This window comes from Phalacrocorax aristotelis, chromosome Z (genome assembly GCF_949628215.1).
Source record: "Phalacrocorax aristotelis chromosome Z, bGulAri2.1, whole genome shotgun sequence".
NCBI lineage: Eukaryota > Metazoa > Chordata > Aves > Suliformes > Phalacrocoracidae > Phalacrocorax > Phalacrocorax aristotelis.
In genome coordinates this window covers 6,933,643-7,222,000 of record NC_134311.1, presented here as the reverse complement: position 1 = coordinate 7,222,000, position 288,358 = coordinate 6,933,643, and the positions used below count along the sequence as shown (strand labels likewise).

Here is a 288,358-nt window from a genome sequence, read left to right as displayed (position 1 = left end):
ACGGTGTGACAGTGTAGGGTAGATGTAAATAGTTTCTTATTAACCTATCAGCATTATGTCAATAGAGAAGCTAGGAAAATCAATTTTCCTTTGAAATATTAGAACACAAGTCGGAGGAGTGTAGCAGGGGGAGATTTGTCACCAATTTCAGAGGCCAGTATTTCACCCTGGGTTTTTTTCAAGACTGTGTTCTGTTCTCAAACTCTGAAAGAGATTCCTCTCTTTTTTATTGTTTTCTTTTGGTACATTTTTATGTTATGCTTTGATTGTTTAGACAAAGTCCACATGGTGATATCTAAATCACCTGGAAAGTATCCACCAGTCTTTTCTCAAGGGTAACTTTGTCTCAGCAATATCAACATACCAAACCAGGCAAATGATAAAATTTCTGTTTGCTGAAGTGCAAATTGTTGTGTGTCAACCTCCGTTCACTGAAAGGGGAGTGGGGGAAGATCCTATTTCAGAATGTCATTACTAAAGCCCCTAAATGTTGCAGAATAACAGCCAGTGCCTAACTGGAAATTAATAGTTCATGAAATGATCTCAAAGATCTCCTTTAGGCTAGGTAAGCCCTGCTAGCCAAACTTGATAGGTTGATTTCCTGGAGTGCTGGGAGACCAGAAGACTTGGGGCCATGCTGAAAGAGTAGTGGAACCCATCAGTAAGGTGCCATTAGTCTACTGATGTAACCACTGCTTTATGCTTCATTCCATCTTGTTCTACCTGGGAGAAGCCTCTTGCTCCTTCTGAGCAGGTTTTGGAATTCAGCTCCTAATGTCCACAATTCAATACAAATCGTCCACAGCTCTTGTGGTTCCTTGTAGGAACCTCAGGAGTATCTTGCCTGAAGAAGCTGGGTTGTCTTTCATGTGCATGTAAAATATCCCTTCAAGTGTCTGTTCAGACTATCCAGCTATGTACAAAAATAATCCTAGTGGAGAAACACAGACGAATTACATACACGAGAGTACGCCTCCAGGATTAATTCTGGCCAATTTAAACTGTGAGCTCTGGACTTGCCTGGATCAGTGATGCATTCAGTTACACCTCACATCAGATATGCAGCTCCAAGAGAATCCTGGCAAAGTTCAAGAAGACACCTCACAAACTAGCTAGTAGACTAAGGTCCTTCAATAATGAAGGATTTTCAGATAGTACCAAGGCAGCAGTGGCTAGTTTAGTTGTTTTAAATCTCTAAGGAATGTTTGGGCGGGAAAGCTCAGAGTGGCAGACATAAGAAAAAAATGTCAACATCCATTTGTCTTTCACACTTCCTTTACGTTATCCAGCACCACTGATTAGAAGTGGTAACTTAGTTATTAACATTAGTGGTAACATTAGTTAGACATGTATTAAGTAAAGCATCATGTTTGGAATTCAGCAAAATAATAATTACTCAAACATTTTTCCAATTAAGCAATTAATTTTACCTTTGTTATATCTATTTTTTTCCTCAATTGTGTGTTGGAAGTGAGAAAGAATGAAGAAAACCTTGTACAGATAGTCAGAAACTAGCAGAAATATCTTGAAAATCCATTATATGAACTGGGAACACATTTTAAATAAAATTACTTATTGAAAAATACAGACAATTGCATCTAAATTTATGGTTTTCAAAAGATCAGGAGAAAGTTTAATTACCAGACACTTTTTCCCCCAAAGTTTCAGTTCTGTGCTAATAGTGAAGACATGTACTTTCTTCTGATTGGCTATGATGTTGTCCATCAGACTACCTCTTGCTAAAGGGTGGGAAGAAGATTTCAACTTCATTTCATGCCCATAAGTAACCCAGTCACAAAGTAATTCTTAGTGGGATTGCACTTGGCCCCAGAAACACCACCCTGAGTGTGCTGATTCATGCCATGGGATGCAAAAGGTAAAAGCTAATTTAAGTTATGGTCATGCATTTCCACCTTCCTATTCCTTATCACATGGTAGCTCACTTCTTGCTTGTCTGTGGGATCTTACATGTCTGGACCACTAACCAGATATTCATGTAACTGCACATCTTAATATAGAGTATTGGAGGGAAGCCTGAATAGGCTTTTCAGGCTGGAAAGCAGATACCCATATAAGTGAGAGCAAAGGAGCAGAATTATCTCCTTTGCCTTGAGATACAGGTGGAACAATGCATAGGCCTGAAGAGTGAATGGGAACATCTGGTTTTGATAGGTTAAAATGTTTTCTCGAAGTCTGTATATTTTCATTGTTGTTTTGGCAGATGGGAGCTCTCATGCACAGTCTCTAATCCCAGTTCTGCTACAGGGTTTCTTTAGGATGATGCAACACTGTGAGAGACCTGAAAACTGGCCAGTTCCAGGCTCTCAGCCTTTGTCTGTTTCTTGGAAGCACAGCTCACTCGTTAAGCATCACTGAATTTTGCCGGCAACTGTGACTGTCTGGACCATATGTAAGATAAGCAGATTCACCTTTCAGTGGACTGGGCTCCAGAGAAAGAGAACAGACGAACTTCTGGCAGATTGCCCTGTGTGGTTGTAAGCGAATGTAGTATTTCCTGTTCGTGTTACAGTTCCAGGAGCTGGAACAGAAATAAATGACTGGAGAGCACGTTTGAGCAAGGCAACCCAATAAAACACTGGCCCAAACCCATACTTTTTAAATCATAGTTAAAGTACAATTAATGCAGTATAACTCTAGCAGCTATACAGATGTTATCACACCCATCTAGTTTATTACGTGAAAACTATAGTAAATCTGTCATGATTGCAAGAACACTAGATTCAAATTCTAGGTCCCACAGTAATAATGTGGTAAAACATGCTGGAGTGCAGTTTGATTCTGGCAACTACTAAATTTATTAAACCAAGTATAGCTTGAGAACTCTGCAGTCCCTAGAAGAGCGTTATGATGATTGGGCACAATTTTTAATGAGTTATCCTAATTTTCAGAAAGTCTTCCAGTACCTCTAGAGATGATGTTTACTGAAGTAAAGGCAAAGTGTGAAAAATCTGGAGTCTGATTTTGCTCTGACTTATCATGGTACACACATAATTTTTATGTCTCTTTTGTCTACAGGTTGACAGTGCATTGCAGTGTTTATAAAAAGTAAAGCAGTAATGGGAAATGCGGAAGGAATTATTTGCCTGGTAATGCTGCTGCCAAGCCTGCCTATCAGCAGGTGTGAATCCTTTCTCTTGTGTAACTGGACATACTGTAATACCAAATCAGGAAAAAAGTTTAAAGTGAAAAAAAATTAAGGCAAGTGAACAGACATATGTTCTCATTCATTGCTACTTTAATACTTTGTGTTCACTTGGGTTTTGTCCCCTATTGTCTTTTACACAGGGAAGTAATCCCAGAAGTCTTGAATTGCTCTCCTTAAAATCTTGGCTATGACCCACTTTCTCCTGTAGGCCAGATGACACAGCATCTGTGACAGGTCCAAGGAATGAGCTAAGAAGTCACTGTGACAGAGGGAATAATGAATGAGTGGTGGTAACTAAGACAAAATGGTATGTAAGTGTACAGACATTACTACATGTCTTACTCTCTTCACCTCTGCTTTGTAGGTTACTAGCAATATTTAATGGAGCAAGGCAAGTGTCTAAAACTGGATATGAAGATGTACTTTTAAACTAATATGAATGATAATACATACATAAGCACCCACAGTCATCATCTGGTGCCTGCTCAAGGGTTCATGAGCACATTTGTAGGTACTGTTAAAGTGCTGGCATTTGAAACTGGCAGTAAAGTCAACAAATGTAACAGAAGCTAAGTGAAAAAAAACTGAATACATTTTAAGCTAAATCTTTAGAAGATGGTAGTAGTAGCCTGCAGTCATGGGGCAGTAACTGAAATAAGGAGTGGATTTCTTACTAAACTCTGTGTCATAATACTCACTGTATAGCTTGCAGTTACCCTTCGGAAATTATAAAGCCCAAAAGGGGCTGTAGAAATTATCTACTGAGGCTTTCTCAGCCTGTGAGAACATCAGCTTGTTGGGACTATCAAAAGGTGTCTTTTCTGAGAGGTCCTGGTGGTGACATAATCAGTGGTAGGGAAGGGGAGAGAGACCCTGGTTCAGCAGAGCTTGGCTCTTCCCTGCTTACTCCTCTCCTCCCAGGCTGCTCCTTACATCTTTGCTCCTCAGGGAGACAGATAGTGAATCTTTTGTCTGGTTCCTACGGTTCCTTGGAGGTAACTGTTTGGCACTATCTTGGCAGTGCCAGTGCTTCCTCATTGCAGCTTGTTTTTAGCACTGGAATAGCTGTATACAATTTATATTAAGGGTGCCTTCAGACTCTACCTCTGCCCCTGCGTGCATTGAATACGTTGTGCACTGATGAATTGAGGGCCCTTTGCTACTTCTTAGATAGGAGCACCCAGGGAAAGCCTCCTTCTGTGGTCCTTCCTCCCATTTGCCTCTTTATCACTTTCTCTGTGCCATCTGCACAAGGCTGACAGAGGAACAGGCTTGCATTGCTGACTGCATCCTTTTCATGGAAAAACATGGACCATAAATCCCAGACAGGGTCCTTGTTCCTTGGCTGCAAATATTTTTATGCATTCTGTTGGAAATATGTTGTAGCAAACATGTTTTGCCTGCTAAATTAAGATTGAGATGGAAAGCTGAGGTGCTGGCTGTAGGTGTTTTAATTACAGCCTGTAAAAACAAGACTATTGTCTGTAAGAGAGTAAACTGTATTCTTTCAAATGTGTATGATAGTATTTTTCATAAGAAAAGGGCCTGCCTTTCCATAAAACTGTGTTTTCTTTTTCTCCAGTGAAGTTCAGGGTCAATGGTGAAGTGAAATCCTAGCTTTTGGAAAGTGAAATTAGGAGCAAATGAAGTGAGTGGGGAAAAAAAATTTTTAAACCATCAGATCAGAGATTTAAAAAGAAGATGACAGCCTGTATTAAATTAAAGTCCTTGGGTCTGTCTGTTTTTCTAGGTCATGGTTCTGCAGGTATGCTGATCTCTGTTAGTGACTCAGATTTGTTCTACTGTCTCTAGTGATATGTATACATGTGAAAAAAAGTAGGTGGTTTCTCATGAAAAGGGTAATAAGTTTACAGTCTAAAATAATTCCTTATTCCTTAAGGAAGAATGTGTTTATCAGGAATATCTGCATCTGGAATGATTTTTCCTTCTGTGCCTTTTAATAGACGTGTGTCAATGCACACTGATTTTAAAAAATTGTCAAGTTACACAATTCCTGTGTCAACTTAACTTTCCAGAAGAGGATGAATCCAGGTATGGGTCTGGGCAGAAACAGTTAGGGAGCATAACTATCAAGGCTCAAAAGGAGAGTTTGAACAACTTAAAAGAAACAAAAAACTCAGTAAGGATTCTTTCTGTGAATACGTCATGGTCAGCACAAGACTCCTAGAGAGTTTGTAGGAACAATATTTTATAGAGCCAGTAGAAGTTCAAGAGTTGTGCTCAGATGCAAAAGAGAGATGGGATTTCCACACCAAAACCCTCTTTATGATTAATTAAAAGATCTACCTCAAATATGAAGTGCTGTAAGAAAGGGTGTAGTATGAATAAGCAAAATGGTGTTCATGCAAGATGTCTGAATTCTAATGTAGCTCAAGGGTTAAATTGTTTGAGCTGTTTGTTCTAGAGAAAGGAGTTCAGGGAACTAAAAGGTGGCCAGTGTAACCCTGGTATTTAAAAGGATTTCAGTGGATATCCAAACCAGGAAGCCTGAAGTCTTTATTTGCTCAGTAAACAATAGAATAAATGAGCATGGGATAAATCTGGCATTGAGGAAGATTTGACATGTTTTTTCGTAATAGGAAAGAATGGAACACAAATCCACTGGAGTCCACAAACATTTCAACAAAGGAGATCAAGTTAATACAATCTACTTGGATTAGCATTGGCAGTGGCTAGCAGCATTTGGTAATCTCACATCACAGGCTTTTAAAGAAAGAACAGCAAAAAACACATAATATCCTACTCCAGAACACTATTCCAGCAACCTGTGGTTCAGAGACTTCCTGAAGCAGGTGTGGTGTCTGTTTTCTACAGCTTTTGGTGGTTTTCTTCTTCCAGCGATATATTGCTTTTTTGTGTCCATGTTAAACCTTCAGCCTATGCTGTGTCTTGCGGTAATGAGTTCCATAGCTTGTCTGCATGTTTTGTAAGGATCCATCTCGTTTTGATTAGTTGAACCTGAGAGCCAACTAGTTTCATCTGATGCCCTCTCGTGTTGTACTCAAAAAGACAACAACTATTCCACATTAGGCATGATAAAAGAGATGTCAGTCACCTTCCTGTTGCCTTATGTTGTTTCTTTTCCGTTTCAAGAATTGTAATGTTTAGTTATCTCTCACGCCAACATTTAATTGACCTTGTTATTGTTCCTTGTAGTCCTTCCTGTTCTGCTATTATTGAAGACCGAGGGCCAGAAGTACTTGGAGTTTTAAACTTGGAATTACCATAGATTTATACAGTGTGAGAATAAGGTTTTGTTTTTTGTCCAGCATTCCTTCCCTCTAATTTTTCCTTTTTGCTTTTTGTTTGCTGCTGGGTGTAGAAGTGATGTTTTCAGAGGTCTCTCGCCCAAAGATGCCATTCCAGGGCAACAGCAATCAACTCAGAGATTGTCACTGTTCAGATGAAAATAAGGTTGCTTTTCCTTTATGTGTACATCTACCTGCACTGAGGTTCACCTACCTTTAATCACTTAGTATTTCACTATTGAGGTGTTCCTGGAAGTCATCACATGTGGATGTGATCTCTGCTGTCCTCATTAGAACTGTCAACAGATCTGCAGGCTGGGCTCTGAAGCAGTGAATAGTTGGATGTGATTCTCAGAAGCCAGGTGGCATTATTTTGTTTCATAGCTGTTTGTGCATCTAATATTGCTGACCTAATGGCTGTAAAAATGCATATTGTTAGAGGTTCACAAATGTCATTTTGAAATGTGAACAAATGTGTACTGTCCACATGCAGCTTTATCACTCCTCTCGAATTAAATACTGAAGTGGACTGGAGTATAGCTGAAGTGACTGTAAAAAAACATGTAGATACATTTGTTACAGCAGTTCTACAGAAGATTGGGTACAGTTTGAAGATATGCTTTTTTAATGGTTGAATTCTGTCTGGTCATGGAAGACATATATTTGATGATGAAGTAAATAGTAAATTTCTAGAAGTTACAGCTTAGCTAATAAGGAATGCAGGCAATGGGTCAGTGCAAAGATCTAACACATCTCATTACAACATCTTTCCTTCAGGTCTCTGACATTGCAGAACTGCATTAAATTATCTAGATTAAAATTAGTTTCATAGAGGTGAACCTTGAGCTTGCTGTGGCTTATCTAATTAAGTGTTTGCTGGCAATTGTCTAGAGGAAAAACTAAGGTCAACCTTTGATTATCATTGGGCTGAGTTCATGATGTTTGGATTAAGACAATATTGTCATCACAGGACTCAGTCATAATTTTAAAGCTGAGATGAAATCTAACATCCAGGATCTTACTACAGTAAAAGAGATTAATTTATTTTTAATCACTTAAACAGAAATTAGACAAGTCACTTCTGAACTGCTCTGCTTCCACACTCCTGTTGAGATTAACTTTCATACTGGGGATTTCAGACTGATCAAAAAAACCTGTGAATATTTAAATGTTCAATGAGTATGAATACATCTGCCTAGAATCTGTTCTTGGTTGCTGAAATAAAACCTGTATAACTTACTGTTTTTATTATTAAAATAGTTTGTGTAAATACTTATCAAATGGACACCCCTTGGTGGTCCCTATGCAACCATGAGAGTAAGAAATGCATATAGTAAAGTTAATTATCTGTTGGTCAAGTTCTTTTTCTGAGGTAAGAGGAAAAAACTAAATGCCATGATAGAAAAACTTGTTTTCAGCACAGTAATTTATGTTGCTGACAGATTTTTAACATGGATATTTCAGTCCTTGATGTGCATGTAAGTTTCAATTAATGGGAACTGTGTAGATGGATCCAAGATAATATTTTAATAGCTAGGTGAAATTTCCCCACAACTGTTAAAGCTCTAGAGGTGCAGTTACTTGTTTTGTTTCCAAGGATCTGGGCACTGAGGAAGTTTAATTTCAGACTTAAGTAAGTTGTAGCTCCAGCTTCCCTGTGTGAGATTCCACTGTGAAAAAACTACTCTATATGGGTTTTCATACACAAATAATTATTAAGTGACATTTAATTTCTTTTTCATGGCTGATATCACCACATGATGAGAAAAGGACAGCATGGACTTGTTGTTTTAAAGGTGAGCTGTGAATCTTATTGCTATGTTAACAGTTTAGAGCAGGAGATGAGGAAGAAGACAGTGCCTGTGATGGGATGCCAAGCAGCCAGTAGTAGCAAGCTCAGTGCTGTATCATTCATACTCCATCATACTAATATATAAGCGGGAGAATCCTTTCAGCACTTTACCCTGACAATTTGTCATCATGATGCATACACCAAGGCCAGCATTTACACCATATAGCTTTGAACGCTAGACTGATAGTATCTAGTCTTCCTGAATTCTCATTTCTTCATGGGAGATTTGAAGCAGAAAATAAGTTAAGTTACTCTTGGGTCTTCAAACAGAGTATAATTTTGCTTTAATCACTGTTTAGCAAAGAATAAGGCCCAACACTCCAAGATATAGCTAGTCTCCAACACGCCACTTAAAACTGCCAAATAAATGTGGCTTGTTTCTGGAACTGGTGTTTTCTATCATTTCTTAACTTTGGTTTTTTCCTAATGTCAGTGCAACTTTTAATTTGAAGGATTTAGTTTCTTGTTGCCTAACTGTTGCCTTCCACTTGCAAGTTGGAGAACACATCTTCAACCGCTAAGTGAAAGTCAGTACTCAGACCTCCAAGCTATCTTTAAGAGCATAGCTCTGCATGTCTGATGTACTCTGTCAAGAACTCATTTATGTGGGTGGAACTATACCTTTGTTAAACCACATTTGGCAAATTGTGTTTCCAAGCTAACGCTTTTTCCTCAGGCATGTCAGGGTACCTCAGGGTAGTTTGAAGACCTGTTGCATTGCTCTTCGCATGTGCTGCGTTGTGCTTCAGATGTACCACTACATTTTGTTTTGTAGACGTGGCCATTGTCTGTTTAAAATTAACATTTGCAATTCCTCCCTTCAAATACAAAGTGCTTTCTCCAAGGAAAACTGAACTTTTCATGGTTTTTGTTTGTTTGTTTCTGATTCATTTGTAACTGGAACATAGATGTGAGGCCTAGTTCAAACCTTGCAGCTCCCCCGTTCAACAGTTTCTTTCAGCAGTCTAAATAAAAAAGGAGCATGAGAAAGTTTCAATGTACTGCCCCATATGTTCATCAACTGAATGTTGCACTACCAAATGTTTTTAATAGTGGCTTGTATTGTCACTTTAAATTAAAGTCAAGCCACATTAAAGTATAAAAGTTGTCCTTTGAAAACTAATGCAGATAAAAATTTTGTATCCCACTTCAGCATGCAACTCACCCAGAGTGTCTTTCAGGTGTGTCTGATATGCTCCCATTCAGTGAAAAATTCTAGTTTGTGAGTATCATATTAGAGCACAAAACATGTTAGTGTGACATTATCAGTAAATATATAATTATTTTTAAAATTTCTTCCTCTTTCTTTAACTTCTGATATTTGGGTGGAAAATTTCTCAATTTTAGCACTACATATGTGTTAATTATGAACAGAAATCCTATGAAAGAGTGAAAGGAGCATAAATCTTTAGAAGTTTTATTCTAGACTTGGCAAAAGAAAGATGAACATTCATTCATGATGGACAATTTTTATTTTTTTCTTTAATGAAAGCAAAGCCTTGCTGTTTATTCACCTTTGCTTCGTTTAATTTCCATAATCCCTAGCTGGATTCTGACCTTTTTGGTGTGGTAGCTCAATTTCATCACTTAACACAGCATATAATGGGTCATATTCTCTTCTCAGTTACACCCATGCAATGCCAAGCACATGAGGTCAGTGGGATTGTAGGGGTGTAACTGAGAACTTGTTTTGACCCATCATCACATTCTCTTTGGACAACAGCTAGAGGCATAAGCTGGTGACATATAGATGGAATACCAGGTAGTCAAAGAAATGTTTGATCACATTATAACTATGCCAGTCTCTGTGTGCTTTACAACCTCAGATCATTTGATGACCTTTTGACAGATGGCTTATTAAGAAATTTTTCTGCTTTTGAATCATTTCCAAACTGACTTTTAATTATTCATTATTGGTAGTTTATTTTTCTATGGACATTCCTTGGAGTTGTAGGTTGCAGCTAGTTACTACAGAAGCAATTAGGACATGACCAATTAAACAGATTCATCAGGTTCTGTAGTCCCTTGTGCGTAGACAGCAGAGCTTACTTTTCCTTTAAGATGCTGGTGTGATAGCAACATCCTTAGATAGAGTTCTCTTAAGACATTATTTTTTTGGTAGTCATCTTTTTTAAGTAGAAATACACAACAAGGATATCTGGATTCTTTTTTATTTTTTTAAACTGTACAACATGTCACCCCAGAACCCACTAACTCAGCACTCGGGCAGTACAGGTGTAGATAGGGTCTGTATGACACCTTTTTTCTTTTTGTCTAAATCTGACATTCAGATTTGTTTTCTCTTCCCTGGAAGTAGATTTTTTTATGGTGTAGCTGAAAGCATATGAGATTAATGAGGATTAGCTTCTCATGCAACAGCAACTTTTCAGCACAAGAAGATTGTGTGGGAACTACATCGTTTATGGCCGCTATGCTTTACAGTCCTTCTGCTATCTGTAAAATAGTGAGAGGCTCTCACTGTTTCTACATACATGTATGTGCTTCATCTCACAGATTTGTAATGCTGTGAGCAGAGCAAAGGAATTCAGATGCACTAAACCCAGCTTGTTGTAAGGAAGTTCAGCACTCCCATCTGTTTTCTTCCATGAGTCATCAGATACAGGAATCGACCTTTGGCTTGTTCTTAACACAGAGGGCATAGCTTCACTCGTGGGCTTGTCCAGCCATCTCCTCTTCCAGGCAGAGGTTGGTACTTTCCCAGACTGCTCCCTGGTATGTGAGCTAAGCCTATAGATCTTCCTGAGAAAGTCAGGAACCATCAGCATGCTGGAATGCCCTTAGGCAGAAGTAGTGTTCTAGGGAACAGGCAACTCACTGTAGTGACCTAGTCCATGTTTCAGCAGAAACATTGAAGCCTGAAAGCTCCCTTTGCACCACTTTGCACTTTCATTGTCTTTCTAGACCGCCTTGCTCTACTTACGACTTGTCAGTCCAAGTGTGAAGACATGAGAGCAAAATGATTATGAGACTGCTCAACTTACCATTAAATTAGTCTGACCTTTTCCAAGTCTCTTCCCTTTGTTTTACACTCTTAAATTAATAGAGAGGCAAAAATAATAGGTTTGGGAGGAGGAGAAGATATCTTTGATATTGTTCTGAACAAATTTAGATTCTAAATCAGTGACACTTCGCCCAAGCAAACTAATCCACTCTCAGTTCTGACACAAGGTTTCTCTGCTGCCAGGGCACCGACATTTCATCCTGCAATTAGCCTGCCTGCTTGTTTTGAGGAATTTCCCCCCACTCAACCAAAGACCTCACAGGTTTGTTTTGGGATGCTTACATCTGAAAATGTCTCCAGGAAGTTGAGCTACGAATTCAGTTTTTCCTCAGCCAGAGGGTTTCTCTCTTTTCCACATCTTTTGGCTATGCTGGTGCTTCATCACTCTGCAGCAGGAGGTGCAAGGCCAGCGTCTCCCCTGACATGCTCTGGATTTTCAGCTTTGCACCCAATGGCTGGCAGCTCCTGGCAGAAATTTCTTGGTTCTGATCCCTACTCCTACCTCCACCTGTGTTGTCTATTACCTAATGATTAAAGGTCCTTTTAAGAAGCTGAGGAATGAAGGACTAAATGCCGTCAGTCTAAAAGAACAAGTTGAACCCCAGTCTACTTGCTGGCTAAGCCCTCTCATATAAAGTTGAGATGGCAGTTTCTGTTTTGCTTTATAAAATAAATGAAAAACTATATGTATACATTATGAAGTATGTTATGAAGGTCCTAATCCTTTGGGAAAGTCTCAGGTTGCTTCAAAGCCTTCTTATTTGGGGTCTTTTTCTTCATAGTCCTTACAGGTATGAGCCAGATTCAGGGCTACTCAGACAGAGATGTAGAACTCCCTTGTCTAGGGAAAACAACAGTGAGAGATCAGGTAACATGGCCACAGCCAGGGTTAGGCAGCAGGCAAGAAGGAATGGATTGCTATTTTGTACTTGCACGCTCTACTTACAGCTAGAACATGCCAAATTAAGGTTTAAATTATTAAGCGTGTTAAAATGCACAGGAAGACATACTGCTTTTTCCCACCTCTGACTGTGGATTTTTTTCTCTACAACGTCCATGTGTTATTGTCAGTAGAAGTGATTTAGCAGAAATGACAAGGATTATAAAGAGTATTTTGGGCTTTGGTGAAGGATGAAATGCAGTAGTGTTCCAAATTCTACAAACAATTTCTTTCACCAAAGTTTGGTTAACATCCTCTTGGGTACTCATGCTCATGACTTCAATGGGAGTCATAGATTACATAATGAAGAGTGGAATTTACTCTGTTATGAATCACTAAAAAAAGTTACAATATTTTACAATTAGGCTTTTAAAACTTTGTGAATTTGCTTGTGCTGTGGCTCCACCCATCCCAGAAACCCTTCATTTGAAGTGATTAGTTCCGTAGAACACAGGAGTTATCTTGTAATCTGGGAAAATATTTCAGATTTAATCAGGATGAAAAATTGATCTAAAAGCTTTACCAGGATTCCTCCCAAAAGATATTTTTCATGGAGGTTATTTTTAAGTAATTTTATTATTTTTTAAAGGTGGGAGGAAGGAAGGATATTGTTGACTACACTAATCCAAGGAATTTGATGTTGAAATCAAGACAGATTGAATGAGGGTGACCCAACATGATACTTTGTTACAATATGATTCTAGTTCATTTCTTACAGTAAGTTTATAATACTTTTTTTTCTTGTTGTTATTGAAAAAAAACTAATGAAGAACTTAGCTGGTGGGAGATGCCTCCTTGCAGTTTTGAACTAGTTGCTCTTATTGAACTAGTGAGTCTTAAATGCCAGGAAGTGCTTTTGCTACTTTACTGCATGTGCTTTGATCCCCCTCCAGGACTACAGTCATCTGGACAAATTTCTGTTTATAGAGAGATTTCTGAGCATCCAATATATACCACAGTCTCCCTCATTAAGGGACTCGTGAAGGGACTCAACACAAGGATAACTTTCAAAGAGCAAAGGAAAAATCTATTCTGGTAATTTTATTTCAGAATATAAAGCAAATAGAGTGAAATCTGTGTAGAAGATTGCCAGCTTAATAAGTCCTGGCAATTCTAGTCTGTGAAGTTGGAAGTGAAAATTAAATTGTGGTTTTTGTCTTTATCATACTTCAGTGCTCTTTATAAATTTTCTTGCTGAATTTGCAAGTAAATGGGGGGGAAAAAAGGTGAAAAAATTCTATTTGTGTAACTTGGATACTCAGCTTGACTCCTGAATATCAAGCTGTTTTGTTTAACTTCATTTGTTATTTCTAAACAGATGGGGAAGTTCTATAAGCAAATCAATCCTGTAGTTAGACGTACATTTAAAAGAATGCTTCTAATTCAGTGGATTTGTGCACTGGTAGTCAACAGAGACCAGTGCATGAATCCTAGCATGGTAAAGGCATTTTCAGCAGACTATTGATAATACAAAAGAAACACTACAATTCAGCTTGCTTTGTCTCCTATTATCCTTGAAGGTCAGAAAATGAGAGAAAAATATGTATTTTGGCACATTCCTAAGTGAGATACATCATTTTATAGTAATAAACAATCTACAATAGTTTTTGATAACTATTGAGTTTGCCAGTATAATACCTCATGATAGAGATGTTAGCCTGACTACATACCAGGCTCAGGTTTGTTTCATGAGACGTTCATTCACCTGTCTTCACTCCCAAGAATCACTTTCTATAAAAATGTAAACTGTACCTGGATTTTTTTCTTTAATACTGTCTAGTTAAATAAAACCAACTCAGATCAAAAAAAAACAATGGTAAAACCAGTTTTGGCTGGTTCCATATTTAACAATTTTGCAGTCAGGATTGATTGAAAATACCATGAATTCTGTCTAATCTTGGGCAGCCTTTACAGACATTTGTTGGCTAGTATAGATTATCATAGTTGTAACGAATGAAAATCCTTGGGACTGAGAAAGAAAGAAAATAAACTTACCCAAACACTGTACTGTTATAAGGGGTCTCACTGGCCACATTTGTTTTAGAGCAATACAGATATACACTAGTGTCTGAGCTTAACCTTTTGCTTCCAGTTTTCTAGATGCAGCTGTGCTGGAGTAGGCGTAGTGACCCCAAAGACATTAAAAGTTTTTTATTGAGAGTGCACGTAGAAAGTAATGCTTCCCCACGAAGCAACTTGAGGCACCTTTTGGAAAAATTCTATAATCTTTTTCTAGTATTGTCCTAATTTTATAGTTGATTTAAATATTTTTGTATTGGTCGCTCAAAAATCCATAGGATATAAATTTTCTTTAAATCTATAGGTGTTCAGAATCAAGTGTAGAACCTTTTGTGTTTCCTCTCTGCTAGATTCTCCCACACTGTCTTAGAGATCCAAAAGTTTGCAATAACAGCGTAGTTAATATGATCTGCTTCATTTGAAGGATATTACACAGAGTTAAGTGTTCCACTTGTAGTGTTCATTCCCACAAGTGTGGGGAGTTCTGGTCTGTAACCACAGGATCACAACCTATAATATTTCTAGGAACAGCATGGTATTTTAGATCTCTAGTTGATATGAAAGTAAGCATAATGTGAGTTGCGTGAAAAAAAGTGGCAGATCCTGACGTCTAAATAGTCTACAATTGCCACATCACCTGGAAGAAGACAGTACTTCCTTCAGATTTATGGTGTTCAGAAATCCAAGACATTAAATGTCCATGGGAGATTTGTATTTCAATTAATCTTTGATAACTATTGTTTCCAATGAGAATAAACTGAGATGCAACAAGTAAATAACTTGTATTTTACATGGCTCAGAAAATTTGTTTCTGTTCAGGGAACTGTTCTCATGGATTCTCACTGAGAGTACACAGAAGAACAGAATCTAAAACAGTAACTCTTTTATACGATTCTGGGAAACAAACACAACTGTAATGTGTGGAATACTCGAGACATCAACAGAATTTCACTGATCTAGAAGTACTTTTTGGAAAGCAATGGCTTGTCTTTTTTTCATTATGTGTAGCTTTTACACTGTCTAATTGCCTAGCCTTGATATCTTTTGCTTGCTCTTATTTCCACATTACAAAAGAGCTTGAACTTGTATGTGAACTACTGTTTGATCCTTTTTGAAAATCAGGCTGTTGTGTTATTCACAGTACATTACTTATAATCTTAGGGGAAAACTGTCATCTGGACTTTGATTTTTGCCTAAAACTGAAAGCTCTCATTTTACACATTTTGAACATGTGTTACGTTTGGAGTTAATGGGAAAGTTATTTCCTTGATTGGGATCAAAGCATGCAGTACCTTGTTAGATCAAATCCTTATAAATGTAGGGAGTTGCATGCTGCAAAATGCAAGAAAGTTTAAAATGTCTAATTTTTTTTTTCACTTCTTACAGCTCTGTGTGCTGTAAGTCTTTATTTCAGGGATACTTGGGTAACATGGTATATTTACCACAGAACAGAGGAATGTAGCAGTAAGGGCCTTTTACCTGACAAGCCTTTTTCATAGCAAATAGCCATGATGGATTAGACTTGCCAAGATGCAGACCTGATGGCAGGGATTTTAAGTTGAGTTTACAGGCCTTGGTAATACAAAGGACATGATAAGATCTCCTCCATTAGCAGCTATTATGATAGCTTTTTCTGCTCTCTGTGGTATAAATAGAATCTTAATACAATAATCCCATTTCATTTCTCTGCTACTGTGCTGCATCCCCTTGCACATGTTGTCAGAGATAAGAAGGAATGAGACCGGGGAGGTGGGGTTATTTTTTCCCCTTGTACTGCTTTTAAAAAATGATGCTATTCCCTTTGTTATATTTTTGTACAGAATGCCAAAGCCTTGGTTAATCTAAGTAAGGCACCATTTGGCCTTGAAAATTCGCTGACAGCTTCCATTCAACTGAACAACAGAGGATGTAGCATAAAAGACACAGAGGACACCAGCCTTATATGCTGTCTAAGAAAAACACTATTTTCAGACAAGGAAAATGTTTTCTGGAAAACTGAGCTGGAGCACATTCAGGAGAGTGCAAATGGCATTTCTGCATGGCTTTTACAATGGGCTCAGATCTTGGTAATTCTGTGACTTGCGTTTTTTTTCCAACATACAGAATTGTGCTCTAAAAGTAAAAAGCAAAACACATGGTTAACGCCGAAGGTAAGACTAGCTGCACCATCTATTAAGGGTGTCCATATTTTCAGTTCCCTGTTTCTTTAAACTCTGCTAGACATTAATCATTTTAACTTCAACTTTCCAGGTGAGATGTGTGCCTCAGGTTAACTGTAATTATGAGGAAAATACCTGGGGTTTTTTTTTCACAAAGCAAGAATGAACAAAAGCACGTTATTTTGTTCTTGTTAGAAGGAATTCTGGTAACTTTTCTCTGAGATGTTCCAGCAACTTGAGTGCTGGCAGCAAAAGCTCCTTTTATGATGCATGTTCTTTTGAAAATCTTCATTAATTATAAGCATTTTAAAGAGATTGTTACTAGAACTCTGTAAATGGTGAAGATATTTGCCCATGCTGAACTTGCCAAAGCCCAGAATCTGGCAGGATTTCCATTACAGTTTCACCTGTGATCTCCTACGTAGTTGGATTTGGCTGAACACTAGATACAGTAAAGGAGACTATCTCCTGTGCTTCCTTGATGTACCCCAACAGTACAGTGGGGACTGCTTGACATGGACGGTGATGTGAAAAGTGCAGAAAAGCATTGATAATGAGGCCAGGGAGGTGGGGACAGAGGTGGAAACTGGGCAGAGGCTGAAATGGTGAATGGAAAGTAGAAACTGGAAGTTAGTGGGTGAGAAGGAATTAAATGATGAGGAGCAGAAAAGGTGACACAACCTTAAACAGGACAATAAGAAGACTGGGACCCACTGTAATATGGAAGAAGATAAGCATAGGTGAAAAAGATCAGACGTATATGGAAAAAGCTAGGCTTAGCTGAATAACAACTCAAACCATTGAGCACAGAGATGTAGAAGAAGACAGTAAATGAGGGCCACTTGTGATGAGTGCAGGTCAGAGGGAGAAAAAGAATGATATTGCACTAAATTGAGAGTTGCCAGGCAAAATGGAAATATGGAACAGTTGCATTTGGAATGGGAATATGGAAACTGGGCAGGGATACTCCCAACAGTGAAAAATTGTCATGACAAAAAGGGTGAAAAGATAGAGGACAACCTGGAGGAAAGAGAGCTGTTAGGATGTCACGTGCTGCATGGAATGTGCTCTTTTCTGGAACCAGGAGCAGACCTGGAGTGCACCTCTCCTTTCCCGCAGCAAGCCTTTGCAAAATCTGTTTCTGTCTGCATGGCTGCTGACGACACAGCAGTGGTTCGTCTGCTTCTGCCAGTTCTGTTCTTTCCTTAAGTGGTAAGGCAGGGTGTTAAGTGATTTAAAAGGTCTTAATGTGATGACACACCACATGGAGATATGATGTCATATTTTAAGCTTGCTTTTTGCCCCCAGATCTGAACTGTATCAGAAGTGCTTCTGTGCTTCTTGAAGAACAGAGACAGACCGCTGTTATTAATTACGATACTGTCTTTAATCATAGATGCAGACTACTTTAAACTTTACCTTTCCTGATTTTTGAGCACATGACCTTGCAGTCTTGCTGATTTTATTTTACTGCAGGTCTGTGCATGTGTTTGTGCAATATGTAGGTGATTTGATAGTACCCAGGCTCTGACTGTGAAATACCCTTTAACAAATTTTATGTAATATTACTAGAATGCCTTCCTAATCATTTTAGGAAGAAAAATATTGGAAAGTCTCCAGTATGACAAGCGGAAGGGTGGGGAGATGCTGATTTCAGTGAGGTCCTAGCAGAAGCTGGCATGGTGGCAATATGCGATAACATATTAGTTATGGATGAAATCTAATCCACTTAAACTAGAATTTAAAATAAATAATAGTGGAGAAAAAAGGAAAGGAATAATGGTGTAAAGCGGCTTGTATAAACAACTTCCTTTATAACCAATTTGTATTATTACATTTAGGCTGAACAACAGATATAGTCCAGGTTTTTCTGAATACAGAAACCAGACGGTTTTTAAAACAAAACATTAATCGCACTTATTTACTTCTACAGTGACAGTGCACATTTAAACAATGCATCTTTGTTTTCTTTTTCAAAGATTTATTGAAGTAGACAACTGTTAGTGACTCTCAGGAGCCATTCGGGGAGTCAGATTCAAAGTCCAAACTTGGTGAGGAAACCAGAGGTCTGTTCTGACAGTTCCCTGAAAACAGGGAATGATCCCACAGGGACATTGCTGGTGAGGTAGGGAAAGGTAGGGGCAATTCAAGACATAACTAAATAAGTAGGTGCTGTTTTGAGAGCTCTTTCTGAAATTAAATACACTTATTTGGTTTGTGATCCACCACAAGGTATCTTTAAATGATTTTGAAATCTCTTACGTCTGGTTAATTATCTATTAGGTAGCACAGATGCCCATTATATGCAGTGTACTCCTGCTAAGATATTCTTGATTTTTTGTTTGGTTTTGTTTGGTTGGGTTTTTTTTTTATTCTAAAAAAAAATATTATCACACTCAGTATTGCCATCAAGAACATCTAATAGTTTGATTTAATACTTTTTTTCTAGACTAGAAATCCTGTCATCTGACACTCTATCTCAAATTCTTGCCTGTGCTTTGAGGACCAAACCCTGGCAACAGCTGTGAAGGAATGAGAGGACTCGAGTGAGGTAGGAGGAAGCATAATTAAGCTTTCCAGGTTGAGAGATTGCAAGCAAAGTTTACCCAGGCACATGGGACTATCCATTCAGCAATTCAGCTGTTGCTGGGAATTACCTATCTTTTTCTGACATCTGCCTTTAGGAATAGTCATCTTTTCTCTCCCCTTTCTCCCTTCCTTCCCCTTGCTGTTTTGGATATGGAAGGAATGGGTGTTGTGCTTCCTGTAATGCATTTTAGTCTGCTGAGCACCACATGGAGGACCTCGGTATGAGTAACTTTTCAGGCCAGGTAGATATGGATAGCTTCAGTGACATGGGTGCTGTTAAATTCCCAGAGATACTGCTGCAGTTCTATCATCAGCGTAAGAAATATGCAGGGGGAGGATTAATCTTCATGGCAATACACTGATATTGAGTGGCTCAACAACTGTGTTGTTTTCTTTGTTATTCGCTTGAAAATCCTTGCTCTTAGGCTATAGAACTTGCAGTGGAGTAAATAACGATACTGGAAATTTACTATTTAAAATAAGCTCAGTGGGTGGCAAAAGCTAGATGTTAAAACCTCACTGGAAAACTGTAAAGAGTTGTTGTGCAAATGGATTTGGCTTTGATTGGGCAAACATAAGTTTGATTCTACCAAATAATTTTCAGAATGAGATGTCTTTAGGGAATAATAAATTCCACTTTTCTTTCAGTGTTACTTTTCTAGGAAAGGTGTTTTTATTCCATAGCAGGAGCTCTGCTGAGCACCTCCCATGAAGCTAAGAATTGACTTCTGTCAAAAGCATAATGACTACGTGTCAGATAAGACAGTGATGAACTGTGTTTCTTCAAAGAGCAAGAAGGAAACTTGCTTTCCTTCCGTTGACATCAGAAGAAAATCCATAGCCCACAGGACATTTAAAAGTAGATTTTCTATTTTCAAAGGAGGATATTACTCCTAATACAATAATTGCCTCTGGCTAGTTTCCTTTGAATTATTTTCTAATTTTTTTGTTAGACATGTTAATTATTTCATCATTTAAATCATAAAGTTGTAGCAGTCTCCATAACGTGAAATCTTTACTGTAACATACTAAAGTATTAATGTGAACAACCTTTTTATCTATACTGTCTGATAAAAATAGTCTACTCTGTTGGCTAAAGTTTTGCGTCAGATAAATGGCTTGTTTAGGAATCTCACAGGTCTGATTGTCTGACACAGATTATGCTTTTACATCATCTTTAAAAAAAAAAAAACCACATTAAGTTGCATTTTGGATGTTCATTTACATTAGTACAAAGTACATACAAAATGCTAATGGGAGCGATAGTGTCCCTAAGCCAACTTTGCATGATCAAAATACTGCAATAATAAATCATAACAATGTATTATAAAAGAGATCTTATTCAGGGTAACTTTGGTACTCAACAGTGGTCCTAATCTGCATTACCTGAAAATTATACAGATAAAAGCTTAGCCTTCAGACAATTTTCTGTAGAAAAACATTGAAAGCAAATTAATGAATGAAGTATTTAAACTATTTCAAATTTGAATTTTGTCTTTTTTAAAAAAACATACCGAAGTAGAAGCAGCTAATTGTATTTGATACATTATTCAGTGCAATTGGTGTTGCCTAAAGAAAGGACTTCAAATACATTCACTTTTCATACAGAAGAGTATTTGAGGTCTAGTGTTAACAATGAATTTTATAGCTTTGAAATTCTTGCAAGCCATGTTGAAATGAGTGATAGAGCTTACTGCTAGAACTGTAACCCTAGAAATATTTAACTTTATTTTTCATTTAATCGCATGCAGGAAGGAGTTACTTTCACTCCCTTCCATGTTAGCCCCAATAAACTTTTAGGGTTCCTGTTCTGATATTGTGAACCGTTTGGGCTTAGGCCTGGGTAATATTTATCTGGTTTAGAGCTTTTTTTGGTGGTTATTAAATGTTACAACTTGGGTCCTATTGCATGTATTCAATCTGAAACTATTTCCTTTGTCTCAGGAGCCAGCTAGTGGAAAGTTTAGTCACTCAGACAGTAATGAGGAATTGTATCATCAAATCGCATTGTTAATGTTTACGGTCCCTATTTTTCGTTTATGAGAATGCATGCTTAATCAGAACTGAGTGGTACTAAATAACTTCCCAGTTTATTTCAGTTTGATAGCTTGGCATACAGTACACTTAAAGCCAAAAGATCCTGAGAATGATTCCATGGTTTAGTATCAAAACAAAATTTCAGTATTTTACCTGGAAAGGAAGAGGTCCATATTCTGGTCCTCTTCAAGGGAGTATGCAATGATACATTTTTCTTTGCTGTATTTGGATTAAACGGACACAGTTCTGTGTATAACAGTCCTGGTGCCATTGTTAGATCCGTGTTGCTTGCGTAACACTGCATCCTGCTTGCTGTTTATTTCAAAGGTATTTTTCATCTGATTATAAAGATTGATATAGATGTATAGAAGACTGGTGTGCAATACTGCCAGTTTAACTATATGTATCTGGTATGGTATCATTATCCACAGTCCCTTGGTGTGAGCTATGCTTCATGTAATGGCTTGTCTTGCATAGGGTATAAAACAGTGCTCATCTCTGTTCTGTTTCCCTGAATGTACAAATTTCTGCCAAATGTTGGGCAACATACCCACAGCAGTTCCTGCAAGTAAAGTGGATAAAGAGTGTGCCATCTGTTGGTGCACAGTCTTGATTCAGGTACAGTCATGGGATCAACAGTGCAGATTTATTAATTCACTCAATCTAATTTGTCCTGCTGGATATTTTTACAGCTGCTTGTGGGATTTAGTCTTCATTGTTTCGTAATCCCTGAACAGCAAGTTTTACAACTAATTGTTCTGTTGTTATTCATATAACCAGTGTGTATGGAGAACTAAAACACTCTCAAATGCATATCTAATTCTTTCCCTTGATATATACATTAATGTCTTTCTTAAGTCAATCGGAGTGAGCCATGCCCAATACAGTTGTGGAAGTCATTGTCAAAGAATATGATAGGGGCCAAAAGTCTAAATGGTTTTAAAAGGCTTAGACAAATTTGTAAAGGGTAGGTCTTTTGGTTACTGTTACTATATGGGATGGTCCAATTGCTGCTTCCAGCTCAGTGAGGCTCAGAAGTGCCAACGGGCAGGAGCTGGGGAGCTGGGTGATGTGATGATCCTCCTGGCTCAAATCTCCTCCTTGCAGCATCTGACCCTGGCCATGGCTATGTGTTGTGTTTGGGCTCCTTGGATCTTTGGCCAGACTCAGCATGGCTGCTCTTACATTTTGATCCTACCTATCTGTGTTGTTTTTTCTCTTGGGGTTTGGATTTTTGTCTCCCGCTGTTATATTAGTTCATCTTATTGTCAGATAGCTAGGTTGGAGGGAGAAGGGGGAATGGGTTCTGGCAGTCCTATTGACTAGGAAGAGCATTAATTTCCAGATGGTTCTACACACTGGTTATTGATTTCCATCTTACCTCTCATGATACCAATTTTGTAAGACTTTACATATATTCTATTATGGACACACATTTAAGAGGAAGAATTATTCTTTTTATGTATATCCTTTTGCTTCTTTGTACATCCATGATTAATCCCCTCATCAGTCAATAATGAACATACAGAAATTTATGTAAAGATTTCATAATCCCTCCGATTAGTTCAGCACAATCTTGCAAGTGCAGGCTATGCCTGTGCTAGATGGAATGGAGTAAGTGATAAATTTCATAGTGAAATTATTTTTGTCACAGTCCTAAAGGTAGCATAATCACCTAAGTGCCTGATGCCAAAATGGTTTCTTTGCATGAGCGATTTCAGCATAACTATTTGCTGAGGGATGAAAGCCAATGATGAGTGAAGCAACCTCCTGTTCTGCAAATATCAATGGAATTACCCAATGTCTTGTAGGGCTGAACTGCATTATTTGGTCAGTCTGACTTGCAAGAATCCTGTCTTATTGGTTTAAACTTGTTTTCAGTTTGCCAAGGGGAATACATCACATGAGTACATGTGAGTCAGCATCTCAGCTGGCTGAGGCCAGAGTGTTAAGGACCCAACGGTGTACCCCCTGCAAAACATTTTCATTTTAAAATGTGTCAAAAGGACAGAATACTTATTTATGTATTTAAAAAAAAAAGAAAAGAAGAAGGGTGAGGGGTTTCTTGGTTTGTTGGTTTTGTCTGGGTTTTTTTTTTCCAAAAAACATTGTACATGGCAGTGCAATTAGTTTAGGAAATGGTACTAATGCTCATTCAGAAATTATTCTGTGGGGATTTGGTGCAGACAAAACATGAAGGAAACTTGTAGGCTGAAGAGAACTGCTTTGTATGTGTCTTTACAGTTCATTTTACATATGGAAGTGACACAGTGTAATGCAGCTTTTTCATGCTGCACGTGAAAAAAAATGGACAAAATGGTACAAAATGCCATTGTTGATCTGATGAGTTTCGTGCTGCAGAAAAATTCTGCTAAGCTTAGAATGTCCTCTGACAAGTCTCAGCTCTCATGCTGTCATCAGTAGGCAGGCTGATGAAAATTAAATGGATTAGGCAAAGCTAGCTGGTCCTCACTAGTGCGGCATGTGATGTCTTTTTGTGCTCTGCTGTCCAGGGTGAGGAGGCACAGCTGGGGGTGGGGGAAGAGATGTGCAATGGGAGACTGTGATAAAAAGTGAGAAGACTGCTAGTGGTGTCCAGCACTTTCTTTGAATTGTGCTTACCCCTGGGGTCAGTGGGTCAATTATTATGCCCTGGTGCTGAACAGAAGATCAGTGGAGTGGTGGGTGGGTGGTGGGGGAGGATAGGGTTGGCACATCTGGGAAGCTTTCTCCAAGGCTTGTTTACACTACATGAGGCAGGGCACAGTGAAGAGCTGGTTTACCAGAAGCCACCTCATCAAGCAGCGCAGCAGGACCTTTTCTCACTTGGAGATCGATGTCGTGCAGCTGGATTGCTTCCAGTTGGGTTAAAGCTAATGTGCTGCCTTGTACTGTGTACGCATGTCAATAGGGGCCTACAAAGTAATTGGGAAACTGGAGAAAGGTTTTTAGTCTGTGCCAAAAAAATTGATGAAGAATCAGTTTACTAAGCTTTAGGATACGTACATGCTGGGGCTCAGGATTCTCCAGCCTCCCTTCTGACACACAGCTCTTTGGGAACCTGATCAGCTGAAGCACGTGTGCGAAGTTACAAACAGCCATGCATATCCCCTTCCCAGGGCTCAGATGTCAGGTGTCCTGGCGCACTGTATTGGACTCATTGGTACACACTGATTACTAACTTTTCAATGGCCACTTCCAGTGAAGGAAGCCTCCTAGTAGCCTCCCCCAGAGAGGGATTAGGACCACAGTGTCCTTAGTTTACCTTCATTTTTGCTAACAGAGAGTAGCACAGTGTCAGTAAGACGTGATGGAGTACCACAGTGCCATGTAGTGACGTTGTACCACTTGAGAGTAGCTGGAGTGCAACCATCAGGCTCAGGTTCCTGCCCAGGTCACCTGCTCTGCTGGAGCTGCCTGCAGGTCAGCATTCCCCCCTGCACATAAGGGCCTGCCTACTGCTAAAAGGCTACTGCAGATGAAATATGGATTTACAGTGTATCCGCTATTCCAGGCAGATACCCTAATAGCTAATGATGGGCTTAGCCCCATGAATATCTCTAATCCTTTTTAAAACTGCTCATGCTCTTGGTCTCCACGACATCCTGTGGCATTGAGTACCAGAAATAAAATGCACTGTATAACCAAAACAGAACAAAAATATCTTGTCTTTGTTTTTTGTAGCTTTTCGGAAAACTTTCAAGTTGTGTCCTGATAAATTCGCTAGGTGCCCTCCGTCTCTTATAACTTTATAGATTTATGACACGTCCCTCATCAAACACATCTTTCCCAGAAACTTTATAGCAAAAGTTTATATAAAATTATTAGATATAACTTACTCATCACTAAATTAGCTTCAGCTGCTGGATTAGCAATTCAAATAGATAAATTTTAGGTTTCAAGAAAGCTTTTTGCGTTATAATTTTTTCTGCAAGGAGCTCTCCATTTAATTGCCAGACTAAGTAATTTTTTGAGGACTTAAGAACACGCTTGTAAAGAATCAGTTTTGAGCTGTTCCAGAGTTCATTCTGTAGCTTACAAATATTTTATCTTACTTTCCAGATTTTGCTTCCACTGGAAATTTAACAAAAACAGTAATGATGCTGTACATACATCATTGTAGTCACTCTTAAATTACTTATAGTAAATGATGAAAGGAAAACACCTTTTTGGTGCATTTCACTTTGCAGTACTTTGAAGATACTGCTTTCCTGGTAAGAAATGAGACTAGAATTATTGTTATAATTCTAGGTCATGCAAAGGTGAGAATATCTACCCTGTGGTTGCATTTCCTTTCAAAAGCAGAGAGGAGACAAAACCTGAAGAGATGCAGAGGCAAGTCAGCAGTCCCAGCCAGGTATTCTTGTTCATGCTGGTTCCCAGCTGCAAAGGCCCTTTCTTGTGCAACAGTCTGTGCTTAGGTGAAGCAAAGCAAGGTGGCAGGCAGAGAAACTGGGAGTTCTATGTAATGGCATCTTATGTTCAAACTTACAGGCACGTGTGCCACAGGAGAGTTGTCTGAAAAACAAGTGTAATTTATATTTAGCAAAAAAAAAATGTTACATGGAAACATCCAAACTGTTTTCTTTGCTTTTTGCCCATAATGGGAGGAGAGGATAGATTCCCTTTTTTCCTGTGCACTTGGGGGAAAAAGGCAAAATAAATTGTATGCAAACTTGGAAAACCAATGCTTACTGTCTTTTTTTATAAAAGTGCCCAATTAAAACCATTTTGTCATGCTCAGGGAGTAAAATTCCACGACCCTATGTAGGGAGAGACAAGAAAAAACTGAGGTCAATACACCCAGCAGCAGAACTGCTATAAAAAGGCCTGAATCAGTTCAGGCTACCTATTCAGTGAATCTACATTTCTCGTTACAGAAAAAATATTTTTTTTATAATGCAAGGGAAAACATGGTTTCTCTAACAGAGAAAACAAGAAATGCCATCATTTGGCACTAAAACTTTTTGCATTTTCCCTGGGTTCCAAAGAGTATTTCTGTTTGGCATTCCTTTGACAATTTTTCCTTGGGCTGATGTGTCATAATTACATCACCAGGGGACAAAACAGCCCATAAGCCTTTTTATTCTGTTTAATATTTTTCATCAGGAACATCCTTTAAGGGATCATCTGTTGAAAGTAGATTATAGTTTTTAGAAAAAGTGGTATGAAGTGTTTAAAAAGTAAAGTAAACACAAGAAACCATAGATCGTTATCTTCCTAATACATGCATTTTTAACAGTTATTGTTGTGCTGTTTTGGACAAGAAAAATTTAAGTTCTCTGTAATTAGTAAGTCAGGCAGTGAATTGAGAGCTCAAAAAAGCTGCCCTCTGTTTGCCCTGTTCTGGTTTCAGTTTGGTTAAATATGCTGCCATTCCTGCTGGGCATGAAAACGACCCCGTTCAGTAGCTTGGGACCTCTCCCATGCTGTTTCCTGACTTTTCCAGAAGATTTAAGAGCAGACCCAGCGTGGCTGTGTTGTACACTCATCGGGTCTTGCATGTTAGCAGGGTAGTTTCGGACCTTTCAACTTCTTAGTGACTTCCTTCTTCTGCTGTTTGAAGGCCACATGACAAATGACGTAGTAAACAAGCGCTCCTTTGATTTTTCTGGCTTGCTCTATGTCCCCCAGTCCTATGAAACAATATGCCTGCTGATGCTGACGTTTAAATGTAGGGCCACTTTCAGATTTTCTTTTTGGAGTATCTCTTGGGGGGGAGTTGAATTGGAGGGCTGAGAAAGACCTGAATATGCATATCTGAACAGAAAAGATGGTGGGTGAATTAATGTCAAGGACATTAGCAAAAGAATGATAGAAAACATACACAAGGCTTCATGCCCGGATCTCACTCCTACCTCCAAGAAGTGAGCTCAAGCTGTGAATTTGATATGGATCCATATTTCAGCTCCTTTACAGTCCAGAGGTCTTTAGCTCTAGGGATTAGATTTGGGCTATTTCAAAGACAGAAATCAACCGAAAAACTTCAGATCTGGGCTAAAGTTTAAATCTAAACAGTCCCAGAGTTGAATGGCATTTGAATTTGGAGTTATGATTGGAGCCAGTGTTCACCTATAAATATGAATTCACTCATAAGAGGACACAAAAAAGCAGGATATAGATGAGAAAGAAGCTGCAGATAAATGAGAAACAGATTTGTTGCTAGCTGAAATGAAATTAAAAGAATATGGGTGCAAGCCAGCAAATGTATTCTATTGTGAGAAAAAATGTTTAATTTCCCATTTGTGATAACATTGAGAAACTAAATAGGGCCATGGTATGAATGTTCCTTCATGCAGCACTTATTGCTGAGAGCTGGCAACATATGAAACCTTCATATTCTAGGCTGCTTGCCTAAAACCTCCTATCCCTGCCTTCCCTCTGACTTGATACTGCAATAGCCCTTTTTGAAGACTGTCAGATATGCCTTAAAAAAAGAAAGTCTGCAAGAAACTTACTACGATTTTTGTACTTACATGTATTTAAGACGCCAGTCACAATATATGGGCATTTTGCAATTAAAGGCATGTGTCTGTTTTAGCAGTGGGTACCTTGTAGTATCAGCTCTTGAACGCCACACGTAGAAATCTTTGTTCTAAATATAAACATTGTTGAACTTGTAAATAAGTAATTTTTAAATAGTAGAAATTTACCTAGCCTACATGAAGAATACATTTTCAAGACATAAATGAGAAAAAAGGGTGATCTTTACCCCATTTTCTTCCTCCTGTTCTCCCCTTCCCTCCCTCTATCCCTCCACATCATTTATTCCTTTTTCTTTTTTTTTTTTTAGCACTGATTATGAACTACTGGATTCAGTGCTTAAACTGTGCAGGGTTAAAAGTATAGCTTTACTCATATTTCTGAACTTTCTTCCATAAAAAGCTTAGGAAGATGATCTCTAATTTCACTTCCTCAGCATGAAAAGTAAAACATCTGGTTGTCTTAGTTTCCCACCCCAGCAGCTGACTTTCAAGAAGGCAAGTAAGCAATGACATACTTAAGATTAAAAAACAAAAATCTGCTATGTACATGTTGGCATGGCAGAACAGCAGTGTGATGGAGAAAATCATACAAGTTTCTATAGCACTCATAATTACAGAGCATAGATAACAGCCTGCAGTTAACACTTTAATATATCCTGGCCCCTAATCTATTTTTTCTGGCCATTGTCAATGGAAAGTTGATGGTAACAGCTGGTTGGGGATTCCCCTAAAATGAATATAACTAACCGCTGCATGCTGGTTCTTGCTTCCCCCTTCCTCACATACACATACTTTGAACATGTGTCTGGGACAAGAGAAGGTTCTGCAATGGGTACAGTTATGACAAGCAGAGCAATCAGGAGGGACTTTTGGCAGGACTTAGGTTAGAGCACTCCGGAAATAACTCTTTCGGTGTCAGATTGCTTCGATACTATCCATAGTGGCTTTAAGAATAGGGAAGCTGGGGAAAGAGTCTCTGTGTGCTTCCATTTCTTATCATCAGGTAATGTCTGGGCCCAGCAGAGGAAATGACTCTTATTTTACCCCTTTCATCTCTTCCACTTACTTGCACAGTGAAATTGAGCATTTTTCCTTTTTATATTAATTTCCGGGTTCCCCTTCAATGGCCAATATTATTATGACAACATCTATAAGGCGATATTCTGCTTACTTCAACTTATTTGTTCTTGATAGTGCTCATCCAGGACAACCCATTCTTCCCCTGTGTGCAATATCTTTAAGACAGAAATTAAGGGTAGTGGTGGAGGAGGGGTACTACTGTCTTCCAGTGTTTGTGCAACAGCTGTAATTTTTAAAACATTGAATTGGGATCCTCTCAGTAATCTCTTGTGACCTATTCCTCATCGACAAATGTCTTGAAATATACTTAAGGTGAGATTCTACTGTACCTGGCTCTCCACAGAAAGCCTGGCTGCATCAGGACCTAATGTTGTGTTTTCGTATGGAAGCCAACTCCTGGAGAGGGCTGCAGAATTCATAGGATGAAAGGCTAACTACTCAGGCTGGAAGGGACCTCTGGGCCAATCTCCTGCCCAAAGCAGGGTGGGCTCTGAGGTTAGACCAATTTGCTCGGGGCTTTTTCTAGACAGGTCTTGAAAACCTCCGAAGCTGGAGGTGGCAAGGATGCTTCAGGCAGCCTATTCCAATGCTTGACTGCCTTCACAAGGGAGATGTTTCTCCCTATTTCAAGCTGAACCTCTCCTGTTTGAATTTGCATCTATAGTCTCTCATTCTGCAAACACTGTGAAGAACCCAGCTCAGTCTTCTGGATAACCTCCTTGTATGCATTGAGGAGCTGCTTTTAAGTTAAGCTGTCCCTTCCCCAGGCTGAACAATCCCAGCTCCCTCAGCCTCAGCAAGTGCTCCAGCCACTGACCATCTTGGTGGCCATCCACTGGATTTGTTCAAGTTGTTCAGTGTCTTGTGCTGGGGGAGCCAAAATTACATGCAGTATTCTAGGTAAAAGATGTCCAGCCATGCTCTCCTTATCCACGAAGCCACTCGTTTTACCACAGAATTCAATCGGGCTGGTCAGGCATGATTTGCTCACGGTAAGTCTGTGCTGTCTTCTACAAATGTATACCTTCTCCTTCCTGTGCCCAGAGATGTGTCTGAGAAGACTTGCACTGTGATTTCCCCGTGGGCCAAAGGGTGACCATCTTAGAGCTTGCCGGATAGTCCTTCTGCCTCTTTTGAAGATGGGTGCAAGATTTGACATTCTCCATTCATGAGGAAGCTCTCTCCATTTCCACAAGCTTTCAAATATGATAGAGAGTGGCCTTACATTCACTTACATTCACTTACATGAATGTGCCTGCTCTTATCCACCCTTTCTCTAGTTTCCCCCTTCATTATTAATGAGATAACACAAGAATTAATAAAAGGGGAGGGGTTGGTCTTTCTGTTCCACAATACAGTCAGAACAGCATGCATTTATCCTTCATGAAACTCTTTATTTCACGAGTGATGAGTGACACTAGGAATAAGTTTGTCTATCCTGCTCTGGCTTATTTCCTTATCTTGCTTATATATGTGATAAATCAGTCACTCTGGCAGTCTACAGGCCCTATGAAATGCCAAGCAAATAATTTATTCATTGGTTTGCTCTTCCTCCCTTCCTACGTGAATGGTTTCTTAATTATAAAAATGTAACCTGGAGGTTTGTCTGCTTTTGCATGGATTTCTGCAGGTTCTTAGTACTACGGCTGACCTTGTTAGCAGTGACAATAAGATTACCACTAACAGTTCAGTAGCTTTATCCTTATGCATCTTCCTGGATTTGCTAATACATACCAGATACCACCTTTGCTCTGCATAATTAATGTAGAATGTAGCCAAAATCTATTTTAATATCGGAGCTTTTCTCTTTATTTGTGTATTTCCTTGGTTTTATCATTCCATGATTTTCAACGTACAGAGTGAGTATCATGGCATAAATATTGTCTCTCTTCAGGCAAATACAGATGCTTGATTTATGCAGTCATGCAATGGATTCAATATAATGCTGATATAGTAAAAAATTTGCAGAATAATTTGTATTTAATGAAAAAGGTATGAGCGTATGAATAATTTGGAGGGACTTGAGGTGGGGACCTACAGCACGTTTGATACACTCTGGTAACCACTTCTAGGCATGTTCTTACCTTGAAATAATGCATACTTCATATGAAATACTTTACTCTGCACTAAAAGTTGGTTTACTGTAGGATACAAAGATATATTCAGCCCTTAGCTGGTATCCTGAAAAAAGGATTAACCATCTTCTTTGTCCGTATTCCGAGTTATGCCATACAAGGAATGTCCAGCTATAACAAACGAGCGTCTGCCACACCATCTCTCATCTGTGCTACATTTGTCATTACATGAAAACCAACTACAGACTTTCTCAATGACCTGTACCTTCTATCAGCAGAACAAGAAATAACAGCTTAGATCGTGAGAGGGAGCACGGAGAGAGCACACTGACAGCTCTGCCAGTTTGTGCTGCCGTGAAAATAAAATGGATGCACGTTTCTGAAGACAGTGAATTCCTAAGGTAAATAAAGGAGCTGTTGACCGAGCACAAAGGACATACTAGTTACAGCTGAGTACATGAGATAAAGTGTGACTCACCTCAGATGAAAACATAAGCTCTCCCAGAGTGGTACATGTTTGATTCAGATTTTAATTAATTTTTTTGTCATTGCTGTGTACCTCTATCTTTCTGATTTGGAATACAAACTCAGACTAAGCACAAAAAAAAAATGTCAGAAAGGCTGATCTCTGAATAATTTTTGCAAAACCAGAAATTAAAATCTCTGGGTTTGTTATATTCTTGCAGGCTAGAAACCTTTGAATACATTAATGTTTTGGCGGAGTTTGCCCAGGCGACAAAACTTTCAGTACTGACCTAAGCCAGCCTTTCACTCCTATTGTGATTTGCCCATCTCTAATGATAATGTGAGCAGACAGACCAGGATAAGACAGGTTTAAATCCTCTTAAGCTGTAAAAGGAAAAGAACCCAAGGATGTCTGGGCCGGTTTCTTCATCAGAGACAGAAGGTACACACCCTTCATACAGTAAACATCTGGACTGCATCAAACTATCCGGGTGGAGAGGGCAAATGTCTGATGAAGTCTTTCATGAAAGATTAAATGTCTGCCTACTTTTTCAAATATAGTCGTACTAAGATACCTTAATTTTATATTTGCAATTAGTTTGGAAACTTAAGTTACTCATTTTTAGGCAGTGCTATGAAACACAAAATTCATTTTGCAACAACAACAAAAAAGAAGTTTCAACATTTTATTTTCATTTTGAAGCAGAATAAAATCTAAACTTCTTGAATATTCTGTCGCAGAAAAGCAAGTCTCTGCAACAGCCACAAACACGTGCAGCCATCGTGAATGTTTTACAGGTGATAAAAATGCAAGTAGAAAGAAATTGAGGGATTTGATTTCCATAAATAAGTGGGGTCTGACAATCTCTCTCCTGCCCTTAGAACTGCACTTTCTCACATTTCTGCTCAACGCTGGTCTCTTCTGTGATGTGATAGGAGCATTCACCCAATGTGGTTTTAGTTGGAGCAATTTGGGTTAGCAGGTGGTTGTGCAGGAGAAGGGTAGAGCAACGCCTGCCGGTGCACAGTGCATGAGGTGGGAGCAACATCCTGAGACGCATCCTTGGCTACTCACTTCCCCTCTGCGCCAAGGACGTTTCAAGGTAATTGCCTGGCTGTCCCAACAGATGAAGCACCTAACACAGTATGGATTTCTACTGATGATGAACATCACCGCCAAAGTGAGCTGACGCAAAGTTAACAATCTACCCAATATTAGCCTGCTAAGACCTGAAGATGCCTGTTTCTGTGCCCTGTGCGCTGGAGGATGCTCTCCCTGATTTTCTCAAATAAATTTAATTCTTAGTTAAAATCTCTACAGGTCTACCTGCTGCTGTGTGGGTGTAAGTACAGACTATCAAACCAAATGATTTTTTCCCAGCTGCAAGGAGGCATTGTCAGATCTTTCAGGAGGACCTAGAAACAAGAGAGTGAGAGACCAGCCTGGCCATGCTTCCTGCGTGACCTTGGGTTGAGATGCTTAATCTCAAAGAGTTTCCGTTCTCCCCCACCCCCCAGTAAAATGGGGATAATAATAGCTGCTCGTATCGTTGGGGTGGTGTGAGGATTAATAAGCTAATGCCTGCGAGGCTCTCTGGCACCCTGCTGACAAGGGTCTGCCTGAGTGCCGTGACAGAGCGCAGGAGTGCGGAAGCTTGCAGAGCAAGAGTGTTCACTCTCTAGTGTTGATTAGGGGGGAAAAAAACAACCATGAGAGCAGGGGAGGGAAGACAACAGCCATAAAAGCTGAAACTACCTCGGAGGGTGGGCTGCAGTGCCCAGTAAGGCTAGGAAATAGCTTGTTTGCCCACAGTGTTATTCTCCCTGATTGCATGTGTGTGCATGCTGTACAAGTTTGTGTTAAAAACTTCATTCCATACCCATGAGGAGATCTGGGTGTCTTCTGCACACTGGCATGTCCCCCCACATGAGAACAGAGCAATTCAAGGCAGTTCATCCACAGTAGTGGAAAAGGGGGGGAGGAAAGATGCAGTAGCAGAACACAAGGAAACCAGAACTACGTGCTTAAAGAAGTTTGTAGCAGCAAGGAAGTTTGTAGTCCCCCAAGGCTTGCGCTTGTACATGCCCAGATAGTCATAAAGGACAGCAAAGGGGGTTTTGTGGATGCTGAGAAGGTATCAGTTAAGCTTAGGCTGGGCCAAACCTGAATTAGAGGCTGTGATTCCTAGAGGCGTGATCATGTACCTTTTGTGGACCTATTGTTCTTTTCTTTATTTCCTTTGATTATTACACGTTTTGTTTGAGGGGCTTTTTTCTTCATCTTTCCTTCCCAGTAACTGATCCTAAAGGGAAAACAATCTTTCTACCAAGAACTTAATCTGTTAGCTATCAGTGACGCAGAATAACAGTTTTTATTTTATAAGAAATTATTTATATTAAAAATCTCATATGTCAGAGTATTTGGTGGGAATTTCTGTTTTTGTTGAAGAGTTGCATAGCTCAATACACACACTTACTGAAATGTTACTGTACCTGCATGAGCATTGTCAGGACCCGATATGAAATTTCTCGTGATCTAAATCAGGACCACTCAAATGTCAGTCTAATGAGGATCCAGATGCAAGTAACTTTTTTTTTTCCTTACACTTCACCATGGCCTAAGGATGAGACACTTCTCTCATTTCTGCAATCGCTGCTGCTTGGAGAGGCAGCTGCAATGTGAAATCACAGCGCCCAGCTGGAAAAGCAGAGAGCCAGGCTTGCCTGGCAGAGCTGGTACACTGCTTGTAGCTGAGCAGAAGGCTTGTACAGATGACACAAAGAGCCGAGTACTGCAGTGATGTGCCTTACTTCATGCTCGATGAACCTCTTATTCATAGCTCTGATCACTGGATGAAGCATCATTTGAAAGTGGAAGGAAGGACCTATTATCATATAGGAGGGCTGGTGATGTGTTACATCAGGGACACTATTGCAGGTGCTACCACTTATTCTGGAGAGAAATAAAAACCTCTTTCCCTCACTACACTGAAGTTCAGATTAAAGTAGAAATGATGGTAGAATAGCAGTAGCACTTAGCAAATAGATCTAGAGCCAGACATGAGGGTTTTTCAAATCCTCATGCTATTAGGCTCTCATTAATAGCTCTTAAAAGTGTTATTCTTCTAGTCCTTTAAAATGTTTTCTGTAAGCTGTTCAGTAGGGTGGTGTCCTACTGCTTTTACTGGGCTTACTAAAATACAGCCTGATGTAGCTGGGACTTCAAAATTTTTTACCGTAGTGCAAAAAAAAAAAAAGAGACAAGTTTAAGCACTTAGCTTTAAAGACAAATCACAATTAGTACATGTAATCTCTTTCTAGCACCTATAAAGACTTAGATCAGAGACTGATAAACTCTATGGGAGAACTCAATCATTTCCCTATTTACATGCTTTTGAACAGCAATATCATTATAGGTATGTCTTATGGCAAGGCAGGAGTGGGCTACGTCCATTCTGTTGCTACAAAAAACCCTTGTGATGGTATATGGTATGAGTATCTATGGTTTACCTGTAAATTCTGCTTAGCAAACAAGGTCATTTTATTTTGGAGAGTAGGCAGAGAGAGCCTGTGCCTAAGTGACTTCATGTAGACGTACTGAATCTCAGGTAAGTCCCGCACTTTTCATATCTGAGACACTATATCACAACTGAGATCTTTCAAAATGATGGCCATTTGTACACATATTTGACCAACAGGATACATGTCTTCATGGCATGTACCAACACCAAGTATATTTGTCTGGTTTTGCAATTTTCTTCATCTACTTTACGGCCGTGGGATTCAGGCTTTGGGCAATATTGGTAAATTGTTTCTATCACTAATAAAGGAGCTGTATGCATTTCAGCATCGCTCTACTTTTTCTGGAGACTTTATAGTCCAAATAACTCATGAACAGTTAGGTTCCTTCCTGTGTAAGATACAATGAGAAGTGATTTATTTTTCCTGGTTCTTGATTTACTTAAATCAAGATTTTATATAATGATTTCTGAAAATCATTTGTTTTGCTGAAGCAGCATGGGAACTTAAATATATTGAACAGACTAAAGAGGACCATTTTCCCAGTTGTGGGGAAAGGTGTCACTAAGCTATAATTTATTCATTGGGAATCACTACACCATCCTTATAGATGAAAATATGCACAGGAAGGTCAACTCTAATTCACAATACACACTACAGGTGTATGTGAAACAAAAGCAACAAAAAAAAAGAGTCTTCTGCTTTTCTGTACGCCTCTTTAGGGATTTGGCATGACCACCATTACAACATGCAGCAGACACTGGCTTTGCGGCAGGAAGAATCCTGCACTCTCATCCATTTCTATGGGAGGAGAGGTGACACATTGTTTGGGGGTACACAGCCCAGAACTCACAGGGGATGCTGGAAGATGGGGCTAGCAGTAAGGCTGATCTCTGCAAGAGTATGACAGGAAGGAGGAGAGTCATGGCTGGACAGGAGAGCTGGCACCTCTGGTGTGACATGGCGGGAGCATGCAATAACCCTTTTTCTAATAAAGGACCTCTGGATGCATGCTCCTTGCTCCTCATGTAGGCCTTATGCATAACAGTGAGATCAGTCATCCCTGCTTTGCTCTTCAAGCAAGCCATGCTAGGCATGGAGAGGCAGAAGAAAGGCAAGCACAATTTATTCAGCCAGAAGCAGGGACTGGAGGTCTTCTGGAGGCTGTGTCCCCCAGCTGCTGGCTGCCCAGGGGCACCTGTTTGGACATTGTGGGGAAAGGATCCATGAAACCAACTGTCAAAAGGTTTTTGGGATGAGGAGCTGATGCACAGCACAGTGGCTTGCTAGTAACGCTCACATCTTCTGACCCATTGGTAAGTCCAGCTCCTCCAAATTACTGGGACTCGGCTGGAGGCATGAGTCTCCCACAACCTGATCCGTGTGAGAGTGGCCGGGTGTTGCAGACCTCTGGCTGGAGGGGTGCCAGATCCGGCCATGCCTTCATGGGCTGCTCTGGGAGAGGGACCCGCTGCCCTGGGTCAGGCACAGCTGCCCCAGACCCACTGAGGGCTGAGTTTGCAGCCATGACTTCAACCCCCCTGTAAATCTCGCCTTGGCCACTGTAGCTGCCTTTGGCAGCATTACAGCTCTCAAATCCCAATCACCATTCTCTAACAACCATGATGAGGTGCTGAAACATGGAAGCTGAAATCCCTGCATTATTGTTCTCCAGTGAAGCAGACTAGCAAAGGAACATGCCTTGAAAACATCTGGTGTTGGGTTGGGAATTAGGACCAGATATGGCTTTACAATGACCAGATTATTGCCCATGACACCACTGCCAGCAACAGGGGACTCCTTGTTTTAATTCCTCCAAAAACAAAGCAAAAAGCACACTTTCTTTTTTTTTCTTAGCAAATGTATGTCTTTGTCTGAGGACTGTATCTTATTCTGGATAAATTGAGGAAAGAATCAATTTTCTATGATAAGCCTGGTGTAAAAATAAATAATTATTTCCTATATCCTGCAGAAATTACATGGCTATGAATGTCAGTGTAACAAGATTTCCAGTTCACTCTCCTCCTAGTACTGTGCCTCTTCACATACCAACAGCTGAGAATGGGAAAGATGACACATACTGGTTTTCTGTATTCTACTTAGTAAGACAGTCTCTGATGAGCACAGATACTCTAATGAGTATGAGTATCAACACCTCTAGTAAGAAATAAAAACACCAATCTGCCTTTGCTGTATTACAACTTTTTGAAGTAAATAAATAAAAAAAATCTTTGTTATACTCATGTGTTTTCCCTAAAGAAAGATGGACATAACTGGGTTTTTTTTAATAAAGCCAGTGAGACTGTGACACACCAGTGAGTGCTGGGGAATTTGCTGGGGGAGGGGTGGGGTGTTGGGGAGAGGGCATTTTTATTTTGCAGACATTATCTGTCTTGCTCTGTAGGAATACTGAATCTCTAAGTATTGTCTTTACTCTTCAGAATTGATGTAATTTAGGTGCTCGGAGCTTCTTCATGCCAAGATCTTTTCTGATGTTGGTAAAGATTCACTTTCTTCTGACTCTGAATAAGAAGCTTTCCTTGGAACAAAAGATCTGACACTTATTCTGGAAAATATTCTGTCTCTGCCATGTGATTAGCTCATTTACCTCAGAATTTCCCATTTCTTCCACCTCCTTCCTTGACAGCCTCATTTGCCCAGTGAGCCTTTCCCACTTAACAGCTCTTCCCAGAATTGCAGTGCTAAGGGAGGTATGGTATTGGGAAACAGAGCGAAGTTGCCAAGGTAGCCTCTTGTCACACGAGCACATGTGTTGGGTGTTCCCAGAAGTGGAAAATATATTGGTACTGAGGAGTCCAAGAGTGACACGAAGATCTGGAAAGAATTGTCTCCTATTTTAGTGGCCATTTGGACCTGCAAGACATTAAAGATCACATTCTTTAATTCAGGCCCATCCTGCATGCCCTTCTGTGCAAACTGACGTGCCATGCCCTGTTTGCCCACCCAGTTGGCAGTGGTCCTGTTGCTCGCGCTCCCCAGGGCCATTTAAATGTCCTGCTGTTGCTCCTGGCACTGCCCAAGCCACGTCGGCATGGCTCATGAGAGCTGCTGGGACCTGATGGGTCTCTCTGCTCTTCCTTGGGTTTCTCTGACTCTGGAACCCCCTTGTCTGCCCCAACATAGTGGCCAGCTGTGGAACTTAGTGTTGCCTTTGCTGCATTCCCTACTGACCAGTTGCTCTTTATGTGAGGGAGCAACTGGAATGTGTCGAGCTCTGCCTGGGGGTCGAGGATGGAGTCGAGAGCTTATGGGTAAAAATCAAGGGGTAGGCAAATATGGGTAACACTCTTGTGGGCATTTGCTACAGGCCACCTGATGAGGAAGAGGAAGGCGATGAAGCCTTCTACAGACATATGGAAGTAGACTCACAATCACAGGCCCTGGTTCTCATGGGGAACTTCAATGTCCCTGATATTTGCTGGAAGAGCAACATGGCAACGCACACATAATCCAGGTGGTTCCTGCAGATCATTGAGGGTGTCTTTTTGATGCAGGGGGTGGAGAAGCCAAGAAGGTGAGATGTGCTGCTGGAATTTATACTAATGAACAAGGAAGGGCTGGCTGAGGATGTGAGGGTTGGGGTTACCCTTAGCTGCAGTGACCATGAGACAGTGGAGTACAGGATCCTGCATGGTAGAAGCAGGGCAACAAGTAGGGTTACAATCCTGGACTTCAGGAGAGCCAACTTTGGCCTCTTCAAAGACCTGTTTGGAGGAATCCTATGAGGTTAGGGTTCTAGAAGGTTGGGGGGTCCAAGAGAGCTGGTCAGTATTCAAGGACCACTTTGTCCAAGCTTAAGATCAGTACGTCCCTGTGAGGAAGTAGTCAGGCAAAGGAGCCAGGAGGCCCTCATGGATGAGGAAAGAGCTTCTAGAGAAAATCAAGTGGAAGATGGTTTACAGTATGTGGAAAAAGGGACTGGCCACTTGGGAAGAATATATGTTGTCAGGGTATGGAGAGTTGCAATGAGGAAGGCCAAGGCCCACTTGGAACTAAATCTGGCAAGGGATGTCAAAGATAACAAGAAGGGCTTCTTCAAATATATCAGTAGTAAAAGAAAGACTGGAGAAACTGAGCCTGCTGCTGAACGAGGTGGGTGCCCTGCTGACACAGGATGCAGAGAAGGCAGAGCTACTGAATGCCTTCTTTTCTTCAGTCTTTACCGCTAAGGCTGGCCCTCAGGCATCCCAGCCCCCCAGAGGTGAGGGAGAACATCTGGACAAAGGAGGACTCCACTTTGGTTGAGGAGGATTGGGTTAGATACCATTTAGGCAAGCTGGATCCTCATAAACCCATGGGCCCCGACGGGATGCACCCACGAGTGCTGAGGGAGCTGGCAGATGCTGTTTCTAAGCCATTCTCCATCATATTTGTAAGGTCATGGAGGACAGGAGAGGTGCCTGAGGACTGGAGGGTAGCCAGTGTCACTCCAGTCTTCAAAAAGGGCAAGAAGGAGGACCTGGGAATCTATAGGCCAGTCAGCCTCACCTCCATCCCTGGAAAGGTGATGTTCATTCTGGAGGTCATCTCCAGGCATGCAGAGGAAAATAAGGTAATAGAAGTAGTCAACATGGATCCACCAGAGGGACATCATGCTTGACCAACCTGATAGCCTTCTATAATGGCATGACTGGCCATAGATGGAGGGAGAAATGTGGATGTGGTTTACCTTATGAGGAAAGGGTGAGACATCTTGCTTTGTTCAGCCTGGAGAAGGCAAGACTGAGGGAGGATCTTATCAATACCTATAAATATCTAAAGGGTGGGTGTCAGGGTGATGGGACTAGGCTCTTTTCAGTGGTGCCCAATGACAGGACAAAGGCAATGGGCACAAGTTGGAGCATAGGAAGTTCCACCTCAATATGAGAAAAAAAAAACCCTTTCCTGTGCGGGTGCCAGAGCAGGGGCCCAGGGAGGCTGTGGGGTCCCTTCCCTGGAGACATTCACACCCTGCCTGCACGCAGTCCTGTGCCCCCTGCTCTGGGGGTGCCTGCTCAAGCAGGGGGTTGGACGAGATGATCTCAGAGGTCCCTTCCAACCCCTACCACTCTGTGATTCTGTTATTCTGTGATTCTGTGATTCTCTGTGAATTAAATTAGCTAAGACTACTAGATTTGTCTAGAAGCCTGTAGAGGATACCAGTGTGTGGCTAATTATCTGTTGCAGTAATGCCTGTTCATGCCATGAAAGTTAATGGAATGCTACATAGCCACATTGAGCCTAGTTATATGCATAAATATGAAAAACTTAGCACTTCTAGTATAAGAGTCAGTCCAATGCTGCACATTTTTGCCCAATTTTAGTGATTTTGTTCCAATCACACTACTGTCCCATTTACTCTTGGATTACCTAGTCCAAAATTCACCAGCAAAGAATTCACGGAAAATAAAATTCCCACTTCTCACTTACAGTAATATTTGTGCCAGAAAGCATTTGCATGCTGACTGAATCAGAACAAAATGCCTTTTGTATTATCTCACTGATCATAATTAACTCACAGCAGGCATATCTAGTAACAAAGACAGTGAGCTGCTGGAAATCATGTGGGCAGTTGAAAGGGAGGAAGAAATGTCATAGAAAATTCCAAATAATACATACCTTCAAAAAAACTGAAACACTGACAGATATGACACATTTAGGGCGAAACCCTGACTCTTTCCAAGAAAATGCCTATCCTTCTCTTGGTCCAGGATTTTACACTTTAGAAATAAAGTGCCAGTGTGATCTTCCTACTAGCTTAAAAGGGGCTGTTAAAGTTTGAACATTCAAAATAGTTTCTGCTCAGGCTCAGGTAAAATGGTAGAAGAAAGGGGTGTTGTGGAGGATGAGAAAGGAAAAGCTTAATTTGCTGGTCTTGATTAAAGCTGACCATCTACAAATAAGGGCACCTCTGACTGGGGATGCCACAGAGCAGCTTTTGGGTTTTGGATTGTGGCACTGGAATGATTCTTCACAATCTGTGAATGCAACTTCAAAATCATGGGTGTTTTACTAAAGAACAAAAGAAAAAAAGCAGTTTGTCTTCCGAGACAACTAGGATCAGAGCTGGCCTCTTGCAAATCAGCAAGAGTAGTCCTGCTAGCTCACCCATTTCTGTTTCTACTGTAACAAGAAATTCTATAGTACATTTTGATACAAAGGCAGGTATTTTCCAAACCGCAGCATAAATGTGACTGGGACTACTTCCTTCAAAATTTCAGTGGGAGTTTTCTAATTCCATTACAAATCTTTGAAAAATCCCACTGAAGAAAAAAGTTTATTTTTAAGTTTCTAAAACCTAATTTGAAGATATTTTCTAATGCCATGTTGTATTCCGGTACAATACATAATCAAGATAAAGAAGAAATAATGTAATTTTAGCCTTATCTCTGTATTTCTTGTCCAGCATTCTTATGTTAAGGAAGAAAAAGAAAACAAAACAAGAATGACAAAAAAGAACCCTCAAGAAGTTGTTCTTATATATATTATCTAAAAGAGCAAGAAAAGATGAAATAAAGTGTCTGTTCAGAAAATTATTTCTACAAATTGCCATTAGGTATTACACATTTTACAAAATATTAAGAACCTCCCAGCTGAAATATTTCATACATGTTTTGGATCACGGGGCAGAACTTTTTTGGGCAAAGCTGGTTAAAATGGGCAAAATGGTCATCTTTGTTCTGGTTCTTTTATGCCAATGAAGTGTTTGAAGACCCAAAGAGGACTTGAGGGACTTTTTTGGGGGAAACAAATTTCCTAGATGCAGGAGGCTTTGACCTCTGACGTGTGGTATAAAGAATAGCTCAGCTTGAAGAGAAGGTGATAAACTCTTCTGGTTTTTAACTCTGTTTCTTTCTGAAGAAGGTATTTAAAAGACCAGCAGACTTCTAGGTCTCTCAGGTGCTAACTATTGGATGCCCCTAGTTTTAGTCTTATATTGCCTAATTTGAGATAAAATAGATGTAGATCTGATAACATTTTGCAGTGTCTTTTGTCAGATGTGCCTATAAATGAAAACTTGAAGCCATCGGAGCTTTTGTTATCCAGACTTAAATGTACATGTTGTTTAGATGAAAAACTGGCATACTGCAAGTTTCCCATTTAATTTATGTAAAGTCTTCATTCAACCAGCTGGATTTCTTTTGCTGAACATTATAATAGTCACTGAGGGGAGAGCTACAGCCAAGAACAGGAAAAATAACTGGCCCAAAAGAGCAAGTTATCTAGACTGACAAAAAGCAAACATAAATACCTTCTATTGCTGGGTGAGAATCAAGTTAGAGCTGCTTGGGATAGCCCAAATGTACCATGAAAATTATTGCCAAAATGTAACCTTTTACTCTTGTGCATCATGTGCATGCTAATGTGCACTTATAGAGTTTGGTACCTTTTAAGAGCTAAGGAGTAAGGGAAGGACTGGTGTGGAGGTACCTCCTACACGGAGTGAGGAAGATCTGGAGAGAATTGATCTCTGACCTGTATCTTGAAACTTGCTGGTGAGGTTTATGAGTAGTTCTGATAATAACCCCCAGCATGCTTTTTATTGCACACACATTTGGGCCTTCTGAAGTATTTTGCAGGCATCACTAGCCTTAAATAAGATAAATCATTGTATTTTACCTTCTACCTGATTCTCCTAGCACAAGGCTCCTAGGAACTGTGCTGTTAATCTTGTCACTTCTGGCTGCTCGTGTTTCTCCATCTTGCAGGCGGGCCCTGACCTATGGCTGCACGATGTCTTTCACCCTGTGCCATGGGAGTTTTATCACTACCCTCTTATGGTAGGTCCTGTGAAAGAATTTTTGACAGTCCAAATAAAATCTCAGCTAAATCTCCTTTAGGAATTTTTCTGGAAACTGGAAAAGCGGTTTCCCCTTTAAAGAAGGCATTTTGGTTTGCTATTACATTATGTTTGGAATATTGGAATCTTAGTGTTTAAATCCTGTTTAAATTTGTTCATAATAATAATAAGGTATATCATGGCATAGTATGATTTAATTTTAGACGTTTTAAGAAATGTAAATTTGATTCACATTATTAAGTTATAATAGTCATGCAGTTACCTATGCTAGCGTGAATTCACGGGTGTCTGAATTAACGGAGCAAATCATCATATGATACCAATTTTTACCCATGACAGATTTACTTAAAATTATATATTAGATCTTGTCTAAGAAAAGGTTAGATCCTGACTTAGATTAAATCTTGACTTACATCTAATATGGGATCTCCTCAACCCCATCTCATGACAGCAGTCCAGTTGACAGGATGGGCATAATAATAATGTATGCTGCTGAGACACCCTCCTCTGATGAGACGTTAAAAAAATGTTATCTATTGCTTGGAAAACATTCAGTAAGCAGTTTGGTGTTAATTGTTTCTACTAACACATTATAATTAATTAATAACTGCTCTGTACATGACTGAGAAAGCTCTGCAATTGCTGAGAAAGTCAAGAACTGTCTTAGCTCATGCCACTAACATTTCATATTAGACTGTGGTAACATAGGCCAGCCAATTTAAATATTCTACACATAAATTTTTCAAAATCTTTTTTCCATCTAACATCATCTACAAATTTATTAAAAAATAATTTATTCACTGACTCACAAGATTGTTGAACAGATACTCAAATTCTGTATTGAAAGGAGACTGTAGAAATGGTGATTAAAGTCTAGTACCTGTCTCTAATTCCAAATTGCCTTTTAGATAAAGAGGTCATCTCTTTTCTTCACTAGGAGAATAATATGCTTCATAATAAATACCCTAAGAATATCATAAGGCAGTTTCAGACAATAGAAACCTTTGTTTACATTTGATTCATTACTCTGTACATTTTTATCGCTTTATTTTTGAAGCAGCTTGGGGAATACTCTAATAAGATGGATAGAAACAGCAAGAAAGTAGAGATAGGTTGCAATTTTAGTAAGTGCATCCAAAAAACCACAAACCATCTTTTGTGATTTTAAAAGTGAAGGGGCTGACAAACTAGACAACATGAATTAAAAAAGAGTGGGTACATGTAGCTATTGTACTAGTTAACAACAGTGAAGTTGAGCCTATGAATAAGGGTTCATCTACACTGTAAATGGATTTGCAGTGTTGGTATATGAAACAGAGACCTTTGTCATCTGACATTATCACTGGCATGAATATACATTCTTTTGGGAAAACTCCTTCCCAAAATAAATCTGAAAGATTTTAAGATACTTGTATCTCTGGCCATAGGCCGTAATGGTGGCATCACACTATTTTCCATTTTAATTTGCATGGGCCTAAAAAGACCGCCTCAGACTTCTCCCCAGACAGCAGTTCATTGATGGACCTACCCTGAAGCTTCCTACCTTAAAACTTGTTATAGTGATTTACCCTCCAGAACGTTTCTCCCTGCATACCATTTGACATAGGATTCACTGTAGCAAAAGAACTGACAAAATAACCTACTATTATAAAAAACAGCCAGGGAAATACTGGCAATAGAACAGCCTTAAATTCTAGTATTCCGGGTTATCTGCATGTTTGTTATACAAGGGTTTTCTTTCCGGTGTTTGCTGTGTGGATGTTCATCAATCATCACAATATCCATCTTATCTTGTGCAAGTCCAGCTTTAAAAATAGAGAAAAAAAGTATAAGTATGCTTGAATTTTGTTCAAATACAGTGTGACCCCAATCTTACTGTATCTCCCTGCATCAGAAATGCCTCTGCTAGATTTATGGTACAATAAACATGAAATCAGAATCAAACCTATGGTTTCACACCAAAAATATTGGTAAGTTTAGTTTTAACATAATATGTCAGAAACCCAGGTGTGAACATTGGTTGTCCTATGCCAAAAGTCTCACCAAAGTACATCTGAAAGATTTTATGATGCAGATATTGCTTAGACGGTAAACTTCAGTGCTGTTTCCTTGCACAACTTGTTCTGAATGGTAGCTTTCATTTCAGGAGTTCAACTTCTTGGGTAGCTGGAATTTCCTGCCAGTTTTGTGCTGCAGGGAGGAAGGGGGCTGTTAGACACTCTTCAGTGGGGAGTCTTTTATGTCAGCAGTACTTATGGGAGAGAGTCAGCAGCATAAATCAGTGCGGCTTTGTTTGTGCTCAAATATGGGTTTGGTGTTCAAGAAAACCTGGCATTTTAGCTGTCATTTTCATTCCTGTTGTTTTCCTTCCGAAATGCAGGCCTGTAGATTGTAGCTGGGGTGAAAAGTCTGACCTCAATTTTCCTGCAGTCCCCAGACTTCAGGCGCTAGCATTTATGAAAAATTACTTTCAAATGTGTAACAGGTTTCTGGGAATTCTTCATATATTTATGTTTCTGAAAGTTCTTTTAGGCTCTTTTACATACCAAGAAACAGCACACAATGCTGTCCCTTCCTGCTGCTGCTGTCCTTCTGCTTAGGACTTAGACTTTGTTTCTCATCAGTGCTAGTTATCAAGGCACTCTGCCTTGGTTAATCAAAGTGAAACTAAGGTTTAACCTCAGTGGTTTATTTTTCCTGGCTGTTAGCTCACCGAAACGCAAGTGACCTTTCCACGAAAATTCCCTTTACCACATGTAACATTGACTCTGTGAAACTTCTCCATGCTTACCAACTCTCCATCTGAGATTGACAGGTCTCTGGCCTTGCCTTTCTCTTCAGCTGCTCAAAATGTTTCTGATTATTCTGTTACAAAGAAGTATTTTTAAAATCTTTGTTCTTTTTATTTTCCCAGCCTGGTGTGTTGTTCTACATTGGAACAAAATCTACTTCAGAAATGCAACTTTTTCCTTGGGGAAGAGGAATAAGTCTAGCTCCTGTCACAACTAATCATAAATGGTGTTTCATCAGAACCTGCCCTGGCTTCAGACACCTTGTGCGGTTTCCGTTGCCTAAATGGCCATGTCTTGTTTTGGCCGCAGCGACTCTGAGTATCTTTTCTGGCTGTTGCTCTGTAAAGGCACAGGTCCTGTGTAATACCCACCAGCCTAACACTGATAGGTTGGATGCCCCAGGCTTATAACAAGGCAGTAGTTGCCTCTGGCAGGCAATTAGTTGCTCCTCTTATATTTAACCCACAATGACCTCTATTGCTTAAGACCTTCATAATGTCCACTGAAGGTAATATTGATCTATATTTTCTAGCTGGTCTTAAGCAGTTAGAATTTTCCAAAATCTTAAATAAAATGAATTTTCAAAAATGACAGTAATTTTTAAGCACATTTTTTGGGAAGAAGAATATCAAAGAGATCAAGCAGAAGGGATGAAAAACAACGAAGAAGCTTAGATTTTAAAGTGAACTCAGTGTTTACTTCATAAGGAGCAAAGAAGTGAGAGTCTGTTGCATATGATGCAGTTGATGGATCTTGTAGGACTACATCACTGAATCTGTACAGCCATATTAAGTGTTTTGCAGCTGGTCCATATTCACCAGAAAAAAGTGAACATATTTCAGTTCCACAGGGCTACAGAAGTGGTCAGGGGAAAAGTTTGAAAGTGGTTGTGTTGGTCCGAAATTTTTGAGCCACAGGCTAGCCAGCCAGAGTAGTATCTACTAGGTTGCTTTTTCAGATGATCCAGAGTGAGCATACAGGTTGGGATTTAACAAATGCTGTGGCACATGAAAATGTGACTGTGATACTAATAACCCTTTTCACAAAATTGTCATAATACCGAGAAATAAACCCTGAATTTGTAGTGCTAAACAAAATGCTGATGCAACTTAAAGTATAAAAACAATATGTTTCTCTGTATCATCCACAGCTGGAAAAATTTCCTCTCATGAGCAATCAGTGGGAGACATGCAGTATAAGTGCACTTGGGAGAGTATTTCCCTACGCCATGGACTGATGCCTGAAAAAGAAGGCAACAAGACTTTAGAGTCCTCTCTTTGGAGCTTGTTCCCTGGACCAAGAAGAGAAGCTTGGAGTATGAAAGCTAATTACATTTCTTTTGTAGCAAGAATTATGTGTTTGACTGCATGCTTTATGTTTTTTTAGAGAACAAGCACCAATGACTAGGCTTCAAAGTCGTACTACTATCTTCCTCAGTTGCAGTTGCCCTTATACTAGTATCCTAGAGAAACATGTAGTTTACTAATCCACATAAGAAATATTATTCAAGTTTATAGATTTATTTTCTGGTGGAAATGTTTGATGTTTTAAGATATTTCCTAAATATATAATTTATGGAGGAGTTATGCCAGTTTTTTACTGCTGAGAAATCCTAACGAAGGGTAGAGTCCTGCTCTTGCTGGGGTCCATGGTAGTTTGGTGAAGAGCGCTGGTTTATATGGTTCATAGCCTACAATGAAATTTAATCAGAAAAGCAGTTTGTGTACTGTTTTAACCAATGAAGACCTAACGGTTTAAGAACTTTGGAGATCTGTATGAACTCTTATTACTGAAATAATTTGTTTTAATGCCCAGATCACCAGATAGAAGTCTATTATAAATAAACATGATATGACATAAGATGTTACTTGACATAATTGTTTTAATTTCATCTTGCACAGTGATTTGGCACAGTTACCATCTGGTCCTGACAAAATTTAAAACTAACCATGAGGCTGGGCATTGTTCAATAGCCTTATTATGGTCCATGGAATTACAAACCAGCCCGTAGATCTGGTTCTTTTGCCACATTGTTAACAGATGTTTCAATTTTAAAATGTGAGAATTTAGGCATCTCTATAGCATCTCTAAAATGATAATTCATATCCTTCTCTGCATGCATTTCTCTGAGAGACAGCTGGGGACTTGACTTTTGAGCTCTTCATGAGAATAGATTGGTAAGGTTACACTGTAGTTTGCATGTCCTTCATTATTCCAGTGCAAGTGATGAAAGCTTTTAGCAACAAAAGGACATTTGGTAAACAAAGGCCAGCTGACTTTTGTATGAAGAGCAGATCTGCCTTTTTGTCCTAGTTATGCACGATGTGGTAGCTAACTTGCCATTTGCAAAGAGCCTGGGGCTGGAGAACCAGAGAGAGTCATGTGCTTTCTCAAGATGGTGTTTAAAAGCAGAGAGCAGCAGAAACAAGATTTTTTTGGGTGGAACAGTGGCTTTTCCTCTTAAGTTTTGCTGTCTTACCTGACCACTGCTGCTCAGAGCAACAGGGACTTCTGTCCTGTGCACAGGCAAGGAAGGGGTCATGGTTCACAAGTTCACCCACAGTGAAAGAGACGCTGGTTGTTTTAGCCCAATGAGTGCTATTCTGTCATCTGTTAACTACCACAGACTTATAAGAGACAAGCAGTCATGCATTTACTCTCCTACTTGATTGAATTTTGACAATTAGCCCTAACATTTGTGCAGGTTGGCAGCAACGTTTTCTGCTTTGATTTATTCCCTACCCACTCCCTAATCATAATCAAGTCTCTTTTTTAGTGGAAAATTCCTCTTCCATCTCCATTTTCATGGTTGTCTAGAAAACATACTCTTTTTCAACCAGATATAATAGGAAAAAGAAATATTCTCCTATTTCTAGTCTCCTCAATTTTCTTACAGTTAAGAAGGTGGAAAACCAGAGATCTACTTAACTTCTGCAGCATTCACTGGTGTTATATTTAATTAATCCTAGCATTTCAGTCACCCAAGCCACTAGAAATGTAAAGAGCCTGAGGAAGGAAAGACTTTCATTTACTGTTTGTGTCATTTGTAATTATGCCATTTAATTTCCCGTGTGGCCTCACAGTTTTGCTTGACTCTCTCTCAGGCTGCTTGTGGAAAGGAGCCCACCAAGCAGGAAACAAAAGAGCAAGAAAGAAAGGTCAATGAAAACTAAGTCCTAAGAAAACAAAACCGGAATCCTCCAGTGTTACAGCTAGAAAAGAATCAATATTGAATATCTATCCTGTATGCTTCAATAGCCATTGGTTTTACCTCAGAAAGGGAGGAAAACATTGGCCAAATCCTAGCAGGCATGACTATTTCAGGTGAGATGCTATTTCTGTCAGACTTAGAAACAGTGTTATATGAGTTATCCTGCAGGAATAAGTAAGTGATAATCTAACATGTGAGGAAAAGGAAGTGTTGCACATGAAAATGAAACTGGAAGGGAGGCTTCCAAGTATAAACATAATGGAGCATTAATATCACAAAATGGAGCTAAGTGGATTCAGGAGGCTATATCTGAACCTTTGATGTGAATGTTCTTGGAACAATTTCATATCAATTGAAGAAGGGACCCAAGATACGACTTAAAACCATTTTCGTCCTTTTTGGGTCTTGATATTTCAGATACCAACAGTTGTTAGGTTAATTCTTAGCACAAGTGAATTAAATTTATTATAGTCACTAAGGATATCCAGAAACACAGAGGAAAACCCAGGGACCAGATTGTTTTAATTCTACTTGTATGTGGTTTATGTTTACATGCTCCTTCTTCCCTTCAGTAAATACATACTTCTCCTCCAGCGTAGGATATTTCTCCTTCTCCCTAGTCCACATGCTCTTGCTTGCCAGAGCATGTTTCTAAACTACTTCCATTGGTATTGTAAATCACACGGACAGCTAAGATCACTTTTGGAAGAGGGATAGTATCCAGTTGGACATACTTTTATTGTCATTCTCTGTGAGTATCATCTGGTAACATCATACACATTTGTGAATTGTAAATTTTGTAGACATGAATGTTGTATGAGAAGCATCATTCTTTCTGTTTAAATTGAATGGAAAACTTTTCTCTCCAAAACAAGAATATTTTATTTTGAAACAGGGAGTACTAATGCCTTTTCCGAGATAAAAAGTGTCAATAAGGGTCTTATTTCTAAGAAGGAAGATTTCCAAGAAAATAAAACAACAGTCTGTTGGAAAAGAAGTTTTTGGAAGGAAAGCTGATTTAGCCATCCCAAGTGAGTTTGTTCCAGGTGGGTGTGCAATAGAGAAATAACAGCTGGGAGGTGGAAATAGCCAACCTCTGCAGCAGAAGCTTAGCAGAATAGCATAGTACCTGACAATTATATTTATAATCTGTGATAAAGTGATAACTCATCTTCTTAAAGGTATCCTACTTTGAGTTATTACTGTTTAAACAAATAAAGTCTGGACTACAGTTTAAATCAGCTAGTACTTGGCTAGAAGACCTCTGAGTAGATCCCACTCCTTCAGCAGATATACCTCTCTCTCTCTATAAATACAATTTAGTGAACCTTCTTCACATTACTTAGTGATAACTAATCGTCTGTCAATAGTCTTGGCTCTCCTTGACTTGGAGCTAGATAAGGTGTCCCTTCCCTGTCCTGAACTGCTACATCTTTTTTGTGGGCTTAATGCTGAATTTTCTCCCTGTAAAACTAGTGGGTGTTCTGATATAGTGGAATGAGAAAAGGTCTATTGACCTCCTCTAAAAAAGGTCTAAAGCTTGATTAGTGCATAGCTGAATTGCTCCACATCCCTGCAGGCATGAGAGTACACGGGTGAAGGGGATGCTGGGGCTTGAAGTACAGTAGCCCTCCAGGTTCCCTGGTTCCTGCTCCAGGGTGAGAGTAGCAGGTGTTGACAATAAATTAAGGCAACATAAAGGCTGCTGTCTACTGGCTAAAGAAGTACCTAGTGCCAGTTTGCACCAGAAGCCACACCAGAGCGCTCTCTGTTTGGATCATATACTTGTTATCTTCCTCTCTGCCCAGGGTACTCCCTGACCCTAGCAGGCATATAATGGGGGAAATGGATGACCTAGAATGTGCAACCTGAGGATTTGGGGGACTTTTTTTTCTTTTTAGTGCCATTTTATCCCCTATGGCCCATCAGAATGATGAAAAGAAAATGCATCAAGTGAGTGGAAACTGATGAGGAGTTTTCAACAGAAGAGCAGGCAGGGTCTTGTGTTTAACTGTGTGAATTCAGTATTGGAAGAGAACTCAGAAGGTCATTGCAGACAACCTCCTAAAACAAAGTAAGTTCACACATAAGTTGGTGAAGAGTGTTTCTCCTGGTTCCTAAAAGATTCATAAGAAGATGCCTCAATATTTCTAACAGTGCTGTAGAATTGCTTAACAACACATCCATCTGTTGGGAACTCAACTTATTCACTTTGATGAGGTCTCTAATTGTCTCTGCGCCAGTTTCCCCATCAACAGAATGGTATGCTATAACCAGGAGTATTTTTAGACTGAATTATTCTATCTTCAAAATGCTTGAGATTGCATGTTAAAAAAAAAAAACCAGAATCTGTTTAAATATCATATTAGGAGGAATGGCAATAGAAATTGTTTAGTCACTTCCAAGGATCAAATGCTGTAATGCAGCTTCTAGAACTGGATTTAGAGGAATAAAAGGAAAGTCCAAATATGACTGCTGCTAAGATTTGGAGCTTGCTATTGTATATCTTTGCCAGTTTAATACTGTTTAAGCAGATTCCACTTAACCTTGTCCAATTCCTGGGCCTCAGGCGGCCTCAACAGTACTAGCAGACCAAATGATGTGCTGCTACCTGGCTCCGACACACAGTGTTGACACAGGAATTTTCTCAGAGGCCTTGCACCTCTTTCAGTGTTAGGGGTGAAAATGGTCCAGGAGTGAATTTGGGTTAAATAGGGATGGGACCTTGCTGCCTTCACTGAGGAGGTTGGAAGATGTATAATGAATGTGTTATGGGCTAAGAGAAGATAGATGGCTCGATGCACACGGCAGCTATAAGAAAAACGTGGAACTGAATTTTCTCTTTCTGTGCTGGGTGGCGTTAGGTTACCTAATCATATTTTTCCTCGTGTGTTCAGTAATGATTTTTTCCAACATTGATTTTTTTTGAAAGTGTTGGTTGACTTCAGGTATAACTATAAACAATGGGAATTGTGCTTTACACATGAAAAGTTACACAGTGCTGAAAGTATTCTGAAATACTGCCTCTCAGGTCACACAAACTGGGTATTCAAAGCTAGCACATGCTACTGATATAAAATCTTTCTGTGCGTAATCCAGTATTTACTGCCTTGGCTAAGGCAGGACTTAAGTGAACGGCTTATGTCTAAATGTAAGAAAGCAATCAGGAAGGCTTGGGACCTGGGGTTTGGGGCCTAACATCCCGAGTGCTGAAGACAGCCCAACATGGCTTTTCTGAGGTTTGGAGAATGCGGCAGTGAGCTCCGGTTGGAGAAATCTATCTGTGTGGATCCTTTTTTACTCAGAAATGCTGTTGGCACCTAATTGACTGCTTCGAGTGTTTACGCAGAAAGGAGACATGGGTTCTTCATTTTCCTCAGCCTTGGGTGCTCACCTCCTCTTTGAGAACAGCTCCCACCCTTTGGCCATGCAGAGCCTGTGGGAGACACCCTGAAGCTGGGTAAGTCCAAGGTAAATGATGAAATGCTTCAGATGACTGAAACAGCACAAAAATCTAGTTTACACCACTTGGTTTTTCCTGCTTGCTCTCACAACTTCTTCTCATGTTGATTTTTACTGGGTATTTGGTTTTCCTCTATCCCTGCTGCTTCTCACTGCACATTTTGCACTGTTCATCTTGAATTGATAGGGTGGTTTTGAAATGAGTATGCCAGTCCCTAATTAAGCACCGACTTTCTGCTTGGGGAGGAGTTGCAGGGGAAAATGCTGAAGTTAGGAAGGTCTGGAGCATAACCAAACAAATAGCCAGGTCAACGTTTGCAAGACATGGACCACAGTAGACATACGCACTCTATGGTCTCATATTGCTTATGATGGTGCTAAAATGGGTCTTAAAAGGCTCTTTGTTTTACTACTTCTCCATCTGGAGTCTGAACCCTGAGACTGATAAAGGGCAGGTGGTGGTTTTGGGTAGGTTTTTGTTAGGACACAATCTGCTGCCTCAGCAAGGAGTTGATAAATGACTCCCCAAGAATAGTGAATTATTCAGTAATGGAAGTGAAGAGGACCAAGCTTCCATTCCTGTGCTCAGGTCATGGCACTGGAGAACTTGTCTGTGTATTATATTGTACTTTTTATTATGACAAGGAGCGATGAGGTCTCTTTGTGTATGCACAATTCAGACCCCCTCACCAAGGCATACTAAATAAATATAATAAACTTGTCAGAGGGAGCACTTTTGTGGTTTGTGACCTGTTTTTCCTTTAAAGCACATTTTCCAAATGTGAGATGAGTGGTCTGAATGAGTTAGGGAATAGCCTATACTGTTATGATTCTTGTGAGCACATATTGAATCATTCTATGAAGTTTGCAAGCCAGCAAGATCATCACCTCAACCGTACAAAAGAGAAAAACAGGATAAAACATGAAGTGCCTTGCTCTCCACGGTTGCAGTGTGTTGTGCTAGGAAAAAACTGCACTAGTGTGGCAGTCTTAAAACCCAACAAATAAAAACAGGAGTGAAAAATAGAAGATAAATGGGAAGAAACAATGAAGGGAGCTTAACCAGTTGGGTCTGTCTTTTTAATTAGATTCTGTATTTCTGCTCTTGGAGAGGAGGCGCTCTTCCTTGGCAGAGCTGGACTAAGCAGCTCAGGTGTGGCTGGGTAGATATGGCTGTGTTTAGGTTCCCCCAAGGTTTTGGGGCCTATCAGCCAAGTTGTCCTTTTTTGGGGCGGTGGGGTGTGGAAGAAATTTAGATGCAATACTGGAGTTTCCAGTGCCAAAGGGCACAGAAGAAGAACTGGGCCTTAAGTTTTACAGAGATTCTTGCACCACATTCAATACCGTGCTACGTACCCTGGTTGACAAAGCTATGGCTTATGTATGCATAATCTGGCACAGCTACATAGTACCTTGTATCAACCAAATGTGAAGTGTTGTGGTCTCATGGCTGTTTTCTCTGTCTTCTGTAAACTGTGACCAGGTGCTGACAAGTCCTTACGACTTGGTTACGTGGCACTCTGTAGGTGGAGTTTCAATGGTAGTTATTTATAGATGGATTTGAAACGAAGAACAGTACGGTGCCTTACAGACCAATGTTAGCCACTTTACATGCATAAAGACCTGCACAGAAAAGAAAGGAGTTGTTTAGGGGAATTTTGCTTTCAAACCCGGTGTTACTGGACAAAGTAAGAAGGAAGAGCCTTCTGTGTGTCAGCAAGGAAGAAAAGAGTTTAAATGGCTGTAAAAGCAAATGTGAAAATCTGGGCAGAAGGGGTATGAAGAAGGTGGTGGCATGGTCAGACCGACAGATGAGGCTATGACCTGACGCAGCTGGATTTCAAAGGATTTGTTCTTCCTTGTGAGGAGGAGGAGACAATTCTTATTACTTCCACAAGTCACCATGAATCCAGAGATTAAAATCTTTTCCATGCCTCCTGTTTCTTAAGGAGTGGTATCATTAAACTATCAGATTGATGTCAAAACTTGTTCCTTAGCAGGCAGATGCAGTGTCTGTGCAGAGAATGGGGGAGAATACACTGGCTATTGCATGCTCATAAACTCCTCTCGAATGAGGAACTCAAGCCCTCTAGCTCCCACGCACATCGCTTGCAACAATGATAATTTTAAATGCCATCTTGGTATCAGAATTTTATGTTTGAACTAAATAACAATTCAAATGTCAGGAATGGTTTATCTTTACGAAGGGACTTTCTTTTTCTCCCCTGAAGTTTTACCCGTCTGTGGGAATCAATCATGAGAATTTGGAGTTAACATTTGTTCCAAAGATTGATGAAGATCAGAGCGTTCCCTTGGCTTCCTTTATTAGCTGAAAAGGGTGGGAGAAGGAAAATAAGCATGTAGTTTAATAGGAGCTGTTTTGTGAATGTGTGTCTGGTCTGGCTTATTCATGACCGTGATACACATGTAAAATATGCTGGTGGTGCTACATAGTCAAAAAAGCAGCTTGCCAATGCTGCTAAATTACTATTTATTTCCTTTTAATTCCACTGGGTGTGACATTTATGTCCAAATACATCTATCATTTTCTTGGACTTTTCGTTAGCCCTACTACATCCCTGAAAGGTTATTTAAGTTTCTGCATGTGGGAATGACCAGCTGTGAAGACTTCAGAATTGAAAAGGGTACTTTTATATTTTGACCTGACTTGACTTTGCTTTAAAACAACAAGTCTTTTGTGTTTTAAAACAAGTCTTTTTTTGCAGAATAAATGAAACCATATATAATTTTACCCTTTTAAAACCTCCTTGTCTTCCTTTAGGGGAAAAGACAGCATTTTAATCCCCAAGTTTGCCAAAAGCAAATGCTGTCCTGTGCTATGAGTGATGTGATAGGCTCCTCTGACTAGTTTATGTATGATGTGACTAGATGATGCAGAGGACATCAAGGAGCCTGGCACAGTGTGTTTGGATTATATGTGCTTAAATTGTGTGGAAAAAGAGATCAGTAGCATACCATAGAGTTTAATTAGGCCTACACGAATTAGTGAATTGGTCTACAAATGAACTGGTCTACACAGATACGGCAGTTTACTGAAATGATGTCACAGCTGGTTACACTTTGGTTGTGCTGGAGATACATGCTGACTGCTTTCCACTCACTTAGCTAAGCTGGAGGGAAAACCTCTTTTTGTCACGGTACAGCTTCCAAAGAGACCTTTCAAGTAACGGAAAAGATGTGACGCGATGAGACGCTCTTGTAGAAAGTTTTGCATTTGACAGAAGAGCCCATTATGTAATTATCTACTGACATACCAGGAGCTGGCAGGAGTAGTTGTGTCACTGGAAATGTTTAGACCCAGATCTTCAAGAAAATGTTGGCGTTTCACTCCCACACCAGTGGGAAATACGTGAGTTAGTAACACGCTCCTTTCGGAAGGTCCTTCTGATTTAGATTAATGAAGCGTTTGACAACATTCCTACAGCTACTGGTTCTTGTGCAGTAGGAAGCAATGGATGAACTGCAGTGCCAAAAGCTATTTTGTTTCTGAAGCCTCCAACGCTTGAGTGAGGGCTCAGCCTGATTGATGTTTTGTCAGAAAAGCTTGGGCTCCAATTGCTAAATAGCCAAACAGAAGGGTGCACAGGAAGTGAAAGGTTACTTACTGAAGGACTACCTGTGACCTATTAGCCAAAGAACAGGTCATGAAATTTAGGTTAAAGTTGTCTGGAGATACATGATATCTTGTCAGATAATGACTGAAAAAAATAGATATGCCTTTGGGCACACAAGCCCTTCAGGTCTGAAACAGCGCAACAAACAAAGTCAAAATTACGTTAGTTCTTTGAGTGAGGTTTGTCATTTTGGACCTGAAGAAGATCCTCCCTGCTCAAAAGCATGTGTTTTCCCAATCGCCAGCAGGTCTTGCAGAATGACTATATTTCTCCATGCATTTTGCCTTGCTTATTACCTCAGGGCATCATGGAAAAGGTATTATTTATAAAATATAAGAATTCCAGTCAAGCAAACAATTCAGGCCACATGTTCAAAACCTGTTTTTCAATGTACAGACGTATCTTCTGTACCCATCATGCTGATTACTTTGCATTACATGAGTTAAAGGAAAACTACTTTTCTAGATAGCCAAGTGCCATCAAATACATGTGGAACCTATATGGGCCTTGTAATGTATGTTGAAAGCAGTTGTCAACCATGCCTGGAATGACTAACAACGTTCAAGTAAAATAAGAGAAAAGGCAGGAAAAAAAACCCAACAGGCTGGAAAACCTTCCCTAACTGGGAATGTTTTGACTCTATAATGTAAAGTTGCCACATGAGTATAAGAAGCAGGTTTAGATCACACTTTCCTGGCTTCTGGTGGTTCTTATCAAGGTTAACATTTTAATTTATTACAAAGACGTAGGTTGCTTTTTGTTTTATTTTCTCCAGAGAGTAGTTCTGGCACGAAAGGGGAAAAGAGGAATGAATTACTAGATCACAGTGAGCCTTTCCAAGCATTAGATGGTGGGCTCTCCCACTGAAGTCAATGGATAGAACTGGAGACATTGTGCCTTTGTCATCCTTACTGATCTATTTTGGGGGCATGGGGAAGGATGAAAAGGGTGGCTTTAACTGCAAGCAGTAATCAGAGATCCATGCATGTTTTGGGGGTTCAGCAGTGGGAAAACATCAGCCATAATACTGAACATGACAGTAATCCTCACTGTGTTCTAACTGTCCACTGCAAAACGGTATGCTTAATGCATTGCTTTGCTTCTAGGGAGTGTAGAGAATGACTGCACGTTCCTTTATCTGTAAATAATGCATTGTCTTCACAGGCAACATGAATTTTCAGCTGGTGAACAAACTGAAAGAATAAAAACCTCAGAGCTCTGAGAATAATTGTTTCCTCTACCACGTTGCAACTTCACCTCTTGGTGACAGTGTATTTCCACTGCTCACTTGCTGCGGTTAATGAGGTGGAAAGGGCATTCATAGAACAATAACATTGTTCCAAGAACACGAAATCTTCGAGTCATCCTTGGACTCCGCTTTTTGTTTCCTCCTCCACCAGCTATGTCTGCCCATTTGCTTATCAGTCTCTCCAGAACATCAGACCTTTATGGTGATCCCATGTCTTGCTCATGCTTTACTCATTTCCCAACATGGCTATTACTGCTTTTCAATTTAGTCTTCCCAAATCCCTGCTTTGAGTTTGAGGTCATTTAGAGTGCAGATGGGGATGAAAGTTAACATAACATTAATCCATAACAAGTACATGCAAGGATATAAAATATTCTGTGTATCCAAAGAACAGCACATCATGTTTCAGGTTTTAGTCTACTAATTTGTTAGTTGCATTGTTAGGCAGTAAGTTTGGATTTGCATATAGCAAATAGATCACCTCATTTTGTTCCAAGATTGCAAATTTGTGCCATTTCAGTGAATTTTGGCTCGGTATACCTTTAGTGAGGCAATCAATAGCAACGCAGCTGTGGCAGCACACAGCTCAGTTCAGCCAGTGCCTGAGAAGGGAAAGGCTTGCAGACGGACTCCTACTCTCCCCTATATTCTGTCAATCCACAAGACGGCTCAGGTATGTCTATATGAGTTGCAATCACAAATGTAAAATGCTGCAGAGAGCACAACTCCACGTGTCAAACACAAGATGTAGGGTTTGTTCCTGTTCCTTCTGCTTGAGCAACTCTTACAAGGGACAATGCAATATTTTTCAAGTTGCATAATCTTGATCCAAGGTACACTGTCTTACCGGAGAATGCTCTTCTATAATCTTGTATTCCCGTTGTTCTCTCATTAGCAGAGAAAAACAGATGGGATCCCTCCTCTGAGCTACACTGAAAACCACAGCATGTGCCACCCTCACCTTTCATGCAACATGTGCAACACATACAGACGGGGAAGCTTGCCAGATGTTAGAGCCACCATCCGTGATGTTTAGACAATAGCATGAAGTCCCAATAAGTACTTTTCTACAGTAGCAGCACAGCTATAGCGTAAGTTGTATTTAATAACTATTCCATTCACTCCTTATGCAACTTCCATCACCTCTACACAGGATAATTTGTACAGACTTGCTGTGGTCATAAGCTCCGGTATTTCAGTCAGAAACTCCTGCTACTGTCTTCTCAGCCACCTGTGACAGCCATTATCTGCTCTGTCAACTTACGTTAAATCCTACACTTGTCTATCTGCCATTTTAGGCTACTTTATCACCTAGATAATTTGGTAATAAGCACTTAATTTCTCTACTCAGTCTAGGACTCACAGCAAAGACTGACTGCAAGAAAAGACTATTTTCCCATACCTCTTCTGAGAGAGATCTATTGGAACTTATTTATTGCTTGTTGAAAATGACATAGTTCAGCCTGAGCACTTAAAGCTTTACCAGAAGTCATCCTTATCAGTTGTGTCTGCCCAACATTACACTCTCCCTCTCCTTTCACAGCATTTATACCCAAGTCAAATGACAGGGTATTCTTGGTGTCTCATGTCTCTTTTACATGAGGAAAAGAAAGCAAAGAAAGCAAAACGGCTTTAAGATTCTAGCATGGGAAAACTATTTTCTTCATATCTTTATATGAGAGATGAGGTATCAATCTCTTCAAAGCCAAAATTTTGAAGAACAAAGAACTCATCCTGAGGCAAACACCTGCCTAAAGCAGTCATTTCAGAACAAGTGAGGTTTGTCACAGATTAAAGATCCTGTTTTCAGATACTTTCACTAGAGGCAAGTGTTGAGTGGCCCCACCAGAGATGACACTTATCTCTGCCTACAATAATTTCTAAAGCTTACCTACAACCCAGTGCTGCTGAACTTGTGTTGCCAGCAGCTGCTGAGAAATGTGTTATTTCATTTGCAGCTAAAGTAACACCGCTGAGAAACCATGCAGCTGGTGAGATTTGAATAGCCTGTAAATGTCATATAAAGTAGAAAATAAAAAGTCCCAAACTTGGATGTATCCATCAACTACCTGCATTTAGGACAAAATGAAGAGCTGCTGTATAAGAAATAATTTTAAAGTTTGAACAAAAAAAATGACAAGTAGGAAGAGGCCTGTTTGTCTGAACTTCAGTGATAAAATGCTGTGAACAGGAAAGGTTTTTGCAATACAATGCCTTCCTGTCAACAGTTATTGGATTGTCAGAATTAAAATTCCTTGGGTTTTTTACTGGTATTCCTAGTCACAGCTGAACACAGAAGATTATTACAATTAGTCTGATAACCTGGACAGCTTTAGATTAATTGAAAATGTGTGAATATCATACAAATATATTTACAATAAAGTCCTATAAATATTAAAAATTAAAATATTGCTTAATATAAGAAGTTATCAGATGATTCTTCGCATATTTTGAACATGTATACACCCAGTAGTTGAAAACCAAGAATCCTTAGGAAATTCCCGCCCCCTAGTCTAGGAATGGCACCTTTGAAATCCAGAAATGAGTTGCTTTGATGCTATGTTTGGAGCAGTATCCACATTTAAAGATTCAGAAATAGATTTTGCCTCTCCTCAGGTCTCCTGCACAGTTTAAGGCTTGTATGTGTGCATAGTGTGGTCACCATCATACAGCTCCGTACTGGAACCTGCCTGGTTTACAGCCTGGTTTCCTGGCTCTGGATTAGAAAAGAGTTTTGGATTACTACCTTTGGTGGTGATTTAGATATGCAAGTATATGTGAGCTAATACAAAGGTAATAACTAATACTTTTATTTCTAAATGCCGGGTAATTTGGATCTATGAAACCAGTTCTTCAAACAAGAATGACAACAGTTACATGCCTTTCAGTGTATTTTATTGCCAGCTTAGCTCATTCTGATCATATACCTTTTCAGAACAAAAAACACCCTCTGCTAACAACTCTAAAATGCAGTCAATATAAAGTCATATAGTTGCCTAACGTAACTACACCTGTCAGGCACTATTAAAAGAAGTTACTAGATTACTGAAAGTTTGCAAAACTACAGAAAAAAAGCTACAGGCAGGTATGAATAAGGGTAATCTAACCTTTATTAATAGTGAGCATAATCTAATTTACTTGTTTTTCTTTAGCCTTTAGAATATTGGGACATGCAACTTCCTTATCTGCAGACTCCCAAGAAGCTAACTGTTCACTTAGCTGTTTTAGCAACCTTGTATTACATGCAACAACAGCAGCAGGCCTTTTAATATATCTTTGTTGTAATACTGAAAAAGGCTGGGGGATGATTTACCTGAGACCTAGATCTCTAACAATGAATACATATGACAGTTTGCACAGAGTAGTCCAGGTTCTAAAATCCCACATCTGTGCCTTCTCAGCACCTAGTCATTCACCACTAAAATTATGGTCCCTGCCTTTATTAATACCTTATCCTAAAAATAAAAACATTGATAGATTTGAGCAATTAGAAGTTTAGAAAACAAAACTTGAATGTAACTTAGGCCAGAGGTCATACTCTTAGTATGTGAGCATATCTATCACAAAAATCACAGGAATTTTTCAGATGGTAAGAACCAGAAATACTTTCGTGAACATCTCCTAGAGTCACAAAGTTTCTTATTCTTGTAAGAGCAGCCTTTCTGCTATTGCTAGATTTATGATTTTTAAGTTTAATTAAATAGGATTATCAAACAAAAAATGAATGCCTTTGACAGCCTGGCATAAAAAAAACCACTGCCCTGAAACTCATATATACAACAGACACCCTTTCAAGAGTTACATCAGGAGTGTCAGTACTGATTTGACATTAAGTACATGTCACTTGGAGTTAGTTACATTATGATCACTAATACTGTACATGATGGTCCGTTTGCAGGAGGGGGGCGTCCACTAAGAGACAGGCCATCTATATCTAGTGTGCAAGAGGAGACTTGATGACACCTCCTGTCTTTTCCTGCAGAAGTTTTTTCATGCTTTGCCGTTTGGTAGTAGGGCGTAGGAGACACTCTTCAGTTGCTACTGTACAAACAGAATGCTGAAGGCCATCACGACACAGCACACAGCCACGTAGGGACTCTTCCGTTCACCTGAGGGGAGGGAGGGAAAAAACCAAACCAAAAAAAATTCAGGCATGACTAGACAGATCTAGGCTGCTTCTAGCCTAACATGGTAATTATTCCATTGCATATGCAAATTACACTTCTAGATAGAGAAGTGCTGTTATTACTATAGAAGAGGAAGAACATGCATGGGAGTGGGAAAACTAAGACGCAGGATAGGATTTTTTGCTACATAAAGAAAGAGTTGAGCTGTTTGCTTTAAGCAAAGATCAATGCAAGGACTTGAATCTTTCTGTAAACCATCTTCTCTGACTTGCAGTTTCCAGGAAAACATAAAAAAAAAAAGAGTATATTGCTGCTATGTCTCAGTGCCAAAGAGAGTCAGGAGGCAGGCACCAGGCACTGGAAAGTTGATCAAGGCACAAAATCTTTTACTGGCTCCGTTCCCAGTTCTGCCTAAGGGCTATCTCTGCTCAAAAGCTGTTCCGTGTCAGCTGAGAAGAAGTGTACCTCGATGCTGTCTGGCCCTGACAGCTGCTATACGCAGCATGCATCTCCTATGCATGGTATCATGTAGGAGCCAGCTAACTGGCTGGGGAGCCCACAGCAGCCCAGACAGGGCCAGATGCCTTTGCTAGAGAGACATAACGTTGTTAGCATGTGCAGAGGGTCTGGTCCACAGATTTTCATGTTAGTGATAAAAAAGGTCAACAGATTACAGAAGTTGCACAGACACCTCTACTTCTGCCTCCTTCAAATTAGTATTACAGTTTTCCAGGGCAGACCATGGATGAAAGTTAAGTTTACTCCATTAATAGATTTGTATTTGGCAGCAAAGGCAATCAAGAAAGACCTATTCCCACCCATTTGGTCCAGAACAAAACCTTACAGAGGTCTCTTGTTTACCAAATAAGCTACAGAAAAAAAAAGGAATCTTAAGTAGGGAACTGTAACACAATCAGGCAAGTATTAATTTTAATCAGACTGCTACCTATTTACAAGGGCACTTCCTCCATTTAATTAGCCAGGCATTTTTACTTTTCTACTTAAGCATTACTCTTCATTAATCCACTGACTTCTTTCTGGAGAGCAGAGCGTCCCCTACACTGGATGGTACTTCCAGCCTGCAAAACTGTCAGGAAGTGTTAACACAGCAAAGACTCTTTAAAGTGACAAGATTCCTTCTCATGCATTCTGCTTTTATGCATTCAGAAGCTAAAGACAGCACTGGAGCTATTTGCTTTAAACAAAGTTAAATTTCGTTTTGCTGTGCGAGGTCTTTTGTCTTACCATAAACCATCTTTTCTGATACACAGTTTTCAGAGAAACATTAAAGAAAAAAATTCGAAGGCTCCCAAGTCTAGCATTAAGGTGTAACCCTCAATAAAACAAAAAGTCTCCTTTGCCAGCAGGACGTTCAAATACAGGAGGCACAAACTTGCCATAGCAGGAGAAAAATAGAATACTTGTAGTGACACCTCCCATAAGCAGGAATGCCTGCCACCGTGACATTACAAGATGTTGTCATGATCTGGCATATTTAATTAAACTTCAAATAACAGAATGAATTAATGTCTGCAGTTTCACATCTGTTTAAAATAAATTTTTGAGGAAGTCACCTCCTACAGTTTAGAGTATTACAATTTTCATATGGGTTATACTTTCCTGTTCTTAATTTTCTTAAAAGAGAAATCACCATGTGGCAGGATTAAACATAATTTTGCACAACTTTGTAAATATGTAACCATTTGCTGGTTATTAAAAACTTATGCACATGCAAAAAGGTTGTTTAAACACACTGGACAAGTTAAATATAAAGGAAGCCAGTAGGTATTTTCATTTTTAAAAGCCTACACTTTCTACATGTCTCTGTGATTAACACAAATACAGTGATAAGAATCATCTCCAAAGCCCATTTCCTATACTAAGGATACAGTACTGTTATGTAAGGAAACGTACAGAAGGAATGTTAAGATGCTATCTCCTCATCTGTCAGTCTAAGAGAAAGTCAAATTGGACCACTCCAGATATAAGGTGAAATCAAATTAAGTGTTTTACATGTAAAAGAGAAAAGGAAGCAGTCCACCATGGGGCACAAGAGTGCATGCATTACCTTGGGTGCAGCAAATGCAAATTTTTTAATGTTAGTACATGATGGGAAAGCAAGACTATATTCCAGATGAACTGTTCTTAACTTTCCCGTTCTTAACCTTATCAAGTTGACAAGGACCTCATAAAACCTCTTGTGTACTCTTTTAAGTAGTTTTTTTTAACTGTTTGCTGTGCATAGCTAACAAAAAGTACGCCTGCACTCAGTTAACTAAAAAGAAGACAGTTAAGGTAAGGCATTCTCTTCAAGCTTGAACAAACCTTAATGCAGCCGAATTTTTACATTTGTTTTTGCTGGTATAGCTCGAAATTAATTTCTGACAGCTGCCACCTTGCCAGTATCTTTCAGTTACAACACTAAAATTGGTTCTGCTATGTCTATTGTCTAAATAGGACAATATCTCCAATCATTTTAACAGTCTTCCCAAAAAACTGCTTTTTGCATCAATGCTTTTTGACATACTGAAAAATGTATGTCATGTCCCTTTCAAAGCCTTAGAAGGCAGAAAAGGGAAATACACATTTTTCCTTTAGGTTCAGAGACAAGTAGGAAGATCTAGAATTACAAGTTCAGTGTTTCTGCTCTGCATTAACAATGCAATTTGAAGAACACTCTTTTGCTGCTGGGTTTGTAATTTTTAAAAAAAATCTTGGATATACCTTAATGCTAAGACTGAACTTTTGTTGCATATTCCCATTTCCTTCTCAAAATAAATTCAGAATAAGGATTAAAATAAATATAAATAGCAATGCTATGGGAAAATGTCTAAAATCAGATAGAGCTGATCAGGCTCTGTATAGATGCTACTTGACACCAACAGCTTTGCATAATTCAAAAGTGCACAGAAGCTAACTAAAGCAAGGAGAGAAAAAAGACATGATTAAACAGAACCTTACTGCATTATGAATTCCACATTGTTTTATAGAGTCTGTGTATATATATACACTTTATACATATTATCAAGTAAATACATGGCTTTTGTCAGCAGTCCATTAGAATTTCAAATAGACATTAGTTTGTAAGGAATCACTGATTTCTTTGAATGTTAATAGGAAGTATACGCTTGGTTATTTCACATAGTAAAAAGTGTAGAAGATTTTGCAAATGTAACACCATGTGTGTGTTACACTGTATATGAATTGACATTAGAAAATGCAGGTTTCCATGATGCTAGTAAGACCGTCATACCCCACCCCTCCCCTTCACTATGTTTTATGGAGGTACAACCTGCATTTTTTAAGATGATGCATGAGTATGGGTTTCATTGCTACATGGAAACATTATCCTACTAAGTAATGCATACTCTAGAAAAGGCACTGGTCTTAAAGATTCCAAAGAAAAAAATGTTACCAATCCTGGCGCATTTCCAGAAAATTCCCAACAGTCTGTAAAGACAAAATAAATTCATTAGGCTTTTGGTTTAACAAAGCAACTTAAGCCAACTAATTTTCTTTCTTCTATGCTAAAACAAGCCATATAAACCGTAGTTTGTCAACTTGACACTACTCTCAACACCAGAGAACACCAGATAGCCTGTACCCCTGTGTGCAGGTATGAACTAAACAAGTGGCAAAGTTCTAAGTCTAGCAATGTTTTTTGCATGCAAGAAAAATGAAGATGCATTTACCCAGCCTGTGTTCCAAATACGAAGAGTTCATCAGAATTCTACATTCTACATTAAAGTACTCCAGACAGAAATTTATGTTAAAAAAAACCAGAGCTAGAAAAATACTGGAGTAGAAAATACCTACAGGCCTCCATGCCATTGTATATGGGAAACTTCTAATGTTAAGATCTTGAAGCAAGTCTTCCTGCAGGTATGAGAGATGATAAACCCGAGCACCTTAAATTTAATGCTTTGTAGTCCCTCTTTCGTATTTGTTAGTGATAGTAGATAAAAATGCCTTTTCAAGCAGAGCACGCTCGTAGATATAGAATACTTGCATTCAAATAAATAATGAAGCAATTCTTCAGATTTTTTTTTACTCCTTTACCAAGGTTTACCTTGATCATTTCTCTCTAATGCTGCTTGCCCAGGACATGAATTCTCATGAGTGAAACAACAAAGGAGAAAAGCAGGATTCAACTATTCAGAGCATATCCAAAGGCATGTACAAGCATATATGCCACAAATTCATAATTTCTGTGTAACTAAAATAATCTCATACTGACTTTCAAGAGCAGGGATTGCTTTAGAATCTGAGAAGTAAGAGGGGAAGAAATACTGAAGCATCCAGAACTAGAAGCCAGCTTTCAGCCTTTCAAATGTTGGTCAAAACTGTGTTGAAAGCTTGTCTACAGGAAGGTTTCCTTCATATTATGACTGGTTGCAATACAGTAAAAACATCTGGATTTAACTATATCGTCTATTTATAGATTTATGGGCTAAAAAAACTTAATTATTTTTCCTTCTTCTCCTGATATGTTTATCAGCAGTAACTTCAGTCTACATTATTTGTGGGGTTGCATCTACTACCTGCTGTGATGGCAGTTCTCCAAGTACTTTCCCACAGTGTTCTAAACCCATATCCACAATTCTTCGGTTATCTGTCCTCCCCCTTTCTTTGGCTCTAGCAATTGCCTGTTTTTTCCTGCTTAAATGCAGACAGGTAGTTTTGGGCCACTTGCTCCTGCATACCTCAGCGGTCAACACATTCTGCAATTTTTAAAAAAGATTTTCCGAGCTACTTCGTATTTTATGGCCTCTTTTATGGTCTTAGTTTACCACTGCATCAAACCCTCTTTCCTTTTAGCAGCCTCCCTTTTATCTCTGGAACAAATGCATGGTGTCAGGCAGGTGAGAACTAAGTGTTCCAAGAGACAGCAAGTGAAGTTTTTGAATTTGAAGTGAAATGCTTTTTGACCAATATACCTCTTGCTGCCCAATTTATTGTGAACAGCATTCCAGCATTTTCATTTTTAGAAAGCAGTTTTTTTCATTTGTGCTTTACATCATTCCACCTCAAGCCAAAAGTATTTCTGTAGAGTCAACACTAATTTTTTCTGCTTTTATATATCTCCACAAGCAGAAATAATAGACCTTGCATGTAGATCATCACACTTTTCCAGGCTAAGATGTCACACAGTAGAATAACCTGAAGACATCTATGTATTTTTGAAGATGCATGCAGGTGAAAAGCCATTCATGTGTAAATCTTACAGAGCAAAATAGACAGCCCCATAGTACTGGGTGGATTGCACTTAAGACTCATAACTGTTGTTACTCTGTTAAATGAAGATTTATAGATTGCATGCTGCAAACCAACACAAAAACAACTACAGCCCAGCATCTCATGTTGCCATCTCAAAAACTTGCCTAGGAACTCAAAGAAATAAAACAGTACTCTCCTTTTCATATGCATATTTCAAGAATTATACCTGGCAAAAAGAATATTGACTCCTTCGGGCAGTCTATAAATCTGTTGAATTTGCCTCACGCACAATCTCAGCAAGGGTAATTCTTTGCCTTCTCTGGATTTTTTTCAACTGTGTGTACCAATGTAAAGTTACAGTTGAAGTACTGTACATTGTTTCTAGCCCTAGAAAACCCCTTCTTGGTGAAAATACAGTTTTACCTTTCTGATGTGGGAGGTATAGAACAGTTATAATATGGATTTCACTGGCTATCCTTACTGTAACTATTTATGAACTTCTGATGAACTGAACCTCTTATGAACTTCACCATTCACATGAGGACTGACAAGCCTTCCAAGAGATGACAACAGTACGTTTTTAAAAGGCTTGTGCTGCTATTGGAACAGCTCAGTACATCTGTTTGTCCATGTAGTTTGCTGCTGAGCAAAAGCAAATTGAAACTTGGACCTTCTGAACACATATAATCACAGCCTCTGGATGAACTGCAGAGCTCACATTGGAAGAAAACCCTGTGCAGGCCCTCTGCTCTCCTGAATTTTTCCATTATTGTTCATCTCAGGTCCACACCATGCACCTCTACAAGACAAAACCTGTCTGACTGTTAGAGAAACAATGCAGCCTTGAATGAATCTGCTCCAAAATAATTTGTCCTGAAGCAACTACTCAAAGTAATTGCACTGTTCCTTATTCTCCCCTTCACGTTCATCTTCCTTGTTTTAATGCAGGTGAAACGTGTCAGCCTGGCTTGCATACCTGCTGTTTTCTGGCAGCCACAAGTCAAATGTGCACAAGCTGCTGCATATTCCTGGCTTTCAGTGTTAGTGTTAAAAGCACTGATCATGGAAGTGGTGTGGGTTATGTGGAGAACAAAAAATGCAAAGAAATGGAAGCCAGTAAGACAAGAAGGGGTTAGTGGGTCTTTAGACTTTGGCTGCTAGACTGGGAATGCTGCAAAATGCAGCTGCCATGTGTTTACCAGGACAACGCCACTGCAGGAGGGAGTGAGAGAGATGCCATAAGCATTGCAGTGGGGTAAGTCAAAGGAAATCTCTGCTGCATATAAGCTAACACATCTTTCTGGTTAGCAGGGAGGAGAGAATTCTGTTGTGGTACGCATTCTCCTCTGGTTAGCATGAAACAGTAAATCTCTGCTTGCTTTCCTAACCTTAAAGGGTATTGCTCAGCACAAAGCACATGGAAACACTCAAGACGCATCAGGGAAAATGAAGGTTTAAAATTCTGTTTGGTTTGGTAGGAGAAGACCCATCTTGGCAGAAGTCAATGGGATGAAATACAGTGTTCTGAGGATGGGTGACATCACTTTGCAACGGTGTCTCACAACCAACAGAAACAGGCTTCTTTACTTACTACCAACAGATTTAAATCTTCAATGTTACCACTCAGTCAGAAATACAGTGAATAACTATCAACATATCTCCTCTCTGTCACTTCAATATTTTATTGCTACTTTTTAATGCTATTAATTTGGAGCAGCAATAATGAGGTAAGATCATCTCTGCGGTAAAATGAAATATCACTAGAATTTATTTTATCCAGTATGTCTAGACTTTTCCATTTGAGCATGGAATATGTTAGTGAAAAGGGACATGGGTTTAACAGCATATGAGCTCCGTGTAAACATCTACCATTCAAGAAACAAATTTCATTGCTTCCAGGCCAATGTTTTATTCTCCAGTACAAAGTAGTCTACATATGTATATAAAAAACCCCAAAAAATAAAATAGTGTGTCCAACATCTATATAAATACAAACCTTCAGATCAAACGCCCAACTCCTCCACTGTGTCAGCACCCTCTGAAAACATTTTATGAAGAGAGTTCTATTGTACTCCAGACAGATTTGCCTCAAGAATAAACAGAGTAGCTCCAGATTAAAGGAAACACTCGTTGCCAAGAACAGCACTAAAATTTTAATCAGTAAAATAAATATTCTTACTTCTCACTGTGTATACTTCATTGACTTTTGTGTTATCTTCTACTTACAGACACCCAAATTCCCCTCTCCCCCCCCACCCAGTCCTTCATGAAGTCATCCTTTCTTTCCATCTTTACTTTTATCAAAAAAAAATCTCTGTCAGTGGCAACCTCGCGGCCTCATATGAAAGGACACAAGCATTTTCATGTTAGAATTCCAAATAGAAGAAAAGCTAGCATACTCTGTGTATCTTACACTGTTAAAAGAACAACTTGTGTGATAAAACAGGAATTCCAGAGGTTAATTACAATGCAGGTTTTCAGAAGACAAACACTCAAGGTTATTGGTGACAAGAGTCTACTTAAAACTTGACACCTTCTCTGAAAATTAGATGCAGAAGTGGCAGAAGATACTTAGGGAAAAAAACATTTTCTTTAACAGCAAATGATCTAATGGAAAAAGTGGACAAATCAAACAGCAGAGCCCAAAACCCTGTCTGTTTTTTCCAGCCAGAACGTTACTGGCTAGAATTACCTCCTACTTCTATAAATATTATCTCCTTTGTATTAACCTTAGGTGACAGTATAACTGAAATACTACTGACAGCCTCAGTGATTTCTAGGTCAAAATTGCCTAACCATTACTTTAAGACCACAGCTTTAAATCACAGTCCTGCATACTGCTGCTTGCACCCAACATCCAGCCACATTCTTTGCAGTGCAAAGAAAACTGGCAAGCCAAAAGGTGAACGGGTGTTAGCAGCATAAGTGAGGGACAGATTTGGCTCCATGGTAGTCCTTGTTTCCCACCACCCCAAAAACTGTGCTGCTGAGCAGGGTACAGAACTGTTTTGCAGCCATATTAGCCCCACAACATTAAGCACATTCCAGAAGAATGGGGAACACAAAGGAGAAAAACATTGGTCACCTAGGGACATGTGCTTTAGTAATAAAAGTGGGAGATGACATTAGAGTGACCAAAGGACAAAAAACCCCCCAACATTAGCCTCGAAGAAGCTTTCAAAAACTCTTCTACAAATTCCATCATCTTAGAAAATACAAAACAATGACTTAAGGAGACCATACATTAGTGTTTCTTATTTTTAAAAATATTTTTACTTGTTTTTAGTTACAGATTATTGCTAAAGCTGTGTTTCAAACTTGTACCTCCAAAACACCTATCACGAAAACAAACAAAAAGCCAGCTTCTGCTGTTAATGTTTTCTTACCCACCCCAGGAATGAAAAATAGATCATTACAGCAATAGCTGCATGTAGGAAAATGTTTTCTTTCTGTCACTCATTTCTGTACCTTTAGTATGCATCTCACGAGGAAGTTGCAAATCTAGAAACTAACTGATAAAGCAATATTAGCTGGCTTTGTTAGTTAATAATTCTCACTAAAAAATTGCAATTAAGTGCTTGCAAATACCTTATTGACTTCTATTGTACGGTATAAAATGAAGGTTTTTATCTTTAAAAAAGATAAATTTTTCAAAATAGGATTTGTATTATCACACATCAGTAGAAGATACTAAGAGTAAAAACAGCTGGTGTATTTTTAAAATTATCAGACTACATACCCAGTTTTATTTTTGTCCAGTAAGCTGGGAGCCAAGGATCTGATATAGGCACAGGTACATATAAGCAGCAAGATTACAGTCAGTAGACTCTGAAAGTTGAAGATTGCAGACTGTGGAAGAAAATCAGAAAAGAAAAAATTACATCTTTGCAGTACAAAACTTCCCTCACTGCATAAGCTGGAGAAAATACATGATCCCTTAGACAATACCCATTAAAAACAAAAATGAAACCCAGCACCAGTAAGCCAGAAACTCTTTTAACAGCCCATTGCACACAATGCTGGAAGAACAGAGTTCTCCTTCTCAATCCATCCCAAGAAGGGTAAAGAAATAGCAGACAAAATGGTAACCTTACAGTTTGCTCCCAGGCACCTGTTCCAACGCCAGTTTGTGGAAACCCATTAGCAGCAGGCTAAGAGTTACAGAAAACAGATGTTCCCTCTCAGCCAAGAATAAGTGTAACTGCGGTTTGCATCAATAGAATATGGTGGTGGTGGTGAAGGTGGAGGTGAAGAGTATTTGACAACTAAACCAGCGGCAGCCAAACAGAGAATAACAAGAAATATGCAGGAGGAATGTTAATATACTGCTTTATGAATACTGCACCCAAAATCCAACAGATTTCTATAAAGACATACAATTAAACCCACCTGAACTACGAACAGAAAACTGATTAAATTTATTTTCAAGTCACCTTTTTATTTTAAATTTAAAAACTTTACTATAAACACATTTTTTAGAAGTGCTAATTGTATGACAAACACTGGACAAATGAAGGAATTGCCTTAGGATGGAGAAGTAAAAACCCATAGTTTGATAGTCAAACTAATCTGCCTACTGGTAGTAAGAAGAAACAATTCTTGACGAACTGCTACAGTATCTGGCTATTTGCTAAAATTTGAAATATCAGAAAAACGAAGTAACTGCATCTCACAAGCATTTTTTTTAACCAAAGTTGAGTCTTGTGTTGCCAACATGTTCTTTAATAATTAATTTACAAGCATCTATCATTGCTTACATGAAGCAATTTTTTCCAGACGCATAAACATTACAGGGGGACAAAAGGTACTCATGTAAGGACTGCTGTAACTGCACAACCAAGTACAAAATCTGGAAGAAAGATGGCTGATGCTGATTTCCACCAAGTGCCACATCACTATTCCAATAAATAATGCACTAGAAACATTTTTTTTCCCCCAGTAGGTTCACTGGAATTTTTAGTAGAAATATTTCCTACTAGTCCTTGTGATTTGTAGCTTCTAAAAATGAGTCCCAAATCTGAGACTTAGATTCTTCTTACAATGTGAAAATAATCCAGCTGCATGAAGCATGAAGCTGCAGGGTTTTTTTTTGTTTTGTGTGGGTTTTTTTTTTTTTTTTAAATTCAGCATGTCTCAGCTGACATTTCTGGTCACCTTAACAGCACCAGGTAGCGTACTAGACAACTGCTTACTTAAAACAGCCTTATTTTCTCTTTGCTTAGCTACCATCATTTGCAAATCCTATCTTGTCCGAACTCCAAAAAAATGGCAAAGCAAATACAATAAATTCACTCTTCTGGAGTTCTGACAAATTTGTTTCTAAATATCTCGTATTTTTTTGTGCTGCTCAACCCAGAGGGCTGAGTAGTAGTATTTAATTAAGTGTGAATACTTAGCACTTATGAAGTGATATTACACTGCATTTTCCTTCTTCAAGGAGAACTCAGTGGGTTTTAAGAGCACATCAGAGCTCCCATTTCCATACCCTGAGGCACACCTCTGCTGATCTATGTGCTCTTTCTTCCTATGTCACAAAATCCTAATGTTTTGAAGCTCCGATAACCAAATTTCTCTAGTTAAGGAGAATTACAAAAGAAAATCACAATATTTTGGTTCAGTACTGCACTAACAGCAAATTAAGAGACAAAAATGAGAAGCTCCAGTAGAAGCAAGGACATTGGAACATCCATGACCCTTCTGATAAGGAGATCTAAAACCCTGTAACAAACAAACAAAAACCAAAACCTTGGCTTATGCAGAAGTCTTCATGAGTCATTCGAAGCAATACTGGAACACACATAAACTGCCACCCTGAACACCTGCATCAGACAGGGCCAGACACACAAACTAGTTTATATGTCTAACTAATGGGGTCCCACAGGCCACCCTGTGAGTGGGGAGCTACCCATTAAGAAGGAATAGCATAGAAAGGCTCAAGGAGCAACTGAACTCTGCCTCCGCAGCCTGAGATATTTCAGCACCCTCGAGGGCATGCCCTCAAAGGCCGCATTAGCCATTGGAGTGGTCTGCTACCCTCCCCTTTACTTCTGCCTGTAGCAGAAGCCCCCTTGCGTCAGCCGTCCTTCTGCAGAACAAAAACTCCCAAGCCAGTTCCCTCATTCCTCATGCCCTTCCTATGACAACAGTCTGAGACACAAAAAGTGACAGGGTGGAAATGTGATTATTAGGATGCAGAGAGAAGGTAGGCAGTGGAAAAGGATAAACGTGCCGCAGCTGACATGCGGCAAGGTGTCTGTGAGGACTGAGAACATGGAAAGGGGACACTAAACACATGGAACAGTGATCCAATGCCCAAAGCCAGCCCTCAGGCCCTCAAGGTGAGGATACCCGCTTTTCTACCAAAGCATAGCGTTTGCTAAATCATGTTTAGTTTAGTATTTTAGCTTAGATAGCTGAGTCATCATTTCTGTTCTACCATCTCCTAAATAATGGTCAGATTATTCACAAAGCACAAAACACTGCCCATCATTATCAGTAGGCTCTTGCCTTTGTACTAGGCACAAGCTTTCGCCAACTTCAGAAACCAGGAAACTCAATTATCCACAGAGACAATTCTTAGGACCTACGAGAGGCAGTGTCTCCTGGCTCCTGCGGGTCTAGGAACGCGATGGTGCCAGATCCAGGAGTAGCTGCCTCTCAGCAAAGCCAGATACTCCCTATCAACTGATTAATTTGATCAGTCCTCCGGGAGAGACAGCTGCTCTCAACATCTCACAGCACAGTGCCTGCCAGAGCTTCGTTCCCATGAATTCCTGCAAGCTTTCCCCCACAGCTGCTTCCCAAGGAGGCTGGCAGTATCGGGTACTTCAACACACAAAAATGGCAGAAGGGCACACTTGCTTCCTCTTAAGCAGGGACTGTAAATGTATACTCATGAAATATGTTATTAGTCAATCAATAGGGCCAGTATATAATTGTTCTTTGTTGGGTTCTTCACGTGTTTCTCCAGATACGCAGCATCGGGCATCGCTGTAATTACAGATGCCATTCCACCAAAATGTGCTCTGAATTATACATTTTTCTACAGAGTCACTTTAAAAGGACATGCATATTTTAAAATTTGTTTAGAGTTTTAAACTGGAAATGAAAATTTATTTCTGAAGTAGATGGTTTCACATTTCACGTCTGAAGTAATTCTTATGGCCCAGCTGAATTTACAGAAAAGGGCGATTTACATCCAGCTGCTTGAACTGATGTAATTAAAAGCTGCTATAAGAGTCATACATTACTCGGAATCCTTTTAAAAACACTGCATTCACATACCAAGCTATCTGGAAAATGTCGTAATGTAGGTGGGTTGCAGTTCATTTGGTTAAACTCTGTTTCTCTGATCCAAAAGTAATTAATTGGAATTTCTCAAATGTGTTGACTGGATTAATGTCGATCCTGTGAGCCTGATTTCCATTATAAAGAAATTTCAGCAAATGGAGAAACTGATCCTATCTTTTAGACTGTGTCTGCATGCTGGTGAAAAGACAACTAACTTCTCAAGACTCAGATTGCAAATGCAGAAAAGAATCGGCGCTGACATTTTATTCTTGTTTTAGACAGTGCAAGCTGTGGCTTTAATTATATACGCTGAAATTTTCTACATCTGCATTTGGCACATTTCTGACATGGTGGAAACACCTCAGTAGTAATATTCTGTGTTATTTAAGTAATTACAATTCCCACCCCCCCTTTCCTGTGTGCTGTCTCCAGGTAGTTGTGGAGCACTTTCACATCACCTGCAGCACTAATGAGGCATTGTATTCAGCTGAACTTGCAAGAGCAAGTTTTTTCATAAGTCTTTGGAAACTTAAGACCATGGATTTTAGCTCTGAGAGCTACATGCCCAAAGCCTCTTTTAAATCCTCCCCAAAAGCAGACATTAAAAAACATGCCTCAATATTATTTCCCTGATCATATAGTATCTTAGTAAAGATAATTCCATATAATACACCTTATAAAGAATGAATGCTCTTGAAAGTTTTCTTGTGTTCAGAGTAGCAGTGGTGGCATGTACTAGAAATATCCATCTGAGTATACGGTAGTTCAAAACAAACATTACAGCTAGAGACATTTGAATGTATTCCCATCCAAATCTGCATCTGAACGCCATAGCTGTCAGCAGAGAGGATACTGGGGCAAACCAGGGAGTTACAAGGAAGGAAATGGCCTCCGGCCATCGGTGAATCTGCTACAAAACAGGAGCAGGAGACAGTGCGACAGCTCCTTTGTCTGCGGTGAGGAGAGAGGGAAGGAGGAGCTTGCATATGGAGAAATAAGAAATATATGCAACAGTAGGTGGTAACAGAAGTTTAATATGCTTTAGGAAGTGTTGATTTAGAGTGAAAAGTTTTCTATGTGGCTGAGAAACAGAATCCTGATCGGCCACAACATTAGCACAGCCCCTGTCAACCTGATTATAGACAATGTTGTCACCCCTACAATTTACTACATCTGGGGACAAGACAAAAAAAAAAGAGGCAGTTCGGAGTTCTGGTTATCAACAACTCTTGCACTTTATAAGAGTATTTAATTCAATGTGCTGAAAGGAAGGGCACACTCAGATGATTGCCTACGTTTTTAGTCATCACTGATAAAAGATTCAGCCTCAGAAGACATAGCCATAATAGATGCACTGGTCCTAAGCTTTTCTACAGTGAAAATAACAGCCATAACCAAGGCTTTGTACTGTATCTCCCTCTACTTTTTATTCACCTCATCACTCCTACATTCTCTGATTCAGATATTGGTTCCATGTCTCTGCAAACAGTGCCACAAAATTATGAACCACTTAATGATGCAACTCTTGGGTAGCACTATATTAAATTACATCGTAAGTTTTGATGCAACTATATGTGTCATGGAAGGACCTGCTGAATTTCTCCTGGTCTCATATACTTTTGTTTAAAATAAACCACCTGATACCATGGTTCTAGGGGAAAAAAAAACCACATGCAGGAAGAGAACATAAACCCCATATCATTGTCTGCCTGGGTTGGTAGAAAGCCTAAAACAAAAGCTCTCCCACTTTATCTCAACAGACTTAACACCAAAACCAAACCTTAATCTTCCCTAGACTTTCAGTATTTACAAAATGATTACTCTACCACTGATTGCAGCATGACCACGCTCTCATCTGTGCAGGATATAGAGAAGCCATCGTAATGCCAGCAAGTTGTTAAACTTTGCCCCATGGTTACTATTATAATAATCCATTTATGTGGGCAAAACAAATTATTGGAATATTCTAAAGAAACAATAACCACATTTGTGTAATATGCTGCAGGATATACAGTTTTTCTAGAACACCTTTATTTTATTTTTCCCTTCTCAATATTATAAAATTGATGGATGATTATGTTCTTTGGAACCGAAGAAACCAATGCTGATATCTGACTGTTTAGCTGCCTTTCTCATATTAAAATGTGAGAAAGGGCTTATACTGTAGTTAAACTGTGGTTAAGGAAGATCTGATGAAAACGTAAAAGCCTACATTAAAATAGTAATGTAGGCTTCAAATCCCACCATAGAAAAGTGAAATCTATCTATGAAATTTTAATGAGGATGTCCTTAAAAGCTAAAAGAGAAAATGCTTATTATCTAAAGTTCCCATTAGATACAGCAATTCTTATTTCCCTAGTCTAAATCTAATTTTTAGGAGTATAATATTGAAATCATTAATAGGAAATAAAACATCTAGGACTACTCCCAAACTGAAGGTCAAGGCAATTGCTAAATATCAGTAAAAACATGCACATAATTGTATTATTTTCTAACCTATTCTGAAAGTATTTGTTTTCCCACTGCTGCCAAATGTAATCTGATAAAAAATGAATGCAAAGCAAGCATTTGTAAAAAGAGGCATGCTACAGCACTAAGAAAAATACAAAATTGCAAGTCAGTTAAGTTTGAAGTGATTATTGGCAAAACTACACTGAAGAACTAAGAAAGAGGTGTTTAGACAAAACTGCTTTATAATTAGTAAGTATCCTAATAATGTCCATTTAGCAGTTACTGGTTGCTCTAACATGAACAGGGTGTTTAAGTTTAGCACATATTCACCCCAGTATTTAGTTTCCAAGGAATTTAAGTACAATATTTAACGCTCATTCATGTTTGTCTAAAATACTTTTGCATTCATAAAATTTAGGCTAAGCCTCGATTAGGGTAATAAGGAATCTTTCCCCATGCCATTTACTGAAGAAGTATGTTGCCTAATTTAAATAGCAAGTACAGCACATAGGAACTAATGCGTAAGCTCTTCAGTCAACTTAAGACTAATACATCTGTTTAAAACATAAGCAATCTTGATAAACAACTAGACAATGAATTAACAGATGGAAAGAGTTGTCCTCTGCCACAAAAGCTCCCTTGACCCTAACACATTTAGTTTTTTTACCGCAATTCAAATTCACACACCAACACTGAAATGACAACGTTGAAACTCCATGCTCACTTAAATCCCTCCTTCTTTGCCCCAGCAGATGCAGCATCTTACAAAAAAAATCTTCCAATAAAAAAAGTGAAAGTTACAATATTAAGTCTTTTTATCAGGGTTACCGTTACACCGAAGTGTATATGTCCATATATTTACTCAACAAGCATAGACTTACATTAGATGTGGCAGTAAAAGCTTAAGATATCTGTTTCTCCATGTCATCTTTGCAGATTGTACACTTTGCTATTTTACAGAGATTTTTTTTCTCTGCTGTCTTCCTCCATTAGAGAACGGGAATAATTTCTATAATCCTCTTTTCAGGATGCTGAAGGTAAGTATGTTCTCCAGTGTAACAGGGAGTAACAGTAGTTTCTGGAACTATGAAGAGAGTAAGTGATATTCAACCATTGCCACAGAGCTCTCCAAAAGGACATAAACCTTGATTTGTAGCTCTTTTGCCACTCCTGCCCCAAAAATCTGTATATCAGAGATTTCCAGAGTACAGCCAAACAGAAGGAAGAAAAATTATCCATGCAAAAAAAGACAACTTCTCCCATAATGAGCGAGTTCCAGCTTCTCTTGCTGCTCATCAAAGAAGTTTGCCTAATTATACATGTTTACCATTGCTGTGTTTTTGATAACTGAGCAACATAGCTTCTGTCAAATTAGCTAACTCTCCCTTCTGAAGTTGCACACCACACTACTTAGTTTACCTCAAATTTACCAGAGAATCTTAAGAAACAGTAAAAATTGTATGTGGGAATGGGAGAGGTAAGAGCCTAACGTGCCAGCACATTTTGGATCAGATGACATCCTTACTCTAATAAAAGCAGCATCCAAAAGGCATGAATGTGTAAAGAAGATACTACAGGAATCTGAACATGGACATGGAAGAAAGTCAAAGTCCTCAAAAAGGAAGATATTGAAATATTTTTGCTTTGTTGTACTGAATAATCTGACATTTGCCATATTGCTAATATACCATCTGCTGGTGTTTGACACATTTAAGAAAATGATGTTATGGTGAATTTCTACTTTCATACCAAAGCAAAACTCAAAAACTAACTAGAGATTGGCTCCATAGCATAACAGAAAAAAACCACGTGCCTTCTATTTCTCTGAATGTCTCTTATCCCCACAAAAACCCTGTGCAATTCAAAGCTGAGCTACGTTCCTGAACATTAACTTGCTGCATGCAGTAAAGGGACAGCATATTCTTTCTGTTCTAAAAGCTGCACAAAGTTATATTTTAATTTACTTAAGAATTTTAAAAAAACAAATCAAACATTATGTATATTATCTATATATGGCTTTTCTTTTGTTCATTAATAGTAGAACCATCTCTTTAAAACATGAAAACCAAATACTTCTCTATCAGGAAAAAACATACTTAGTCAAGAAATAACAAAAACCTCTGCTAAGTCTGTGATGTCCCATGGTGCTGGGCAGGCCTACAGCACCTCTGCGGGTCTCTCTTTTGGCAGAGTTCAGGTGTGTCGTTCGGATTCCTGGCATCTGTAAGACATGTAACATTTTTAGCAAGATGCCAGCTGTTTCTGCCTCCTTCCCCTGGTCACAAATGAAAACTTTTGGTGAGTTTGAGCACCAAACTCTGTGCATCAGCAGAAAAATGTATTCAACACTGTAGCTATTACAGTGGGTATGCATGGTGTCTAATGCTGCAGCCAATCAAAAAATTAAATGGTAACATTGACTATTTCATGATAACATCCCTTTTTGTTCAGCTTAGAGATTGGATCATGAGTAGAAAATCCATGGCCTGTGGAAAAATGTGATCCCCACTTCTCATGCTATCACTGAATAAAACGAAGAGGTCTAATAGCAGACAGAATGCCAAAGATGTTTAGCCATAACTGCTCGACGCTCAGCAAAGAAACGGTTTCTCACAACTGGTAGCACTCTCAGACTGCTCAGGTTGTGGTAAAAATTTGTAGAAGTAGACTCACTGCATCCCACTCTTCCCAAATCAGACCAAGAGATGCATCTTACAATGGCAGAATAAATAGTTTTCTCTGTTCTATAATCACAGAAGCAAAATACCGATGATATATTTTCAGGTCGGCTTGTAAACTGACACAGAGGTATCAACACTAAACACTTCAAGTAGTAACTCACATCACAACTACTTCACAGTAGCATTACCATTTTCAAGTGGAGTTACAGATGGTATGAGATTTACTAAGCCCCAATACTAGTGTAGTAAACACCATACCTCACTGTCCCTACCTAGCCACACTGCGTCTATTTCTCCTTTCCTCTCTCCTTTTCAAACCTCTGACAAGCTTGTTATTCTGACAGGAGGGAGGTACATGGAGAGCAGATTAGCAGCGTTTGCTCCTCCCTGCCTGGAGCATATCAGAGCTGCCATGGGGGTCAACAAGTATTGCCAGCAGGGACACAAATCAGTTGTTGCATGACTAGTGGCAAAGGAGGTCCTAGCATCTTCTTGCATTACAGCTTTGGCATGAGAGTAAAATCCTCAGATTCCAAGTAAAATCAGTTTAGCTGGGTAGCAAAGGCTTTATCAGATAAAAAATTTGTTACTGCAGCTTTAACTCCACGAAATTCTAATTGCCTATATTAAAAAAATTCACTGCCTCATTGCATTATAATACTGACATGCAAAAAGGCCCCCATCATTATTCCAAATAAATTCACAATACAAAGATTACTTAAGACTGTAAGATGAACTAGGAGACGTTTTTAATCCTATCTACCTTTAGGCCGTGATAAAAACAAAGCTATCAGCAAAATCAAATCAAGATTGATACCTCCTTGTAATTCTGAATAAGCAAAACCCAAAACTTTATACTTGAAGACTCCTGAAAGCTCTTTTGCTTAGCAGTGTCTCAGATTCTGGTATGTTTATATCCAAGAGCCTGGTTTGGATCAATATTTACTAATGAACATTTTTACAGTTGGTTACATGAGCAATTCCCCTTCCTTCTATAAACACCATTCTAAGACACCAACAAAGACTGTGACAGAAATGTTTGTCCTTATGCTAAGTTCCCAAATCAGTTTTTCGGCAGTAACATGAGGCTTAAGGTCAGTCCTAACCAGAGGGTGAAGGGAAAGATGCCATCCTTGTGAAATTTTCTGTATTGTCTTCATCACTAAATTATAATTACAGACACAAAATTTATCCAGTAAGATGTTTTTTTGTATGTGTACTCAGGTTTGGCCACAACTGCACATTTTTGCTACAAAGGAAAGTGAAGAACACCCTTCGGCAGGTGAGAGGCTCACCATTCATTTTGATCTTACTTCAGGCTTCCTCCCTCTTTCCACCCACCACACGCACATGGCAAATATTTCAACCCCACCAGGAAAAGTTTTTGAGTTTTCAGATACAGAATTTCAAAAGTTGATGGGATAAACTGACATAATGATTAGTGAAAGTCAGTAAACAACACATACTCTGCCTCTACATAAATTAAGCAGTCATGTCATTATACTGCACCCCTTCTGTTTCCAGTAACTTGTTAATCCATTAACAAGCTTCTAGCCACTTTCAAAGTTGGTTTAAGTTATGTTTTGGGTTTTTTTTTTCCTCTACCCAGTGGCAGTGAACAGGAAAAAATAAACACAAGTTGTGCTTTCACATAAATGAAAAGACAGGTAGAAGCCAGCTTATACATATTCTGTTTGGCAGCAGCTGCCTGTTCACCCAGCACAAGTTCTGACTTGCTTAGTAAGGATGTGGTAAGGAAGCCCGGGACACAATGGGATGGAAAGTTCCAAGGGATAAAGTCCTTTGGAAATCATGCTTCAAAATCTATGCTATTCACAGAGCTAGTGGCTTCCCACAGTTGCAGCTCATCTTTTTTGGAGAAAGAGAAGAAATTGGAGGTGTAGCTCTACTCTCTTCCAATTGATGATACACAGACAGCAGCTGTTTCCTATCTAATATTCAAGTGTGAGCTCAAAAGAAGGCATCATTAACTACAGCTCATGACTGCTAATCCCACAAGCCAACTCTTTTCTAAAGAGCCATGACACTAGAGGTATCATGGAGAACCAAAAGTACTGGGTATGCCATGAGGGTTATTCTTTTCCCTGAGGAAATTCAAACACCACAAGACTGAAGAAACTTATTTTCACCTCCTTTGACATAAAATAATGAGAAAAATCTCATTAAAAGATTCTATTTCTCTTCAGGTTCCTTGAGGCATACAGAGTAACATCTAACAAGCAACATGGAGAAGTAGAGAAAAAAAGTTTCTCACAAGATCTCGTACCCCTGACAATCTGCTAGATATAAACATCAGTGTTGTAGTTAAGCGCCAAACTAAGCAATGTAAGTGTCTCATTGATCATCAAGGTTCTTTTGCCTTTTTCTACAATCTCAAATCCTTTTAAGTACTATGAAGAACAGCAAGGTGATGTTGTACTTCTATAGTACCTTTTCAAGCACTGATTAGAGGTGAGGCATGCACATCCCTCTAGCCTCATCTTCTATATGTGCCTTTCAGATCTTCTGAGACAATTTACGCCTCTTATAATGAAAACCTTTTGTTCACTGCTTGAAGCCACAGATGAGCACAGGTACACCTGAAAGATCTGCAACGGAATCCTCAGGTAAGCAATTTCCTTCTGGTGACAGGACGTGGAGCCTAGGAACTTTTTTTTGAACTGAACCATAAGAAAGCTCAAGAGGTTCTTTTAATAAATACGTGAGAAGTACAAAAGGATTAAATGGAAGTTGTACCCATCATTGTTGATGGATAACCCATCAAGGTCAGACTGGATGGGACTTTGAGCAATCTGGTCTAGGTGATGATGCCCCTGGATATGGCAGGGCAGACTAGGTGACCTTTAAGGTCCCATCCAACCCAAACCATTCTGTGATTTTATGATTTTTGAAAATGCTCATCTTAAAATAATTCTGTGTTGAACTAAAAGTACTGTACAAACCTTTATTAGTACAGGGAGCCTTTTATTCTCTTAGCTATTCTGCTGATTTTTTCCTTTTAATTTTAAAATCATGTCTCTTTGCTGCTCATATAAAGACCATCTTCGCCTTGACTGATAATCTTACAGTGCTGCTTTAGCTCTAACCCAAATACAGATCTTTCATTTATATTCTTTGTACATAAAATGAAAAAAGACAGACGCCACAGAAAACATGTATGCAAATGCTAATAAGCCTCAAGGTCAAGTCTATATACACCATTCATACTCCTCGTAAGCAAAGGGACCCAGGCCTCCGACGCCATCCTCGAAAAGCGAGAACAGCAGTCAACGTCAGGATGCAACTTCCTGCTCAAGAAGCACGACGTCAAACAACATACCCAGTGCATTAGGAGAGACAAACACCGTCCTAACGGACGGCGCGCCGCGGCACGGCCCGCTGCCCCGGCAACGCCCGGGCTCCCGCGGTACCGCGGGGGAACAGGCCGGGGAGGCGGCGGGAGGCGCCACGGGGGCGCAGGGGCTCGCCACCACTAGGCCCAACGCTAAGCCAGGCTTTACAGTGGGTGCGGGACGGCTCCGCTCCCGCGGGCTCGGCCTGAGGGGGTTCAAAGGGCGCGGATGGGATGTGAGGGGGTCTCGGGAGCGCCACCGGGCAGAGGGGCGGTTGCGGCGGGAGGGGGCCGGGGCCGAGCGGAGCCGGCGCCCCCCGCCCGCCACGCCGCGCTTACCATGGCGACCTGCTACCAGCCACACCACACTTCCGGCAGGCGACGGCGGGGCGGAAGAAAGACCACAGGGCGCCCCCTTCAAGGGTCATGGGCGGGGCCGCTTCCGGGATTCGTAGCTGCCTATGTGAGGGACGGCGATTGGCAGCACCGACCGAAGGAAGGCGGGACGGAAGGGCGGGCGCGGTTCTCATTGGCTGTCGTGCGGCCACAGGCAAGGGTGTTCTCTTCGGTGGGGCGGAAGCGGCGGGCAGCAGCGCGGCGGGAGGAGGTAGGTCGGTCGTTCGGGGCGCCCCGCCCCTTTCGCCGTAATGGGGGACCGAGGCAGTCGGCGGGGCCGTCCCGTCCCGTCCCGTCCCCGGCATCAGCCGCAGGCCCCTGGCAGTGGGCGGGTTGTCTGAGGGGTGGGGAGTGGGCCTGGGAGCCCGATGCTCTGTCCTCCGTTCCCTGCTGGTGGGGCGGTGGCGGGGGGGGGGAAGGGGGCGGTTGCTAGTGAAAGGTAAAGAACGCCTTAATGAGGCTGTTTTTTAATAAATTGCTTTTTATTGTAAAGCCAAGGTCCTGCTCTTCCTTAGGGGAAGTCCAGACTGGCTTCCCTTCGGGAGGAGGGAGCGGAGCGAGCAGAGCCTGGTCTTTCCGCGCCAGCCTGGTCTCTGTGCTCTTGTCCTGTATTCCCTCCTTCTAGAGGTTTTCATCTTCTTTCCTTTTCTGTAATTGCACTGAAGATGCCAAGGCGGGTTGAAAATGCATGGGTAAAGCTAGTGTATTTCCTTGTCATGACCACAGTACCTTTTTCTGTAACTAAAGACACAAAATTATTAAAAGACCTAAATGTTCTGTATGGCTGGCCTCTACACTTGCATGTGAGAGAACCTTGTACAGCTAAAATCTGCGGTGACTCCTGCATTTGGCAGCTGTTTTTGACAATGCCTGCTCTACCATCAAGCCATATGAAAAGGATAGGCCTTCATTTTGGCTCACCATGGAAAAGATGTGGCATTTGTTTTTTAAACTAGGAAATTATTATTTTTTTAAGTGGTTACCTTTGATCCTGTGAGGGACTTCAGTAAAGCGAAGAGTACACACATTCTGGCCGGTTCTATGAAAGAACTTCATTGTGATTATTCTGTATTTAGAGTAAGGTGCCTAGGTGTTGCTGTCACAACAAGGTTCTGTTCAGAAGTTCTACGAACAATCTGTTCCTCCTTTTAAAAGTGCACTTTATTGTACAGAACTTGAAAAGCATTAACCCTTTCAAAGATGATGGCTTTGTTTGAGGTCTCTCTCATTCTGTATCATCCAGTACTGGGGCCAAATTGGTTTTGCTTGTCTGTTGAGTGCAGGACAGGTTTTGCTTTTTCCTTTGGTAAGGGTAAACAAATTTTTCATCCTACCAGGAGAAATTGAGGTAACATTTGACATACTTCCAGAAAGCTGCAGCAGGAGGCTGTAGGGTAATGACAGTAGTTGTATAAAACATGTTTATATAGTGGAATCAAGGCAATGTTCTACTACAGCAAAAGTATGTTAAGGCAACTGAAACAAACATACACAATCCACTTATAATGGTAGAATCATAGAATTGGTTATATTGGAAAAGACCTTTAAGATCGTCGAGTCCGACTGCCCAGCACTGCCAAGTCCACCACTAAACCATGTCCCTCAGCACATACTATACCTGTCTTTTAAATACCTCCATGGATAGTGATTCTACCACTTCCCTGGGCAGCCTCTTCCAGTGCTAGACAACAATTTTGGTGAAGAAATTCTTCTTAATACCCAATATAAACCTCCCCTGGCGCAGCTTCAGGATATCTCTTGTCCTGTCACTAGTAACTTGGGAGAAGAGACCAACCCCCACCTCACCACACCCTCCTTTCAGATAGTTGCAGAGAGCAATAAGGTCTCCCCTCAGCCTCCTCTTCTCCAGGCTAAACACCCCAAGCTTCCTCAGCCGTTCCTCATCAGACCTGCTCTCCAGACCCTTCACCAGCTCCATTACCCTCTCTGGACACACTCCAGCACCTCCATGTCCTTCTTGTACTGATGGGCCCAAAACTGAACACGGGATTTGAGGTGCGGCCTCACAGTGCTGAGCATGGGGGCCCCATCCCTGCCCTACTCCTGCTGGCCACACCAGTGCTGACACAAGCCCGGGGGCTGGTGGCCTCCTTGGCCACCTGGGCACTGCTGGCTCATGCCCAGCCGGCTGTCAGCCAGCACCCCCAGGGCCTTCTCCGCCGGGCACTTCCCAGCCCCTCTGCCCCAGGCCTGCAGCGTTGCCTGGGGTTGGTGTGACCCAAGGGCAGGACCTGGCACTTGGCCTTGTTAAACCTCATACAAATGACCTCAGCCCATCAATGCAGCCTGTCCAGATCCATCTGCAGACCCTTCTTATCCTCAAGCAGATCAACACTCCTGCTCAACATGGTGTCATCTGCAAACTCACTGAGGGCGCACTTGATTCACTCATCTAGATCATTGATAAAGGTATTATACAAGACTGGCCCCAACACTGAGCCCTGGGGAACCCTGCTCGTGACCGGCTGCCAACTGGATTCAGCTCCATTCACCACAACTCTCTGGGCTCGGCCATCCAGCCAGTTTTTTACCCAGCAAAGAGTACATCCGTCCAAGCCATGAGCCGCCAGCTTCTCTAGGAGGATGCTGTGGGAGACAGTGGCAAAGGCTTTGCTAAAGTCCCGGTAGACAACATCCACAGCCTTTCCCTCATTCACTAGGTGGGTCCCTGGTCATAGAAGGAGACCAGGTTGATCAGGCAGGACCTGCCCTTCATGAAGCCATGCTGGCTGGGCCTGATCCCCTGGTTGTCCTGCACATGTGTGGTGAGCTCACTCAAGCTGAACTGCTCCATAACATTCTCTGGCACAGAGGTCAGGGTGACTGACAGGCCTGTAGTTTCCCGGATCGCCCTTCTGGCTGGACCTGCTCCCCTGGTTATTCTGCACATGCCTGTGAGCACTCTCAAGATGAACCGCTCCATAACCTTCCCAGGTACCGAGGTCAAACTGACTTGACAGGCCTGTAGTTACCCGGATCCCCCTTCTGGGCCTTCTCGTAGCTGGGTGTCACACTTACTAACCTCCAGGCAGCTGGGACATCCCCGGTTAGACAGAACTTCTGATAAATCATGGAAACTGTCTTGGTCCAGCAGCTCCCTCTGTATGCTTGGGTGGATTCCGTCCAGCCACATAGACTTGTGTGTCTCTCAGTGGTGTAGCAGGTCACTGACCATTTCCTCATGGACTGTGGAGGCTTCATTCTGCTTCCTGTCTTCCAGCTCAGCGGTCTGGGTACTTGGAGAACAATTGGTCTTACTATTAAAGATGGATGCAAAGAAGTCATTAAGTACCTCAGCCTTTGCCTGATACTTTGTCGCTATGTTTCACCCTGGATCCAATAAAGGGTGGAGATAATGCTGTTAGTATCTTCTTAAGAGCAACTTCATTTGCAGTAGTAATTTTGGTAACTATAATTTTGAGACCTTTGTAAAATTGTAGTTTCAGATTAAGAATCACCAAAATGACTTGAAAGTTTTTCAGCATAAGCAGATGTAGAATTTGAGATGGGTTTTCTTGTATAACTAGTTTTTCTGTCCTGGGGATTTTGGGCATATATTGATTTTGGATTTGTTCTTTTTCTTGAGATTGTGTAAGTCTAATAACTATGAAGGTTCATTAATTTGTATATTTATCCATTGATTTAATAGGTAATCTACAAGATGTGTGGTCATTTTGTCATAAGATTCATACTTCTTACTCCTATTTTGTTAGTGAATTACATTCACTGGATCAATTGCTTTTATTCACTTGTCAAGGATTTGGATGAAAAATTGAATTAAATTAAAATATAGAAGGACAGTTCTAAAAACAGCCTTATTATCTAGTATAACCTGATGTTAAATCAGGTTAAATGTTGACTGATGTCATAATAAGGTAGATTTCTAAAGTTGAAAGACGTTATAACTATAGCCAACAAACAGTTCAACCTCTAATGGTTACCATGACCCGAGATTTTAGAGGCAATAATACCTTTGACCTTGCTCATGTGTCTCTGAGATGGATAAAGAAATCTGGTTTGGTGTTCCCTTTTGGTTTCACTTTGGTTTCTCAATGTGGATTAGTTACTGAAATTGAAAAATTATGTCTGTAATTGCAGAAGAGACTGCAGCTGTCAGTTCTTGGTCACACTGTAGTCAAACCTGCTTCCAGGTGGTCAGCTGGCTTTCTCTAGTTCAGTAGTTTTGTCTGCAAACATACCCTATGTGATAGTTTTTATATTCTGTTATTGACTTTGATAGCTTCTGGTAAGCTCAAGTATGAAATCCATTGCAGATTTTTGCAAAAAGTGCCTTTTATTTACGCTAGCAATTTACTTTTAAAGTGAAGTTTCCAACTGTCTCAACTATTTGAAGAAGAATTTTCATTGATTACATGCTGTATTAAAATGCTTTCAGCTGCAGATTTTGCTCATGTGGGAAAAACGCTATCTGATCGTTAATGATCTTGTGGGAGGCTTAGTGGCATCATTTAAAAGATAGTGTACCTAGCATGACAATGTCTTTTGGGTTGCAGCTGTGATACACATAGGATATTGATTGAAATATAAGATTTCAGATGGTTGTACTCCAGTTTCCCTTGCAATTTTTTCTCCGGATTAGATTAATATATTGTCATGGAAAACCAACAACAAATGGCTGAGGTAGCTTGGTTGATAGTGTCTACAGGAACTGGGTGTGTATGCGTTCTTGTCTGTTGAAATCTCAAAATAAATCAGAATTTTAAACAATTATATTGGTCTATATAGCAATATTCAAATACGTAAATAAACCCATATGATGAATACTGGTTTTCTGTGTTGTTTGTGTTTTTTTTTAAAGGAGGTTTAGTGGTATTGGCAGCTCTTCATAGTACATACATATTAAGAAGTGTTTTAGTAGTGTGATTTGCCAGTGAAGAGATTGCTTATTGTTCAGTTGAGTGTTTTAAGTAGTAGAACATACCAAGGAATTTATGTGTATTACGAAAGGTAAAAAAGGTGGCTTCAGAGATTAAGCTTCTAGGTTGTTTTCAAATGCAGGAAGAATTATAACAAAACAATGTCAACTTGCATGTGAAAGGCTAGGTATTTAGCTTCTCTTGTGTCTCTCAGCTTTCATAAGAAACTGGAGGATTGGAGGCCACAGTTCAAAAATATCACAGGTGGGTGACTGACATGACAGATACATCTGTATAAACAAGTTTTTGTGCATAACAAATGCACGTCTGTATATATGAGGTGAAAAAAACATTTGCAAATAAGATATAAATGCAGGGCTTTTTCTGAGATCTGTTAGTTTGAATTATTGGCAAAAGCTGATAATGCTTTTTTTTTTCTTGTATGTCATACCCACTTCTGTTGTTCCTAGTACCTTCAACTGCAAGCATAAATGCATTAAAAACTTATTTGCATAGTTGCTACAGCTACAAATTCATTTAGCTCTCCCACTGAAATTAAGGAGGTGCCAGAACATGCAGGATATACATTATTCAGGCAAACATGTAGTGAGTAGGTAGTGTTCTGTATGCTGGCAATGGTATTAGAACTTGGCATTCTGTTTGCTAACACTGTTTTGCAGAAAAGCTATCTACACTTAGGTATGGCTCCTCTTTCTTCCCATTTCCTGCCTCCCTCTCTTACCCTGCAAAAGTGTGCACTACATTGACTATAGTAGGATGAACGGCAATAGCTGTAAAATGCTTGGAGGTTGCAGCTGTTCTGAGCAAGAATGAATACTCAGTCCTCAGCCTTCACATCAGAGGTACTTGGGAGCGGTGCTTTAACCTAGTATTGTAACCCTGTAGTTTATAGAAATTTACTGTGTTGGGTGATGTATGGTAAGGAATGTTCCTATAACAAAGGGAATTCCTATACCTTAAAATTCCTGCTTTTTGTGCCAGATATCATGTGAATTGCTGTCCTCTGTTAGTATGATAAAACTCCATGAGTTGTGTAGGCAGTTGTTTGACAGGCATGGACTAGAGTCTTGAAAGACTGTGAGGAACGAATATGCTGGTTATTACACTATACTTGATGTGGGATTCGCAGATACTGAGTTTGTAGTCTGGGATGCCTTAATTTGTTGGATCAGACGATGGTGGCTACATTTCCAGATCGTAGAGAACTCTTGCCTTTTACTTTATATGCTCAACATATTTGGCTGCTCTTACACAGACTGGATTGATTTTCTGTATGAAGCTATGGCATTACAGGCACTTCAGGAGTTATTCTGACATCGATAGTGAAATGAGAGGGATAGCAGCATCCTGAATCTACAAGATGATTCTAATGTATCTGTTGGTGAAGTACTTAAGAACTAAACCTGTCGAGTTATATTTTAAACACAATTATGGTATACAAAGGTGCATAAAGGATTTTCAAAATTGCCTCAGCATTTAAATTCGATTGATTTCAAGTGTTTATCTGGACTAAAACCAGTACATCTAAGTCATTACTTACAACTCAAAAAGCAGAGCTTTTCCATTAAGTATTATTTGAAAAGGAAAAAAAAAAAATAAAGTCATACACAGTCAATGGGCTGATGCCAGGGTTATTGCACAACTTCGCAAGGCACTCTAGCCTGTTGTAAAAAAAAAAAAATTAAAAAATGGTGTCACGGCCTTGCTGTACAAATAATTATGCTGTACGTGACGCAGGTGACTTTAGCCCATCTTCTGCCATACACAGTCCCAGAGTTGCTGCTGCTGGTGCCTTGTCTTGCCAGCAGTTTTGCAAGAACGCTGGGTAGCTTACAGTGGTCTGTTTTGACCAATAAACTTCTATTTCAGTATGGATGAGGTTATTTAAAACAGTTTACTGTACTGCATGTTGGCTTCGCTATATTACACATTACGTGCTTATGTACGTGCAATGAGCCTTACAGAGCCACTTGCTGTTTTGTCTCAATGCCTATTTCTGATGTCCTTGTTATCTTTCAGTGCCATCTGAAGATGAGAAATTTTAATCCATACCTCTTGATGCTGAGGGCTTAGCAATAGTTGCAGAATGTTTTTAAGGGGTTGAGTTAGAGCTCAGGAGCCCCAAACGAAAAAGCACCACACGTCCTTGAAGAGGACATGGAATTGCCAGGAGTTTAGGGTGAGATTTTCAAGGTTTCCGACCATTATTTACATCTTCAAGGTTAAGAGGATGCAGCTGTGATTTCTTCACTGTTATATTCGGCAAAAAGTGTGTAGTGCTTGCTGTTATTGTGGGGAACATGTAAAATAATGTGAATACACATTTAAGTTATGGTCTGGACTAACTTCACTAAATGTTAAAGGATCCAATTTAGAAAGCTGTTGTAAAATACCATTAAATGGTTCATGAAGTTAAATTTTTTGCAGCAAAAGTAGGGTTTGCTCTAGTTCCATGCTTGGTCTCTCTGCTGACTTGAGTTGTCCCCCTTTCCTGGGTAAAGAAACAGTGTCCTTCTCCTCCCACTGATTGTAATAGGAATGTCTTTGTGGATTTTAGTTTTCCCCACCTCCTTTGTCTCTAAACATGAGATGAAAAAAGGAAAGGTGGCAAAAGGCTTCTGTGAATTCGAAGACTATTAGTGGAACTTATTATCAGATAATGGAATAATAAAGGCTGCTGTCCAAGTTATGTCAAGATATAAAAGACTTACTGGATTATGTATAGTACTATGTTGACACAAGCTAAGGTGAAATTTAGAAGAGAATTACTAACAAATTACTGTTGTTTGCTAATCTAACACAGTCAAATCTGATATCTTACAGGAAAAGTTCCAAGTTGAAAAGATTATCATTATGTGTGTGCTTAATCAGGGGCCTCCGGTGTTACTGTCTTCTGAGGCATACTAGCAATTTCTCAAGAAATTATTTGATTAAATAATCCAAATTTCCAAATTTTGGAAAAGTATCGGAATATTTCTGTGTCTGCTTTGCAAATTTCTAGGTGAGTTTTGTGGGGAGGGGTGTCCTCCACCAGAGCAGACAGATAGAGCAGAGATTCTGAAATAAATAGCAAAAAAAGGGAAACAGATATTATGTGATTTTAAGAGTGTGGAGACTGAGAACTTTTGTGTTCTTGATCTAGACATCAGCCAAATTACTTGCTATCCTGGGATGGAAAAACTAATGCAATTAGAGGAAGAGTGAGGCTATATATCCAATCACAGGCTGCATTTGTTTTTAAAAATGATTCAGATTATTATGAAAGGGATTGTTTGTTTACAGGTCTACAAAAGGATCTTAGAGGCCACCCTTTTCAGCACAGTAGCTGGACAGGAAAGAGGGAGCATGGGGCTTTCCAAATGCCGTCAGCTGTGTCAAGCTTATGGTGGAAACTTCACAAAAACCTGAGGAGAGAGTTGTGTTGACTGAGCCAATGAGGGAAGCTTAGACAGTAGTTAGAGGCAGCAAACTGTATTCTGTGGGTTTATATTAAATTTCTCCAGCTGTGAAACTTGACATTAATTTACAGAGTACAGCACAGAGTTACCATAGGCGTAATGGAGGTTGGGCAGAAATGTTAATTTCAGTGAAAGCTAGGCATTGCTGTCATAGAAGGTGATTATTTCTGGAGATAAGAGGCAAGGAACTAGCTGAAGCGTTCTTGTGCATGTCTTGGTAATAGACCTACTTAACTTATGTTTCATAATCTCCTAAAGGCAATATTAGAGAGAAGTGTTTTGTTTTTTCCTCTGCCTTGGTCAGGGAAGTATATAGATGAAGACTGTGCTTTATAGTCTTTCTTTAATCTTGCCTGTTCCAGGGATTTGTTTTATTAACCTTGACCATCCTAGAAATAGGTGGGGTTTTTTTTTTGTCTTTAAATAATGAGGTAGAGGAGGAATTTCTTAGTATATACTGTTAATTCGAGGTTTGTGTTGTGATTTCAGTACTTGATGGTGCAAAACAAATAAGTGTACTTGTAACATTGAAAGGGTGGGGGTGCTGTACCTAAAACTATTGAAACAGTTTGTTGGAGCTGTGGAAAATTGTCTCTTCTGCACAAAGGGCTGGGTTTCTTAATGCGCTTGTCTGTATTAGTTCAGAGTCATTGTATTTGTTCAGTGTTTGATTTCAGATAGCCATGTGCATTAGTGGTTCTGTTTAGCTTCTGCAGGTGTGAACCAGAAAGCCCAGCAACATGCAGGTGAAGTGCAACCCAACTGCAGTGAAGCCTGAGCTTAACTGAGAGTTATTTTAAAAATATTTTTCCCTTTTGTTCTGTTTCAATTTCTGCTCCACCCCCATCAGCCCCCGTAATTTTTTATGTTATGATTCCACAAGAACTGACTTGATTTATCTGGGGAAAGCATTACAGTCTTCAAACAACACTTTTGAGACTGCTGTCCTGATGCTCCACATATTTGCCTTGTAATAATTTACACTTTAAGATCTGAAAAGTGTGTCTGACTGGTGCAGTATCAAAGCACTTCTGTGCTATATTTTGCTAATGAGTACCTAATTGCCCTCTCAGTTCAAGTCTCAGTGGCATTTTTCCACTGGTATGCCCCTACTGTGTCCTCATATTAGTCTGCAAATTTCTTTTTGCTCCAGTGCAAGTTAGCATTCTTTCGTAGTTGTGAGGGAAAACTAATATTGAAAAGCTGGCTTCCTTAAGTAGACCCCCTGCCCAGCATCAAGGGTCTTGGGTAAGGGTTTAATTTTTAAGAGTAGTGTTGAATTTTTTTTAAAATTTTTTTGCCTAGCCCATAGTAAGAAAAAAATCACCACATGAAAGAGTCAAGAAAACTACTTAGAAAAGCAGTGAGCTGATATGTCTTGAAAAGCTTTATGTTTTTATGTATAGAACTTGAGATGCAAGAAGTACAAGTGACTCTTGTGAAGCTCTTTATGTCCTCTTTCCTTTCTTAATGTGGTTTGTAGACATAGTGCTGATTGAGCACAAGCTAATAGGTATGTAAGTGATCGGTTAGGGTGTAGTGAGCGGCCACTGAATTTGCTGTCTGTTTAGTGGAACTGTGCCCTTACTCATTTTATCTATCTTTTTAAAGAAAGCTGCTTGTTTGTTCAGAGCTTGGTGAGGGTGTGGGACATGTGTACTGGGGCCCTCCTTGCTAAAATACCGGCATGTCAGTTGTTCTTGGATACAGACTGGTCTTCGCTCCTGTTTTGGTTTGTCCAATGTGCATTATCACAAAGCCTATGCTAAACTGGTGCCCTGCTTTTCTGTGGGTTTCTTGTGTCTTTTGAAAGTGCTATACCATGGGGCACCAGCATCATATAATCCTATGTATATGGACCTGTTGTGTTACCTGATATGTTGAATCTCATGACATGGCATTCTAGGCAGAGTAAAGAACCAAAGCTGAACCTGTGCCCGTCTGTGGAAACAGTTGAAATCGATGTTAAATATGGATGGATACAGACGGATATCTCTTTGGCTGAATTTGGATTACTCAGCCTAATCCATCAAAAAGTAATTTGTTTTTGATGCAAAGTGATAAACATGCTTGACTATAGAGCTGCAAAATTGAAATTTAAGTGCATTGAAAGTGAATATCCCAGTCTTGTGAATTATTTTTCTGTGGAGGCCAGATGAAACAAAATTAATTGCAATGTTTAAATTAATAAATTGAAGTAGTGTGAGCTCTTTGTTTTCAGGGAGATCAATGCTGCCTTTTCCAGTAGATAAATAGCAAATGGAAACAAAAACATAATAAAACTTTTGGTAAGTGAACATCAGGTAATGCAGGAATTTTCTTCAAAGAAAATGCCTTAGGAAACTTAAGCAAGATAAAGCAATGTGGAGTTTAGGCCCATTTTTTATTATTAATTTGACAGGGACGTGAAATTAAAATAATCCATCTCTTTGAAAAGTCTTGGGTGTAGAGGTGGGAGGAGAGGAGGATATGTAAGCCCTCATATTGATACCTGCTCTTGCCCCACTGAAGTGGCTACATTTGGTGAAACTTGTTTTTCCAGGTTACTGGGCTCAATTTTTCAAAACTCTTCAGAAATCTTACGTATAGAATTACATCCATCCATATCTAGCTGACACTGATTTCTTTGTTTCATTTATCCTTGTTTCAGACTTTTTACTGTTGCCTATGGAGCTATGGTGGATTCAGTAGTACTGATTTTTTTTCTTTTACTTTATTTCAAATTAAAAAGTAAAAAACCCAGACTGTTTAATGGAATCCATTGCTCAGTAATGTTAAGTCAAACATTTACAGAAACATGTCAAACTGAGTGGGATTATAATGCGTCTATATGGGGACCAAAGAATAAAAAACAAAGGAAATCTGTAGGACAGATTTGTTTTGCGTTGAACATCCTGATAATACTTAATCCTAAAGAAGGCAGTGTTTTGGAAAACAGATGATACCTCAACCAGACTACTATGTTATCCAAATATACATCAAGAAGACATATGTATCTGAGTATTTTTGGATTGGCAAAGAGTGGTTAAAACATGCTGCTTTTTTTTTTTAAATTCCTCAACTTTTTCATACTCAAATGGATAATACTAAGTTACTGAAAATTGCAGAGATGCTTTTGGAAATGTGACTAAGATACTAGGAATTCCTGAATCTTGGTTTTTACTGAAACTATACGACAGGCTCAAAAGTTGCGTCTCGCAGAATTGAGCAGATTAGTTTGCTTTTTCAATTTTTTTATCAGTAGACATGTAATGATTTTAGTGCTGTCTTTCCAGAGAGATTATGGGGAAAATGATGCATCTTTAGAATGATTTTTCTGGTTTTTTTTCGGTTGGTGTTTTTTGTTTCTTAAAGAAGGTGAATTAACTTTCTTAATAGTCTATGGGTGCAGTTTTCAAGGGGAGGTAAAACAGGTGTGGCTCCATGCCACCATTGGCTTGGTAGGGCCTTGGAAAGCCAGGCTGACCTGCTGCCAAAGTAGACTTATAAAATGCTTGTCAGGGCTTGCATTTCCCAGAGGCAACAAGGTAGTGAGTCTGGGTCTTTTAGGCACGCCTGCTCACTTTCTATCCTAGATCTGCCCACTTGAGGCTGGTCTGGAGGATGTCTTTGATCCCTGCTCAGTCCTATACACACTTTTTAGTAACTTCAGTACTAAAATGAACTCTTGCATCAGGAAATATTTCAGTTGTGTGACGAAATTTTTTTACTGGTTTATAACATTCAGTTAGTATATCCTGATTTATCCAGGGAAACCTGAGGATTTTTCTGATATGGATTTTGGAAAGTGAGGATTTGACAGTGTGCACACACTGAACTGTTAGTGTTGCAAAGAATTAGTAGAAAAGGATGAAAAAGAAAGGTTTGTCCCATTTGGAAATCTGTCCAGATACTCCCTTACTTGCTAATATATACTAGTATAATTGCCCACTTGGGTGTTTAATATATGAAGGCCTTTTTTTTTCTTAACCTTGTTATAGCTTAAACTGTCTCCTAATATAGATGCTTATAAGTAAGCTTGGCAAGCATGGATGCCTGGAGTTGGTAGTGGGTTAGGTCTGAGACTTCAAGAGGATGAAAGACACCAGGGTGGGCTTTGCCTCCAGGCTACAATTAAGATCAAAGCTTGTTAGTAAGATTCCTACTATAAAGGTTGTTGACTGTCTGCTTCCTTCTGTTTCTCCTCATTTTTCAGCTGGTGACTGTAGTAAATAAGTGTGACAAGGGTTATTCCTTATCGTAGATTCCAGATCTTTTGTGGCGAATCTTGCATATCCTATTGGCCCATGGAGTCTGACAAGCTCAAGACTGCTTTTTTTTGGACAACTGCACAAAAAATATGTGCATGTTTCCAATCCTTTTGTGGCTGCTATGAAACAGTGGGAAGCAAGCAGTGCAAATGTTAGCCATGTGAGTCTTGCTTCTGCAGTTGGGTCCATGAGGACCAAATACTGATTGCAGCTGTCCTGAAGTCAATCTCTTGATCAAATGTTGTCATGCAGGACTGAATCTTTAAAATGGGCCACTAACCCGTCTGCACAAAGTTATAAAGTCATTCAGCCACTTCTTCATATCCAGTGCCAATTTTTGATTCATTTCCTTCATCTACAAGATGCATTATTGTCAAAATCGTGATCCTTGTGCTTTTAATATAGAACAAAGTTAAACAAAAGAACAACTTGATACAATTTAGGTTGCATGTAATATAAAAATGTGTTATTCCCCTAAATTTCATTAGGAAACAAAGCTCTTTCAAAATTTTTATCTTCTTTGGTCTTCAGATGTATCTTCAAGTTACAGCTGAAGATTATTGCATCTTTTTCAGTGTCAGACAAATATTGTGGCCAAGGGAATGGGAGGTTTATTGTGAGATGCGGTAGGAAGGATGCTGTATTGTTTCCTTCTTGTTTGTTGGCCTGATCATGTTTTTCCAAAAAGGAAAGAAAAAAGAGGAAGTCCTTATTAGGTCGATAGCAGTTCTTAGATTAACTGAGTCATAGTTGAAGTTTTTGTCAGGTATTGTAATGCTCTTCCTCTTGAAGTACTGGAGTTAATGGAATTTTAAATTAACATGAGAGAATATCAACTTGTGTGAAATATTTCTCTAGAAATATTCATAAATATAGACATTATCTTACTTCCTTTTGTTAGAAAATATGGTAATAGCTAGTTTTAATATTTAAAAGCAATCTGAGATTTTTCTTGACTGGTTTAAATCTCCAATAATCCCCTGTAAGTGCATATAGCAGCTTCTCAATAGTACCTGTTCTCTGATTATAGGTTAACCATTCACTTTCTTCTCATTGTTAGATTCTGATTTGTAGTGTATGTTGTAGTCAAGCCAATGACAGAAGGGATCAAATTGTAGACTTTAATAGCGGTGTGCTGTATGTGCTGGTCTTCCGTGCTGAACGCTCTGTAGATAACTCCCTATTTTTCTCAACAAGCAAGCACTTAAGTTAATGGCTCCATTAGAAAGACATAGTAGCTCTTTCTGATCTGTAAGTAGCCTTCCATGTGTAGCTGCTGGAGTTTGGAACACCTGCAGCTGAAGCAATTTGAAAAAAAAGTGCCATTAGTTTGCATGTTAAAAAATAAAGTGCTGAAGTTCCAAATATTATCAATGATGCTGTGTTGGAGCAGCCTAAAAGATTTGGCTTTTAGTCTATGCCTAGCCCTATCCAAAACAACATATAAAATTCTTTGTAAACCAATTTTAAAAGTGTCTTGTTTATTCAGAAGCAACTGTGTACACTGTTTGTTCAGAGAGTAGACTCCCATCAATTGCGCACCAGCCAACAGCTGATTTCTCCTTAGAAAGAAACATTGCCTAATGTAGATCATAGAAGCCAAAGTCCGAAGGGACAAAGTGCTAAAGATAAACAGCTCAATCCTCAACTGTTCGAAGGCCTCAATAAAGCCTCTGATTTACAAATTTGGGGTGGGACTCAACTGTTCCCACCTGCAAGCTTGTCTCGGATCCTTGGCTCTAACATGGTGAGGTGCTGGTATGTGGTATGACCCTCTGTGCCCTTAAGGAGGAAAACACTGGCCCTTATCTTATGGCCCTAATCAATCAGTTTCTCTGCAGCTTTCCTTTATCATAATTAAGGAAGGAAGAAAGTACTGACTGCTCTCATTTTATTGAGACAGTGAATGGAAGGAGCCTATTGAGTGGCACTCAAAGGTACTCCTCCGGTCTAAAAGATTGAGGTGCTTTTTAGACTGCAGTAGTGAGGGTTTGATTTCAGTAATTTAGTTTGCCAGACAGCTATAAACATAGTCTGGTTTTATGCAATGATTTTTATTTATAAGCTTCACCAGCAGCTGGACAGTTAAATAGTGAGGGTGCCAAAATTCAGGTGGATGTTTAAACCATTTTGAGCACTAATACAGTTCTTAACTGTGTCCCTATGTTTCCACCCAAAGATGTGAAAATGAAACTAACTCTTAAAGTTTCAACTCACCCTTATTCTTTATATTTTTGGCTGTCTTTCGTAATGAAATTATGACTTGGTGTAGGTGGGGATGTTAGTAAAATCTGAAAGAACACTACCTGCTTCTACAAGCTTGTGTGATCAGTTCTGTGGAAGTTCAGGTTCCAAGTTGGCATATATTTTTCAGACCACTTTGTTAGTACATCTGCAATTCTTTTGTTCTGGCTGAGTGTCTGGCCCAGAGTACTTAAAACATCTGTTACTCTTCAGGCTTCAGTTGTAGGTGTAGTGTTAATGGATTATTTGAGACAATAGCCACAACAGAGAAATGGTTTGGCATTCGTTTAAAAATTAATAATATTTCTAGTGCGGCTAGTTTTTGAATGTATAAAGTTAGATTCTTAGGCAAGCACGTGCAGGACTGTTGGCAGGAATTTTATATGTGTGGTGGTTATGACAATGAATTATCCTGTTGAATAATTGGCCTTTTACCTTTTAAAGTATTGTCAAGATTTTAGATTGAAATGTACATAATTTTTTTCAGTTTTAAAATCTACAGTTAGGATTTGGGAGATAATTATGTCAACAGAAACAATGGGAAACCTACCTTGTTGCAGCCTTGATGCTACAGTAACTCTCCAATGTCTATATATATGACGACATCTCCCATAGAAATGACTAAGGAAGTGTAGATTCCATCACATTCCTTGGAGGTGTGTTATTGGTCTTCTGCATTCCTGGAGTGAACACTCATTGGTAGCCGAACTGAAATACTGAAAAGTGGGGGGGTTGAGTGTTAATTTGGGGAAGGGAAGCTGGAGAATCTGCCTGCTTTGGCAGCTCTGCTCTTTACGTGCCCCTCAGGCTTTGGCAGTGCACAGTGTTTCTCACCAACAAAAGCCCTGGGGCAGAAACTCTGGTGGGAACATGATCACCTTCCACACAGAAGTACTTGACCTGTGAAGAGTCATGTATGCTCGGCATGTTGAAAGCTGGCAGGATTGTGAGAGACGATTGTAAGCAGGTAGGTGAACTGAGGCAGGTTAGCTATAAGGAGGGTGTTTTAGTTTACTTCAGTTCTTGAAGTATAGAGTGATGTATCTTTTACAGATGTTGAAAAAAGTTACTTATAAATCCTGCGAACATACAGCTAACCTCCGGTATTCAAGTAGGATGTCCAACTTCCTCCCCCTGAAATTCTTTTTTGGAAGTATACTGGGGTACATATGTTACTAAGTTTTGCCTTTGCGGTGGATGAGATACATGCACTCACCTCATAGTAAATGAATAAGGAATATGGTCTGATTTAGTTTCTGTAATTTTTCTTTTGTTAGTGGTAATTGCTAGTTGCTAAATAGTTAGGTAACGGCTTTGCTATTTTTTGCTGTATTCAAACATTAGCTATGTGTGGTTTATCAGTCTACTCCACACTACACTAAGCTCTGTGGAAAAGATGTGTGGTTGGGAGATTTGTGGAAGAGAGGTGGGTTTTTCTGGTGTGGGCTTGGTTTGTTTGTTTTTTTTTTAAATGCAATAAGGTACAATATTTTTGTTTGCAGTGATGTTTGTATATGCTTTGCAGGCCAGACTGATTTTCAGCAAGGTTTGTCCCTCTTGAAGAGAGGTAAATAATGGCCATTACATACAGCCAACAATCCTTAAGCTTTTCCTGAGCACAGTTGAGTGCTTGGAGATCTCAAGCAAGGCTGAGCTCTGCTTTGTACGGCAGTTTCTAAGCATGCACTAATAGCTAATACTCCTCTGAGAAGGTCAGTGAGCACAATGGAGGAGATAAAAGCTGGGAGAAGAACTATTTTCATTTGATGCTCTCATAAAATTGTTTGTTCAAAGATGCACAAGAAAATGTGGAGAAGCTTGACAACTGTATTTTGCATTTTATTCTGAAATACAGAACATTCTTCTGCATTGTATGTCGGCAGCGTGTTGTTTTTATTGAAGTTGTGTTTTACCACAGGTATACAAATCATATGGAAGCTTTATCAGTTCTGTTAACAGGCTTATCCCTTATGCTGGCAAATGACCTCTTAAAAATGAAGGCTAAACAGAATCTTCATTTTTAGCTGTTCAACATCACTCAAGTGAAATAGTAATGTGTGGACATGGATGCATGGGAAGCACAGTGTTATGATGTCAGATGAATTTCATCTAAGGCCTTGGAGACGTTTTTAGTGCATCTTTAAGTAAAGAAATACATTGCCTTTCCTGGGTGACTCTTGACATCACTTCTTCTGATTGAGGACTGACATTTCATCCTCTTTACCATCATATAAATAGAAAATCCAACTGTCTTGCTTTGCTTTCTGTTATAAACATAATTAGAAAGAAAGCCTCTGGTGCAGGTGGTTTTTACTGAATGCTGCTCTGCTTTGTGATAAGAATTGAATGCAAGAAGAAGAAACACCTTATTGAACTATATATATATGTTTCAGTACCTTGTATGCTGTCTGTCTGGGTTATGTGCAACTGTGTTACGATTCTTAAGTGAAAAAGAATAATTAGGTCTTTTTAAAAACATTGTCTTTCAGAGAAAAACTTTTATGAAAATATTTCATAAGAGACTGTATTTTTCCAGAAGAAGCAAAAAAGAATCCGGCAGGCAAAACAGAACACATACCTGTGTGCTTAAACATACTACACACATTACTTGTGCATCCTGTCCTGTGCTCTTCATTGACCCATGTCCAGACAGTTAGTGCACTGCAAATCTTTAAAATGGCTTTAGTTCTATAATCATGAATTGTAAAGGCCTTGTTCCAGGCCTCCATGCCCCAAATATTTCATTTTCTGTTCTTGCTTACAGGTGCACACACATATGGTAGATTTTCAGAAATAGCCAGTTGCTTCAGTGACGGAAATAGAAGACCTTTTTTTTTACTGAAACTAATTTTTTTAATATTGCTTTTAAATAACTTTTTGGTTTCTGGTACATCTTCTGTGAATGGAAACCCAGAGCATGGCATCTGTAATACTATAAGCAGTGGTGGTTTATGGGTGAAAATAATAAAGACATCCCTTTTACTGTTGTTGGAGAGAATTTATGGTGCTTAGCTATACGTACATGATTTATCTCCTCCTCCTCCTGCCATAGCTTTTGAATCCTAAACACTTCAGAAAGGTATTCTAAACAAGGAAATGTTATAGTGCTTATGTGTACTTAAGCTTTAAGCTGGGAAAATAAAGTCAGCCTTTTGAGTATTTGGTGCTGAAAATGTAATGGGTAGTCAGGAATGCTGGAAGGGCCTAGTGACATGTTTTAGCCAAAGTTCAGCCTGGAATTCTTAGCAGACACTTTACATGATGTTCCTCTTATTGTTTGAAAATGCTATTTGTTAGTGAGAGGTGATCTGTATTGTGGTTTAATTGGCCATCAGAAGTAGTTCATGTGTTGTTTCATTAACCTTATTGATATCTATAATGCATGTTTGTATTATTGACAATGCAGCTGCTGTCTAGCTGTTAATGAAGCTTTTTGCTTGAAAAACAAGTCTTATATGAATATATTTTGTTATTTTTTAATACTGTGCACTTGTCTGGACAAGGAAGAGGCATTTTCAGATGTTGTTGGGTGCAGAGTTGAGCAAAGATCAGAGACAGTGCAGTCAACTGCAGTTAAAGCTGCTCCTCCGAACCTGAAAATGACAATTTTTTGGGAGGGCAATGGTAGTTAAATCTGTATCTAGATTTGTCTATCCATGTCCCTGAGCAAAGAAAGAGCTTCTCTCTAACTGCTGCTTGAAGAACAGAGTCTCCTCAGGGCCTAAACTGATCCTGGTCATGATTACTTATTGCTACACTTTAAATGGAAAATTTGATAGAGCTTTTAATACCTAACCTGTCCAAGCATCATTGTACTCAACGCATGTGGTTTAAATGTCTCAGTTGCACTTTCCTGCTTTTATCAATACATGCTATTTTTAGTGTGTGAGTGAACATGCCTTCTTTTCATTCATTTTATTCTTCTAAAAATAAAAAATTAAAAGCCCAAAACAACTGAACATCCCAAAACAAACTCATCAATTACGGAACAACGCAAACATTCTTAATGAAAATACTGTACGTCAGTGTAAACTTCAGAATTGGCTGTTTCTTCATTACTCTGTGGAGCAAATTGCAAAATGCAGTTTTGAAGTTCCTGAGTACTGTGAGGACTCATTATTGTCAGATTAGATGATTTATAAATACATAGGATTCTTTAGAAGGTCTTATGTCAATAACAGATTGCCAAGTTGCTTTGATATTGAGAGAAAAATTTACTGTAGCATCATAAATTTCATTCTTCCCAGCGTCTAGCTTCTTAAATATTTTCTTTAGTTACTGGCATCCACTACAACCTCTGCTTTGCATTGAAGCTTAGTAGCAGGCTTTCACATGGCAGTCTTCTGGGTGAATATTGATTATTTTGAGTTATCTTCCATGTGCTCTATGTTGGGTGATAATGGACAGTAGGTTAAAAACATAGCCATGGGGAAGTGCTTGTGTATTGTGATTTTTCTCTTCCCCAGCTTCCTGATGCTTACTTTCTTAATCTGGGACTATTCAATTATATTTCATTGTTGGCACTCTTCTTTGACACCTTACTTATTGTAATCCAGTTTTCTAGTTTGGAAATATCATCAGTTCTCTGAAAAACTGAATTTGTGGAGGAGAGGAATATAAAATTCTAAGTATGCTTATATTTATATAATTTTTTTAAGCTATTTTGGTAAAACTGCTAAGCACCTCTAGAAAATTAACCATTGGTTATAATAAGATTATTTTACTTCCTAAACAGGTGTCTGGAAAATGGAGAAGACTTTGAGCAGAATTCATCCAGTTTCTGATCCAGAAGCAACGTATTTTCTACAAGTATCATGGGAAAAAGATTTAGGCACTGGCTTTGGTATAATACTTAGTGATGGTCAGTGTGCATGGACTGGGACAGGTAATAATGGAAAAATGGAAAAAAAAGGTTTTACATTACTACTCTTCCTTATTATTATTTTTAAAAACTTTCTAAACTGTGACCTACAACTTGCATGAAAAAGCTTTTTATGAGCATTACATCTGCCCAATGATGGAGGAGGTGGGGTTCATGATCTTCTGGGACATGTTCAGAGATCTTTCAAGTCTGGAAAGATTGTATCCCAAACCTAATGCTAATTCATTTAGCATATGGATATGCAATGTTTTGTTCTTTCTCAAGAATATGATTTCTAGCAGTGATATTGAAATACCACTTACGTGTCTTCTCCAGATCCTTGAACAAATGTCATGCAAGTTCCATTTGCAAATTACAGTTATGAAGCATTTAATTGCAGATGTTTATTAAACGGTTTCCTAAAATCTTAATAATTAAAGGTAGCTGCATTTGGTACTTGTGAATTTTTGAGGGGGAGAAGGGACAAGATTTTTTTTTTTTTTCCTGGGGTATAAGTTATCAGAACAAAATAAAAATAGCCTGTGGTATTTTTTTCCCCACTCAGAAACCTGAGTAAGAGGATGGGTCTGTTAATATGTGCATGTTTCTCTCATTTATGCCTAGTGGAAAAGGAAAGTTTTGTGTGTTCCTTAATAAATGTGTCAAATACTTGATCAAAAGCCGTCCTCTCAGTGGCAGAAATATTTCAAAGGGAGGAAAGAATGATGTATTTCACAGTGTATTGTAGGCAAATACATTTCCCCGGCTCTTTTTCTGAATTATAAGAATAGATGTCCGTGTAGTTCCTTCCTTCCTTCTCCCTGCCCAGTGGTCGCTGTTTCCTACATGAGCCAAGCTTTCAAATAGGCCTGATCTCTCTCTCTCCCCCTCCTTCCGCTGCATATACAAACCATATATATGTGTGTATATATAGTTCCTGTGTATAAAAAGAAGCTTAATCATTCATTAACCTTCTTCTGAATACAATTTTTACCTTTTTTTTCCTTTCAGACCTAGGAAACAAGACCAACCTAAAATATGTCTCTATATGTATTAAATCTCGTCTTCCATATTCCTTTTAACATTTCAAACACACTATTGAGTAGGAGTTCCTGCACAAGACGAATAATACATATTCTAATGCTTGTTCTCTGTAGCCTTGTATGAAAGGTTTTTCTTTCTTGCTTTGACAATAGGATAGTCAAATTATCTATTTTCAAAATAGTAAAAAAGATGTTAACATTGATAAATACGTAAGAAATTGAGCTTTTCTAGTTGTTCTTATGTAACTTTAAAATCCCCAGCTTAAAATTCACAAAAAGCTGATGCTTTAAATCTGTTATTTTTCTAAGTGAAAGCTATGTTACTATAACAAGAGGGGTATAGAAAACATACTGTAAGCACAGTTTTCATTTTGTTAACTTCCTGCATCTGCAGAATGGCTGAACAGTCATTTCCCAAAACAGAGGACCAGTGAAAAAGATGACCTCATACTATTAAAAGGAAAAAAAGAAACCCACAACACTTTAGCATGAGCACTGGGTACTCGTCCAAAGGAGAGGGCTTCTATTTCTTCTGCAGCAATCTGAGCCATTCCTAAGGAATTCCTATTAAATTTGTCGTCCTTTGAATAATTTCATGAGCAGTTGAAGTTCTTGTGCACGAGGCTTTCCTACTGCACAGATCATACGCTCAGCATTGTTTTTGATGACTTCTTCTAAGTTATTACATCACGTTTGAGACTGCTTAGATTCTAAACAAAAACCTGGGAGGAGGGAAAGCAGTGGTCAGAAAATTCTTGCTATGGGAAATCTGTTTTGGGTTTCTCATGCTGTGGATTATTTTGCTTGGCAAGGCCTACCAGGAATTGAATGAGAGTTGCTGATGGGGTTGTCTTTTATGTTTTTTTTTAATATTTAATGTGATGATGAAAAGTGTTAGGAGTCCTATTTAAGGAGAAAAAAAAACCAAAACAAAACCAACATTAATGCTGGGGGGGAGAAGCAGCCCAGAAATATGCAATATGATGTAATCCGTCAGTTGGTATTGGGTTTAAGAATGACAGATATATGGATTTTTACATTTCATGTTTCTCTAACCAAATGATCAGTTCTGCTAGTTTTGTAAGATTAATGAACATGCAGCATGTACAGGCACCACAGTAGAAAAACCCCACAGTGCTTTCTCACAGTATATTAGTATCTTTGGCTTTTTAGTATTCTTATTTTCATGAAAAGTTTTTCTAATTTTTCTCAGTGTTTAAATAATTTTTCTAGACAAACAGTTATTTTTGAAAGTATTTATAACTTATTTTTTTCTGCCCCTCTTTGCCTCATACTGCAAGGGTTTCCATATTTCTGTCCAGTATGGTTTGGGGGGATTTAAGGGAATAGCTGGCCTTTCCTCTCTCAACTCTGTCTAGTGTCCTGTACAAGAAATAAGCTAGCTAATGAGGAAGTGATTGGTGGCTGTAGCTTATAATAAAGCAGAAATGTTTTGGTGGTAAATTTCTTGCCTTTCCCACTCAACTCTTGCTATTTGTAGTGGATTGTTAACTCTGCAAGATGAATGTTGACCAGCACTGTAGCCCTAATTCTTCACTGACTTGTAGATGTAGCTGTTTTCCTCACAGTAGTTCCACTGGATCATTCTTTATATGAACATGAAAAGTGCTGCTTTCAGTTTAAAAAAAACATGGTGCAGCTGGCAGTTAAAGTCTTAAGCCTTTCTGATAACGTATGTTTCATGCTTAAAATAAGTTTAAAAAATCTTGGAAAATACTTTTACTACTTCATCTAAGATACTTACATGTGTTCAGTTGTGTTGTGGCTGAAGGTTGACGCTTGATTTTGCTTAAAATGAGGTCGGGAAGAACTGATAGGGTGTGCAACAGCTAGTGTAACTTTACAGCCTCCAGCTTTGTAGCTCTGAAACGGTACCAAGTCCTGTTCTGAAATTCATACCTTTCAGTCTTAATGTGTGAGTATTAGTGCACAGCTGACATCGACTTAGCAGTTGCTTGCTTGTACGTCTTTTCATGTTTGCAGTGCTGCAGGCTAGCTTTGCTCTCATTCATGTCCCTGTATGTCAGCTGCAGATATGTCTGGTGCGTAGGGAAAGAGGCAGTGGTGCAGCACTGCAGCTAAATGGTGTGGCTTTGCACTCGAAGTCCTGCTTGTAGCACAAATACTAGCTAGCTATATATGTGGCCCTCTGTCTTAGCCTCTCTCTCTTCATGTAATAGGAAAATGTTTTACATATTAGAAGAAAGATGGTTGTGAAGTCCATGCAGTGAAAAAAGATTATTACACCTTTTTCCATTTCTCACTCTCTCTCTCTGTCTCTCCTGTGTTCCTTTTCATAAAGATTTTTTTTAACTTCAACTTAGTGAAGAGAGCTGCTGCTTACTTTTTGCTCTGTTTAAATTTGTCTTGTTGAGTTGTAGGAATAAATTTGAAAAGTGTAACATGCTTTTCAAATGATGATACTAAAATATAAATGTTTTGAATCTTTAGTTTATTAGATATCTTAGAGTATTTCAGTGCCCTAAAGCTCATCAGTGTTAGGCTGTATACAAAAACATGTATGAATGATTGTCTATTCCGTCTGCTGTAATGGGCAGCAGAATACAGTTTCCACTTTGGGAGATGTGCTTTTACAAAGAGCACACATCTTGAGTTTACAGATCTGTAGGAACCTACACTTATGATATACCACGCTTCTCCTTGGCCTCTTTTTTCCAACTCCCTCCATTTTTTTCCTGCTCAATGTAGGTAATGCGACCGAAGATGTAAGGCTGGAAGCATCTTCTTCAATCTAGGAATAATGATTATGAAGTTATTTTATTTCTGGTTTATTCTAATGCATGGTCCACAGCACTCCTATGTTGTTTTTAACGTATACTGACATTTTTGCAGTTTCTGACATCTGCTGAATGTGTTGTTGCATATCTGATAAAATGCTATGTATGGTGCCTTGTCCTTTTACTTTGTATTAAGCTAGCATGAGTGTGACAGATTTCCTGTTGTATCTTTAAAAGAAGATGGGAGCAGAGAATACTCAATTTTAAGCATTGTCTCTTAAGGAGAATACTGTAAACTTTGTGACAGACTTCAGACTGCCATAGGCCTGACATTTCACATCTTAGTGTGGCAAAGACTGACTTGCTGATATTTATTGAGCCCAATTCCATTATTTTTCATTATTATTATTATTATTTTCTTTTATCATAACCCCAGAGCAATTCAGTTCTCTTGCATCCCTTTGCTTTCTAGCTTTTGAAGGACCTAACACATCTGAATCTGCCCAGGGAAAAAGCCCTCTGCTAGGGGATAACTAATGTGATTCTGACCCACTAATTTATCCTTTTGACTGAGTGTATCTTGCAAGCTCAGTTCTTCCACAGAGGGGGTAGTTTCTCCTTGTGTGAACTGTTTCCTGGCAGTGGTGACATTAGCATGCTCTCTCCTGCCACCTGCATCTCCTTTTTCACCTAGCTGTTCGCCTGTCTCTTATCCAGAGTAACAGAGTGGGGTGTTAGTGACTGACCTGTCTTATCAGATTTTGCAGACTTATGGTAATAACTTAAGGTAATTAGCAAGGCAGTGTTTCTTTTTTGTGTGCACAAATAGTTGATGTATTTGAGAATAGATGACCTAACTGATTATTGTGATCTCCTATTAAAAAAAAAACAAACCCACCCATAAAAAACAAAAAACCCCAATAAACCCCCATAGTTATGTCTAAGATCAGTAAAGGCTACATGTTTTTCTGTATTTTGAGATGTGTAGAGAGGAGGACTATGAAAGCTAATACTTAGGAACAAGGAGGAGTTGGTTCTGTAAGTCAAAGCTGGGGACAGCCTTTCGCTGCTGTGACTGTTCAGTTGGTGGAGTTCAGGATTATGAGAGGAGGGAACAGAGTAAAAAGCAGAATAACAACCCTAGATTTCAAGAGAACAGCCCAGAAAGAATCCCAGGGGAGACAGCTCCAGAGAGAAGAAGGATCCAGGAGAGATAGTTGATTTTTCAAGGATCACCTCCTCCAAGCACAAAAATGATTCATCTTACTGGAACAAGAAATCAAAGGTGGCAGTAGGCCTGCATGGATGAACAAAGAGCTCCTGGCTAAACTCAGACATTAAAAGGCAGTGTATAAGTGGTAGAAGCCAGAGGCAGGTGACCAGGGAGGGGTATAGAGACAGTGACCAAGCATGCAGTGATGGGGTTAGGGAAGCCAGAGCCCACCAGGAATAGCATCTGGCAATGAATGTGCAGGGCAGCTAGGACTTCTGCAGGCTAATCAGCAGCAAAAGAAGATGAAGGAAGATGTGGGCCTGCTGTGGAATTGGGTAGGGGGACTGGTGACAAAGGATATGGAAAAGGCTGAGTGAAGTACTACTACTCAGTGCCTTATTTGCCTGAGTCTTTGCTGGTTAAGATTTGCCTTCAGAAATCCCAAGCCCCTCAGATCAGTTGGAAAGTCAGGGGAAAGGAGACTTACCCTTGGAGGAGGGTCAGGTTAGAGAATATCTTAAGAAACTGCATGTACATATGTCCATGGGGCCTGACTGGATGCAACTATGAGTACTGATGGGTCTGGCCCAGGTCATTCACAGGACCACAGACTGGTAGGGGTTGGAAGGGACCTCTGAGATCATCCCGTCCAACCCCCTGCTTGAGCAGGCACACCCAGAGCAGGGGGCACAGGGCCGCGTTCAGGCGGGGTGTGAATGTCTCCAGGGAAGGGACCCCACAGCCTCCCTGGGCAGCCTGTGCCCCTGCTCTGGCACCCGCACAGAAAAGGGTTTTTTTTCTCCTATTGAGGTGGAACTTCCTATGCTCCAACTTGTGCCCATTGCCTTTGTCCTGTCATTGGGCACCACTGAAAAGAGCCTAGTCCTATCATCCTGACACCCACCCTTTAGATATTTATAGGTATTGATGAAATCCCCCCCTCAGCCTTCTCTTCTCCAGGCTGAACAAACCCAAGTCTCTCAGCCTTTCCTCATAAGGGAGATGCTCCAGCCCGCTGATCATCTTGGTAGCTCTCCGCTGGACTCAAACAGTTAATTGTGAGGCCACTTTTGATTTATTTTGCAAGGTAGTAGTCATCAGGGGATGTTTTTAGGGACTGGAAGAAATGTCTCTCCCATCTTTGGGAAGGGTAAGGGTCTAGGGATCCCTTGGGAAGGGATCTAGGTCACTGGATACTGGTCAACCAAAGGGTATTGGAGGAATAATCCTGGAAACCATTTTAAAAAATATTACAGACAAGATGGCGAGCAGTCAGTATGAATTTACAACGGGAAAATTGTGCCTGACCTGCCTGATAACCTTCTCTGATGAAATTACTAGCTTGCTGAATGAGGGGCAGGCAGTGGATGTTGTTTATTTTGGCTGTAGGTGGCAAGGCTTTCAATACTCTGTCCTCTAACATCCTCATAGACAAACTGTTGAAGTATTGACTAGGTGAATGAACAGATGAACAGTGAAATTGATTGAGCTCAGGCAGATTTCAGAGGGCTGTGATCAGTGGTATGAAGTCTCGCTGGAAACCAGTTACTAGTGGCCCTGTACCATGGGGTCAGTACTGGGTCCAGTACTGTTAACATCTTCATTAATCACTTGGATCATGACACAGTGCATCCTCAGCAAGTTTGTAAATGATGCAAAACTGGGGGGAGGGCTTGATAGACGATTGGGTTGCCATTCAGAGGGACCTGAGTAGGCTGGAGAAATGGGCTGACAGGAATCTCATTAAATTCAACAAAGGGAAATGCAAAACTGTGCACCTGGGAAGGAATAACCCCCCAGCTTGTACTGGTGCCTTGGGTGACTGGCTGGACACAGGTCCCTTATTGAAAAGGGCCTGGGAGTCCTGGTGGACAAGAAGGTGAACATGGGCCAGCAATGTGGCCTTGTGGCAAAGAAGGCCAACAGCCTCCTGGGCTGCATTAGGAAGAGTGTTGCCACCATGTCAAGGGAGGTGATCCCTCTGCTCAGCCCTGTTGAGACCTGTGATGAGGTGTCCAATTCTGGGCTCTCCAGTGTGAGAAGGACATGAATTTATGGAATTGAGTCCCATGACAGTCCATGAAGATGACTGGAGGACTTAAGCATCATCATGCTAGGAGAAGTTGGGAGACCTGGGACTGTGCAGCCTGGAAGAGAGAAGGCTCAAGGAGATTTTGTCAATGTGTGTTAATTAATACCTGATGAGAGGGAGTAAAGAAGATGTAGCCAGGCTTTTCCCAGTGAAAGGACAAGAGGCAAAGGGCGCAAACATACAAGGAATTCCATTTAAACACAGGAAGAAACCTTTTTACCATAGGGGTGACAAAGCATCAGAACAGATTGCCTGGAGAGGACAGAAGCCTCAGTCCTTGGATATACTCAAAACGTGGTCCTGAGCAACCTTTGTAGCTGAGCCTTCTTTGATCAGTGGAGTTGGACTAGACAATCTTCAGAGGCCAATTCCAAGCTCAACCACTCTGAGTCTGTGAAAATAAGCTAAAATTACTGAAGGTGCAGTATTAATCCAGAAATCCTGAAGTGTGTGAGTTATTCATAGCAAATAATTATGCATTCACCTCTTTGCTGTATTTTTATATGATGGGTTGATTTGATATGTACCACCTCCTTTGCAATATGAGGTTAGCTACTGTGTCAAAAAGATTGAAGAAAATTAGGCAATTTGAACAGCCTCATATTTGACTGAAATGCTGTTCTATTTCTATCAGCATGATTTCAGTACACGTGCAGGCTTATGTCTCAATATCAAACAATCTTCAAAGGCATTTTTATAGAGAAGAAATATAGGGTTTTTTAATATATAAGAGGTTTAAGTGGGATACTTTTTTAAGTCACTTACAGTTCTGTGAAGGATGTGTTTTGGGGTTAGTTTGGTTTGTTTTTTTTTTCCCCATGGGTTTTTGGGTTGGGTTTTGGTCTGTGTGTTTTTGTATACTTTTTGTTTCTGTTTTGTGGGGTGTTTTTTTGTGTGGTGGGTTTTTTTTGTGTGTGTGTTTGGTTTTTTTTTTCAGGCTGTCACAAGCTAATGTTCTTTTGCATATCTTGCTCTCTCAAATTCTGGGCAAATGCTAGGAAGGTCTAAGAGTAAGCAGGAGTAAATGACAGTCTAGAGCAGACTTCCTGAGGAGATTGCTCAGAAGAAAAGCAAACAGTTCTGTTAATCAATTAAACAATCTAAAATACGGTATTGGTGGGCTACACATTAAAGCCTACATTACATTATAGCCATCCTATTTTAAATCTAAATTAGAGTCTTTGCTTATATCTGTCTGTGCAAGAAACTCTGCACTCCTCATTGAGATAATTATTCTGATTAACACTTGATTTCTAAAAATACTGAGGAAACAGTATGTAGAATAAAATAAAAAGGAAGGAGAATAACCAGGGGCCCAGGTGGTAAAATCAAGAACTGTTTCTTGCTACTCCAAGATGATGAGTCTTGGTAAGCTGCCATTTCAGTTTGAGAGTTAACCAAAAGAAGATTTAGGAAGAAATAAATGATCAAAAGCAACAGGAAAAGCTGTCATGGTTGTTACCATTGGCCTGTTCTGTACCATGATCAACCATTCTTCATCTTCAAAGGAATGGGGTAAAATTTTCTTCATAGACCTGATGTAATGCAAACTGGAGACACATCCCCCATTTAGTGGTCCTTGGCTGTGAATGGTAAAACATGGATTCTCAAGTCTCTAGGTGCAGTTTCATTTGTAAATTGACTGTTTATTTTATTCTAAGGTTGTAAATTACAAACTTGGAAAACTGGATCAAGGATGTCTAAGGAGACAGTTGCATCTGTTGTCTTACAGGGTTTAGATTACATGCTTTCAAAAAGAACTGAGAGGGTGCTATAAATCATAGTTAAAACACCCCACTCTTTGTTGTAAGGTTAGTGTTATTCAGAATAACTTGAGGCAAGTAGAATTGTGGACTAATAGAAGAAAACCATTTTCAGACAGGAAAAAAGGGACAGAATTTAATTCTTATGAAAAGCACAGTATTCCTGCTACATTTCTATTACTGTCTGGCACACAAATACATGTCAGGGAAGGAAGGGTCTCCTAATATTTGCCTGCCCCTTAAGGTGTGTTAGTGTACATCTGTATGTATATATGAATAAATATACATGTTCTCACACATATGAGTATTTATTTCTCACATTTCTTTCTGATAGTGTCTGAAGCTGAAATTTCTAGGGAGGCTGCTGACATGGAAATGAGTAGAGAAAAGTATGTTGAAGAACTGAAGAAAGCATTGATTGCTGGAGAAGAGTCAGCTGGCAAATATAACTTTGCTATTTCAAGAGATGAAGAAAATATGGAGTGTCTCTTCTCCTATGAAAGAAATCTGAAAGATGGCTCTGTAAGTATAGTTAAAAATTTTAATTTGACTGTTAAATTGTGAGAAGGACCTTCTTGGCACATTTCTGTATTTTTATTAGGTTCTTCAAAATCGCATAGACCTGTGACACATATTTGAGATTGAATGAATATTGTGAACTTTGCCACAGTCCAAAATAAAAACAAGTTTGTGGTTTCCTTTCAAAACCTGGTATCAGTAGAACTATTTCTGTGTTACTTTCTTAAATGCTACTGAGTAAGAGTATTACTTCTCTATTTAAGTTCTAGATTAGTGTAGTGATAGGGCAAGGAGTAACAGTTTTAAACTGAAAGAGGGTAGATTTAGATTAGATATTAGGAAGAAATTCTTTACTGTGAGGGTGGTGAGGCACTGGCACAGAGAAGTTCTGGATGCCCCATCCCTGCAAGTGTTCAAGGCCAGGTTGGATGGGGTTCTGAGCAACCTGGTCTAGTGGAAGGTGTCCCTGACCATGGCAGGGGGGTTGGAGTTAGGTGATCTTTCAACCGTATCAATCAAGGTCCCTTCCAACCCAAACCGTTCTATGATTTAATGACCTATGTTTTGGTTTTTTTAAGCAGGTTATGCCTACATTGGAGCTGCAGTTTAATATTAAGCTGCTATGTTCCATAAGCTGTAACTTTGTTTTTAATTCCTAACTTAGGAAGTATGCGTCCCTTTTGAAATTCCAGCCCCCAGCGCATTTCTGCTTTGCTTGTTTCTTCTTTCTTCTCTTTCTATGCTCACCTGAATGAGGAAAAATATTAAAATTTAAGTAAGATTATTTTCAAATGCTAAAATGTCCATTTAAAATGAGGTTTTTTAAATTACTTAAATATTTTGGAAGCTATCACTAAAATTGTTTCCTGCTTAGAAATGCATTAAATTGCAACTGGGAATGTGGTTCCATGTTGGTTTCTTGGCTGCAAAGAAAAGGACCTGCTTAAAGCAAGAAAGAAACCAGTGCAATCTGTACCTGTAGACTTTTTTAGCTATTTCAGGTTGTGGTTTGTTGTTAAAGCTTTTCTGAGGAAGAAGCTAATTTAAGGTAATACTCCTTGCTTGCCGTTTTTCTCCCTTTCTCCCTCGCTCTCTTCCTCGCCCTCGCTCTCTCTCCCTCACTCGCTCTCACTCTCTCTCCCTCCCTCTCTCTCTCTCTCTTTTTCTCTCTCTCTCTTTCTTGCGCTCGCTTGCTCTTTCGCTCTTTCTCTCTTTCTTTCACTCTTTCTCCTCTAAAAAGTAATGCTCTGCCTTTCCCAAGGTTTGTCACAGCTTCAGTTGTGCTAGGATAGCAGCCGGGCTGACTGACCACTTGACCATTCAGTCACGTTAGTGAAATAATTTGGGTTTACAAAGCACTGACTTAAAATTGCACTGATCCAGCTCACAGCAGTTCTGCAATCAGTTTCACTGGCATTACTGAGGGGAAGAAAATTGTGGAGAGAGAAAAAGAGATGAGATTGCAGATAGAAAAGAGGAGGAATGTCTTTGGCCAGATCTTTTTTCTTTTTTTTTCCCCTGGAATAAAAATCTAGCATGGATTTGTGTCTGGGAATAAAGTGTCTAGGGATTGTCATACCTGCTTTGTTTTAAAAGATTTCTTCTTCAGACCATTGGGACTTGCTTCTTCATTTGATTAATTTTGGCAGGTATCACCTCTTAAGAAACTATCAGAGGTGTCTGACTTGTAACAAAAAACCAACCCAATACAAAGAAACTACCTTCTGTGGGATGCGTCCATTGGAAGTGAAAGGTGGAAATACCTTTTTTCCTCTAGACTGGAAGTAGGCAAAGAATGCAGTATAGGTATTGGTCACAAACATGAAATGGGGGTATGTTTTATTTTGTGCATGGGTATCTCTTAGATGAGATGAAGAAAAACTCACTTTAAAGAGGGGAGACATTCAGATTACCTAATCAGTAGCAGTTCACTTATTGTGCTTATTGTCAGAGTCTTGGCTTTATTTTAGTATGCACAGAAAGAGATTCAGTGGAAAGAAGTTTGGCTTCTTAAGGGTACTTCATTATATGCCTTTTAGCTTGTGCTATATAGGAAGTTTCAGCACAATTTGGCTCTTGACTGAGGTGCCAAAAGTTAGGTGGTGTAACTCTTGCAAACTGCATTATCAATATTTCTGTGTATTTATCTAAGGCCTTATGGGCCCTATACATGCCGCTTGACACTTCTTGTGAGCACACAGGGCTGAGTGCTGTTCACAAGGGTCTAGGTCAAAAGTACTGTATTACAGCAGGATTATAAGGTTAGGACCAGATTGTACTTAGAAAATAGGAGCAGTCATTTTAAGAATCCTGTTTTTCTTGTCTGTGTCACACATAATATATTCTAAATACCAGACAGATGAAATACATGCTGTATTTTTATTAAGGGAAATATCTTCATATATGTGGGCCCACCTCATATATGCTTCCATCAATTAAGTCTTATGAGAAATTTAATTCATATGAAAACATCTTTATGCCAATTGGGGCAAGTAATAATCTGGCCAAAGAAATTGAAAATACAAAGTGTCCTGATTGCTATGCATGCTTTTAGCTTTGGGTGTCAAAAGAGTGTTTTTAGAAAAGATGTAATTTATTGGGCGAAAATATCTTTTTTGCCTTCTGTACTCAAATAACGCCTACAAATAAAATTGCCGAAACCTTTGTTAGAATTACAGATAGTTTTCGGGTGTATAATAGAATATGTTTCAAACATTTTGCAAATTCTGTGTGGTGATGTAAATCTTTCAGCATCAGATTAGGAAATTAATCTTCCTGGGCTCTGTACATCCAGAGGGCTGAGATTCAGCTAAGTGTACATTTACCATAGAAGAAGACTAGAGAAACTGCTCTGGAACTTACACGTGACTTAAATTCAGTGTTTATCTCTTATCAGTACTTGGTTTTTTTTTTATGGGGTATTTGTCTTATGTCTTTTGTTCAGTCATTATGAATATTTTCTCTGTTTTCATCCTTCAGCAACTGTGTATATGTTTTGGTACATTCCCAACTGGAATGAGCATGATAAAAGCATCTTAAAGAATTCATAGTGGTAAATGCTTGCATCTTGTAAGACAAGTTGCTTCTTATTCTGTCTTCTTGTTAAGAAAATTCACATTTATTTGTAGATATCACAGTTTAATAATTTCAAATAGTGTTCTTTATGCATTTATAATTCACACTAGTTAATAATATTATGGTGTTTACTAATTGTCAGTACTTTAATTGACAAAGAGTATATGTCTGAGAAAACAGAAAAAGAGGGTTAAAATGCAACTCATTTTTCTGTATATCACATTCATGTGGGAGAAGTATACTGCTACATACGTGGACACAGTCTTGCTCCATGTGGATCCATTTCTTGCAAATAACTGCACCTGTGAAACAGTCTGTACCTGATTAGCGTGCTTTGTACATAGACTAGGAACTTAGTAAACAGATCTAATTTGTCATAAATAACAAAAGCTTTCATATGGTAGTGCATCAGAAATTAGTGTTTAAAATTTTAAGCCTTAAAAAGCAGTGTTTACAGTGCTACAGATGAATAATTTAATCATTATTGACTGATGTGAAGTAAAGCTAGCTAGGTCACTAGTGTCACTTGATTTTTCCCTTGATGAGCATAATTTTCAGCTTGGTAGTTACCGATGTTGAAACACTGTATGTGTACATATTATATAATTTATTGACGTGTATGTAATTTTCAGGGGCTTAGTGAATGTATAAACCTCAAATACTCTGTTTTCAATAGTCTGTTCGTCTGAGTTATGTTGGGTGGGGTGGTGGTTTTTTTTTTTTTTTTCTTTCCAGTCATGCACCTGTGTATTTGTTTTCCAGTCTTCCTGTAGAGAATATCTCTAGGTGATTTTGGACTAGTGACTGGTAATAGTCACTTGATGATGATAAAATGTGTTAGATACTGAATTTTTGTTTCCATAACTGCACTGAACTGTGGTATTTGAAATAATTCTTACCTTCTTTGGAGCAACTTGCTAAAGAACTGCTTCCCTAAAATATAATTATATGCCAAAACTGTATTGGGTGGTCTATAGGAGTGCAAATAAAAGTAGTGGAGTGATGTTAAGCAACGGGAAAATGTAGGCATATTATTGCAAAGTAGTTTCAGATGCTGAAATTTGTTTTACTGCTGAAGTGTTTGCCAGAAGATGTGCTAGCAGCCGCATTGCGTCAGTCACTTAAAAATGGACTGGACAAAGGAAGGGAAAAGGCACTGTAAGTAACTATCCTGCATTGGCAGTATAGTACATTAGATGACTTAATAGGTGTTCTCCATCCCCAAAACCCGTTAATCTCTACTTGCCTGTCCAGACTACTGTATATATCAGCTCCATTGGTCTATGGTGCAATGAATGTCTTCGCTAAGGAGCTTGTATTTAGAGACAGACGCACACAAGTTGAAGAGCAATAGGGTGGAGGATGTAGTTTTTGCAGTTGCCTCCAGAAAACAGGCTTATCATCCCTCATTAGGTGCCACGGGTTGGTTGTTCAAAGTTTTTGTGTCTTTTGTAGTCTAGATAGAACATTTGGTGGTGGTAACTCTGACAGATGATTCTCCACCACATCAACACAAGTTGGCATTGTAAGCATCTCATTGAGGTAAGGTTACAAACAAGCCCTTGAAGATCAGTTTGGTTTTCCTTTCCTAGCTGATAGGAAAGAATAATTATCTCTTATTTGCTTATGGAAGTAAATAAGTTTAGAGATTAAAAACTTGTCTGTGGTTCCTCAAAATTACCTCCTCCTCTTTTGTACTGGCTCATAAGGCTGGAATTCACTTGTTAGCCAGAGCCCTATTTTGAAGGCCAAGGAGAACTGTAACAACATGGAGCGTAAGAAGGCAGGCTGTGAAGTGATGGCCGGATATGAAATCCCTCTGGCAATTTTTTGTATGGTTTTTACCATCAGCATAAGTAAAGATCGGGGAGTTGCAGCATCTGTGTGACAGTCATTCAGAAGACTACAACTGACAGCCTAATTCAGCTGTTATTTAGCTGATGAATAGGTAGGTTCCTTCCATGATGTCTACCACCAAAGCCAGAGGCCTAAAAGTAAATGCTTGTAACTACTCCAGCATTATTCTGATAGGATGAAACCAAACCTGTATCTCCAAATCCTTTTAAAAGTCTTTATGCTTTTATAATGATATATATATAAGATATTTGTAATGAATTAGTTACTTAGGTGCTGATGGTTTGGTGTTTTTTTTTTTTAATGGATGGAAAACTTACTCAAGTCATAAATGTATCCTATCTGATTTAGAGCAGATGTCTAGATAACATATTTATTTTGCAGTGTCATAGTTGCATGTAATTTTAAAAGTATCAGAATAAGTATGATAATCTAAGTCAAGGGAAGTCCATAATGATTTTAGTACTTTCTTACTTACGTTTTTGAAACGGTGATAAAAAAAAAAAATGCTGTATGAGTTTTATAAATACTTGTTCTAGCTGTATCTCAGCCTGATGTTGCTAAGCCTAAAAAATTATGCCTTTAAAAACTCTGTGTTTTGTGATTTATCTTCCTTATGACAGGTGGCTTTGCTGTAGGGTGTTCAGCACTCTGCCCTTAGGAACTGTTTTTAGGGTGGTGAGGGCAAAGTAGACTGTTAAGAGTCACATTAAAATAACAATGGGTTTGGTATACAGTGGGACTTGTGTGTCAAGCCAGCTGCAGCGCAAAATGGGCCACACACACAGAGATCTCAGTAAGGGGCCATTGAGGCCGGGCCAGCTAAACTGCTGCCACCTAAACAAACACCATCACAGAGTCAGTGATTTAGCGCTTGATCTAAGTAGGTGACCACTTGGAAGTAAATCTTTCCAAGTACTTCAGCGAGTCACTCCACATATAATAAATAATGGAAATCCGGCAAGATTTTTTTTTTGTACTGGCAATTAAATTGATTAAGTAGCCTTTGATAAACAATTATTTGAGTGCTAGCAGTTGTCTTTTTTTACAGTAATGTGACAGGCTCTGGTTTTTTTCTTGCCTTTTGTGTAAATTTGTGAACAGGGAGGATATGAGCTTAAGAAATTCCACCTCCGATACAGTACTGTTGCTAATTAGGCTGATGGAAGAGATGCTGTTATTTGTCTCTTCTGTTTCCTGTGGCTGCTCTTCCATGGTTTGTTCTGTCACTTCCTTATGAGTTTACTACAAGTTAAAAATAGTTGGAGAAATTCATGCTAACCAAAACTCTTCAGAGCATACTGAATGAGTGAAGTAGAATTGGTAGAGCTCTTTATGCTGTCCACACTGTCTTGGTTCAAGGTTTGAATACTTACTTTGCTCCGAAGCACTGAGGATATGTTGTTTGGATAACAAAGGTCACTGAGAGTTCACATTGTTTCCCAGGCAATTCGACTAACTGCTAAACTGAAAAGACGGAAAGATGAAGTGATTAATTTTTAGCCCAGTATAAAGGCAATGACTCTTCTGTATCATTTGTATCTATGTACTTCAGGATTCAAGAGCATACACTTGAATGAGTTTCTCGGAAGCTGGGTCTAGAAATAGCTTATTAATATGCCTTATATAAGAGAAACATTGTGTTATCTTTTGCATAATCTGAGACTTCTAATTGCTACATCCTGATGTGTATCTTTATGAACTCTTCAGGTCTTGTAGGTACACTTCAAATGCAGTGGGTCACTTCTGTAGCCTTGAGCTAAGAAAAACAATTTTTTTAAAAATAAAATGTCTTGTTCCCCCAATTGTTAATGTGCGTACGATATTTGACAAAAGTCCTGGAGGATTGTTATGCTAATTTCCTTGTTTAGCTCTCTGATTGTAATAAGCTATTTGATTGTTTAGCTGTTTGATTGCTGCTTCCGGTAAGCAATGCTTTGGAGAACTTTTCGGGAGAAGTACTGGTAGTATATACATTTAAAAAATGAGGCATTATTGGAAGAGGAAGAATCAAATGCTGTAATGAATAAATACTTCTCCAGTTCTCTCTACCTGTTAGCATTTTTCACTGGAATGATCCAATTAAACAAAAGTAGTAGTTTAAGTGTTTTAAGGCCTATTGGAAATTACACTATAAAGGGCACTATCTTATTTCACAAGTGCAACGATGGTTTAAATATATTTAAAATAGCTGTAAAATTGTCTTAAAGTAGCAAAATAACAGGTATTGATTTGATTTATACAAGAAAAAAATTGTCAGTTGTCTGTTCTCTCTCCTGATGTTATTGTATTGTCTCCCCTCCCTTCCTCTCTATTCCTTCAGATTTTCCCTTTCTGGCATACCTGCTGTGCATTTCACATCTCTGTGAAACATCAAGGCTTACTTTTACTTGTACAGCTGAGTACAAATGCTTTCATTTTAGGAGGAAAATCATTAAATCACAGCATATTGACAAGTCTAGGTTCCCAAGAAAAATATAGAGGACAGTAGACGCTCTGGAAAAGAGATTACTGTGTGCAGGTTTTAAAACTTCCCTGCAAGTCTCTAGTCCCATATTCTCTGTATGGATGAACAACAGTTAGAGCATGAAGAACGGCGAGAATCTCATCTATGTTTCTCTTCAGAAGTGCTTTTGCAGCTCTAGAGGAGGCTTTCAGCTTTCTACCTGTAGAGGCACAGGAAAAACCTCAAGCTCAGGGTAATAATGTTTTGTTAAATTCTGCATTCACTAACACAGAACTTTTACCGTTATCAAATATTGAATGGATATGTTTTAACCCTCAAAGCTTTGGGTAAATTATTCCTGTTAATTTCAGCACATATACTAGTCTGCTACATTTACATACTGGAATTTTCTTGAAATGCAAGAAAAGAGCAGATTTGAGATGTTCAGTATTTTTTTAAAAAATGGCAAATACAGAAATACCCTTGTATAATGTGATGCAGAAATAAGTAGCTGGAGTACTTGCAGTGAGGAAGGTGTTACACTCACTGCTGTTTTCATGCCTTAAGTTGCAGTGATGTGAAATGCATATATATTTGCTTGTTCACTTATGTTAGGAAGTCACAGTATATTAATCCTGACATAAAAATGAAGTTTTCTCTCAACAGTGAAACAAATTCCTAATTTCATTGTCCAATAAGCGTAGCAAGGACAACTGTTCTATGGTGGAACAGTGCTATTCTAACTTTGCTACCTCACTATAAACACTGTGAACTATTGTATCTGACCTTAGGATTTTACAGAATGCTAACTACTGCCTGTCGTATGGTGTCAAACAGCATGTGGAGTAAGTTTGTTTTTTATCATGGAGCACAAAGTCTAAGGCTCTTTGATTTGAGATTTAAATTTTGAAGCCAAATTACATACATATTTGACATTTTTGCGGAGTCAAATATTTGAGTATTCCTAAAAGATAGCGTCACTGGAAAATCCTTTGGAAGGTAGGTTCTTTGTTTTTCAAATCTTGAGTGTGGTTTTCTGACAGAAATACTTTTCTCAGGTAAATACAGTGTAAATTTTCAAGAGTAATTTTCTGGGTAGTATCATTCCATGGAAAAGCTCTTCCACATAAGATGATTTGTTTTGTTATTCTTTTTTTTTATTTATTCCTTTCAGTTGCTCCTGCAAATAGTGTCTGACGTTTCATTTAAAATTTGGTTTTAATTGCTTTGTTGGATATAAAATGTAACTGGTACTAGTTACATTTTGGGTTTTTTGGTGTTTTCAGAACGCAAATCCTTGTCTTTCTGCATGTGTTCTTCTCTGGCAAATCTAAGTTTTAGGGTTTTTTTTAAGACTTTGAGGTACAGATTTTTGTTCTGTTTACACAAGCACTTTGTCTTCTCACTGCACATTGTCCTCACATGGTCTGTTCAGTGCATGATTAATACCTGTAGGTTATTACTGTAACACAAATGTGCAAGCATATGCTAATTTGTGGTAACAGAACCTTGCCAATGTTCTGAGGAGCTGCAGAGGTACCAAACAGTGGAATTTGGAAACAGTCAGGGTTTTAAACTGCTCATTCAATCTAAATTATTGCAAAATTACATTAGTCTAAATCTTTTAACCTTACATAAGTGGGGGCGGGGGTGGGGGGTGGGGAGGGGAAGCAGGGTGGAAAAAACCCCTCCAACAGTGGGATATCAGTAGGAAAAAAAATTTTACGTCTGTCCTCATCCTCTTCGACAATAAACTGCATTTTCCAATCCAGGAATTGCTGTTGTGGCCTTTATTAGCAAATAGCATCCATCACATTGAAATCTGACATGTAAATCTCATCAGATTTAGTCTCCTACAAACTACGTGGGATTTAGAAGGGAATCTCTTAGGTGAGAGAAGGTCCTCTGGTTTGCAAAGTGATGCTTTTCAGTATTAGATTCTATCAACAGATATATTTCATATTTTGTCTTGCGTCTCTACATTCCTTTATATTCTAAATAGAAGCTGTTCATCAGTGATTTGCATAATCAGGTACAAGCTATATTATAGTTTGTGTCCATGCATACACATAAACTAATAAGTGTGGGTTATCGTGCCCTTAGTCTAAGCCTATTTTAAAATGGTTTTTTTTCTTACTAGAAAATAGTGCATGAAACATACTCTTCATTATTTGGTGATACTTAATATATTTGCAGTTTAGCTTGGAATAAAATTCTAACTAAGCTAAAATGAAGAACTCGAATTACCACCCTCCTCAAATTTTCAGCTGCTTGTTACATTTTGTACTCTGTGCACTTAGTTGATTGCTATACAACTCACAAAGCAATAGGATATAGATTTTCATGGCTTCATACTGAAATTGTTACCTGGCAGTTGTGTTTTGTAGCTGTTCAGTTGTAACTAGAATGGGATTTGCTATTCTATGTATAGCTAGTCCTTCCCAGAAGCATTATATGGATGGATTTTGTTATTTATTTGGAATAAACCTGACCACACTCTTTCTCTCTAGCCTGAGTCTATACTCTTCTCCTCTGAACAGAATCACTCTCAGGAAAAAAATTGTTTATGAACTATCTCATGTGGCTTTTGGAGACTTACTAACTTGAGCTTTTGGTAAGCAGTTACAGTGTAAGTGAAGGTCTAAGCCTGAGAGTAATATGGTGAACTTGGAAGTCTGAAGATACATAGTTGGAGAAAAATTGTGAGCTTATCTAGCCTTTACAAGTACTGTTTTATTCACAATTTAAAATACGGTTTAAGCTAAACAAAAGTCCTATTGAACAACCATGCATACAATGAGAACATGTCATCTTTTAAATAACCCAGAGACAGCTAATAATTATTTTTTTAAAGTTGGGGGTTTTTTTTGGCTAACAATTGAAAATAGAACAATTTGCTATCATCTTACTTCTGTGGGCTCACAAAGGAGTTAAAACAGGGTAGTCTTGCTACCTGCTTTGAGAAACTGATTTTCTAAATCAGCCATTCACCACTTCAGTGTTTTGGTTTTGTCAGCATTACTGAGATTGTATACTGAAATACGTTAAGCAACATAGTTTTCATCTCATTAAGAAATAATGAGATGTTCCCTAGGTCATAGGGAAACTGAGAATGTTAAAAGACAACTAGTGAATAGCAAGTGGAAGGTTGTTTAGAGAAATATTTCAAATACACACATATATAATTATTATCACAATGAAAAATCTGCCCTGTGTCATTGGAAATTACTGAACCCACTGAAATGGTAGCTTGCTTCATGTTGTCTGTTAAATAATGAAGGTTTCTGTGAAGTCAGACATCTTGGTTTTCTGTTACTTTCCAAACATCCCCCTCCCCCCAAACTGTAGGGGGATAGAGTTAGTAATATTGTGGATTAGTAATGACAGCTGTCTACAAGCTGACAGCAGTGTACTAGAAGGCAGTCCTGAGGTTTGATGCTTATTGTAAAGCAACTGCCTGTCTTTGGATCTTGATCCCAGTAAGATAGCACGACTATCTCCTTTGTGGTTCCCTTCCACCAAGAATTTACCTGTGCTGTTACAGTGAGCACACTGGGCAAAATCCATGCCTGAAGGTAGGGAAGTAAGAAGCATTCTCTCTGGTCACTCCTGTCCCGATTTGACCTAGAGTGGAGATGACCAGAAAACAACTCTTGTATTTCCAAAAATTATTTTCATGGCATGTCAGCAACAACAACAACAAAGTACTGACATGTATTTGTGGATTTTTCAGGATTACTTACGAAGCAAATTTGTAGAGTTTTGAGATCTGTCTCTGTGTTCTGTCAGTATTTTTTATTTTTAAAGAACTACATTAAAATATTTAATATTTCTCTAATTTTTATACACTGTAATTGCTATACAACAAACCAATTATATTTCTGAGAGACCCAGCTGAAGGTTTTGCTAGCAGTAATAGGGGGGCAAAACCACGTTTTTATTGGCTGTAAATAACTAAATGTGAATTCTGTCTTGTTCAAGAGATCAGAGGAATAATCAGCCTGCTTGTGTGTTAGCTTGGAAAATCTGTAAACTATGTAATTAAGATATTCTGCTTTCAACAGGTCTTGCAATCTATGAGTGAATTAATCAAGGTATTTGGGAAAAGGATATTTTAATAAGGCTGTTATTTGGACATGTAGTAACAGAAGTCTTGTGCTAACCAGTGGAAGGGGGTATGTTATGCATACTAGCTACCTGACATAGTTGGAATTTAAAAATTCTTATTTCAGTGTTATAATCCAGGGATAAAACCAGCATGGTTACAAAAAGAACATCCTTTCTCTGGAAAAGATAGTTTATGTACCAGTCCTTTATCTTGAGAGAGGATGAATAAAAGAAGCAAACCAACCAAAGGTGTTCCACAGTCACTTCCAAAATTGCTTGATTAGTAATGAAAAGTTTCTCTGCAAGCATACAATATATCTTGTAATAGTTTTAGTAATTTCCATGGATTTATCCTAAGCTCTATCACTTCACACTTTTCTGTTAGAAAATCAATGTTCATGTCCACCTTTAATAAAATCTAACAATAAAAAAACATGCATGTAACCAGGCAGTGCTCTAACAGCTTAATGATTGAGGGCACCAAAGAGTGAAAATTATTCAAGGTAAAGGAATTAATTTGTGATAAAAATAATTCCGCCAGATTGTGTGTGGGAGGGGTGGGTGGACAGGACTTGTCTGTTAACTCTTAGGCAGGCTACACCTTGATTTTTGAATGTCAGAACAGATTCAAGGGGCATTAGAAATGGATGAGTGTACTGGTCTTGAAAGTGAGAACAGAGGGGTGAACACTTGGGCTCAACAGCTTTCGCAAGACCGTCATACATGCCACTACTGAAATCCTGATGAAGGCCTGACTGTATAGATTGCAAATGCATTTGATTTACCATGCTAATTTAATTCTCCTTTTTGTCTGTGGTCCTTGAGAATTTTTGAATCCATTTTTCTAAAGCATCTGTTTTCTATGTGGCTAGAATACCAGGAAGATGTTAAGTTACATAGTATTTACCACAGGGTAAGACTGAGGCCACTCACTGTGACTAAGTATCTTGATTTGTGGAAAATGATTGGGGCAGATACTACTCATATTTTCTTGCCATTTTATTCTTTGATCAAGGTGGTGGATCTCTAGGTTCTGTGGCACAAACATAAAAAGTGGGTACTACCCCACCTGAAAACCCAACACGAGAGGAAAGATGACAGATACACATCCTTGGTGTCTGAATTTCTCATGAGGAAAATAAACCCACTTCTCTGGTGGAGGAAAAAAATTGCAAAATGCTGCTGCCTTTAATAGTGAAACTGGTGAAGGGGAAGGGAGACACCTGAGCTGAAGATGTTGCCTGGTTCACAGGCCTTAATAGCAGACATGATGCTGATACCTGTATTAGCCAAGAGAATAAATGGTAGCGTCTGGAGGAGGCAGGATCTCTGGTCTTTTGCCATGTTGAGCTTGAGCAGACAAGGAGGCATTGAAGATATGGACTGAGGGAGGTATAGGGTATTGGAGCAGAAATGGGACTGAGAGTCATCAACTTAGAAAGGAGAGGTGAATTTGAGTGTAAATAACATCATCAAGATTTAACTTGCAGGAAAATAAAGAGACGAGGCTACACAGGAAGCAAGTATTTTAAAGCTGTCCTTGTGACCTAGCAGTTTAAACCCTTGATCAGGAATGAGGAGGTGGGGAAAGCCTAACTTATTTTGGTTTTAACTTCTGTTTGACAAGCTGACATCTAAAATTGACATTATAACCATTTTTTAACCTTTATTACTAAATATTTTAAAGACTTTCAGTTGGGAGATGGTATATTCCCAGTTTTTACCCATCCCAATCTAGCTGTGTGGTTCATCTCAAGTTTGTCAGACAGTGCTTATATAACATGAATGCAGTGGTTTCTTTCTGGTACCCTGCCAGAGCTGCATGTGTTCATCAAATGTTGTTTAGTCATTTCAGCATGTTTATGTCATCTGGAAATGCATGTGCTTCCCTTCCTGAACAATGGTCTTTAATCAAGACCACTATTATGGAAAGGCTAGAAAGAGTAGTATACATAATCAGTAGGATGCCAAGATTAGAATTACACATACATTTTTCCTAACCCTATCATGTTGCACTTAGGGTAACAAGCTTCCAGAGGGTGCCACATCTCTGGAACTAGTACCTTTATCCATGATCTCTCTTACTTCTGTGTATATTATTCAGAGTCCAAATTGTTTGAAGAGCGTCAGGGTAATAATAACAAACCAAGAGTCATCTTGGAGAATTGTAAGCCTATAGAAATTGTCTGCTATCTTTTATTTGTTAGGAAACTCCATTTTTCCAAGTCTGTCTAAACAGAAACATCCACAAAACCATTTCACATCTGTTGTACTCCTTTCTTCATATTACAAAAGCATGAGCTTTTGGTCCACACGTTTTGGAACAATCTCATTGTGTTAAAACTCTACTAGCTTTTTGCAGTTAGTACTCAAAGGACATGCAGAGAACGCAAATACATTTGAGATGGTGTTAATTCACCTGGTAAGAGCCAGGAACTGAAATGTACTTGGTAGCATTCTGAAAACGTGTGCATTCACAGGTGATATTCAAGAAGCAGGAAAATATATTCAGTCACACGTGTAAAACTGATCCGCTATTTCTTGAATGACAAATACTCAACTTTATCTTTTGCATTTATGATGGTTAGTGTGCTTCTGTTAATTTCTAGTAATTTTTAATGTCAAATAAGATGTTTTGTTTTAACAATGTCTCTTACATTGAGAATTTGATCTTTTGTTGTGGGTTGGTTTGTAGGTTTTTTTCCCCCTATGAAAATCAGTAGCAGGGGCAGTGGGGAAATGTCTCTTCAGGTTTTCTGGTAGTGCTTAGTGCTTGATAAAGCTGTGCTACTTAATCCTGGTATTCCTAGAGCTGCTTGAGAGAACTGCCGTGGGTCTTTCTCCCTTATTAAAACCAAATTATTTTAGAAGCTGATTTTTAAATTTTTTTTCCTTCTGATTGCAATTTTAAGGCTTTAGACTGGTCAAAGTTATCTAGCTGTATAATCATGGATCTATCCAGACACATAGTCAGAGTTTATCATACTGCTCTTTCAGGAGACTTAGAGTTTCCATGTTGAATGAGAAAAAGAGAAGCTTGAAACTGACTCAGTGACGGGTCTGTCTGCCTGTCAGGGAGCTTCTGGACCTTCATAGACAGGCTTATGATTTCATGATAGCACTATGTTCCAGTGCGTGGAGGTTCTCTGTGTGATTGCACAGCTAATTCAGAGGTTGATAGAAGATACTTGCATTACATGCTTCCTGTTGAATTTACCACAGCTGACATATTTATTTTTGATTAGTCTCAGAACTTTATGAAAATGTGGGTGCAATCAAATGTTTATCAGTTACCTGTTAGTCTAGGATTTTAGTTAAAGAGTTTTTAGTTGTCCCAGACTTTACATAAAGAAGCGCTTGTATTTCAGGGTGTACAAGTGACTCAGCTTGGTAGCTTGTGCTCAACAGGCTCAGTGACTATTTGACGTTGTATGTAGTGAGTCTTGGCCCTGGCCTCTGTGCTGTCTTTTTGAAAAGAAGAGGACTTTCCCTTCTTTCAGTGCAGTACCCTCTGCAGGGACGCAGGGGCAGATTTCATCATCTGGCAGTGTTTTCCTGATACTGGATATGTCAGTCCTTAGAACATATGCTTCAAATGTGATTGCATTCCATCAGCATAAGCCGAGGCTTGAATCCACCACTGTTTGTAGGTTTTATCCCCAGCTTGGTTTCTGAACTGTGACAGGGAGTTTACCTCACCAGTTCAAGTGTGGTACTTGAAGTGTAACTGCTATAGACCATTCAACTGGAGTGCTCCTACGAAATACGTAACTTCAAGTAAGAAAAAATATAAAAGAAATTGTAACAAATTACAAAGTGGGCAGTTTGTGTACTTGAACATGGAAAAAGATGTAATTCAACAAATGACAGTTACTTCAATTAAAAAAAAAAGTAAAAAAAAAAAAAAAGAAAAAGAAATCCCTAGATGTCAGGTCAACAGGCCTTAGGAAAATAACACATAGATTCCACAACATATGAGCATCTCCCTTTCAGCTACAGCTTTAAACTTAATCTGGTCCATGGCATTGGCAAGAAATATGTTTCCGTATGGTAAAGAATTTATTAATATTTGTTAAAAAATTCATGTGGGTTTCTCCATAACTGAGGTATAAAAGACAGTGGGAGGTGTTACTTTGGTAAGGCCCCAATAAACCTGATTTGGTAAAGAGATAGTTATCTTAGCTATGGTATAAATGTAATCTTTAAAAATATTGGGTAAATTCCAATTTTTTTTATTTATCTGCTGGTCATCTTGTGGGTCATATGTTGTCTTATTCCAGAATATTTCTTACGGGACAGTCTAGCTATAATCTCACAAGGGCAGAAAAATAAGTGTTGAAAAACAATACTGATAGGATTTTTTTAATTTGAAGTATTGCAAGCTGTTAATATATCAAGCATTTCTATAAAGGTTTGATGTTAGAGCTTGTCTTTTAAATTTTTAGCCACCCAGTTGTTTCTCTCATCTTTATCAGACTGAAGGTAGGCAGAATCCTGAGATCAAGGGAAATGACCTCTTTCCTTTTTAAAAGAGTATGTAATGTTTTTGGGAATGCACTGCATACAGCTTTGCCATTGCTCATTGGTCAGATTCACGATGCGGTTCCAAGGGAACACTTGGGACACTTGTCTCATTTGAAAATCACAAGTTTATGATGATGTTTTCAGAAAAAATTGTGAGGGGCATTGACTAAGTCTGTATTGCTTTGCAGGGGGGAGGGGGTATGTTTGAAACAAAAAAGGTATGGATTTATTTGTGGGGGATTTTGTCTGCGTCTTGAGTGATGGGTATCTTTAATAAGCAGTTGTTGCAACCTTCTTGCTTTAATTAGATTTCTGAAGCAAAAACTTTATGATACTATCACAATGCATACATTCTGTTCTAAATTCTCCCCTTTCTTTTCCTGCAAGAAAGCCTACCCCTGCCTCAGTGGTATGCTGTAGTATCTGCAAACATTAAAATTTCAGTATGTATCTTGGGTAGCAGACCAAAGAAGGGTCTAAGCAAAAGGGTCTCTTTAGCAGATACACCAGGCAAGTTCTTTTTTCATGAAATCGGGACCCTCTAGGTAGGGGCCAGATGTAGGGTGAGAGGTATTCTCTACATGATCTTCTCATCAGCCCAATCCTTAAAGTCAGGAGAGGAGAAGAGAGGATTGTTGTCCAGCTAGTCATCTCCATTTCAGTGAAGTGTTTTTTATGTGTATGGTGGCCTTTCTTCTCTTTCCCCCTTCCTTATAAACCTTATTTTAAAATACAGAAAAAGAAGTTGCCAAAAAACCTGAAGTTGTAACAAAGACACAGTTGAGCCCATACCAGGATTTTTTGCAACAATTAAGAATTTCCCAAATGCTGTCTGTGATGAATGAACTCTTGGTTTCCCCTGGAGTTGGGCATTTAAGTTGGGAGATCATTCTGTTACACATCCCAGCTGCTCTCTTCAGTGAAGAAAAGTAAGTATTCATAGCCATGGCCTAAGGAGAGTTGTTTAAGAGATAGGATCTGGTTTCCTTCAGTGTTTGTTTTCAAGGATTATCTTTTGGTCAGAGTAGATGCACAGCTGTTTCACAGGTCCTAAATTTTCCATTCATTATCAACTTGACACCTATGGAAGATAGGCAAGATCTTGAGTTTCCATCAGTTCTTTCCCATGGGCGTGGAAACTAATTTTAGAACACTTGGTAGATAAACAGTTGAACTGATTATTTCAGAGCATTTTAGGTCACATGCTAGTATTCTTACTTTACACTGTTTCTGTTACTTGTAGGCACTTCAGCTTGGACACTTTTGTCTACAAATAAAATACCTTTTGCTGAAGTTTCCACTAGGAATAGCACTAAAAGAATAGTGATTTTTTGCTGAAATCAATTTCTCTTAGTCCTCTACATGGTGACTTTTAAACCTGATGTAGGTGCCTGTTGTCCTTCTCATCTTCAGGGAGACATTGTAAACATATTCTCTCTGATAAATCTCAGTCTGTGTTTTTTATTAATTGTTTGCTTATACCAAACTTTACACAAGAAAGTTCACGTAATTGAGAGAGGGTGATGTGCAGTAGTTAAGTCAACAGTAGAACAGATAGCCAAGAAAAAGAACCTGGAACTTTTATTTGTCAAACACAATTAGATCTGAGTTTGGGTTTCAAAAATACTATTTATTGTTCAGGCCATTAGTTGGATCCTGTTGAGGCAATCAAACTCAGCTGAAGTAGCAGCTTTTCAGCTGAAGCTTCTAAATTTTGATCACTTCAGCTATGTGGCATCCTCATCAGCTGGAAATTATGTCTCAGTTCAAAACTAATGAAACTCAAAAGTTTCATTTGTGGAAAGGGGAAGTGCAAGATATCAAGGGAGGGCTTCGTTCTCATGTTTGTGCTAAGCCTTGAAAACTGGGCACTAGGTCAGCCAATTTATGTCTCAATAGGTTTGGACTTACACAGCAATCATTTTTTACTATGTCTTCACAGTGACTCAGCCCAGGCAGATTTCCATCCCCTTTTCTACCCCACTCTCTTGGATTAGTCATATACAATTTAGCAGTGTTAGAGAAGCTGTTTCTTGGCTCTATCTGCAGAGAGTTTCAATTATCAAAAGACAAAAGGACTTAGTTCACATATAGCTTGTAACGTGGGGACTTCATTTCTGAACAGAATGGAAAGCCAGCCTGTTTCTTTCCTTTCAAAAAAGTCACTGATTAAAATTGCTGTCTGGATTCAGTAAAGAAAAGTGTAATTACATCAAAATTACAATCAAAATTAAAAAGTAAAACTAGTCCAGAGCAGATTCTCTTGTGGTTTGTTTATAATGTTCATCTCTACTGCATTGTTTTCACTTTCTAATTTTCTGTTATCTTGCTTTTTGAGTTCCTTTCTTGAAGTTTATTTCTTAGAATAGCTATAAAATTATTGAAGTGAAAAAACAACTAAAATACTGGGTTTATGCATGTTGCACCTTAGAATTACTTGAGTACATTATAAACAAAGAATTTCCATGGCTTCCCTTTGGTATCACAGTTTAAGCTGCTCATATGGTATACATCTGTGGTCTTCTGGCAGCATGCTTGGCTGCTGCATGGGAGTTTTTTTAATTTAGAGCTAACCCCTTATCTGTCTTCCCATCCCTCTAGAAGTTATGAAACTCTACTTCTTTACATGGCTGTCATGAAGTGAGCTATTAAAATGTTACGGAAGTGAGGTGATTGAATTAATAATGCTGCATGATGGGAGTGAAGATGAAGATGGGTTTTGTTTTTTTTTTAATAACAAAACAGATACCTTTGACTTCTTTTCTGTTGCGTGTGCTTTGTACGTGTAGATTATGGTGGGGTTTCTATTCACACATATAAAGGATGACTGATCCTTGAGTGACTCCCTTGATTCATGCTGCTTTCAGAAAGGGTAGTAATGACCATATAGATGGTTGAATCAAGTACATAGATCTATATCAACAAGTTTTAGAATATTTAGATGGTCAAAAATCTCATTGTTTCTTACTTAAGAAAGCATATTTAAATGAGGCTTTTCCTGCTTAAGTGGGAGTTTAAAAATATGAAACAATAGGTGGACAAAAAGTAAATTTAAAAAAAAATCAGAATAAGTGTAATATAAGGGAAAGATCTCCAACTGGTAGAATTATGAGTAGAAATGCTTTTTTAAAATTTTCTGTGAATTGTACTAGGCATATCAAGAATATCTTGTTAGGCTTATTGTATTTCTATTACTGAATAATGATGAAAAAAGATGTTACTGTTGCTTCAGAACTGTCCAAGATGTTCCATTAGTATTTCTTTTCAGAATCTGAAAAGCAAAAATATTTGTGTGTTACAATCTATTAGTTACTAAGGAAGATATTACATAGATGAGCACATTTACATTATCTTCCTCCTCAAATAATTTGTGTCCGAGAGAGCAAAAAGAATTGGCTGAACTGATTTCTGGCTTGCTCAAGTAAGTTTTTAACGCTAAATCCTTGGGAAGTTGTGGAAGACTTGAAAATGTGCTACTGTTCTGTCAGCATACAGTGGGTATACTATGCCACTTGTCCATGTTGAAATCTGAAGCTCTTATGCTGTAGTCAGTCTGGAATTAAAGTAATAGACAAGTCTGCTAAAATACTAAGGGGGATTACAGAATGAAATTGTAATTGTTTCTGGTAAATTTCCATTCTAAAAAAATCCTGCATCTCAGAGTGTCTTAGGAGAGGATCAAGTTTTACATTCCTATAGTTAGTCATTTACAAAGAAAAGAAAGTCAAGATTTCTTAGACTGACGTAAAAGTGAAGAAAGGATTGTTGAGGAAATCTGTGGATGAGGGATATTTCAGTAGACTTTTTTGAGGTAACTTATCAGAGTTTTCCATATTTTACAGGAAAACTAGTTCTAATTATTTCCAATGAAGTGTCTGAGAATCAGTAAAATAAGTAATGGCTATGGTTCCTACTTTTTTACCGTTCACCAAATCTAAAATAGATATTGTACATCTTTGCTTTCTAAAGACACTGCTGTAGGTAGGAATCTCCAGGTATGAGCATTGTAGAAGCATTTGTAAAACAAAGGATGTAGCAAAGAGGAGTGGGAGACTATGCTAGAAGTAGCAGCTCTAAAAAACATTTTGGGATATCAGGGGGCAAACAGCTTAAAAAGACTTCCCAGTCTGATCCAGTGGTAAAAAGATCCATCTTTTCATAGTATATAAGTAAGAGTAGGGAGTTGGATTTTTATTATATGGACCTATTAAGGCTTGTGCTAGCATTCTGGTTTGTTATCTTGGTGTTTTTCAGCATAATTCTAAAAACATTTTAAGCATAGTATACATAAAATGCCACAATAGAAAAGCCACAACGGCCTTCTCTATCAAGTGTAGTAAGTCACAGGAAAGAGCTATAGCTGGAAGCTGAATCTAGGTACGTTTACCCACAGCAAGTAAGGGGGGAACAAGTAGTTTATCTTCTATTAAGACTTGACATAGACCCTTCTTGAAGACACACTTCTGAAAAATACTTTCGCACAAATTTCTAGGCTGTGAATGGGTAATATTTTATGGGCCTGTCAGCTGCAAGATCATTTGTCGCTCCCTTGAAATTTTATTTTCCCTTGAAGTCTGAAGACATACCTACAGGTTGTACTCATGATGTATCACCACTGTGATTTAATGTGTTCAGAGAATATAATATCAGTGAATTCCCATTATATTTTTTCAGATCGTGTATTATTATTTGTCTTTATCTTACCTTGCTTTGAAACTTAGGAGGATCTAACTAGAATGGAAGTTCTGCATTTCAGACCCCCTTTTTATTGTCTGTTTCTTTTCAACTTAAGCCATGTATATTAGTTTAGCATTCCCCACTCCCCCCACCCCCCCACCCCCAGCATTCTTTAAAAGTATTAGCCTCATGGATTGTTCTTTCTTCTTTTTCTGAACCACCTAAAACTGCAGCCTTTTGTGAATTAGATAAGACAGAATAAAATCAAGAAATGAAAACTGTATCAGAAACCAAATGTTTTAAAATGTGCTGGGAAGTGATACGGCTCTTCATTCATATATCTGTTTTAAGGCTTATCATCTGCAGAGTGAAGAAATGTGGTATCACTTAGACTGACATGGAGAACAAATAGGAGTGTGTAAGCGCATTCCGCAAATGGTGGAAATGGTAGTAGGTTATCATGAGGAAACTAGGCAGTTTCTTGATGTTACAATGAAAGTTGAACGATGTGATCTCTTTAAGAAAAATCAAAACACCTGAGCAACTTTAGAATTTAGCAGAAGAAGATGCTCAGTGTAGGAGAAATATTTTGAAGTTTCTTTAGAGGAGCCCTGTTGAAAGGGGCTGGGGGGAGTTGGGGCTTGTAGGTTTTGCCAAGCAAATTTCCTGTGTTTGAGAACATCTTAGAGTGATTTGAATGAGGGACAAAAGTTAGGAATTGGAAGTAGAATTTATGTGTTTACTGTCCCGGTATTTGTGTTTTATGGATGCTTTTTGACACGTGGAAAAGCAAATTATTGTTTTTCCCCAAAAAACTTTTGGTGGTGACAGTACTATTAATGAATATGTGCATTTAAAGTAGTTTTGTGGTTGTAGCTGTGATGGTGTAGAATACAGATGATTGAAGCCTTAGGAAAAAATAATCTTTTGTTAGATAAGATCTGTGTGGTTGAGAACCCTGCAATATAGCATTCCAGGTACACAGTTCTTTATCTCTGAAGATTGTTCTTGTATTTTTTTTCTAAATGCATTGGTTCAAACAATAAATGATAGTATTTCTCTGTATGTACTTTCAGCTTTTATAATCATATTTTAAAAAATCAGAAAAAAGCTGTTGTATTTATCATGACATTTAGTGGCACAGAGGACTGCACCATCAAAATTTTGTGTGTTGTTTTGTTTCACTTCCAGCCTATTAGCAGGAATTGCTGTCTAAAACTTATGTATCATTATTGTTTGCATCTGTAAATTATAGTCCATAATACAGATCATCCTATTCATTGTTTTGCTAGGACCACAATGAATTTCATAATGTTGCTCAGATTATTTTTAAGTGGATCTGTGCAAATACCTTCTCCTGTGTACTGGAGGAAGAAGAAATGCATTTAAAAATATATATACAATTTCATCTCCTCAAGAGCTTGAAAAATAATATTTTAGTATTTTTAATAAAATTTCTGAGATTAAAATGGTATGTTTTATTAAGAAAAAGTAATTCAATCATCTAGTTATTAATTCCGGGCAATCCCATCATGAAATGGGATTGCAGTGGGAATGCAGTTGTGAAACCTCTGAGTTACACTGAGTATGGTGAACAGAGGCTGCCATGCTTCGGAACTTGGGTAGGAACGTAGTGATGTACTGACATTAAATATGGGAAGGCAAGAATTAAATAATGTTGACATCAGCTTAAACTGTACAAGGCAAAAGTTTCAAAAGACTGACTGTGGCATTCTCTAGTGCACAGGTAGCTCCGTTGGAATGAATCTAAGATTAGTGGCAAACTACGTTAGCTAATGTCAGTTGCGGTTTGCATGGCCTTAACGTATTTTGCATGGGAAATTGTGCACTGCCTCTTATTACATCAGCAGAATGTAAAAAGAATGGGTACTGTTTTGATTGATTTCAGTTCACAATTGTCTTTTAAATTTATGGAGTGTTTTTATTGCCCAGTAAGAGTTTTAAAAGAAAAAACACTTAGATTATACTACATCCATGCAAGAAATCACATTTTGCTTCATATAGTGTGTGTTTTTGTGAAAAAATACTTCTCCAGGCTATCTGATTTACATAATGAAATAGTACATATTTTTTAAGTCTTTAAAAATTGTGTAAAACACTTTTTCTGGATTGAATTGCATTTGTGTACAAGTCAGAGGTGCAAGTGAAAAACGGAGGACGTAAAGCAGGATACTTCTTGTTGAGATACATACATTAGTGAGACAAACTGACATTAGGTCATGAGCTTCCCTCTGGGGAAAACAGACACAGGGACTGGGTTAAGCTGGGCAGTACATCTCTTCATTAAGGCAGAACAGCTGTAGTTTGACATTTTAGTGCTCTAAAACTGGGATTGGCTAAAGTTCATTTTGGATTCTTTTGGGTTTTGTGCATTCAGAGTCCTGCACTCTCTTTGGCCTGAAATAATCAGTGCATGTACAGTATAAAGCTGAGAAAAAAGTGCCTTTAACAAGCTTACTGTTCCTGTAATGTTTAAAAGAAACAGGCTGTGTATTGCTGTGGCAACCAGACAATAAACAAGTGAAAAAATACAGTCTTTTTTAAATTCACAGTCTGTGAGCATTTATTTCGTTTAACAAGATTATCTTCTACAGTGTATGATCACTGGTTTGTAGCAGCTCTAAATATTTGTATAAAATGTCTGATATTTCCCAATCTGTCTTTTATTCATACAAGTTTATATTTCAGTAAACATAAGACAGATTGTGCGAAGATTGAAGATGATTTCATAATTAAAGTAAAAAAGAGTGTTAGGATGGCTCTGATGGTCTTAGAAACCTAACAGAAAATGATGTCTTGTTTCATTTTGGTTTTTTTTCCCTCCAGACTTCACTTCAAGTTCATAAACAAACAAACAAAGGGAGTTAAGCTAGGTCTTTAGTCTATGCATATGTACCTTAAAAATGCTGTTGCAGCTGTCACGAAGCCTGAGCTGGCAGGCGGAGAGGCAAGCGCCTTGTCCAAGACAGGGTGGTTCCTCTTGGTTACTCACCCACTGGACAATAGCAGTGGAAAAGCTTGCGGCACTGCTCTCTTCACCACGTTCTTGAGTTATGAAGGACTTCTGTTTAGGTCTGGTTACAGGCCATCAAATACTGAATGACTGCTCTTTCCGTACTTTTATTGTATGTCATTTAAGATGGTTTTTTAAATGCCTTTTAAAACTTCCATTGGTAGGTTGAAGTAGTTGTAATGTTATAATGTGAACTACTTTGGAAATACTCTATGTTAATCTTTTAAAAGGTTTTCTTCAATATTTATGACTTTCCTAGTAATATTGAAGAAAAAATTATTTTACAGTTTTACTGATGTTATTTACAAAATGAATTAAAGCCTCTGTTTGCAGCCTTTTTGCGATGCTTCTCAGGAAACTAAGTGCAGTCGATTAGTAGACTTAGGACTACTTTTCTGATGTTGGTGACTGGATTATTAAACATGAAAAATAGATTCAAGCTATTATAAGGACTAAAAGGTTGATGTTAACTTTGTGGGGGTTGCATAGGATTCTTGGTGTGGAAAATTGTTGTAGAATTAAATGCTACAGGGAAGAAGGAAATGTGTGAAAAAAAAAATAATCATAGGGCTTAGCTTCCTTGACATTATAGTCTACTTCCTATATCTGTTCATCAAAGTATAATTTTTAATTATGTTTCAGATTTTTCCTGTGGTTTGTGTATATACTATGGTGTCTAGACCCCTTTTTTAGATCATGTCTTAAAGAAAAAGAATTATTGGTATGAGAAACACCCGACCTAAACAATAATACACAAGATTTGAAGGGGAAACATGTACATGTTTACTGATTTTTTGTTTGTTTGTTTGTTTGCTTGTTTGTTTATTTAGAGCCCAGATCCCACAGTTGCCTAGCTGAGTAAGAATTTTAGCTTTAAGTTTTGAGAGTCCCCATTGTGAACATTAAACAAAAAGCCTAAAAATACAGATTTTAAAAACCTCAAAAATGTAGAAGTAATATAGAAAAAAAATTAGAGTTAATTAAAGTTAACACTTATTTCAAAAAGTTTTCATTTTGAACTGTTACTATGGTTTGGGTATCATGAATAATCTGTTTTATGAATTTTTTGTGATGGGTTATTGATGTTCCAGTTTAATGTGAAAAAAAGCAAACAGCATTTTGTCCTTCCAGTGCCATTACTAACTCCTTCCTTCCTGTCTCATTCTGAATTACAATGATTTAAAATGTTTAAATGAGAAAGGACAAATCCCAAAGAAAGGAGAAAGACAGGTCAACAATGGAAGTTATGTTTGAGTCCAAATGGAGGAGACTGTGAGTAAAGCTGAAGAAGTGCTCGTTAGCACTGCCAAAGAGCACGAGGAAATGGGTGTTGTGCTTTGTTAATATGCCTTCTCAGTGATGTCTAAGAATGTCTAATCCAAATCTGTGTTGTTGGAGGGAAATTTGAATGTGTGTGGATCCTGGGCCATCCTTTCACATAAGATACTTGTTCCGATGAATTTAAGGTAAATAATCATTATTTCTGTAACTCTTGAAACATCTGTGGTGTAAATGACTGATTTCTCGGTCAACTGTAATGTGCAAAAACTCTGTTCAGTTCAGGTTGACATGAAATAACTCGTGTCTATTGTCACTTTTTAATGTAGACTTTAGAAAAGAACAAATAGAAGTTGAGTACATTTGGTTTTGAATTAAATTCTGTTTCTATTTTTTTAAAAAAGTGTAATGCAATGGCAAGAATTCTTAAGTAATTTGAGTTTAAGAAGCTACTTTCAATTTAGAAAATACTCATTTGTCCTGATAAACAAACTTGAAAAACTTGTTGGAGGGAAATAGTCTATGGCAGAAGCAGTGCTTCAATTAACTTGTGGAGGAATGGAGAATAATAGTGGAATAGCAGAAAGAAAAAGTGAAAAACAAGCCTCCAGTTTTTGTGTCTCATAGTTCACAGTGAAAGTGGTTTGTGGCAAATAAGACACAATGAAGGCCATGCTTGAAGATATGTGTGTTTTCTAATGCTTTGTGAGGTCTAAGAAACAGTTGAAAGATAATAGTTTTCCTGGAGTTTTGACTGTCACAAGATAATTATGCCTGTTGGACTTGTATTGGAATATTGTCCTTTGCTGTGATGACAGCGTGTGTATGGGGTATTTTCTGTTTTCTTTTTGCTAAAGACAAATTTGGCAGTTTAGAATCTGGAAGGAGGAAGTTTTTGGAATAGGCGCTATGACGCTGAAACTGAAGTGTTTCAACAGCCAGATAGAATGCATTTGTAACACTCTGACATTTATTTCTGCTCAGTCATCTTTCCACTTCACACCCCAATAGCTGAAACAGCATGTAACAAAACACAGTAACAGGTAATGTGTGATCAGATACCATTATGATCATAAATTCAGAAAAGAAGCCAAAATAGTGAGAAGCTAAGATTTCCACAGAGTAGGTATGAACCCATAGATAGTGGTACTACTTTTCAAAGCATTGATCAATACAGATACTGAAAGGTATTGAAATCTTAAAACAAAAGTTAAAATATACAATATTTTTTAGATTTGCATTTTGACTTCTGTTTGCATAGGATGCGCTGCTATCGAATTTCCAGTGTTCATGCCTCTCAAAAATTTCCTCATATTACCAATTTCTCTGACCTTTTAATAAAATATAGGCAGCTGCATTGTTTTCCATTTGTTCTTTTCAGTCACTGTTCTATTATTTATTATTATGTGCAAGTGAAAAGGGAAGTTACACTAATTTTTTTGTTTGTTTGTTTCAAAAGAACGTGTCATATTACGGTCTAGCAAGAATAAAAAACCTAAGGTGGAGTGGAAAACTACACTGACACAATTAGAGACCACTACTATGCGACGTCTTAGGTATTGTAAAACTGCTGTTAAAATTCTGTTTAACTCAAGGGTCTCAAACTAAAATACAAAACTTAATAAGTAATTTGTGTGCATATGATGATGCACCCAGTAAGGGGAAGAGCAAAAGGTGGAAACGGAAAATACTTTTGTAAGTACAGTGGGTACATTTTATTTTAATCATATTAAAAATAGTGTGCATATAAACATAATAAAAATATCTTGATCTAGTATCACCTTGCGTTTTATTGGTTTACTTTGAGTCCAGTGTAGAAGCAGACATCTTGGCTGTTTGTTCGTATTTCCTATTAAAGGAAAACAATAATAAAGGTATTTTTAAAATGTAATTAATAATTTAGTTTAACTTATGGTAAAATCACACAGATAGCATATCCTATATTTAAAAGGTGCTGTAAGTACATGAGAGGTTAAAAAGAGAATGCACAGCACTGTGTGTATTTGCCGATACTAGACTTTAAGATGTCTGTGAATTGGAGCAGTGCTTGAATAATATTCCTTTATTTTCTGTCCATGGTAACCATGACAAATTAGCCCAAAACATTCACTGTCGCTGGAGAACATAAATCTTTCTTTTCTAACATTTTGCTGTATGCAATTAAAACAAACACTTTTGTTTCCTGTTAGCCCTTGTGAAATAGCCATTATGAATCAAACACTGAGAGTTTCACTCTCAAGCATGAAAGTCTCTGAACAATGTATATTTTGGTACATATTGAACATTTTCTGTAAGCCCCCATAAATAAATCCAGGAAATGTCTGTCCCTTGAGTACTACCTTCATTAAATCTGGAGCAGCTGTTGTTGAACTAGCACCCAAACATATAATGGAGTCCTTGACATCAAAAACTCTTCCATGACTGGCATATTATTGTAAGTCATTGTAAACATGCATTTGTTCTGAAATAGGGCTGATTCTATTACAACTACAAATAAGTTGATGTTATGGAAAATGGAACTCTAAACCCATATGCTCTGGAATATGATTAATATTAAACAAACTTGCATTAGTCTTTTGGTGGGGTTTTTTGTTGGTTTTGGGCTTGGGTTTTTTTGTTGGTTTTGGGTTTGATTGAGTGGATTGAGTATTCTACAAGATGACAGAGTGGCAGAGAAGCTTGTTGTAGTAATGTAAGCATTTCAGAGAAGTTATGTGATACCTTCCCTGAAATCACAGTGGTGCCATGACTCAAAATATTAATGCTACAATATTGTAATCCTCTTACATTCTTACAAGCTGAGTAGGGCCAAATAGCATTAGTAGGCTTAGTATTTGGACAGAAAATATCTAGGAAACTCCTGTGTACTCCACAAAATGATACTGGTGATAAGGTGTAAATAGGTGCCAGACTTTGGATAAAAAGAACTCCGCAGGGCCCTGCCACCTATATTGTTCTACAGTAGTCAAAATTATTTCTCTGTTTTATCTCCTGACACCATCAAATAAGTAATCTCTGACATGAGTTTTTAAATGGCTGCGTTTCTTTGTGTGTGACTTAAAAGCAGTAATTCAGTTGGCAGAAACCTTAGCAGTCACAAATCTAGCTCAAGGCACAACGTCAAGGTCTGGATCAAGGCTTCCAGAAAGTTACGTATTGTTTATTCATATGGTTTCTGATTTTTAACTTAATTCAAAAGCCTTCTTATGATAAGATCAATAAAGTTTCAGTAGGCTATTTTGAAGTGTAAGAAAGCTTCAAGGGGGAGAATAAGCAAGTTCAGAACAAGGTTGAATTAAGTTGTTCAAAAACATAAGTTATGTTTAATACTTAAGGGATGAAATTGCCCCTAGTTTTATATATCATCACTTTTCACTACCTGACTGACTTTAAAGTCATACTTCAGTATTTTCTTCTGAAGACATATGTTTCTGGATAAGTATATTCCTGATTTGATTGGATGGTTAGTCGGTTTGTTTTTCTTTAAGGAGTAGTCAGATTTAAGCACTTCATTGGAGGAAAATTTTAACTTCATTTTCTCTTTATGAATGCATTTTGTACGATGCACTCGCATTTTCCTCAGTTATCTTAGACAGATGAAATTACATAAAGTAAGAATGGACTTACTAAGCTTTCTGTATCGTATGCAGAAATTATAACAGCAGTAAGGAATTCTTTGCTATTGCATTCATTGCCATGCAAACTCTTTTTCTTTTGGAGTCTTTTGCTGTTAACCTGACCAAAGACAGATCCTTCTCCAGCTCCTAGTGTAGCACAGTACTATACAATACTGACCATAATAACATTTACAGATCCAGAGGGTGATGACGATCTCAGGATATTCTTAGATATCAAAGGACAGGGTGTAGACTCAGCTTTTTCTGTACTAGCAAATCATGTTTAGGGGAACCTGAACTGTTGTTGTCCACCAGCGTCACAGGCTGCTCGTGTTTCCTCTCGGAAATCCCTGACAATTGTGTGGGTGTATGAAGATGCTTCAGTCAAAGTTCTGGTTCACAGCAAAGGGAGGTTTTGCTTTGTTTTACTTCTTTGCTTCAGATAAGGCTCTGGCTGTTCTGGATCCTAGGAGGTGTCTTACTCAAAATGTCCTGAAGTCAGTAGTTTTTGTTATTAACCCCAAGAAGGAAAAAACAAGTGAGGAACCAGTGTTTAGGTTGCAAAGAATTCTGTCCTTCATCTCTGGCTGTGAGTACGAAAGTGGATATGCCTAAAAGTCAAGTTGTAAGAGTTTGTAACTGTGAGGCTCACCACACTGATTTTCCACAGCAGCTGCTTTCTTTTGTTAAGTGACAGAAGTTCTGGGTTCCTACTGAGCAATGTGTTGCATTTGTGCACCCTCTCTGTTGTGTCTGCTGCAAGGGGAATGGCAGCGGGCTGCAGAGACTGCTGCCTCTTCAGCAGTGTGAAGAAATGCGAGGGATGAGGAGCTTGCTCTTGGAGTGTGGGCTTGGAAGGAGTTGGAGGCTTATTCCTTCTATGAAACACTAGCTTCCTGCGTCTGAGGAACGCATACCTGTGAGTGTCATAAAGTGATGGCCCAGCACTGAAAATGCTACTGAGTCAGTGTGACCTGCAAGGAGCTAGAACTCTAATCTGGTCCCAGTATTTGTAGATTTTCTATAGAATTACTGTAAGAATCTGTCTAGCATCTGACTTCACAACATATTGTATATGGGCACACACCCTATCTGTTCAGAACAGCATTAAAGAGTGGTGAAATTCCGTGTTTCAACCATCCAGACATTGTTGGATCCAAAATTCCTTTGCAAAATCACAGTATTAAATAGTATGATACCAATTTAAGGAAAAAAATAATTGTAGCGGTAGAAAGCCTTCCTTTGAACTAAGAAGTGTTTTCTTTTTCAGTAGAATTACAACTGTAGGGTTCAAGTACTTAGGCTAGGAGTGCAGGGTGATGTGCGGTGTGCTCTGAAGGTCTGATTTCAGCAGCCTGGTTTCAGACAAAATCCCGTGCCTGCTGCCTGGTTCTGGATCCACGGTGTCTGACTGAAAGAAACAGTAGACATAAGGGCTTAAGCTGCCTGAACCAGGACCAAGATTCCTCTCAAATCTATCAGGTATTTGCCCTCACTACCTGCTTAGGGCTTAGTTTTTGCAGCACTGTGGAGCTTGTCTTTACTTAAGGCACGTGCTTTTCCAGGGCTGGGAGGAATTATTTCATCTATAACACTGCAACTTCCTGACTTATGTGTGAGAAAGTGACTGCTTTGTGGACAAATTGGCCATTTCAGCTAAGCATTTGATTTGTGTTATTGTTTGTTTTACTTATGGCTTATTTAAATATAATGTTATTTTTAAATATGGCTCCCAATTCATCAAGGAGAAAGTGAGAGGAGTTATCCTGTTTGGATTTTACTTTTCAATTGCTATTTTTTAACTTGAGAACCAGTGAAAAGGAAAAGGAAACATGTATATAAGACATATTACTGGTTTATAAAAGAAAAGAAATAATCACGATATGATAGAGAACTTATTTCATTTTTATAAATAAATTGATCCTTAGCTACAATTAATGAACATAAATAGAAGAGCACTAACTATTCTAACCTCTTGCACAACAGGATCCTCCCAGGGGGTTTTGAAATACAGTATTTGTTTTCGTAGTAGCTATGATTTCTTCTAGTTTTGACGTAAATTATCTTGCAGTTTTTCTGCAAAGAGCTATCTTTTCTCCTGGGAGGTGTATAACAAAAATGTTTTGTTCCCTATTGATGAGAGCTGCCTCAAAATGTAGGGCAAAGAGAATAATGTCCCTAAAAACAGTTTTGCAATTGCACAATTTTAGTTGCAATTCTATGATTTTCATAAAATATTCCCTGAAGTATTAGTCTGTGAAACCTACCTTCATATAAAATGTTAGTTAATTTCTCAAACTTTATTTCAAAGAAAACAGCAACTTTTATTTCCTGTCTCGGAGGTACTCATCATATTCTGTAATCTTTAGAACTGCAGAGGCTTTATTAAGTTGGTAGTGTGCCTTCTTTCTTGGAAGTAACTGTGTAAGTCTGGTTCAGACATGCACAGGTGCTCATGACTATGTTCTTTTGGGGTAACTGCCTCTAACTTCAGGTTTAAGAAAGAAATTTTGGAGGCAGTGAGTTGTACCTACTTAATTCTGTACCCAGTAGATGATTCTATACCCACGGATGTTGGTTCTGGAGAGAGCAGGTAATCGAAGATCCCACTCAGATTTATCTTGATAGCAGTAACTCTGTTGTGGATGGTATCATTTAAAGTTGAACATAGGTCTAGATATTAGACACAGATATAAGCAGGTGCACACTGAGGTGATAGAACCTTAAATGTGCCAAAGAGATGGACAGCGCTGCTACCGTGAATAGAAGGACATTTTCTGTAACAGAGTTAAAAATTAAATATTTTGTATTTAAATAGCTTGAAATGTTTGGAAAAGTTCTTCTAAATCATATAGTACGATTCAGGATCTTTTTGCAATACACAGTTGTTTCACTATCCCCTAGAGGAATGTGGCAATAGCTTTGTTTGCTGTCTGGAGCAAATTTGCAATTTGCTGTCCTTTGTCTTGGCCCTTTATGAACTCTTCCAAATATTAAGTGCTCAGATCTGTTAGATAAAATCTTGCTGATAAGAGTATGAAAGCTTGGAAAGACAATGTTCATTTTGCACTTTGGCACAATTTCTAGTAACCATTTTAATACCTTTTCTCTGTTTGCACTTGTTTTGCAAGTAATTAATTTGTAGTTCTTGATGTAGACGTTTGTTATTATGGAGTAGTCCACTTACTGTCTCTAGAAGCTGAGCTTGCTGGAAGTTAGGATTGGCAGATGGCACATGGAGAATTGCATTTGTTTTTTGACGTTATACTTGTGGATTGTGAAGAGTAAGTATTTCCAATTTATTTTTAAAGATTGAACAGTGAAACTTCCTTCATTTGCTATGGCAGACTGCTATGCAGGTGGAATTCATCACACAAAGTCTTTCTGTGATTATCATATTTTTTGCTGTTTTGGAAATTTTGTCTCCATGTTCACTTAACATGGTATCATTCTCACTTTAATTTCCAACATATTTGAATCATTACACTTCAATATATAAAAACACATATAAAAGTAATGAACAGGATGCATTTGGAAGTCTCAGGGAGCTCTGACATTTATTTAATATTATAACAGAAATGTGGATAGCAGTTACCTATGTTCTTTTCATATTATCATCAAGCAACACTTGCTGTAATTACCACCATCACTTGCAGCTGGCTTAAAGTAAGGGGAAATAGATTATTTAGCAATGTTAACCGTCTTTACTTAAGTTTTATTTATTTTAATGGTTTTTTTAAATCTTGGCCTGCCAAAAACGTAGGAAGCTCTGAGGTTGGTCTGAGTGGTATTGGCTACTCACTACAGGATGCTAGTCTTGCAAAACATGAAATAATGTTCATCATTTTGCAAGTCAGGAGCAGGATATTGACATCCCCTCTCCTGCTGCCACCCCCCATATTTTTTTTTTTTAATGAGTTCTTATACTTTGGTGTTTGGCAGTGAAGAGTATTCCAGTCTGCTGTATTGCTGCTCTGGTTCATATCTCACTTGCGTTTGTGTGGGCTGGTATAGTCACTTTACAGTATTTGCTTCGCAGTCTGGGCTATTTCACGCTACTAGTCATTCCAGTTCAGCTATGTAGAGCTTGAAAGCACTACTTCCTCAAGCTTACAGCTCAGAATAAATAATCACATCTTATGTGTTTAAACTAGCTGTCCCAGCATCTGATACGGCTTCTTTTCAAAAGTATTTTCACGTATATCCGTGTGCTTTGCATGCACAAGACTGAAGTTGCTTCAAGGAGCAGTTTCATGGGTCTTACGTGTATATGCCTAAGAAAACTGTTGAAGTTTTCTAATGAGAAGCAATTTTAGTGATCGGTTTGGTAGTTACAGAAATAGTGATGGATCTCTTCTTTGCTGTTTACTCTGCTAGGAAGAGGTTTAGATTTTGTTTGGGGCAATAAGTTTTTGCAAATCATCAGCTGACCATGCAGTCAACCAGACTGCTGAGAATCTCGGTGAAGTTATATTTGGCAACGTGGAGATAACTGCTTGCCCGAGGAGAGTTCAGACCATGTAAGTACTTGCTTTCTCCTAGTCAAAAAAGAACCTACGTGAACATATCAGATCCTTTTTAACTTAGGATGTTCCATTGTCTCACTGAACAAAGTCCCTTTGACAGTGGAATACTGATATAAAATTAAATAACAATTATAAAATCAAGCTTTTTACTACTCTCTTTATGTGCAGGTGTCTAGGTTGGGCACTTGTCTTTGTAGGGTGCTCTTTGAGTCAGTTATTCCATCACAGCTTCCTGGACATGACACAGATCACCAAGTCACCAAAACCAGCACCCTGCCTTGAAAAATGGTGGAGTTGTCAGCAGTACTGTGGTTCTTTGCAGACACATTGTCTCCATAGATCTTCTACCCATATTAGTATACTGGTTTTTAATGCTGATAACTGACAGTTAACATGTCATATTGAGAGACATTTTGAACTTTAAGGGAAAAAATGGCTCTCCATCTTTGGCTATTGCTTACATTTGCTGCTGTGTATGTTCTTTTCCAGTTCGCTGCTAACTGAATTAAATATGTATGTTGAATTTTACCTTGTTTGCCACCTCTCTGTATGCACTGGTTTTTGTTGTTTTCTTTGTTGATCATGTTAAACATCAGTGACCCACTGCAGCTTCTCTAAGGTACTCCACCGCTAGTATTTCTGGAATAAGATAATATGAATGTTTAAGACAACAAAAAAACCAAACAAAACCCCCCAAATAATCCCCTTCCCCCCAAATCAAACCCAACCCTAATAAACCCCACCAATTTCTGATTCATAAGAAAGTTCTAGTTCTTCTACTATTACTGTTATAGGCTTGGGGATTTCGGAGAATCAAGGGATTCTCCCTATTGCACTGTTTTGCTGACATGTTAAAATATAGAAAATAAATTAAGAAATGTAACAGATTTGAGAAATGCCATTTCTGTCTACTGAAATTGCAGTGAAGGTGAAATGAATTTCTTTGATTCCTTCCCACATTGAGCCATTTCTGTGACAAGTAGAGCGTACTGCTCTTGGCCTGTGAAATGTCTGACAGGCAGCTGGGGCTGACCGGAGGGAACCTGTCCATGCCTACGGGTTTGAAGGCACAGAGCTCGTGTTTTCTAGTTACACTGCAGTGTAGAGGAACCTTCACTCTCTTCCCTGGTTCCCTGAAACTTTTTGCCTCTGTTCTGTTGTGCAAATGATTTGATGTGACTGTGACCCAAGGATCCAGGTGATGGGTTTATGATGCTTCACCCGAGCCCGTAGTCTAACCAGGCGCTGCAATGTATTCTGCCACCTGGCTGAGCACTCATCAGGCAGAAAACCATTCCATCAGGTTAAACTATGCACGAATCTGACAACACAGATAACTGTAGAGTGGGAAGAGTAGGTGGTCTGCGATGTTGTTTCATAGCACTGTTAGTTGAAAGCTTTGTAATTGGCCTGATTGCTTTTACTACTGCCACTTGTTTCTAATGGTTTGTGACCATCCTAGAGATGATGTATCAGTCCAGGTACAAAATATATTCACCATATCTTTTGCTATAAGTATAATGAAGGAACCTATTTCACTGACTCATCTGAAGAGTAGGAACCCCTCCCAAAGCTTCCAAGTGTGCAGAACTTGTGGAGGATGGATTCAGGAGTTCAGATCCTAGTGAATTAAAACGCTGTGGCTTCAACAGGTTGTATGTTAACATGTCATAAAACACCGTCCCTTGAAGTAGTCAGTCGTGCTCTATGGAATCCCATTTGTGAGAAAGAAATGCCGTCCTTCTTCCAGGATTGTCTTGGCTTCAGAAAACATTAATTCACTAAATACCTTGTAATGACAGCTTTTGCAAATAGTATTATGTGGAAAAAAGTAAATGTTTTGTTTGTGTTGCTAGCAACCACTTTAGTCTAACATTTTTATCTGTTAACCATATTTCTTTTGCAGATGAGAATTTATAAGATTTCAGGGAAAGTATTTTCTAATTGCATCCAATCCAACTTTTGATCTCAGTAAAAACTTCCGTTATGGAAAGACATGTATTGTAATTGCATCTATTTTAAGCATTAGGTTGTTTGTAGATAAGAGGGGATTTTGTCTTTTAGATATATATAGGTGTACATATATATTAAAATGCTGTGGATTTGAATTTTCAGAAAAACACTAATTTTTAATTGATCCTTATTGGAAATTTAATACAGGTTTCTTGAATGCAAAACTTCTGCCATCTATTATCATGATAATAATCCATATGGAAAAGTTATTTGGTCGACTGGAGCAAGAGTTGAGTTTGAGCGCCAATGAAAGGATCTGACATCAATAATTAGCTTGAGTCAGTCAGTGTATGAAATGACCTTTAACAGTCAGAAATGACCTGTGAACAGTCCGTGCTCTGAAATGACCTTTACCTATGGAATAAAAATGTCATATTTTAATTATCCTTATATGGTAGAATGTGTAACACAATATTTTTAGCAGTAGTAGTTAGTCTTAAATCATTCTCTATCGTAATGAGTCTGGGTAGTACCAGACTTGAGAAGGGAAACCTTAATTTCATGCCCAGCACATAAGCAAGACGAAACCAAGATTTTAGTAAATTCCCTTTTGTTCTGACTCTAGGGAAACCTCTGACAAATAAGCTATTGTTTTTTGTGTCTATTGATTTGTTACTTTAAAGAGCCTGGAAGCAAAGCAAAATATATGTAGGAAGTAGAGCTGAATACTAGCATCCTGAAATGAAATGTAGTGATGCTGTAGATACTCCCTGAAGGCCAAAAACATACTGTGAGCTGCTACTTAGCCTGAACAATGTGAAATACAATATTTTCCCAAGCCTTTCCTATACGTATTAGGTGTTTAACTGCTCCTGGCCTAGAGCAGTTACAGAGAATATCTTTTAAAGATGACATCTTAATTCCTTAACTTCCCACATCATCTGCAGTTGCTGTTTCATTATATCCCTCTGTTTAGATTATTATATCCAAAGGAAATTCAGTAGAAGACTGGGAATTTTCTGCTGGGGATTGTAGTTCTGAATGGAGTCATCCAATGGTTCCTGCGGGCATCCTGAGAAAAATGGCTCGAAGGATGATACACGTCCCATCTGTTTGGGATTAAAGGTGTGCTGCTTGTTGAACCACCTTCATTGTGTTATAATTTCATGTGAGAGTTGGGTTTGCTTGGTGGTCACCAACACTTTCCTGTTGTTGGAGGGGATGTTCTTGTGACAAAAGACGGGGGAAAAAAGCACATACAAGCCCCCAACAAAGTGAGAATCTCTGTTAACTGCAAAAATTTATATCCTACTATTAGTAGCACATTTGATGTCCATATAGTCTAGGACAGGTTTTGGCTGTCAAATTTCTGCATCTCTGACTGTGTTTCACAAGGAAATATAGGCAAATATGCCTTGATTTTTAAAATACTCCTTTGAATTTTTTTAATGCTTACACAAAGTAAGGATGTCTTGAAGGCAGTTACAATTATGTAAATTCCTGCATGAAGGCAGAAGAGGTGTACATTGAGGGAGGGCTAGAAGGGCTTAGCTTCTGTGTGTAGGATCTCATTCTGCATGTCTGTGGAGTAATTTAAGTCTTAAGGGAGATAGGGGAAGTCCCTTGCTGGTGAAGAAAAGGGACATAAGTGTAGGCAGATATAACTCATTAGAGTTTATTTCACATGCATTGCATTCCTGAGTGCGAGCTGGTGCTTCTGTCTTTCTACAGGAAAATGATAGTGGCTTTTTTGTTTGTTTCTTTTAGACTCTTGGATGGAAAGAAATATGCTATTCATATCTTGATAATTTATAGAAGTGTTTATGTCTTTCTGTGTAGTTAACACTGTTTGGAAATTTGGCTTTACTGGGGATTTGTCATATTCAGTGCATATATCTTGTGATGCATTGAGTATTTCCATGTTTGTGGGTGGGGCACAGTGTACGCAGATGTTCACCACATAGCTCAGATAGGTGAGTTTGGTACTATAGAGGAAAATCTTCAATCTCTTATTTTCTTGAATGGAATAACTCCATTCAATGAAGTTTTTATTAAGTAGTCAGACGTTTGGATCTTAAAGGTTTTAGCAAGTGGCTGTCAACCTCCTGAAAGGATGATGTAAACAAAGGGTAAAAAGCCACCCTGAAAACAGTCAATGGTTGTTCTAAATGAATCCTGTGTTATTACTCACAGTGGAAAATTGTTTGTAGTACTTAGTTGGGAACACTTTTATATTTTGCCTTGGTCTAGGCATTATCTCATGCTTATTCACGTGGTTATACATTACTTTCCAAGCAAAAATTCATGTGCAATCATTGAGCTGTTAACTGTCAGAGTACAGCATATTCAAGGGGAGTCAGACTTAAATTACTGCAAATGTTGGCGTGTTAGTTCCAAGGGTGTATTCAAGAAGCACTTTATAGTTTCCATTACTTCCCAAACCTAAAGGTCAGTGTTTGAAAGGAAGTAGCTCCCAAGACAAGTTGTCTTCGTATCTGACACTTATTACTCCAGACACTTCAGTTATGTTTTATTAAAGTTTTTAAAGAAAGTTGCAGTCTGGGTTTCACATGTACAAATATGATCAGTTGACAGGTAGTTTTAAAATACTCCCATTATGCAGCAGCTAACATATAATGTGGTGTTTTTTTAATCTTGGAAGTATTAATCATTCATATTTTGTTACCTTGGAACTTTTACTGACAGTAATATCACAAGCACTCCTGCAAGCCTTGCTTTTATTTTGGAGATTTTTGCTAAAAGCACATTTATCTGGATCTACCTTTCATAACATTTGTAGAAACCTTTCTGAAGGTTATCAAAAGGGTTGCATGGGTTTTTTTCAGTGCTACGTGTTCATGCTATGCATACTTTGTGATTAACTATTCAGAAAAAGAGCTTCACACTCCTACTTTAAAGATTTTCCTGAAATGAGCTCTGTTCTGAAACAATTTTTGAGTTGGAAACCTGAACATAAATGCAGAATATTTGACAAAAAAGGCCAGCAGATTAAATTAAAAATCCTTGGCAAGCGCCCTTTCATACCTCTGGGAGTCTCAAGCCTCAAGCACAAGTAAGCTGCTGTGTGATAAGTTTGTGTGTCAGTTGATTTATGGTAATGGCCCATGTTCTGTTCTTAGCCTGTAGGAAATGCATTCTGATTTAAGCTATCTTATTAGGTTTTCTCTCTGAAGTCTAAATTAACAGAGTTGTGAACTGTTCATGTGCTTAAACTCTGAGACCTGAATCCAGATGTTACATCTAGAGTTTATTGTATTATTGCCATACTATGAGTTACATGAAAAACACGGAAGAAAACAAGTTTAGATCTCCAAGTAAAGCTCATTTCCCGATTAATTTAGGGCAGTTTTTAAAATAATAAAATGTGCAAGTGCTTTGCCCTGCTTCCTAAGGAAACAAAGCTTATGTGGTCATGCTGCATGCCTTTGCTGACTGCCAGTCTCTTACCTCCTCCCCCTTCCCCCCAATAACTTTTGAAACCACTGGCCAATTTCAAACAGATTTGACAGGAGTAAAGGTCTCAAAGATATCAGGTTCCTACTGGTTTCATGGAAATAGGTGGCTGGATGGAGAAGAGAGACCCTATTCATGTGCCTACTTTGGAAAAAGCTGTGGAATGAGATCAACTGTATTATTAGACACTAGCAAATCCTCATGGGAAAGAGAAGTTATGAATGCTCTAAATAAGGGAAAAGCTTTGACTGGATTTCTCACCTTCTTAGACATTAGGGGATCCAGCACGAGTCATAACCATAGGAAACCAGGCTTCAGTAGTTCCATTGCTCACAGACCTGCTTGCTACTCAGTGAGGTAGGAAAGTATCTGATTATTCCTGGAGCCCTTGAATTAATGAGGAAAAAGATATAAAAAAAGATCTTTTAAGGATGTCCTGCTTCAGTTGTCTTTGTATACTCACTTCAGAGGCAGACTGGTAGCGAAGAGTTGAATGGACAGTATTGCCTGAAGTATAGAAGGGAGTGATAAAAGAGAGGAAGCATGAAAGATGATAAAGTGCTTGGATGTATGCATAAAATGCAAACCCACCAATTTTTGCATGATGAAGTAATGATTTCATCCCAAATTCATTAAAAGGCTCAAATCATTTGTTCTTTACAGAATCACGACTCTGTTATCACTATTTGTGGAGCTATAAGGTATAGTTGCCTGTTCCATATTTATTATTCTGATAAGTAACTAGTGCATCTGATCATTCTGGAGGTCTGCCTTTGGCCTTCTTACTCCAATTGCTCAGCTTTTTTTGGTGAAGTGGAATGCTGTGTCTGATTACCACTGGGAAAGAATTGGAAGAAAAAATCTTACAGGTGTTAAGTATTACTGCTGCAATGCATTTTAGTATTCAGTGTAATTTTAATTTTGAGGAATTCTGTTGCAGAGTGGTGAAGAAAATTGAGGGGAAAAATAGTAGTGGCTTTCTGTAGCTTAGCAGCTTGAGAGCTGAGCATTGCTGTAGCGTAAATGTGCTGAAACTTTCCTCAGTTCATCTGCTTTTTGAAATGTAGCTCATTTTTTACAAAGATATGATTTGGGTCTTGTTGATATATATGAGTTTAATGGGAGGGAGGGGGAAGTATTCTCATGAACAACAGTTTTTAGAGTAAGTTTGGGAAACCTATTACAGAGCACTTTAGGGTATTGAATTATAGCCTGGATAGATCTTGACCAGACCATGCCTCAGCTGTCAAAATTCAGTAGCTAAAGACCATTTCAGCATGGGTGGGATTAAGCTTCACAGAAATAGTTGATTGTATAGATATGTGAAACATGATGTTTCTAAAGAGTGTAAAGGTTAAACAAGGAAGTTTTCCAAAGGCTTTAAAGAAAGACATATATATATATTACTCTTTGTGAAAGAATTCAATCAGTTTATTGCTCAGTAAGTGTCTTCCTGGCACCCACGCAACTCCTCTTACCTATCTACATGGCTCGCTTTCAAAGGGGTATTAAGCCATATTTGATGTGCTTACTATTTTTATTTACCATGTTATTCCAGAATGATCTGAAGAACCAGGACTGCTGAAATACAGATAATCCCCATATCCTGGTGATTCTTACAGGGCAAATGTGGCACGGTGAAAGAAAGAGATGAACTATGCAAATAGACTTGAGTATTGATGATCTGTGAATGTCCTACAAGAACTATGTTTATTTTCTGTGTATTTTCACAGTCTACTTAGTCATGGTATATATTCAGAATTATGTAGATTAGACTATTTCAGTTGGAAGGGACCTACAACAATATTCTAGTCCAACTGCCTGACCACTTCAGGGCTGACCAGAAGTTAAAGCATGTTATTAAATACATTGTCCAAATGCTTCTTAAATACTGACAGTCTCAGGGCACCAACCAGCTCTCTAGGAAACCTCTTCCAGGGTTTCACCACCCACTTGGTAAAGAAATGCTTCTTAATTTCAAGTCTTACCTCCCTGGCTAAGCTTTGAACCATTCCCACATGTTCTGTCACTGAGTACAATTCTGGTCATCCACTGTGAATAAATGCAAATTCTAATTGGGAGGAAGCTTGTGTGATATGAGTAGACAGTGTAACATATGTGTTGCCAAAGCTCCAAGCTAGGGCTTTAGTTCAACAGAGCAAATACTGTCAGAGAAAAATAATTACATGTAAATAACCAAGTCTGAACACTAGGGAGGGACACGAATGCTATAAGCTAAGGAACCGTGTCTGTCCAAGAGCAAATGGATAGAAGTTGGGCATTTGTTTAGGAGGCAAATTAGAAAAAAATGTCCCAATCAGCTTTCCAACTGCACTAGTGAGATCAAGAAACTTTTAAAAACTTTGATTCCTTTGTGAGAGGGTTTGTGTGACATTGTTTCCTGTGATTGCCTTAGGGAGGTTTCAGGAAAATTATGTTTGAATTTTGGTACAATATCTAAATCTTCAGAGATGCCCTTCTCCTCTTTCCCCTGAACAGTGTAGTAGGATTTTATGTTGAGAGCTTCTTGCTCTAATGATCTTAACTATGGAGAGTCAAAGTGCAGCACTTCCAAGAATCTTAGTGGATTTCAGGGAAATCCAAGTAAGAATAAGAAATTTAAACTGCTGAACAGAGCTGGCTTTTCATGTTACTGTTTTATCCAACACAAAAACCCATTCAAGTCCATTGGACCAGATGTGCTGTATCCAAGAGTGCTTAGAGAGATGGGCTTCATGAGTCTAGTCCCTATCAAATCTGAAAGCTCATAGACTGGGAGAAGTCTCAAACAACTGGAGGACGGCACATCTTCTACCAGTCTTCAAAAGATGAGGAATGATGCTCAGCCTTCTTCACCCTTATTTCTGCCTCTCTCCCCAGGATCCAGATATTCTGTCAAAAGGGAAACCTGAGAGCTTCTTCTGCAGTGTGTCTTGTCCTTCTTAATCTAGTAACATACAGTGGCTTCTGCTGCAAACCTGAGAGAGCAGTGTTCCAGGGACAACTGTGGTTGTCTCTGCACTAGTAAATTAAAATTTCCCAGGAGTGTTTCCAGGCACAGAGGCCAACTGGTGGGTAATTGTCAATGTCCATGCTATTAAACTCTCTCAGCCTCTCGAAGAGGGTGGCTGCATGCAAACTGCCTCTTGGGATCTGTCTGGGGGATCGTCCAACTCCTGCGATGTGCCTGCAGAGTGTTTGGTGAGGTGGTTGCTGGTACAGGCCAAGGACACGCTAGGGCCATTCTGGTGCTATAGATGTATATAATACTAGCCTATTCTAGTACCTGGCGATGCTCCCAGTTTCTGCTTATTTCACTGTACAGATGTAGCCTCATTGCAGTGCAATTGTAAGGGGGCCATGGTGCCTTGAATGTGTGGGTTTGAGGGTGTGAGAAGCAGGGATGCACTCTCCAAAATATTTCGGACCCCCTACCATACAAAATAGTGAAACCAGATGGAATTTCATTGGTTGATGTGCACCTATCATGACCGCAATTTATGTGGAAGGTTTCCGCAGAGTGTAGTAAAAACCTGAGAAAAATAGCTTATCACTGATATCAGCTATTTTGCTACAGGAAAGATGTAATGCCTTTGTCAAGAAGGAAGAAACTTTTTTTTTTCTGAGGATGAGGTAATACTTTTCTCATAAATAGCAGGAAGAAAAGGCAGGAGTGGAGAAAGGCAGGATTTTTATCTTAAACTTGATTTTTATAACTGGTGATCATATTTTTATACTGACTGATGTAACCAGCAAGATTTCTTGGCTTCTGTGGTACTTCGTAATTTTTCTAGCTTCCTAGAGTTTGCTGTTACAAAAGCATCTTCTGCTTTCACATTGTCATCACCGTATTGTGCAAGTCTAGTGTACTCATTTTATTACCACACCCAGGGATGTCATGGTTACTGTTGAATGATTTCCCAGGAGATAATAGTGGCACAGCTTTAAAAAATCAAGACCACTCACTGATTGACTTAAGAAATAAAAATGGTATAATGCTTTCCAGACTCAAGCTTGAAACAATACTTTCTTTGTATAGGCAACTAAGTGTCAGCATCATTCATTTGTAGGTCATATTTTTTAACCCTGTACATGAATTTTCATTAACATTTTCCTCTTTTTAAATTTGTATGTATTTTCATAGTGAAAACTGAGTTTTATCAAAGTATTGATTCTAACTTAGTTCAGAGTCCGTGTGTACATGGAGTAGAACAGGTAGCTGATATTTAACCAGCAGTAGCAAGGCTGATTCTGGAAACCACAGGCTGTCTGTTTTGCAAGAGTTCCAGGTCTCAGCAGAGAAGAGGAAGCTGCTGTATCTTACGCTGCCCATTGTAATGCAAGTGTGTAAGAGACATCCTGCTCCTGAATTAATATACATCCAGTGTTGTCCTGTATGTTATGGCTAATATCTAAATCTGTGGTAAAGAATTTACTTTCAGTACCAGTCATAGGCAAGGTCATCGCCAGGTGACTTCAGGGTAGTGTAGCTGATAGCTTTTCATATCTTGTCCTAGCAAAATTTTCTAGGTATAATTCTGTGCAAGTGTTGAAAAATGAGTAAAGTGTTTGTTTTGGTTTGGTTCTTGAGATTTGTTAAGATGGCTTTTTGAGTATTCAAAACATATGGTTTCAGACTGTGGGATTTTTATTAATAAAAAACACCCTGATTGCTCCTCCATCCTCCTTGGTTCCCGAAGACCCAGCTGAACTGGCATTAATAAGTAGCATGGAGATACCAAGCTCTAGTAAGGCTGAGCTCTATCGTAGACATATCCCTCCCAGCATAGCTCCCTTCTAGCATAGGAAAGGCGTTGAGAGGTGCTCAGGACAGTGCAATGACAAAAGGATCTGTTGTTATATGGGCCTGCAGGGCTTCCCTGCTTCAACACAGGGGTCACATCTGCTATTACAGACTGCAGGTCCTGATAAAGACAGAGAAAGACTACACAGCTGCTCCATGCTGGTGGGCTGCTGTGGAATTTTTTTTTCCCCTCAAATTCTTCATTAATATTTCCCTGGTGAAAGGACATTTACTTAGACAATACCTTGTAGGAGGCAGCATCTGTCTGCAAGGATGTAGATGTTATTAACTATGCTAACCCAACTGATTGTTAACACAGTTTGAAATACTATGATTAGAAGCAGAGTGCAAGGAGCCCTACTCCGAAGGCATAGGAAAAGTAGAAGATGAGTGAGGTGAGTTAGAGGTGATTCTGTTACAGGCTGTAGGTTGACTTGTGCAATTAAAACTCCATCAGTTACTTCACACACTAGGACTACTTTCATTTCAAAATCAGACCTAAGTATCTCTAAGTGTAATTTCTGTAAATTTGTTAAATAATTTTCAAAGTAGAGAAGGAAAAAGCAAAATATTATGGGTAAGGATTTAAGTATATAATATAAGTAGAAGAGAGAGAGAGTGAGCACCACTCGATAGCTGCTATAGTCAGCCAGGGCAAGAAAGGACAAAATCTGTCTGTCTAAATGAATTTTTTTTTTCAAGCTTGTGGAAGTATGGAATTTCTTAAATATATTTTGGATAACAAATACTGTTAGAAAGGATTGTCAGGATACTTAAGTAATACAGAGAGGAATCATGGCCAACAATGCAGATGCAATGAGAGTTTCCAGCGTGAATGTTTTTTTCTTACAGACTAGTATGTCATAATGAAAAATTGTTGTTATTGGAAATTAGCTCACTGTTAGTATCTAGCTTCGGATTCTGGCTCAGAAGAGAGAGCTTGGAGGCACTGCTGTGTAAATGGCTTCTCCTTTCAGTGTGTAACCTTTGATAATTATTGCCTTAGGCCATGATAACTCTCATTTTCAGTGAAATGTAGTAATGCTAAGATTATATAATATATATAATGCAAAATTAAAATCCACCATCTCTAATTTTCATTTGGTTTTAGCATTTTCCATGAAAATTGTGTTGGCTCATAATGACTTTTTTTTTCCGATGTGAGGCATCTTCCTGTAAACATCAGTAATTAAAAGAAAAATTACTTAAGAAGCTTTTCAGTTTACTTCCAAAATATTTTCTGTCTTATGGTTGAGGTTACTTCTTTCTTCATCTGTAGAAGACAAACAGTGGGCAAGGTGAGAGGTGATGGGAAAATGACAGTTTTGTCATAAGCTTCTAATTCTTGTTTTTTATTTCTAAACTTAAGATCTGGTCTAACGGAGAAGTGCTTCGTGTGCTTTCTGATTAAGGGAACACAACTTTCTAAGTTATTCTATATTCATGTGTCTTTAAAAAACATTTTTAAAAATCCCAGCAAACAATAAAACAGATATTGAAGTGGAACAGTGTATCAGTCACAGTCAGTCTGTTGTCCACCTGCACCTCTAGCAGATCTGCTCATTTTCTATATAAATGAAGTGTTTAGTGCTTCACTGTTTTACATAATATTTTCTGAAAGAGGAAGTAGAAAGCACATTAATTACATCTGCAGATGATACGAAGTTAGAGAGCTACAGCAGCTGGAGGAATGGCAAGAAATATAAATTTGATCTAGAGTGCAGCAATGTGCAGGAATTTACAAAATGAGGCTCGCCTTGGAAATGTGATCCAAATCATAGGCATGCTATATGTAAAATTAGCTTAGTGAAGTGTTAATGTTGAGCTTTCACTCATGCAGTAAGCAAGACCTATTTATTTTGATATCCCACCCAGTTCACTGTTTCTTATAGTATCCTGATCTTTAACCACTTCCATTGAATATTCCTGTAATTGTTTCCAATTTCACTACTGTGATTTTGGTGATGAAGGACAAATAACTGGACTATTTCTTCATTTAGTTGCAAGCAAAAACTAAGCAATATGTGCAAAAACTAATGCCTCCTTTTTTATGAATCCTGCCCCAAAAAAATTCAATTTTAATAGAATTCTGTCTTAATTAGTGCTGCAAATTACACGTCTGTCCCAAATTCAGAATCCTTGGATCGAAAACTGTGCTATTTTGTGCATCTGCTCCTTTACCAGTTTGCTTTCCAGTTTGGGGTGCCAGTAGGACCCCAGTACAAAACTGTCCTGAGACTTCATTTTCTTTATGTTGTTTTATGAATGGCTCATGCTTCATCTTGGCGCTTTGGAAACGAAATGGATCTGGCTGCCTTTGTGGCTTATCAGTCTCTCAGCACTGGGCTCTTCACAGGGGCAACTGCCAATCAGTTGTAATTTGCTCAGATAACAATGTTACTATTGTTAGTGCTAACATTTCTGTTTGTTAAATAGGCAGTGTAATAGCTCCTTGTAACAATTTCCCGTTGAAGGAACAGCCTAAGAAGGCTTTTTGGTACACTTTGCATAACATTCTGTATGAACGATGCAAAAAAGCCCTGCATATCCAATATCATGTTACTTTTGGCTTAAGTAGGAATGTATCTAAACATCCCATGTTTGTCTGCACCAAGGTGCTGGAGGTAGCTGCAGTGTAATCCAGATAATTTGCTCTGACAACTATATTAAGATTAGATGACATTGGGGGGGGGAGTGAAAAATATACAGAAGAATATTTCTTTGCAGAAGCCTTATGGTTTTTTTTTTGGTTTTTTTTTTTTTTTTTTGTCGATCTGTGAGCACCTGCCTAATGGTTTTAAGCTTCCTGGTAAAAGGCTTGCTTTACTTACCAGCTAGAAATGCTCCAGGTATCACAGTGTATAAGACAGGGAAAGCAGTACAGTGAAGTTTCATGTAAGAAAGAATGGAACAGTCAATTGCTTTGTTATAAAGACTGAATTAAAGACTAAACTAAAGACTGTTACTGTTTTAACTTTGAAATGAACACCTTAAAAGATGGCCAACCAAATTAATTGTGTCCCTGTAGCATTGTGGCAGATCTGTCCAACAACTCCTCTCTGTTGGTGCACATGTTAGCAATGGCTTGTCAGGCTGGCAGGCATTTCTTGCTCCGCTCTGTGCAGTGTGACCATTCCACCTCTCCATTTTGAGAATTCATCAAAAAATGTAGCATGCCCAAAAGCCTAGTTTGATTTCTTTCAGTATATCAACTTTTATAAAAAGAAGGACATTGGTTTTTCTTACAGATTCTCAGAAATCCTTTCATGGCAGAGGTCCATGAAGCTGAGGATATATTTTGCGGTTCCAAAACTCCACATTTCACTAGCAGTATCGGTTTATATAATATGTTTTAAGTAAGAGGCTGAACTGGTGTTTGTTTATAATTACAATTGCTTTTGAAATGTCTGCTGTGTGTTTGGCATGATTTTGATTGTGGTTGGAATCAGGCTTTCAGCTGAAATCTATTGTTATTCACTTTAATCTGTTTTAGAATTATTTGATTTTGTTCGTTTGTGCTGAGCAAGCTGTAATTTCAACAACGCTGATTTGTCCTGATAAAGCATGTTTGCCTATACCTTATCTCAGCTGATTATATTAAAAGCATAAGACAAAAAGATATGCTTTTCTTGCTGTTTCCTCCACAGTATAAGTAGAAGATTGTGTTGCTATTTATCTGTGCTACTGTGCTTCTCTATCTCTGCAGCTAGTATTCAAGTGTGGCATGAATTCTTTATCCGTATAGTATGGTGGTGGCTTGCAAGTGATGAAAAACAGTTTCCTTTACTCAAATGTCCATCTTTGTTAATGCTGTCAAACAGCAAGTGTGATATTCAGGGAATACACGTCACTCTGTGGGTTACTGATAATGTAATCTAATTTCCAAAAATAAATTAAATGCATCTTTTTATCTATAGCCATCAGGTGTATGTAAGCTAAAGGAAAACAATGTGTTAGAGACAGTACATGTAAATTTGGAAGAAAGATCAGTGGCTAATTTGAAATTAAACCATTGGGTTTGCTGCATTGTCTGAGACATTAACCTTGTTGAAGAAGCTCATGATGGTATCTTGTGTTGTTCCAGAGGCTTCCACAGATAAAATATCTTATCTACATTGAAGGACTGTTATTTGTTTCAGACAATGCCTTTAAAATCTTTATAAGCAATTTTTACAAGGCCTTTTTCAGCAAAACCTTATGTATAGTGGTAGTAAACTTCACTTTTTTTAAAAGTGTTAAAAAGCACTACACTCTTTTTTTCCACAAATGTCTTTTATTTAGTTATTTGCTATGCCCTCCCAAGTAAAATGAACTCAAGTGAGGAGAAAAATGAGTGAAATTGCATTTCTGATAGGTGAGGTGCCACAACACAGACTGAACTCTTCCCTTGTACCACTTACATTTATGTGTTTTTTTTAAGATGTTATTGCTGTGTATTCAAGTTGAAAAGATAAGTAATTGTTCTATTCATAGGGAAATGCTGCAACAGTTATGTCAATCTTTTTAATAATTACAGGATGTGAGAGAGGACCCTTTCTCCTTCCAGGTACCCCTCACCAACTCAACGTTTCACAGTTTAAAGCCCTCCTGACCAAGTTTGTCAGCCTGCTGCCAAAGATTCCCTTGCCCCTTCCTGGCAGGCGGAGTCCGTCCCCCGCAGCCGCCTATGGTTGTTGATGAACATCCCGTTGTCATAAAAGCCAAAACCCTCATGTTGACACCAGCCACGTAACCAGGAGTTGATTTGCATTAGTTGCCTATTTCTAATCCCCCGTTTTTCTCCAAAGGGTAACATGGAGAAGAAAGTAACTTGGGCACCAATATTCTTCACTTGCTTTCCCAGAGCTTTATAGTCTTCCTTAGTTCTGGCCAGGCTCTGGCTTGCAGCGTCATTTGTGCCCGCATGGAAGAGTAACAGCGAATGGTAATCACTGCTTTTGGCCAGTTGTGGCACCCTCTCAGTGACATCTCGGATCGTAGCTCCTGGGAGGGAGCAAACCTCTCGTGACTGCCTGTCCGGGGGGCAGATGGGCGCCTCAGCACCTTTTAACAGACAGTCACCCACTACAAGCACTCGTCTCTTCTCTTTACTGTATCTACTCTGTGCCGCTGGTACAGTTGCACCTTGTGGACCTTGTTCGTGGGTGTCTGCAGCTGCTAAACTACAGATGTTGGTGGTGATACTGGGAGGTGGGGGCTGAGGCAGAGCCCTGCTTTTGCGGGTCACCAGGGTCCAAGGTGCCTCCTCCTTCTCAGTGGTGTCTGCTACAGGAGTGCGGTTCTGAGACCGCCTGTCTATCTCTGCCTCAGTTCTACTAATATTACTCAGCCGTCTAACTGTGTCCTGCAGCTCAGCCACCTGGCGCCGCAGATCATCAGCCTGTGCACACCTTGTGCAGGTACTTACCTTCTCACCAGGAAGGTAGGCAGGCATTTCTGCAGGCATTTCCAGTAGAAGCCAAGATATTTTGATGCTTCTTTACTGAAAGATCTGTAGTTTAAGCTGGCCAAAGTTCGGATTGTGTCTTCCAAGTGACTCTGCTTTTCTGTGGATCTGCCCCCTCAACTAGTTTTTGGTCAAGCTGGGCAAATGGTGTTGCTGCTAGGTGTGGAGAGGCATGAGAGAAGCCCCCTATGCCTTCCGTAGGCTCTATCAGCTATGGAAGTGTGCCTTAAGGTAATTCAGATTCCCCACCATCTACCCACTCCAGAGCACCAAAGTCAGCTCCTTCACTTCTGGTTTGCTTCTCTTAGGATAATGTTTGTGACCTTGTTCAAGCAACCTTAATATCTTTCTTCTTCAGTTGCCTCAAACTCTCATGTTGAACATTTTTTTATGTCTTTATGTCTTCATTCTGCTTTGTATGTTTATAGTTTAGCTGATACTGTTTTGTGCATATGGTTGAACTATTCCTCCTTTAACGTAATAGAAACAACAGTTTTCTGTTGTTTCTGCCAGACCAGGCAGAACAAATCTGACCAGACCTATTGTATATCCTGTATAACATCCACATTGCTGAAGAAATACAGCTATTCATTATAGATCCTATCCTTTAATCCCATTGAATTATTGAGGCTACCTATTTAATTGAAGGACTCCTTTTATTGTTAAGAACTTGCTGTCTGAGCCCTGAAGGGGAAAACCTGTGGGCTAGTTTTAATCCATCAATTGCATGCAAGGATCATAGACAGGCATTTGTAGTGCTACTTTAAATCAAAAGTAATTAATCTTTGTTCATTTTATCAGTAGCAGTTACGTGGTTGTATCGCTGCTGTGGGTACTGGAATAGGCAGCAAGTTACTTCAGCTAGTTCATTGCACAGACGGCAAGAACCTGTTAGCAATACCGTTAGGTTTTCAGTTCCTGTAGTTCTGTGTTACATCAAAAATGCCTTTTGTATAAAACCTGTGGTTGTACCTTTACACTACTGGTCTCCTTTGATCTGTACAAGAGCAGGTTGTTGCTATATCATATTTCCTGCATGGCATCTCTTTTCCTGTGCATTAGAAAGTATGTCAGTGCTTATGCCCTGTGCCTGTTGAATGACAACCATTAAGTTGTAATAGCTGCATGAATAATTGGCGTGTAGATTATTCCACATATTATTCTTGTGACAAATTTATTATATCACTTTAAACTGGAGGACTGTAAGGTATTTCTTATGCTTATTAAGTATGTATTCAAGTTTGTTGGAGCTAGGTTTTGTGATCTTACTAGTACAGATGAAGTAAGTCATTCTTCCCTTGTGTCCTAGTTTAGACTTGGATCTCTGAAGCTACAGAAAGTTTCAAGCCCAGCAGAGGTGGTTAAGGAGCTGATTGGTTACTGCCTAGACTGCCTGGGAAGACTGCAGGCGAAAAATGAGCACCTGCAAAAAGAGAATGAAAGGCTTTTCAGTGACTGGAGTGACGTGGAGAAGCGGTAAGTGTAAAAGTGCGTTCATAGGTGGTGCTTGAGAAACTCACAAATACTTACACTGTCAGTGCAGGCTTTACTGATGACCCTTTTGGAGTCATATACAGAAAGGAGCACATACATTTTTCTTCTCTTCACAGTGTTTTGAGCCCAGTTACTTACAGCGTGTGTAGTTGTGGATCCTCTTTTTGTGTCAGAAATGGTATTTCAACTGGCATTATAAACTTTGTAATTAAAGCTGATTTTACCTTTATGAAGTGAAAAAAAAATACCTCTTTTCTGGAGAATCCTCTCCTCTACTTCAGAAAGCCTTCTTTCTACTGTGTTCTATAATTCTTATGATGAGCAGTTTAAATTATTTACATTTTTGAGTGGGGAGTAAGTTGCCATTGCTTTAATCTGTTTGCCTTGTTGAAGCAGACAGAATCAGAAAACAAGTGTGTTTTATAGGACAAAACACCATTATTTTCTGATTTTTTTTTTTTTAATTGCCATTGCACTTATCATCTGAATTGTCTTCCACCACACCCTGTAGTGAAGTAATCTTTGCTTACTTCAGTTAGCATAAAAGGCTTAGCACATACAAGTCAGAGATATATCTTGTTTTCCTATAGCTTCATCTGTAAAAACATATTTAGGAAGGTCGATGAAAGAATGTAGCTAATTGGTGTTAATTTACCTTGAAAAGGAGAGCTAATGTTTGGGAGGAGTTAGTTTTGTTTCCCACTCATTAAAATGACTAACAGTTTCTCCTAACAATCTCCCTGACAAGCATATGGCCTTCCTAAGTAGTGTTTTACTGCTTAACAGTTTATTGAACAATAGCGTATTGTATAACGAGTGTGCTGTACTGCATTACACGCTAATGTGTAATAGGCATTAGTGCTTGTATCAATTTCCATGGTGGTGTGGCACTTTTAAAGAGTAACCCCAAAGAAGAAAAATCACAGTTGCCTGACAGACTTTGCTCTTGGAAGTGGTGTGTTCAAACTTCGAAAGCTGGTGGTTTACTTTAGTATGTTTATATTTTGAATAGCTGAAACATGATTTTTCAAAATAAACACTAAAAGTTACATGGTCACCAAACTTTGGCCATGTCCACTAAATGGAGAATTTTCATCCAAACAGTGTTGTTATTTTTCTTTTGCACGATTTTTTTTCTTTGTTTGTTTGGTTTTGGTTTTTCTTTTTAATTCTTTTTGCCTAGTCTACCCTGCTGTCTCTCTCTGCTCTTTTGGCTCCCAATGCTGGACTTAGTGTTGTGAGTTTATTGGAGCTGAACAAAAGCTTTGCCTGTCTTTGTTCAGGAGACAGGATTTCAAGCTTCACACTCTGTATCACTCACAGCGTTGAGTGGTAAAACATCAAATATAAAGGACGTGGTGTGGAGAATTGTGCTCCCTCTTCGCCTGGAGCCAAGGCACATCAGCTCCAGCGTTTCAGCGCCTGCAGTTCTTGCTTAAAATCTTTCTCTTCAGGACCTCATTGGAATTAAAACATAGCATGCAGACTTCCAAGAGCTGTATTTATTCAGGTTAAACATGGGTCACTGGATGGAATAATTAAGTCATCCCTGTTCCATTTCTCTACTCTAATTTTCTTGGCCATCGTGAAGGTTTTGTGAGCTTTGTCACAGCAGCTTTGCCCTGTAGCTCCCTGGTGTCTCTTGAGTTGTAAGCTTGTTCTGCTCTCCGTTTGGTCTGTAAGATGGCAAGCAAGTTTCCTTCAGGAAGCTAAATCTGCCTGGTGGGCTGAATACCAGCCCCGATCTGCTGCTGGCGACTGCCTCAATATACACGAGATAGTCCACTTGGTTTTAAACAGCTTGCAGGGCAGCCCTATGCCAGTTACAGGAACGGCTCCTGCCGCTTCCCTCTGCAGTTCAGGTTCAGGTAAAGGCAAAAGACAGGAGCAGGCCAAAAAAACCTTTGAAGAGAAATTCCCTTCATCATCAAATTGTTAAATTACTTATGTACTCTAGTCTGAGCTGTGTGAATTCTGAGGTGTTGAGAATGTTTCTGGTTGAAGCTGTAACTCCCTTAATATTCATCATCTTGCTTATTGTGATGACCTAAAGTGTAGGATTTTACCTACCTGAACATTGCCCTGCTTTTAGGAAATGACCCACACGTAGGTAACATCAGCATGAGAGTTATTGCCTAGCTAGGCTGTTCAGCACTTGATCTAGAAACACAAAATAAAAATTACTAAGACACTTGGCAAGATCCAAACAGGCTATGGAAATTTTCAGAAGTATTATTCTGAAAATGCTGCATGTGGGTGCCTGGGGGGGTGTGTGTGTGTGTGTGTGTGAGTGCACACCTCAGTGATGGATGAGTTAAAATATCAGAACAGAATAGCTATTGTTTTTATTTCACATAGATAACTAATATGATAAATGTAAAGTAATAATCTATAGCAAAATAATTCCTTGGCCAGTAAAACACAAGTTAAATTTCTGGTTTGGGTGTGGTATGTATTTCATATCAAACACCTAAAATTAGTGTAGACAAGCCAAAATCAAAATAGCTGCTAATTTATGTTGTGGTCAACTATAGGGACAGTATATTTAAACCACAAACAGCTTATAAAAATGCAGGCTAGGTAGTCTGGTTTTTGAAACTGACTCTTCAGCATTAGCTCATCAGGATTCAATACCATTGCCAATGCTGGGGGAAGGGTAAGTCTGAAATGTAATAGAGTGGTGCTGTAAGACCAGTAATTATTTTAGAGCACTGAGAACAGGGATAAATAGCAGAGATGTTGAATTTTCTTCTTTCTAGTGTTGGAGTGTGGAAAATGTGTAAATGCTATTAAGTCACATAGTTCATGTTAACCTGTGTGAAGCATGTGTGGTTGCTCTCTGTTTAGGCAGCATTTAAGAACTGGACAGTTACCTTATTTTCCCAATTACTAATTGTCACCATTCCTAATACTAGCTGCTTTCAGTAGGCTGTGCAAGCTTCTCGATGGCTGTCAACTTGGGTGTGTCTGGTGCATTGAAAGCATTGTACTTACATAACAGAAAGATCGAGGAATATAGAAAATGGAAAGCATGTGCAAATACGACTTGCACCACTCTAGCCATTAACTTACGTTTATTTTCAATGTACTTGAAAGTTGTCTTTGAGATGAGCAGCTTCTTTATTTGGCCTGGGGAGATGGTATTTTAGTGAGACAAATCACATACAGGTACAAGCATGTGACAAATTGCAATTAAAGTTTGTATTTGTAACCGATGAGGTATTGGAATGAAACCCGGCCAGCTTTGCTTAGCGGTCGTGTAATTCAGGTAATGCATGCCTGAGTGAATCCTAAAGGCTATGCAGGGTTACAGCCAGAGCCACCCCACACACGCATATGTTCTGCATAATTAATGCATCCCTGTTCCCAAGCAGTAGAGGACTGTTGCTTTTTACTGTTCGTTTTTAACTATCACCATATGCCATATAACAGTGTATTTTTACAGGATAATAATTTGTAAATATAGTGTTAATGTAATACAATTTTACACCAATTGAATGTTATGCCAAATTAATGTCATATCTGTGTCTGGAGAATGTATTTACATATGGATTACCTTAAACAACAGGAAAAAATCAGAAAAGGTGTTCATGTAACTGAAAGCAATCACACAAGATTAACTGATGGCATACTACTAATTGATTTTGCCTACAGGGAACAGTTAATATTCTAATCTATGCATATAGTCAGTATGTATATTTTGAGATGTTAATATTTTGCTCCAGAGGCTGAAGAATTTGGCTGGTCTTGCAAAAGGTTCCTGTACTGTGCTTCTTAATGTCCAGGCAGCATGAGCAGTTCATTGAGAGTTTACAGTTATGTGGATCTTCATCAGTCTTATACGACACTTTTTTGGCCAAGTCAGCAAAATTATCAGCGTAACTATTTAAACCAACCTCCACTGCTCTGACACTAACCAGTCCGTTGGCAAAATAAAGGCACAGTACTAAGCACTCTCTTTAGTTAGTATTGTTTTGTGTGTGGCAGAGGGGACTTTTCTGTAGGATTCTATACAGACAGGATTACCATATTTTACACGAAGTCCTTGTTTTCCATTTTAATGGCTGAATTCTGCTTGATAAGTGGGAGGCAATTCCTGTCCTTACCTTTGTGCCTCCCTGAGCTGGTCAAGGCACTTCTGGACTCTGTATTAAGGTTTATGATTCTTTGTAAATTGCCAATTTGTTCCCCACTAAACAGTTAACTTTCTGTTTGTAGGTGGAAAGTCTCCTGGTAGTTGATTAGAACGTATGATCTTTCATTTAGGAATTATTGAACCGATCTATATGGTAATGATGTTCTGCTATTTGCATTTAAATTAGATGAATTATTTATCAACTATCAAGCATATCCCTAAAGCATTGCACGGTAGTCTTAATGCTTCACGAGATTATTTTCTATTGTCTTTCTTCTTACATCATATATGGTTTTGATCTGTGAACAAAATAATCAGTATTTATATAGGAAGTCTGTTGAAATTTCTCAACATATAATTTAGTATACTAAAAATCTGTTGTGTGTTTGAGTTTAATAACAAAGGAAGCCTTCTAAACTTTTTTACCAACCTTGCATAGGTTGGTGAAGAGAATGTTCTTTATAGGTTATTGCTACTTGCTGTAATACTGTAGCTACCATAATCAATGAGATTGTGAAGATGTCTGTTTGCTTGTTATGAACATAGTTATTAAAATGTTTGTGGTTCAACCCCTGGACTAAAAAGGTATTAAATCCAAGAAGTAAATATAGAATCACATATGCCATAAGTCACTTGATTCACTGAGGTCGTGTTTGCTTATATTTCATTTTGCTTTGCTTGTGGGACAGTATACATTCATAGTCTTAATTGTGTATTTCCATTGTGCTATGTTTTATTGACATTGATCTACATACAGGTGCACATTAAACCTTTAAAAACAGAAGAATATTTTACTCTAAAGATATTCATTATGAGCTTTTAAAGCATATTTGTATATATTTTAAGTGTTTAGTCTTCTATCAAGTAATTGTGATTGGTTCAGGGAAAAAAAATGAAAATCTGCCTGGTAGTGGCTGGAAGTGTATCACGATCTCATCTCTGTATCTCTGTAATTTGACATTGAGTCCACAGCACTGGAATTATTAGCATTTTATTTGAATGCCTGAAAGGAATTACAGTTACCATCAGGTGTTGTTACAGTGTCCTGTTGAGCGTTGCCAGAAACTGGTTTCTGCACCTTGCCAGCTCACCAGAACAAGATGAGCAACGCTGTTGGGGGAAAATGGTCAGGCAAAGGTCTGTGTCACCTGCATCTGCCGTGGGAATCCTGGCAAGTAAATAGTTCTGGAGCTGGCCTGGCTGCCCAAAGTATTTGCTCATCATCTCAGCACATATTGGAGTGGAGTTCCCTATTTCTTTTTTTTTTCTTTTTTTTTTTTTCTTTCCCCCCCCATTCATATATATTTCAAGTCAGAGTGTATGTCCTGCTAAGCTGTGCCCACTATGGTGAAATCAGCATTGAAACTAAAGAATACTTCCCTATTTAAATTGTAGTTGTCACAGGTGCATGTGTGCAAGATCAAAAAAACCACAAAGAGAAAAATTTTCCCCTTGGAAATTTTCCCTTTTTGGTAGCAAAGTTCACTGCAGTTTTCTGTGGAGAAAAAAGTTTCTTCTGGCCTGTTTCAGACACAGGATGCTGGAGTAGTTGTGCATGGTTTGGTGTGGGGAGTCCTGTAATAGGAAGGCTGGCCTTACTACATCATTTTCTTCCAGGAAACACAGAGTTTTTTTAAAAAATGGTATAACAGTTAATTTTACATTGTAGGCTGGAAAAATGTGTGGAAGCTAAAGAAGAACTAGAGGCAGATCTTTATAACCGGTTTATTTTGGTGCTCAATGAAAAGAAGGCAAAGATAAGAAACTTACAGAAGTTGTTGAATGAAGCTAAAGAATCTGCAGCAGATGCCAAATGTACAAGGTATTTCTTAATTTTCCTGAGTTACTTGGTGTCATACCTGATGTGTATTTCAGTTTAGTTTAGTTTCATTTTCTTTGGCTCTAACGGGGAATGACACTTCTACCTGGCTAAGTGCTTCATTATCCAAAACAATACTGGTAGTCATGAGAGCGGAGAATTCTTTGTGGCCTCACTGCAAATAGCAGCATATTGTTTTGGATGCTGTAGCCAAGAACTAAATATTCAATTAATCTGTCCTCTTCTTATTTTTGTTAAGTTGCAGTTGATTTTACAGAGTACGTCTCTGCCATTTCCAAAGGTGGTGCTTTCATATGCATTCTCCTTGAATTATTTGATTCCTTTTGTCCTTTGGGAAACAAAAATATCAAAATCTAAATGTCTCTATGTACTTCTTATTTCAAAAATATCCAGAGAAGATGAATCATTATAATGCTATAATACACCTTAATTTGTTTGCTATTTTTATCCTGCTTTTTTATATCTTAACTTACCTTTTATTGTCTGTCCTTATATATGAATATGCTAAGCTGTTCAGCATGAGGACTTTATGTTGGCTTGTATCAGCTTGCATTGCTTCTAAGACAGTGCAGAAATAATTACAAATTATTTTCAGGAATAATAGATGGCAAAGATGTGCTTGCTCTCTTTCCAATTTTTTTTTTTCCTAGGGATAGTATAAATACCACTCAGATGGCTACAGGGAGAGAAAATGACTATGATGGCAGCACTGAGGAGGAAAGTGAAAATTTAACATGGGCCTCATTACCGTCAGGTAAGACAGAATGTATTGTCTTTGGGGAATATCACGGAGAGGCCAATCACTTTATGTGAATAAACCTTAATGAAGACAAAATACTACCTGAGAAATTGTTCTGTGACAAGCCAACCTGCAAGCCTTAAAAATCTCTCTCTTGAAGCAGAGTATTATACTGACATTTTCAAATTAGAGAGAGGAAGTTTAAAAGCATGTTGCACAAGTGAAGGTACTGTCATTTCTTCCAAAATGACAAATTACATACTTTGCAGAACTAATGACAGTCTAACAGTATCTGAACCATCAACAAGTCTATTTTAAGTTCCTAGGAATCATGGTGCGTATGCAATGGTTGCTAAAATGCAAAATGTAGTTCCTGACAGTTCCAATGTTTAAAAAAGGGAAAGAGAAAAGGTTTAGTAGCTATAAAAAGACCTGTGCATATAAATGGAACAAAAATGTATTTATAGCAGAATTAATTTTAAATTGTCAGTGAATTTTTGGCCTCATGAAGGTGCTCATGAAACTTGATTTGACTAATTTTTCCAGGACTAGAGATTTGTAAAGTGTATGGGGTTCAGTAATTGCCCATGCTACAATACAAGATATTTAATGGTGAATCATAGAAATTTTGGCGTATTTTGGCAAACTAGTAAGAATATGCAGGACAAATGCTATCAGAGTTTTAAAACTGCATTTACATTTGCCAGATAGCTATTATAAACTTCCCTTCAGGTCTGCAAAGTTTGCTATGGGTTCTCTCACTGAAGCTTTCTATTTCCACCATAGGTAAAGGTAAACAAGACAACAACTTATTACAACTGTTCACTGTGCATACTGGGAACCAGAAGTGTTCAAGACCCTGATACAAGCGGTATTCAGCTTTGTAACTCATATGAGCCTGTTTATTGAGGACTTTCTAATAGATATAAAGTAGGCAGAGCTTCAGACAAATGTAGAAAATTACAATTATGGAAATAAATTATTTTGTATTGTACTATGCTCTTCAGTTAAGAAATCTTTGCTTTCAAGTGGTATTTGGTCAGTTCAGATAACGTGGGGAGAAATACTTTACATTTAGCAAATGGCAAGGGAAATGGAAGGTGTTGATTCTTCTGCTAGGTTCAGTAGGACTTCATTAGCTCAGTGAGAGTTTTGAGACAAACATATATATTTAAAAGTGAAAACACATCCCACTGCCCTGTTCAGGCAGTCATGAGGGACTGGACTGGTCGATGTTATAGGGAAAAAAAAATATCAACTGTATTTTTATTTGAGTTGTAAACAGAAATGTGTTTCCTGCTGCCTTTGAGCGATACAATACTCAAGATTTTGATTATGACTAGAGAGTTCTTTCCACTGCAGAATTTGCAAGTACTATGAAGACTATAAACTTAATCCTTTGGGTAACACACTCAAGTTTTTCAAGGTAATGGCGTTCTTGAACCTGCACAATGAATGTCGCTCAGGTCAGTTGATACTTTTACTGCGTACACAGCTTTCTCTTTCTATGGACGACAGAAAAGCACAGAGAGGAGCTGAATATCTTAGTGTGGTCTGGGATTTTCACATGTAAAAAGAGGTCTTAGTCAGACTGTGCCTCTGTGAAGAAGATGGTGATTCAAGGGTGGTGACATGAGAGGATGATGAAGCTCATAGCTACATCAAGCATTGTAAGGCATGAAAGATATTACAGGTAATGTTTGGGGGTTTTTCTGTTTATCTGTGGTCTTCCTACTTCTTAGCCCAATGCTACATTTCTTTTCCTTTTAGATTTGGAATATCATTGTGTGGGTTGCAGGAGTCAATGAGAATTGAAGGATTTTTGAGAATGTTTTGGTAGATAGTGGTAAAAGCCACAATCAAGAGATAAGATCATAATTTAGAAACTGCTTTGAAGGAAAGTAAAGGCAGATGTGTATACGGACACATGTACAAATATTAAGCATGCATTTGTATGTACACATGTCCAAAACTTTAAAAAGCAAGAAGCTGATGCTGATTGTCATAAATGACAAGTAGGAACTGCAGGAGATGGCTGAAGAAAACACATGATATAAAGGCAGAGAATCTTAGGCCAGGAGGTAGAAGGCCAAGAACTAGTCTTCAGGTGAGTTGAGAACATATATGCAGCTGTTATTGTGCAATGATTAAAAATCAGTAGTAACTGGAAAAACATCCCTGTTCAGAAAGTGCTTTTGGTTTGTGTTTAGGGGGGAAAACTAGCTGTAGTTGCATCATAATGTACTTCCGTTCTAGCAACTAAGGGAGACACAAAAGAGCAGCTGTGAAATCTAGACATATTAAAAATAGCCAGTCAGGATATGTTGAACTGAAGAGTTTAAAAAGCTGCTTGGAAATTTTTCTTAGCTACCAATATTTGTGGTTTTGGCTTTTGTTTGTCTGGTCGTCATCCCCCCCCACCCCCCCATATTTTTGGGGCATAGAGGGCATTCCAGGGGATTTGGAAAAAAGCTGCTAATATTTACCAAAATAAGAAGAAAATGAAATAGTACATTCAGTTATGGGTGTATCAGTCTGGTGTTGATCTGATGCATATATTGGAACAGGACTCAATGAAGAAAAATGTTAAGAAAAAAAAATAAGAATTGTTAATTCCAGCTGTTGTAAAGGTGCAGAAACCAGGTACTCGTGTCTTCTGAGATGAGATTACCAGCTGGCTGATGAAGGTAAAATTAGTAAAGTCATAGACTGACTTCCGTCAGATCTCATGCTGCACCACATTTTAATAAAGAAATTAGAAGATGGAAATTAACATAATACATGATAATAGATTCTCAAATGAACTAATATGTCTATTTCAAAATATAAATGGAAAGTTATCATATTCTCCTTGTATCTGAGCAGTGTGAAATTGAAGATAGTGTATGTGAACCAATTTGTGTTTTGTGGTGCACCAACTACAAAGAAAAAACATGCATTCTAACACAGTGTGATGGGATGATTTCCAGTCCTTTGACAGCTGCTCTTCACTTGGGAAAACCAACAGTGTCTCAAGCTTTGCTTTGGCTAGCTCCTTCTGCCACATAAAGCTGCGTACCTTCAGGGGCTGCCATCATCTTCCCTGCATGGACCCATCTAGCAAAGCCAAGAGCTACTTGGACAGCTTTTGCACTCTGCTCGTTACTTCACCCATTCTGGCATGGTGGCACTGTCCTGCCTGGCCTTGCAGGAATCAGGCTTGGTCTTAGCCCTGGTTAGCTCGGTCTCTGTCTCACCTCTTCTCAGCTTATAACTTCCCGATGACATTAAGTGCGAAAATAAATAAGCAGATTTGCAATGTTAGGGCAAAAGGGATTTTTGAGTTAATACATAGCTTGACCCCTTGATGCAGTGTTGTGTCAAGTCTGGACATCAAGATTTGAAGAAAAATGTTAGCAAGGTGGGGATGATAAAATTGTGACAACAATGGAGGGATTAGCAAATAATCTAGATGACATGCTGAGAAGGATCTCAAACGATCGTTGTTTCCATGGTCTAAAAGAAACAACATCACAAAATGATGTGATGATAGATGGTGTTTCCATCCAGCAGATATAGGCATTTAATGAACTTGAATAACTGGAACTTAATATTAGACAAAAAAAGTGGGACGTTACTCCTGACAGGATAATTAACTATTGGAACAGTTTGGAGAGGGTTATGGTGGGTTCTGCCCATCACTGCCAGCGTTGAAATTGTGATGGCATGTTCTTAACAGAAAGACAAGATCTTGTTCATGTAAGCATGAGCTTAAAAGAAGTACATAACCTATGTTATGTTGGGCTTTGCAAATAGCTGTTACTATGACAGCTTTTGCTCTATAACAGCAGATGAATTACAGAAAAAAACCGTTTCTTGTGCATTCTACAGAAATTAGTTTTCTCATGCATAAATTGTCAGCATGGCTATCAGGTCAGTTTTCAACCTCTGCACAGCAGGCAGTTACATTTATTTGTTCAGCTTCAGATAAATTTTGTGTAGAGGCCCTTTCCCTACAATAGCAGTTAACCCATAATCTAAAAGTTTACCTAAAAATTTAGGGGTTTGGCACTTACAGTACCATTTATAGATATGATTTATGGTTTGCTTTTCGACAGCAGTTTCCACTTCACAGCCTAAAGTCAAAATCAACTGAAACATAGCAGGTTTTGTCTCTAATCTACACACTGATGTAGTTAACACTTTGTATTTTAAAAGAGCAAATTGAAATTGAATTAGTAGATATTTTAGTGCAAAGCACTCAAGAAAAGAGCTGATGTATATGAGAAGTACGACTTTTAGAAATAGCACAACTTTTATAAATAGTACTCTGTGTCTTTCTATGCAACAGCTTTGCCCATCGTGCCGTAAGTGTGGGGAAATTCATATGACATATGGGTTAGGCTTGTGGATGTCAGATCGAAAAAGGCACAGTACTCCTGCTTTCACTGCAGTTTAATAAATTCTTAAGCAGTAGCTATAGATGATGTGCCAGGTCCTTTTAAATGCCTCTGAGCTTATGTTTGAGAGAGGTTCTGCTCTGGAAGGGGGACAGGAAGGAGGTCATCCTACTGTTAAGCAGTTCTTCATGAATGGGGAGGTATGAATGTTTCTTGGGAGCAGGGGGAGGTTGCTTTTGGTTTGTTTTGTTATTTATTTTATTCCAGGGTTGGTAGGACTTTAGCTGAGCCACCAAAACTGGATATAGTCATTGCTTTCACTACTGGTGCTTCAACAAAGTTCCAGCAACTTTGCAGGTGTCTTACACTTGAGGCTGCTGATGTGCTGTCTCATTGTTTCACTCCTCCTTCATGCATTGCATGTAGTCTTGCACTTCAACTTGTTATCAAATATCTGATATTTTGTTTAGCTTGACTAGTGTCTAGCATTTTTAGGGTCATCATTTTTGGTTGGGACTGCTAGATCCTGTGACAGTAGAAAGAATAATATACACACACAGACAAAAAGCACCTGGAGCGGGCTTGGAAACCTTACAGAGAGTTGTTGATTGGAATAAGACTGAGGTTCTGTTCATGTTCTATTGCCAACAGAACCTGGTTTAAAATTAAAAAAAAAATAATGAAAAAAGGCTTGAAATTGCTAGTCTGTGTTTCTTCTCTTTGCCCACAAGAGTGACTTGGTGATCAGCATGATGCCACCACACTGATGCAAGAAGTTTCTGTCATTTTAGAATGCAGAAACCCTTTTTCTGATTAAGGACAATCCAAAACACAACCCAGCTGTTACGGATTCCTCTTTCTTCTGCACAGTCCTAAATTTTACTGTTATTATTTATTCTAGCTATTGAGTCCTTTTTCTCCTAGGGGACCTAAAATGACAGTAAGATTATGAGACTAAGAAAACATAATTTGATGTCATGATTAGCAATCATGTCTTCGTTATACAAATGAAACCCTTCTATTAACTGGAAAATACTTTAGTGGTCCATATATCGGGAAGCTTTTAAAACAGGAGTAAGGATTGGATAAACATTTGTCCTTTCTGCTTCCTTCCCAGAACTTGAAAGGCAGATGAAGGGTAATAGTTTCCCTCTTCACAGTGTTTGGAAGGTGGCCAGAGAAGAGAATATTATGCTTCGTCCCAGATATATGACAGAACTGCAGGGAAAGATGTTATATACTGATATCTATAATAGATATGAAGGATAATGCAGCAGGTGGGAGATAAGCAATGGAAGAAATTATTTTATAATTTATTATTGTTATTTCCAATTATAAAGCTATTGTTTGTGGCTGCCTGTAGACAAAACAAGACTACTGGGCACCAATTTACAGTCAGCTTGCTTTCTCTGTATTTTATTTTCTCTTGCCTGTGAATTCCTTAGTCATATTTTACATTGAAATTGGTGGAAGTTAGTGTCATTGGGGTATGGAAGGATCTCATGATCTAGCCTGTTGGATTAAATGAAATTTTATGTTCTGTGTTTCTTGCCACATGTATGGAAATATTCCATATTAAGTGAATCCTCAGAGTGTCAACACTCATACTTTTCTATGTGTTTGATTATGAGGACAGATTCAAAATTGGTTCTAATAAATTCGCTATGATGCCCAAAATAAGTAAGTGCAAGCACCTTGCCGTTTTCCACTGTTTTACTATGCAAATGTTCTCATCCCCTTCATTCAAGTTCCTGCCTTGGGGATTACTTGTGATGCCTTCAGGAGGCTATGGCCCTTTAAATTTAATTAGTTCTCTGGTGTAGTCCAAACCACTGATGGCTTGATGCTGCTGGTTAATAAGCTTTGATCAAAGTTATTAAAAAAAAATGCCTATTATAACAGCACCCGACTGTGCTGTGCAGTTAAAGTTCCATCTGTGAAGGCTTCTCTTTTAAAGCCTATTTTAAGGAGTATTAGAACTTGGCCATTTTAATTGACTTCAGGCTTAAATTATTATTTTATTTTTCTGTCAAGCTATAATTAGAAATGGTTCATCCCAAGGAATAATCTCATTTCTCTTTCCCTTAAAGCTGCAGATACCTTTTTTCACCCCTTAATCTGATTGTTTTATGCCTATAAAACATCTGCAGCTGCCAAACTGCATTTCCTCTGTGTTATACCAGGTGGCATCATCAAAATGCATTTACAGCACAAATATCAATATGTTTCATGTCCCTTTAAAAATCCTGTTATGAATATTGCACTGAGGCATTAATAATGTATTACTTTAAAATATCACTATAAAAATAATGAACACTGCTTATACCTCTGCATACACCTTCTTATTGTACGTGCTTCAGTATATAGAGCGGTGTAGCTGAATGTGGTCGTCTCTAAATGAGTAATTATTTATTCAGTGAAATGATATAATAATGGTGATATAATCATAGCAGATTTATCCTTTCATAAGACTGTTTCAGATTACTAAATTTGGTGATTAAAAGCTAGAGTACCACACTGCAGGTTGGGTGCAACAGCATTGACTAATACAAAATTTGAAAACTGTTCATTGGTGTATTATCCACATATTACTAAATGTTACATATGAAGGAAGTTTTATTTCCTTGGCGAGTTGTAAAATATTTTGAAGTGTAATTAAAGCTCTGCTTAAATAATCAAATTAACTGCCTTTATCAGATTTAAGTTAAATTGTAAGACTCTGATTTTAGAATCGTTTCCCATCCAAACTGGAAATCCCAAGCTTAGTACAGTTCCATAAATACTGGATTGGTTTTTTTTGCTCCACTTAAAAACAAAGCTAGTTTAAACAGTTGAATAGTGTACATTTTGAACCAAGGTGGAATTATTTATTTTTTTTTCTTTGGGTTTAATATATCCATGCAAAAAGGAACAAATAACATAATGTTCCAGTCATTAAAAAAAAATCAAATCCATTAATGAAGCAGTAACTACAATTTTTATCATCTTCCATGAATAAACAGGTTTTCCCCCTAAGAAAGCAAACTGTATGGTTGTATGTGGCTTGCTGTAGTTCTAATGTTCCCTCTACTTCTCTTCAAAATGTGTTATACTTTGCTATGGCTTGAGAGCCTGAAAGTATCAGGCAGCATTAGGCAGAGATAACAAATCTTCACTGTATTTATGTAGAGTACCAACATGTTCCTATGGGACACATAAAGGAAATGTAGAGCCTCCTTCTGTTCTTGCTCGTATTTCACCCCAATTTGACGTGTGCCCAACAGGCTGTAATTAGAGCAGAGCTGGACATAAATTCTGAGTCAAGGCACTTTTGCACTGAGCATGCACATTCTGATACTTGTTTCCTTTGCAAAATCCTGTAACTTGACCATCTACAAGACGGCACTAATTCAGTGGGACCCTTTCTTTGTTTTCTCTCCTTCATGAACTACAGACCTATTTCAACACCCGTTTGTTCAGAATGTAATTCAACAGTTGTGAAACTATAGCATTAGTGGTGCTGGAGCAGTGCCACTAACAGCCCTGCCTCTGTTTCATCCTCTTTCAATAAATAGTTAAAGAACAACTGGTTATCAGGTAAATAGGAAACTTCTGCCAGTCATCAGTAACCTGCCTGGGATAATCCCCATTCTAACACTTTTGTTTGTTCTTGTGCTTTTAAGTCACAGGCTCTGTGTGTATTTGTTTAGCATCCAACATAATTGTCTTTTTGGGATCTGTTGTAATTAAAAAAAACCCCTAGCAATAATTATTCTTCTTATACAAAAACATGCTTCAATACATATATTATGGACCATAGAAATTACTGAATGCAGTGTACAGTGACAACAATGCTTTATTTTCATCTCTGTAAACCCACCAAATAAACCGCCCTATCACACAGTTTCATTATGAACTTCATGCCACATGCTGGCTCTAAACAATTCTTTGGGTTGCAGGTCATAAATTGGTTCACCAGAAGGTACAGTCAGAGGTTTACTTTTCCAGGGGGTTATTTTGGAAGGGAAAAACTGAGCCAGACTCTTTCCCTACCCCTTCTTCCCCTCCCTTCCTCTTCCTCTTCTTTCTCCCCCTCCTTCCCCCCACCTTATTCCCTCCCTCATTGGCCCCTTTTCTCCCTGTCTCCCCCCTCTTTTTTTATTTTTTCCTTTTTTCCCCTTTTTTGGGTAGAGGATATTTTACTTTATTATGAGTGTGATGGTTTAACTGCTTTTAGTGTAAATAATAGATCTAATTTAATGGAAATTTTTAATTTTATGTACAGCTCACACCATTTATTATGGTAGTTCTCTTGTGCATATTTACAAAGCTAGGTATTTGCTTCTGGTGCCTGGATGTTTTTATATAGACAATAAATTTAGAGAGGAAGAAAAGGCATCAAAAATACCTAAGTATACTTCATTGTATACTGAAAACAAATAAAACAATTCACATTCAAATAACACAATGCATTTATATTTCCTTCCTGCTTGGAAATATGGATGTACTTTAGAAGAGTTGATCTTGGGTTTAGCAGTATCAGCTCTTGGAGAAGTATCCTTTCATCAAAGAGAAGTACTGGTTCTTGAGAAAAATGGTTCCTGCAGGAGTACTGATAGCAAGTTTCTATAATCCTGAATATTAGGGTAAAAAGCCCTTATCTTCAGCTATTGAATAGGCTGCATATCAGTGGCAACCAACAAAGCCCGGATACTGCAGATTCTTGCAGACCAGAGACTCCTGTGTTCTGTGAGCAGCGCATTCAAGCTGAGTTTGCTGGCTTGACTTGAAACCTGTGGCTGCTGCACATTTTATAACCGCTCTTCTCACTTTAAGATAATATTTCGTAGGTTGTCTTCTTAAACTTCACGTTTAATGTGTGTTTTGTCACGGGTGGTAGTAATCAAAGTTTCAAGTAAATCATAGTTCCCACAGCTGTGTACCCACACTTTTTTTTTTTTTTTCTTTCCACAGTAACAACCTTCCACTTCTGAATTTTGAATGTTGCTTTCTCTCTGACAAAATGCTGCAAGGTCATTTATTCTGGCCACCTGCATAACATTCACTGTAACAATTATTTTAATTACTTCCCAACTGTATTACAATATCTCATTTGAGCAAACAGCCCATCTTGATTAAAAGCTGGGTTGCTGAAGATTGCACTGTAACCTATGATTCTTTCCTTGATTTATTACTTCTCCAGGTTAAAGCTCGCATCCTTCATTTTGAAATTTTCTCAGCTAAACTTCACGTTTTGAGTCTGGTAGGTCTTTGCTAGATTTAAGAGTTGGTTTTCCTTCTTGGGTTTGCTTCCTGTCACCCTTTTTTGTTTCTTCAAACCCAGTGAATACTTGATTGGAAACACAGTTTAGATCTAAAGAAATGTCAAAATCTTCATACTATATAAAATAAGAATAGTAAAGGATGTTCTTTTCTTTTAATGCTTTAAAAAACCTTTGATTAAGAAGGAAATCCTTTTGCTCGGTGAGCTGAAAGTCATGAATATAATACTCCCCTAAACTTTTTGTGTTTGGTTTTTTTCGTTTGTGGGTTTTTTTGTTTGTTTGTTCATGGGGTTTGATTTTTTTGTGTGTGTGTGTTTTTTTTTTTTTTTACTTCTTCCCTCCTTTTCTATCCTGCTTATTTTACTGGATATTTTTGGTATTTATGTCCATTTCAAGTACTAAGTGCTGTCTTAAAATCTCTTTCCTATTTGTCCTTTAGCTTTTATTCTAAAAGTAGCACATAGATCAATCTAAAAGATATTGAGAGTGAGTGAGGTGATATAATTGTATTATAAAAAAGTTGTTTTAATTAACAGAAACCCTAAATGATAGCTCTGACACATAAATTCCACAGAAATCATTTGGCATGATGCCAGATTTCTTGGAAAGCAGGTTTTTTGTTGAGCATTGTGCTGGAAAGCTGAGAAGTTCCTTTTCATATTTAGGATTAAAAGATCTGCTCCAGGACCCTTTTCCTCAATCTGATTAACACTACATACATCGCATACACAAGTTTCATGTTGAATACTAGGTATTTGTAAAACTTAGAAGGGAAAAAATTGTCTTTAATTCAGAGACAATATGCAAAGGACATCTTTAACTATTACTCCAGTTTTTATAGTATGTTTTGCTATATTCTTTGTGTTTTTAAAGATTAACCTGAGCTTGTTGATTTATGCTGTATTATGTACAGCAGACCAAATGATCTCATAAAGAAGCTATCAGTTACAAAGCCTCTGTTCACAGAGATCAAAATTTAAGTTATGCACTCTGAAAGACAGCTTACTTTCATGTGACCTGATGGAGGGGAGACATTTTCAAACTGGAGATGTCAGGAGCATCTTATTAGTTTTTTGCGTGCTGTATAAATTAAAGGGAACAAAAGATATCACACCAAATCAAATGTGTCGTAAACCCTGACTTCTGCTTTTTTAATTGGGTGGAGACTAGAACCCAACTTATCTGTAACAGAGAGAGAATGTATTTCCTCAAGCTTACAAATGCCTCATTTTGCTTACATAGTTGTTTGTATGTATGATTTATTGTACTCTGGTATGACACATATAACGTGACAACTGATAACCCTCTGTAAAGAGCAAAATGGCAATTCATGAGGTTCAGGGTTTTACATATGTATAGAAGACAGGTGCAAAACCCACTCTCTATTACTTTGCAGTATATGTTCTAAAACAGGATCATTTTTATTGAAAACTCTGTGTTCAGAGAAAATGGTGATATGGGTCTGTGCATCCTGAATATGAATCTCCTGTCTTAGAAGCTAAAGATCTAACTTTTCTTTAGAAAATGTAGATTTAAATAAAAGCATGATCAGAGATGGATTAGTCTTTCTGCACTTTTCATCCCCAGTTCACAAGTCTTTACCTAGTGACAGCTTTTCTCATATTGCTGTGAGACAGCAGTTAGTAGGTGTGATCTTGGTCACCTGGGACTAATCATCATACTGAAATCACTGGGCCTTCTTTTGTATTCCTTGCAAATTTAAACCAAGTAATTCACCTTTCCCAGTAAGGTACCCCTGTAGTCAAGCTGCTAACCTTTTCTTCCCTTGTAGCTTATAAAAATGTCATTAATAGCTCATTTAGACTCATTAACAATTCTGTCAGCATGTAAAAAGGCACACTATCACTCTTTTCATACAAACAAAATTTGGATGCTTAGTGAGCTGCTTGGTACCCATTGTTCTAGAAATTTGTGCATACATTTATATATCTAAATATAAATTAAAATGGGTGCCATTTTTAACTGTCTTTTAAGGACTTAGCCCTTTGTGTAGATACCAGTTGTGTCCAAAATTAGCATAATTAAAATGAAAAAGGCATGTTAGCATATGTTTATATATACATCAGTGTTTTCGAATATATTAAGAATATAATAAAAATTTTAAATTGCCAGTTATTCCATAATAGTATTTCTTAGCTTCTCCTAACCCAGTAACTGCCTCAATCATTTGAAAGACACTACCAAAACAAATTAGTCTGCAGTATTGATGTCCATGGCAGAAAAAACAGTTTACTATGCTGATTTCAAATGCCTCCCACTTCGCTGCCAGGGCATTCCTTTGTTTAGTTTGAGAGGTGAGTTTATTTTTTTTTTATTAAATATATTAAACTTTCTTAACACAAAAGTGAGCATGCACCTCATTGGCAGCTGTGCTGACAGCTGATAATCTCAAGTTTCAAGAATGACTGAAGTAACTTCCATGATTTCATTGATTAATCAGTCAATGACTTGGAAGGCTATTGCATGCAAGCAATTCTAGCAAGACCAAAAATCTCAAATCACTCATGCTCGAACTCCTGCAGAGCAGAATGTTGTGTTCAGTTTTGACCATCCTCAGCAAACAGTATGACCTGGGTGGGGCAAACAATAAATGCGAGTCGGGGAGGAAGAACTGGGTGGGAAAAATGTAGAATCCAGGAAAATAAGGAGAGACTAAACTTAATACAAAGCTGCATTTAAGACCAGCGTTTTATGTTGGTCTAAGTTTTCTTGCTCAGATCTGAGGTCTGTAGATTACTAGCAAAAACTGCTGATACTGCACAAATCCCTGTTACGTATGCTTTTGACAGTAAAATACTGGCTTGTATTCACCACCACCTCCTTTTTGAAAACCAGAGGAGCATTTTGTGTACTTTTTCTACCTGCCACCGCATTCATTTGTTTTCGTTATTGTCCTTTCACCATGCACCTTCTTTTGTCCACACCCTTGTCATTAGTTAACCCATTCATGGCAGTAAGTTAATTTTTGTCTATGTAAGGAACCTGTTTGTTTCAAATGGAGGAGTAAACTCAACTTGTAGGAGAACACCTTCAAGCAGTGCTTTGGCTGCTAAGCGTAGCTCAGTTCCAGCATCTGAGACTTTGAATCTTCCATGTCTGTTTACCTGCTAAATTATTGTTTCTGCTTATACAGTGCTGTGCCTAGATTTCCTTCTGCTGACCCTGCAAAATGCAACGGTCTCCAATAAGGCAAAAGCAGTGCTTGTTTGGGATCAGCCATACTGTAAGCTGTTGTCTGAGACAGGAAAAAATAGCTCTTTAATCTATAGCCATGAGTTGAATTCTCACAAGGATACTCATTACTTGGGTTCCTGGGAGAGAAGGGTCAGGTCATGAGTATCTGATTGCCAGCAATTTCCTTAAGACCTTTCCTGGGAAACACACGAGGCAGGCAATCGGAAGGCTTTGGAGGAGTTGAGAAACACTATGTGAAACAAAGGGGCTAACCTGTTTGTAACCTCCAGCAGTTCTTGCATGAGGGTCATGTTGGTCTTCAGGTGCTTTCAGTTGATTCAGGGTATTTTAGTTTTGTTCTACAATTTCCATGTTTTGCGAATGCAGCTCATTTGCTGAAGACATTAAAGTAGTTGAGAAGAAAATATGCAGAAACTTAAATGCAAAATAAAGTTGTTGTCTATTCCCTACTTAAAAGTAGTTTACTTCATTACACCTCACCAAATATTAACTTCTTTAGTTACACATAAAACTTGGTCTGTTTTAGGACCTATATCATTAACTGTATAGTTTACTAGTGACTCATCGCTCCTGCTGAAAGCATCAAAACGTTTTACATGCGATCTTTAAATTCAAACAAGACTTTCAGAATTTTGATGAAGGTGAAAGCTTCACTGCTCTGTCTTTATTCTTTAGGAGGTGAAGAGAGAAAGCACATTATAAAAACACTTAGTCACTTCCCTGAAGTTTCCCTGTGGCCCAGGAGACATGGAAGGAATGTGTCTCAGCAAAACAGAGAAGGTTTGGGACACATCTCTCAGAAGTGAGACACGGGCTTCTTGCATTGTTGATCAGCGTATGCTAAGGGGAGCGTAAATGAAGCAGATAGCGATATGTATGCCTTCATATTTGAAACAGAAATGTAGCGTTATATGACAGAAGATCTAACTGATAGATTGAGTGCAGTAAGAAGGAGCGTTCAAAGTGGAGAACCCCACAGGCAGCCTTGGAAAAATCTCATGGAAATGCTCTTTTTCCAAAGGAGTTGCATTTTGCAAACCACTGGATATCCTTTTTTAATTAAGATACATTGTTCTTGGCTTCCAATGACTCCTGTTTTCTAAATGTGAAAGGTTTGCAGCATTTTTTGTTGGGATATGCAGACACACCATATTGATATGAGAAAGTAAAAAATTGATATACAATAGAAACAGGATAATTGGGAGTAAACAATTTCCTTGGCCAATTTGTTTTTAAAAAATCCTGCAAAATCCGCAAAAGAGAATTGTCTGTAGATCTCCAGTGCCTGTTTTTTACCTGGCTGCTTTTCTTGGCATGTAGTTGCAACACAGCATGTAACAGTTCACTTTATGTTTAGTCCTAGTGCTAAACAAAGCTTAGTAAAGAGGGCTTTCGTTTGACAAAAATGACCTGCCTCTCCGTTTGCTGTGAAACATCACTTGTGTTAGCTGCCTGGCATCAGCTTTCGTCTATATCCAAAGATGAATGCTCATCCACAGCTTATTCCAACACTGCTCCTTGGTTTAAGTTAGAGCATTAAGAGCATTCACACATTACTTGTTCCTTGGCGAAGGTCTCTCACTTAATCAGAGTTTGCTTTAACTGAGACTGCTTGTAGGCTGCCTGAAGGCTCAGTTCCCTGGTTTCCTCACTTGACAACAACAAATATGAGTCACAATTCCCAGTGCTCACTTGTTCTGAACCACGTAGCAAGGTGTGCTTAATAAACCTCCCTGCAAAACACTGCCACTTGTTTGTGTGGCTGCTTGCGGAGAAATGTTCCTTTATGCAGGAGATTAAAAACATGTTGATGTTTGTCCTCCAGTTGAAGCTGGCTGTAAATTACATCTGATTTGATTTTGGTTCTGTTCATCCAAAAGGTCAACTCAAGTATTGTCACCTACCTTGATTTTAAAGAGAAAATTCTCACTGGCATAGCTTAGCCCTGTTCCTTAAAATAAATTCATATTGTTAACAGGTGAGGCTGAATTATCAGAGCCGTATGCTCAGGTAACTGAGTGGTGATGTATAGAATCATCAGTTAGGTTGGAAAAGACCCTTTAGATCATCGAGTCCAACCATAAACCTAACACTGCCAAGTCCCACTAAACCATCTCCCTAAGTGCCACATCTGCACATCTTTTAAATATTTATTACTGATTTATATTAGTTAAAACTTGTCTTCTGTGTGTTAGAGTAGCACGTAAGAGCTAAGTGGTGGATTTTCGGGTATGTTACTGAAATGGCTAGTTGGCTGACTGCAAGGTAATGCAAGTACACAGCCCCACGGGTCAAAGGAGATATAACTCACCTCATAAGCAGGGGAGGGACACCACTGAAGAGCAGCCTCCATGCAAGAAAGTCAAAACATTTGGAGGTAAATAGATGAGAAAGGAGAAAAAAGTATGCATTGTCAATTTTTGATCAAAAGGCACAGGAACACAAGTGGCACTGCTGCTGATCTAATTGTATGCCTTTGGCTGTTGATTTAAAGGCAGGGGAGGGGTGACGGTAAGTTAGCAAAATACCTGCGTAGCTTTTTGGTGATTATGGCTGTTGAAATGCAGTCACTTTGGACAAATACAGCTACGCTGCTTTTATATTGGACTGTTTGATAGCTAAGACTTTGAGCCTGTGTAGTGACAGAACAGTGACGGTGACAGAACAGCTCTGCTTCTCACATTGAATTAGAGAGAAGATGAGAAACTTAGGAGTTTTTGGATAGATGTAAAATGCAGAGGAACCTTTAGATTAAGTGAATTTCCAATTATTACACTGTGCTGTCATTCATTTTCATATGATGTGCCCTATTTTTATTCTACTTTGTTGTTTTTTGTGTCCCCCTGTGTTTAAAACCATATCATTAACAAGTCCCAATTTTGGGAACATGTTCTGCCAAGTGTTTGTAAGCTCTGAGAATATTAACAAATCACTAAACAAGCACAAGCTGCCATCAAGATACAGAAGAAAATTGAATACGTACCATCTCTGGGTGCCCAGGAGGGAGAAGCTCCTATTGTGCACTTAGGTTTTGCAGATGAAGGTTCTCATATAGGCATGTTTTTTGTTTTCATCAAAGTGGGGAAGAGAGAGCTGTTTTCTTGCTGGAATTTCTAGTTCCTATTTCTAAGAAACAGTTGAAGCTTATAGCTTTTAGGGAGATGTAAAAAGTGCTTCTGGCCACAAGGACTTGATAAAGACTTTTAGCACTTGTGACATGAATACATCTGTCTTTTCCCTGTGATCAGAGGTGGAGGTGGGCTGTAAATGATGGAAATGTGATCTTTGATTTTCCACCTGTCTGCATCTAAACTGATTTTTTTGAGAAAGAAATGAAAGGTGTTGCACAGCTAAGCATTACACTGAGCAGCTGACCCCAGTTATTGCAGGCTGATGACACTGACTACATCAGACCAAGGAAAAAAATCAGAACTCTGTCATGAGTCCTATTATGTCAGGAGTCTCCTACCTGCAAAACAGGGCAAGGATTAGAAGATTCTCTCTGGAGAATTTTTAAGGGCTATGAGTGCTTTCAAGGTACCCTTAAGATATTTGGACCATGAGATTGATGTCAGTCATTTTCAGAAAGCGTCAGCAAGGTCAAAACTGTGATTGGCCTTTCATTTGTGTGCTTGTGTGATTGAATTGTATTACTTTCTAGGCTATTGAACTGTTTACCGATAGTTTATTCTTTACTCAATTACAACACTTGGTTCAGGAACTGCCTAGTGTAAAAGAAACCTCTTTCTAAGTATGTGAACACCAAAATGCTGTTTAAATGTCTGAGAACTTCCTGATTAGCTTTGTAGCATAATTAAATTTTGGTACTCTAGGAAAACAATACCTATAAAATCATATGCTACACTGGGAACAAGCATTGTTCCCACTGCATCCTGAGAGGAGAGTCTTGTCCGTCTCATGCTGGACCGTTGCAGAGGTAGTCATTAAGCCTTGGAGAGCTAAGGAACTGATTTATTTCTTCCCTGCTTATCCCACAAGACAGGGTAACTAAGGAGAGAAGAAATACAGTCATCCCACCGTAGGTAGTATGTCATCCCTCAGCGTATGCCTCGCTTGTGAGGTTTGACTGGTGTTTGGGGGATTGAAGTTACTTTTATGTGCAGAGAAAGGCCAACTCTGCGCATGTTCCTCTGTTCCTTAGAAGTGGCATAGAGACTGAAGAGCTGTACTCTGAGCATCCAGATAAGCAGGCACTTTCAGGAGATATTTATATTTTATGGCTAAAATACATTACTTTAAATAGTTTTCTAAAGCTACAGCCCTAGTTAGGGTTGTGTCTCTGGCCTACTGAGGAGAATTTTCTCTCCATAAACAATGCAGAGTTGCTTTAAAGTAACTCGCTGGTAAATTCCCCCTCAGCAGGAGACCGTCTGTCAGCAAGTCTCTGTTCAGCTGGAAGGAATGGAGTGGGTACAGGGAGACCGCACCATTTGGCGGAGATGTGCCTTAGCAGAGCAAGGGGAGAACCCACAGTTCCTGTCTTCTGCTGGGAGACAAAGTAATAAATCTGTGGTACAGTTTAGGGATTTTGCAGCTCTTTTACGAGCTTGAAGGAACGAACTGTGCCTGTTTCACTCAGTGCTGCTCCATCTTTCTACAGCAAGGAGTAGTAGGAGCACAGGACAGATCAGGTTGCATTTTCATTTTCCGTATTTTACAAAATGGTATGTTAGGGAAAAGTGGCACTCTTTTAGGTGAGTGTAAGCTATTTCCAACTTAAACCCCCTCTCTTTAGTGTGGCTTGCTAAAATACTCTGCTACAGGAGAAAAGTGAAATCACATTTGTTAACAGTAGTCATTGGTTCCGTCAGTCTTGACCCTTATCTTGGTGATAGCGTATTAACCCTGACCTGTGCCATATATCTGTATCCTGTGTCTGGGGTAGGAAACTAGAAGGCAAAACAAAACCCAAACCCTTCCTTCCAGCAGTCTGGTGTCTCAGAGTTGAAATGCCTGTGTCTCCTGACTACTGAGGCTGGATCCATGCTGCTGCTGTTGCCATTCAGAAATACACTGACACTTTAATTCACGGCCGCATCTTGGAATAAATCATCCTCTTGTAACACATGAATCTGAGGAACTTTAAATTCCTTGTCTGGGAGAAAGCAGCACTTTGAACCACTGAACTCGCGCAGTGATTTATGGTAGGAAAGATTCTGAACATAGTTTCTGGTAAAGAGGGGGTGGCTTTATTTTCCTTAGATATGCTTGGATAACAAGGTAAACACAGTCCTTGCTATTAATAAAAATAGTTTTAGCAAGAATAAGAGGTGTTTTTGTAGTAAAGACTACTGAGTCTAAATCGTGAAGGTACACAGCATTTCCCTCTTTATGGCACCAAAACAAGAGGCTCTGGAACGGCTGCCTTGGTGTGTGACCATGCAGGGTAACAGCAATCCGGGGACCAGCTAGCTGCATGGGCTTGGGGCCTGTCATAGTGTCTGGGAGCGCATGCCTCAAACTGGTCTGGCCACGCAACTCGTTTGACTTTTCCAAAGTTTGGAAAGATTTATTGTATCGAATGGAATGTCACATTGCGGGTTAGGTACGGTGTGAAAAAGAAAAGAGGATTCAACTGTAAACTCTTTTCTATAATTTAAAGACAAAGTACAAAATTACTATGTACGGCTTTTACCAGAGGTAAAATGGTCAAGAAGGATTCCAGGTGTTTCTCAGGTAATTATGTTATTCAGCTGCCTTTTCAGGAAATACGATTTAAAATGACTGTGGTCGCGCACAGCATGCAATTAGTCGCTTGCTTTATTTTGTGTATTTCACCAGCAAGCTATCCCAGAATAATACTCTGAATTCTCAATTGGTGTAATTCATTATAGTTCCATTAACTTCCAGAGAGGCTACTCTGGCTTATTCTGGCTCTGTTTCTGGCCAGAGTGTTCAATTCTGAATATGTAATAAAAGTGTTAGTCATCGTAACAGCCGTTATTCACATTAGTATTTTGTGCCCAGTCCTGGATGTTTTAATGTGTTTTTGTTGATCAACAAAGAGGGTGCTGTGCACAGCAGGGTATACATGGGCAAGGATTAGTTGTATCTTTCTCTGCTTTTGAACTTTATTCTGACATTTTTACCCTTCTGCATAGTATTATCTTCCAGTCTAATGAGAGCTGGTCTTCCTGGGAGGCATGCTGCCAAAATAACAGTCAGTACCAGCGACCATGGGACTGAAGGCAGTACTGTGAAGACTTCCCCGGTTAAACTTGAGCAGACAAGGAAAGAAAACATTTTTTTAAATGTCTGATTTGGAACTCTGTGTGATTTTAATTCTTTTTTAAGCTATACCAATATCATAATGATTAAACCGTTCCAATAGAAGTGAATTACAGGTTCTCAAAGATTTTTTTAAACAAGTATTAAGATAATTAGAAACAATACTAGTTAAAGGCAAAAATTCTAGCATTAAATAACATCAACGTTATTATTTCTAAGAATCAAGCTGTCAAATATAGTACTATTTAGGACAGCTGGAGTACTTGTAAGATGTAGCCTGTTATGTGAGAAAATGTGATACTGAGATTCTCTGTTGTACATTTCTTTTTTTCCAGGAAAAAATAAAAAAGAAAAGTATACAATATTTTCTTGTTATAGAACCTTGTTACGGCTTTCTGTCACCCCACACATCAGCCACTTAACCTAGTGACCTCATTCTGATTTTACTGTTAGTGAACTTAATCCTGTAAATCGTTGTAGCCTGAAACACATATTTTTTCTCTTGGTTCTCCAGAAAATGTCATTATAAAATCATGCTTGCTTTCTAACATCTTCAGCAAATTTTGCTGGAAATAACTCACAAACATTCCTTCTTTGAAGGCATAATGTTTTTATAATATTTCATCACTAGAATTTAGTATGTGGTTGATGTCACAGTGATCATCCCTTCATATTCTCCCTGCAGCAAGGTGCCAGAGGAAAATCTCAGCCTAAATCAGTCTGTTAAATTGTCTGCTGGTTCTAGCATAGTGATTTTTTTTCTTAATTTCAAACAGTATTTATTCCTGTTTCTTTAAAAGCGTGGGAGCAGTTTTTGGAACCATTAGTTAAAAACTTTTCCTTAATCTGCCATTGGCATTTGCTGAATTCAGTTTTGGATGCCTTTGCAGTTCTTTTGTAAGACCAATGTTGCCATGCTGCCTTTTCCCTACCTCTTTTATGTCAAAGATGATCAAAGTTACCTTTTCTTGCAGATAGAAGAAATAATTAATCTCCACGCATTTCTTTGCACTTATATTGAATGATCTGCACACATACCTGTGTTATTTCCTTGTGTAAAGGAGGTTTTTTGGGCCCCTATCCTTCACTAATTCTCTGGTGTGCTATTCTGATGAACTCAGTTTCTGTAGTTTAAGCTTGAGCTGTGTTGTGGTGGGGAAAGGAGTGTGTATTTACACCCTATGTATTTAAATCCTATTTTCTTTAAGATTTCTTTAGTTACAGGGAGACTATTACTTTTTATCATGAAACCACCTTACCAATACAGTGACCATTGTTTTGGAAGAATGTCATTAAGTGTTTCAATCTCCACAGGGCCTTAATAATTTAAATTAATTTTTAGTGGTAAAGGTGGATGAGAATTTCCCAGTGTAATGAAATTACTAAATACATTAAACATAAGAAAGTATTTGCTTCTTCCATATAGATCTTTTGAGCTTGCATAAAATATCAAGCAATGATAAATTATGCCTATATATAGATATCCCTCTTTTTTTTTTTTTTTTTAGAATCACTGCATGTTGATGGAATAGTAGCGGAATTTCATGAAGCTTTTCCAGTCCAAGCTGTGTTATACCCTTAAGTAATTTCTCAGGCTGCTGCACACTGCAGAAGGCTAGTCTCAATATCAGAAGGGCTTAGTAGTAAGATTCTTTATCAGAAGAAAACAATATGTTTCCTAGGCTTGAATATATGTTGTTTTGTGTTATCAAGTAGGCTTGGTAATTTAGGTAATCAAAACCCTGTCATTCCCATTTTAATAAAGAATTTGCGTGGTGCCTCTTGGCCCTGGTGACTCGCAGGGACATTGGCTGGGGAAGGATACATGGAACATTAGCACAGTGCAGGGTGTGATCCTGTTTTTTCTTACTGAGGAGTGGATTTTTTGCCATATGGAAAGACTATCCCAGAGTTAGTGGATCCCAGGGGAACAAAACCAGTTCTGTATAACAAGTCTGGCTGTGACTCTTACCATCACACCACACAATTACTTCATCTTGCATCCTGGCTGTGCATCTCCATTGTCTGATTAACTTGGGTCCAGGCTATTTGCCATAGCCTTTTGCCATTCATTTTCACCATTACCCCTTAAAATTTCCCTGAATATCTTCCAGCTTGTCAATAACAATGTGTTTCATAGATGGTTTCATGATGTAGGTTAACGCTTCTGAAGTTGAGCTCCTTTCTAACTACATCTTCAGCTGTGGTCTGTTATTGGTGACCTTTGCACATGTGTACAGCCCAGCTAGATCAGGAGAGCCCTGCAGATGTCCAGGGACCTCGTGAAGAAAAATAGCCCGGGTCAGAATGTAAACACAGGTCTTGAGTCCTATCATAAGTTTTGTGACCCACTCACAATAAATAATAAATGATGCCTAAAAGTTAGAATTGTGCTATTTATGTGTCTTACGGACTGCAGTGTAAGCATTTATAAGCATCTAAGTAGAAGTTATTATAGATAAAACCTTCTTGATTCTTATTGAGACACACTGATTTTTAATTTTTTGTTCATTGTATATTAATGTCTTGTACATTCATGTTCATTGCTCAGTAAATGCTATAATAAATATTAATGTATTGCTGCTCTCAAAGTACTTATTGAGATCTTTAAATTTCTTTAAATATATTCTCAGAACCTCTTAGAGTAACCAGAATTACCTGTAGCATTTTCCATGGCAAAATTATCCTGTGATGTTGATTGAAATTGTGCCAATGCATCTGCCATGAAGATGTTAATGTCATGTCTGACTGAGACACATGTACCTTCTATGTTCATCACTTCTGAATCCATTATAAAGAACTTAATGGTAGCTGTATATAAAGACATGCCATAATGACATCTTAAATGCTGTCTTTAAATTCACAGCATGAAAAGCCTTTTAGAAACACTGTATGAAGAAAGCAAGTAGCTAACAGCATTTTGTGGATAATACTCATGGTATGTCTTCTATTTAGTGGAGGTTTTGTATTAATTTCAATAGAAATGAATGGGTCCAGAAAGCTGATGGTGTAAATAGAACTTTGTTCCTAGTGAATGACATTTGAGACCTCAGGTCAGCCTGCTTGTTTCACAGCAAACATAAGAAAATGCATGCAGGAGTTTGGAAGTGTATGAGCTGGTTATACAAAATTAAAACATATACAATAGAAATAATAGATCTAAAGCATATTAAATTTGGGAAAAGGGTATATACGTACAAAAAGGACAATAGGAATATTCTAAAAATCCGCTCTGTAGCAAGGTTTTTTGGAAAGGGCACAAGGTTCTCATTAAGCCATCTTTCAAAAGGAAGGAGTTCGGACTTTGTTATAATTATGTCAAGGGCCTTGTACAGTCACTTTCTGGGCAGGGATCTCCTCTTACCATTTACCGCAATACACTCAGTTTGTCTCAAATTTTGCTAAAGGCAGAAAGAGGAAAGGGGAATCGATGGAAAAGCAGGCACTACTAAATCTTACGGGCTTCACCCAAGAGTTTTGGTAATCAGCACTGAAGCCCAGAGGATGCTGGAGCAAAGCATGGGCTTTTCTGACGATGTCTCCCAGAGTCACATCTAACTTCCCACTTAAGTATTTCCCTCTTTCAGTTCACCAATCAAGACATTGAATGCTTTGGGCAGTGATTTACTCTTCAAAATTTTACTTTAAATAAAAAATGTTAAAAAAGCAAAACAAAACACACACACACACACACACACACACACCCCCCAGTTTTGATCCATGAGTGTTTAAATTTATTTTCCTAATTACACAGTTTATAATATTGGCATGACCTCTGATCCTATCAGTAGTACTGCTTGATTGTATTAATTAGGCTTTATTCTTTCAACTGTTGTCTAACATTGATTGGAAGACTGTAACACTTCTTAATCTTTCAGGTGCTAACTCATCATATTGGCCATTGGAGTGGCTCACTGGGCTGTTAGATCCCAAGCTTATTTTTGACTGAGCCTTGCTTGACAAAACTGGCCTAACCACCCCAAGACACACTGTTTCCTCCACAGAGGATTAGCCTCCCAGCCCTCTCCACCCTCTGGGGTCCCTACATGCATGCACATAATTGGTGTCTACAGGAATAATAGTACCTCTTAGCTTCTTTACATTTACAGAGGTGCCTCTATCCTTTCAACGTGGCTTGTATGATCCTTTTCATTCCTCAGTGTCAAGATATTTTATAAAGTCAAGTAAACAGTACTCATGGTTTACACACAAGGAGCCAAAGCATGGATATTCATCAAGGTCAGTGGTAGGATCAGGAACAGATCCCGTGTCCCCCTTAATGCAGTGCAGGACCCTGTGTGTTGACTAACTTTGATCCTTAGAAAATTAATTGTGGTATGGGATGCCAGAAGTTTGTGGGGTTGGGAAAAAAATTATTAAACTTAACGTCTGCTTATAGATTCCAGAAGATTTTATCCATGCTTAGGTACCCAAATCTTACTCAAATATTGACAAGTAACAAATATTCCCTAGGGGTGTGTTGAAATTAAATTATTTCACCCTATCTACAAAACAGCCACTAGTAATGGTGACTTTCAGTTACCACAACCATAGACAGAATTAAAATTGGGAACCTAGAGGTAAAATGCATGTTAGTAACTTTCTGAGCAGGCAGCCACCCTTGACTGCTCCCGATGCTATTGTTAGTGATGTAGAACCACTGTAAAAACTGCAGGAGATGCTCCATTTCCTTTTTACTCATTTAATGGTTTCTCAACATTTTGCCTTTGACAATGAAATTTTGAATGATTAGACTCTATCCAATCATTAATTATGTATGTTCATGTGTAGAGAACAGTTTTAATGAAGCTGTTTTGTGTTCTAGGGTTAAAATTGCATATCTTTATGAAGGGACATAGCACTTGTGTCACTAACTTTTAGAGTAAATTATTTTAAAACTTGAAACCTAGCTTTTTGTCTCTCAAAGGGAACAGGACCACATATATATGTTGCTGTAGAAATAATCTAAGTAGCAAAATAGCTTCTGATTTGAGCATAGTATGTGTTTAAACTTTATTGTACTTCCTTACTAATACAAAGTGAAATACAGGCAAGCGTAGTTCCTGTTAAATAGTTTTTTACTTTAGATTTTTCCACCTGAAACGTTTATTCAACCTAAAGCTGAAATATCCAAAAATGGAATTTATAATATCATTGAAAAAAATCTTAGAGCAGCATAGAAGATACCACACAATAAAGCTATTGGTAGAGGCTAGTAATTTATCCACCATAAAATGCCATCATTATGAAAACATATGTCTTCCAGAGTTATTGCAGCCTGTGACTTCCTTTGAGTTGTACTGATTTCTTCAAAAATTATTTAATGGGGAAAGAAATAATTCTCATGGCATAAGAGTCTGATCTCCAGCTATTTCAAAGCACTCTGGTGCAACTTCAGGGCCCTGGGTAGGTTATGGCCCGAGTGCAGCTGACGCTTGTTTTGTAAGACTACCTTCAGTACACAGAGGCAGATCTGTCTGGTCTCATGATCCCTGCAGGCTTCTTAGTGAATAAAATACGTGTGTCAAGATGATGATCATCTAAACCAGCTAGCTTTTATGTGCATTGCCAGGAGACAGACTTGATAATCTAAAGACTATTCAAGCACAAGGGCAACCCAGTGCTTTATCCAAAGAAATAAAAATATAAATGGAAAAAGTCAAAAGGCTTTATTGTTTACAGATCTTTCCAGTTACTGTTAAATATTTCACTATCCAAGAGATACTGATTTTGAGTGAAGAAGTTAGCACAGGAGTAGCTATAGTTCTTACAAATGCATGCCCCAGGGGTTTGAGACCTACGGTTAGTATTAATTCAGAAGTCCCGTTTCAAAGTGCTCATAAATAGCTATGCTGCTGTATCTTCGCATTCTAAATAGCATTACAGGTGACCATTTTACATAAAAGTTAACAAAATAATCTCTTACTGATTTCGAATCAGTAAGTAATGTAATCACCATTATTCAAACCCTTCTTTAGGCCTGGCTTTCAAATGTCAGGCCCCACATCCACACAGCCAGGGGACAGGCATAATGATAAGTACTGTCTGACATATGGGGTAACCTTAGAGGTGACACCTGGAAGCCCACCGCTGTCAGTGCCAGGGCCTGGATCGGCTGGCGGGCTTAGCAACATAAGCTGTCAGAAAAATTTATTAGAGCAAAAATAATGCCAGTTGGACTTACAGACATGAGGTGTATGTTTTAAGTGCCTGGCGAGAAATGACTTTGGGCTCTACTTCCTCACATTGAATCAAAAGGTCACAGAAATCTTTTCCAAAGCTTTTCTTAGCTTCATGTTTTTAATTCTTCCATCTCTCTGTTTTGTTGTTTTGTTTACTTGACCTGCAAGCTATTTAATGTCTCCTGGGGACGCTGTTCAGAAGCCTCCTACCTCCACCCTGGGTGGTACAGATGATCCAAATAGGACATCAAGGGAGTCCAGGGGATGACTCCAGCAAACAGTCACACCCAGGACAGTTAGCTCATCTAAACCTTTTCAGACAACAATGTTTAAATGCTCTTGCCTGAACTTGGATGTGCTGGTGTGTGCAAGACAACAGCACATCCAACCATGGTACACAAAAATTAGCCTCATCAGGCAGTATTAATCCAGAATTTCAAAAAGATTTGAGGGTCAGAGATGGAAGAGGATTTCTAAAACTGCACGTAATAAATCTGGACTTTCAGTGGATCACTGGAAAGCGGGAGCATGCTGTTGCTGAGCAGCCTAACTCATCACCAAACAGCGTTTGGCTAGTCAAAAACCACCACAGCATCTGAGTCACCAACATCGGTGTTGCCCATAAAAAATAAAGCAAGGAAAGCAACTTTAAGAGTTAGCACGTTTCAGATATCAAAATTGCAATCTTTTAGCTTTCACTGCTTCCTAATGGAGTCTCTACCTGACCCTTGTCAGGAAAGATTTGAGCATTATAAAGCTTTCTGTTTGTATTTTAAGACGGGTACAATTTTTCAGGTGCTGGAGACAACACAAATATATAGTATACGGTTGTATACTTTGAGGATTTTCAAGGTCTCTGGGTTACTGATAAATCATAACCTTTGACAATGTTTATCACCAGTGACTTCCTTAGAATTGTGGCATTACTAAACTATTCTTAGCAACACACATTATGGATTGTTGAAAATTAATATCTCATCTAATGAACTACATATGGTTCATTGAAATATCCCATATCAAATTATTTTTAAAAGAGATACTTCTGCTAGAGATCATGGTTTTGATGGCTAAAATTAATAAGCTCCTTCAGAGTCTCTGCAGATATTTGTAAAAATGCATTCCTTTTTTCCTCTCTGATATTTTGATATATGAAAAGAGACTATTTCATGCTTCCTGACCAAACTTGTTATTTGCTTGTCAAATTTACCCTGATTTTTTTTTTTTTTTTGCCATCTACTTTCAAGACAATATGAGCTGGTAACAGATGAGCACCTGAGTTGTCTCAAATGAATAAGCATTGCGAAGAAAACTGTATGTCAACCAGGTTTTTATTATAACTTGATATGCTTCCCTACAGGTTTGAAATAAGCTTTTTTAATTAAAGAACAGAATTATATTTTAATAGATTTTGAAAAATGGTGTCATCAGGAAAAGAATAGGCTTAGCATATAGAAAAGTGTGCATGTTAAGGCTTAGGATGCTTTGTCAGTGGTAATACAGTCTAGCAGGGTGAAATGTAAACTTCCTTACTGAACTGGATACAATTTATAAATTTTGTATAGCTGGATCTAAACTTTTTGCTGGAGTTGTTTTAAAATGTGTCTTCATAAACACTTCCCATGGAGATATTCTTTATAAAAATAAATGTTAATAACTAACTGTCAGAGAATTTATAGAACTGCAGTCTCAACCGCCTTTAGGCCTCAGGGGATTACGGCACAGTAAACCCAAATTTATACAAAGAATGAAATATAAAGTAAAACAGAACAAAGGGAATGGAGAATGGTTCTTACTGTTTTCCTAAAATTAAAATATTGACACATTTCTGTTACTTTCACTGAAGCGTATGCTTGAACCATAAATACCAATGTTTAATTTTGGATCTCTGAGTGATCTAAATGGATCTATTTCTTATGAAGAATGCCTGATGATGGCCAGAATGTGTAAATACAGGATAACTATAGTGTAGGTAGAAGCGGTGTTTCCTAAATTGCCTGTCAAGAATGACTTAATCCTACTTTGCAGGAATTGCCTACATCAGTGAGACACATTCATTTCCATACCCATTCATTTAGGAGACTCTCTGCTGAGAATGTCAAAGAGATGCTAATTATTATCAGCTATGGTTGATCCCTTAGGAATTAGGCTGAGATTGAGAAACCACATAATTACTGAAGTTACACTATAGTCAAGGATTAAAGTGATGAGTTCTGCTCCCTTTCCTTTTTTTTTTTCCTTTTGTGGCTTGGGGAACAGCTGTCACAGGCAGTTCTGGTGCTCTTTAGGTGATCGTTTTGTGACCACTTTGTCCTCTTTTACTCTATAGTTTATCTGCTACCAATGCTGTTCAAGGGCAGAGGCAGGAGAGGCAAGAACATTGAGCAAAGGATTGATTTTAAGTTAAATCATCTTCAATAGAGACAGCAGAACTTGGAAGTTCAGTCAAATAACTCTATGGACCAACACATGCTGCCTGGAGTTAAGCAGAATTCAACCAGGAAGTTCTGTTCTGTTAACTGGGGGACTCTGACAGGAATATGGGGGACCTGTGATAGCATTAATATCTGAAAACCTGAACAAATTTTCCTAAGTCCTTGCTACTCTGACAAAAAAGGAATCAGGTAAATTTTCATTCGGAACAGAAATTAAAATTGAGAGACTTTTGTGCTGCTGTTAATAAAATCCCCAGGACAGGAGATAATTTTAAATAAAGGCCAGTCCTTTATTGAGAACTAAAGCCTGTGTCCTTTATAAATCTTTCCTGTTCCATTCCAATCCAAAAATAAAGCCTTTTTTTTTTTAATAACTGCAAATTCTTTATTATGAGCAAAGTAAGTTTACTGTGCTAAATATGTTTTATTTGGTGGTGCATGCCGGAAATGTGAATGTTCCTTGAATCCATTTGACACTGATTATTGGCTTTAAAATTATCATGTTATGTCCTGATAAGTCAATGGCATAAAGTGGATAGAAGTACAATGTTCAAATATGTTTTCCTTTTCAGTGTTTCCTTTTCTGGAGTGACTGGTTAACCTAGAATCAATTTGGTGCATTATAATCAGTGGGACTAATCCCATGGGGTCTGTGGCTGTAGGGCTATATTTGCAACTGACACATCCCATTCTAATGTAATTTACCATGTTGAGGAATACAAACACTGAGAGAGAAAAAATGTTCTATCAAGGGAAGCAAATGGTTAGTGTTTAAGACAACAAAATTTGGGTAGTTACCAATAGGATAGAAATATAAGCAAATGAGAACACTGATACAGTCTTTCAACTATAAATAAGAAGGTCCAGGTTCTGCTTTCACCCATATTGCATTTAAGGTCAGCAATAGATGATTTTCAAAATACCAGCAGAGTACATGGTTTTAATCTGGAGCTAATGGGACAATTTAGGTAAGCAAGTGTAGCAGCCCTACCAGATGTTTTGGGTGATAGGAATGGATTAAACAGAAGCGTTCAAGTTTGGGGATCCTTTGTTACATCTTAAATATATGTTAACAAGGTGAAGGGAAGGGAGGTTATGTCTGTGACTGTACTTCCTGTATGCAAATTCTCATGAACTGCTATTTTTCTTGCTTGCCGTACACCTTTCAGGAATTCAGACACTGAGAGTATGTTGTCTGTCTGTGTGAAGTTAGGTCATTGTAGGCAAAAGATTGCTCAAATTTGGAATGCTTCTACTCATTTTTTTGCTTGCTTTGCTCCCTGTATATTTTTAATGGCAAAGTTAAGGTTTTAGTGCTGGTTTTTGTCCTTTATGGAGAATAGAGCTTGTACTGAGAGGAGCTGGATTCGGTTTGCTCAGTGAGTACACCACTGCCATTAATGATTAGACAAGTCAAAGCTGCAGAATTTTCATTATAGGTGATGATATACAGAGGGTGTAGAGGTTTTTTTCATATTGAAAAGTGAACATGATAAGATTGGAAGGTATTTCCTTTTAAATAATTGGCTTCTGTATATCAAAATAAAGTAATGCAAAAGTATATTCTAAAATGTAACTGGACTGCCTATCTTTAACTAAGCTACAGAAGTTAATTTTTAAGTGCCTGAAATTTTTAGAGATCATGATGCTATATGAGTACAGTAAACAATGCCAGGATTCGACCTCAGGGCTGGCAGCTGAGCGAAGTTGTCTGCCCCTTTTCGTTGCTAGCGTGTTCCCTGCAGTGATTTTGCTCTCTGCCAGCTCAGCCAGGCAGGTCCCCAGGCAGAGTCTGTCTGGCCAGAGACTGCTCCCAGCAGAGAGCTTGGAAGAGGCAGTGCTGTTCCGCACGGCCGCAAGGTGTTGTGCACCAAATATCTTGGGAATGGGTCCTGGCATTTTACTGTATTAGAGTAAAGGCACCTCCTGTTTCCAGGCCCCCAACATAATGGGACTGCATCGATTTAATTTCATCCTGCCTGTTCCATGCCAGTGAAAGCTATTTTTAGTTTTCAGTTTAAATTATTTTCTAGAATGTTCCTTCTTATTTGAAAACTCCCTTTACCCACCAAATAATATCACTCTTCAAAACAAATAAAAAATACATCAAGAGTTTTTATTTAAAGCTTTTAATTTTCTTAACACAAATATTCTTTTAGCACTTGAACTATGATTCCCTTTCTTGCTTTCTTATTAACCTTGTTTCTAGCAGTTATTTACCTGCAGAAGGTATATGTCGGGGACATTTCCTTTTCTTGATCAACAATTGTGGTTTTAGATAGTTTAATTAACCGGCTTTCATCAAACAATACACTTGTCTGTATTTAAATCGCTACTGTTCTCAAAGATATAGCAATCATTCATATTATATTACATAATATCAAAGTAAGAAATCTAATTTCATGAGAAGTCAAGGAACTTTACTACTTTAAATGGTGATGGAATTTAGACAGAAAAGATTTTCAGAGTGAAAACCTAGGTTTATGTTCAGGGCTCTCTCATTTTTCCAAATTTTTTTTGTGTCGAGCAATGAATAATATTTTACTGGAGCTTTCTTTGGCTTTTAGTCAAGTACTATAAATGAATTCATTAATGATAATTATTTTTGGGCAGTAGTAGTGGGTGCGTGTTTAAAGTCTTACGGTGATGCATGGTACTTTGAACTTCAAGTGTATGCCATCTTTTCATTAGCAGTTCTAAACTAAGAGATAGTTTGGCTTAAAAGGAACAAACAAAACATAAAAACCCCAAGCCCATTGTGATCAACCATTATGAGCCAGTCTACTAATATTTGTAAGATTGCATTTTGGGCTGTCTGAATGAGAAGCCTTCTTGGTATTATTAAAAGAAACATGCTCACAGTAGAAATTGTCTCTTTATTGCAGAGGTTTACTAGAATCATTTAGGATAATATTTTTTGTTTCTGCTTGGTTTTAATAGGTCATAAGAGCAAAATTTGGTTTCATGGGAAAGATTAGATTGAGATGTTTAAAGACTGAGGCCCTTTCCCAGCCTGAAGTTAGCACAAATGCAGCGTGCTGCAAAGACAAACATTTCTCTTCTTTTTTTCTCACTTGAGGACTAGTGGGACTGTTGTAGAAGACACACAGGATTTGTGTCTAAACAGTAAACAGTGCTGAGGGCCATGAGCACCGTTGCATATTACACAAGCGAAAGCACAGAGACATTATTTAACAGCAGCATTATGTAGGTTTTATATATAGCTAACCTCTGGATCTACTTTTTGGCAAAAGCAGAGAGTGTGGGATGAGAACAGCAACCGGGAAGAAAAAGACATATGATAGTAAAATTATTCAAGTTTGTTTGGTTCTTGACAGCAAACTATGTTATGTGTATTAATTAAGAAAGGGCCAACTTTAAGAAGTGATGTTGGAATATATAAAATAGTATTAGTGTAAACGTTAGGTATACTACCCTGAACATGCTGCCAGTAAATAGTGGCTAACAATCATGAACATATTTTCAACATTTAGCACTGAAAAAGTATGCCTAGCTGGTTTAGTGTGGAGAAACGGGCTGTAATTTAACCCTGTTCAGCATTTATGATAGACAATGTGTCTTGCCTGTACTGGACTTTGAAACGTGTTAATCAGCTTGTGCCTTGGAAATATGTCAGGAAATATGACTTCTTGTCACCCTGCAAAGATCTGAAGTGTGAGATGAGTATAGTATATGCTGGTAAAAGCTAAGAGGTTCTGATATTTTAAGTATGTGCTTCATTGTAAGCAGTGGTTGCACTGGCTTTAGGGAGTCTCTATTTACATGTTTAATTTAGCAGTGTTCTTGGGCAGAAACATATTTTTTTGAGAAACAGTGAAAATTTTATTTGTGGGCTGCATATTTTTTTCCTGATTCATTTTCAGTTGAAGCAGATCACAACTGTGAAACGAATGAAGAGATAGGACCTATTATTTACTTTCTGTGAAAACCTTTAGTATTGAATCTCAAATTATGGTGTCTTTCATCCATGTGAAGATTAAACCTTCCTAAAACACACAAAAAGTAATAATCAGGGAACTTACCGTAATAGCATCAGCCTCAGTCACCGCATTATTATTTAATGTATTTCAGTCGAAATATGTGCTGTTCTGGATACCATCATCTTGAAAATTCAAAGTAATTAAAGATTTTATTTTTAAAGCAGGTATACCAAATAAAAGCATGCTACAGGATGTTGACAGCTGCAATAAAAATGTCTACATATCTTCTGAGTGCATTAGCAAGGGAAGGGAGGGTTTTAGCTTAAGGAGAGATCCGGTTGTCGTGACATTTGAGCTTCGAGTAGCTAACTGTCAAAGGAGAGAGAGGATTGTTTTTTAAGTATAGATAATGCATCTTTTATGAATCGACATGATAATATAAATGTGAACCAGGTGTGAAATCGTGGGTTATGCAGTAATGATAGAAATTACAGTCATAGGTAAAAGAACCTGCACAGAACCTGCTTTTCTTAGCTTCAGCAGAGGAATCAGTGGAGACCCAGGTGGGTTTTCCAGTTTCAGGTTGTGAGGTCTTAGGAATTCTCCCTGTTTTCCTTTCAGACTTCAGCTCCTCTTTGCCACTTTGAGAGGCTTATTCTGAACCAGGGCCACCGGTTCCATGGGTAGAGCAGTAAGCTGGTGTTACCGCTTTTTACGCATGGGTTTGCTCCAGATGGATAATTTCTGCCTCACTGAACAGACATCAAGCTGTCCATCAGTCTTTCTGTCTATTGTGTTCAGGATTCTCCAGCAGAACCTGTAACGATTTACTGCTTGGAGGTCCGTGGTAGCAAAATGACTAGTACATTACAAAATACAGTCTTGATCACAGTAATAAGCTTCTCTCAAGGGTTTATCCTAATGAATACTGAAAATTATTTAATTCTTTTTTGTTCTGGTTGTGCATTGCTGTCCATATGGCAGACCAAGATTCTGAACAAAGCCATGCAGTATGCAGAACACTCAAGCTCCTTCCCCTGTGCCATGTGCACATATTCCTCAATTATTCTCTAGGTGGCAAAGACTAACTTCAGGTAGGTGAAACTTGGCTCTACTGGTTACTGTAGAGTCTACAAGGAGGAATGAGGACACCGTCAGTATATTTCTGGTTTATGACTGCCCATCTTTCTCTCTGCTGACTACAAACAGACGTTGAGGGAAGCTTATCTTTCTAGTTTACATTTGGTCTTTTTGAATCTTTATGTCATCTGTTTGTTTTGACAACAACTGCTGTCAAATCTGAGCCCAGAGATTTTAATTAAAAATATATATATATTTTAAGAATTGTCTTGTAATACTGTATATTCAGATTCTTTTCTACTTTGGTCTTTTTCCTTTTGGCAGCACCAGAACAAAGGGATTCCCTTCTGGGTAGCCCAGATGTCATTGATACCGCTCCAAGAAGAAAGCGAAGACAAAGGACAGCAAAGCCTGCTGGGACAGGAGCTAAGATGGCTACTTATGAGACAGAACTGCCAGCCAAGGAAAAGTAAGCAGTTTTCAAATTTATTGAATTGGTTTTATATCTACAGATGTCGGAAGGTTTGTGGTTTGTGTTTTTTCATGTTTTCTTGCGCAGTTTCATATTTCAGACTGAGTATTGTTGTGTTGAATTCTGTGTAGTCATTTACAGTAAGTTACCCAACTTTAAACAGTTGTGAATGATTAAATCCTCAGGCCCAATGACTTACTGATTTTAATACACCTCTAAAGTCACAGTTGCAAAATTCTTTTCTTTAACTGACTTGGATAACTTTAAGCAAATAGATTGAAGCTACTAAAGCAATGTTCTGTAGGTTACCATATGACCCTGCAGGCAACGAAGGATGCATTTATAGCAAGTGTCAAACTAAGGTAGAAAGCTTCAGCCAAGTCGTGTCACAGAAAGTAGCATTGTGAGTGTCTGTTTTCACTGTGAGGGTGGTCAAACACAGGAATACCTTGCCCAGAGAGGCTGTGCAGTCTCCATCTGTGGAAACATTCAAAACCGGACTGGGCAGGGTCCTGGACAACCTGCTGTGCTTGAGGAGGGAGGTTGGGCCAGGCAGTCTCCAGCAGTCCCTTCCAACCTCACCGTCCTGTGATTCTATCTTTGTTGTTTCAGTGGAAATTAATTCTAAATACCATTTTTAACAGACCAGAATAGTTTTATTTTGAAAACAAGGTCAGTAGAAAGAAAAAAATTCAATCTTAAACACAAGGAGGTCAGAATTTATAACACTTAATAAAAGTCTTTTTCTTATTCTGTCACTCCTGACTTCTGGAAATATTTTCACATGATCTGGGAAGTGCTTATCTGTGCATAGAATTACCTTGGGGCTGCAATATGATGGGTGGTATTTTCTTCAAAAACTGTTTTTAAGATCTGTGGTAAGTTAGATTTTAAAATACTTATTTTCCCTTTTTATCTGTAATATCCAATGGATAAACTATTTAAACAGACACAGACACAAGTAGACTACAAAGATATTTGCCATGATTAGCAAAGATTTCTGTTTAAATCAGCACGGGAATTATCTTATTTTGACATCGAAGGTTGTGGCTTGATGGCAGCTAGGAACATTTAAACTTACAATCCTGCTTTATTAGTAAAAAAAAAATTACTTTTTTTTTTTAGAGTTCTCTAGAAAAGTGTCAAATTCTGCTCTTCTGTTCTTAGAGAGTCTAGTATATGACAATGTCAATGCCCTTTCCCCATTGTATGTAGTCAGTTTGAGAGTCTGGCTGTGTTTGTCTGAAATACAATTTCACTTTTTTTAGTATTGATTGTGGAAGGAAAACCTACAGAGGCAGATGATTGCAAAGGAGAATATAGAGGCCTTAGGCTGGGTAATCTTCAATGTGTGAATATCTGAGTTCTGTGTGTAGGGGAAGGACTAAGAGGATATTGATATTTTTGTTTTAATTTCTTTAAGTAAGACAAATTTTAGGAAAACCAGAGCAACACTATGTTTTTCATACTGTGCAAAGCATTTCTACTACGCTTACAGAATCAACTCAGAGCTCAATCTGAACAGTGGCTCTTCTTGGCTATAACATAATCAGTCATATTTTAAGGCTCACCATATGGAACATCCATCTACCAGTCTCTATCGCCATTTTTTTTTTTTTGCATTAAGTGTGTAAACAACAGATTTGCACTACAGCTCACGACGTTGCTTGTCATATGACGTGCCTTACAGTACTGTGAAGGTGTATCGGACAATGAAAGATCTGTGTTTCTCTATGATCTTGTGGTGACTTCAGAAATCAAATGGGATATTGCTCAATACTGGAATATATTTTTTAATCCTTTCTTTAGATAAAAATATAGTGGCAGTGCTAATTCTTTGCTAGTTAAGAAGATATTAGAGCTCCCCATTTACCTGGAACATTACAAAAGCTGAACTGTAATAATTTCCATTTTGCTGGTTGTTTTTCTCTGTGTTCCTGCTTAGATCTTGGGTTTTGAACTTCATCTTGAGTCTTTTGCCAGCTGCTAATCAAGCTTTCAGTCAATTTGCTTGGCTAATAATTTTCACTTTTCTTCTGCCTGTCAGAAGTAGGAGGATGTAGAATCAGTATCATAACCCAGTTCAGAAATATAGATGTTTCTTTTTATGAAGCCTCTTCAGTAACTTCTACTGATGGAAGGTTAGGCCCCACACAGTGCGAAAGGCTTTATCTTCAGCTGATGGTTCATCAGGGTCCTGCCCAACATGTTTTCCAGTATTGCATCACTTAGCAAAAGATTACTGATCCAAGCAAACCACCCCGGCTTGCTGGGGCGGCAGGGTGGCGGGGAGGAAGTTAACCTCCGAATGCCTTCACCTTGGAAGTGCTCCATCACAAATATGGAAGATGTACAGCCCTTGAAAGCATGTCATGCTTTTCTGTTTGGCAGGAGGATCAAATGACAGATTGTGATCACATTTGTAAACGCACAAATGAATCCTTATTTCTTAGCTCTCCTGCACAGACCTGCAGAAAGATTTGATGCTTTACTTGTAATGTAAATACTTTAAGGTGCTATCACGTAAAATCGTATCCCAAAGTTCTTGCTTTAATAAAATAGAGATTACTTAGAATTATTTTCCATTTGCAAGTTTTGCTGACATCATGAGTGCTTGTTTCATGTTTGCCAGGCAATGAGAGGGCAGTTACAAACCAAACACCAAGAACATAATCCTGTCTTTATATTGTTGCGTCGTCAGTCAATTGATACAAGGTCTCAAATCAGAAGAAAAATACCTCTTTGTTGAAAGAGAGCATCCAAGGTTTTATTTTCTTTTTGGCTTTCAGATTATTTTTTGAAAATACAGGGGTTTTCAACACAGTCATTGTCATCCCATAATAGGAATTATATTTTAACTTTTATATATTTCACCTAAGATTTTAAAGTTTGGTACAAAAGTACCGCTTATGCTTAAAGTTAAGAGCATCTAAAGTAAATACCGAGTAATGAAAAATGAAAGGATTTTATTTCCATAAATATTTTATATTTATGGATGTTAAGGCTAGTTATGTAGCAATTCTCTAGTCCTTTGGAATGAAAATATATTCTTAGATATGACCAAGAATAATGAGAAGAATGCAAATAAAAATCTGTTTAACGTAGAAATTAGAGCAAAAGGAGTACTGCCTTTCTCATGCTTTGTGTGTGGGTGCAGTGGCAGGAAAAGGAGTTGAATTGTATTTATCTATATAGACAACTAGTATTACTCTGACAATTTTTCAAGAACTAAATTAAAAATTTTAATGGAACGTGGAAATGTGCTTTGGATAATATTAAGCTTAGTGAAAGTAGTATAGACATGAGATCAGCAACAATCTGATCTAGGATTTGTGGAACAAGGTTTGCTAAATAAGCTGTTTAATTATTTGCTGAGATAAAGATATTCTTTAGGATAAAGTAGAAGTTTGGAATAATTAGTTGAGCAGTGAAATACCAAGATTCAGGTTTATCCAGCTCTCTAGCAGTTTGTTTTTCAAATCTGACATATCCAATGAAAGAAAATGCTTCTTTAGGCAGACAGATGTTACTTATTGTAGGTAACAGTCAAACTATGGCTCACAATGTACACATTTTTGAAATGTGACAAGGGATGGTTCTTACAGTTTAAAACATGATTGAGTCAGGAAGTAAAATAAAAATATTCTGATTCCATAAACTCTGATGGTATTGGTGAAGCTTTAACTGTAACTTAATATGTGGCAATTTCCTAAGGTGCAAAGCAGAGATAATATGTAAGTCAAGTTAAGATGCAAATTCTACTTTTCACAATTTGCATTTCATATTTGGAGGAGAAAAATTAATAAGAGCAGTCCCAATCCACAGCTAGAAATTATGCTTATTGATGCATTACCCAAATCTCTCAGGGGACTGCATATGAATAACACTATTAGCTATATAGAATATGCATTCAATATAGAGGCTTAAGTCTATGGCCTGTCAGCCTGAATCCTATAAATAATCGCATGTTTCTATAATAATTTCACTTTAAAAGTATTGGAACCTATTTAAGAGAAGATAGTACCTACTGAAGATGAAAAAAATAGTAATATAAAGTTATAAATTAAGTATAGTCATAGAATACAGAATACTTTGTGTAGCTTGTACAATCTGCAGTCACAGAGTACAGTGGAATCCAACCAGTGCTGGAGTCTCTAAAACTAAAACAAAAGTAAATCAGGAAAAAGCTTCCTTTTCTAGTACAGCTTATAACTATTACTTTGTTTCCATAAGTAGAGATCTATCTTTCTGCTTTGGTTTATCAAAATTGTTTTTATTTAAAGAGGTAAGAAAAGCAAACCTTTTTTTTCTGTCTGCTATTTCTTACTAATAAAGGATCTAGTTTTACAGTCCTTATTCACACATGGGTTTCCTAGAAGGACGGCTTTACTAGATAAGACTCAATATTTCTTTAAGTTATTCTGTATGTTTCAAAATGTAATCCATTCCGGCTACTGTATGGTGTTTATAATTTCTTTGCTATTGAATGAGTACATAATGTTGAAGATATGTGAAATCTCAGAAGTGGTTTGGGGGAAGGCATCTTAAACACAGGGAAAAAACCTTATTATCGATGCAAATATGCTAGATTCTCCTGAGAATAAAAGCAGAGAAAATGCTTCATAATTCTGAGAAAAAAGTGGTAAAAAATACTGTCAATTCAATTGACTGAGAAATAACCCATATTATTTGCTTGCCTTTCCTATGAAGAAATATGTGTTTACACCAACCACTGTGACTCTGACTTATTAGTTATTCCACCTGTCAAAAGGTTCAGTTTCACATGTACAAGTCTAGTTTTGCACATTTAATGTAACTGTTACTGTCTGGGTTTTGGTTTTTTAATTGAAATTTTAGTTTTTTGCTGGCTTGATACTTCTCGCTTGCTTGATAAAACTGAGTGACTGACAGAATCAGGCCTACATTTAAATGGAAGGAAAAAGATGCTTCCTCTTACTTCAATATATTTGGTTTTCCTGAAATACTGAGATGCAGTCACAGCCCCGCTGAATTTGATATGATCTTTGCCACCAATTTAAATCTTTCTTTTTTACATATGAATGCTGCTGCTTTTTCAGAGAGCTCAAAGTGTTCAACATATATCTATGCATTCCCAGAAACATCTATGTGAAGTGAAAAAGCATATTGAGATTGTTGACTGGGTATTTGGAAGTGCCAGGAGTTGCCAGGGTGTGTTTTGTGCCACCTGCATTGCCATCACCTGCTCCATCAGAAGAGGCCAAAGAGAGAATATAATTTTCACTTCAAATACAGTTGTTACAGTCCTCATGCGTGGTGTTTGTTCTTGGCTTAAGGGTCTGGTTAAAGTTAGTCACGTGTGTAATTTTGGGTAGAATCAGCTGCATAGTTTTTGCTTGTTAATGATAAATGAGGGTTTGGGTTTTTTTCATACTCTCATCTCTTTCTGTACCTTCAACAGTTGTAACAGTCTTCATCGGTGTATATAATTTATTTGAAAAGAAAGCCCTTAGCGTTATTTTCCAATACGGTAAAGCTGGACTTGTCTTTCTTTTGATAACCTTCCACCCCTTTAAAAGCACTCAGAGCCTGTGGTGTGCCAGGAATCCCCTGGGGATCATCTCTCTGCATTTGTTTAATTTATTGCTTGCGGTTTACATTTTTGAAGTCCTAATGCAAGGTTTATTTAAAATGTGGTTTGCCGCCACCAGTCATTCAGGTAGCAAAAACATAGATTCATCCTGGAATTTGGCATTCTCAGAGAGTTACACATAGACATCGGTATTACTGTCTCACACAACAAGTAATTCTTTCTCGTAAAGGTTTAACCAAGAGAAATTCAGATTCCACGAAAATGATACCATAACCTTCCACGGTCCAGAGGGGGTATAAGGTTTACACCACAGTTACCCACTTTTAAAAAAAGATATATTTCAGAATTCATGTCGACATGTCGCTTTTTTATCCATTAAGTTTATTTATTTAATATAATTGAAGAGAACTTGCAGAGCCTTGTATGGTGTGACAAAGCACTGTCATCACTGGTATGTCAGTGAGCCAATGTAGTGTCTGTGTGCGGGAGAGATAAGCTCATTCCTGCCATAATAAATTTATGGAATGCAATGTTTAGAAAGTTTATTATAATCAACTCATTGGGCTGAAAAGTAAACAGGTTAAGAAATCTCTTTGGAGTGGACAGTCAGGTTCGTTTGAGACTCTAATGTGAGAAACAAAAATTTTCTAAATAGCTGAATTAAGTCTTTTTATGTTTTCATTCATGCTCGGCATTTTCTTACACTTTGGATGGTTTCTTTCTTTCCCTTTTTGCCATGACTGGCAGTAGCAGTTGGTCACCGGTCATGTAGGACAGACTGTTATGACTGACCTGTGCAAAGATTAAAAATTGTTCTTTAACTTTGTGTGGCCTGATAGGAGCTTGATAAGTGATACTCATATTCTGAACAGACACCTGTGAATTTTAAGGTTGCATAAGGTTGGAGTAGAAAGAAGAGCTGTGTTTAATACCTATGTTATGTGTCTTGTGGCTGTGCAAAGATGAGGTGTCATCAGAGGGAAAAAGGATAGAAGCCTTTGATTACAATGCATACCAATATTTGAAAAAAAAAAAAAAAAAGTGGCAAAAATTCTAGAGTAACTCCATATTGAACTCAAGAGAATAAGGTGGAAATAAATACAACACAGTACAGTTGCTTTTCTCGTCGTGGCACCCTGGCTTTCTGTGCAGCTTTTGTCTTTTCTTTTAAGTAAGCAGTAGATAATCAGGCTTCCACCATCCATATGGAAAGGGATGATTTATTTCCATGGGAAGTGCAAGGAATTGGTATCCACAATCGCCATTTTTCCTGACTCCCCAGGGAAAGATGGGAAAATATGAAAGCTGAAAGCCTGGGGCAGGATAAAAATGAACATTATCTGCTGACCTCTGAGGTTGTAATTTCTCCTGAGCAAAGCTATTCAGTCTCTACTTTGTAGCACATCTCACCAATTTTTGTCACTAGTAATAGGCCAGTAATTGACTGCTGATGGAGGAGTTATTACTCCGTAAGACTGACAGGACTCTACTCTCTGTCTTCTCAGGGCATGTTCTTTAGAGCAGGATTTTGTTGCTGTGACAAATCTGGTGAGATTTATGTCTCAAATGATTAATCGATAATTCAGTGAAACTGGTTACTGTGAGATTATGAGAGGATAGCTTAAAAAATTGAAACAGTAACTTCTTCTATTACCTTCCTGGTAATATTTTAGTGGATTTTTCCCTTGCCTTCCTAACAAAGTTTTTATATTGGAATGATATTTGAACTAAATTTTATATTTTAAGCCTCTCTTAGGTAGGTTGTGGGTTGGTATAGTTTAATTTATCACACTATGGATTAATTTTGTCAAATATTGTGATCATGGCTGGGGATTTTTAACGTGGGAGGCAAAAAAATTGCTCCTTAGGAGTAAATTACAGTAAGAAGGAGGAATGATTGTGTGTGGTTGAGCTAACTGGCAGTGCTGGAATGTTTGTTGGCTGTTGATGTAGACTGAACTACAACATTTCAATCTTTTAGGGGGAAGGGTGGGAAGTAAGAAAATGAGATTGCGTTAAAAACAACAAAGACGGCAATATTTAAAATTCCTTGTACATCTTTGTGATTAGTGTACAGCAGCAAATGCGCACTCTTTTTATGAACTGTTCTGTAAAGGGCTCTTGATGATGGTGTCAATTAAACCTCCATTTCCTAAAACAGCTCTCAAGCAGAATTATTTTCACATTACTTTTAATAGGAAAAAGCAGGTAATCAAGATGCCTAAGATTTTGATCATATGCGTTGGCAGGAGATTAAGACTAGACTGATGGAAAGCCAAAGTAACCACGCTTGCCAGCTCAGTCCTGATGTCAAAAATGGACAGCACGGAAGAGAATGAGATGAAAGCTTGGCGATATTAATAAGATAAAGCTGCCTCAAATATCTGTTTTTATTGTTCTTTAGACTGATCATGAAATACGTCTTCTTTACTGGATTAAATTAGAATATTACACATAGAAAAACTGTCTGTGAAGACCAGTAATCCCTTAACTCATTACGGACTCTAGGAAACATTCTGGAGAAAATCCCATACATAAAAATATGCTAAAACTCAGGATTTAGGATCTGATTTCACAAATGATTGCAAATGCTCCTACTGCATTGAGGTGATTGCTCAGCTTCTGCTCAGTTCAGTGCACCTCTGAAAAGTCAGCTTCACTGCATGAAGCCATTAATCTTTTTATTTGTGTTTGTCCTTTTCTATACTTAACTTTTTACCAATGAATCATCCTTTCTTCCTCCCTCTGCCCCCCCCAAAATGTTCCGCCTCAGCAAAGCAGGGCTAAAAAGCTACCATTTACAATTAGCAACACTTTTGAATTTCTTTATGCTAAAATAAATTATTAGTCCTCTATATAAAAACTACAGAACTAAATCCGTGGAACTTATTTTTCCAATAGTAACTTTACTCCTCAAACAGTAAAGGCTGTGTCTGGATTGCCTGTTTGTTTTCACCTGCTTAATTTCACTGATTGCTGTTGACTGTGAAGACCTGCATCCAGCCAGTAAGAAGTATTATAAACTTAGGTGACCTGCTAGACCTCCTGTATATAACGTATAATACAGAGTACATTCAGTAACGTTTTCTGTAGCTTTTTTTCCATCTTCTTTTACATTTTTATGGCAGGTTCATTAGATTTACTGTTTCAGAGTTGTCAAAGATGCTGTTGTAACTGAATAAGACATGGATATCAGCACATTTTCTGTTCCAGAATGATTGAAATCTAGTGCAAAAACCTAGGAAAACCAAGGGGAAAAGGACTCCAAGTAAACAGAATTGTGCTAAGTTTTGTTTTAATCCTGTACCTTCTGCCTCACAAAACAGGTTAATCTTTCAAAATTACTTGGAGAAGGAGGAAGAAAAGGTCTAGAGAGGAGTACAGAAAAGGGTGAGACATGACACTGGGCACATTACTGAGCAGACAGATAAGAGCAAACACGGTGAGAGGCACTGATTTGTGCATTTATTTTCCTATTTATCACATATATAGGTTTCCCCAAAGCAGTACATTAAGCACTTGAAGTTCATGACAATGGATTTTCAATAATATTAAGAGCAACCCCAAATCTGGTCTGTACAGATAAATATTCATGAATTTATGCACTGTGACTAATACATACGGTATAAGCAAATGCACTTTCATGGTCAGTTGAGAGGACTCATCTGTTTCTGTCAGCTTGTATCAGGATTCAGCATGACATTAATCAGTATCCTTTTTGATGAGTTCTGCCATGTGTGGGAGGCTATATGGCACATTCTTATGCATCAATCTAAAAACTTGTAGAATACGAGAAAGAGTTGAACAAATTTCACATTATGTTTGTCTTAAAATAATTTAACTAACCTTTCAATCTCCTTGAATGTAAATGAAAACAAGAGCTTATTAGAAGCTACAAGAGGTACAGAATTAGATTAATACAATCCTTGTTTATGTAGAATACTACTGGAAGACTTCCTTGATCCTTAATAACACTTAAAAAGAGCCCTTACTTTATTCAGCTGTCAAACCATTCATAAAAATTTTCATGTAGCTATTGCATCATTCAAGCTTGTATATATGATCAGTAAACTGGAAATTAATTACCTGCTTGTATTTTCTTCAGATTGTTAATTGTATAGCAACTATTGTAAGTGGACTTGATATAAAACTGTGTTGTGGTTTAGCCCTAGTCAGCGACTAAGCACCACACAGCCGCACACTGGACAAACTGAAGGAAAATGGTCGGTATTCAAAAATGATCAGCAGAAGAGCCAATGTTGTAATACACATTAAATAGCAGAAGTGAGGTAAAATAGAAGGCTGTTTTCAAAATTATCTCAGTGATTAAAAAGACATCAAGTACCAAGGTGAACTGATATCTGACAATAGTCTAGCCTTTGTCATCAGAGTTTCATCCTGCGTGTTTAGAATGAGCACAGTAATAATGACTAAAACCAAGGAAGAGGGCCCAAAGTGCATGTAAACGCTACTGCTTGATGAGGGTAAGTTTCCTTCTGGGTTTCATTCTAGAACTAGATGAGATTTCTAATGTGCTTCTTTAGAAGCTGATAGTTATTCAAGGGTATAGAAATAAATATTTTGTACACCACTTCTCCCACTTATGTAGATATCAGAAAGAGAATTTGACGTCAGAGACCTGTCTGTTAATTTTAAAATGGTACCTGTGTTTCTCCAGAAAAGATGGACTAAAGAAGATATTTAACTTGAGAAAATAATTTGTGAGAAGGTTGTTGAAAAAGGTGGTAATTGTAGAAGAAGGTTGAAAAAATTTTGGTTTAAGTTTTAGAACATCAGTTTCATAGAGGGCACTTCACTAAACTTAGTAAAAGTTTGGAAAAAAGACGGATGGGGTTTTTCTCCATATTGAGAAGTTAACCACATACTATTTAAAATTATCAGGTTCTGAATTATTATTTGGCCGCAGGAAGAAGACTGTTATTAGCACTTAATTCACATTGTGATCTGCCCCACTCCACTCCCCTGATTCCTAAGCAACACTTCAGAATATTTTCACAGGGGTTATTTTTTTGCTTAAAGAGAAATATGGTACACGATTCATCACTTCAGTGTTCTGGTGCGACTCACTAAACCTTGAAGTTTTACAAGCGTAAAACTGAAGTAAAGTGATGATAAATCATGTCATGTAGTTTCTGGTGGTGATGTGAACCATCCAGATTATTATTGCTTTTGTCTCTGGAGTTGCTCCCTGGATAACTATTAAACTGTCTGAGCAATATTATACTTTTATTGAAGTATCCTGAAAAATTATATATTTTTGTAAAGAAACTCCTCAATCCTTTAGGCTAAAATACACCACTAAATAGTAAAACATCTCTACAGATAGTATACCTACTGGATTTGCTGTTGATCACAAATGCAGAATTATTTTTCTGCTCAGCTGCTGGATTACTATCAAGCTGTACTGAAACATCAGGTTAAGGAAGAATCCCTCAGTATGTAAATACTCCCCCTTAGTTATATGTCTGTGTAGCTACAGCACTGCCTAAAGATGTTAAATGAGAAAAAAATTCAGATTATACCCAGTTGTGTTGACAAAATCCAAAGTGATAGAATCTGAACACCTATTTCAGTTAAAGTAAAAACATATTTGAAAACACAAACAGAAGATCTCCAAATAAAAATAAAATATCATCAGGATGTGATGAGTTCCCTGTTGACTCTTGAAAGGATTCAAAATAGTTTGTGAGCTCCAGATTCAAAGTTTTAAAAAGACCCCAAACCCTCAACTTTTTATCAGTGTTACTCAGAGTGATCCCAGAGCTAGCGTAAGCAAAATTTCCAAACCAGTATCCCTCAAACAGTGATAACGGTGTGGGAGAGAAGCAACGGAAAAAACAGGAGCTGCCAAAGAGCAATGTCCCGTTTGCCCCATTGCGAGCAGCTGATGGCTGACAATTCTCAGCACAGATAATCCTTATTGATCTGGGTGCCCATGGGTTCAGAGGTACCGCCACTAGCCAAACAAACAGCATGACCAAAGCTCTCATGTATACCTACAGTCACACATTGGTTTTGCTCGGTTTGCACCTTTGGTTGGGTGGTAGCTGAGAGCACGCTTGTGGGAGGTAAAGGACATGGCTGTTTTGCAATAGGAGGGTGAGGAAATTAGACACACTTATGTGTATAGCAGGAGACTTAGAAAAATATGTCAAGGTACTGAAAAAATAAAAGGCACAAGGGGACAGGATTATGAGAGCTGGAGGGGCTGTAGTGACATGGGATTTAGTGTTAGAGGGGTATAGAGTTGCCCGAGTCTTTATTCACTCTTCTGTGTAAGAAGTCTCAGTCTTCTGTTTGTCTTCATACTTCCTCCTATGCAGCGGAACACTTGAGAGGCGTATAACGATGGCCTTCTGTATGCCTGATATGCATCTACACGTTTTCTGCTCTAAATAATACCAAATCAACCATCACATCTTAGGACAGAAGTATGAATGCTTACTAGACTGTTTATTCAGTATGACTTGGTGCAGGATGTTGCCAGAGACCACAATCCAAGTTCACAGTGTCTCTAATGAAATTATTTACAAGGTTGAGATGTTTCTGATGCTGCTATAACCTTTTCTTAGGCTAGATTTACAAAAAAGTCAATGTTTCATGTTACCCTAAGACAGTGTTGGCGAGACACTACTCCTTCACAGTTTCTTGCATACTGCTCTCAGTTCTGCACTGACTCCTGTGTCCTGATATGTTCTCCTTTAGCCAAACTAAGAAGATAAAACTTATTTCTTCATCAGTTCTAACTTTTCTGTTTCTGAGGTCCCTTTGCAAAACCAGCTCATATGTAGATCGGTCATATTGAATATGATGATATGTGTTGTTGGCCTGTATATCTTCTGATGTTAGTATTTGACTGATCAGAATTTTTACAAGATAAAGACTGCAAAATGACCCTGCCCTTTCAGAACACTCAAGCTACTTTTCAAATGCCTTAAAAGTTAGCCCAACTTTCAATTCAGTGGCAAATCTCCTTTAAGAACAAAGTTGAGCCACACTGAGTGCTTGAGAAGAATTTTCCAAACACCATTTGACCTTCATGACTTGTCAACCAAAAGATGCATTTATTCAGTAGCAAAATATGGCAGTGAAAGAAAATGCTAATTTGAAGGGTATTTGTATTAGTAAAGTTCAGTATGAATTTTTATAGGTGGTAAACAGGCTTGAATGTTGTTGGCCAGGTAAATTTGCATATTCTATGCAAGCCTTTCAGATTACTTGAATCTTCCTGAATCTAAGATGGCTCCTCATATTTTTGTTTCACATCTTCACTTTTTCACTAGACATTCCTGTCTTGAGTAATATTTAAGCGTAGTATTTAGTTTTAAAGCATTCACCTGGTATTTATTTAAACGCTGTTACCTTAGCGTTAAAAATTTGAGTCTCAGGACTTCCAAATCATTAACATTAATTTCTGTCACACCTAAAATTGCTGTCCTTAGCAGGGCACAGACATTCCAAATGTAATTGAGTTCTCTGCTTTTAAATATATTCCTTGGCTGAGTCATGATGACAAGTACTTTTCATCTTGAAAACTTCCCAGTTGTTAGACTTAGTCAATTTGACATGGAATTCAGAAAATGAACTGAAGTGGAGCCTAACACCACCTGAATAAAGCTGCACCTGTGTGTAGGTTAACTTGCCATCACCTGACATCTCCAAATATTATTCTTCCATTGTATGTTCTTACAAAAGTATGTTGTCTCCTGTAACAGAGTCTCTATTGTCTGGTCGAGCAAGATGTGACTGCCTTAATATATGTGAAGAAACAAGAAAGAAAAGAGAAGTCAGATTGTTCTTCTGAGAAGTTTCAATTAAACATTTAGATGTGCAAGATAGAAACACAAATATAAGATCCACAGCGGCAAGTTTTTTCTTGAGGCAGCTCGTAACCTTTTCAGTAGCATCTTGGAATAGCATTTGAAATCCAGTCTAATCCATTTATGGTGTCTAATTCAGGCAATTACGTCACCTGAGTTTCAGGTCTGGCCCAAGATAACGTAGGTCCTGTCTGACAGATGTACCAGCCTAAATTTCTTACAGGGTTAATTGATAAAAGTAGGTACCGTGGAAGAACTGTGAATAATAATCTGATTCATCTAGCTTAGATTCAGCGCAGTCTCCATTAGCTGCCTCAGGGGACTCTAGGAAACCAGTAGGAAAAGTTAGGTTCTTCCATCCGAATTTTAAGGCTGCTGGATTTGGACCATCTCCTGGGAAACACAGGTAGCTCAGTCTCTCAGGCTGTGTAGAGTCTAGCATCCCGAGTCTCACTAGGCAAGTATTCTCATCTAGACTTTGGACAAAAAGGGGGCACTTTGTGGTGTGATGTCAAGCTTAAAATTAATGTCATTAGACTTCATCTAAGTTTCTGAGCTTCTCTAGAAGATTCTGTTGGTAATCTTGGAACTTGCCTGCTAATTTTAGGTTATACCAGAGCTCAGTGCAAGGGTGTTGCATAAAACATATTTGTAGCTAATGGTAAGTTCCCAGAGAACTTTTAGGCTATCTAGGGAGCTGCTTAATCATTGCAGGTGCTTGTGAAGTTGGGCATTCCTAGAAACTATGTATACCAAATAGCTATTTTAGTTGTTAAGTGGGCTCTTGGAAGAGCAAGCTTATCCAGAGATTTAAAAAATTTTATAAATTAATTTATAGGTTATTGATTCAAATGTATTAAATCAATTTGGTAGTGTGAAATCACATTTGAACTGAAAACTTCCAAATGAATCTTCAAGATTATACATAAGATATACATCCTTGGAAGCCTGATAATCTTCACACTTAGACTCTGTAATATAGACAAAATTAAATAAGGTCAGCAGAGTGACAGGACATAATCAGGGTCCTCAGTCTTTAATAAGTTCTTACAGATGTTATTAACATGTCTGTCCTTCAGTGGTGTTATCATGGATCTATTGGCACAGAAGAATTTGCAAGTCTTAGAGAAGAAGGTGGGTTGTTGGTTTTTGTGGTTTTGGTTGTTTTTTTAAGACCATTTACACTATACAAAATTAATTTTTAGTTAGCCAGGAAAGTAATCTGTGCTGCAGGACAGGATATTACTGGGATTTAATTGACAAATTAGAGTTTTATTATAAATGTGTGAGCAGGACGTCTCCCTAGACTTCTGTCTTTTTCTTCTCAGAAACAGGAAAATTTACATTTGTACCGTTTCATTATCGTTCCTTATTTTATATTATTTTCAGTATGTTACTACTTTTATTTTTTCACTCTTCTTCATCTTTCAACAAAATGAATTATCCTGCCAGTAACCAAGCTGTCAGATAAATTATAATAAAATTTATATTAACTCGAAAAGGAACTAAAGGAGTGATCCACAGTAAAGTGTAAAATAGTAACTCCACATTCAATCTGTCTATGAAGCTTACATGGGAACTCCGAGATAATACCAGCCCTGAAGCTACTGTTTTTATTATAACACTTCTTGAGTTCAGAAGAATTTTGCTCTGGATTTTAGTGTACACAAATTAAATGAAATGGTACAGGGCTTCAGCACCAGGCAAGCATTCAAGAAAAAATATAAATTGTTGACAATGTGCACCTGTTTAATGGATAAATAGGACAACCTCCTAGATAAATGATGACTGACAGATCATAAAGCTCTCTAGTGTTTAATTATAAATGAACTGATGTCACAAGGATGGCACAGATGTGTGACAAGGGCTTAAGCAGCAGGCTTCAATTTTATTAAAAAGCATTTCTGAAGAAAACATAAATAGGCATAAGCAGTGCATGGATATAGATAGGGTACAGAAAAATTCTCGGTCTCTTTAGAGACTGAATTAAGCAAACTACTAGGAGGCTAGAGGTGTAGAGCCTGACAGTTTCCTTCTCCTTTCCCAAAGTTCAGGTTGTGTCTGGTTGCTGGCTGGACCTGACCATTTCTATACACCCACCAGCTTCTGTTAGAGAGATGGCTGTCAATGTTGTACGATACTAGACGTTGCCTGTTGGGAGGTTTCTGAAGTCACAAGTTACGACAAAATTTGAATAGTATCCATCCTGTGCAACTTCATTTTTTCTGATGCTGTGAAGGCAGTAGAAAACCTAGGTCAGCCTCCTCCTCCCAGGAAAATTCCTTCATGCTCCTGCCAATTTTGGGCAGGTGGCTATCCTATATAGGCTGTCCTACAGAGTACTTCTGTATCCCTTCAGTGCAGGCAGGTTGCTGAGCTTTCCCTGGTTGAAGGAGACAAACAGATGAGGTTTCAGCTGGGCTATGGCTTATCTATCTTCCTGCTTACCAGGTCATGGTATGATTTAAGGAGGTCGTGGCAACCATAGGCGAATAATCTGGTCCCTCCATATCTTTTACTTAGGCCAGCCAAGTCCTCCATCCACCCAACTGGGGAACTATTTTCTCTGTGGCGGATAACTAAGATATACAATACGTAGTTGTCCTGTGCTAAAGAAGCTGGCCTAGAGCGTAGAATTTTCATTGCAACCCTTCACTCTCATACCTAGACTCCAAAGCTAGATATATTTCACTCCTTGTATACTTCCTATGCAATAGACACTTCCCAAAACTGGTTAGAGTGGGGCAGGTGTTTTCCTTGCTTATCACTGGGCAGTTCTGATAAAGAATAGAGTTCCTCTTCTTCAACTGTGAACAGGTGATGCCTTGTAGGCATAAGACATCCTGGAGCCTTTATGGAACAAGATACCTCCTGAGGACTGTGCAGCACTGCATGAATTGTGTCGCACATCAGTACCTGGTCGGATCACTCATCTAATCTGATCAATCAGGCATTTATCTCACTGTATTCAGTGCATTTCAGGCATAAGCTGTTGGTTGTTGTCATTGGCCAGCAACTGATCATTACCCAAATTAGTATGGATTTTACTAAGAAAAGATGCAGTCTTAAATAAAGTGTATTTTGCCTGCATTCAAAAATCAGAGAAAAATACTTCATGAACTGAAAAAGCAAGTATTTGCCAGAAAAAAAAAGTCTGCTTGAGTTGTTTTGAATTCTGAGTTAAGTTTACTTTTAAACTGTAAACCCCATCACTAGAATATTTACGCATTTTCGTTTTGGCTCATAACCTATTAATTAACAGTACACACTTTGAAATAGACACTTTTTCTTGCTTTTCTATTTTAATATTTCTTATCTCTCTTCCTCATACCTCTAGCCAGCTGAGTACACCCACTGCTTTTCCCTGAAGCTAATGCAAGAATTTAAAATTCAAATTACTGACAGACACAGATTGCTGTTCAAACAAGGCATCCTAATGTTCTCAAACACCTTCATGAGTTATGCGTTCAGAGGGCGTTAGATCAATGAAATCTATCATGTGTTTTTATTTATAGTCTCTTTCCTATCAATTGAGTTGTCTTTTACATAATTTCCAAAGCCCAGTCTGACAATTGCTATAGTGTTTCAGGTATTTTATATACTTACCTCTGAAATACAAAGAACAGAGTAATAAATATTGCATGCATGACACGCGGTCCCTAGACTTATTAATCAACACAGAAGGTTAACTGTTTGCAGTTTACAGTTCTCTCTTTGCAGTCAGCAAACACAAATATTTTCTCTTTGAATGCACCAGAGATACCTTAGACTAGTTTTGTTCTAGTGTGTATTCTAGAACACTATACAACTATTCATTATATTAAATTATGCAAAAGTATTATACAGATGATATGGTGCCTTTGTAGCTCTAACTAGAAAGTGACTGAAGCTTTCTTATGCATCTATTGGCTGTTCTAGTAATGAAAAAATTATATGCAGCTCATTGTCTGAAAAAAATATATACTTAACAGAGTACTAACCATTAAGACAATGAGCCTGTAGAAAGGGGATCACTTGGATTAGGGAAAAGATTATTTCTAGCAAACACATGATCAATATAGTGTGATTAAGTGGATGAGTATAGATACTCATTAAGTCTGAAATAAATATTTTTCCTTTGATGCATGCACCAAGCCTCCTCACTTAGTCTCATCAGTTGTAAAAGTCATTTGGAGGCGGTCCTGCTTTTTTAGCTGTTGAATGGCTTGTTAATACACCCATCAGTGAGGTGCATACTGAGCTACTGCAGTGGGCTTACTGCCTAGGCTACTTTCACAGGGCCTCTGGTTTCCTCTTTTTTTAATCACCTTGTACCATTGTGTGTATGCTGTTCTGAGATTTTTAGTCAGAGGGGTGAGCACAAAAATATTCATTCTGGAGGACTGAATCCTCTGTTATTTCAGAATGCAGCTCTTGTGCTGCGCAATGCCATAATTACAAGGAGATGGAGCAAACTAATGGATTTTGACTTTTGTGGATTTAAATTGAAATTTCTTATTATAAATTTCACAGGAAATGTTTCCATAGGTGATTTTGCTGTGTGAGAAACTATGCAACCAAAATCGTAAGATCACAGTTCTTAGATAAGCTTGCGGGGCTTTGGTAAAGAAAGATCTGGTTTGGATCTAAGCAAAATTTCCTCTGTATTTCTTTTACATAGCATGAAGTTTTTGTTTGGGAAACAAAAAGACACTTTGTTCTCCAACATGAAAGTAAAATGATGGAAAATATAATTACTCATCTCTCTTCCTGTGGTCGCACAAGCCATTAGGACTCTTTAAAAGATAACTTCATAAAAAGGAGTCCGCAAAAGCTTAAAGTCAACCCAAAGGTCAGTGGCAACAACCTAATTTCATCCCGATTTGGAATTTAGCCTATGACATCCATTCACGTAGATGGAAACAAGAGAAGATAGGAAGCCACCGCGTCCTGTGGCTCCCTGAAAGACTTCAAGAATCCAGGGACAGCGTGAGGGGAGAACAGTAGGTCTTGTGTATAGCTGTGTAGCAGAGGTCCATCACGTCTTCAGAGACTGCTCTTGGGAGAAACCCCACCTTCTCAGGAAGCCACTGTCCATTTGGAACAGAACTCGTCTCCTTTCTAAGGGAGGGGTTTTTATGGCAGAATATTAAAGTGTAGGCTGCTCTCTTGGCATAAATGGGAACAGTTTCGGTGACATCTAGAGCAGCATGTTGCAATGTGATACTTCAAGCTGGTGTGTGGTGAAGAAATCAGCACCCGTGTGTTGTCCCACTGAAACCACCAGTTTGAACTGCACTGGGTATAAATATTTGCATTGCTACTTTAGGTTGGTGAAAGCATAATAATACAACAAGAGATGCTCAAAAATGCTGATGACAGGCAGACAATACATGCAATGCGGCTGTGGGGAAGTACTAAACTCTCAAATATGGTTTATCTTTGAATTTGTACTTGCTGGTAATCCACTATAATTCCCATTAAAAGGGCATTGTGAGCAATCTATTGTTTTTAGAGGAGTTAGATGAGGATCTTAATGAATTAAAAATGTACCATGTTTATCTATGGAGAAAAAAGCTCTCATCTTCATTCCCTTAGGTCCCTGTGCCTTCCTAGGGAGAATGATCACCTACTGAATTGACCAGAATAATGTGCTGAAAATTACTTAATAGGAGGAGAAGCCATTTATCACTAATCTGTTTCAGGCTTGCCAGAGGTGATCTCTCATTTTGAACTGTAGCTGTGGAACTCTGAGAGGTGGTGGGTGAAATTATTCAACGTAAAAACTGCTTGCCAGAAGCTGCATTCCTAGGAGTGAGGTTTTGGAAAGCACAAGTGCTGTTTAGGCATCTAACTCCCCTTAATTATCAGTGGAAGGAAGATGTCTAATCATCCATGACTGGCGAGTTTAAAAACCTCTTCCTTCACCTTCTAAGAAAATGTCAGAATAGGAAGTTTGAATTTCAGCAGAATGAATATAATGAGGTCAGGGCAGCTGCGGAGCACTCATCATTCTTCAGAAAAAGGCCACTCTGTGCTCTCAGTGTGGAACATTTCCTGTCCTCAGACATGCATTTTATCCCTTCTCTCTCTGGCTTTTCCAAGTAGATGGTTTAGTCATCCTGGTATTCACAGTTCTTGTATCCTAGGCCTTGCTATAAGCTTGATTACACAGACAAATTATTGCAAAATAAGCTATTCATTTAGTAAGTGAATTTAAAGAGCAGTGGTATTGCACAAGTCCCTGAATGACACTCTTACTCCACTACTATCCCTTTTTGTGCTCCAGCTTTCCCCAGCTCCAGAGGAGACCCCAGGGAGGCAGTCTTAGAGCATTAAGAGCCTCCACCTGACAAATTGTTCTTTTGCTCTTCCTGAGTGTTTCAAAAGCAGAAAAGTCCTTGCCAATTTTAAGACCTTTGAAAAATGTTTTATCAAATATATATGTCCTGCTCCATTAGCTTGCTGATAGTGTTAATTTCTGGGAGGCAGTTCCACCTGATCAGCTTTTAAAAAATTGTCTCTGGAGGTGAGAAACCTGAGCATTTCACTTGTTTGGAGCCAAATGAACTAAAGTAATCTGATTTAAAGTTTGCTTTATTTCAGCAACATTGGGTAACATTGGTAAAGTTATCTGGTTTGTGCATACGCTGGTACTGTGTTTGGCATTCAACTATCTGATCTGTATTTTTTAATATTTCTGCAGCTTAACTCACAAGATTGCAGCACCAGCTAAGAGTAAGTAATTTACAGGGCAGGATTTGTAGCGCTGCTCAGTCTGTACACAGCACAGCTGGAGAAATAATGCAAAAAGTATTTAAAATTATGATGGAAAACATGAAGGGTTCATATGAGAACTGCAGGCTTCAGAAGCACAAGAAACGGTACCATATGTGAGGCTGGCAGAGAGCGTTTTTTTGGGGGAATATAGTCCTTGGAGAAACTAGTCCTGACGGTTTATCAAAGGCATAAAGTAAGGCAAACTGTGAAAAGTAAATAGACGGACAGAGCTGCCTTTGTCAGGACAGGTTTGGGTGTTGTGGTTGCTTCCTGTTATAGCTGTGGCAGGCAAGTGTTCCTGCCCCATCTCTGCTAGTTAAGCGCTTTTAGTGTGCCTGATTGCTCCTCTTTTATCTCACTGCTCCTCTCTGCAGCTGGGGTAAAAGGTGGAGGGTGAGGGGGGCATACAGTAACAGTTTGACCTGAAGCTGACACTGTTGTGCTGCAAGCTTTTTCATAAATTGCCCATTTTCTCTGCGTTTGTTTCACTGTGATGCCAGAATTCTGGTCAGGTCCAGTAAAGCATGAGCTTCATCAGCCCCTTAAGACTGGCTTTTTTAATGATATCTGGATTCCTGTGGATGCAGGCAGACGTTTACTGGGATACTTGTATGTGCCTTGGCTCACAAACTCCCAGGGGAACGATTTGCTGTGTTCAGTCAGCATCTAAGAAAATAAATAAACCTATAACATCTGCAATACAGTAAACATCTTGAATGAACAATTTCGGTACAAAGTATCATTGTAGGTTTTCTTCACTCCAGTAGGCCTCATCTTGGACAGAAATAACTATAAAGTCTTACATGCCCTGAGAAATGTGCTTGCGGTTGTTTTCAGCCAGTACACATGAGTTCTTTAATAGTATCTGTTATTAGAAATAGGCTCTGTTTTCAATGTTGAGAAAGCCTTAAAAAGGCGGAATAGAGCAAATTTAGAGGAAAAAAATCAGCATACTTTATGTATTATTTACAGATCATCTGGAACATCTTTGCTCTCTCCAGCAGGAGATAGAAATTTTCTTCCAGAATAATTTTGCTGTTTTAAGAATTCTTTTATGACATAAAAAAGTGAAATGCTGCGTGTTCCTATTCCGCCTGCAGGCAAATTATAAAACTTACTGCTCTGAGTAGAAAGAGGGCCCGAAACTTTTATACTTTCATGGCTTTTGTAGGGCACACTGGTAAGCCGATTGTATGAGGGGGTGCAGGGACCAAAGAACAAAAGGAGGGGTGCATTTCTGTCTTTTCTTCTTCAAGGTTTTAGAGTGGAAGATAGAAATCTAGTACAGTGAGGTCTGCAGGGCAGTAAGGAAAAATTTTTTATTTACTTAGGTACTATCAGCAAGAGGGCCACTGGAAACGTAGTTCATGGCAAACCGCTTTGCTTTGAGAGCAAGGGATGCAAGTACCCAAAACCTGTATTCTAAGTCTTCCGTGTGGAAAGATGTTTTGTTTTGGCTTTTTTGATCTATTGTCTTGAATATTAAAGTAATTATAATTAGAAAGTCAGATTTCCAAATGCAGTAAATTTAATATAAGTAGAAAATTCAGCTTTGGAGGAGGGACCAACCAAGTAAGAACAGCCGCAAAATGTCAGTGAGCTGAGTGGTGCTTTGTAATCCTGTTCCTGTTTACTAACCATATAAGCTGACACTGGGAGCTGTCTGCTGCTCGTTTTCTTCTCTAAAGCGCAGTAGTGAGCTATAAAACCAATCCACTGAAAGCCCTTAAGGTCTAGTGGGCAATAACTGAAACAAAAGGTACAGTTTTCTTTCAGCACAGCCAACACAGGATTTCTTTGATTAGACAGCTGAAAGTCCAAGTAAATAAAGGAAGAAGATCATCACTTGCTCTTACTTTGGGAGCAATTAATAGTCCTTTGATAACACACTATTTCCTTTTTTCCGGCTTTTGCATTGCCCTTCCTTTCCTTTTGCTGGTTAAGCACTCTCAATAGAGCTTCATCTAAAGTTGTGGGCAGCAGAAATCCTTACGTTTTTTATCTTTTCCAGGTGATTAGTTTTTTTGGGGTTTTGTCTGTTTGGGAGACAAAGGCTACCTTTCTAAAAAGAAAAATATAAAATGTTTTCTCACATTGCTTTTTACTCTCCTCTGTAACTAACACAGGCTGAAAAATATTGTATATCATGTATGAAAAATTCATTTATTTCATTTTGTTGTGTTACATATTTATTTTTATCTGTTTCAACTTTGAGTGTTAGAAAGTTCCTGTATATCTCACTGGATTAAGAAAGAAGCAAGTGGGGTAGAGGGAAAAGAAAGTTACAAATGGATACGTTTTAAACCAGAAAACGTTCTGTAAAGTATATTTTTCCTTTAGGAATGAATGATTATTTTTTTCTTAAAACCATGCTCTATGCCATACATCAAAGAATTGTATTGTTACAGGAGCCTAAAATTAGATATACTGTTGTTCCACTTACTACTGACGATAATACTATTTGAGCCACAAAAGCTATACTTAACAGTCATGCATAACTAAATTCATGAGTTTCACGTTGCAGCTGTGCATTTGTTTATGGTTTTAGCTTACTGCCACATTTAGATATTCATTCCAGGACTTTTTTTTTTCCTTGAAACTGTTCGTGGGAATTTTTTTAAGTGTTTCAAATACCTGTAGAACTGACAAGTTGAAATCTTTGTCCCTAGCAAAAATTTATTTGAATACAGTTTAGATTGAATTGTTCAATTTAGTCCTAGCATAAAGGCTATTTTCCTCTCATGGTAAAAGTGAAGAGTTTAAAGCTTTTATTTTATGTCATTGTTTTCCTGACCATTTTTTTAGTCAGATTGTTCTCAGACTGTAGTTTCATATTGGATATATTTATAATCTATAAAGTCTTTGTTTTGTGTATGCCCCCAAGAGGAAAACCATGAAGCAGCCGTACACTAAATCCTTTTCAGGTTTGTGTATATATTTTAACAATGTTGGAAGTGGTGGCTCAAACCAGCTTGTTGATTGGTAAGAAGGAACTGCAAGTAAACTAAGTTTGCAGAAGCAAATTGGATGAGCACGTGTACCTTCCAAGGTGCAGAAATTATTCACAGCAGACAAGCCCTTGGGCTGCAACAGGGCATTTTGTAATAGTGCTCCATTTTTCCAGTCTTATTCATATGAACATGTGAATTTCTGATAATTTTTTTTAATGCCTTTGAGCTATGCTCCATGAGTGGAATGTCGTTTCACCACCCTTCTGCAGTGCTTACCTTACTTGGAAACATTAAGTCACAGGAGCAATCTTATTTTTAGAATTAATGAAGATTCACGCTGGAATTACAAGGCTTTACACCCAACACTTGACATGACTGTTGAAATCAGTATAAAGATCCAGCTGATGTTTCTTTCTGAACTGTGGAATGCTCATTAGGTGTGAGGTTATAGGTCTGGTGTATCCAGACCCAGGCTGAATCGTAATCCACATCTGGTTCAAAGGCTCTGATCAGGTTGGGAAGTGCTTCCTGCCCACTGTTCCTGTGTGTGGTTGGCCAAGTAGTCTTTTGAAAAGGTCCATGTCATCTGAGAGCATCCACATGGTTGCTCCTTCTTTGTTCTTTTATCTTTTTTTCTGTTTCTATGGCTTTGTGTGTTTATGGCAGAGTTTTTAATGTTCCACAAATTTATTGCCATCAGATGACTAATGTTACAGCACTGCTGAGACCAGATCACCCACTTTGAGGGTAAGGCAGAAGGTGGCTCTCAATTCCCCCTGTGCTGGCATGACAGCTCTTTGAGTCATGGTCTGACTCATCTTTCACCCCTTCAGAAACCCCAGACCTACAGCACAGAACATACAGAATTCCTCATTCATTAGTTGGTTGTTTTTTTTTCTTAATTATTTATCAGGCATAAAATTACTTGTCCCATAAAAATAATTATAAACAGATTTGTTTCTTCTCTTAGTCTGTACAGAAGGTCCCTCCTGCTACCGCCCTCACCTTATGTCAGCACTTAAAAACAACACTGAATCTTTCTGTTTGGAGAGGTTAGACACAGTGACTCCCAGTCTGTCTACTTCTTTAACTATGAGAGAACACAAGCCTTTGCTGATAGCCTTTATCAACTTCTAAAAGCCCTTCCAGGCAGCTTGCTGGGTTGTTTTGAGGTGGGGTGGAGTTGTGTGTGTGTGTGTGTGTGTGTGTGCATGCGTTGGTTTTGCTGTTTCCTGGATTAAGTCTTAGACAGCAGCTTTTAACCAAAGCTCTGTTTCCCAAATGCTGTATTTCATCAACTTATTGCAGTGACATTGATTTTGTCTACTGTTTTTAATATTTCTTCTGTGAAACAAGGCTCAATTCTTGTCTCTATGCCTGACAGGTAACATCTGATACCTTTAGGGAATGAAGTACTTCTCTTAATCAAGAAGAAGGAACATTTTTTAACCACTACCACAGAAACTGGGTCTTTAAAAGGATTGAATGCTTTAGGGAAATGCTGTAGCTGAAGGCATATATTTGAATACCTGATGATATTAGGTTACTGCTGATGTTATAAATAGCATTTGTTTCACTGTCCCAAGGTGTTATGCCAGCAGTGACTGGATTTCAGTTTTGGTGAGGAAAATTACTGTATTATTTTTTGTAAAGAGTCAGTATTTATGAAATAACTTGCCAGCAAAGGAGCTGTATGGAAGGGAATGCAGAATTGTGTATCACAAGTCACATCTCAGTCCTCAAGCTGCTGATGGAGCTGAGAGTTGGCATGTTTTCCTTTTTCCTCTCAACACCAATGTTAGCCCGATTTTCAGAATCTGAAAAACTGAAACATGGACCCTGTCCGTCCATCTCCTCCTCTTATGCCTGTTTGGTTTTCACATTGCAGCTTTAGCTTGCAGAGGTCATTGTTGAAAAAATTAATGAATTGTGAATTTTTAAAACTCAAAGCATTAGCAAGGAAACTGAAGAGTTTTATAAGGGATTAATTGTGTGTGTTACTAAGGTCCTGGTGGTGCTATTTAATTTATATTTCTGGCTTTAGACGAACTTTGATGTTGCTGTTATGATACTGGTTTAATACTGTTCAGGAAAGAGACATAAAGGTAAGGACTATTTTTATGTTCATCTGTTTCAGAATTTTGTAATACCAGTATAGTACCCTAAGAAACAACGTATCTTTGTAGACATGCACTGACAAGCCATGTGCTTATCCTGAGGTATTCTTATTCTTTATAGTCGTGTCAGTAAAGTCTCTGCAAAATCTCCCTAGAGGTTCTTAGTACTTTTCCTAGCTGGGTTGTTCCTCAGAGCCACGTTCCATATGAAAAACTTAAGAAGAACATGCTTTCCTAGTCCATAAAAAGGGTGAAATACACCCAAGATTTTTTTTTTCCATTTGTATCAAAATGAGAAGTCTGAGAAGTGAGAGCAAGTGATATATTTGTGGTTAAAGCCTGTACCTATTCCATTCATGTTGTCTGAAAGTCTACAATAATGTTAAGAGAACAACACGCAAAGTCTGAAAAATAGTAATTTTTTTCTGACCTGTATTTTTTTATGCACTATTTCACATACTTTCCAAGACATGTAGAGCTCTGTCTTAGGTGAGGGAAGGGGAATGGGATAAGAAAAGCCAAATTGAAAAGGATAAAAATTTACATATCAGGAAATCAGTTGTACTTAGTGAGACCAGTCTAAGGATACTAAAAAAAGCAGTAACACTTCTACTAATCTGGTGGATTTGTTAGATGATAGGCTTTCTGCACATTCACTGTTTAATTGAGAATTAATAAGGCTGCCTATAATATCTAAATGACAGCATGCATGCAAATGGCAAAATGCACTTCTATATATAATCAACAGGATTGACCTCTAAATATTTAGTTTATTTCAACTGCGGTGACAAAATAAAATTAACTTAAAGAAGAAAGGATGTAAAAAATAGATAAAATTAATTTATATTCAGGATTAAATTTCTTCTGCAAACTGTGTGAAACAGCAGTTGCAATGGTGACCGTGTTATATGATACTCACCACATTGGTCTGGAGTTGGGGCAACCAGGTCTTTTGAGGAACACCACAAAGAATCTTTTACTTCTGTCCAGCTGAGTAGAATTTGGTACAGCAATCGCAAATCTGAATGTTTTTGTGAAAGTGAAGTTCTTGGTTCATACTTTTTATTACATGTTTCAGTAGGCAAGAAATCTTTGTATCAAAGGTTTCCTACTCTGTTCATGCTACACAGTGACTCTTCATAGCTCTAGCTCTTCCACTTGTCAGGTATAATGTTATATGCATCAACACTGGGGAATGTATTTTCATCAATGTTTGGAACAATATCAGCTGCTGTAGTTCTGTTCTTGTCATCAGTGGTACCTATTTTCCCCATAGGTTTTATTAGTTGAAACTTCAGCATAAGTAGATTACTTCTCAGTTTTATAATAAAAATATTTTTATGAGTGTATAAGAATTTAAAATAGCTTTGTACTATCCTAACAATGCCTTTACATGTAAAGTATTAAGGAGTAGTATAACGAGATGTTTCATCATACGAAAAGTAGTATGGACTACCTTAAAAGGTGAAATGCAAGTGTTGACAGCATTTAGCTCAGTCTGCATAGGTCATTTGTTTTTTAGAGTTGCCATGTTGGTAACAGAGGACATTTTAATTTAAAGGGAGAAGAAAAAAAAAAGGCTAAGTCTCTTTGTTTTATATCTGCTTCCTCATTTGATCTGATATTTTACCTTATGTAAATCAGTAAAGTTGAAGAGTATGTTAATTTGTATTAGCTGAATCCTCTGGCCTGAATCTTCCAAATAAAATTTTAAAAACAGCTGGAACAATGAGTCAATCAGATAAGACATTTTGCAGGCCGTTTTAACTTTATTTCTAACAGGTCCAGTGCTACTCCTGGCAAATGGAGACATAAGTTCTTCACAATATTATACACCTGGTACCCAACTGATTTTCTGCCGCCAGGCTCATTAACACAGTAGATATAGCCATTTGTTCCCTCTCTTTTTCTGCTGGACTGCTTTATTTCTTTGATTATTGCCCTACAAAAGCATTATTAATATTTCATTTCTTTAATCTGTGAGTCTCTTGCAAAAAAGATAGAGTCAATATCTGTGGTTTAACTTGGCTTCTTAGTGTTATCTTTCCCTCAGTGAAACAGCTCACATATGCACACTGAATTGCAGGGCAGTGCAAAGATTTTGTGGATTATCCCCATCTTTAATGTAAAGGGAAAATGCAGCTTAAACTCCAAGTCTGCAGTAGCCTGAGTTTTTGGAAGCTTTGGATAAGCTAGTATCTAAAGTTTTGCCGGTAACAGAATTTTTTCTGGTTTATCATAAGAGTTCAAATACAATGAAACAGGAGACATTATGTATTATAAGGGACTAAAGTGGGAACAAAACAATCCAGATACTCTGTAATCTTCATTGGCTTAAGGTGATGTTGCTTACTGTCTGCAGGTGTCTTTGAGCGCCATTTTCATCCATCCAGACCAAAATATGTATCTCAGTATGTACAAAGATTGCCCATATCCAAGGGCATAAAAATATTATTTAATAAGAAATTGCCAGTCTTCCTCCTTCTTTAGTTTCTGTTACTGTTGTGCTTTAAATTTACATTTCTGTAGAGCAGAAATTTTCAACCGTACTTTCTGGGGTCATTAAGCTTATATTTAGTAGGGGTAGCTTTGGGATTAGAATGAGTGACAGCTCATAAAATCCGGAGGCATTGGAGACCTCTGTATATGATTGACATGAAAAGCTTTGAATTGCTTGATTTTAAGAGTGTTTGTAGAGGCTCAAGGCATAAGGCTATGCATTTTTTAAACTGTCTTTTCTGATACACTGTTTAAAATACTCATGTATTTTATTTTTGTTCCATAGCAGAATCAGCTGTAGCCCTTAGAATAACTAATGGAAATGATAAAAGGAATATAGACTGTAGCATTGGGGGGGAAAAAAAACCAAGGAAAAAAAAAAAAAGGAAACTCCCTTGTGGAAGGTGCTTTTCTCATTATTTTGAAGTGATAATTGTTTCATTGTCTGAATGCTACTTCTTTTGCCATTTGTGATTTACTTGCTTGTTTTTCCTACAAGCTATTAAGCATAGAGAAACTTTGTTCACCTACTATCCTCTGTAGGATACAGTGAGTCATTCGGTTTAACATGTATTTTATACAATGTGAGTACTTAACTCCACTCACTTGTTTGGCGTGGGTGTAGCATGTGCTTGGATGTAGCGTAGGTAGCTCTTGCACTCTGAGTGGCACAATGTTGGTTTATCAGATGGAAGAAAGACAGTGTTTGTATGGGAAGCTCTCAGCTGCCTCTTAGCACCCACCATACCATGACTATGGTGACCACATATTCCTCCTCCATCACTTCTAGCAAACCAGTGAGGTAGTTCTGTGTTCCATCTCGTCTCTGTTTAAAATGAGTTTCCACTCTGCCATTAATTTCTCAAATAGCACAGGGAATGCTGAATGTAGTAAAAGATGTGCTGCTAATATAAATCTTTGCAGTGAGGAATCATTGCCAGCTACTTTAAAACTTCAGTATACATAAACAAACCCATATTTTATAAAGTTTGTCATCCACTGAAATGTCAACAGAAGCAATTCTCATGACAGACGTCTTCTGAACCTTCTTAAACCTTCTGAAAACCTGGTGCCACTGAGGATCTCAGTGAGAGTTGAGAGGATTTTTATTGTTCTTGTGTTGTTGGTTAAACTGGGTTCATGGTAGGTGCTAAGCATTTGAAAATAAAACCCACATATTTTCACACCTAGCCATCTGAAGTCCTTGCCGCAAGAGACCTCAAAGCCGGTTGTTCATTAATCCTCTGTAGTATAATTCTGTGAGAATATTCCCCTTTATTCTGTACGGGTAAACATGGTGACTTCAGAAGCGTAGTGTTGATTTAAAAGAAGAGTATAATAGAAGTTGAATGAGTAACAGTTCTATATTAAGGAGAGTGTGAATGGCAGACTTAGTGGGAAAACAATAACACTAGGCATTTATATTTTACTCTTAAACATGTAGAGCTGAGATTTCTGAAGCAGGCTGATGCATTTTGAACTAACATTGAATTTGCCTCTCTTAGTTCATAAAATCCATCTCTACTGCTAGGGAAGACTCTACGAAACCAACGTAAATACCAGACTGTTTTCGTATTCACAGTGCAGCACCCTCTAACCACCCTGTCTACATTCTTCAGTCCAAACTGGTCTCCTGGGATACACTTTTCTAAAGAAAAGTGACCTCAGACTTCAGTGAGACTCCTCGGTGTAGTAAGTGTTACACCTGGGAGTAAACTTTTGCAAGTTTCAGTCTTGAATTAAGACGTGTACAGAGAGGTACAGACTACAGTACAGGAAAGAGAAGGACAAGAGAAATGATAATGTCCTTTTGAAATTGTATGCTATCATTTTAACTCAGTTCACATTTATAAATGTTAAATAGTAGTATAAGGGATGAATTCCTTTTGTACAGGAAAGGCTATTTTGGATTTTGCTGGTTTTTTACTTCATATAATGCAGAAAATGATACCTTTTGGCATTTGAATCCTGTGGTTTATCACCTACCCTAGTAAGTCACTTTACAGAAAAATACCATTTTAACTCAGTGTAGATTTCTCAATTGTTCATAATCTTGCAATAAAAAAATCTGCCATCTGTTACCTTAATACTACTTTCCCAATAACTGTAACCAAATTTGTAAATATCTTCCTACTGGTTTTCTACTTGTTGGAAAATAAAATATAAGAGAATGTGTAATTCCTTGATGCTAGAAGCTCTTACTTTTGTGTAGTTGTTATGCAGTAACAGGTAGTGCTGCTATAAATTTGTGAGCACAGAGAGAGTGTAGTGGAGAGAATTAGAACTTCTGTAACTACCACATATTCATCTTCCTCCTTGGAGAAGTCTTTTCATGCTGACCACAAAGGTTTTGCAACTAAAGCTGCTCTATTTACTATGAAAATTAAACAAGTGAAAACAACTATGCAGAGCCAAAGACAGGAGAAGAATTAAAGTTTCAGTGGAGTCTTCAGAGAACAGATGAATTACTTTCAGAAGTGCTGAGGTGTTACAGTTCAGAGAAATTAGACACTGGACCTTGTTCTGAGTTGGAGAACTTTTAGGTGTAAACAAGGCAGAACTTCAAACCACAGTGAACAAGAATGGTGAGAAAAGAAGCATGATGTCGTTGGCAAGTGAGAGAAGGGTATTGGACCACTGCAGAACTATAACAAAGAGCCCCTTTGGAAAAAAGACTTAATTTTAAAATCTGACTTCATGTAAATCCACTGTCAGTTTGTAAATCAACAAGAAAATCATGGCAATGCTGCAAAGAGTTTTTGTCACTGTGGGATGCACTGTTGAGCTGTTGTGCATGGCAAACTGTTTATAAGAAAAGAGAAATCCACCTCTAAGTAGCTACTCATCAATCTTTCTGTATTCCATGCAATTTCCTATTTTCACAATCAGGCTTCTTAATATTACTGCAGTCACGACTGGAAAACTCGACTCATTATTGCATCCCAACAAACTGTAGCTTCATAAAAAGGCTGTCAATTCAAAGCATTCATCTTTCAGATCTATACCACTTCGCTTTCTTTCAGGTACTGACAAAGGAAAAAGTGAACTAGAGCTGCCTGAATGTTTACTTAGAACAGTTATGTGGCAAAAGTTGTTGGTTTTCTTTTTGTAGTTACGTCACTTAGCTGAAAAGTTGTTGGAGGGAAGTTTACAAGTTGCTTCATACAACAAAAGCCATATTGCTTCGTAATTTTGAAATCACTGTCAAGTCAAAAGACTAGCAAACAATTTTGCACAGAATTTACTTCCTTAATATAATCTGGTTTATATGCAAAGATAAAAATCTACTTGTTCATCACATGAGAGCATAAAAAATAGCATTTTCAAAATTCTGATTAATTACGAGACATGATTACGCTCTAGTATCTCTTATTTCCAGTTGGCTGTGGAGTGATGAGGAGAACTTTGTAGCATCTTTTAAATAATAATGGTTAAGTCATACAGGAGGGTAAGTCTTTTGGTTACAATGCAGGTTGCTACTTATAAATATCTTGGCCTTTTGCAGTTGTTTTGAATATTCCTGCTACTCTTTTATTACTTTCAGGTTTAGCATGCATAAATGTTGCTGTGTCTAATCGTTGCATTATACATTACTTTGATTGGCCTAAATCACATTATGTGAGCCAACCATTATTAAACTTGCTTTTCCCCACCACCCGCTCCCATATGTACAGTTTATTGAAGAGAATGGTGGAAGGACACCAATGTAGGATAAATCAATGACTTGGTTCAGGATTAAATTAAGACGTTAGTCCTTCCTATTTGCATGAAAATTACTCAGCCATGCAAGCCATAACATTAATGAAATACAAGACTGTGACTAATAATGTCACTGTAATTTATTGTGCTTCCCTTTGTCCCCACTCTCTGATTTTGTACTCCATCAGGAAAAAGAGCCAGCCGTAGTGGTGGTGTTTAACAACTGCGCTTTGCTGTGGCACCTGATGCAGTGTCAGAGACACTGCTCTGCTATATGATCATGGTTCAAATCTACGTCAACCAGCCATGTGCCTATATCAAAACCTATGTTATTTTCTGTCGCTTCACGAGCACAGAAGATAATGGGATCTCTTCTTCGTTGCTTTCTGAATGTAACAGCTTCTTATTTTGATATAATCAAATGAAGTTACTGATACGATCACATCTGGTATAAAGCATGTGCGGTTCAAAAGAGGCAAAAATCATCAAGTTAAAATGTATTGAAATGTCCTATTGGGACTTTTTTTCCAAATGATACCTACATGGTAGTATCTTTGCTCCCTGTAATCTGATTTGGTTTTTTACTGTATTTTTTGGAGAGAAAAATATTATACCTTATTGAATTTTAGAATAATCGATGGATGAGGCTGTTTTGCAGTCTTACCATGATTATCTGTTATTTGGCATACACTTAAAAAATTCTTTAGCACTGGCTATCAAATCTTCATAGGTGGCTTCTCTTTTACCCTGGGCAGTATTTGTACTACCCTGCTTGGTTTGGAAGATCTAATGAACTGGTATAAATAAAACAAAACTAACATAATTCCATATCTCCCATACTGAAGTGTCACTGAAAAGTCTTTTGTGATACAGGAGAGAGAAATCAGGTAGTTTAGAGGCACAGCACATGAGTAGAAATGCTTTTTTAATAACTTGTGGGGACTTTGCGAAGATGGCAGCACAGGATAGTTACACTGCTATACTGGAGCTGCTTAAGGAGAGATCAATATGTGAATACTGTTCCCACTACAACTGCAAGGAAAATTCTTGTTATTAATAATAAAAGAATTGATTTATGTTATGGCACTGGTTTCAGATGATAGCTCTCAGGCAACCCTGTAGGAATAAAATGCTTCAGTGTTTGATGAGAAAGTCCAGTATTGATTCAGGCTGATAAAATAATTTTCTTTATCTTTTGAGAATTCTTGCTACATGGATGTTATGAATAAAAGCCTGGCATTTCTGTTGTGTCAAGAGTCCTGGTAGATACAATTCTTTTTTGTTACAGAAACTCTATTCTCTGACTCATTTGCTGTTTGACAATGTATGTGAACAGAGAACTGCACATAGAGTAGAGAAGTATAATTCTGTGTTTTTCTGAGGCGCAGGCTGCTGAATAGGTATCATTGTATCCATGTCCCTTGAGAAAAAAGCACTGCAAAAACTTCTTGGAGCGTTTTCTTGGTGTGCAGCCTCCTACTGACAGCTGCAGAGAGAAATGTCTTCTGGCCTTTTTATCCCTTCCTCTTGCTGTGTGCTTTTCCTATCAACCTCCCCATAAATATTTTCTTGTAACTGGCACAGATGATGCGCCTGATGTGCCTTGCTCAGAACCTCATCAGAAATGAAACACATAATTTTCATCTGCACTAAGAGAGAAGCAGCAGCTCTAAGGCAGCTGGAGGCTGGGTCTGAATAACAATCATCTTCCTTAATTTGAGAACTTCACAGTCTCTCTTGTTCTCTGATTTCAGTCATACGCGTGATGTTTCATGACCAACTCATATTTATTCATGCTAGTGCCAAAGTTCATCCTTTGTTGTCAATAGGTTGTATTTGTATTTATCCATGATCCACATTATAGATTGCCTTTGTATCTAGAAGGTCTTCCTTGCAAAGGCGTCTCCATTCTGCACATCTCTGGGCTTGACTCATTATGTGACATATCACTAATACGCTAAAGCGCTTCAGATTTCCAGATTTGGCTTGAGATTTCTGCGAGACTGTTGTCTGTCATTTCACAAGGATAGATGAAATTCACTGTGGTAGGCATTAGTTTTGAACAGGATGGTACTTCTCAGACCACGACAAATCTCCTTTCTTGCCAAATCTATCCTGATAGACGCTTCCTTCATAAGGAGGGAAGAAATGCATGCATATTCCAGGTTCGTATTTGTGCTGCTTTTTTGCCATTTCAGATATTTATTTGGGATATTTCACAATAAAACTAAACTACTGTTTTCATGTTCTAAGTAGGCTGGGGAGGATAGCGATACAAGGAATTGTAATTTCCCACTTTTTAAAAAAATTAGGTTACTGTAAAGCATGCAAGAGTTGCTGACATTAGGGTGGTCTGGGGTTGTGATTACATGAATTACTGCATTTGGGATTTGAAAACAGAACAAGATAGCAAAAAAGACCCTAACTGTACTGGTATTTCAAGACTATATAATCTGACCTACAGAGACTGATGAAAAAAATTCTCTTTTTGTCTGTAACAGCAACAATTAGCAGAAAAATCACAGATCTTTTTTTACAGTACACCTATCACATTGCAAGATAATATTGGTTTCACCCTAGGCATATTTAACACTGTACTTTGGTTCTTGCAGAGAGCAGTACTATAACTTTTTTGTTTGTTTTTTAAGAGAAAGCATAAACTTGCTTATGGGTAGATGTTTAAGTGTTATACAATATGGCTTTAAATTTTTCGTGCAGTTAAAGCCTGATCCAAAACACTGAAGCACATTATCAATTTTATGCTTAACTGGAGCATTTTTTCAACAGGCCTATACATCTACTTAAAACTAAGCACATGCTTAAGTGCATTGTTGAATCAGGGCCAGAGTTGTTATGATGAGGCAAAAAAACCCACAAAAAATGTCTAGCAAACAGATAATTATCTTATTTCTCAGATTAAAATGTTCATTTCAAGACGAGGAAGAGTTTGCTGTCAGTTAGCTTCAGGCACAGGTGAAAGAGGCAGCTGCTTAGGACGTCGCCATTAAGAGCTATGAGTTGGTTGCTTTTCCTAAGATGAGATTGATTATTCCAGCAGTGTTTGCAGCTTGGCTGGGCGATTCCCTGCAGAATCTGCTGCACTGAGAGGTCAAGCTACCAGGAGCAGCAGCTACTGCTGTGGATGAGGACAAAGAGGTCTTTCGTTCCTGGCAGCCCTGTCCTGAGGGTACTTAGCAGCCCTGGGTGTAAACTGAGGAAGAACCAGAAAAAAAACAACAGACCGTACTCGCAGCTGCTGCCCACTTCCAATCCCACACCCAGTCTCCCCACAGACTGTATTTTTCTTTCTTAAGAGAAAGCTAAAAACTAAAACTTCCATTTAAACCTTCACCCAGAATATTTTTGCTTGCATATCAAGTTTTGCCAATGCTTCTAATAACCTCTGACGTCCGGACTTGGTGCTGTTTCGTTGTTGGTTTTTGCTGTTATGAGTCATGCAGGTTAAAATTGCTGCTCTTGCGACTTATTTGCTGTTGCATACAGATAGTGACACTGGTAGCAGCGAGAGCACTGTCACGTTGCGTAGGCGCATCCGTCGGATAGATTTGTCATGCAGGATGTGTTGCTACAGGGCAGATATCAAGTGTCGGGTGAAGGAGGAGAGCTGTGTGTGGTTTGGGCAGTCCCGTTGAGCCATCAGGCTCATGTCCAGGCTCGCTACAGCTCACACAAACTTCAGAGGGTGCCTTGGGCTGGAGGTGAAACTTGCTCCTGCTGTAAATTATTCAGCTAAGCTTTTGATGGCAACAATACGTAGAGTAAAACGTTGATCAGTGTGCAGTATTGTGACGACTTGAGTGCTACGAGGTACAACCCTGAACAAACACTGGCTTAGGAAGAGTGGGGATTCCCATGTGAAACCTAGAGGTAATGTTGAAAACTGAACACTTTAATAGAGGGACAGTCCGGGGAAGGAGGACTATCCTTAAGTGAATAGATAGTTGCATTTCTCCTTTTCCTTCAGATTACATGGTGTTTTCCCTTTTTGTCCCTGAACTGAGCGAAACATCTACACAGGGTACCAGCACTCCCATAAGAATCGTCTAGATTTTAAATTTAGTGCTTTGTAACATCAAGGAGTCTTTGCAAGGACAGGGAAGAGGCCATTGTGTTGTAAACAGTATAGCTGCTATGGAATCTATGGTGACTTGCAGAAAAATGGAAGGTGAGGAGGAGTGAAAATACACGCAATTTTCTTCTTAATATTTAAATCATAACTGTGGTTAGTGACCTTACTTCCTGTATTTGTTTAAATAACATGGAAAGCAAATATAATTGTTTTGAAACTGCCAGAGTATTCCTGTGTTATGTTGCATGCCTTGTCCGTGAGGTAAATATGCTTGTACGTACAATTATCTACTGAAAACAGTTGACCTCATGCTCATGTATCCTAAGCTATTTTGCAGATTGCTACAGTTCTCATACAGAGCAATGTATGTTGTCTAATGATTTGTTAACTTTTCACTTCTTGGCCCATATTTAGCTGTAAAACCACAGTCCTGTTAATTACAAAGAATCTCTGTCTGTGTTTTCTTTACTTTGCCTTGTGGGGGGAAAAATTAAAAGTTAGGGAGGGGAGTTTGGTTTTTCTTTTCTTTTTTTTTTTTTCTTTCATATAAAATGTTAGTGACCTGTGGCAATTTCCAAAGTATTTCAGTATGTTCTCTGATGTTTAAATTGAACTTTACATCATTTGTTATAGTGACACCTGCTGCCGTTGTAATGGTTAAGTCTATGTGAGTACATAGAACCCACTTTTCAAAAATTTATAACTCCACTGTAAAAATTTTATTCTGTGCTGAAACTTGGCATACAGGCTTTTTGCCTAGGAACAAATTATTCTTTAAAAAATGTGTTGGGGAGAAGTTGGTCATTCATAGGAGCTTACTGTGCAGTAAAAGCAAACTGATTTTACTGCCGTATTTATCTGTTTATGCCTCTGTAACTTGGAATATGAGCAGAATGAAACAGTGCATTTGTTCACTTTTTATGTCTTTAAATCTCAATTCGAGCTTCTGCTTAGGTCACTGGTGTAAATGGATCTGCTTTTCTTTTCTTAGTTCTTCTGAATATCTCTCTCTGTCACAGATGCCCACCAGACAATTTGATTAAAGATTGCTCAGCCGTTTTCAAACAAGGAGCCCAGCTGGTTTTCAGCCAGAGAACAGGCATTCCTGGACCAAATCTTGGAAAATTCTTTTAAGTCTGTCCCAGTTTCTAGGTCTTTTAAACCTGCTGTTTGTGGAAACAGCAACAGGTGCTTTTCTTTCATTTTAGGGTTGGCTTTTTTTATAAATATTTCCCGCAATACAGAAGGTAGGAGGTAGACATTACCTGGGAAGGTAATTGCTACTGCTAGGTACATTTGTTTTATGTGGCATTATCACTTTTTTAAAATGACTATGAGTTTTCAGACATGTTTTCTGAGGATGCTATAATCACCTCCAAACATATCTTTTACAGAAATGCCTTACAAACCAACTGTGGAAATCCTTATTGTCTTTGTAGTTACATTTTGCTATGAATAGTAGTAAAAATAAAAATTGTTTGTGCTTTTTGTTTGTGTAATCATAAGAATACAGGATTTTTTTTTTCTGAAGCCATGTTGTTATAGTTTAGATACTTTTAGCCAGGAAACAAAATCTGAAGCAATTTTAACACACAAAAATGCATGGAGGGTAATATGGAGTGTTGTATCAATGTGTAGGAAATAAAGTGGTTGAATTTGTACGATCAAGTCAACAGAGTGAGACTACAAGTATAGTGTACTAAAAAACTACCTGTATCTAGTAAAGTATGCCCTTTTCCTTTACATTTTGTTGATTTACCTTAAGTTTTCATTGTGTCTGTGCACACTGTCCTGAATTCATAATGATGTTACATTAATTATATGAGCACACTGTAACTGCAGGGGGATGCCTTTTCAACTTGGTGAGCTGCATTTGGTCATACTGCTGAGGAGACTGGTGTTAACAATTATAAATAATAATAATACTGATAGAAACATTGCTAATCCTCGTGTACTCCAGCTGGGACTTAGGAGGAGAGAAGTGCTTGAGTTGAGAAGTGAACTGGGTTGAGGATCACCTGCAGGTTGGCTGCCAAGGTCTGCTCTGGTGAGTGGAGCCAGGGGAACTGGTCCTGTGGCTGCATCTTTGGGGCTGTAGGTGACCATGAAGGTCTCTGGAGGGCAAAGATTATCTTAAACCTGCTTCTCCATCTTGAACATGACTGACGTACTATTAACGTACAGCTTCATCTTCATGCTAACTCAGTAACTAGCAACAGCACTGGCTTTGGTGACTGTTTATCCAGAGTCTAGACATTTTATATGAGTTTAGGGCTCCCTACTGTGTTTTATAAGGGAGGCAAACACACCATTTTTGGTCTTGTGGTAGCATGACGGGTGCACTGGCTGTGCGCTTTTCTGCCTAAACAATCTCCAAAATAAGCAATCTGCTGGCGGTTCATCTGAAACGATGGTTTAGCAAATGCGACACAGGTGTATCAGCCTCGACCTGTGGAAAGGAACAGTGGGAACACGCCCATCATTGCGTAACTCAGCATTGCCATGCGTACAAAAACATTAGATGGAGGGACAGAATGGCTTTCTTATAGTCCTCAAGAAGATTAAGTGCAGTTTTTGCTTCTTTAGTCTGAACTTTGGAGGGGGACACTAGTCCAAAAAAAAGAGGGAATGTGATGAAATGCCTCACAGCATGACCCCTAGGAAGTAGGTTTGTTGGAAAAAGATACAGGTGGAAGTGAAGATATGCCATTCACCTCCCTTTGAAGTGAGGCTGGCAGAAAATTTGTCACAGAGCTTTCTGAGTCAAAAGCTGGTAGACTCAAAAAAACCCCTAAGCTAAATGGTAGGCCAGTCCTGAGGGTGCTGACTGTGCAGATCCCAAACAAACAAAACATGTAAACAAAAATTTAACCTTCAAATGTCTGAATTCTGAATAATTCCATTCATTTCTACGGTGAGTTATTGGACTGGCAACAAGAATGCAGCATTTTGGAAGAACAAACCTCGCCAACCTATCTAATGCCTGCTTTAACAATTATCTGGGTCAGTTTCCATCATCTCCCAAGTGCTCATCAGCCCCTTGAGCATGTGCCTTGTATTATAAACCCAAAAGCTATGAGCTGTGAGTCCGTCAGGGCACTGTGAGACATCAGCTCCTGTGGCAAGAATGGATGCTGCACAATTTTATCTGCAATAACGACAGTTTGCAGTCTTCTTAATTACTTGTGGTTTAAATGTGCGAAAGTGTACAGAAATATTTTGCATTTGTTTATGGAACTGAGCATTTGAGATGTTACACATTAAACTCAAATATATGAAATGCTAGGTAGCAAAAGTAGAGAGTGGGGGTTTTTTTTGTTTGTTTGTTTGGGTTTTTTTTAATAATTAATACCTAAGTTGCCTAAACTTACCAAACATCATTTCATTCAGTACTGAACAATTCCCTGCACCAGACATTGCTAGGCAGTCAATAATTCAGTAGGACAGTGTTTATACAGTGAAAATCAGTGTGAAATACATACGCAAAATTCCAAACTGGACCAAGTTTCTGTTTACATTAAATACATAAACAACAGAGCGATTTGAGTTATATTTTGTGTGTGTAACACATACAGTGTATGCCCCAGCTCTTATGTGTACATAGCCTATACATAAATATTTCCCATTAATGTATTCAGTTAGTAATGCTTTTTAGGAAATCAAGTGCCCATGACCAAGGACTATGCATAAAGTGTGTTGATGTGAAGTTTATGTGACAATGGCAATGGAGCACGTTTCCCATTACAGATAAGGATACTTAATATTTATATAGTGCTTTCCATTTTAAAAGCATTTTAGAAACATTAATTAGTGCAAGCCTATCAAGGGAAAAATAATCTGAGACACAGATTCCTGTGAGTGAGAGAAACCTTGGAAAGTGGTGATGCCAAAAGAGACTTAAAAGTAGTAGCTGACAGCAAATTACGCATGAATCTAGAATACTGATTTGACAGCAATAAAGACCAATTCAATTTTAGTCTAATAAGCAGAGGCCTCCTGTCACTCAGGATGCTGAAGTCTCATTAGCAGAAAGATATTGACAGCTGGAGAGATGGAGAGAAGAACAGCATACACAGGAAAGGTATTTGGAGCCTGGATTTATAAGGAATGGTTTTAGGTTAAATACATAAAGGCTGGCTAAAGGACAACAAAGGAAACGTTTGGTAACTCTTGAAGGGTGTCAACACGAAGCAGAGAATGTAATATGAGAAATGGGATTAAGAAAGACAACTTGAAATGAAAAAGAGCTTTTGGACAATATATTAAAAAATGTCAGTTATATCTGTTGGCTTGAAAAATAATATTTTGAGAGAAAAAAGAAGCAACATCTCTTGTTTAATTTAAAACTGTGCTGCAAAAATAATATTTTGATGAGGAAGAGTTCTTCTGTAGCAGGAAACAGATTAGTGTGACAAACTCCACAGAGCTTGTTTCTCTTCACAGTCCTTTTTAAGGAATTACAGGTAAATAAAGAACCCTCATTTAATACTATATTATGGAAAACCAATGTAAATAGAGAAATTAATTAGCTTGTGCATGCAAGAAAGCCACTACAGCTCTAGATTTGTATACAGAGATAGATGCAAGCATTGAAATCTCAGGCAAATTTCTCTTTTAGTTGTAGGGGCATCCTGCCTCCTTGTCATCCACCTTGTTTTCTTAGAAATTATTTAAATAGATAAAGGGTGTGTTCTCCATTGGTGTTACCTCATTTTCGCTGTCTGTGCTTCTTGCACTCACACTTTAATGTTTCGAGATCAGATGACCTGAACATGGTATAAATTGAGATTTCATTAAGGCTATCAAGGCGACCAGTTCAAATGATACTTATTTTGCTGAGTGGTGTCCCCATCTGCACTAAGGAGTAGTTTCCATTGAATTTAGTTACTGTGATTGAAAAACTCATCTTTTGTTCTGTGTAGAAAGAACTCTGCAGCATTTTCAGTACATAGTTCGTATGCAGAGAGTAGGGATGTGTGCCTCCTATACTGTCTGATCCTGCAGTTCTCAAGTGATGTTAATGTATTGAGTCTGTCGTAAGGAAAGGATACATTTTTCTGAAGCACTGAAAACTCTGGAGAACCTAAATATCATGGTTTAGACACTTAGGAACAAAGCTCTGTTAGCTTTTAGTGAGTCTGAAAGCATAGGTAGGTCACGTAGGTAGAGTGATCCTGTAAGAATAACACATGAACAGGTTTGTAAACCTATTTAAGAGGCACTAGGAAAGAACATGTCTGACTTTCTGTATTGCTTCTCCTTCCATCAGGGGCAGATGGAATTAGGGATCTTCAACTAGCTGAACTGCAGTAAAGAGAGTAATCCCGTCTCTCTCTTAGCAGCAGTTCCCAAAAGAGAATTGCTATGGGATTTTTTTCAGTTTCAACCATAGCATTCCATACAAATTTCTTAAGATCAGTACAGCTGAGTGCATTTTGTAAAAAGTCTGCTTATGTCTTTTAATTTGAGCATTTAATTGAATTTATTTTTCAGGTTTTAAGCCACATCCTCTGCGGAGTCAGATTTCCAGCTCTTGTGGACGTATTTGCAACTCTTTATAATACTCAGTGCCTTTCTGGGGTTTCTGCCTGTCACTCTCCTGCACTACACACTAACAGTAGTGAGCCAGATGAAGCCCAGGGTCTTTACTTTCAGGGAGGCAGAAGCTGCAAAAGCATGAGGGCTCAAGGGGCAGAGAGTCCGATAAAGGTATATGTAAGACCATAAAGGTATATGTAAGTCTGGCTGACACTGGTAGCTGGCCAAAGATGGCAACCATATATTAGTCCTTATGTTCAGATCCCTGTGTAAGTGTTTAAAGCCTCAGGTCTTTGTGGCTGACATACAGTAGAATAGTCTACTTGTTGCCCCTGCCAGATCCTGCAGAACTACTGTACTTTGGTATATGCACCTGACCTCTCAATTTCTTTTTTTTTCCTGATTCCTTTTATGTTCTCAGATCATCAGTTAAATCCATTGTGTTCCTTATTTGTCTGGACTGAGTAGAACTGCATTCTCTGCATGTTTGGGGGAGCTTCACCTCTTTGAATCTTAGTGCAGGTTCCTGCTACCAGGAGCATTCCTTTCAGTAGGATTATGATAGCCAAGCTAAGACTAGCGGAATGAGATTCCATCCAAAGTCACTCTTTTTTCTTCAGGGCGCAAAATCCTAGTGTGCAGAATTACAGAAAAAAAAGCTTGAAGCCTCTGAGGCCTTGGGCCGCTTGAAGCAAGTACTCTTAGAGAAGGCTAATAAGTTTGAGACCTACTAGTGTGGGGGACCCCACTGGAAATAGACAAGAGGAATAGACTATTAGAAAAGAAATAAAAGAGCAAAATTTTTTGTCCATCCACTACAGCAAAAAAAGAAAAAACCCAAACCACATTGCTGCTGAGACATACTCCGTTCTGGTCTTCTTTAGAACAGGTCCTTTTTCACACCTTCCCCTCATTTATGCGTTAGGGACATTGCTCACCGAGATGCTCAAAGGCAAAGCCTTGTCAGAATTCACAGAGGATGTTGGTTTGCAATTATGGTCTGGTGTTGCCTGAATTTGTCCTGGAGATTTAACTTCACTGGAAAGGAACCAAAGATTCGTTCCTTTCTGAAATTCCTTCTATGAAAGCTGTGGCTGGTGGCAGCAAAAAAAATCCATAAATTCATCCATTTAAACCTCACTCATGTGAATGTGAGTGCAAGTTTGTGCTTTATCTGCTTCCAGTGATTTTAACAATGCATCAACAGGATGTAGCGTGGAAAATGACAATGAAAACCAAGTGCCGTTTGCATTGCTGCATGTGCATTATGTTATATGCCTCCCCTTAGCCGATCTTTTACCTTCACATTTTGCTCTGTAGGTTAAATTTAGTCCTTATCTTCTGAATGCGTGGTTTTCTTTCAGCTTAAAATGTTATTTCTTCTCTAATGCCTGCAGCTAAATGCATGAGAAATTTAACGGTAAGTTTGATGTAACAATGAATGCTTTACACCAGTTTGATAGTCCCTAACAGACTTTATAGCAGTTTTCATTCACTTAATTGTAAAATCCATTACAAATATATCTAGTTATCTAGAAAAGATATGCTATATGGTTGATTTCCAAAGTTTAAGGCTTCAGGGACAAAAGTTAAATTTTAAAGCTATTCCTACTTTTTCTAAAACTCTTAAGAAAATGTTTTGTCTTATTACTTGGCTAATTTCCTTGAAATGCTGAATTCTGGAATGAGGGCTTTTTTAAACAGCTCCAGACCATGCAAGTATTGTGTTAATGTGGATGATTTTAGGAGGAGTAAACTGTGTTCCAGTAAAAATATGGCAATAAAATTTGCAATCTATGATTCTTCTTTGATCATTTAGATTCTTTGGGGCATGATTCCCAGCATTGCAGATTGGGTCAGTAATTGATAGTTCATTGTGCTGCCATATAATTCATGTTTTTTGCAAAACCGCAGCAGAGGCATGACTGCCTCCTGGCTAGGGTGAAAGGACCGATTAGGCAACAGGAACTTGGATCACTGAAGTGCTCCTTCATGCTGGGCTCTCACACTCTTGGCAGAGTTCAGAGTCAGAGGATTTGATAATCCTGGCTCAGCTGTTTGTGCACCAACAGTAGGGACTATAACACAGAAAACAGTATCAAAGGGGAGGACAGTAGAAAATTAGGTATGTGGACCAAAACCAGAAGGAATAGGAAAGGAGGTTTTTTCATTCACAAGAATCCTTATAAAATCAGTCAATCGTTCCATGCAAAGTGCTGAAAAATTAATGCTGGTGCAGACTGACAGCACTGGATTTCAACTGTGCATGGAGAGAGTGGATGGAAACGAGATGAAACTGCTTGGTCCTTGGACCTGTGATAAAGGCAGGCACACTCCTGAAGGCGTTTCCCGCCTGTAGCTGCCTGCGATGTTTGTAATCATCCACACGCGTACGGAGAATGTGTGTAGGGAGGGGAAGATTGTATGTGAACAGGAGATCCTAATTATTCTGTGAAATGCATCTATACAAAATCAAGCCATAGGAAAAGTAACCAACATGACACCCCTGTGGAAAATTAACGCCAACTAATACAACTGAGTTTAGAATGTGGTCTGTCTTTATTTCAATGAAAATCCCCTCAATCAAAAGCCTGCATTTCTTGCAATGTCATCAGTACAATGAGACACTGTTTACTAGTCTAAGGAATTAGTTATGTCTTTAGAATTAGGTTGGTTTTTTTTCAGAATGGCCACTGTTGCATTAAAGTACTATTCCATAGAGCTATAAACCAAGAAATAGTTTATGGTTCAGCTAAAATCTGGTAAATCCCAACCTGGATTTATTCACTATTAGCTCTGTTAGTGAATGTCATTTTCCAAAATCAATTTTGTCATTTTGGATTATTTTCTGTGCATTATATGTCGCAAGTATTTATCTTGATAGAAACCAAGATACACTCCTTTCTAAATTGTAAGATTAAGCATTTGAGTTGAAAAATGGCATGTAACGATGAATTGCTATGATAAACATATGCAAAGTTATTTTTACATTTCTTCTGTTGAGGTAGCTGTAGTTCTATTGGAAATTTCCATTAAACTTAAAGCCACGGCTGTCCAGATTGGAGGATTTGCTCTAATTAGTATTTTTTTAATGCTCCTTTAACATATAAATATATAGAGAAAGGTATGTTTGATCATTTGGTTTTATTAGATTCTTTTAGTAAGTTTCCACCAGCACAGAAATTCAATCCTAAGTGATTAATGTACTGCAACAATTAGCATTAAGTAAAAGATTGTCTCAGAAAAGGCTTTTTATTCACCTTGCAGTTATTGGTTTAATATTTATCTCTAGACTCTCTTTAGTCTATTCACCCTGAAATACAAGTTCAACTGTATGACAGAAACTGGAGAAAGCTGCGAATAAAGACTGTCCTGCCACCGCAGCAACAGAATGACTTATCTGTTCCCTTCTCCAGCAAGAGTCTTCAAAAACAAATTTAAGTTGGTGCTGGCTATCTGTATTTTTTGTCTGGCAAACATATAAAGTAAATGTCTGTCTTTCCTTCATGTGTTAGACAGTTCCCACTATACAGTGATATAGATGATATATTTTAAAGGGAATTATTAATGGCTTTGTTCTACAGGGAGGCCACTTTTAACAGCTCAGGTGCAAAGAAGAGTACAGTCTGCATTTCACTTTTAAAAAATGCCAAATTAAAAGCTGTAAATGTTCGTTTTATGATAAATGGTTAGTTGCTGTTACATTTTTCCGGATGGACTTCAGACCAGAATACACGCCTGAGTGGCACAACAGGCAAGGGGGGCTGATACTGGGTATTGGTAACAGCCTCAGTACTGCAGCAGGCAAGGCACGCAGGCTTCATCAAATGTAGTCCTGCGTGGGTTTTTTTGTCTGTCCGCTGAAGATCAGACCATGTCTGGCCCAGGTGCGGTATGTTGCGTTATTCATTAATACTGGATGTAAGACTGAAGCCGAACAGTGCCTCATGCCATTCTAATCTGTAAGCCTCTTTTAACAGCTCTTCCCCAGAATTAGAGATTTGAATTTGAGGGAGACTGAATGACTTTCTGACAGTGTATCTCTAAAACAGTCATGTCTATGAAAGACCAGAGTACCACTGGTGACAGGAACATTGCACAACAAATTTCAGGAAGGGCAGTAAAGGTTGCTAGCCATTTTATGTGTCATGAATAGGAAAAATGCTTTATGTGGGTGAGTATAATTAGGTCATTGGTTTATGAACCCAAAGCCCTAGTTTCCCAAGGTTTCTCAAAATTAACATGGATGTATATTCAATATGTATCTTTGATTTGGCTGAAAAACATAGCCAGAAAATTCCCAGCTGGGTATACTTATAAACAGTTTCATAGACGTAGTTTATTCCAAGGAGGGTTGGCAAGCACATATCCTCATGAAATTTGTTCAATAGCCTCCAATTTCAGATACCATGAGATTGTCAGGCTTTAAAATACACCCTTGGAGCTCCATGAATAGCCGTCATGTAAGGGGCAAGTTCACGGGGTCTGCAGACCACAGTTATTTCCTTGGAATTCTCACGGAGGTAGGATATTGCAAGATGCAATGAGTGCTGTAGCACAGAGACTGCAAGGGTGGCTGGGCAGTTACTTAGCAAATTGACGTCAAGATGTGTTGGAAGAATCTGTTTCCAAATCTCCTGTTCAGGGTTGTTTTATTTTTCCCTTGAATGGCAGGGTTGGAATCTGGCCTTGCAAAATAATCGTTAGTGCAGCATACATTACTTATCATTGTGGTTTCTTGCAGTAATAACAGTCTTACCAGGACTCCTCTCTGTATGATTTTCCCAGCAGTCTTTTCAGCAGACATCTTGACAAATCTTTGTGCTAGGGTTGCCATACTCCTTGCTGGGTATGTTTATTCCCAGGATTGGGTTTTTGAATTTTTTTTGTTTTTTTTTTTCTAGAAGATTCTCTTATTTTCCTATAGCACAAAGAAGCACTACTAACACATTAAGTCAGCAAAAGCCTTAGTGATTGTGGGACTCGCACCTCCATTAAGGGAGTTCATGTTTGGAAAGGGTAGCAATACATCATCAATTGGAGGTTCTGCTATAGTGTGGTGTACATAACCTTTGAAGGCTGTTCCTGCCACCAAAAGCTGCCTATTCTGTAGCTGGCCCAGATCCAGCTTCTCCTCATTTGGATCCATACTGGGTTTATGCCAGCCAGCTACTGTGTTCCTGTTCCCGTCAGAGGCAGCACTTGGATTTTGCCATTTGGATTGCTGGATGGTGAGGGTGGAAGCAATAAATGAAATGCATAGAGAGGCATGGTGGGAAAATAGGTGTTTTTGGCACTCGTTTGGGACAAGCTGCATAAGCCACCGCAGCTTAGACACACACGTGCAATATGACTATTCTAAACCTGTGCCAATAACAACTTGCTTTTACTACATAGTGTGACATCTGCTCACCTCTCTGCAGCAGCCACCTTCACTCTGCCAGTCTCAGCCTCTCTATAAATATGACTTTTGTCCAAACTTTTATTCCTTTCAGTGGTCTTCAGGAGACCCATACATTTCTCTCCCTCTCCCGGGTTTGTAACGCTTCAGTTTTTAATGTTCGTACATATTAGCATTGAAGTAGGGATGGGTGGGATATTGCTGGTGCAGGCAAAACTGAACAGAGTCCACGGAGCAGCCAAGTGCTGTGTTGTGGTGATGCAGGGCAGCGTCCTGGAGCTGTCTGCTAGTGAGCCTTGGGGTGCCCGGATGGAAGGCATCCCGTGGGCCTCCGAAGGGGCTTGTGTGCCTCTGCAGCTGCTTTTACCTTTTTCCAGATTATGGGATGGAGAAAGCGGGGAGACCCAAAGGCTATTCACACAAAGATGCGATACTGCCCAGGATAATTCCCCCACCCCTCCCCTTTTTTTTTAAAAAAAAAAAAAACACAAAAGACAGCACTGTGGTTCATCAGCTTCAAGCCTTGTGGAGGCCAGTCAACTCCGGTGAGGCAGGACAGTATCTGTGAGGGAATTTGAACCACCTGTGTTTTTTGCTTCAAAGGGAAGTGTCTTTGGATTCGTTATTCCCTTTATTGATTTAACTCTAGCTGTTCACCTCAGATTGATCCAGACTGCTCACCAGAGACAGTTTCACTAGCTTTTGTCTTTTCAGCCAACAATTTGAAGAAAAAAACACACACCTTTGAATTAAAGCATCATCTGTAAGAAGTGCTTTCTAGGAATGGCTAGTGATATCACACTTATGTTGTCTAATTTGTGATTGCTGACATGTAATAAACACACAGAAGTGCTGGGGATGAATGACTCAATATGATAAAGTAGTAACTTTCCTTCCTCTGCTCCTGCCCCCAAGGCTTCATTCCTTTTTTGATCCAAACTTCAAAAAGAATTGTCCTGAGTGTTCATGTTATCCCATTTTTCATCCTACCCTGTAAAAGAGGGATGGCTGGTTATTTCCCTTCTCATTTCTGAATGCAGTAATACAGAGATATTACAGGAGGTATATCCTTTCATGATTTTCTGCTGTTTAAAGGCTTGAGAAGAACTAGATGGTTTTGATAAGCCTCCAGTCCACTTACAAGCATTCTGAATCTGCTCATTTTTATAATGCTGGGAACAGCTCTGGGATGCTTACAGGAAGCAAAATAACATCTTACTATAGAAATTCTGGCTGGAAGCATGAGTATTTCTTTCTGCCTTGGCTTTGTAGCAGCTTTAGTAATCAAATAAGAGTTTTATTCTTTGCATCTTGTCTACCAACTCTTTCTTCTGTCTGATGAGCACTTCCTGTTATGAAGAGAGAGTAATTTAAATGTGCCTATCTGTTCATTAAACCGTTGCGCAAGGAAGAACACAAGTAGTCTAAGTCTGAACAGCCTCCCTTTCTGTAGGTATAGGCATCTTATCTGTGAGCAGCAAATGATACTATGCCCATCAGTTGCTTTTATATTTACTGCAGTCTTCCCCTTGTGCCTGGGGACAACTTTGTTTTAATTCATTCCCTAAACAGTCTCTTAGGCTGCAGATTTACACATTACTTTTTTGTTGTTGGGATTTTTTTGGCTAATGGAGGAAAGTTGGGCTTTTAAAAAAAAAAATGCAGCAATCATCACTAGCCAAAGTCATTAATACCAGTTTACCAGGTTTATCAATGTCTCAGTTGTTCTTCATATACCATGCTGATTTATTTATAGTTTGGCCACACCTCCTCTTTGCTGGAGGCAAGCAGATGTAACATAGATAGTATAGATGGCACCTTAACAGTCCTAGGTCCGGAACAGGGGTTTCCTTCTGTGGTCATTCCTGCCTAGGTTTTACATCTCTGCCAGATATCCATCACATTATCTAGGTCCCTTATGTGGCCCTGTGCTATACGCTCGTACACGAAGTTTTAATGCGCCTGCCCCATGGTGAAAGAGAAATTGTCATTTCCCTCAGCATCGAATTAAAACACAAATGAAAGTGGAGTATTTTTTCCACTGAAGTTGACTTCATTCATCGTTATTTGTTGCTGTCTACTCACTGGATGCTCTGCAAGCAGTTCAACTCCAGCTCAGGTTCACTGTTGATTGACAGTTGTTGTTTCATGGAATATTTGAAACAAACAGGTAAAGTCATCTGTCTTCTGGAAGAGATCTGCCTCCTGGTGCATCCAGTCATTGTTCAGGATGGTTTTCACCATAACAGGGAGCTTCAGCTGAGGAACTGAAGACTGAGATAATATACAGAGCTCAAGGAGCATCTGAACAACCCTCTTAGTTGTATGGTTTACTTTTAGGGAGTCCTGCGAGGAGGAGGGAGTTGGACTCAATGATACTTATGGGTCCCTTCCAACGTGAGATATTCTAGGATTCTGTGATTCTGTAGTCCCAGTGGCACTTCCCAGTTGGCACTGTGGAGTTAACTCCACTGGGCGTTAGAGGAAACACACATAACGTGCCATATTGTTAGTGCCACTGTCCCTGGCACACTTTCACACAGAGAGGACATAGGCCGCACCTTGTTTTGGAAGTTAAATGTTTTTTATAATCACAAAGCTTGTTCAACTTAGAAGTATGCTTCAGTGCTAGTTTTGCAAGCATCTGTAAAAAAAACTTCAGGCAGAATATGTTCTGCTGATAAATGGCAGTATTCAGGCTAAACCTAATGACTCATTATTATTTTATATTATTGCACTGTTTCCTCTACAATGGAACATGTCTCTAGCCAAGAATAACAGAAACAATTGATAAAATGTAAATGAACACGCTTCCTAGACCTCTGAAATTTCTCGCACCCCACCCCACCAAGGGCCTCAAGGCCCTTGTAATATTTTTTCACTAGTAATATCCAAGAGTGCAAGACAGGTCCCTTCCTGAAGAATTGCTGTGACATGACATATAATTTTATTCATGCTTTATAGAGTGTTTCGGCATTCTGCAGTTAAATGGTCTGTTTCCTTGGTCTCATTGCATTCTCAATAGAAAATGGCTTGCAGTCTTTTTTCTTCTAGAATAGAGAAAGCGTAAACTCTAAAGAATTACATTAAGCTTGAAACTTGACAGTTTGACAGTACCAAGCCCTCACCATAATTGCTTTCATCGGTTCTCACCAGTTTTAGAATGAGCTTTTATTACTGTTGCCTGAATATCTTATTACAATTAGCAATACTGAGTATGAAAGGTAGAATGGATTCCTCTTCTCATAGCAGCTGGTGGAAAGCTGGTCGATAAATTTTTTTTAAAAGCTGTGCTGGTTATTAAACAGCCATATAGTTAAACAGCCTCCCTCTTGCTGCTTTGTTCCAAATACCTATCTTGTATCACGATTTTTACAGGGATCAGTATAATTTATTTTATTATTTCATTAATGTTTCTTTTAAATATTCTCATAGTTTAAAAAAATGTGAGTAGAATCAATGTGTCAGCACCTATTAATTGCTATATTGATTCTGTTGCATGCTTTACATTGAGACAGACATTTACAATGAATGCTATGTACCTGACAGAGCAATGCAGAAGCAATGACATACAAAGTGAACACACAAATATCGCCATTGAAACCTAACCAGTGAGTGGGATGTGCTTTGGGTTTGTTTCCTTGCTTCTGGTTTGTGTCAAAACCTAACAGCACACACAGCCGGAACAGTCTTGTTTGTTTTTTGTTCTGTCATTAGTTTTAAAAGATAAAAAGCAGTAAGATGGCCATATACTCTGGACTACTGTCTCGCTAGCGAGTCCAGACATGTCTGGGGGAAAAAAGCAAGTAGGTTAAAAACACCGCCCACTGACCTCCTGCTAAGTCTTGGGAGGCTGATGTCGGTGTGTCATGCACAAAGAACCTATACAAGGCAAAATAAAGCCAGTGGGGAAACTCCCATCTTTTACGACCAGACCTATGATCTTTAACAGGCAAGAGTATGTATGTGCATGTACAATACAGTCAATTGTTATGCTATGTATTGTGAGTAATAAAACCCTTCGGAAGATTCACTGCGGGGTTAGGAGGGCTGTGTGCCAGCAGAGTCACGGAGGGAATTGCAGCTCACCCTGCGCTGTGCTGGAACAAGTGAAAGTGGGAACGCGTTGCCCCTGAGATGAATCCTCAGAGCTAAAGAGCTTTAGTAATTCCATGTGCAATCATTTAAAAAGTGCCGATGAGTTAGTCAACTCCACTCAGAAATAAGATGATTTTATTAAAAGGAGAGCTAAGTTAAGCTTGAACTGAAAATCCAAGCTTCAGACTGAACTCTGAAACATGGTTCCTGTTTTTTTTTTCCTGATGATACCAGAAATGCTTTCTGTCTGTCAGATTTATTGGGAAGTTTTTCAAACAACCATTTTTATTTATAATAGTGCTTACAAAAAAAAAAAAAAAAAAAAAAAGCTTTTTAAACTACTACGTCTTTTAAATCGTTTGCATCCATTTGTGCTATTTGAACTGTTCATTCTGATCATGGGAATTTATTCCAGAGCTGAGGCAGTTATGTGCTATGTTTCAGATGGAAATTTCTCTCTGTCTTGCTCTTTCACTTTCTCTCCCTCTCTCACTTTTGCGAGACAGAATTTCAGACGGAGTTCAAAATTATAAAACTGCCACAGTCTTACTTAACAGAAGACAGTGACTTCCCTGCAATGTTGGACTATAAGCCTACAATTGATTCTTATTTTTTCTCTGCAAAGAAAAAATTGAGGCATCAGATGAGGAGCTGTACTTGAAAAATGTGTGTTACTCTTTTCCTGTTTCCCAGTATGGTAGCATGGATAAAACCAGACGTGTTTCCAACAAGTGGACCTGTTACCAATAACCCAAGATGCAGGTGTCATTGCATTTTCGTCTGTGTAGCACGCTGGGTTGTTTCATGTGTACATCATGATTGTTCTACTCTGATTGACATCCGCCTTCTCTTAATAATGTCCCAGTTGCACACCTGGATGGTGCTCCCTTTTCTCTTAATGCATTTGTAAGATAAAAAAACCCTTCAGAGCACTGTGCTGAAACTCACAAAAAGGCAAGCTGTCTGAATTTGTCAGTGGTGCAGCACCAGCACAATTATCAAGACTCTCTGCAGATTAAAATTTTATAAAGTTTGTGCTTTGAATTCTGGTTTGAACCAGACCAGTACAAGAAAACTTTTGTGGAGGTACTTCAGGCTTATACTAATATGTCACAACTGAAGATAAAATCCTACTTGGGCTGTGGAACTGAAACGGCTTTGTATAGAAAATTATTGTACATTGGTATCTAATCAAATTTGTCATGTTTTCTGCTGTGTTTTTCCTATTCCTGTGTATTACCTGTGGAGATCCTTCAAGATTTTGGGAATATTAGGAGTTTACATGCACTCAGAGGGGGACAGGGCCATTTGTGAGAGAGAAATGTACTGAATGTTACTGAATACACAGAAATTAATCCTGGCTCAGGAAGCTAAGCTCTGAGCTGTATATGGTTGGAGGCAGGAAAAGCACTTTGTTCTCTTGAAAGAGCATCTGGAGAAGAGGTTCTGGGCAACACGGAGTTGACCCGAGGACAGCAGTTCCCACAATGTTGATGTCTAGTAAGTTATCTTTTTCATTACCTGTTTTAGATTGGGTGACATGGCCTGTTTCTTCCTTTCATGAACTGATTTCAGCCCAACACAGGTCACAGTGACCAAAATTGCTGAATGTTTTTTAGTTTTTTTGTGTGAGAAATAAAACTTACAGGTGTCCATGCCTAGTGCCGAGCAAGACAGGTGCTGAGCAGTCTCGGAGTGTAAAGCATAAGGTGGTCTCTCCAAGTAAGGGTGGTGAGCATGGGGGCCCGGCAGCCCAAAAGAGCTTGGCTGTATGACACCAGTACTGCACGTTTTCATGGTTGCATTTGTGCGTCTGGTTAGTAGCCTTGATGAGCCTGGTAGTCCAGCCTCAGATGCCTAAAGCCTATCCGAGACCTTGCTCTTAATTTCCTGATTGACTAAGTGTCTCTGAAAGCCTGCAGCCTGAGAAGAAATATCTGGTAGAGGGACTGGTGGTACATGAGCTCCCTGAAACTGCACCTATATTGATGGGAAGGTAGTAATCAGAATTTTCCATTTAAAATACAGGGTTGGTTGCTGTCTTTCCAGTTGCCATGCTCATTACTTCATGTCTTTTAGCTCCTGTCCATTGGTCGTCTCAGTTCCTTTCTCAAAACCAAGATGGGTGGTCTGCTAATGCAGAGACAGATCTTGACGGGTGGCCATTCTGGGCTCCCCTCCCTCCCACCTCTGGGGACAGATCTGCAGCAACCCCAGCACAGTCACAGCCAGTTGGGGTGTGACTGGTGCTGGTTTAGCACCAAGTAAGTCTTGGACCTTCATTACCATAACACTGGGGGAGATCCGTGCGTGCATGAATAAACTGAGACTGTCCCTTGATCCTGGTACAACATGTATGCTAACTATTCTGCCAGAAAAGGAAATCTCTGACATTTAAGAGCTAAAGAATCTTTCTGTGAATTTGACCATTTATGGAAGTAAAAAGTAGAGAGGCTCGTTAGGAAGAAAACCCCGCTTTATGTAGGAATTTTTGTGAAAGAAACACACAGGGCCAGTCCTGTCCTTTTGGTTAGTTGGGGTTTTGTTGTTTTTGGAGGTAGTACAACCCTTCTTAAGAATCTTATAGTCTAGACTCTGTTGCAGCATTTACCCCAAAAGTAATGAGTTGGCTATTTGGTCTATTGTTAAATGTTCCTGGTAAAGTACTTACTGCAGATATTGCTGCTTAGGCAGACCCTGAGAGCTCGAATGGATGGAGACCAGTTGGGGTTTTCGAGGAGAAAAAATTACTTTTGAAGCCTGCTATACAGGCTGTCTTGCATCATGAGCTGCAGATGATTCCTGCTTCATAGAACCATAGAAGATATATTTTGAAAATGGCTTCTTTACTCCACCAAATAGACATGTTGCTAGATGGGGGTCTCTAAAGGAAAGACTGTTAAAGCATCTTAACCACATGTCCAAAGTGTTAAGAAATTCAGGAGTCAGAGCCAGGCTTTCCGGCCCATGTTCATTTGCTTTACGCACACTAAGTAAGGAATAGGATTGGCATTAGGTGGACAAAGCTGATGCCTGTTCTCTACCCTGGGTGAGAAGATGTTTCAAGGATGCATAAGGTATGATAAAAATGTGGAGCAGAAAAAATTCAGCTTTAGCCAGAAAACACTGGCTGTTGCAGTGTCCAGCTCCATTCTATGGCTGCACCTATTTTTACTTTTTCCCTTGTGTTTTCAAAGGGCTGGATGTGCGGTTCCCCCTTCTTTTTTTTTTTATTTTTTGGTACTGTTGTTTGAACATGTTTCCACTCTCACAGGTGTCACTGTAGGCAGGGATTTGATCTTAAATATCAAAGGTTTGATCTAATTTCAGAAAAGCATGAATGAATTCAGGTCTGCGGCTGGGAACGGGGCAGGAGGAACATGAGAGAGGTTGAATGGGAGTTAAGACAGAGCAGAAAGGAAAATACAATCCTTGATACTAAACAAATTTTAGATTCAATGGAGAACTATTAGAGACCTAATAGGGGATGAAAGGGGGAAAAAACTCATTATACTTTATCTGCTCTACCCAAACTTGTAACTTGAAACCTGCTCCCAGTTTATTCAGTTCACTGTTCCCAGGTTTGTTAAGAACTCACTGCTGCTCTATCCTTCTAAGTATATTTTGTCATTAGAAAATATGTACATAAGTCATATCGATGTACTGATCCAAAGTAGTTTTCTGCAATAAGCCAATTAAAATGAATGATCCAAAAACCTGCTGAGCAGATCTGTGGATAATAGGTAACCTGGTCAGTAATAGGTTTCTGCTGGTGCCCAGGTGTACTTGTACAAATTGTTCAGCAGGGAGAAAGAATTGCTTAATTCAGTCTTAGGAGTTTTTGAAAGATCATTTTTAGGATTACATCCATGGATTCTCCTGCATCCTTCTGAGAGGAGGATGTTTTTAGCCATACCTAGTAATTTAGTAAAGATACCCGAGTTAGCGAGGCTAGTATTAAGAGGGAACTTTTCATCATATGAATGCTGGACTAATCCATTTTTCTTTCAGTTGTGGGTTTCATTCTGGAGCAGTCAGGACAAAGGGTGGACCCCAGAGAGTTGCAAGCTGAGTCCGTGGTTCAGGAGGCTTTGTAAGCATGTGCTTAACTTTAAGCAAGCACTTAGCTCCTGTTGAAGTCATTAGTCTTTAAACAGGCACCCAGAGCCTCAATACTGGGAAGGAGTGGAAAAGACATGGAACATCTGAAGCACAATCTAGGTTTTAGCGTTGCTAGATTTTCCTCCAGTTAAATGCTCTTATTTTTGTGATTTGTTTCAGCGTGGTTTTGCAGTTGTAGCTGCCATCTGCAGGCTTCAGATTTTCCGATGGAAAACCCGTCCTTTGTTGCTCCACCGCTGTGCAAAGGCTGCAACAGCCGCATCGACCCCTTCTGTCCTCAGGGATCACAGACGCAGGGGCACGAGGACACACATTTCCTACGCGAGAAATTGGCTCCGGGGTTTTTATTTTCCCCCTTAGGTCTCTGGCTACTGTTTATGATCACCCTGAGGGGATACGAAAGGGTTAGGGAGAGAAAGCAGCTCCAGGGTTTGACAGCCTGGAAGAGGGTTATGACACGGTTTAGCTGGTGCTGGTGTTATATAAATGTATATGTGATAAATAGCATTTAATGACTATGAGAAATGGCTTCTAGCATTTGCCAATAAATTTGCAATTTACTGGATTTATGAAAGACCTTGACAAAATTCCTAAACAAACTTTTTCCTTTACTATATACTCATGTATTTATGATTAAGAGATTTGTGTTTTTCCCAGTGAAGGCAGTGGTGCTAGTATGTTCCTCAAAGTGAAAGTGGTCTAGTTTATTTAAGCAAGAAGGAGTTTAAGTGGAAATGAGCCGCAGAAATGTGTGCCACTTGTCTAAAACAAACATGGTTTAGGCTTTTTGTTATAAGTGACATCTATTATTACATTTTTAAGTAGGTCTTTGTTAGTAAGCATTTGCAAGTACGTTTGATCAGATGAAAAGATATTTATATTAATAAACCAGAATGTTCTTTTCATATAAGGACCTGCACCTATGCCAACTATAGTTAGTTGGGAATTTGCAACTGAACCAATACAAGTCCCTAAAAAAGTACTGTCAGCATTGTTTATTTACATGACATGTTTTCTGCACAGCCATTTTAGACATTACGTATGGTCTTCTGAGGATCTTTAGACCATCTGTTTCATAGAACTAAGTAAATAGAGTGGATGATTAATAACATTGAGACCTGATCTAGACTAGACATTAGAAGTTATATCAATTTTGAAAGTTATATCAGTGAGAGACACATGAGTATCTTCTCAGTGTAGGAGGCGTGCTTGCAAGTTTGTTCTTGCTGCAATCACTATATCAATTTCTTGATGTTTAAGGGATTCCCAGTTCACTTTTCTCCCTCTGAAGGATTCCGGGGATATATAAAGAAAAATAAAACCAGACTTGTATAAGCATAAATCAATTTATCCCCCATTTAATAGTTCTAGAGAACAAAGAGTGGTGCTTGCAAGAGCTTAAGACAGTGTTTAGAAATGTCCTGTTTTTTTAAGTTTTACTTTAAGTTTTGTTTATTGAGGGAATTCCAGACTTATCTTACTGCACATTGGTTGTGATGAATGCAGGTGCAGTTGCAGCTTGGCTTTCAGCCAGAGGTGGAAGTTTATTAGGGAACATTGATTCCCTGGCTGAACATTAAATTTGTGGTTGCTGCATTGAAAATATTCTTCATTAAATGTGTAATTGAAGGAGCTTATTATTGCTGTTGTTATCTGTCTGCTGACCTTAGCTGAGACTAGACTGTTCGCTTAATACACTGAGCATAGGAAAATGCCACACATGGAAGAGTCTCTGAGAGGGATGGAGACAGTATCCCTTGAGCTAGAAATCATTTCTTTCCACTATTTCTTGACTATTTTTCTCTAGCCTCTGTGAATTTCTGTTGGGGCCAGGTACAGTCTGGGCACTGATGATCTGCATCACCACCTCTATCTTCAGAGGACTGAAATGGGCAGAAAATTTTTCAGTTTCTTCACTAACATAACTTAGGGAAAAGTCCGTCAACTGTAATTTCAGATCATGAAGGTGACTGCATCCAGCAAGTTCTTCATGACTTTCTGGGGTTTACATTTTGCAAGATGAATTAGAAATATTTGGGTTTGTTTTCATATTATTTCTAGGAATAAATGTCAGAGAAGGCTGGAGGTTGAATACTTATAATACTGCCAAAACCTAAACAAAATTACTGAGTTTCATTTTACATTTTAAATTGAATTAAAAAGAAAAATACCTTCATAATTTACCTTATATCATAGTCATTGGGGCATTTCTGTAAAGGGGAATATCATAGTATTTTTAATCACATGTAGTTTCAATTTAGTCTACTTACATTTTTAATATTCAACTTTAAAGAGGTCTGTCTGCACATAGACTTCTTGATGTGTCTATTCACGTAAGAGGCTTTCCCCCCTCCTCCATTACACCATTTCTTTTTCTTTTCATGGTTGAACTTCCTTCTTTTTGGCCAGTAGCCATAGGCAGTCAAGATGATGTCTCCCAAGAGCTCACACCACAGGGCATCGGTTATTCAAGGCCAAGGTTTTACGTATAGCCATGAGCTTTACTCAAGGCTCCTTTCATAATACTTCCTTAATAATGATGGCTGATGAGTATATCTCTTCTGAGGACTTTCTGTGAAGGCGATGTTTATACAGCCAAGACAGCAGATTGCTGATAAATCAAAGAATCCAAGTTTTTCTCTCGGGGTGGACTAAAAGTACCATCTCTGGAGCACAAATGTTGCTCTAAGCTTTTTCGCTGTCAGCTGCAATGTGAGTGCTCATTAGTGTTTGAGGTGCCTCACCTTAATGCTGTAATGACTACTAATTCTCTGTTTATGAGCTGCTGCTGCCACCTATTTTTATGATACCGAAGAAAGTATATACCCTCTGTTAATATCTACTCATGGTATTAAGCCTTCATTTTTTACAGATTAATGACAAAAACAAACTGTTAAACCAAGCTAAGGAAAGATATACACACTGAGAAATTCTGCCTTTTCCTAAAACACTGCTACACATCATCTGGGAGAGCTGAAATCTCCTCTCTTAGTAAAATGCCAGCTTTTGATTGGAACTGGCTATTTTAATTACTAAAAAATGAGGAAAAGAATGTAATGGTCCAAGGACACAAACATGCCTCCTAGATTAATTTTCTTGAGAAACTTTCATAGCTATGTTTATTTACAATGGTATTTATCTTTTAAAATCACATGAGAGTTGCTCGAGAACAAAAACTTGTGTAAAATGGTAACCACAACATGCTGGGTTGGCCGTACAAGCCTAGCTAAGTGCAAGAACCTTTCATCTTTCCAGCAAGAAGTACCTCAAGATGAGCAGTTGTGCTGATACTACAGCCACTGACCTTATTTTTCTTCAGCACAGCTACCACGTGTTTGGCCTTTTTGCCACCAGGAAGCTCTTTTTAATCGTGTCGTTTGTAGCAGTCACGTAGGGGATTATTTTCTGCTTCATACTGCTTCACAAACATTATCTCGTGGAACTGGCCGTCTGTTGCAGCAGGAATGGTGTTGTACAGATCTTTTCTGGGGTCTGTGTGAACTCAGAAATAATTAATCACAAGAAACAAATGGGAGTGGTCCATCTGTCCTACTGCAAAAGAAGGTGTTGCGTTTTCTCCCAAGCTATGCAAAGCCATCACCCTGCCTGGCTTTGAGTTTCTGTGCTGTTTAGTTAAGTACTGAAGTGTTGCCTGCCTTCTGTTTCTTATGGCTCTTACTCAGCTGTGGAAAGAAATATCAAGTAATGTAACCACTTTCTTCCAAATCTGGGGCCAGAGTCTCAGCTGGTGTAAGTCAGCAGAGCTCCACTGACATTATTAGTGCTCCAGTGATTCACACCAGCTGTGGATCTGGTCTTCTGTCTCAATTTATGAAGGGCTTGAACTAAATGTCAGGAAATATGAAATGATCTCTTATAGTCAGCAGTTCTCCAGATGTGTTAATGGAGTTTAAGTTTACCAAAAAGCAAGACTTCAAAAAGTGATCCAACAGAAGAATAAACTTTCAAGAAGAATGCCTTACTTACAGGCTTTTTGGCAAGAAAGGACTATACAATTCACTGCAATTTAAAGAAATTCACTCAGTTATGCATCAGGATATGGTAATACAACTTCAGTGAGAATCCAAGATTCAAAATAATTTCACAGCACAAAGCAAGCTGTTGGCATTCAGTGGATAACTGCCATGCAAATAGCATCAAGTCTTTAAACCAAAATTAAGTTGCTTATGAACCTCTTGTAAAGAGGCTAATGCTTCCACTTCGCAAGTGTAGTTGGGTTTATTCACAGTCATGGTATTACAGCTTTTGGAGATTAAATGAGGACCACGTTGTTACAAGAACACAGAAGCTTAATAGCTTTAGCTGTGTATGTTAAAACTCAACAGTGATTTGGATTATAGATATGATCTCATGTATAGTGTTGAAAACAGTTGTTTTAGCCAATGAGGATAAAATTGTCATTGACATTGCTTAAGCACTGTCAGATTTACTTTTCAAAATCAGAACATGCTGGAATAGGTGCAATCTGAAAGTCAACAAATGTGGGGTCTCAGAAGTCTTTTATTCTTATATGCCTATACAGCATATGAGCATATGCTCTAAATAAAACTTCCAGTACCTGAAATAGCCTATGGTGGTACAGAGGTCTTCACAGCCTAATTTATTTGCTGATGAGACCTTTCAGAATTAATAAAATGATCAGCATGTGGCTCCATACTGTGATTTACATACGTTCTCACTTGAGACAGACCTAGAAAGGTAAAAGAACAATACACCTTCAATAAGTAAATTTGAGTGTAATGCTGTGTTGCGGTATGCTACCTATATGTTAAAAAAATAATTAGGGTACAAATAAGTTGGTGGCTAACAACCAGAATGGAATGATCTGATCCTGCTGACCAGCGGTCATTGGCTAAGGGTCCAGTTCTGGCAGGTTTGTTTCACAGTCAGTTCAAGTGACTTTTGATGAGACACACATCTTGTTAGGTGTCACTGCATACCAAAAGAAAAAAAAATGGTTGGGCACAATTTATTCAGACCTGAAGAAAAGCATTTTGGAAGAGTTTGCTGAGAAAGCTGGTTAGACTTCCAGAGAAAGTAATTATCATAATCTGGATATACCAACGCGTTGAATGTAAAGTGGTTTGCAGAACTGGAGTGATGGATAGAGTGGTGAGGAAAACCTTCTGAATTCTGGAGAGCTCTTAGGAAGTGACAGCACCCAAGACTCAGCATTTACTGGGGTTTTGCTGATTTCCAAGGAACACAGGGCACTCCACCCTGAAATGAAAATCCTTCCCTGGGTCCACAGCAGGAAACATTATAGTGAGAGCTCTGAACCTCCGAGGGCTTGACAAACTTGAAGTGTGAGAGGCTATGAATCGTGCAGTGGTGGGGGTCTTAGGAAGCTCATTGCATTTTGAAGGTTGCAGTGTTTTATAAAAAATTATTCTCCCTAGAGGTTTCTGGTAGAAGTTCTGGCAATCTTGTTTCTGAATCTGTTTGAAACCTAATTTGAAAAGAAAAAAAGTTACAGAATTTCACTAACTATATTGGCTCTACAGCGGTTGAAGGCAAATGCTTGGATTAGTCTGAAAATTAAGATTGCTTTTGGATGCCTCATTGCACTAAGCCCTCATAGGGCAGCATTTGAGAGTAACACTTTCCATCACTTCTGTCTAATTCTTCCCATCCTGGTGGCTTATATGTTGGCCCTGGTAATATATGAATTTTTCACCTTCTGTCAGGATTACACCAGTGGAATATACCTGGGCATGAAGCCATCAATCCTTATGAAATTCCAACCAGTCCAAAGTCCTACAATACAAGCACATCAGGTCTGCTCCCTGCTTCCTACACCAATTCCCTACAGCATACTGAGCCAAGATTAAGAGATTATGTCTTATTTTCAAAGCAGCTAGTGATATTGACATGGAATATGTTGTCACTGAAAACACCTGTATCAGTGGTCAATAATTCTCCTCTTAAAGCTTTCAGAAGTTGTCTCCGCAGGATTCAAAGACTTTTCATGGATTCAGCCTATACATATAAGATTAATTCCTATAGGGATCAGAAGCTGTTGCAAATGCCACTGTTTTTTGAAACAAAAGATACCTTGCCTTCCCAGGCATAAGCGCAGAGCTGCCTATACCAGAATGGTGTCTCAGAGGGAGAGGAGAAAGAGTGAACATGGGGCTTTGGCAAACACCAGGAGCTCGTATAGCCAAGAGTCACTTACATGATCTACATTGATAAGGACATTCAAAGGAGTCCTAAACAGGCCTGACTGATGCAAAGTAGCATTTGTTCAATGTAATAGATGTCTGCTTAAGGCGTGATGTTTTCAGGTAGGACTCCGTGGTGTCCAGCTATCTGAGGGCAAACCCACACCTCAGCATACACATACAGAGTCCTTCTATTTGCATACATTTATAGCAAATGTAAACATAACATAGGTACAGGGGAAGGCCAGGGACCTTTGAGACAACTCAGCCTGATTCTTCATATGCCTCCATGTCAAACTGATGACAACAGACATATACTTAGCACCAGTGAAAAAGTAACGAGCATCTAGCAGAGCATCATCCTGCGCAGTAGTAGAAAAGCAGGTCTTTTGTATGTTTTCTGCACTAGTTCTCCTCTTTCTAGCTCTCCATGTGGAAATTGTGGGTGAAATGGTCATTCTCAGGGTCCTAGAAAATGTAAAGAAATAGCTGAAACCTTGACATTTATAAGCTGAATTTCATTTGTTTTGCCATAGCCATCTCAGCAAGTAATTAGGCCTTAACAAAAAGCACTTTTCTCTTACATGTAACCTTAACAAAAAGCTCAAAATACACTATTAAATGGTTACCTTGGCAGTGTATATGGTGTATATGTTGGAATTGTTTATATCTGTATCTAAATTTGTTTCAAATCTCTTTGCTTTGTATTTCCAGACCTGATCTGGCCTCAGAGAGGGCATCGGGCAAGCATTCCCCAGATGTGATGTCTCTCGAAACACTGGAAAACACCTGTAAGCTGGAGGACCTCTTTGATGACATCTAGCTATGTGAGGGCTGAGAAATTGAGAGATTGGTGCTTCTAATGGAGATAAGCAATAAAATGTTACGACACTGAGCAAAATCTTTACTCTATGATAGTATTCGATGGCATATTGCTCTAATCCTCTTGCGCTGCACTTGCCCCATTTGTCAGTACGCGATTGTAGACCCTTGGCCTGCTTGGCTTGATCTGTGATGGCCTTGAAATCAGTTTAGCCTCTGTGTAGACCTTTTATCATGCGTATATGGGGAACGAGAACACCATCATAGCGTTTTTATGTCCTAACAGCCTGCGGCTGCTGATTGTATCCAGGATGAACTGGTTTCCAGATGTCCCCAGAGAATAAGTCAGATGTAAAGAAGATTAAGGCTACCATTGTACTTACCTTATATACTGCCCCTTTCTTGAGAAGCTCAGCTTAGATGTTGTCTGGCTAAATAGTCTTCAGGTTTGATTGAGATACAGCTTCCTGAACTATGAGTTTAGAATTATATCTTCTGATGTGAAGCATCCAAAGAAGCTACCTTTCACTTTTTACTTGAAGGTTCTCTGCGGCATTATGCATTGTAAGGTATTCTTGCTTTTGGGAGTAAAGTGCTTAGAAAGTCAATATTGACTCTGTTCATGGGTAGAAACCCATAGCCTTTAAAATTGTCATTTTTGATACTTTGTGATTTTCTTAAGGCGATTTCTAAAAAAATAAAATGTATTCTAAAAATGCATCAGTTTTGTTTTTATTTGCTTAGAAACTCTATGAGTAAAGGGACTAGTTAGCAGAGTGTGGTAATGCATGACCTTTTCCTGCCCAAAGCTGATGCATTCATATTAAGGCTTCATCAAAGAAAAAGCGACATGTACAGAACTAAGCACGCACGTCAGGTTTCTGCTTTGCAATTTTAAGAGCCTGAATCAATTCTCATTTAAGATGATGGAGCCAGTTCTGTCTCAGAAAGGATGTGATCCAGCAAGGGTTTTAAACGTGAGTAATCCCATCAAAGTCAGCAGGACTATGCAGCATAGTCCTGCTTCTGTGCTCTATCACTTGCAATGGTCCATAGAAGCCACTTGTATTTTTTAAATGGCAGCTTACTTAGGCCCTGATTCTGCCAAAATTCAATCCTATGCTTAACTAAAAGCATCCGTGTCCGTATTTGCAGGATCAGGGCCTCATTTAAGAACCTACATGAGGATCTGGGAATATTATATTTGAGCTTTCCTTTCTGAAAAACATGGTCACAGCACTTTAAATTCACAAAGGGCTTTGGGACAATGTTATAAATCACACAGTAAAAACATGAATGGCCAAAATGTTTTTCTTGCTACAAAGGCTTTGTGCCTGAGAAATGACAGGACCACAAAAGACCTATTCATACGCCCATTCATAGACGTTGCCTGATTTAAAATCTTCCAGGGCTGATCTGACAATGGTTTCAGCAAAAGCTTGTATATAGTTTCAGTTTTAATGTGAAAATGTTCCATGACTTAACCCGAAATGCAAAAGCTTGGTTTAATTGCGCCTGCAGCAGAAAATGAAGGTAAATGGGGCTGAACATCCCGCGAAACTCTGCTTTCAAGAAACTGTTGGTTTCTAATAGTAAAATGTTGTTATATAAATAGGAAATGTTACACACAGTTGGCAGATGTAATAAAGTCTGTCAGAATATTTATTCTTTTCTTTTTCTTTGAGGTTTATAGAATCAAGCCAGGAGTTGAGCAGAAAATTACGTGATGGTGGATACATACCTTGGACTGTGTGAGCACAGGTGTGTCCTCTAGTTAGGGTAGCCATGGTAGTGAGCCAGTTTCCAGCCAGCTGAGACTGTTCATATACACAGTGACACCTCCTCTCCCCTCAAAGCCAACTTACAATATGTCAGTCTCCACAAGCAGTGAGAAGTGTTAGTGAAATGCTTGTTTTTGAATATTTATGTGAGAAACTATTGCTTTTCTGCTGATAAGGTTCCATTTTCCAGTAGACTTTGAAGAGGAAAGACCCACCAAAATGAGCACAAGTTATTTGTGAGAGCAGAGGTAGTATTGCAAAAGCTGCAGAAAATCAGTGAAACTTCTTTATGATGCGTATTTGCCCATAAGAAGTGGGGACATCCACTTTATCCTCAAACTCATTCATCCCAATGAATTGACATAGACCCAATGGCCTTCGTTGACCAAGCCAAGTAAAATCTCTTTCAAACTAACCTGTGATGTTTGGGAAGGGAACTCAGTAATAACACTTCATAACATATTTTTTAAAAAACCTATTAAATTAATATGATACTCAGAGCTGCTTGGTTAAGTCTCGGAGTAAAGCTGGGGTCTTGGCTATCCCCCCATGCCAATGGAGTTCCTGCTGCAGGGGCTTTCGAAAGCTTACAGAGCAGAAGGGTTCCCTTGTGAGTCAATAGACAGTGCTCCTATTCATATATCGAATATAATGTTCACCTATTTCACAATGGCATAACATCTAGTTTATGTTCACGCTGTGATCCACTATAATCCTTGGATTCTTCCACACAGAGTTACCGGGTAATCACTTGTTTTTCCATTCTGTGTTTGTGCAGCTGACTATTCCCACATGGATTTAGTAACTGGCATTTAACCGTATTGACTCGCATCCATATTGACTTGCATCCCATTTTTGCGGCTGATTTATCTAGTTTGTCAGGATGATTATGAACGCTCATTATTCCTCAATTTAGTATTGTGGGTGATTGTAGTAAGTTCGTTCTCCATTGCTAACATCCAGACCATTAATGAAAACATTGAACAGTTCTGGACTTACGCCTCACTCCATTCATCCTTCTATTTAGTAGAGCTACTAAACTTAGACTTATTTTATGAGCATGGTTTTCTAACTCACCTTTTGGAAGACCATGTTTTGCAGGCATGCCTATAAAACCGTCACATGAAATAGCTTGACATGAGATGTCAGTCAATTGCTTCTCCCCTGTCCGGAATATTTTAGTGGTGACAGAAGACAAAATAGAGAAACATGCCCACAAATGGTTTTTCAAGACAGGAAATTAACCAAAGTTAGGAAACACAGATCAAATTTCAAAGGCCATCCTTAATTAATGCCTCTCTTTGATATTACTCTGCAAATGATTTCCCAGGTAAATTTTTTCTTCAGTTTAAACTATACTTTTGGGAAAGATAAAACATGTAGTTGTTCTACAGACGGAAAGCTATGCTGTCTTTCATTAAAGGTTTAGACTCGTCTACAGTTTTCTACTTTTAATGTAACTGCTTAAACAGAATGTATGTTTTTATGCATAATAACTTGTCATTTGAGGTCTGGGTTTATCCAGCAAATCTTTTAGTTCAAAAAGAGTTACAATATTTTTTTCAAGAGAGGAGAAAATAGTTCGGAACTAAAACACTCTCTTTTCTTGAGGAAGTGCTGTATAAATTATTGCCTATGGGATGAAAATATTATTTTGATTTTCAGATAATGTTTTGGCAATCTGTATCATTATTTTAACTACTTTCTCCCTATTCCCAAAAGTAGACACTCACGTGTATTAGGTATATTGTTCTTCCTTGCTTTGTACCTGTAGCGTATAAATGATTGTGTGTATAAACATGATTCCCTGGAAATGTTTAGTACAGTCTAGCTAGCTTTGACAACTTCTGCAGTTTGATCTAGCAGCCTGGAGGTACTTGAGGAAAGAAGAAGCCTTTACTCATGGGAATTCAGATGCTGCTAAATGTTTAAGGTAAAGCTGTTTTTTTTTACTGGCTTGCCATCTGTTTTGTGGGAAATGTAAAATGTGGGAACAGTGAAGTAAGAATGGTAGGAAAACAAGGCAATAAAAACATGTCCAGACTGCTTAGAGACGGAAGGTAATATATTTGAACATCTTCTGAGTGATAGTAATTTAGAAAAATGTGCCAGGAGCTGGTTATCCTACTGAAAGAGGGGCAGGTAGGAGAGGGTTTCCATCTTCCTCTTGTCTCCAGTAATGCATCAATCCTGTCATCGGGGGTTAGTACCGCTTTTCTGCTAAACACTTTTCTGCTCTAATTTTATTCTAATTCCCTTCTATCAAATCTTTTTCCTAATTTCCTTTTGGCCAACTCTCACCCTCCTTGTCATTTATTTTCCATATAACATTGGTCAACATCTGAATTTTCATCCTTCTCTGACCATTAAATTTTTTCCCTGCTATTATAATGACACTCCAAAATCAATTTAATTCATAAATCTATCAATATTAATCTGCTATTATTAGGAAAAGTAAACACTGTATATTTTTAAAAACAACACTATCCAAAAGGAGAATTCCAAGCTGAAAGAAGACTATTTCTGGAGGTCCTTAGGGATAAGTCTTGGGACCAATCTCATTCAGAATTTTCACTGGTGGCTTTGGCACAAAAAGTAGGAACTCCAATGAAACCTGTTGGTGATGGTATCTGGGAAGTCTTATGAGAAATAGCTGTTTCTTTTTTGAAGGAAAAGCAGCCGCCACCTTTAAACGACACATGAGTAGGGCATGCGGGATTAGAAGCTTCTGCTGGGTGTTGTATCATGGAGATTTGTATGCCTGTTCAGAGAGGGAAAAATCATGGAGGGGGGGAAGAGTGAAGTAGTGAAAAACCAAGGGCATGCCTGGGAAAAGCTCTGAGAGTCCAGCCTGAGAGAGCGAGAGAAAGCATGTGAGAGATGGCAAGACAGAGGAAAAAAAAAAATGAGCGCACTTTTGGCCTAAATATTGACTGGAACAGGGGATGAGAACTGTGCAGAGACACTTGACCCTGTTTATTTCATTCTGTTTGGGAAACAGGATTGAAGCAGATGCCTGGCATTGTCTGATCTTGCCTGCTAATCCTGCTGGTCAGAGGGGACAACAATAACCAGAAATTGCTTTTTTGGCCAGAGTTCTCAGGTCTTGTCAAATGGCTATAGCCGCCTTAATGTCACCCGAGGTGAGTTGTTTGTTAATGCCCTGGAGAAAAAGGATGACCATTCTGTTTTCAGGTTACTTCTTGGGGAGGAAGGACAGCTCTGTTTTGGTTTTTTATGGCTCTTTTTGTCTTGTGCAGAAATGTTTAACTGAAGAACATCTTACCATCAAGCCTGCAACGTAACAGGGTCACAGGACAGTTGAGGTCAGAAGGGGAGTAGGAAGATCATCTAGTCCAATGCTGAAGAGAAAAGGTAACCATAGCAAGTTACTCACACTGTGCCCAGTTGTTATTTAGTAAACAGGGAATAAATTTCATCTGCATCTTCCAAAAAGCTTTGATATAAATAGCAGTTCTGAATGTAAATCACTCCGCCTGCTATGACTTTATGAAACTTTCTGCAGCAGTAATGAATGCTGCAGTCCCATCCCACCGCAAGCGTCTCTCTGTCTTCAGTGCTTCTGTGTACCCAAGGTGCTGTAAAGGTTTTCTTCTGAGTCTTAGCTTTATGCATCTGCTGAGACTTAAACCAGCTGGTCCTAGCATGAGTAGTGTTCACATTTAAGAAACAAATACATTAAACCATTTTACTATTTAAGCTGAAAACTGCTGTCCTTATCCTGTTTCTGAAGGTCCTCTCACACAGAGAGCTGTCGTTTGAGAGACTGAGAGGAATATCTGATGGGAAGATCTAGGTCCAGAGGTAGACGTCCACTCTAGTACTTTCTGAAGGGCATGAAGGTACATATTTAATTATTTGTTTTTATGCAACTACTATTGTTATAGTATTCATTATGTAGTAGTCACCACTACAGCATGAAGTACCTATGTTGCTCTGGGTAAATGTCACATTATCCTTCTTTTCCTACTTAATTAAATACCACTTGGAAGTCCTGCCTCATTTCTAGTGCGTGGTTCTGATTCACATTGGTTGAGTGTGACCCCTGGATTAGATTTAATCCAACCGTCTACCCCCATTTTCTCATGTAGCCCAGGTGATTTTAAAAATTAATTTTAATTTTAAGAAAAAGCCAGAGTTCTAAGCAGAAAAGGCCAGAGATAAGTTGCACACCATCGTCCAGGCTCACCTCCAGACTGCTTGGGCCATGTAAAACATAAAAAGGTAGTAAAATACATTTACAAGACTATTCACAAGCCCAGTAAGGACAGCTGATTCCAGAGGGAGATTAAAATCACTGCCCAGAACCACTTAAATTTAACACTATTCTCATTGTCAAGTGAGAAGGAAAGAAAACAACTAAGGCACAGCTTTGCTAACGCTTCCTCAGTGCTTGGCTCTTACTAATGCTTTAAAATGCAAAGGAAAACCTGTGTCATGAATGGCAAAAACTGGCAATGGCAAAGCCCGACTCTGTTAAGTCACCTCATCCCCCTTCTGACACACTTGTGGGGAGAAACTCCAACATTGTGCCCAGAGGCGTTGGTTGGAGAGGTGAGGCACAGGTGGAGCTTGGGAAGGACGAGAGCACAGTTCCTCCTGCGGTACTGGAGCTGCTCAGCCACCCCATGCTGCAGCCCAAGGTGGCTCCTGCGGTGAGCCCAGGAACACTGAGCACAACCGATCAGCTGAACGTAGTAGCCCAAATGATGAGAAGCTGCTACATGGGAAGGATGTAAGAGAGTGAAAAACTCTCTGGGCTGCATTAAAATGTACGAGTTGAGATGTTCAGCCTAAGACAGCCACCCCGGCTCCTTCTGCAGTGAGGAAAAGTTGGGTATCTTCAGCTTACCTATCTTGGGATGAGATTACTTGCTCCCAGGTGATGATACCCCTCTCTTTCTCCGTGAGTGCTGAGGGAATATATAGGTGGCAAACGTTGAAGTTTGTGGCTGCTCGAAGCTGGGTAGATGACCATGGCTGGCTCGATAGCCACCGTGGTTGTGGCTTCTGCACTCCCGAGGGCGATGGCGTGGTTCAGAGAACCTGACATACAGTGTTACCAGACCCTTTCAAGGTGGTGGGCAAAAGAAGCCATAACACCCAACGATGTGACTGTAGGCACTCTGAATGTGGTCTGTTGTGTTTCACCTGGGCACAGCTGACGCCCAGCCCCGCAAGCCCTGCTCCTGCAGCACTTATGGAAAGGCACGGTCTCCTGCTGCCCTCGCTGGTGCTTGTTCCTCGTGTATCATGCAGGTATCAAGCAAAGCCACCTCCAAGAGGAAGCTGACTTTTCAGTTTTTGTTTTCAAGGACACTGGAAGAGCTTTTATGCCACAAAGAATTCAGGAGACAGAGAAGAAAAGAAATATGTATATTAAATAGTAATTAAAAATAAATATATAAAAATATTAAATACTGTGATCAAGCACAAATCCTTCTGCTATGACACAGATTAATTTGTTTGGGATTCTTGACTTTTTGGGTAATTCAGAGACCTGTCTGATGAGTTTCTCACATCATCCAGGTGAACTTTTTTTCTACGTTTCACTTCTTGCTATATTAGGAAAGGAAGTACTAGCAATATTCTCCAGCACCATGGTTAATTTTCCTTCATATGGAGGGATGAAGTTAATCTTTATCCTTTCCGGTAACCTGCTGGAGAAGCTGCTGGCAGCCCTGGAGTGCACCCTGATCTAAATACCATTTGCTCCATCCCTCCTAGCCTCCATCTTGCAGCCATACCCAGAAAACCTTACAACCTGTCCTGAGCCCAAAGGGCATTTATGAGTATGTTCAACCTGAAACGCTGCCAGGAGGTAGCTTCTCGGTGCCAAGCACAACTGCTCCAGCACTTGAGGTTCAGCAAGGCAGGGTCCCATTAAATGTGGTGCGGTCCAGCTTTCTCCACTGCACTCAGGCATCGTCCAGAGCATCCCTTGGAGCTGCTGGCACACGCGAGGCGGTCGGGGCTGGCACGCAGGTAGTGCAAACTCCTTCTGTGAGGGGAGTGGTCAGAGCAGAAAGGATCCTACATTCGTACTAGCTGCTGTAAGTTTACTTTGGAAAATCAAAACCTCATTAGACATTGTCTGCAGGGAACTTTTACCAGACATGTTGAAGTAAAGTTCACTCCACCCTCTTTTCAACAGCTGTGGTGGAAGCCAAGTGCAAATGTTATATTAGGTGTGGATGTAGTGAGTGCAGCAGTACAACCGGTCCTCAGGAGCGGATATGTAAAGCTGAGCGCTCAGATGCCTGACACGCGTAGTAGGACCCTTATATGAAAAAACCAAGGTTCAAAACTGAGGCAAATACAGTCTGCCACATCTATACTTCTCCTGTGATGATCTCTCTACAAATGCTGGTTAATTGTTCTCTACAGCTGATGCAAGAGGCAGGTAGTAACCGTCACGTAATACGGCTGACTGAGAATGAGCGACCCATTTACCCCCAGTTCTCGAAGAAGCTGTTCACATGAGAGAGGAGAAGGCTGAGCAATGCAGAGCACCAGTCTTCTGCTCAGATCAGACCATCCCTACCTCATTTACCCAGGAGATCGCAGTATAGTGATTTTAAATTAGGGAAAAGTAAGTTAAAATACAAGATGCTATGAATCTTCCCTACTTGTGAGTTAGAGGCATGTGTTCCTGTAACACTATTTTTTCAGCAAGACAGCCTGTCCTAGGTCAGCTTTCATTCAGTGGTCATGTTCAAGGCTTGCCTTGCTAACCACGTTTCTTCTGAAGGGGGTGGCAGGTCTGTGGGAAAAGAATAGCTAAGAGTCCTTCTGAGCAGGCTTGTTGTCCTCCCCTCGTTAACCACGCAGTGTGGTGTCAGCATGGCTGATAGAGAGAAAAGCCTGTGTCCTGCTTCTTATGTCTGCGGGTATTTTAGTTTTATGACTCCATCCTTCCCACAACAGAGCCAAAAACAAAGAGATGGGAAACGAAATCAGCTGTCTGGAAGCTGTACTAATAAATATCTATAAAAATAAGATTGGATTCCCAAGAACAAAAGAGCAATTGAGACATTTAACCTAAACATCCATAATAAACTAATCAGAGCTGATTTATGATGAGAAATATTTTGTGCTGCAAAGGCACGGAGGAAGTGAAATAATTTCTGCCTAACACTTGGCCGCTTGCAGCCTGTCTCATTCCTCCTCACGCAAGCTTTGGGAAGATGTGACAAACCTCTTCATGACAAATCCCAGGAATGTTGTGTCTTCCCCTTTGACTTCAGCTGAGCTGAGCAGCCAAACTGGATCATGATTTATTGCAACTGCTCAATAATAAGATGCAGTAAGCCCAGAATAAACTGTTTTGCAATTTTTTTAATATTGATTTTGCTTTCAGTTTTGTAGGGAGGAACAAACTAGCAGTTTTCCAGCTTTGCAGCCTTCTTTCTCCAGCTGGAACTGCTGTGAGGACCTTTCCTGCTGCTATCACCAATTTTAACGGATGGTTCATCTGCCCTCAGGTCAGCTTTTTGCATCTTTTAGTAGGTGCATTTGCTTAATTACACTTGATCAGCAGTGTGTATGGGCATATGGTTGGGATTCAAGCCACCGGAGGAGGTAGGATCAGTGAAGGACTCAAGCAGGACTAGAGAGATTTATTTTTTAATGGCGTGGTTCACTCAGATCCATTCCTGACTGCTGAGAGCTGTTCCTTGTCACAAAGTTCATGGACAAACTTGCTTTCGTGTGAGCAGGGCGCGCATGGCCTGTCAGGACGGTTCACAGGATGAGTGACATGGAGTGAAGTTCCTTCTAAGGAGCGGGGGTCCATGCCATGAAACAGGCAGACTTGCTCCATGCAAGGCTCCTACAGAGGGGAAATCTCTGAAGTTAAAGTCCCCAGATTAGGCAGCTGAGACCAAAGCTTTATGCATGAAAACCACTGGCAGTGCTCAAAACAATGCGATGTGGGAGGGTGATCCTGTTTGGTTTCATCACTCCAGTTCAAGACCATAAAATGAGAAATGAAACTTAACTAGCACAAGAAGATACACAAGCCAAAAAATGAAGGATGCCGTCTCCGATTTCACAAAAGATATACCTAGGTTTCACAATAACTTCTTCATATCCTTTTCCCTTCCCCTCAGCACATCAGTTATTTTGACAGAAATACAAAAATCAGGCTAAAGTGGAGGCAGGCACGTTCTGGGCAGCTTTTACTGTTTCATACTGATTTCTGATTCCCAGCTCAGGGGAAAATGTTCAGGCTGATATTCATATCTCAGTTGGGCTGGTCTGAGGCTCTTTGTTCTCTTATTGACTGTGATTGTAACACACTCGCCCTCCCTCTCACCGGGACTGTGTTGCCAAATAGAAGTTACTCCACACCCAGCCCTGTGACTACAATTTGAATACAAAACTGTCACAAAATAAAATCCCTTTGAGGGTGTCAAAAATGTCTCAATAAATTCTAGTGACATTGATGCTTTTTCTTTATTTCCCTGGCTGGATTTTTATTTTAGCCCTTTTGTAATTAATCGCTTTCCATTGTAGCACGTAATTACTTGACAGACTTTTTTGCTAAGGAGGTCCATGAGTCAAGTCCTCACCTCACTGAGGTCAACCCCAAACCTTATACAGGCTTCAGAGAAGCAAGGATATTACCCATAGGTTTTTTAAACATATGGTACTGCATAGCTAAGATGTCAGACTAGAACCAAAACAGACAGTGGACAGGACACCTTACGGGCAGGAGGGCTCTGATGGTTAGGGTAGTACATGAAAATGGATCTCCCTTAACTGTCCCTTGGAGGAATGGGGTAGTCCTTGCTTGAGCTTTTGAAAAATGGGAGTTTGGTTTTTTTATTTACAGGAGCAAAGGCTGCAGGCTGTGGTACCTCTGGTGGCCCCAATCCTGAAGATGATTGCAGTTTAAGAGGTTGTCCCTGTCTTCCTGTTCTTTCTGCTGAGGGGTGGTCTGAGCTAGCCAGGTGTGCCAAAAACAGGACATGGGGCTTTGGATAGCATCTGAATTAAACTCACATACCTGTTTAATTGAGTATAGCTGCCCTGAATACAGAATTGGCTGAAGACCCACAAGCCTGTGCAACCAAAAACTACTTTTGCTGTAAGATCTTTGCTGGATTGTTTTGTGATCTTTCAAAATCCTGAATTTTGAATCCAGAAATACTGGGCCACATTTCAGTATTCTCTGATGTTTCCCATTCACAGAGGATATGTAAGAGGGCTGTAGCATTAACAAAAAGGGTTTGCAAGGTAGCACAAGGCGGTGGGGAATGCTAGAGGGCGTAAGTAATGAAGCATCAAACGTAGCTAAAGAAGACCTGACAAACAAACTAAAACAAACAAAAGGAAGCAGCTCTTCGTGCAACCCCTGGAGCTTGTGTCCAGAAGTCAGGGTGGATGCTAAAAGCTAAGAGAGCTCCAAGAGGAAACGTGTCAAGTGTTCTGGAAAAGGGTCACCAAATGTTGGCCCAGGAGGCTCCTGGGCTGACAGTGTCTGGGGGCTGAGAGGGTATTGCGGGAGACATATCATACCTACTAACCTGTTCCTACTTGTCTTTGAGCAACTGTTGCTTGTCACTGTAGTGGACAGGTGCTGAACTGAGCAGACCTACAGTCTGAGCTAGCAGCGACTGTTCTTATGGGTATAGCTTATTAATAGGTTGCTGTATGCCTTGCTTAGGAAGTAAAGTCGTTGCAAGAGCAAACGGGAAATTCCTACACGAACTGGTGTTGTAATGAACCCAGGAAAGGTCAGCTTACATCTGCTGAACCTTCTCAGCGCACCTCACTCCCCATCTCCTATGTGTGTAGCCCTGCTCTGCGTTAGATGGCAGCACCATATGTGATGGTCGTGTCCTTCCACCGAGGTCAGAACTGAGTCTGGCCCTGCACTAAATCATCTTCTTTTCAGCCTCCAGAGATTAAAATAATGCTTTGCAATGGTATTTGGCGCAACAAAGTGGGTTGTGTTTCAGCCATCATCATCAAATTTCCTATTCAGGTATTCAAATGTGACACTCTCAGGACACCCCATAATCACTTTTTAAATAAGGTGCATATGTTTTCAACTGCTGCAACAGAAAAGCCTTTGCTGTGCAAGTCAACATCTGGCCAGCTGTTGACATGGAGAGGTATCAATCTGTAAAGGGACATTGCTAGGCACAGGTACAACTGTGGAGCATCCTTAGGCTTCTTGTTGGTGATCAGTGGCAGAGAAATGCAGTTTCTGTTCCCAGAGCAGGAGCTGTGACCTTGCAGCTGGACAAGGTCTAACCTGCATTACAGCCTGTTGTCTACCTGTGTGCCTTCTTGTAAAACATCTTGGTCTCCACTTACTTCTCAACACATTTGCATAGTGTTGCCCTGTGTGAAAAACATTCCTTGTGTTTCAGCCTGAGAGACACATTGAACTGGCTAATTATAGTATTTGGTATCCATGGCCAAGTGCTTTTGGATTAAGGTGCAGTGTTCTCGAGATATTGTTATTACAATTGTTTGATTTGATAATAAAGAGGTAGCAACAGACCTGGTCCCAGGGAATCAGCCCCGGTAGCTGTGTGCTCCCTCCCCTCCTCTCTCTGCCAGCCACATTGCTCAATCCGTTGAGAAGACTGTTGCAGTGCAATTGCTTTGTTAGCTGTCTCCATTAACATACCAGACCCAGCCGCTTAGGGAGGAGGATTGGTCACGGTGCCTTTTTTTCCTGTTCGTATCTCACACTAGTTCATTAAAATTATGAACATGTTGTGAAATGAAAATAAAGATAATTTGGGTTTATCCGGTGTAAAACTAGCTTAGTTATGCTGAGAGAGTGGCTGTCTACATCTGTTAATTATATCCTGACAGGCCTCAGCTTGAGACTTTTAAGACATCACAGGATTTTCTGAGATCTCTTGATATAAACTTTTTTTCCTGAAGTGCAGGAACAATTGCCAGAAAAGATTTTTTTGTTCTTAAAGACGTCACCACGTTCGGTCAGTCAGTTGAGATGTGAGTTATGCTTACTCTCCATTTATCTGGCACACAGGATTTATTTTCAAAAAACCCATTGCGCTGGGTGCCAGAGCTCTCCAGTGACTAGTTCCTTTGAGAGCTGACTTGACATCAAATAGCTTTTGTGAAGGAAACCTCTCCTCTTGCTCCCCCAGAGTGGCCTTAGTTTCAGCAGCAGCAAGCATCACTTGGTGCCCTGCAGATGCTGGAGGCTAATGCTCGCCAGTTCCTCTTCTGAGATGTCTCCCTTGGTGGTGGAGCTGCTAAGTGTCCACAGTGCAGATCGCAGCTTCACTCAGTCAGCAAGGGAAGACAAAAAGGCAAAACCCATTTCTTGTTGGAGCCCCACCATGCAGGATATGTGTATTTCACCTTCGTTTTAATATCTTGTCTTTCTCTCTTAGGTCTCTTGAGCCATCCTGCTCATACAGGGTAGATCTGTTCAGTGTACTGATGATGATGGTGCTACCAGGAGCAGTGTATTGCAGATACACCTAAAGAGGGCATTGGTTTCTCTGTTACACAAGTAACTGAACCTTATACAAAACAAAGTGCTAACTTGTAACTTAGAGGAGAATCTTCAACACAGAAACTCTGGAAAATAATGTTATCTTTTACTGCTGAAAACATTTTTTTCTGGTTTGAATTTAAAAATGCTGTAAAGAGTCCAACAAGTAAGTGTTAAACCTTCTGTAAGAAACACATATGGAAGAGGAGAGAGTTGCTAAGTACAAGCCAATGCTGGATACCTAAAGCCCAGAGAGAGAACAGATGTTTTACCACCTGCATGCTCTTTTCTACCAGAAAATAATTCAGATTTGGAGGCTCCACACTGGATCAGTTTTTGTTTCTTTTTTAAAGCTGACTTCCCTTCTCCTTATATTTGAAGTGTAAGCAGGGGGAAAAAAAAAAGACATTAGTATTATACCCTAGGTTTGCGCAGTGCTTACAGGAAAATGTTAAAATGAAGTTTCTGTCTCTAGGGGTTAATAATGTATGGTTAGTGTAGGGTTGTTATGAAAAGAACATAGTTACAGCGAGAGCATATGGCCAAATAAAAGAAGGAATCCAGCCTTTCGGAGATGCTGTTCTCATGGAAAGGGAAAGGCAAAAGCCGACTGGAGCATAGATGTGTTGTTAACTGCAGCTAAGCTGCTTTCTTTCCTTCCAAAAATATAAGGATATTGCTTCAAGACATGCAGTATGCTTCAGTGGTGTTATTTGGTGAAGAACTGTATTTCAGCCGTAGGGGAGAGGTTTTAGGGAGAGACCCCTGTGAAATGCAAACACTGTAACACAAATCTCGGAGCACAAAAGGTGTAAGTAATGGCTTAGACTTGGGTGAAATCCAATGAGTGTGCCTTGCCTAGGGGCTAGGAGGTGGTGGAGATGGTTCCTGGGGGACTCTCCTCCATGTGCTAATGGATCAGAGTACAAGAGAGTAGCAGGAAAACCAGCCACAAAGAGACTGAATAAAGGGGTAAGTTAACCCAGATATGATGTGTAGATATTGGTCGTGGTAGATCTGAGCTAACAAAGAGAACTAATTTTACTTATCACAGAATCACAGAATGGTTTGGGTTGGAAGAGACTTCTGAAAATCATGTTGTCCAGCCCCCCGCCATGGGCAGGGCCATCTTTCACTAAATCAAGTTGCTCACAGCCCCATCCAACCTGACCATGAATGTTTCCAGGGGTTGGGCATCTACAGCTTGCCTTTGACTCTAAAGCTGCAATGTCATTTCTGTCCACTGTCACCCAAGTAGGAGCTCTCTGCTTCGTACCGCAGTGATCCTGCTGAAGACAGCAGGAGTTTTGCCTCCCACTGCGCAGGGCATGGCTTTCTAAGCACTGTCTGTAATGCAGTGATAGGTCATGCTCTGCCAGGAGCAGCACAGTCCCTAGACACGACAGTGCAGAATACTTTCATTTCTAAACAACTGGAAGAGAGTTTACTCTACTCACAGATAAACAGGAGGAGGCAGCTGTAAAGAAAATTCCATTGACCACTGACCTGAAAACATGTAGCTTTCCATAAAATAAGCACAAACTAAATAAAAATGCATATTTAGATTCTACAAAAATACTTCCTATAGAACCAAGCCAATTAATTTTAGAGGGTGATATGAACAGAATATGTGAAAAAGGAAACAGCATGTCTTTCTAGGTTGAATTGCCACATACTTCAGTATTACTATGGGGACACCTTTACTTTCTCAGATTAGACCAGAGCAGATGCCCTGACTGTTTCTGACTGTACATGGACCACAGATGAATTCTAACTCTGGCTTCACAAAACAAGCCCAGATCTACACAGAGTAGGAAACTCCTATCTCAATGCCTTCAATAATCTAAAGAAAAGTGTTAGTGTGTGGCACTGGAAATAGCCCTGATTTTGCTGGTGGTTTTAGTTTTGGGATAGGGGTTTTCTTCTTGCTTTCGGTCAGGTTTCGTTTATGCCTAGAACAAGTGTATGTGTGAGGGCAGGGGGTGTACATGGATGCCATCTTACTCAATTCTCTTCTTCAATTGGAAAGACCAGAAATAAATTTAGTGATGGCTGCACTTAATATATGCAAAATTAAATCACTGATAAGATAGAGGAACTGAAAGCAATAATACTGAGATCTGTAACCATCCCTCAAAAAAAAAAAATTACTGATTTTTTTTTTTATGCTCCCAAATCAGCTTCTCCACAACAGGTACCTGAATCTAAATCCAGTTGCACTTCTTAGCTGGAGTAACGGGCTGATAAATGACAGATATCTCAGGGATTGGGTTGTCATCCCGAAATACAAGAGAGTTCTTTACCTGAATTTGTCTAAATACTGTTGAAATCTCTCAAGAATTCTGGCACCTGAGGTGCCTGGGAAAGATGACCAAGCTCTGTAAGTGTTCTCTTGAGGTCACCTGCATTAAAGGTCAGATTGTATAAGCACTAACCTTACCTCCTACAAAGTTTAGACCCAAGCCTGAACATCCGCCAGACCCTTCCAAGATGCTATTCTTGGTACATAACTCCTGTCCAAAACCCAAGCTTTATTGTGACACAGCTACAGCTCCCTTAAATCATAGTAAAAAATTTTCAGCTTCTATATAGTATTTCTCTCAGGTATCATCTGTGCTTACATGCAGACTGGAGGTTCAAACCAGGCTTGTTTTTTGGGGGGGAGGAAAGGAAAAAAAAAGATGAAAAAGCTTTAATGTCAAGTCATTCATCTTCAACAAGCACTCTTGTTCCTCATGGGAAATTTTACTCTTACCTGGGTGCCGTATTGCATTACTACTACTCAACCACTGCAGATCATCTAATGTATACTTTTTCTTAACAAAATCAGACTGACTGGTCCAAGACAAAGAACAAAAATTCCTAAAGAAAATCTAAGGAGTGAAATACTGCCAGGAAACTCTCACAAAAAAAAGCTTTCCCAACAAAGATTGGAGGAAATTAATCAAAGTCCTTGGGCTGGTAGAAAGTGCCTCTAGAAACCTTATACAAGCCATAGAGCCTGAAGTAGTAGAAGAAGAAGGATACAGCAGGCCAGGTTTGGTTAGAGATGCATCTGAAGAGTGTGTAAGGGGAGTGACTGCCATAAGGCATGTTATTAAGCCACCTGCAAAGGCGAGCGAGCTTAGTGGCTGTAAGGAAGCAGCACTTGCAGCTCAGCTTCGGCAATAACACAGCCTCAGAGAGCAGTTCAGATGGGCAGAGCTGGCTCATGTCAGTGAAAGACTTTGCATAGACAGCCTTTGTCTCTGAAATCACAGACCCTCCAGACAACTAACACAAACCACCTGATCCCAGGATGATGCAGAGCATCAGCACCTTCTCACTTTCTGACAAGAGGCACACCAGCAGTGCTCTCACCCAGAGTCTGCCTCTTCTCTTGATGCTGCAGCCGCCTCCAGGGGTGAGCTTATGGCACGGTGGCCTGGCTAGGGGTGGCAGACCTCCACACTTTGGTTTGCCCCAGGGTTTCGATGTCTGAGTTGCTTGTGGATCAGCTGCTGCCATGTCACAGTTTGCAGTGTGGTATCTGAAGGCAAACAAAAGCGGGCCTTGCTTCCAGGTTCCCACTGTATACCTTTCTGATGCCACACTCATCCCTATAAACTGAATGACCTTGAAAATAGTAATTATAGAAGAGTGAAATGCTGCTTGGAGAAGACACTGTCCTACAATCAAATAGGGAAATTGTTTTTATTTTCACTTCCAATTGATGGACGGGAAATAACCACCTTTCAAAGCTGTATTTACTATGGTTGCCATATGACACTTCTGTCTAGTGGATTAGTTTGTTAGAACTGGCTAAAAATTTTTTCTATGAAACATACAGATGTGGTGATATCATAAAATTTTAGAAATTAAAATTAAATGTTTGCCAAGTTGTTTGTCCTATAAACATTCCCAGAAAGTCCAGGAAAAATTGGAAACAGAAAGGAAACAGAAGTCCAAGCATTGCTTCAGATTATTTTGGGGATTTCCATTCAGGCTAGATTTTTGTACCTTATTTCCTTTAAGTTAAAAGTCTAAATCCAAAGCAAAATCATTTTTCAACGATGAAAAAATATTGGTTAATCCCAAAGTAATTTTTTAATTGACTGAAAGTGATAAACTTTGGATCAGCCTGAAGTAAAGGTGTCACTAATTGTCCTTTACTTTGTTTGTTTTCAACTAGCAGTTAAAAAAATATGTTGTCTCCTCCGCTCTGGTTATAGGCGAGAAGTGCCAATACAGCTGCTGGGATTTATCCGAATGAAGCAACAAGGAGAGTTTGCCCTTTCCCCCTGCTCCCCAGGCAGCCTGGCCCATCTGCCCTTGGGCCCTTCTCAATACATTTAGGACAGGTGAAGGACAGAAACTGCCTCAGAGGTGAGGTCATCTTTGATGAAGAGTTGCTTTAGAAGTTACATCTCTTGCCACCAGCGTTAATAAGCTATTTCATGCTAAACCTCTTTTGTTGGTTTTTACACTTGAAACAGTTGTTTTCAAATATTCTGATTGTATAACTTGCGTTGACTAACACCAACTGATGGATACTCCGTGCTTATTACACAAGTTAAAATGTGACCTGCGTGGGCACCTTCTTGGTGGCAAACCACCAGAATTTCATTACTTCTCTCTGGCAGACATCTGCCAATTCAGCTTAAAACAGGGACCCTCTTGGGACACCCCTTTTTTATACCAATGTAACTGAGCTGAGCTATAAAGTTTTTTGCTGGCACTAACCACATCTTTTCCACTGGAGAAACAATACAGATAACATGTCATCACGAAAATAAAAAAATGTGTTTTCCAATGTTACCATATTATCCAGAGGCATTGTTGTTATCTTGTTAGTTGCTTTTTTATCATGCAGAACATGCAAGCAAAAACTGGCCGAAAAATATTATAGTTGCTTTCAAAATATGAAACAAATGTATCCTACAAACATCGGCCAACAGCTACATTCTGGGATTTGTTTTGAATGCAAGAAAGACAAGTGTGAGCTGAGAAATTAAGTCCATAAATCTATCTGTGCACATTGCCAGTTTATTTAAGTGATACAGCGTTATGTTAGTTGAAGTGATCATAGGAGAGTGCTAATAGCAAGTGATTAGTTGCTTAGGCGTATTTATTTAAGACATATAATAGCTTAAAAGCCTTCTGGTCAGAGCAGATATTCCATCATCTTTAAAGTAAAATAATTCATGCAATTTATGACTTCTTTTGTCATAATTCAGGCTTTAAATCCATGAATCACAACTGAATTGCTGTTGACTGGTCTGTAGGCAGAGGCATTTCTAACAATGATAAAAAGAAAGTGGAAATTTATGATTGCTGAACTTATTTGCCTCTTCAAATAGGTTTGAAAAGAGAACACTGAAACACTCATTTCTAATGTCCCCCTGCCTCTGATGTTTTCAAGTTTAAAATGCCTCTTTAGCAACTGAAAGTGCTATCACATTATATAATAAAAGCATTTGCTTTATATTTTCATGGTAAATCAGTGGAAAATGATAGGTATTAAAAAGACAGCCATAACATCTCTGTGAGCCCTAGGTATTAAACTCCTTGTATTTTTTACTGCAGTGACATTCTTCATAAGCATCAGGAATGTGATACTGGAGCATAACTGGTGTGAGAGGGTAATTATAAAAACACAGCATAAAAGGAAGAGAACAGAAACTTCAGCTACCGTGTGCTGGTGGCAAAGCCTGCAGAAACGGGAATGCTGAAGGCTGATTGAGCTTGTCAGGACCAGGACTATTTCTCTCACCTGTTTCACGGCAGCCTTCTGATAGTTGTATTTCTGCACACCAGTGCCTCACCTCTGGGTAGAAAACTACTTACAGAATAAGCCACTAAAAGGAGAGAAAACGGCAAAAGATGACCTCTCATTTTGAAATCAAAGAAGGGATGGTCCCTTTTTCTATATACAGGTGGCTGCTAACAAACTGTGGTCTTTTCTGTGCATCACAGCATAGCCTAGTGCTCGAACAGGAACAAAGGCAACCACCCCTCAGCTGCAGAAAAGTTTACGTGCCAAGTTTGTTTTCTGGAGGTGAGAGAGTAGCTCAGTCTTGTTACCAAAACGTCTTGACTTCTTTGCCACGACATGCAATGTCAATGGCTTCTCAGTAAGGCCGTGCCAGGTATGCGTCTCATTTTGGTGTGACAAAGAATGAAGGTGGAACCACACATTGTGCAAAGAGCAGTGAACTCTGATTAGGTGTGCTCACATCAGCTGAAGTGATCTGAATTTGATCTGCTGATCTCATCTCCCTCCTTGCAAATTTCCTCTCCAAATTACCATACATCCTTGTAGTTCATATAATCCCCCATATGTTACATGTGCCTTGTAATTTCAGTTGGTCCTGCTGCCTTTCTTTCCAAAGACACACTCAGTCACTGCTTAGTGCTTGCTCACCATGAGTTCCCACCATTTTCTGACTCTTTCAGTCTGACTGCCTCATAAACATTACACACAAGAGGTAAAGGTTTTAAGAGATTGCTCAAAGGTGGAAGAAATATACAGTATTGCTGCTCTACAGGAGCTATGTACTGGGTGACCATCTTTCAGGTGACTTAATGTATCTCTCACTAGACATGAAGCTCCCTCAAGCTCCAAATACTTCTATCTATCTGAAAAGTGATAATGTCGTGATATTTTACTGTGCACTTAGAGAAATGGAAGAACAGATGTCGTGGTTTTGATTTCTTTGCGTTAGAGTGGTGAGATGTATTTTATACCATACCCACTTCTGTGTTCTTATGATGTACAAAGATAATGGGTATTTATAGCTTAGCATTTTTTCCGTGGAGACAGGTCACCTATTTCATACTAGTATGGGTGTAGGTCTGGGATGGGTACTTGAAAAGGGTTTTGGGGATGAATGCAAAGATTTACTGGAGGATGCCTCACACCAAACTAGAAATGGCTACAATATTAAAATATCTGCTCTTTTTAGTTTGTCTGGCTGCTAATAGAGTATCTGTTGCTCTAAAAAAGAGGCTGGCTGTACAACTTTTAATCTGAATAGGTCATTGTGTAAGTCCTTTTCTGTAAGAGCTTTCATTTGCTATCTGGGACCCAATAATGGAATTGCTCTGTATGTGGGAGCACTTTTTCAAGTTAGGAATATGAAAAACATTCTTGTGTGAGTTGCTGCATGGCAGTAGAAATGTTAATATATGGGTAATATGTAAGCAGAAGGTTTCTAATATCAAATCCTTCTGAAAGACACATGATCCACGGCTAAACTAAAGCTCCTTTATGCTACACACCAGCAGGAGTTGTGGTACTGGTGCATTTAAGCCACAGCTTCTCAATTCAGAGCTTACTTTTATTGGGCCAGTCCTCACATGAACACTGTAGCTGGGTGAACCCAATCTCCCAGAGTGAAAATCTCAGCCTAAAATGGTGACCATTTTCCTAAATCAGTCATCAACGTCGGCTGTGCCAATGTTGATAAAACACCTGCAACTGCACTGACATTAATTTCCTTCCATAATCCTTCATTCAAAAACCCACTTCACCTGTATACATAAAAGTATGTTTGTATGAGTACCTAAGTCCAACTTTAATGACAGAAAATTATCAGGACTATCAAGAAATTATTAATTGCGCTGTATTCCTCTGTGTTTAAAATCATATCTATTTTTCCTATCCTGGGGATGGCCTCAGAAAACAAAAAGGCCAACTTCAGTTTCTGACCACTCTATAGAGGCACCATTCAAAGATACCTCCTGCTCTTTCTGACAGGCTATTGTACACATGCTATTAACACACTGATTTGTGGACTGATAGGATGAATGCCAGGTGGTCTCTGGTCTCCCAAAGGAGCGCTCTCTCTCTCCTTCTGCCTTCAGGCAAAAAGAACTGCTCACTTTAGATTATTGCTACCTTATCTTGCCTTTCTTCAAAGCTTGCCTAAGTCAAATCAGGGCTCAGCTTTCAGCTTGCAAACTCAGAGTTGTGAACTAAGCTCCTGAACTGACTGTTAATGTATTTTTTCCGAGGGTAATAGGCACACAATAACAAAACCCAGGGAATGCTATTAGTACTCTTGGTAGGTGAAGTGTGTAGTGTACGTAGGCATGGGCCTGGGTGCATGAACTCACACAAACAGGGCATCCTATCTTAGTTTATTAAAATAATTGCATTATTATGTGAAGAGCATATTGCAGTCTTCTGGGGAGGCTGAAATGCCTGGTCCTGAAAACATGCATTTCAGAAAGATAGCATTTTTCTATTTAAATGCTTTCAGGTTTCCTTTTATAGAAGCGTAAGCACAGTCAACATATACCTTTTGTTTGACCTTTTTTTACTGAACACATCAGAGCATAAAGCTCTTCAAAGTCAATGGAAAAATTCTGAAGAAATTCAAAAGGCTTAGGATTAGAACCTAGATATATATCTTGTAAAAAGACACGAGTAATAAAGACACTTCCAATATTTTCTTCTTTTAAAAAATTGGGCTAGTCTAATAATAACTAATACAATATCAATAAAAATAATGAAAATGTAGGAAAAGCATATGCATAAATGTTATGTATATGGTTACATATACACATCCCACAAACAAAAATTGCAAATTAAATCTTAAGAATCCCTTTAATTCCTTGGGAATTCAGAAAAAATCAAAGCTAAGTCTGCAATGTGTCCTTGACAATAGTTGTAGAAGTAACCTCCTGTGAACCAATTTCTTTTGGTTCAGTGTTCCCTCCTTGTAGATTATTCTCTGCTAGAAAGACCCAGTATCTGTTCCCTTTATCCGGAAATTATTGCCTTCAAGACTTTGATAGCCAAACATTTTTTAAAGTGTTAGAAGTTAAAATATTATCTTTAATATATAATGACCCTTTCTGTTTCAACAGAGATTTCATGTCCCTGATTTTGCTTACTCTGTAGCTGACGTCTGTAACCACGGCTCAGGCCCCTTCCCTGCATCATTGGGTTCAGAATGCGGACTAGGAAATAATGAATATTAGTGAAAAAATATTAGTTTAAAAAAAAAACCACATTGTTTGGCTATCTTTTTTTCCCTTCTTCCGTCAAGAGAGAAGGTTCTGCGTCGACTCAGCCGTGTGCAATACCATCAGCGGTGGTCACACAGTACCCATGGCCATCTTCATCTGCTGCAAAAATGAGGTTCACGTGGGGGATTTCCTCCACGGCATCCTCCCATGAAAGCCCTTGTTGTCTCTCAGGGCAAGGGAGCCCTGAGTTACTTTGCTCATCCAGGCTGAAGGGTGTGCCACCGTTAGTCAGACACCAGCTATCTTTTGACAAAGTGAAGGCTGTAAATGAATACGAAGAGCTATAGCACATAAGAAATAGCTGACTTTTTTCTTGACTTAAATCTTTGCTGTTGCTTTGCTGCATAAACCATTAAATTATGCAAAAATTCGGTAGAGACTTTCATGTAACATATTTCTACCCATGTTAAGCATTTTACTTTCAGGCCTAAAAGTCAATTGGTATCTTTATAGCTTTTCAGCAGCCCATCTATAGTCAGATAGTTAATACCTTCCAACAGCAGGACATTGCTGGGGAGCTGACTCAGGCATGGCACATATATATCCCACAGGTATATAAATCATGACCTTAACTATAGTGAATAGCATATTACTGCTTTATATCTTAGGGGGAATTTTTGATCTAGGTCCTCAATTTATCTTTACAATTTAATATTTGTATAAGCACGAAGCAAACTCTGTCTAAAGATTTCCTCAACTTCCCTGCTTAACAGAAGACCTTTATTTGCTTAGCTTTTTCTGTTGGGATAGAATTAACTCCATTCTCACATCAAAAGAAAAGCTTCTGCAAAAAGTTTTAGCACAGAGCAATGAAAGTAGAAATGTCTTCTTCCTCTGTTTGCCCAGTTCAGCCCCTCTGCTCTTTAGTTTCACAGTTGCTTAATTCAATTAAGAGGAACAAGGTTTGTCAAGAAGATGTTTGCAACAGGGGTGTTAGTACCCATGCTTTAGTCTCCCTTGTGCTGATGGAAGTGATTATGATTTCAGAGACAGAATTAGTGCTGCTGAATGCTCCTCAGACACAATCAGCTACTCTGTGGCACTGGGAATTTGAAGAACGATCCTGTGAAAATAGATGTTGACAAGACCTCAGATCCTGTTCTCCATCAGCGCCCTGAGATACTGTAAGCACTGGTGTGTGGGAACTCAAACACAAACCAAGAGTCAGGATTCCCTCAGCTTTTAAGTCAAAATAGAAGGAGCGTTTGCCCAAGAAAAGGAGAGGCCCTGGAAGGAAGCAGACATATTATACAGTCAAGAAATACATGTATGAACAGATGATGCTGGGTAGCCTTTTCAAAAAGAAGCAAAGCTCATGGAAAGATTTATCCAGTTGCTGCTGACAAGTACAGCAGTAGATTTACTAGGGGCTAACAGGGCTCTAGGACCCCCACTGGCCCCAAAGCACCTCTGTAGGGTATCCTGACGCAGTCCAGCATCTGTACAGCCCTCTCACATGTCCAGCAGTCCCACTGCCTGCCCAGGGAAAAATCATAATCAATACAGAATCCGCAACAATGAAAAAATTCTGGTCTTCAGATACAGATCAGTTTCAAGGCATTTCACCAACATTAGAGCTCTAGGCTTTGGCCCTGTACACACAGACTGGAGCATGCTTTTTCTTGTCAGCTTTCAATTATTGTAGGTATAAAAATACTTTCACCTTTTATCCATCCGGCATTTTGTACTGAGCATTTGTTCATTTTTTCCCTCCATCTGGCACACCTGTGTTGCATATAAGGCAACTCTTGCAGTGAGTGGCTGCAGTGACACAATTAGTATTTGTTAATAAGGCACCGAATCTGTAGTACAAAGTGGTGCACTGAAAATCTTTAGTGCGATGCTGAAACCAGCAGAATAGACTGGAATATGTTAGGCAGTTCTAAAAGGCATTAGTCTTGAGGGATCCTCACAGGCAGAAACAATCCAGCCCTCTGTGAATCAGAGTGAAATGATCGTGTAGTGCAGGGAGCGGTGGGTGATCTGCAGAGGTTACGCTATGAAGGATTTTGCTAGAAACCACTTAGTCATAGTGCAAAAACAAAATTACAACTAAATGAGCAAACTCTGAGAAAAAGCATTGTTCGAGCCTTTGCATTGCTTTCATCTATGAGGGCTTATTAAACCATTCCACAAATACAAAATTATGTGTTCTCGTTCAGTTTTTAAAAAATACAAGTATCTCTATTAAACTGAACATCTCAAGGCACTCCACAAAAAAACCCCAAAAAACAGATCCTGCAAACTAAGGTCTGGATCCTCATGTGACAGCAGTCCCACTAAACACAGAGGAAAGTGGCCAAGCACAAAAAAGCATGCAAAATTGAGGCCTCCAAGTTCACAAAAAAATATGGAGCTAAAAGAGACGGGTGGATAAAAAGTGAAAGGGGCAGTGGGAGTGTGCAGGTATGAATGGGTGTCTGGTTGCATCACAGATGACACAGTATAAATACATCTGTGCACACGTTAAAAAAATGTATAAATCCCCTTGTACCCTTTTCCCATTTGCATCCCACATGCTTCCGCCGAGCCACTCAGGACTGTGTAAAAGAGCCCACTGTTCGCCAGCAACCAGGGAGCTGGGGGCAGCTTCTGAGCCTGGAAAAAGCCACATTTCACTTATCTTTCCTCCCCTCCTTGCGCCCAGATGCTTTGC

At 38.8% G+C, this 288,358-nt stretch overlaps 2 protein-coding genes across 10 annotated transcripts; one reads left to right on the top strand and one right to left on the bottom strand.

The window, feature by feature from the left end:
- Positions 1 to 59,705: 59,705 nt before the first annotated feature.
- On the bottom strand, positions 59,706 to 82,385 carry TMEM167A (transmembrane protein 167A). 2 transcript variants are annotated; one of them, XM_075079944.1, is made up of 4 exons: positions 82,285 to 82,385; positions 69,911 to 70,020; positions 64,370 to 64,404; positions 59,706 to 60,936 (listed from the first exon to the last, which is right to left on the bottom strand). In XM_075079944.1, exons 1-4 carry the CDS (start codon positions 82,285 to 82,287, stop codon positions 60,866 to 60,868), a joined length of 219 nt encoding a protein of 72 aa, XP_074936045.1. In that variant the 5' UTR covers positions 82,288 to 82,385; the 3' UTR covers positions 59,706 to 60,865. The 2 variants fall into 2 exon arrangements, with proteins under 2 accessions (XP_074936045.1, XP_074936044.1); XM_075079943.1 differs by having other exon boundaries at positions 81,934 to 82,313.
- Positions 82,357 to 263,563, top strand: XRCC4 (X-ray repair cross complementing 4). 8 transcript variants are annotated; one of them, XM_075079938.1, is made up of 9 exons: positions 82,478 to 82,552; positions 85,583 to 85,722; positions 101,948 to 102,097; positions 111,278 to 111,465; positions 161,587 to 161,753; positions 167,576 to 167,728; positions 168,397 to 168,500; positions 201,553 to 201,697; positions 263,287 to 263,563. In XM_075079938.1, exons 3-9 carry the CDS (start codon positions 101,959 to 101,961, stop codon positions 263,393 to 263,395), a joined length of 1,005 nt encoding a protein of 334 aa, XP_074936039.1. In that variant the 5' UTR covers positions 82,478 to 82,552; positions 85,583 to 85,722; positions 101,948 to 101,958; the 3' UTR covers positions 263,396 to 263,563. The 8 variants fall into 8 exon arrangements, with proteins under 8 accessions (XP_074936036.1, XP_074936037.1, XP_074936035.1 ...); XM_075079934.1 differs by lacking the exon at positions 85,583 to 85,722 and having other exon boundaries at positions 82,453 to 82,552; XM_075079937.1 differs by lacking the exon at positions 82,478 to 82,552 and having other exon boundaries at positions 85,273 to 85,722.
- The last annotated feature ends 24,795 nt before the right edge of the window (positions 263,564 to 288,358 follow it).

Bases quoted from the DNA above. Each gene is read 5' to 3' on its own strand.
- XRCC4 (XM_075079935.1), top strand. From the start codon at position 82,372: ATGGGCGGGGCCGCTTCCGGGATTCGTAGCTGCCTATGTGAGGGACGG. The intron at 168,501-201,552 runs GTAAGACAGAAT...TCCTTTTGGCAG, and splicing joins ATGGGCCTCATTACCGTCAG to CACCAGAACAAAGGGATTCC. The intron at 201,698-263,286 runs GTAAGCAGTTTT...TTGTATTTCCAG, and splicing joins GAACTGCCAGCCAAGGAAAA to ACCTGATCTGGCCTCAGAGA.
- TMEM167A (XM_075079943.1), bottom strand. The intron at 64,405-69,910 runs GTATGTAGTCTG...TTGTCTTTACAG, and splicing joins CTGGACAAAAATAAAACTGG to ACTGTTGGGAATTTTCTGGA. The intron at 60,937-64,369 runs GTAACATTTTTT...CCCTCCCCTCAG, and splicing joins CTGGAAATGCGCCAGGATTG to GTGAACGGAAGAGTCCCTAC.